At 42.3% G+C, this 285,261-nt stretch overlaps 9 protein-coding genes and 3 long non-coding RNA genes across 22 annotated transcripts in view; 8 read left to right on the top strand and 4 right to left on the bottom strand.

Moving 5' to 3' along the window:
* Positions 1-5,147: 5,147 nt before the first annotated feature.
* Positions 5,148-16,133, top strand: STX16 (syntaxin 16). 3 transcript variants are annotated; one of them, XM_064674122.1, is made up of 8 exons: positions 5,148-5,486; positions 8,951-9,058; positions 10,272-10,412; positions 10,924-11,086; positions 12,035-12,126; positions 13,009-13,152; positions 13,716-13,796; positions 15,736-16,133. In XM_064674122.1, exons 1-8 carry the CDS (start codon positions 5,406-5,408, stop codon positions 15,838-15,840), a joined length of 915 nt encoding a protein of 304 aa, XP_064530192.1. In that variant the 5' UTR covers positions 5,148-5,405; the 3' UTR covers positions 15,841-16,133. The 3 variants fall into 3 exon arrangements, with proteins under 3 accessions (XP_064530192.1, XP_064530191.1, XP_064530193.1); XM_064674121.1 differs by having other exon boundaries at positions 5,293-5,540; XM_064674123.1 differs by lacking the exon at positions 5,148-5,486 and adding an exon at positions 7,856-7,875.
* Positions 16,134-20,181: 4,048 nt separating this feature from the next.
* NPEPL1 (aminopeptidase like 1) lies at positions 20,182-33,472 on the top strand. 2 transcript variants are annotated; one of them, XM_064674120.1, is made up of 12 exons: positions 20,182-20,376; positions 21,229-21,414; positions 22,539-22,709; positions 25,029-25,118; positions 25,783-25,864; positions 26,058-26,200; positions 26,746-26,823; positions 29,328-29,428; positions 30,064-30,187; positions 30,857-31,033; positions 31,683-31,793; positions 32,257-32,538. In XM_064674120.1, the coding sequence occupies exons 1-12, from the start codon at positions 20,227-20,229 to the stop codon at positions 32,350-32,352; spliced, it is 1,509 nt and encodes a 502-aa protein (XP_064530190.1). In that variant the 5' UTR covers positions 20,182-20,226; the 3' UTR covers positions 32,353-32,538. The 2 variants fall into 2 exon arrangements, with proteins under 2 accessions (XP_064530190.1, XP_064530189.1); XM_064674119.1 differs by lacking the exon at positions 32,257-32,538 and adding an exon at positions 32,572-33,472 and having other exon boundaries at positions 20,184-20,376.
* Positions 33,473-54,244: 20,772 nt separating this feature from the next.
* Positions 54,245-58,378, bottom strand: LOC135423848 (uncharacterized). The gene is made up of 2 exons (XR_010434981.1): positions 57,225-58,378; positions 54,245-54,613 (listed from the first exon to the last, which is right to left on the bottom strand). It is a non-coding gene; the product is annotated as an uncharacterized LOC135423848 (long non-coding RNA).
* A 216-nt stretch (positions 58,379-58,594) lies between these two features.
* GNAS (GNAS complex locus) lies at positions 58,595-204,039 on the top strand. Of its 2 annotated transcripts, none has more exons than XM_064674112.1 (12): positions 58,595-58,893; positions 121,223-121,295; positions 155,347-155,401; positions 155,486-155,605; positions 170,040-170,137; positions 198,505-198,559; positions 198,901-198,974; positions 199,442-199,500; positions 201,129-201,249; positions 201,980-202,110; positions 202,606-202,673; positions 203,584-204,039. In XM_064674112.1, exons 1-12 carry the CDS (start codon positions 58,647-58,649, stop codon positions 203,728-203,730), a joined length of 1,248 nt encoding a protein of 415 aa, XP_064530182.1. In that variant the 5' UTR covers positions 58,595-58,646; the 3' UTR covers positions 203,731-204,039. The 2 variants fall into 2 exon arrangements, with proteins under 2 accessions (XP_064530182.1, XP_064530183.1); XM_064674113.1 differs by lacking the exon at positions 58,595-58,893 and adding an exon at positions 117,210-117,589.
* An 11,104-nt stretch (positions 204,040-215,143) lies between these two features.
* LOC135423637 (uncharacterized) lies at positions 215,144-222,137 on the top strand. Its single transcript, XR_010434865.1, has 2 exons — positions 215,144-221,280; positions 221,327-222,137. It is a non-coding gene; the product is annotated as an uncharacterized LOC135423637 (long non-coding RNA).
* Positions 222,138-225,590: 3,453 nt separating this feature from the next.
* On the top strand, positions 225,591-234,567 carry NELFCD (negative elongation factor complex member C/D). Its single transcript, XM_064674104.1, has 15 exons — positions 225,591-225,716; positions 226,338-226,453; positions 226,638-226,747; positions 227,772-227,881; positions 228,159-228,266; positions 228,671-228,823; positions 229,618-229,748; positions 230,191-230,356; positions 230,985-231,119; positions 231,329-231,468; positions 231,817-231,931; positions 232,242-232,337; positions 232,548-232,688; positions 233,053-233,182; positions 233,603-234,567. The coding sequence occupies exons 1-15, from the start codon at positions 225,651-225,653 to the stop codon at positions 233,635-233,637; spliced, it is 1,752 nt and encodes a 583-aa protein (XP_064530174.1). The 5' UTR covers positions 225,591-225,650; the 3' UTR covers positions 233,638-234,567.
* Positions 234,568-234,834: 267 nt separating this feature from the next.
* On the bottom strand, positions 234,835-240,065 carry CTSZ (cathepsin Z). Its single transcript, XM_064674115.1, has 6 exons — positions 239,848-240,065; positions 239,161-239,324; positions 237,293-237,472; positions 236,560-236,710; positions 236,166-236,328; positions 234,835-235,699 (listed from the first exon to the last, which is right to left on the bottom strand). Exons 1-6 carry the CDS (start codon positions 239,988-239,990, stop codon positions 235,586-235,588), a joined length of 915 nt encoding a protein of 304 aa, XP_064530185.1. The 5' UTR covers positions 239,991-240,065; the 3' UTR covers positions 234,835-235,585.
* On the top strand, positions 239,294-248,147 carry TUBB1 (tubulin beta 1 class VI). 3 transcript variants are annotated; one of them, XM_064674110.1, is made up of 4 exons: positions 239,294-239,372; positions 245,612-245,720; positions 245,885-245,995; positions 246,129-248,147. In XM_064674110.1, exons 3-4 carry the CDS (start codon positions 245,935-245,937, stop codon positions 247,199-247,201), a joined length of 1,134 nt encoding a protein of 377 aa, XP_064530180.1. In that variant the 5' UTR covers positions 239,294-239,372; positions 245,612-245,720; positions 245,885-245,934; the 3' UTR covers positions 247,202-248,147. The 3 variants fall into 3 exon arrangements, with proteins under 3 accessions (XP_064530180.1, XP_064530179.1, XP_064530181.1); XM_064674109.1 differs by lacking the exon at positions 239,294-239,372 and adding an exon at positions 240,210-244,079; XM_064674111.1 differs by lacking the exon at positions 239,294-239,372 and adding an exon at positions 240,210-244,079 and having other exon boundaries at positions 245,612-245,724; positions 245,799-245,995.
* Positions 248,148-248,841: 694 nt separating this feature from the next.
* ATP5F1E (ATP synthase F1 subunit epsilon) lies at positions 248,842-250,027 on the bottom strand. Its single transcript, XM_064674117.1, has 3 exons — positions 249,897-250,027; positions 249,604-249,730; positions 248,842-248,981 (listed from the first exon to the last, which is right to left on the bottom strand). The coding sequence occupies exons 1-2, from the start codon at positions 249,926-249,928 to the stop codon at positions 249,607-249,609; spliced, it is 156 nt and encodes a 51-aa protein (XP_064530187.1). The 5' UTR covers positions 249,929-250,027; the 3' UTR covers positions 248,842-248,981; positions 249,604-249,606.
* Positions 250,028-250,070: 43 nt separating this feature from the next.
* On the top strand, positions 250,071-262,449 carry LOC135423648 (uncharacterized). Of its 3 annotated transcripts, none has more exons than XR_010434868.1 (5): positions 250,071-250,238; positions 251,434-251,581; positions 255,068-255,406; positions 256,152-256,328; positions 259,824-260,041. It is a non-coding gene; the product is annotated as an uncharacterized LOC135423648 (long non-coding RNA). The 3 variants fall into 3 exon arrangements; XR_010434867.1 differs by lacking the exon at positions 259,824-260,041 and adding an exon at positions 261,949-262,449 and having other exon boundaries at positions 250,074-250,238; positions 255,228-255,406; XR_010434866.1 differs by having other exon boundaries at positions 250,074-250,238; positions 255,228-255,406.
* PRELID3B (PRELI domain containing 3B) lies at positions 257,414-263,391 on the bottom strand. Its single transcript, XM_064674116.1, has 6 exons — positions 263,233-263,391; positions 261,983-262,151; positions 261,537-261,626; positions 261,059-261,129; positions 260,167-260,269; positions 257,414-259,504 (listed from the first exon to the last, which is right to left on the bottom strand). The coding sequence occupies exons 1-6, from the start codon at positions 263,262-263,264 to the stop codon at positions 259,385-259,387; spliced, it is 585 nt and encodes a 194-aa protein (XP_064530186.1). The 5' UTR covers positions 263,265-263,391; the 3' UTR covers positions 257,414-259,384.
* Positions 263,392-280,602: 17,211 nt separating this feature from the next.
* The window catches only part of ZNF831 (zinc finger protein 831), a 16,913-nt gene continuing 12,254 nt past the window's right edge, over positions 280,603-285,261 (top strand). Inside the window, exons 1-2 of one of the 3 annotated variants that reach the window (XM_064674103.1) lie at positions 280,603-280,882; positions 284,897-285,136. The gene's annotated coding sequence lies outside the window, so the exon portion shown is untranslated. Of the gene's footprint in view, positions 285,137-285,261 lie in introns of all 3 variants that reach the window. The other 2 variants (XM_064674101.1, XM_064674102.1) reach the window with 2 other exon arrangements.

The following is a 285,261-nucleotide window of genomic DNA, read 5'->3' as shown; positions in this document are numbered from 1 at the left end:
AGCCACTGTTGTTCTGTGACTTGATTTTTCCGTCTGTAAAATGGCAGGAATGATGAATTCTGTGTTTTATTGCCAGCTCTTACATTACGTGTTTCTGTGGGGGAACTGCTCATTCAATCTCTTTGTGGCTTGGTTCCTCATCTCTAAAAGAGCAATAGTAGTACTTCCCTTGTCTACTTATTTTGATTACTTTTTTTGATGTTTGGGTGTACTTGAAGTACTGTGGGACTCTGCCACAGTATGCAAACAACATATTTTTCTCCTCTTTTACTCAAGAGATGGTGCTGTTGGACCCTTGAATGTGGGTTTGCAGAGTGGCTTTGCGCTGGTGGTTTGACCTCTCCAAGAAAGCTGCTCTGTTAGTAACTAAACTGATCAACTTGCACTAAAGCACATGAGAAGCACTCACAGAGTGTCCTGTGCTAGATAAATTGCGGGGTAACATCATCACTCTGTCAAAAGCAAACAGCCAGGGGACAGAAACATCTTGAATTCACACTGCTATCTCTGTGAATGAGCACCTAATTACTGCTGCATGTCCAGCCCCACAATTTTTGCTCAGCTAAAACACACATCCATGACAGCTGGGTATCCCATCTGGATCTAAAATCTTTGTATATATGTATATAACTACCTTAGAAGAGACCACTAATAAATTTTTCTATTTGATAGCTCAATTTAAAATCAGAATATCCCCACGTGACTGCTGGAGAGAGAATTAGGATAAGCAGAGATATAAATGTCTACAATGAGCAATCTTTTATCTTTGTTGTAGAGGTGACCTAGAACCATGGTGACACAGAAGATTTAATATAGTGCCCAGCTGAGGAAAGGAATTTTGCACAATATTAGATGACAAAGTTGTTCCATTGTTTAAGTACCACAGGCATTATTAGCCTATCATGAGACTGGGGTACAAGCTCATAGACAGTGACTCTCACATCTGCCTTTGAACAAGGTTGCCTGTCTAATTATGTATGTGAAGTATGTCTGCCTGTGAACACCAAATTCATGCAGCTGAATTTTGATTAAAAAATTCCTCCCAGCCCTCCAAGCAGACACATCAGTCTTCACTGCCTACCCAGCTTGAGGTAAGACTTGATTCCACCTGGATTGATTGCATTTCAGTGCAGGGGAGGAGTACAGACACACTTGCAGGATCCATTATACCATTTTCCAGTGTGCAGAAGAACAGTTGAACTCAAGGCAACATTTGAGCATTGAGCAAAAGAGGACAGAGCCTGCTCAGAGATGTGAATTTCTTTCTCTTTATAATTTAAACATCCATTACTTAGTGTCTCTGCATGACCAAATTAATATTCTTTTTCAGATGCTTTTCTCAAAATCACTAGATTCTACAAGCTGCTGTTAAAATGCTGGTACAGTCAGATCAATATGAAAAGACAGTTTGTTCAACAGCAGTTTGTTCAACAGCAGTTTTCCAGGCAGAGTACAGAATGCCAACTCTTTGAACCCAGAGAAAATAACAGTTCTCCTCTGTTTATATTTCCAAAAGGTGCATTTGGATTATAGCTCATCAAAATAAAGACACTATGGGCAACTATGTCTCATTTTCTTTTAAGGAAGCTGGAATACCAAGATCTGGCTAAGAAACCAAGGGTCTGAATTTTAAAAGGCTGTGCTTGCTCCCATCTCCCTGCCTTGCAGCACCATCTACAGAGAGGTTGTCAGAATCACATCCACTGCAAATCTCGAGAAATTCCAGTTCCCTGGCCAAACAAACCCTGGTTCAGTGATTAACACACTCTTGAAACTGTGAGTTTGACAGCCCTGAAACCTGAAATCCTTCTGCAGCAAGATAAAGGCAAGAACATGGTCTATTTTCCCAAAAGCCCCTCAGTTGCCATGCAAAAAAAGGCAACTCTTGCAATGACAGAGCTCACCCTGCCACTTCGCTGGTTTTTTTTCCTTGGAAACTTTCCTGCGGAAGAACTTTTCTGGCAGCCAAGTGTTCCAGCTGCAAAAGGATGGTGGGATTTTCCAGGGCAAAATGCACTTCATGGTCCATTAATCCTACCTTTGGCTCAAGCTGATTGTTCAAGCTTCAAAAGAGTGCAATATTTCACCTCCTCCGTGTATCTACTCAATTACACAAGATAAAATGTCGTGGGGATTGACCTTCATCTGATCACTGAAGCATAAGGTCTGTTTGCCCTTGACTTGGCCTGGGTACCAGTGGTGATACAGGGACTGGACCACGATGAAGGAGTTTGCAAGCACAGTTTAAAAGCTGGAGTTTGAAATATGGCTCTGATTATCTTGCCATTAAAAAAAAAAAAAAAAAAGCTTATCTATTCACCTCAAAATAGAATGTTCTTCTGAATATGGAGTGTTTTTTTCCACCAGAAGCCTTGATCCAAATGCCACAGTAGTAACTGGAAAGTTCCCACCATTTTGGACCAGGCTCTGCTTGTGGGAGGTGGTGGGTGCTGGAATGTGCCAGTGCAGGCAGCATTGCTGTCTCATTGCTCACCAGGAGCAGTAGAAAAGAACAGACATTTAAAAAGCAGATAACAGGGAAGACACAGGCTCCAAACCTAAGGCAGTGGGGCTTAGGCACCAACATGCAACAGCCCTAAATATTAACAGTATATGCTTAGAAAGATATGTTTAGGGATATGTGCTGTCTTAGGAATGGAAAATATGATCTGGGGTTTTTTATGAACAGATCAAGTGCTGCTTTATAATGTGGTTGCCATGCATGTAGAAAAGACACACCAGGACCTAATTCCTCTGATGGTAACACAAATTCTTCTAATATCCAGCCTACATTTATTCATTACCAGACAGAATAGAACTACTAGCTCTTATGAAAACTAACTATCTTACAAAGTCCTCAGGTTAGTCAAGCACTGCCCACCTTCAGTAAATGCATGTATTGTATGTTAGCCCATTTCTATCTGCCATCATGTCTGCTATCATTCTTTCCTGCTGAACTTATCCAAAAGTCTTGTGTTTTATTTGGATCAGACTTCAATTATTTTTCCTCATTTTAAAAGCTGGAACAATTTTTCCTGCTCTCAACTTGTGTCGCGTTGCTCCTGCAGCGATGCTGTTACACAGCCAGATGCAAAGTCCTGTTAGATGTCTGAGTCAGAAATTAGAATATTTCAGTTGAAAGGGATCTATAACGATCATTTAGCCCAAATTATTGTCGCGTTATGATCTTTATGATTTGTTCCACTTGGATGAGGTCATTTCTGTCTCCATGCATTCATTTCCTCTGTGTACATTTCCACTACATATTATGCATTCATTTGTGTCCTGCCTCTCCCCCTTTCATCACCTCTACCTCTTCTCTCCTTCCTCTCCTGGTATGAATGCCTGAAAAACATTTTGCTATTTGTTTTAATTTCCTTTGCAAGGTCCACCTCGCCTTCACTTCTGGCACATTTCCCTTTATGCCTACATTTCCTAACTTCTAAGACATAGTTTTCTTTGCTTAATCCTTTTTTTCCATTCCTTCTACTCCCTTTGCTTATTTCTAATATCCACTTTGAAGTGGTTTTTCACCGGGTTAGGTCTGGACCCCTTCCTTATGGAGTTTTATCCCTCTGTGTACAAGTCCCAAATCCTTTTTATAGCCCCTGTTTATATTCCAAGCCTGCCCAACATTCAAACCTTTTTAAGCTGTCAAAAATCAGGAAACAAAATGTTAATTGCTAGTGTGTACCAACTTCCAGCACATTAGGCTTCCTGTTGGGTTCTCCATCCCACTGTGTGGGATATTCCAACTGGTTTTCCCTACACATGCACCCAAATCTAAAAGATCACAGGAAGACTGTTGACTGCAGGAGAAATTTCTCTTGACCTACAGCCATGGCAGCAGTGCCAAGAGAAGGCAGGAAGGTCATTAGCTGAAACTGTTCTCATGGTATAAAAAATAGTTACAGTAGATTAAAAATTAGCATGAAGAAATGAAGCCCATACATACATTTTTAAAGCCTTTGTCAGGCAGCCAAAATGAAAACAGATTTCACCAGACCACGAAAAATTAAATGCGTGCGTTAGGCCTTGTATGACTGGAGCTTATTTCCTTGCTAAATTCCAAGTTTCAGGTCTCTCCCGCTGAGGCAGAAGGGCTGCTCGAGAAACCCCCCCAAATATCTTATAATAGCAGAGGAATATTTTTTTTCCTATTTTTCACCATACAAGTTTGCCTGGGCGGTTGGATAAAAAGAGGTAACATTTCCAGCAAATGTGGTTGTGATTACAGTCACTGTTCCTGCCATATGTGTAAATACTAGTTGGTTTGGGGTTTTTTTTGAGGGTTTAATCTCCTGATGACCTGTGGGGAGCAGTTTCCCTGGCCGTGCTGGGCAGTGGCTGCTGGTGTTTCCTTGGGGATTATGCTGGATGTCCCTTGGAGTGCAGGCACCTGGCATAGGATGCACCAGAGGGACCCCAAAACCACCTCGTGTCACATTTGCCCCGCACTGGGAGCAGTCTGTCCGGCCTGACAGAGAGGCAGGGGAAAATCATTTCAGTCGCCTTATTGAAAAGCCTCTTTTGTAAAGTCAAACCCCATACTGTCATTTTAAATAGCTTGTCCATTTTCAGGGAACATGGGCATGGACATCTACCCGGGGATGGAGCCAGGGATGGACACGGGGATGGACACACAGATGGATGAGGTGGCGCTGATGTGGATTTGGATGTGGAAGTGGATATGGGGTTGGATGGACGGATGGATGTGGGGTTGGCAGTTGGGATGGATGTGGGATGGTTGGTTGGGGGCACAGATTGAGGAATGGGTGTGGTGCCGTATGTGGGGCTGCATTTGGGGTGCATGTGGGTCTGGAGGTGGGTCTGGAGGTGGGGCCACTTTTGGGGCGGGCTGTGGACCTGGATGTGTGGAGGGATGTGGGGTGGGCGTGGGGTTGCACGTGGGCACGGACTTTTAGCTGGATGGGGAGCTGCATTTAGGGATGGATGGGGGGGATAGACGTGGGGATGGGCTCGGAGGTGGATGTTGGGACAGATGCGTGGCTGGATTTGGGGCTGGGTGTGGGGATGGACTTAGAGCTGGATTTCGGAACGGATGTGGAGTGTTCGTGCCCCGGACCCATGAGGGCCGGAACGCTGGTGGCGGGGCCGCGGGCGGGGCGGAGCGGCGCGGGGCGCGCGGGCCGGAAGGCGTTGGGCGCTGCACAACGCGGAAGTGTCGGCGCGGGCCGGGGCGATGGCGGCGCCCGGCGGGGGCCGGGACGGGGACAGGGAGAGGGGGGAACCGGGACCCGGCAGGGCCAGGGCCGGCCCGGGCACGGCCCGCTGAGGGCTCCCGCTACCGGCCCTCCTAGGGGTCTCCGCCCCGGCCCTCTGAGGGGCGGCCGCCGCGCGTGCCGGGCTGTGCTCGGGCCGCGGGCCCGGCGGGCAGGGGGGCCATGGCCACCCGGCGTCTCACGGACGCGTTCTTGTTGTTGCGGAACAACGCGGTGCAGAGCCGGCAGCTGCTGGCCGAGCAAGTGAGTAGTTTCGGCTCCTCCAGCCCTCGGGGGTCACGTAGCATGGCTGCTGCGGTGAGTCTCCTCCCTTCATCCTTCTGTACCTCGCCGGGCAGCCGAGCTGTGCCCCGACCCTCTCCCCTCCTCCGAGCCCTCTCCTCAACCCCCACCGCCCTCCCGCCTCCCTCCCTCCCCACCCTGTTGATCCCTTTCCCTGCTCCCTCACGGAAAGCGAATAGAAGAGATCTCTCTGTGTGCTGATCTCTGTTCCCTTCGTGAATAACAAATTATTGTTCTAAGAGTTTCGTGTTAGCGTTGACATGGGGTTTTTGGTCCTCTTTGGTTTTTGATGCCTCTTTACCTTAAAGAAAACCCCAAATCATTTCACAGAGCAGAACTCTTCTATTCACCTCAATGTGGGCACTGTTAAATACACTTGGTATAGTTTATTCCCATTGCTTAAATTTCTCCATAACTTGCTCTGGTGTTCATTGCCCTTTTTATTTTAATTTTCCCTAAATACAAATAGTACTCAGAGACATCTTTGAGAGAGGAAGTCAGTAGATTTCCCTCATAAAAGTTATGCATTCAGAGGCAGTTTCTGCAGCTTTTTCTAAGTTTTGAACCATGATGGGCTACCTGGCAGCTCAGCTCTGCTCAGGTTTTCACACTTTCTGTTTAAGCTTATCATTTATTTGTCATAGGCACCAGTAACTATCTGCTGGCAGTCTCATAATTCTAAATTGCTTTATATTAATGCATTTTTATTAGGAAAAGCAGTGCTTCATGTTGCTGTTTATGGTATTTGTTCCTTGTTAACTTTATTACACCTGTGTCTAACCAGCTGTGTATGAAATTGCTTTTGTAGAACAGGAAATGTCAATGATAATTTGTATTACACGTGTGTAACTTGGCTCTGCATTTAGTCCTTGTTAAGGTTTCCTTGCCAATATCAATATCAGTTCTTTAGATGCTTGGGGGTTTTTAAAATATCACCCAGAAAAGGCAGTGATGGTTTAAACTCACATACAGACAACTGAGCAGTGAAATGCACTTTGCTCAGCAGTGAGTGCAGTATCACTTAAAACATGCATAAAACATTTATTGACGGTGTTTTTCAACATGAATTGAAGGTGTTTGCTGGGCTGCTCATTCACATGGAGATGAACAGTGACTGGAATTTCCCTCTGTGCAGTGGGTGAAGTGAGTCGATGGCTCAATCTGGATCCAGATTGGACATTCAGAGTTCTGTAGTTACCACGAGTGAATTGTTTTAGCAAGAAGTGTAACACTGTTAGTGTGAGTTACTTGTCTGTCAGGTTTTCAGGTGCCTGTCCCTGTCAACTGCAGGTTTTCCCTTGGGTGGTGCCCCCAGAGCAGAGCTGCTGGTGCCAGCAGGGCAGGGCTGCAAGTTCTCTCTCACAGTACTTCAGCTCACCTTAGTTCACTCCCCAGGCTTCTCCTCAAGACATCCTTTGCAATGATAACTCTCTGTCCAAAATCACCTTCTGCCCTGGCAGATGCACCCTTGTGAGGACACTCAGCCACTCCTTAAACTCAGATAATCACAGCAGCATTTTAACAGTACAGTCCTGTTTGAAGAGCTTGGGCTGGGATAAGGACCATCAGTTGATGCTGCTTTGTTAAACCACAAGTGTTTGTCCTCATTTTAGATCTGCTTTGTTCATCTATGAGTGAAATACCCTTTTGCTCACACACACAGTGCAAACACTGATGAACAGAGAAGCTGCAGATTGGTTGCTTTTTATATTTTTTCAGATCCTTGCAGGGTTAATGTTCCCTGAAAGCAGAGCACAACTCCAGTGTGTACAGAAGTGAGCATATGCTGCATTTGCTTTTGCTTTTTGTCTTTTGCTGTCTGTGTTATCCTGTGGTAATTGGGGTGCTTGTTGATAAATATTTTTCAAGAGCTTGTCTGTGCCTCCTCCAGTCATAGTCAAACCCTCCAACTCCCCTGTGGATGCTGAATGCTGCAGTCAGTGGCCTTTGCTGTCCTACTTCAGTGTGTTCTATTGCAGTCTCTACCTGACAGTTTAGTATCTAGATATTGACTGTGCAGTTACTTTGGAAAACAAACCAAGCTCTGGACTTGATCTCTTATGTTCTTGCTGTTTACCAAGGAACTGAAATATTTCTTTGAAAAGTTGGTGCATCAAGCAAAATGCTGACTTAAAATACAGTATCATGATATATTTATTGATTAATCGTGTCTTTAAAGGGCTGTTTGTTTGTTCTTGGTAAACCATCATGCTTTAAACATCAATCAGTATTTTCTCAACTGACCATGCCCTATATCTGTCCTATGTCTCTTTTTTTCCCTTTTATCTTTTGCTGTCTCTAACTGGATGGGGCTGATGGGATCCACAAATCACTTCAGGAGCTGGATGAGGTATTGTTTTTCACATTTTATTCTGCCATGGTGCATCAAGCCTACATCATTGACCTAAAATGTTCCTTTCCTTATTCTGCTGGTTTACTGAATTTTTTTATATAGGATGAAATGTCTCCATGCACAGTAGAAGGACAAGGCTGCATAAAGTCAAGCATTTAGTGATGGAGTATTACACTGTGAATAGATAAATGTATAAACTAGTCTGACTTACTGTACATGTGTGGGATAGAATGACTTTGCACAATGAAGCCAGTAACTATTTTTCATGCTATGCATGAATTATACAAACTTTATTGATCAGGAATAAGGTCATGGATAAAAAACAGCTTTCAAGAAAGCATTACCCAGGAAGGAAGAGGGATGGAGTGGAGAACCATGAAGCTTTACAGGCCTGATAAAGGAAAATTAAAAATTTGAGAGAAACTAGGAAGGGAGGCGTTTGTATTAAATCTTTCCCTGAGAACAAGCAGTGATTAGTTATGTTTTAAGTGGTATCACTGATGATCATCTCTAGAACTGCCTTGGCTATTTGTGTTTAGCACATTTTCATGTCCACTAAACAAGTAATTTAACCATTTTAGCTGCATGTCAGTTTGCAAGAGTGTTTGTCCTTCAGCTGCCTCTTAGCTGAATGTCTGTCTAAATAACATTGAGAAAAAGCATGGGGTACTATTTTATTTCTTGCAGTTACAATAAACATTTTTTCTGAGATTCCCCCAAATGCAGTTTTCAAACGTGCCTGGCCTGATATAAACTGTGCTGGAAAAAGGTACCAACATGAGAGCTACTTGAATTCTCACTGCAATACCATATTTTCTCCTTGAAAATCTCCTAAGAATTTATTTTAAGACTGACTCTCATCTTTCAGATCCTGTGGGAAGGGGGAGGACATAGGTCACTGGCACATAGGGACAAACCAGGAGATGTGGTGTGTGATCGTAGCTGCGTCACGTGTGAACACATCTTCGAGGTTACTTTTCATGAGAAGGCACACACACACTTTTCCTGATGTTCAAGGATTTGGATCTGACTTGAATTAAATTAATTTGCTGTGTTTTTTTCTCCCCTGCAGCTGGCTGATGATCGCATGGCACTGGTGTCGGGAATCAGTTTAGATCCCGAAGCAGCAATTGGGGTCACGAAACGTTTACCTCCCAAATGGGTCGATGGGGCTGATGAGGTAAGTTCTGTGGCAAATCCAACAGTTTGGCTTCTCATGGAGGGATTTATTGGTGTTGTCAGTTACTTTCTCAATGCTGTCAGTTTTATGACAAAACTAGTATTAGAAGAAGGATTAAAATTAGTGTTTTCTAAGTTGACCGCCTTGTTTAGAGGAAAATATGAGGCAAGCTGTGACTTATTATCTTGAAGGGTATATTGCAAGTGAAATAAATGGAGATTATCCAGGGCCAGGAGTTCTGGAAGACTATGTATCATTAATGGGAGCCCAGTATTAAAAGTACACTGGGACTATTAGGGTAAATGTGCTATAGCTGAGCTTTTAGACTTGAGACACGGGAAGGTCCTAAAGCTCTTAGCAAAGCAAAGTTCTTCTCATTTTAAAACTTAGAAGGGAAGGTACCAAAAAATTAGTACTTGCAGTGGAATTTTGGTTTGAACCTATTGAATCCAGTTGAGTAGACCCTGAAATGGTGGAGATGAGCAGGTTTACTGTTTGAAAACAGGAAATGTTAGTGTCTTCTAGCAGGAGAATTTTCCTGCCTGTGCACTATGGATGCCTTGCAAGTTATGGAAATATTTGGACATACGCAAGGGAGTGATTCTGGAGGCATCCAGATAAAAACCTTTCTCTGTATTTGGAATGTGAAGCTATTCTTGACTTTCAGAAAATCTGTTTTTAAGTGTACTCTCAGAACACATGTTGCCTCATCAGTTTGTGTGTACACAACCCGTTTTGCAGAAAGGTGCTCAGTCTCCTTTTTACTACTATAATAATCACTCTTACGTATTTATTTTTAATTACTTGTTTGCAAGCATGTCATTTAACTTCTCCTGTTAAGTTCAGGCTATTCAATGTGTGACAGAGTTGAAGCTGTGGCCTGAATTTTCATTAGTATTTTTGGGAGTTGGCTAAATCTTCTTGCTACGATACTATATAATGATAAAAATATTATTCCACCTTAATGAAGCACATTTGAAAACAGCAGTCTTGCCTAAGATTAACAAGAGTAGGTTTAAAAAGGTACCAAACTCAGAGTCTATAAGAGTATTCAGTTGCTTCTTAGTCAGCTTTTTATCTGGTTTATAATGATCTTTGGTCTGCTTTTGATGTTACAGATTTCTGTCAATGATTTTTGTCTAACATTTGTCAGAACCCTTTCCTCTGAAACACAAGTTACTTCCCTTTGTTCCTGTTGGGCTTTCTGTTTTAGATTCAGTATGATATTGCCAGGGTTAAACAGAAGATGAAAGAATTAGCCAGTCTTCACGATAAACATCTAAACAGACCCACGCTGGATGACAGCAGTGAAGAGGAACGGGCAATAGAAATAACAACCCAGGAGATCACACAGGTACAGGCTCATTTCAGCTCTAACTCTCCAGTTTGACATATCTTTAAGCATTAGGACAGGGGATGGTTTGCTTTGAGGAAAGCATTTCATTTGTAATCAGTGTTAGAGTGAGAAGTCCTGGGCTCTGTGCTCAGAACTGCACTCACCATCTCAGTGAACTTCCCAACGAGTCATTAACCTCCCTGTTCTGTTACTTACTTGTTGGGTTTTCTACTTGGAATAGGATTAATCAGATCAAGTTTACAGATGTCTCAGAGAAATACAGATATCAATTCCAAGGCCAAGCAATTAAAATGAAGCAAATGCCTTTGGTCAGAATTAGTTGTGTTACTCAGCTACCTTGTTAACTTTGTTCTGTTTCTGTATCTTTTTAAATATTGCACAAGGCAATAAAAATTAATTTTAAAAATCTAGAAATCAAAATATTAGTGTTCAGTTTGGCACTTTTGCAATGTGACATTTGAAGTGTGAGCTGCTGTCTGTGTTTTTACTAATGGCCTTGTTTTCTCAGTTATTCCACAGATGTCAGAGAGCAGTCCAGGTCTTGCAGAGCAGGTCCCGTAGTTGTACAGAACAAGAAGCACGTGTTCTCAGGAATGTAGTGTCTTCCTTAGCACAGTCCCTTCAGGACCTGTCCACCAACTTTAGGCATGCACAGTCTGACTATCTCAAACGTAAGCATAAGAGATACAGTAACACAGGGGCACCTCCTGTGGTGGTGCCCATACATCACCACTGATGGAGGTGTGCTTGTTTTCTTGGTTGGGAAAGTTCAAGCATGGAAGGGTTAAATGATGCACACAGGACTAGCTAGAGGGTAGAATTTGAGGGTTTCTGGTTCACCCATGTACAAACTGCTTTATTCTACTTCTCTTTCATGCTGCTGAAGGAGAAATGTCATGGTTAAGCACGTCAACCAAATCAGTGTATTTCACCCATCCATATTTTTAATGCATCTTTGCTTCTCTAATTGTGGTCTGAAAAGCTGCTTCTGTGACACTGGTGAAGCAGCCATTGCTCTTCAGCCATGATGCCTGCAGTGGATGGCAGGCTGTGATAGACAAAACTTCAAGAGGTAGTCTGTGATAAATTAAAATTCTGCATCCATAAACAGATTGGAAGTGGAATAGCTTCTGTTTAAAACTCTAAAACTGTGTGCAGTTCTATTTTTGGCTAAGTAAGATTATTTTAATCTTGGAAGAAACCCACAAAAACTTGATCTTCAAATTTAACATTGATATTTCTTCCTCCTGTGGTATAAATGGCACAGGTGGAACTGAAGGTCACAGTTCAGACAAGGGATGTTCCTAAGAGAATTTGTTATAAAATAGCCTAAAGTGATCACGCTTTAAGGCTCTTAACTTACCTAATTTTTTTAACTACGTAGAACAGAATGACTTCAAAATCACTGATTTAATTAATCTTGCAAGTCTGGTTGAATTTGTTCTGCTTTGTTAAATAGGAAGCCTGTGTGACAATTAAAATTTGCATACTATTATTTATGTCATTTATTAGCCAGATTTTCTTTTTTTGTGCATTTCTGTCTGGTGCTTCAGACTTCACTCTTAGTCTGATCTTAGTGTGCATAAATATTGTGCTCAAACATGGCTTGTCCTTTACAGGCATGAAGAATAGAGAAGAAAGATCCAAACACTTCTTTGACACCTCAGTCCCACTGATGGATGATGGGGAGGATGATACACTTTATGACAGAGTAAGTCCCACAGCACCTGTCTGGCCACATGCAAGAGCAATTGTAGAAAACTGTGATTCTGAGTTTGGATGGAAGGTGGCACTATTTAAAGTGAACTTTAAAGAGTAACTGAAGACTTGGAATATGTCAGATTGCTGAAAAAATGGTGCAGTGATTTGTTTCTGCACAAATAATGTTGTAGAGCTCTATCAGACTTTGTTTGACTTCGTGGAGTTTGGGGATACTGCATTTCTAATCAGGGTGGGAGTTGTTCTGTTGTGTCCTCACTCGTAGTGCCACAGAATATTCTTAACTGTTAACATTCAGTTAACATTTAGCTGAAAACTTACTGAAACAGTCAAGGCACCTTTTCAGCTAATCCTGTGTACAAGAGGTTTTTCACTTATCTCAAGAAGAGTGATGGGGAAAGGACAATGTTCAGTTGTGATTGGCCTTGGAAGACAAAACCAGGAAGGTCTCTATGGTTAATAAAAATAGCAGAATTGCTTCTGTCTTTACACATTGGCATTATGGGAGTTTCTGTCATGCTGATCAGTCAATAGATATTCTGTAACTGCTGAACACTTGCGTGTATTGATTTTCTACAACAACAAAAACATTGGTTTAGGACAGCTCTTATTTTAAAATCAGTTGTTTATGTATTTGGGCAGGATACAAGATATGCATTTTCTCTCCTTCAGCTATAAATAGCTATCCAAGTTATTTTGGAGACCCTGAAAATCTTTTTAAAATGCATTTTTTTCTTAGATTCTTGTCTACTAAGGAAATTCCAAAAGGATTGTTGTGTTATAAGGCCTTGTAATCCATATAATTATTTCTAGTTAATATAATTATTTCATGCTGTTAATGCCAGTTCAGCACCTAAATCTTTTATTTCCCCAGGGTTTTACAGATGACCAGCTGGCGTTGGTGGAGCAGAACACACTAATGGTGGAAGAGCGGGAACGAGAAATCCGTCAGATTGTACAGTCCATCTCTGATCTCAATGAAATATTTAGGGACCTGGGAGCAATGATAGTAGAACAGGTACATGGACATCACAGCCTTAGTAAGAAAGAGGAGATTCCATGTAGTGTTGAGGCTTCCAGACTTTTCCTGTTTTCATGTGCTGCTCACTTTTCCTAATTTACCTCTTATCTGCAGGATAAGATAATCCTTATCTTCAAGATAAGGTTGAAACCTTCCAGAAGTTGAATTAATGGAAATAAATAAATAAGAATTCAAGTGGTTATGTGTGTTAGACTGAAAAGAAAAAAAAAAATAAAAAGGCCATAGAAAGCTGAAGTTCTGATGGTTATTTCTCCCAGAGATTCAGTTCATGTTCAGTGTGTCAGCCAAAAGCACCTGGTCTGGAAGTAAGGTGATAACTAGGGATGTGATGTGAGATGTGGACAGAGCTGCCATTGGGCACTGAGCAAGGAAGTTGTTTAGTGAAGTCCCAAGAAGTTCTTCTGTAAAAGTTCATTGTTTACATAATTCATGAGCTGTTTACTGTGAGTGTTGTTAATTACTCTGCTGTTTATAATAAGAATTGCTTTATGAAGTTCATTTTGCTTCAATTTGCTGCTTGTTTTTTCCTTTTTATTTAGGGAACAGTTCTAGATAGAATTGACTATAATATTGAACAGTCATGTATGAAAACTGAAGAGGGTCTAAAACAACTACATAAGGTAAGCTGATGGAATCATTAAGCTGTTTTGCATATCTAATAATATTTTATAATTTAATAGCTGTTAAGTTATTCAATTTTCAATTGGACATAGTCCCTTTTAGAAATGATTGCTGTACTGTATAAAATGTCCAACTGTACTGCAGTAGGAGCTTTCCATATAACTTCTGTTAATGTCATGCTTGATGCCCAGTGTTAATTTCTTAAATGACTTTCTGGGCATCCAAGCAATGTGCTTTGATATTTAGACTGCTGACCTGCTGGGACCTGTGTGCAATTCCCTCTCTGTTTGGAGAGCCAGGCACTTGGGAAACAGGACTGGTTATTGGGTACCTCACTACAGATTTCAGTTTGAAAATATTGTCTAATCAGCAAGAATAATTATTAATGTTTTCTCTCACCATCTGACACTTTAAACAGTTTTTAGTATGAACACCTGAAAAGTTTTAGTTGGCAGCAGAGCAGAGTTTTGTGGTTATTTTGTTTTGTTGGCTTCTTTGTTCTGTTTTGATTCTATGGTAGGTTCTGACTTGTCAGCTCAGTTCAGTCCTTCCATTGCTGGAAATAAATCCCAAAAGAGATCTATGCAAAAGCCTCTTAAGTAAAACATTCTGTTTTGGAAACCTGGACATCTGATTTCTACACACTCAACTTCCTATGGTGGTAGACTGGTAATATATGGACAGCAAAAAATGTGTGCCATTTGAGGCACAGCAAAATAAATTGGTTATAGGATCATTCTTGTTATACACAAAAGTAAATTGGAGATCACTGAAACAAGGTGTTGACTGTGGATGAGCAAAGCTTAAAGTAATTGGAAGCAATTTGTACAGATTGAACTGGAAATAAATTAATTAGTTGGAATCGATGTTATTTCTGGTCTAGTGGTGGGTAATGAATTCTCAGCAAGCCCCTGGTTGGATTGCTGGCTGGAGTATGGATTTTTGATCCAATATATACCTGCTTTCAATACAGCATAAGAATTTTTTCACCTATCATGGTAGACATACAGACAGGTCTGAGGAGGAATATCAGAGGTACCCTGGTGTTTTCAATACTGGTGGTAGCTTTATTCTGATTTAATATCTATACTGTCAAATTTCTTTTCTGTTTTAATTGGCACAATTATTATAAACTACCAAGACAACAGGAATTGCACTAATTCACTGCAAAAGTCTGGTGATATGAATCACTAATTACCAATTCCTGCTTCACTTGAAAATTGGAATCAGTTACTAATGAAGTCAGTAGTCACAGTGGTTGCATGTTACATAGTTTCAGGTCAAAAATTCCTCTTTAGCAGATCTGGTAATTAATTACTTTCCAGAGACTTTAAAGGAGAAGAATTAATATAGTTTTCCCTTTAAATTTTGAAGGTTTATTAATTAAATACAATTAAATGCAAGCTTTGTTCCATTTAGTTTCTATTAGCAGACTTTCATTTGGCTTTTGGAGAGTTTTCTCCACATTGTGCCCTTTTAATTCCCCTGGGAAAAAGAGGCAAGGGATGAGAAAATATGGTTAGAAGAAAAAAGGAAAGAAGCAGAAAACTGAGAACCAAAACAAAAAGAAAGCTTTCAGTGCTAATTGAAATTAAATGAAAATGCACAGCTGGGTAAGGTCCAACAAAAATGCCTATTAAAAAAAATGAAGTTTTGTTGTGAATTTTAATGACCTTCAAATATAAAACAGGAATCTTATCTCAAAGTGAGTCTGCTCTTTAACACAGGTAAATGTGACTTCAGTGCAGACTTTATTCACTGGAGTCTGTGGTACAGATCAGAGTTATTTTGTGGGAATTGCTTGCAATATACATTTTATGGAATGTCAGGTTACCAAAGAACCATCTGGAACACATGTATTTCACTTATACCAAGTAATAGTCTGTACCTCAGCTCTGCAGAAATCTAAGTATTAACTCCTCCTTTTCTGTTTTACAGGCAGAGCAATATCAAAAGAAGAACCGGAAGATGCTCGTTATTTTAATTTTGTTTGTTATAGTAATTGTCCTCATTGTTGTTCTTATTGGTGTAAAGTCACACTAGGTTTCGCTTCATTTTCTCATTTTTGGAGTTTCTGTGAACTTTTTTCCCAATGTGAATGGATGGACCTGCACTCCAGAAAGCTGCCTTTGAATGTACGAGCCCTTGTGGTGCAACGTCTGTGCAATGTTTCTGTAGAATTCTTCCAAGTTTGGTGATCTGTGAGGTGTTTGTAAGGATTATGTGGAAAAATTCAGGAAATCTGATGCTCCCCCACAAAAAAATTGGCATTCTATGCTGAGGTATTTGGAAAACACAGTATTTAAAAATTATTAAAAATTGACGTTTACCAGTGAGTACAGTAATTAGTGTGTTACTGTGAACAAAAATGTGTTGTCTTCTATATTCTTACGTCATAATTGTGACAGGTTTCAAATTTAAACCATGTTACTGAGTCAATGGGACTAGATATCAAAAATTGATCCAGGTGTAGAATATGTTGAGGCGCAAAATTGTTTGATTTGATCCCCTTTCTTCCACACTCAAAATTCCAAAGAACTGGATAGACAGCTAAACCAGAAAGATTTTTAGCAACCAGAACATAATCCAGCCCCTGTGATCTTAATTTAGATACTGCCCCATTACTAAGAATCAGTGGTACTTGATCTTGTAAATAACAAGATGTAATCACTGGCATAATTTAACATGTTTAGTTAATTAAAAAATTTTCTGAGCTTGAGTAATCATGGGAACGATTTTCCTTACCAGAATGATCATATATCTTTTCATGCATCATTTTTTTTAGTTTAAAGTACAGGCATTACATGAAAGCAGTGGCAAAGTTAAACTGAAAAAAATGGGGTAGAAACCCAAAAAGAGAATCTCTCTGGCCTGCTGTAGTGGGTCTCTGATGTTTCAAACTTTACTTGGTGTATAAGCTCTTTATTTTACAGTGCATTTTGCCCATATGGGTTATGTTTTTTGTGCAGGAAGTGACTTCACTACAGTAGATATTACATCATTTTCCCTGGCAGAAGATTCTCTTTCAAATGTCTGCCTGGAAGAGGACGTGTTTATGGTCTCTAGCTGACCATGGGAGGTGTTGTGCAAGTGACATGTTCCAAGGCCTTCAGTGGAGAATTTGGGGGTTCTTTTCATTATTTTTTTCAGTGGAAAACTTTGCTGCGGGCCATACAACAGGAATTAGGGCAACATGTAAGTAATAGAATACTCCTGATTTAATTCAGGCCTGAAGTGGTGTGCAATTGTAGTGGCCTTGCCTTAATATTTTTAATATGGCTTTTTTATATTTTTTATTTTTTTCCCAAAGGGACTGTAACTTCCTTCATTTTCTGACAGATAAAAGTGCTCCCCGTACAGTTGCAGAGATGCTCTGCTCCAACCCCTGAATGCAGTTTCATAACACTATTGAAGTTGCATGTGTTGCCTGCCTGGAGTTTCTTTACTAAAGGAGGACTTGAGACGTGGCTTTAAACTGACCATTTTCAGGAACGGACCTGAAATCAAAGACTGCAAAGACATGAAAGCCTTGGCTTTTTGTGGGGCTTATGAAAAGCTTTGCACCACTCCTGTTACTGCTAGAGAAAGGGGATGTTGGACTACCAAAACTGCCAGTTCAAACTCTTCATTAAATTCACAAAGTAAATAGGTAAAAGGAGGACTGAGGCTTGTGGTTGGGTGTGCAGCTCCCCTGTTCTGGTGATAGATCTTTTCAATGATCGTGAGTAAAACTACTGTCTCCCTCGTGCTGTCTGCATCAGCTGGTGTGAAGCAGCATCTTGCTATAATTTAATATACTGTATTTGCAACTTTTTCTCTAACATGAGATTGTGTTATTTATTTCTGTCTTGACCGGTGCTTTTGACATTTTATCATGGCAAATGAATCCGAAGGAGTAATAAAACACTTCCAACCCAAGTGGGCAATTATTCATTTTTTTTAAAAAAATATAAACTGAAACATACTTTCATGATGTTAATGCATTTCTGTTCTTCATAATTAAATGAAAGTGGCAGTGACATGAAATATCTAAAAAAAAAAAAAATAACTTTTGTAGCACAATGTAAACTTGCATTGTCAAGAGTTATTTCCCATGTGTTATGGCCATGATATCCTAACTCCACTGAAGTAACTGGCTACCTATTTTCTATTCAAATTCTGTACAAGGAAATGCATTTTTAATATGTATCAAACAAGAGGTTAAACTCAGATGTCAACTGTCCTGTGTAACTTGAGCTGGAATTTATTGAAGCTGATTATATAGAGGAAGAAAACCCACACCAGGCTTCTAAATCATTGCAGGTGTGTAACTTATTCTGAGTCAGTCTCAATAACCATCAGCAGCTAAATCAAACCCTGATGCTGTGCTTTGTGGGACTCTCTCCATGTGGCCTCCTAAAGAAGGGGTGGTGTGTGTGCCTTTGGGCAGTGAGAGCCCAAAAATCCATGGCAGCAACTGCCTGCTCAGGTGTTCCAAGAGCAGGAGCTGCCTGAACTGCGCTTCTGTCCAGCCCTGTGTGTGTCCAGTCCTCTGGACCAGACAAAGCTGGTGCCCTCTCTCCTGCAGGTTGTGGCCTCCTCATAGTTGTTGGATTCTTCTCAGCTTGTATGGAAGCTCTGATTCCTTACAAAGGAACAGAGGAGCAGTGCTGGAGCATCTCCCAAGAATCTGTGGCTCCTCACCTGGAGGGAATGGCCTATAAAGCCATTGGCTTGTACAGAATTTCTCCATTAAAATGCATGTAAGCATGCAAAAAATGAGCTGCTACTTGTTAACAGAAATCAGTTGGAGTCATATGCAGGAAGGACAGCATTAAAAGCACTGTAATAGCAAATTTATTTCTACTGCAGGTTTTCTCTAGAAATTGAAAAGTAAAACAGAAGAATTGGTTTTTTGCTTGGTGATTTTTGGAATGTGCTAAAATTTGAATAACTGTAATTGGTGAGGTGTTTACTGAGATTGCCTGGATTGTATTGATTTAAGGTTTGCTTTTATGAACTACTTAAAAGTCTTAACTCCTTTGCTTAAATCTTTGGAAAGTTTGCTTTTGGTACAGCATTGCAAAATGTAAGTTCATGGATAGGTGGCAGTGAAACCAATTTTGTTGGGAAAAAAATATGTTTACTATAAAATAAACCCCAAACCCAACAGCCTTCTTGAATAAAAGCCATTAAAATAGGGAATTCATTATAATTTTGCATATTAATTATGATGGATTATGTAAGATGATGTTTTAGTGGCTTGATTCCACAAGTACTTGTAGAGGATCAATAATTGGAAGACAGGTCCTGGCTGCAGCTTCTGCCATGGCCCATGCAAATAGAAATGTTTGCAGCTGCTGCTGGTGGGACATTCACAGGGAATTTCTGTAGGTAGGATTGATTTCCTCAGTCTATTCCCTTCATGAGGACACTCCTCTGCTGTCCTTAACTGACAAAAGAAGGATTCTGGGCTAGGTGAGTGTTTCCTACTATTTTGCTTGCCTTTCAGACACTGGATTCGGGGAATGTGCTGTATTTGTACTCTGACAGTAGCAGGGACACTCAATGACTGGGAGTTTACTGCCTGGCAGAATCCTTGGAATGCCTCAATCCTGAATTGCTGTGTGTACTGTCATTCCTATCTCCCACACTGTCCCAATGTATCGGGATAACAGTGACCCCCTGAACAGTGCGTGTTCTGTGGCTCCGTAAAGACTCGTTAAAGTTGGAGCTTGTTTATTGAGTTACCGTCCTGTCTGTGAGGATGCACGACCGACCTCTGCAACAGATGTTCCTACAACTTTTATTCAGAGCAATTTTAAATGCATCAGGCAATAAAGTTTCCATAATGTCACTTCAGATGCCGAGTAAGACCTTGCTGTGTGGAAGTTTTTTTCCTGGAATTCAGCCTAGGTTTTGTTGGGTTTTGTCTTCTGTTTTGTTTGGGTGTTTGTTTTTTTTCCCTCTTTTTAGATGTATTTCTATTACATGCATCAGGTTTCTCTTTTCCTCCCTTTCTGTTACTCGGACCTTCCCGGCTTTCCTGGATGCAGATCAACGAGTATCAGGTTCCCCAGGGAAGTGGCCACGGCACCGAAGTTCAGGGAGCGCTTGGACAACGCTCTCAGGCACAGGGTGGGATTGTTGGGGTGGGATTGTTGGGGTGTCCGTGCAGGGCCAGCAGCTGGACGGGATGAACCCGATGGGTTCCTATGATAATTGCCTACTGACCAAGGAGGCGCTTGGCAAATATAAAAAAAAAAAAAAATAGAATAAAACCTGTATTACGTTTAAACCCAACCATTTCAGCGGACTCCAAGGCACGGTCCGTGCCCGCTGCCGTGCCCGCTGTCCCGGGGCCGTGTCCCGGCGCTCCCGTGACCCGGCGCGTCCCCGCCCCGCGGAGCCGGGCCCGGGCGGGGCGGAGCGGCCGGGCCGGGCAGGAAGATGGCGAACGTGCAGCTGCAGTTCCAGGCCAGCGCGGGCGAGGCGGACCCGCAGAGCCGCCCGCTGCTCGTGCTGGGGCAGCTGCACAACCTGCACCGCCTGCCCTGGGCGCAGCTGCGGGGGAAGCTGCAGCCGCGGGTCACCGAGGAGGTGAGGCCGCGCCGCGGGGGCCGCGTCCCCTCAGAGCCCTCAGAGCCCCGGCACCGCCCGCGGGCCCCGCGCCGCGTGTCCGCCCGGCCCCGGCGGCCGCGTGGGGCGGCGGCGGATCCCGGCCCGCGGCTGCTGCGGTGCCCACATTCCTGGGGACCCGGCCTGGAGCCCCGGGAATCCTCGGCGGGTCCGGCCCGAGCCTGTTGCTGCGCCCGGGGCAGCCGGTCCCGCATCCCCTGTGCCCACCGCGGCGGGGGAAGGCGCGTTGCCCCCTGCGAGGGGACACAGTTGGCGTTAAGAGCCCCCTCCCTCCCCAGCCACTGCGGATCTGTTTGTTGAGGTGGTGGTGATGGCTTGTGGTGAAATGATGAACGTTTGGCATTGCGGCTTTTAGGTCGCTGGGTTTTTTTATTTTGCAGGGCTCTCCCCAGTCTCTTAAGACAATATTTACCTTTATTGGGTTAGTTTGGTTTTAATTAAATTGCTATGTGAAACAGTAGTTCAGGGCTGGTAAATCAGTCCTTCTATTTATCGGTAGGAAAACTGTCTCAACTTGAAGCTCTGAAGCAGCCTTTGCACTAAATAGTGTGGTTTTAAATTGTGGTTCATATGGCTTAGAACAGATGCTTGTAATGGAAAGTACGTTTGTATTTTCTGGTTAATAAACAGGTTTGTCAAATTTCCTGTTTCTTTTCACTTCAGAGGGTTGTTGCACTTAAAAGTGCACGCACAGCTTCTTTGTTTCCAGCACCTGAAATCCTTGCCATTAAAAGAGTGCCTATAGTGGGAACGAGATGGAGAGAAAAGTCTGACACCGTTCCTTGTCTTTAAATTCTTCTTTTCCCCCCCCAGATATGGCAGTCTGCTCTGAGCACCCTGAACCCAAACCCCACGGACAGCTGCCCTCTCTACCTGAACTACGCCACGGTGGCCGCGCTGCCGTCCAGGGTGAGCCGGCACAACAGCCCGTCTGCGGCACAGTTCATCACCCGCCTGGTCAGAAACTGCCTGCCGGGAGGTGTCAACAGATGCATCGTTGTAAGTGGCTGTTAAAATGTCCCTGGTGAAATGTCTGGTTGAGTGTTTTCTCGACTTTCCCTGGATTTCAGCTGTCTCCAAGGAGACGGGAGGTGGACACGTTTTGTAATTACACTGACACAAGTGGTTTTGCACTGACACGTAAGCAAGACCTGACTGCAGTAGCCTGGGCATGCTCAAGCAGTTGGAGGGAATTAAGGTTGGATATGTATGGGACATCTTCAACTAGGAATGCCCATGCAAAGGCATTCCCTTTTTCCAAACTGGAATTTATGATGTTAGCACAATGCTTTGGGAGACTGATGTAGGGTGCATGCAGGATGCAATGGGTGTATCACATAACCGATGAAAGGTGCCTTGTTTGTGTTATTCAGTGAGTTTTAAAAGTCCTGATGCAAACTAATGCTCCAGTGTGAGTCCTTTGCAGGACAGGCTCTTAGACTGCTTTGGTCATCTTCTGTATGAGCCTGATGAATTGATTTGTTTCTATGGCTTCTCCAGATTATATCAGATCTGTAGGTTGTCAGAGGAGACTCAGGCAATCCGTGCCAGTAAAAAAATTTAATTATACTCTTCACTTGAAAAACTTATTTGCAAGAGTAATTACTCTACTTAATTTTTACCCTTGGTGTTAATTTGAAAATGTTTAGCTAAAACTGCTTTCCATTGGTAATTTCTGTAATGAACTTCAGAAAAATATTCTCCCTGTTAAAAAGCTTTCGGGTTAATATTAGCCACATTCTCATAAAATTTGTTTCATTTGTTCTGAGCACATATTGGTGGTTCCCATGCCTTTTTTTTTGTCTTGATCTGTTAGCTAACCTGTGTTAATTGCAGTAGTGTAATTAAAACAGTCCAGCTCCCTTATAAGGATGTACTAATTCCCACACAGTCCAACAGTGTAATTCATTTCCATATGGGAATGAACCAGTTCAGTGTGGGTCTGTTCATCCATGCAAAACATGACGAATGAGCACGTCTTGACTCAGAGATCGGTTATTTCCCACCCACCTCCGTTTTTTCCCTCTTCACCAATAATACCCCAGGTAACAGATCCTTTTAAATGCCATGTCCCCCATCCCCTGGTGTTGTCTGACGTGTTTCCCTGCTGGCTGGTGTTTCAGATGGTCTGTGAGAGGTCTGAAGTCTTCGCTTCTGCCTGTGCCTTGGCCAGGGCTTTCCCGCTGTTCACACACCGCTCCAGCGCGTCCAGACGCACGGAGAAGAAAACTGTCACAGTGGAGTTCTTCCTGGTTGGACAGAACAATGGACCAATAGAAGTGGCCACACTTAAAGTAAGATTTTTGTGGGTTTTTCTGTCATTTTTTCCCATTATTCCCTGAAATGTTTTTTTCCTTCCGTTTGTTGCGTGCACAAATACATCTGCCTCAAGCTACATATGGAACGGGTGTTGTATCTAAAATCATAAATTATCCTAGGTCAAAGTTCCTTGAAATGGATCCATTCACAGCACCTGTGAGGACAAATATTGAACTATTACTTGTAGCAATATTGAAATATTAGTGCAGCAAAGGCTGAAGATATTATTTGGAGTTTAGATTTCAGAGGTGGAAAACACCAAACAAATAGCACAAGGAAGTATGTATATCATAGATGCAAATAGTGTATTTTTAGCCTTTAATATTACATTGCCTTCCATGGCTGGGCTTGTCACTTTTTTTGTTCCTCTTCAAGATCCATAAACTTAAAAGCTATTCCAAGGTTTGCTGTTAAGCTGTTAGGGAGTTCCCTGTTCAGTGCTCCAGGTTCTGTGCTTCAGTACAGATGGATGCTGCCTTAGCTGATCAGTGAGGTTGTACAAATCCCGTAGAAGTTTAGACAGTGGATTTGACAAAGGATATGGTGTTGCTGCATGTGAAATTCACAGAATTGCAGCTTTAGGGTACTTTTTTTTCAGTATCTTTTCCTCTCTACTTGATCCTTACTCTGTGAACTGATTTGGCCCCAGCAAATGGTGCCAGACCATTTTTCAGGAAAGTGGCAGAGACAGGAATGCTATGAGTACAACTGTTGATCACACAATTTTTTCATGCCCCGAATCAGAAAAATCAGTTCACTGGTGTCAAAAATAGTTCCTTCAGATAGGTAGATTCCAAACCACTTGGGTTATTTTTAACTTGAAGCTGCAGTTATTTCTACCTCCCGTTCTTCCCTTGATCTCAATGCCAAAACTACGACTGGCTTCCTCCAAACTGAGTTTGCACCCCCTAAATTCAGCCAGCACCAGGGAGCTAATGTAGAACATGGAAGAGGCATGTAGTAGGATGTTTTTATCTAAACCTCTCCCTTGACACTTGTATTTTACGCCTGTTGCATTGTTCAGGAGATTTTATGGTGAGGACTAGCAGGGATTGTCATAGTTTTACAAGGCACTTATTAAAGGCTGCCATTATCCAGGTTCTCTGGAGTACCCTGGAAACACAAACACAGGCACAGCTCATTTCTGTAAGTCCTGCTGTTCCCCTGGGGCTTGGCCTTTGGGTCAGATCACCTCCATTTACCTGCATGGCCTTAAGGGGGAGTCACTCCAGACTAAGCTTGGCTCCAGAGGAGGTCCTTATCCCTTTAGGGAAAGTGAAGCAATCAAAAGTAATTGTAGGGAATCGGGCACCATTCCAAAGCAAGCCAAGGTTTATGAGTCTGCTGAGATACAAAACGTGTGGAGTCCTTAGGCTGGTCTGGCCAAGCCAAACTTCAAGTACCTCAGCACAAGTGACTGTCCAACACCTCAGATTCCTGTGAAACCCATCTTGACTTGCCCATCTGCTGTGTGTGGTCTTCAGTGTAGTGTGGCTCCTGCAGAGCTTGCACAGAGTTTCCTTCCCCCTAGTCTTACAGCTCCAAGTTGTTGATTCAGGGGGTTAAAAGTTGAAGCTTAGTGTCTTGTGTCCCCATTGTCCTTTTTTGCCAGAAAGAACCTTCTTGAAGGAAACAGCTTTGGCATGCTCACCATTGATCATTTTGATTCTGCCCACTCTTGCCCAGATAAGTTTTTACTCAGTCCAGGTGAAGGTCAGACCATTTTGCCACAGGGATGAGGAAACAGATACAGACATGTTTAACACAAATATAAAATATTCCACATTCCCCATGGGCCTGCCATATAGAATGTGTTGCTTTAGTAATCTCTATTACCCTCAGCCACTCTGCCTGCCATGTACAAACTCTGCAGTTTCCCATGTTGTAGATTACACAATCTCTGCAGGCTTCCAACCTGAGCAGCCCATAAGCTCATTGTGACTTCCTGAATTAGCTTCCTCTCATCTCTCTTTCCTCCACCTCACATTGCCTTCCTGGTATTCCTCTGATAGTGGAGAAGTCTACTAATTTTGCAATATCAGTTCACTGGGGGAAGGAACCCAGTGGCTTAGAAATTAGAGCACATGGAAAAGTTTGACTCATACAAGAAGTAATGGTTAGCTTGGTTAACATTATTTAATACTCTGCAGTGCCTTTGGTGCTTGCAGTTAAGCATTAATGTGCTCCAGAGGAACCACACATCTGGTGTTGGCTGCACAGGGCTAAATGCAAAGCTGTGCCAAAACCCAGCCAAGCCAAGGCCCCTTCTCAGGTGTCCTCCCTTCTTTCTGTAGTGCCTGGCAAGTGCTACAGAGGGAGTCAGGCTGGCTGCTCGGATCGTGGACACCCCGTGCAATGAGATGAACACAGATAACTTCCTGGAGGTGGGTAATGCACCTGATGAGTAAGAGTTACTAATTGTAAGTCTAGACTACAGTAATCTAAACCTACTGTAGCTGTCTCCTAGCAAAACCTGTATGTCAGCAGTGGGAAGCACATCAAACCAGAGATGCTGAGGCTGTTTCTTTGGCCTTTAACATTTTGTAGAACTTTGCAAAGTTGGAAGGAGGCAGAGTGTACAGCTTGGACAGTACACTGGGAGGCAGAAGACAGGAGTTCTTGCTTTGGTTATACACTGGCTTCTTGTCTTAAGCCTGATGGTGATAAGAGTTTCTGAAATTATGGGACAGTTGACATATTTCCAAATGAGCTTTATCATAAGGATCCATAAAGCTGTTGAGAATGAAATTATTCCTGTCCTATTGCATCATGATCCAACAGAGTGAGCAGTTGGCCTTTACCTCTGAAGATTTCTTTTACTGGCAGAGCTTAAAGGTCAAATTTGTATTTCATGCCATAGTAAGGCAAGGATGTCTCAGTGGAATTAGGCCACTGGAAAACCTACACCACTCCCAAAATTGTGAATGTTTGTATGTGTATGCATGCAAAAATCACACAAACCCTTTAATTGGGTACCCATACTTGTGGAAAGGCACAAATGTGTCCTGATGACTGACTGACAATGTCCTTTCTCTTTCAATGATTAAGGAAATCAAAAAAGTTGGCAAGGATCTCGGGATTACTCCTACCATTATCCGAGATGAGGAGCTGAAAGAGAGAGGCTTTGGAGGTATATCTTGTTGAATATTCCACTTTTTTCCTAGCATTTAATTGGAATGTTTTGCCATCTCCATTGTAATATTTTATTTGTGCATTTTTAAACAGTTTTTTTTTTAATATTCCAGGATGTTTTACAGAAAATAGCCACAGGTGCTCCCCACAGTCTTTCTTCCCCACCAATGGTTTAATTCTCTGTTTTCCAGGTATCTATGGAGTTGGCAAGGCAGCTCTGCATCCTCCAGCCCTGGCAGTTCTCAGTCACACTCCCGATGGTGCAACACAGACCATTGCTTGGGTGGGCAAAGGTATTGTGTATGACACTGGAGGACTCAGCATTAAGGGAAAGGTACAGAAACACTTGTTCTGCTGCTGCCTTTACTTTTCTGATGAAAATAATTCAGTTAATGTCTGTAGGAAACCAAAGGACATTTTTTTGAGTAAAGGCTTGATCTACTCTCATGCATATGGACACAAACTATTAGGGGTGAAGACCAAATGGGATTCAAGGAACACTTTACAGAGCAATTAAATAGCAACCTGATATTTTACCCTTTAAATGTTGCCCACTGCTAGGAGAAAGCTAGAAACAAAGATGTTTAATTTCTGATTTCAGAGATTAAACCAAAACCCACTGGAGTTAGCCTCAGTGTGAAACTTGTAAACAACCCTTTTAATTTTACTTTTCTAACAAATTAGCACCAAAGGTTTAGTATTTTTCAGTTCTAAGGCCAGATCCACCAGTAAATAGATGCACATGTTCCTTGTTTCTGCTGCAGCTGAGCACTGTCAAAGCCAGAGTCACAGAAGCATCAGAAACACTAGTTCTAGCAGGCATTACTGTGAAATTCTCTTTTAAAGAGAAAAAAATATTCTATGGTTCTGTTTAAACAGACTACTATGCCTGGAATGAAACGAGACTGTGGTGGAGCAGCTGCTATTTTGGGTGCCTTCAAAGCCACTGTAAAGCAAGTAAGTAAAATGTGTTAATTGATATCATGTATCCCAGCATTGCCAAGGAGCAGTCTGGCTTTTGGATGTATTCCCAGATATGGAGGCCGGTCTAATCCTGAAGGTCTGACCTGACACTGCTGTGAGTGAGCTGGAGCCACCCTGCTCTCTGCTATTTCAGGAGAATATTTCACATCTTTACTGGGATCTTGAGAATTGTGAGAAATTCCTTGAGTGCTGATTTTTTTTTTTTTTCAAAAGTCTCTCTTGAATTTCAGAGTTGGTTCTGTGGACTAAGTGGTTTCTAGTTCCTTGAATCAGATCTTTACTTGAGTTATCCAGTGCTGATTTTGTTTAAGCTGTGGGATTTGGGGCAGCTGTCGTCACCTTAGCAAAGAAGGGGATGAGCAACTCTGGGATATGAAGTCTTTCTATGTTCCAAATCCTGTGCCAGGTCTAATATTAACCTACTGGGGAAATGGCAGCTCTAGTCTCACCAGGAGCTGCTTGTTGGTTTGCTTCTGTGGTCAGAAAGTACTGGGGGAGCTGAGAAGAAGCCAGGTATTGAAATATGAAGAATTTAAAAAATGCATATTGCACTTTAACAGTATGAGCTGGGGAAAAGTGGCTGCTGCCAATAAAACTCTGCCCTCTCCACAAATCCAATGACTGAGTCTTGCTGACAGAGCAGCTCTTGCCTCCAAGGAGTATCCAAAGTTCAAAGAATATTTACTGCTGCAGATTAATGCATAGATCTGATGGAAGCTTCATCCAGGGGCTGATCACTGCCAAATTCCCATTTCCCAATAGTTTAGCTCTGTGCCTTGGCCCTGGCAGCGTGTTTGATATGGAAAGATTGTAAACTTCGCAGTTATCTGCAGAGAATTAAAATTGAAACCAGATGTGTGAGCTGCATCTTAGGCAGAACGACTACCTTGCCATAATTAAGTCCTTCAGAAAGTTAAATTACAGGTTTGCAAGGGACATGAGCTGGAACTTACACAGGGCTTTGGGAGAGTCTGGGAAAGCCATGGATGTTGTTCTTTCAGTGATTCAGTCCTTGTTTCCAGAGCAGTTTTGTGTGTGATTATCTGCACTGAGAGAAGTCCATTCACAATCACAGCAGATGTGAATGCAGGTGATCTGTCATATATACAATTCCTGTAACAGTGAATAAACTGGCACTGATAGGTTTGGGCCAACTGAGCCTGGAGAATCTGTGCCTTTATGTGTAAAAACAAAAGAATGAGCTCAGTGCTTAATTTTACAACCTCATGTAAGAAGACCTGTTAATGTCATCCCTGCAGAAAACATGTTCAGATAGGCAGTGGGAAGAATTTGTTCTTGTTACTGTTTCAAAACTGGTTTTTTTAAATGATTTTAAGGATGAAAGCTGGAAGAGGTTTAAATGAGCTATGCTTTGTCACAGAGACTGAACTGGGAAATGGGTTTTGGATAGAAAGCTCAGTGGGAAGAGGGGCAGAGGTTATTATCTATCCTCAGAAAATACCTGCCTGCATGCTGCTCAGCAGTTTCACAATGTGGTTTTAAAAGGCTTTGGATAGCAAAATTCAGCAAGTGATTTTTTTTTTCCTAGAAACATGCATTTCATCTATTGCGAGCTTTCTAACACAATGGAGAAGAGAAAAACACTCAAATTTTTGAATTCTTTCTTGATCCTGCATGTTAACACAGTGAATGCTGCTTTTGGAGAGCTACAGGCAGAATGAGATTCAGGAAAGGGCAACTGATACTGGAAGCAGATTTTCACGTCTCTCTAGGAGGAGGAAAATTCAGTGCAGTCCAGTGAGATACTGTGAACAGAGTGGGGGGTTGCAGCACAGACCATTTTGGAAGAGCAGAGGGTCATGGATGGAAGGTTGTCTCACCAGCAATGCTGTTTGCCCATTTAACTGGATGAGAAGCTGCAAAGTTACCTTCTGGCTTCCAGATGCTGCCCGTTATTTTGAAAGGCTTTGATTGATGCATTTGCCCTTTAGACTTCAGAACATGAGCTGGTTCAGGAAGCCCAGATTTCTTCAGCCAGGGACTTCTAGCAAGAGATTAACAGTGAAACTGGCCCTGGTTTCCCTCAGGATCTAATGTTATTAGGACTAACTATCCCAGTTGAGGAGGAACTGTGTTTTTGTTTGTTAAAGTCTGCTGTCTCCCTGTCTGTTCCAGGATCCCTCCACACAATACAACTACTGCATAAATAACAAAATCATCATAGATTTTAAAATATCATCCATAATTGATTTTAAACCAAAGCAAACCAGTATGAGATATACCAGAAGGCTGTAGGCTAAGGGGAAAATAAACAGGTTGAAGATGCTGTGTGCCTCCCAGCAGGAATGATACATGAAAAAAACCTGACAAACACCCACTTCACCCTCCAAGAAACACAGATTTCCCATGAAATTAGTGGCATTATTGTCAAGAAGTCATAATCCCTCACTGATTTCAGTCCAAATAAATTAGCTTGATGTGACTCAAAAGCCATTTCTCTCCCGTGGTTTTTACAGGGTTTTAAAGACAATCTTCATGCTGTTTTTTGTCTGGCCGAGAACGCAGTCGGACCACGGGCAACAAGACCTGATGACATTCATGTTCTTTACTCTGGAAAGTAAGATTGTGTTTGTCCTTTTCCCAGAAACTGAGAGCAAACATGATTTTTGGTTCTGTTTACCTGAGAGCCATGTAAATGGTGAACCTGCCCCTAATCAGTTTCCCTAAATATTGATGATAGTGTTTCAGGCAGCCATAGCAGTGAGTTTTAAGTGTGCTTAGAGTTTTCTGTTGAGTGTGTAAATACATAGCAAAGTACATATATATAATATGAGCTGATTCCTTAGGTCACTCAAATTTAGGTGTTTTTTTTTTTTAGTACAGCCAGTGTTCTGTATCCATCTGTAGTCCCTGTTGTCTCAGTCACAGAGGTTACCATTGATCAGAATCTCTTTGAAGCAGGGTATGTGACCTCTGTGGCAGTAATTTGTAGAATCCCAGCTCAACATGCTGAGCATCACACAGGCCCAACAAGTAGACCCTGCCATGAGTACAGTGCTGTCATATCCCTTTTCCATGTGTGCTCTGGATGCTTGGAGCTGGGGAATAAGCAGCTGTACAGACTGTCAGGGTCAAATAAGAAAGCACATTGTGTTTGACTCTGCTCTCCTCCAGTGTTCTAGTCCAGGCAGGTGAGTCTTAACTCCCAGCCTGAAGCACTCTTGTCTTAAATGCCCTCTCTCTTGCTCCTAGAACTGTGGAAATCAATAACACTGATGCAGAAGGCAGACTGATACTGGCTGATGGAGTAGCTTATGCATGCAAAGATCTTGGAGCTGACATCATCCTGGACATGGCCACTCTTACTGGAGCTCAGGTACTGCCCCGGAATGGCTGGTGAGCAGGGAGCAGTTATTCTTGTGGTGTAATTTTCTAGAGAATGAACTGGTGTTCATATCAGGAGGAGAAACGGTGGCAAATTTTAGAAGCAAGAATGTTGCATATAGTGGTGTAAACATCAATCCTTTGAACTGAATCCTTTCCCATCGTTGTCCTACTGGAAAAGTGGTTTGTTGGTGGCTCCTGGGTTTCGTGTGTTTGGAGGGAAGCAACCTTTCCAATGAATCAGGGTGTTACATTCAGGCTGTGATGGACACACATTGCTGGGGTATCCTCTTTGTGTGCATTTTAGATTTTTTATTTATAATTTGTTTCTTATTTAATTCTAAGGATGAATAATTCCAAAGTGATAGAGTTTGCTTACTCAGTAATTACAAATAAATATGGTTTTGGGACAGTGATTTGAATAGGACATACAAATGAAGACTTTCACCACAGAATGGATTCTCAGAAAATTTAAAAGATTCAGCAGGAGCTACAATGTCTTTGTAGCATTAATTTATTGTGGAGTAGTTCTGAGCCATTTTTTCTTGGTAGTTTTGTTAGATGGAAAGCAGTTCTTGATGGTGAGGGAGAATAGTACAGAATTATCCTGCCCAGCACAGTTAAGGTGACTTCCTCCTGATTTTGTCTCTTGTCTCACTAGGGAATTGCTACAGGAAAGTACCATGCTGCTGTCCTTACCAATAATGAAGAGTGGGAAAAGGCTTGTGTTAAAGCTGGCAGGAACTGTGGAGACTTGGTCCATCCTCTGGTGTATTGCCCTGAGCTGCACTTCAGTGAATTTACCTCTGCTGTAGCTGATATGAAGAACTCTGTGGCAGTAAGAATGATTTTTTTTTTCTTTTAAATTTCTTTATTACCTAAAAATGTGTGTTTTCTGGGCAGTGTGCTGGCCTGCTGGTAGCTGGCTGGAAGCTCTTCCTGGGGGTTCTAATCTTTCAGAAGTGGCCGTATTGTTCTGAACTTCAGGGCCTTTTCCCTGGGGCTTTGCAGTTTGTATGTGGCTGCAGTGACATTCAGTGTCAGTTTTAAATGGGGTGGTCAGCTGCAAAGGTGTCTTTGTGCTGCTTGCCTGTTAAACATGGCCCTAAATGAATCCATTCCTGGATGGAGACTGTGTAGGAAGTTAAGACGGGTATTCCTCAGATCATGCATAACCAGCAGAGGCTGTAACTGGAAACTGAGGACAGAGACCTCAGGAATTGCTGCAGCTGCTTTTGCTGCATTTGAGAGTCACAATGTGCAGTTAAGTTCCAGCAACACTACAAGAAGGAGCGTGGGCAGAGCAGGAATTGAGCAGGGACTGCTACCAGGGACAGATTCAAAGGATTTACAGCATAGATGGTTTGGTTTAGGGCCATTGATTAAGCTTTGAACAAGATTTGCATAACTGCCTTTTTTGTAGGCAGAATAAACCATTGCCATTTCCTTTTCTTACAAGACCAACTGTATGTTTACTGTTCCTGCAGGACAGAGACAATACTCCAAGCTCCTGTGCCGGGCTCTTCATTGCTTCCCACATCGGCTTCGACTGGCCTGGGGTCTGGGTCCATATAGACATTGCTGCGCCCGTGCACGCAGTGAGTATGTTCTTGTGGTGGGTAAAGACACCTGCAGGGGCTCTGAGTTGTGTCCATCCAGTTCAGAGGGACAGAAACAGGAGGAGAAGAGTTCTTGGGAAAAGCTGACTCGTCGTCTCTGTTGCGAATTTCTTTGGTTTGGTAGTTTCATGTTTGTATTTTTCATTTCGGTTCTAAAAATATTCTAACAGACACTTTAATCAGCAACATCTTTATCATTGTAGGCTTTGACAACTTGCCTGCTTTCTGTTCATGGCAGTAATCCCAGCCTTCCATTTTCACCCATGTTGTTTTAAGATGATTGACCAGAGTTGATCATCCTGCCTGCTGACCTGCAGCAGAGAAAACATGTTCCCTCTTGGGGGTTTCCCCTCCTCCCTTTGATGGAACTTGTGAATATTATTTTTTTTTTCTAAAAACCAAGCCAATTTACTCCCCCTGCCTCTTTTTTTTTTAAACTCAGTTTATTCAGCTTCAGCTCCAAATCCATGCTCAGGCTGGGTGGAAGATTCCCTGCCCTGAACAATGCTGGTGTAAATCCAGGCTCGAGTCAGTGTGAGCTCTGTTCTCATGTGAATCAGCCGATGTGTTGGGTTAATCCAGCCAGGACAGATTCCAGTAGCAGTGAGGATACAGCAGCACAAGGCCTGCCAGGGACCCTGAGTGTTGGCTGTGGCTCTTCACCATCATTCCTCTGACTGAGTGAGGGGGTAAATTAAAACTAAATTTGGTTCATACAATCCAAGGTGCGAACTGTGTGGTTCTGGTTCTGTTCTAGGGTGAACGAGCTACTGGCTATGGCGTGGCTTTGTTGCTGTCCCTGTTTGGAGGGGCATCTGAAGACCCTTTGCTAAACTTGGTGTCTCCTCTTGGGTGCAATGGAGACTCTCCCACTGAAGACATGGAGAGGGATTCCAAGAGACGGCGCCTGGTTTAACGCGCCCCAGCCCCGAGGGATGGGGGTGTGGGTTACCTCACTTTGCACTGATTCATTCTCAAGCAATGAAAATGTCACACATCAGAAATTGCCATTTTTTTTTTTTTACTATCATGATAAGATTTATTATTTGTTTCTGATAAGAACAGCCTGATGTATTGTTTTTTTTTTTTAAATTATTGGTGCACACAGTTGCTGAACAATATCAGTGGTGCAGAGTCCAGGCTCAACTAACTGTATCAGGAAGAGGGCATGTCCTCCTCTGAGCTCCTCACCAAACCTAACTAAGTGCATTAATGCATGAGAAGCTCTCTCTAGTCTGAAGAAGCAACTGCAGCTATTGCTTACAAAGCCTTCTGAATTACTTATTATATGTGAGGTTTTATCAGACGTCTCTGCAGGCCCCTCTACATCTCAGAACACGGGACAAAGTAAAAAAACTCTGTAGACTTGGCTTATTCAGAGACATTTTAGCTTAGGAAAAGGAGATGTAATGAGAAAAGGCCTATAGTTTTAATAAGGTGCTGTTTCCGCATGTTTAATGTTTTTCTGACCAGTGAAATCAGCAAGAGGGGTTCAGAACATATCTCTGTGTAGTTGTTTCACATACAAATTACAGAATGTATTCACGTTAAATGAGGAAAACAATAGAGGGACTGTGATTGAGTAAAATCGGTTTACAAAGTGGTGGCTTCCTGCCACTTCATAAATTTATTATTATTAAAGAAGCTTACATATCCCATGTGGTGTTTGGTGGTGTTATTTACATTTCTGAGAACACTGAGTGCTCCGAGAGTTCGTGCACTCCGTCATTCCTCCGTCCACATTCCTCTTCCCAGCACTCACATCCCAAACCAGGCCTGAGAGAGGAACAGCTTCCACTGAGCAGCTGGGGGCAGTTCTGGAGAACTCACTGATTCGCTGCATTTGTTGGATTCAGCAGCAGCTGGGGATGCACAGTGTGAGTGTCTGTGCAGGCCAGTCACAGTTGCTCACAGGCACTGGTTTGGCTGGGACACCTCGGGAAGTGACTTGTCCCAGTTTGTGTCACGTCAGCGCTGGGAACGGAGCGACCGAGTCCCTGTCCCGTGGTTCCAGCATCAGCCTTTGGGAACATTCCTTGGCTCCCCACCAGTGTCAATGGGGAAAAATCCCCCCCAGCACACAGTTGGCTGCTTTGCAGGTGAAGTCAAGCTGGGCTGGGCTGGATTGTACCTTTCCTTGTGTCAGAGGGGATCTCTGGAGAACTGGTGTTGGTTTTACTGGAGTTCCTGCAGTGGGATACACATCTGGCTTAGGAATTGGTCTTCCTGATTAAAGACTTCATGGAAAGCTTGATGCAGAAGGGAGAAGAAACAGGTTTCGTTCTATTCTGGCCCTATTTGATTCTTAGACAGAATGTAACTTTAAAAACTAAATGAAACAAATCCATCAGAACTTCATTACTTCCTGTATTTGTTTCTCCCTTGCTGTTCTGGTTCCCTGGTCCACTTGAGCATAGTTTTAAGAGATTTGTATCTAAATGAGTTCTGCCTTTGGTTATTCTGGACACTTGGGATAAAGCATATCCCACCAAAAACTGTGCTCTGAAATCAAGTCTTCAATGCCCGTCCTGTAGGAACACTCTTCAAATAAATCAATTCTAATTTTGAAATGTAGTGTTTTGCTAGATTTTTACATAAAAAGTAACTTTGGCTTTGTGGCACGAGGCTAAATCCTAATGTTATTCATGGAATGATAGCAGAGAAGTTCAATTTAGATGGCTGATAATCATATTCTTCCATTTTACTGTGTCTCAAGGCATATAATTCTACTGGATTTAATTTGGAAGGCACTTAATAGAAGCCATTTTTAAACAGAAATACCTCATAATGAGGAAATCTATTATGAAATACCTGAAAAGCAAATGGGGTAATTTTCTGGGAAATCAAAAACTGAAAACCAGCTTAAGTTTGCTTAAGCAGAGTAAAATAAATAATTCAACACCCAGTAATAGAAAAGTTTGATCCTTTCTCTGTTTCAGAGATACAAAATAAAAGTCAAATATCTTTTTTTTTTTTTCAAATCTATAATAAAATTTCCTGCTGTTCCTGATGTACATTATTATCTCTTTCTGTTTTGATGAAAGGTCTATTCTCTAGAGCACAAGCTTTGGACCTACACAAGACAGTGATTTGTGAGCTGTCTTTACCAATTAAATGATTCTCTCTGTTTTGTGTTTCACAGGGCTTGCACTGGGATCATTCCCATTAAGTTCACAGTGTCTCTTGACCCCTAAAGAGTAGAATTTTAATTCCTTCAAGACCCACTTCCACCACTTGGATTTACTTACCTAGTTCCAGGTGCTGGACAATTTTGCCCTGAAGCATCTTGGTGTGAGACCTGGAAGCAATTTACGAAAAGGGAGATCCCAAAACTGCCTTAGAAGTAGCAAAGATGTAGAAATTCATATGTGGGATAGTTACCAAAATAAGAAATAAGCTCATGTCGAGCAGCAGAGCTGGAATTTGGTCTCTGCAGCTGCCACCCACTGCTAGTCCCTCCGTGGCCAGAGGTGAGCAGGGTGCTGAAGACATCCATGTCTTTACTAGCTGTGTTCCACCAGCACTGACACAAACAGCTCCACAGGCCCTTCCATGTGACAGGGCAGCAGTTATTTACAGGAAACTGTTCCAGACACCAGAGGTTGACCTCTGGATTTAGGTGACTGCACTTGAAGTGTATTCTGGCACCACTTAAGCAACTTAAAATAGAAACACTCCTACTCTGGGCAGGGTGCACCTGCAGATGTTTGTAAACTGGTGAGCCTTGGGTCCTCCACTCTGTGGAGAGCCCTGGACCAACCCTTCCAAAGCAGAACAGGGCTCAGGGAGCTGCCAGAGGTCAACTTGGTGTTGAAATAAAGAACTGAAACTTGGGGACTCCCAAACTCCAGGTTCCCAGATGTCCTCCCACTCCTCAGGTGCCTTCTGAGCAACCACAGGAGGTTCAGCAGGGTCACAGAGCAGCACAAGAGCCAGGGAGTGCCTCTCTAGGTTGTTTTGTAGGTCTTAGAGCTTAAATCACTGCAGCTGTGGGCCCAGCACTTATAAGAGGAGGTTGATGATTAATCACAAGTGGATACACTCCTTCAGGTCTTATTTCCTCCTTGGAGCTGCTGTTACCTGAGGATGATCCTGTGGAAGCTGACAAGGCAGCAGGTGAGTGAGGAAGTGCCTCTGCCACGGCCAGCAAGCTCTGGGGGCTGATGGTTTGGGCAGCAGTTTGTGTGAACTTCGTGGCAGACTTGGGGGGGAGGACAAGGGTGATCTGCTGGTTTGCTTGTTAAAGTGGAGTTGGTGCTCAGTCAGGCAAAAACCTGCCTGTGATGTTTTCTTCACTGCAGGAAAGGCCTTTTCTGCTATTAAGGTTGTGTTAGTCCAGACCCATTTGGGTTCCCTCTGGGTGTGCTGGACTTTACCTGCAGCCTCTGGTTTGAATCTGCAGGGTAGCTGAGCCATGCTGGGTGTGGAGGGATCATAGACACCTCCTGCTGTGTCTGGGAACAGTGTGAGAGCAGGAGGCAGGAAATCCCGTCCTGTTTGTCATGTGGACAATTTGGACAAAGTAGTTCCTTGGAAAATAGTCTTTTGGACATCAAGACAAGCACCTATATTCCAAGACTGTTCTAGGTGAGACAGAGTACCTTTTATCTTCTAACACCTATGCACAAAGCTCCTATTTGTCATGTTTGCTACAGCAGGATTAGGGACCTGCTGGAAAGGCATCCATATAGGAAAAGGGTCCTTTTGTACTTCCACTGCACCGCCCCAGAAGCTGCACAAAGTCACACCAGACAATGAAGTTGATATTTCTCCCTTTGCATGTGTAAGGGATGGAATTAGTACATGTCAGTCCTTAGTTCCCATTGTGGTTTGTGTCTTGGAAATTCTGTTGCCTTGATACGTGATGACTTCTGGGCTCTGGATGGACAAGTAATAGTTTTCCAAAACTGCAGTGCGGGGATTTTTATTTTTCTCTTTCATGTTCTCTCTCAAACACTTCTCTTGCACAAAACCCACAGAGAGAGTTCCAGGCAGTGTCCACCCATATGAAACCAGACATTTTTTCCATAATCTTTTTATAGATTTGATAATATTTAACTCGGCATGTATTAAAAATGTATGGAGTACATAAAATTCATTATAAATGTCACCAAACAGGCCAATGGCTTTTTAATATCGCTGCCACAAGACTGCATTTTAACCTATTTCCTGTCTGGATCCATTCCAGAGGCAATTCCAGGAGGGGAATATAGTTAGTCTATATTTACTTAGTATGTTTAACTTTCAGTTAGTGTCTTTGGCTGATCCCGTGGCCGTGCTATTTTGGGATGATTTATACAATATTTACATTAAATTCTGCTAATATTTCCTTGCCTCTTGAAGTCGGATTACACTATTTACATCTCAAAGGCCCAAGCTGGAGGAATAAGCAGCTGTTCCAGGCACCAGAGAGAATTTAGCGTAGGGGAGGCTGCCAGAAAGGAGACCATGTGTCTGAAATACTCATGGAGGAATTATTTAGAATTGGACCAGTCCTCCATGAAGGAAGGGGGAATCATGGAAGGGTTTGGGTTGGAAGGGACCTTAAAGACCATCTAGTTCCAAACCTCCTGCCATGGGCAGGGACACCTTCCACTATCCCAGGTTACTCCAAGCCCTGTCCAACCTGGACTTGGACACTTCCAGGGATGGGGCAGCCACAGCTTCTCTTGGCAGCCTGTGCCAGGGCCCCATCACCCTCCCAGGGAAGGATTGCTTCCCAATATCTAATCTAAATCTGTCCTTTTTCAACTTAAAGCCATTCCCCCTTGTCCCGTCATTTCAGCCCCTTTTCCAAAGTCCCTCTCCAGCTGTTTTGGAGCCCCTTTAGGCACTGGAAGGGGCTCTAAAATCTCCCTGGATCCTTCTGTTCTCCAGGTGAACACCCCCAGCTCTCTCAGCTTGTCTTCAGAGGAGAGAAGCTCCAGCCCTCTGAGCATCTTTATGGCTTCCTCTGGACTTGCTCCAACTGATCCATGTCTGTAGATCAGAGGCAATTCCCATCTCCAGTGGTAGGGCAGAGCAGTTGGCTAAAGGGAATAAAGTGTCTCCTTTACTCAGGGCCTCTGTGTGGTGTGGCAGGAGAAGCAGGGCAATGGTACTTTGGTGTGTGACTGTGCCTTTTACAAAGCTGAGACACACCTTCAAAACAGAGTTTGGATGCTGAGGTTGTATTTCCCAAAGCAAAAAAGTAAACTTTGGATTTGTAAAAAAAGGTGAGACAAAATACATTCAACATCACTTAATTTAATTGCAAACATGCATCACAATTGTGGGGAAAAAAAATTCCTCTCCACATGAATGGAATTTTACCTTCAGGATTGACCTGTGCAGTAACAAAGCAGCAACTGGATGAGATCAAAGTGCACAGAGCCAGCCACCATCAACCCCAACAGTATCTGGCAGAACAAATGGTTCTTCTGCATTGATGGCACAATGTAATTTAGTGGTCCAGGGAAAAAATCCAAACTGTGATAATACTTGACAGCTACTGTTATCTAGAGGTGTGGGTAAAGAAACCAAATTAGCTGGAATTTTGAGCTATAATTATTCTCAGAGGAATCTGCAGACTTTTTAAGTATAGGGGATGGTTCCAACAGACATTCTTAATGGTTTGAAGCTCTGGAAGCAAATCTTGCTCTGAAAGCCAGTGAAACTTTAGGATGAATAAATATTTTTTCTTTTTACTCAATTTAATTCTCATTTTCAAGTCAATGAATTGTCTACAGTCCATGAACAAAACATTTGAAGTCTCGTGTCCTTGCTAATCCACCCTAACATTGATCCTGAAGGACATTCATTGCACTTTAAAAATGTCTTGTTTGCAAAGTTACTCACTTCAATACTAAGAAAAATTTCACAGTAGTAAGAAAAACATACCTGTGGATAAATAATAGCTGTCATCCAGAAGGATTTTGTTGGCCTTGGAAAAGATAAAATGACACAGGAAAAAAAAAATGAATAATGGGCAGAGCCAAATTGGGAATTGAAGCAGAAATCCTGCGATTCAGAATGATCAGGAAATAGAAAGTCTTTCTGACTTGGACACAACAAAGCAAAGCACAAAGCAGACAGATAAAACCTCTCTGACTCCTGCAGTTCATGGTCATGAAATAGCCTGAACCACAGGGGTGGGAGGAAGAAAAAAAACCAGTTCAAATGAATCATTTCTGTTTTCTAGGAAAAGGGGTGTGAGATTGTTAAACAGCATTTTTAACCCAGAGAAATAAATAAATCAGACCAGGGGGTGGGAGAATGGAACCTTTTAACAACTGCTTGTGAACTGATAGGGAAGGGTCGTGATCTGCCACTAATGAACAATTCTCCAGGTTAGAAAACTGAGCAGGTGAGGGATCCACGTCTGGCATCTCACCTTTGATGCTGTCTTCAGCTCCCATCTTTTCTGCTGCTTCAGCTCCACTTAATTCTTCAGCATTGTGGCCCAAATGTGTTTTGAACAGCCTGAAAATATCAGAAAAAAAAATTAATAGATTATGATAATTTTAGGTAGAGGTAACAGGAGGTTCTTGCCCAGTGGCAAATATCCCACCTGTGCTTTCCTGTGTGCTCTGAGTCCTCCTCCCATTCATGCTCAGCCTGAGAGGTGGTAACCACCAGCTCAAATCACTAAAACAGTCTGAAAATCAGTGGAGTTCAGAGTTTTGTGGGTGATTTAGAAGGACAATCCTCAAAATCCAAAGGAATTGTGCCTGTAAATACTGTGTGTGCTGCTGGACATCTCAGTGCATGTTTAACATTGTAGTGCCAGTTAACCATAGCATAATGGAACACCAGTTAATGTTTTTATTCTCTTTATTAATATCTTAAATGTAGTGTTCATATAGTTTAAGGCAGTTGTTGAAAACAAAATTAAGGCAATAACTTCTCTAAATTAGGTGTGCACTTTTTCTGAATTCAATGTCTTACAAACACTGTCTTTGTGACAACTCAGTGGCATAAATCTGTAACTTCAGTGTTATAGAAATGACCAGAAAATTCAGATTTGATTTAGAAATTACTTAAAAAATGAGAAACATTAAATTCTTTTAGTCTTTTTGTTCAACTAGTCAGATACTTTTATTCTGCTGTATTTTACAACATTTTTTTTTTCCTTTTAAACCAGCCCTAATGAGTAAATCCAGGTTGCAAATCTGGAAGTGTTTTTCCCAAAGAACTAAGGTTAAAGCTAAAGCCAAGGAGACACTGGGTCTAGGCCTGGTGTTTAAAACACCAGCCACTTGTTTGTTATGGGCATCCCCACTCTCACAAGTGACTTTCTTCCCTATCTGGCTGTCACATTCTTTCTCCTAAGACTGGATATCCCACATCCAGTGGTAACACTTCACCACTTTTCCTATCTGTCTAAAATCATGCTCTGATAGCAAAATAACATTCCCAACAGCAGGCAAGCTCACAAACCTAATCCAAAGCCCGTTCTATGAATATAAAAATGGATGAGGATGGTTCTTAAATGCGTATTTTGTTGGATATCACTTTGACATGTAAGATACAAAGGCTGTGAGAGCGACAGAGACTTTCATCTCTTTGGCCAGCAGGAATTTAGCTTATGTCTTTTAAAATTGCCCCCCTCCTAGGAACACATGTAAGCTGGCAAGCCAGGAAATAATAAAGAGACAGTTATTCATCTGAGTATTTATACTTCTTCTGATACTATTGTTTTTATTTTTGTGGAGCGCAGCTTACTTTGGAGCTGGCCAGGATTTGGAAGCTGTCCATCCCCAGATCTAATATCCGAGACAGGAAGTGGATTTGACAGGCACATGCAATACTATAGGCAAACACAAAACAACACCATAAAGGGTTGGCTCTGGCCCAGCTTTGTATGTGATGTTGAAACATTTGCTATTCTGCTCAAGGTTCCTGCGAGGAAACATCTGTGAGATTCTGCCCCAGATAACATGAAGTGTTTGATCAGTCCCTGGTCACTAGAAAGGCACTGGGAAAGCTTCCCTATAGGATCAAAATGTGCCTCGTGTTGGAGTAATGGAACAGTGACGTGAGGCTTGGAGAGCTGTTTGCATCCCCTTGCTGGGGGTCCCCTCACCAGTCAATCCCTGCTCCTGAACGAGCATCCCGAGGGAGCTCAAAGGACAGCCAGGGGCACTGTGGACTGTGATCCCTCATCCTGCTCTTGCTCTACCCTTGCAGAGCTGGAAGGGCAGTACCCCTCCAGTCCTCCTCTGCCACTCTTTGCCCAGTTCCTTCTTGGGTCTTTTCTGCCTTCTCAGTTTTCCAAACCTAAAAGCTGCCCCAAGCAAACCTTTGCAGAGAGCAGGAGAGGGGCCAAGACTCAGCAAATGCTGGAAGGCCATGGCAGTGACCAGCAAACAGCAACACCTCGGCCAGATTTCAGCCACAGCTTTTCTCCAGGTTGCCCAACATCCACGAGCAGCACGTAGGCATCTGCATGGTGTGGGATAACGTGGTGGCAGTAGTGAGGTGCATCTGCAGCGATGCAGTGAGCCAAGGAAACAGGCAGGCTTTGCAGGTTACAGTGTGCTGTCGTTTAGAAAATTACCCTGACTTGGCTTGTGCAACTTGAGAACAGTTTGAACAAACATTTAAGAAAGAAAAAAAGAGACTACTGGAGTAAGAGTGTCTGTGCTCAGAGATTACTTAAATTGCTGTATTAGTGAGATGTTGCTTACAGAAGCCAGGGAGCAGTGTTGTTATTTACAGAGTGGAACATTAAAAGCAATATTATGGTTTGCTGTGCAAGTGGGTGACAGCCCCGAGAGCTGATGAGAACCCCTGATACCACAACCCTCCTCCTGCTGTGTTGTGCAGCCCTGAGTGGCATCAGACACAGCAGGTGCCCCAAGGGAAGAGGTGGCATCTGTATATCCCTGCTGGTATGTGGGCTTATGGCATGAGAGAATTTGGCCTCTGTTTAACTGAGTTTACCATGGGTGTTTTAATACCTTGGCAAACTGATGCCCCCTTCTTTAGGATACTTTTAGTCTCCTTATGTTTCCTCACCTCCAATCCAAATTTGGAAAAACAGTAGGTGAGAAAATATTTGACACAGCTGAGTCAAATCATCCAGTGCTCCTGAGTAATGCTCTCAAATCCAATCCCTTCCTGGGTGGTGGCAGCTGGCTTTGAACCCAGCTGACAAGCTGAATGAGATGCACCATCATCTCCACTGCTATTGCTCAAAAATAACTGTGTAGTGCTTCAAAATCTGTGCAAAATAGTCTTAGGTGTAAAGAAATCCAAAATGTGGTACTAAGTAAGAACTGGGAAAGGTGAATCCACTCGAAAATTGTAGCATTTAAAATGTTCTGTGCCTTTCTCTGCTGGGAAGATAATCTCTGTATACCACTTTCTGGGGCTGTTTTTAGGAGCAGCAGCTCAGTGAGAACTGGATGACCCATAGCCCATTCCCAGCCTGGAACACATGCAATGTCATGATGTGGGAAGATCCTCCTCATGCTTCTGCAGTAACAGGAATAACTAAAGGATTTGGGCCAGCAGCAATTTCAAGGAATAATGTTCCTGGAGTTGTGCAATAAAGATCCTAGTGGGAGAGGGCCTAAAGCAGAGTGAATCAAGAACAATGCACTAAGATAAATGAGAAAATATTATTTGTTTCATAAATCTCCTCTCCATTGGCAGTCACAAGTATCTAAACAGGATTTTTATTTTAAAGAACCTTTTACACCCCGTTTATCCCATGCAGGTAATGGATTATTTACCCTACTGACTGAACCAGTCATTTAAATGATTTCTGGCCAACTGGCAAGTACGTTCCAGCTCTCCTTAAAAGAGAAAGCCAAACAAAATAGAAGGGTGAAAATTAGTGGAACTGTGTTTGGAAAAAAAAAAAAAACAAACCCAACCCAACAAGCAGTCAGTGCAAATCCTGCTCATACTGCCAGGCCCTCCTCCTGGTAAACACCACAGCCTGATATGCAGCAGAGCTTGGGACTGCCTGGCCCTCCTATGACATTGTTCCAGCAACCTTTCAGTTATTAAAATAGGGCTCCCACCTCGAAGCAGGGTCAAAGAGCCATTACTCCCCCAGAGCTCTCAGCACCAGCCTGTGGATGAACAGGAGCACAGCACGGAGCAGGTTTGTGCAGCAGCTCCTTCAGCCTGGCACAGTGGTGTCCATTAAGCTCAGGTTGACAAAACCTTTCTTTATAATTTTCCCCAACAAAATTTTAGAAGTGACAGTTTAATCCCTCTGAAAATCCGTGCTAAAAGGCACTATTAATTTGATTTTCATGCTCACCTGGTACTGGGCCACACAGAACCAGAAGAGCACAGAGTGTTCCATGTGCCACCACGCTGCCATCGAGGCTGAGAATTAAAAACGTGGCAGCACAGAAATAGCTCCAGTGTTTAACTAATGTTCCCTTAAGCAGAAAACCAAGGATTTCCAAAAGAAGATTATGTGGTTTGTCCCCTTCTGTAATGAGAAGAAAACAAATCTGTTGGGCATGATGCTATCACTGCTCTGACTTGACACCTTTTTTATAATTATCCCTGCCTGTGGCTGCAAACGCCTCTATAGCAGGTGACTTATCTTGCCTTAAACATTGTCACTTAGCAACTGAGGTCAAAAATGCAGAGGAGACTGGCAGTCCCAAAGAGTGGTTACTGCTCCTGAATACAGTAACTTGCTGTCTTCTTCCTTACATGGCATCCACTTGTCTTTCCCAAATACACTTACTTGAAACAGCAACAAGTGAGAGCTGAACAACTGGTGGAAACAAAGGTACATTCTTGGCTGCAGAAACTTCTGCTTCAGGAGCCAGGTATGGTCCTTGTGATACTCTTTGTTGCTCCCAGAATGGCTGGAAGATCTCTCCTGTGAGCATGAACACATCTCCCACCCCATGTGCTGTTATGTGATACAAAAAGTCTGTTCTCCAGCACCAAAGCAAAGCACACGTGGAACCTCCCAGACAAGCAGGTACCTGCGTACACAAATCAAGTGCTTGTGTTTGCACAACTGATATTTATTAAAACTGTCCTTAGAATATTTTGGTAACAGGTTCCACCCTTAGTTTAGCAAAACTCAGTGCTTAACTGTATTGCTGAAGAGAAGGTCAGAGAACTGCCCTAGGATGAACTTGTGTTGTTTCTTCACTGTTTCCATATCACTTTTCTGAGAGATGCCTTTTTATCCTTCTTGTGTCTTTCAATCACATGTTGTCTTAGCAACAGCCAGACTGTGAATGCATAGAGGAGCTGCAATTAAACCACATTTGCACCTTACTTTTTCCACAGAATTCGCAGAGATAGACAAGCAAAACTTTTCCTGGTTTGGTAATTGAGAGAGAATTAGAATCTTACAAACTATCTAAACAAGTCAGAAAGGCAACATACCTTGGAGAGGATGTCTGTCCCAGTGGCCGTAGCTTTTATATGTGTAAATTAAGGAGTTCAGGTTGCAAAGGTTTCGGAGGCAGGACTTGCTCTGTGTGAGTGTTGCACAGCACACTGTGAGGTCTGAGCATTATCAGAAATGAGGGCAACATCTAATGCCTGCACTTTTCTTCAATATGAGCAAATGGCTCTTTTCCCCAACAGTTAATTAAGTCAGCATAGGAAGAAGAAGGTTTCACTTGGCTACAGAGCACGATCCCCTCTGAATTCCATGTCCTGTGCTGAAGTGTCTCCGACAAACCAAATGACAAGTGTTCCCAACACCACAGTGTTCTCCCTTGCAGACTCCAGGACTGGCCACTCACCACTCCAGGCTCTCTTACAAAGCCGAATTCTTGGGCTATGATAAACTGGTAGGCCTGGAACAAGCTCCCAAGATTTAATAACGAGTGTTGGACTTTGCATGTGGCCTGCCCTCAGACGCTGAAAATGTACACACCAAGCGGCATGGATTTCATTAATGCCTTTGCCAAGTAATTTTGGTTTGTCCCTCACATCATTCCTAACGTGTTTTGGGTTAAGAGAGAGTACAATACAGCACCAGAATCAAAACACAGTTTTACTTTTCTCTCAGAGGCTGGCTCACCTGACCAGGGAATGAGAAAATGTGGAATTCCTACCTCCCTGCCAAGAAGCAAGCTTGGCAGTCAGTGTGGTTTGAAGCCAAAGCTGATGAGAACTGATTGTGGGCTTGCAGGGAAGAATTCCTTTGGGGAGATACTTAGCCCTGCAAAGAAACTTAGGAGAACCAGGATGTTCCCAAAAGCAGGAAGGAATTGGGAACTACGCAAGGCATAATGCCTCTGGTCACGAGCCATCCCAGTGATGCAGGACCAAAACAGCAGAACAAAAGTGGAGCAGCTGGAATGTGCAATGCTCCGAGGCTGCAAGGCAACAGAAACACTCAGGGGAAGAAATGCTGCCACTTAAATTCCAGTATGCCTCAAAAAATAGATGTATTATTGCATAGATTTTCTATATTATCCCTTTGTATTCCCTTGTGCAAAGCAAAACAAGGATTAATCTGTTCCAGAGTAAAAATGTGTGTCTGCACCAAACAAATGGGCATCCCAAGGTCTGATTTGGTGTGTCTGTAAGGAATGAGGAAGGGAATCAGGGGTCAGTGTTCCTTTGGACATGTTTCTTGGTCCGGTCATGGTCTCTGTCATACTTAGAGTTTGTGTACACAGTCCCTGTGCCTTTCACTTGCCGTTCCAAATGCCATTATTGTCCCATTTCAGCAGGAAGCAGATGTGACACTGAAAGGTACATTAAAATGATGTTCAAATGTTACAAAACTATACTGTTAATGTGTCACAAAGTCAGTTCAGATAGACATAACTGATCAAGTGAGCGTGTATGCTCTTCATCATCATAAAGCTCTTGCAGCCAAATTTTATTTTTGGAGCTCATCTGGCACTGGAATTTCCTCATTCAATCATATAGTGCCTAGCCATGGTAAAAAAGCTAAAGGATGTAGCACCTCCCATCCAAACAGTTCTGTTTCCCTTTCCCTGTGGACCCTCCCCCCAGAAATATCCCAAATGTCAGAGAGAATCTTTTGTGTTTGCTTGTGTTGGTTGTAAGGGAAATGAGTCCCTCCTACAGCAGGTAAGTGTCTGAGCATTGATGGGTAACTGCTCCCCAGGGCTGTGAATTCACAACACAGCCACTTCCTTTTTTAAGACAGGATTAGGTGGCAACTGTGCTTTGGTCTGTGCCAGGCTTGGTCACTTAAGGATCCCTCTTGGTGTCCTGTACCTGATAAAGGAGGGCTGTGGTGGCAGGAGCTGTGCAGGACATGCTGTGCACACACAGTGACAGGGAGAGTCCTGCCAGCCCCCACTTGCAAAACGAGCTCCCTGAAAAATGAAACACAAGGCTGTCGTAGGTGCAGCCTCACCTTCCCACAGATTTTTCTGGTGCACTGTTACAGGATGCTGGAACTGCTCTCTAATGACTCACTGTTCCTGCCTGTTGGCTGGGCTGTCAAGGTGTTGGTTTTGTGAATACTGGATTTGTTTGTTAAGAAATGCAAATGGGTGGAGGGAAAACGCAGGGAAGGAAAAGCAATAGCTCTGGGTCTCTCTGAACACATTTGTGTTGGTCAGAGGTAAAGCCAGTCTTCTTTATTCCCTTCATTCTTGGTCAGCTGTAGCACATTGTCCTGCTCCAGACTTCTGCTCTCAGCTGGGCACATTAGGACTTCTTGCCTGTACTCTTCCATTAAATATCACCCCAGGATATCATTTTCCTGTAGCACAGCTACACACTGTCCACTACCACTGACACCAGCTTGTTACCACAGTTTTACCAACGCCCTTCAATTCTTCTATTAGCAATCCTGTAAAAAGCAGGGGGGAAACATAGTGTGAAGAATAATGGGAAAACCAAGCTATTGCTAAACAAGGCTCAAAACATCTTTGATGCACTTTCTTATCAGGGTGAGTGTGATCCCATCTGGGTGTGGGGGGAAGAAGCTTTGGCTAAACTTTGACTTTTAGATGACAAGAGATGGTTTGGTTTCTTTTTCAAGGTAAAGAGTAGCACCTTTTCCTGAGTTTTCTTCTGCCCCATATGTAAAATATCTTTTATTGAAATCAGAGTGGTTCTTGCCTAACCAATGAAAGTAGAATCCAGCTAATAACCTTTAATGAACAAAACCTGTATTTTAAATTAACCAATAGCACATGGAAAACCCTGAAATACTAATTTTGTTTCTTCAGACACAATACTGACAAAATGCCAGTTTAAAATAAAATAAAAGAAGGACTGTTTTGTAAGTCAACAATATTTTATTGCTAATTTTTCTCTCAAGGTGTGGGTCTGTAAAGAGTTTGGGCTGTTAATGAAATGGAGAAGCACAGATTTCAGCTCCCTCTTCAGTGCAGTGGGTATTGCCAAGGTAATAATGCAGTTACAGGGTGCTGCTTTCAGTGAGGGGTAAGCTGTGCCAAAAAAAGCAACACTCATAAATTAGGTCATATATTCATGTTGTCCAATTGTTTCATGTACAAAGTTTACCAAGTCAGTATTTTCTTTAAGGGTAAAGAATAACCAAGGGTATATTGCACAGACTATTCTTCAAAACAAGTTTCCAAAAATAATAAACACAGGAAAGCAAGTTCATATCAGATAATTAAAAACTCGGCTAATATAATTTAAAGTAAATAAAGTAAATTTTTTATGTAATAGAACAACGGAAAAAGTTATCTTCCTTTTCCAGGAGAGCTTTCCATGCTAAGTTGCACTCAGGTACAAGAACTGTAAGAATGCAAAAGTTTCAGCAGGAAAAATGAAGTTATATATGATAGATTAAAATTTTAACGATGCATATTTTATAAGTAAGGCTATTTTAAGGAGAAATCCTTTATAGAAAAAAAAATGCTGGTGGTGAAGCTGAGGTGCAACTAATGTCCCTGTGCCAACAACAGGACTTTTTTAAAGCAGCTCTTCCTTTTCAAGCATCATTATTCTCTCCCTCTCTCTCTCTCTCTCACTCTTTTTCTCTGACATTATCTATAAGAAAAATCTTCTGGGGAAAAAAAAAGTCTTCCAAGGTTCTGACAAATAAACATGTCAGAGAGCACTGGAGAGCTTCTGAGGCTGCCCCACATAATAAATAAACCCAGAAGCTAAATTATTCTCTGCAATTGTCGTGTTACTTCTGTGGTTGGTGTAGCAAACTGTGAGGCTTCCCCAAATTGTGAGCTGGCAGGAATTGTTCACATTGCTTCGAGAAGGGGGAACAACCTTACAGGGAGCTGTCCCTGTTCCCTTCCCCCTCAGTTCTCTCAAATGGAAAGCACAAACTGTGTCCATCGATTGCTTGCAGGTATATTTACTGTATACATTTCCAATCATCAAACCAAAGGCTGGGATTTGCTTTCTGTCCAATAATCTTCATTTTCTCTGAAATGAGAACTATTGATCTCGTGTTTCACTTTAATCCAGACTCTTTATTGCTGAGCAATTACTCTGAAATGTGGCTGTAGGATCCTTCTTTCTAAATCAGAGTTTCTCTGCTTGATTTCTTACCTGATACAAATAACTAGTCGGAACAGAAGTGTTCTTCAAATTGAAAATAAACCAAAAAATGTCTGGTTTTTCTTTTTTTTTTTTTTTTTTTTTATTAATGCTCAAAAGTCTAATTCTTGAATTTAAGATGAATGCAGACAGTCTGTATGCAATGTATTCTTAAATGCTTAATAGGCCAAGTGGAGAGACTTTAAAGAAAATTCTAAACAGCAATCCTATACCTGTAGTAATAGGCAGGGCAGAATTAACCAGCAAGGCAGAACACAATGAATCTAGTGATACTGGTACTGTTGCCTCACTCAGCAAATCCTCTTTCTGTCATATTAATTATTTACTGAAGCCATTTTCTACTTAAACTGTGAAAGCTGAAATACTTCTGTGAATTTTCCTTTCACTCTGTGGCTAAGGAGTTCATAGTAGATAACCCAACAGGACTGTATGGTGGGTCTGTGACTTCTGTTGCCAAAGTTATCTGTGAATGAACTTTGTAGCTCTGAAAACACAGAGCTCTTTATGACTATTTGCCAAGAAAACAATTACAAGCTGTTTTGAGGCTGGCATTTGTGTGAAGTCTCCTTTTATGTTATTGTGAGTTTTAAAGGAAACTAATCACAGGCTGAAGCAGAGCTCCCATCCAGAGTCCAGTCAGAGTGGTGGAACATGTTTGTACTGGTCAGCACCTGGGTGCAAATGTTTGGTTGAAAGGATGCAGGTACCCTGTGTCCCACCAATTCCCAGGGCTTCCTCCAGCCCTGGGCAGCTGCCTGCTGTTCCCACACTGGAACAGGAACTAGTTCAGGGTCTGTGCCTTAATTACGATCTGTCCAAAGGGAGTTTGTCTCTGTGGAGTGTCAGTCCTGCAGAGAAATGAGTCTTTCTGAAATCCTCAGCGTGAATGAGTCAGTCAAGGAGTGACACTGCAGGCTATACATGCTCACATCTGTTTACCAATTTCACCTCCAAGCTATTCCTACTCTCGGTGGAATTTAATTCAGTCCACGTGAAGGACATTGCATTCTGCACCTAAAATCTTGTTGGAAAGACCACAGACACCTTCTCCTGCCCCGGATGTAGAAAGAAATATTTCATAACGGGAGTGCAAATGTCATCAGCAAAAATTAATAAAGCTCATCAAAACTTCCTGTGCAGTCCAGCAACAAACACCACTTGAGATACGACTGACGTGGAAAAGCACGTTTTTAAATGGAACAGAAACCAAAGTCTTTTGTATCATATAAACAAAGGAATGATTAAGGTGATAAGGTGATGTTATAATCCAGCTGAGCTCTCCCCGTGTAAAGCACAGATTGCTTTGTTTAATTTGTGGAAACAGATTAAAGGTACACAAGTGGTTTAAAGGAAAATGCTGCGGTGATTTACTGATTGATTTTTATGGCCAGAGAGAAATGGGAAATAGGGGATTGTAAGGAAGGCACAAGCCCAGTGATCTTGGAGGTTGCCTGAGTTCTCAACAAGGTATGAACTTGTGCATCCTGGTATGTTCTGGTGTCACTAAGATGTGCCAATAAAATATTGAACAAACCTAAGAAAAACATGAATATCTACTCTGGAAAAACCCTTGAGATTTTTTTTTTTTCTCAGAAAAGGCAACTTTGGAGAAAATGAAATGTTTTAAAAGTCTTGTTTTCATGTTTTCTTACCAGCTGTACACGAGCTGACTGAAATCAAAATGTAGATACAGGTTTAGCAAAAAAATCTCCTTGGTGTAGAATACTAAAAATTCTGGCCTGTGGCTCTGAAAGCAAGAATTCTTTGTCAGTACTTGCTTTCACATCCATAAAATGATAGACTTCTGCCTTTTTCCTCTTGTAGCCTCTGTACCCATTGTTAATACAGCCTTTGGTGTCTTTTTTTGCCATGTTTCTTAACATGAAAAGACCTAATTGCCTTCAGTGTTCCATTCTTTTTTCAGTAGTGATAACAGCAAGGGGAATTGTGAACGCTTTGCATTTCCAGGAGGGCTTTTTTCCTTTGACATCTTTGTTCTCTCTTTCATTTGGGCCTTTCCATTTGGTTCGGTGGAGGCTTCAGGTCTCCAGCTCAGCACAGAAGGACCCTCCTGGGTGAAGGGCAGCTGTCTGTCTGTCCCTGCAAAGGGCAGAGTCCTGTCTACCCTAACAAACACCAGCCTTTTCCTTGGGACCCTCAACCAGATGTGGTTTGGCTCTGTCCAGGCAAAGAGTTAACCAATCCTTACTCTACAGAAGTACTGGGAAGTTGAAAGGTATGACAGTTAGTGAAGGTGAAGTAACAGCGAAGTCCAGCCTGTGAGGAGGATGAGAAGGAACATTGTATTTTCCCCTCAAGGTTTTTTTCCTGGTGTTGCACCAGAAAAGGTAAGTTACTGGGGGTTTTTTTGTGCCTGCACCTGAGCACTGCAGCATTAGCAAGGACAAGAGAACACCTGGATTGATCAGACACCAGATATGAGAAAGCACAGAGTGAAATAACAGCCGAAACGGTGAAAAAGAAATGAAGCGGTTTTGTTCTTTTTTTAACATCTAATGAGGCTGTTGTTAATACACCGGGGCCTCATTAGCAGCTTACAGGCGGCTTTAAAGCTGGCCATCTCAAAGGCAGCAGCTCTGCCTTTGTTCTGGGTGGACACTTTGAGATGTGCTACCGCAGGACCAGGCACCAGCAAGCCCGTGGCACTGGTGACATCTAGAGGACTCCAGCTCTCGGCGTCAGCCACAGCTCCGTGCTGTGGAAGGACGGGCTTCCCAGCCGTGGGCCATCTCCTGCCGCCAGCTGGGCTCATCTCAGGCTGATGGGGCAGAGGAGAACATTAAAAACCAACCCCTGAGCACGTGTAACTGCCCCTGAGGAAACGCTCTGCTTTCCTCCCTCTGCAGCCCTCGCTGTAGCTTCAGCTTTCATTACCTTATGGTGTGAACTGTGCTGCTGGAAGCGAGGAGCAGAGACCAATATCTGCTACTTCACTGCTGTGACTGACTTATCAGGAGCCTGTGACTGGGGAAGCTGACACTGTTCCCAGAGCCAGGGTTGAGTGATGGTGTGTGACACAGAGCAGATGCAGCTGCTGTGCTCTGGGAGCATATCCCCCGTTCCCCTCCCTTCACTGACAGTATTTTGCCCTGGAATAATAATCAGAATTATTACTACAACTGCAGCTATGGTGCATTGATGCCTCTATTTTCTGCAGTCCTAATGAGAGGCAGGAGGCAGGTGTTCAGGCAGCATGAAAAAATATACAGAGAAGGTGTAAGTGGGAGCTCAAACTCCTCTGCAGGGCTGCTGCCTCCCTGCTCTTTGAGGCATGTCACTGCAGTGCCTTCCTGAGAGCTTGGGTTTGCTCAGCCTCCTTGGTCCTGGCAGCTGCAGCTCTCCCTTGGCTCTGGAGTGTGTTGGCACAGTTCAGTGGCAGAGGTGCCAGGCTGCTCCAGGGCTTGCCAGCAGTGGGGATACCAGCCTTCCCCACCTTCCCTGTCCTGCACAGCCAGCAATGCTTTCATGTTCAGTGCTTTTTTACCAGGAAAGTAGATCCCTTGTTTCTCTGACATTTTCTCCTTTAAAGCTGCATGAGAACAGTGAAGTCTAGCAGGCAAAGTCAGCCTGACCCAGTGCTTCAACAGCAAATATTAAACTGCAACGCTCAGAGAAATGATGAAATCTTTACTGGTAGAATTTAACAACCTACTTAACATTGGAGCCAACCAGGAGAGATTTATAAAGCTGTAAAATCAGCTAATTCTGTTTTAGATTATTTCAAAACCTGAACAGCACAAACTGTCTTTAAAATCAAAGGGCAAATGTGACATTTAAAAATGAGGTTATAATTCATATGGCCAAACTTAAACACTCTTGACCCAATCACATAACAAGTATTTTTGAGGAATAGCAGGGAGAAGGATTTCTGGAACTGTTTCCACTCAGACAGGAAATGGATGGTAGTCTCCATCTCTCTCAAGACTGCCCCTCCAGTCTATGCTATTCTAAAACTCCTCTTTCCTATGACTTTCTCCCATGCCCACAACACCTCTGTGCTACTTGTTTGCTCTTTCTCTCACTCACAAAGCGCTGCAGGACCCTCAGAGCCCAAATCAGCCAGGCCCCGTGTTTGCAGAGTGTTTCTCAGAAAACCCTTTTGGGCTGCACAGTCAGGCTTGGGACTCGCCACACTTTGGGCATTAGTCACTTAAAACCAGAGGGCTGTAATTGCTCCCTCACTAAGCCTGACAGAGGAGCGTGTAGCACTGTTACCCACTTCAGTTAAGTCTTGTGTTAATTCCGTGAATAAGAGCACTGACATATGATACAGTATTTGCAGGACAGAGCTTCTAAGCAAAGCAGGATTCTGGCTGAACTCCAGGGCATACAGTTGCTCTTTGCTTCTTGCACCAAACATACAGTTATATCATCCAAATTGTACATCTGAGTAAGAGTTTGCCAGTTCAAGTGAAACGCTTTGCTCAGATCTTACTCGTTTTTTCCAAAAGGTTATGTGATCTTTTCAGACACTGATTCAGAAATGAGTGTTCATGTCCTACTGGTTTAATAAGTCACATGGAGTGAACAACACGCTGGCAGAGGAGCACACAGCTTCTCCAGGCTGGCTTCAGCCTCCTCCTGCAGAAAGGCAACCTGAGCTGTTTCAGGATACCAGGACAGCCACAGGATTGGAAGGATGATGGCTGGGAATTGCATGTTTCATTGGGAATACATCGCGTTGCCAACCGAGCTTTTGAAGTGGCTCGCCGCTGCCTACTGGCCAGGACTGCCCATGAGCCCCTGTCCCCGCCGGTGCCAGCAGTGCCATTGCGGGACCGCTCGCCCCGTCACTCGCCCCGTCCCTCGCCTCTGCCCGCGGGGCTATCTCAGTGCGGGAAACCACACGGGGCTGCTTTTTCCTACCCCGGCTGATAAGAGCCAACAGATGTCAGTGCAGCCTGAGTAACACGGGGCCGTGCTCTGCTCGGGGCTCTGCTCCTGCAGGAACACCCCTGGGTGGGAGTTCCACCATCAGGCGGCCGCGACAGACCCGGGCGAGGGGGAGAGCGGCGCCGGGAACAGTATCGGTGTGTTCGGGGCGGCTGGAGAGGCTCTCACAGCTAAAAATACCCGCCCGAGTATTTTTAAAAACACATTCGAGGGTCCTTATAAACACACAGACTTTTGTTGACAGAACAAGACTGCTCATTTATGCTGTGTATTATCCTTGAAAACCTGCTCTGTTTGTGCAGGGAGTCCCATGACAACCTCGGCTTGCTGAGGGTGCCACAATGATCTCAACAACAAACGTGTCCCTTTATCTGCTGGAGAGGGGCAGAGGGGAAGCAGGAAGTATCTGCAGGCTGTAGGAAAAGCAGTTAAGAAATGGAAATAAGCTGCTTTATCAAAATATTGCTTTGCTGTTTTTGCAAGTGCAATGCCAGCGGTTTTCTAGCCCAGCTCAGGGCACCTCTTCTGTGGCAGGTTAATGCCAGATATGTGTATAAAGCCCAGTAAAATCAGTGGAATTGGGTAGGCCATCTGGTTAAGTGATTGATGTCTGAATGGAAGGAGTTTGACAACGGGATTTTCTTTTCTTTCCACCTGCAGCCATAAATATGTTTTCAGGTGACACCCCAGAGCAGAGAACCTCACCACAGAGAGGTCACACATGGTCTGCAGTGGGAAGTAAAGAAAGAAAAAGGAAAGTATTTTGATATTCCTGAAGGAAAACTGGGGCATGATGCTGCAAACAAAAACAGTCAAGGGAAAACCAACCGTAAAGATAGTCAAGGGGAAAGGTGACAAGTTTTATTGTATTTGAGAGGGGAAAGTTTGTACTTTGGAGCTTGGATGGTGACACTGGCTGGTTCTGTGCCCAGTGCAGCCTCCCTGGCAGGGAGTTGTTACCACCCCTGACCACAGCTATCACTACTACTCAAAGACACCTACATGGGTGCCTTCTCAGGTTTGGCAAGAGGAATGGACCCAGGAGCAAACAGTCACACTTCAATTTTAATTATTTTATTTAATTATTATTTAATTTTAATTATTTTATTATTTAATGCCAGTATCCATAATGATACCCTCAGGTATGGATATCCAAGTCCCACTGCCATCTCTGAACAGCAATACTGTGTTTGTTGACCGTGTCTTCAGAACAGTTTCCCATGACTAGAAGCACCAACACCTTTTGTCACTTTATATCTGAAATACAGTTCAAATGGAGCTAATTCTACTTATCGTGCCTTATCTGTGTATCACGGTGTTTACTTTGCAGATGAACCAGCTTTTAGGTGAGGAGATGTGACGAGGCCACTGATGGTGGCTTTGTGGTTTTACGTATCAGGAACTCTGGGGTTTCAGGCTTTCTGAAAGAAAACAAAAAAATTAACAGTTTAGACTGATACTTAAACAAGGATTTAGGAATCCAAGGTTGAAATTAGTCACTATTTTAAATGTAAACTTCCATGCAGGAAACAGAGGAATGATACAAAAGCAAGTACTGAGTGAAGCAAAGGACCAAAAGCAAAGACCAGATAGAACCTGCTTCAGCTAAAGGAAAATTCTCGTAGTCTGTACAGGGTGTTCAGTCATAGAAACACTGAGCAAGTTCCACAAATGTAGATTCCTCTCCTTCTGCCCTAAAAGCCCTGTTTTCTAACTGGGTGGTACGATTTATTTTCAGGGGTGCTCAGCACCCTGTGTTGCTCCAGCCACACTGTGCACAGCAATCCCAGGGCCTGTTTGAAAACTTCATGCCTTTACTCAGGGTGTCTTTAACACAGTGCCAGGCTACAGCCACCTACACTGGAAAAGTTGAGTGCAAAGCAGTGCCCTGGAGAGGCTGCCTGTGGGAGGGCAGTGCCAGCAGCCGGTCTGACATGTACGCGGTGCTCTGCATCGAGAAATGAAGGTTGCACATACAGATCCCTTACAGTAACAGGGGTGGGAGTTTGAGTTCAATCCATTATTTTCCCTCCCAAGGTACAAATAAATGCAAATTTTACTCATTTACATTTCTCTTGCTGTCATATTTCCTGGTGTTGCTCCAAGTTTTTTCGCTTATGTGTCCATGTCCCTTAACACTGCAGTCTCACAGTTGTTGCCTCTCTTCTTTTCTTCTGTGGTATTTTTTGCATTCACAGATGGCCCACTCTGCTTTTTAACCCCTCCACTTTTTATTTCCCCCCGTAGCAGATGGTAGAAATAACAGAATAAAAATGCAGAGAGATCTTCAGCCTAGTGCTCGGAAGGACAACTCTCTATTCCTACCCTCCCTGCTGGGAGTCAGGAAGAGGCAGAGCTTCAAGGTAATTTCCTCCTCTACCTTTGAAGCTGTGTGTGATTTCAAGAAGCTGTCAGTCTGTGTCAGCACTCTTTACCCAGGTGAAACATGTGACTTTATCCTTGCTGTCACTTCTTGCCACCAACTAAAACTGGTGTAAGTTAGGAAGTGATGAATTGTGCCTCTGACACTGTAAAGAGCTGGAATTCAAGTAACTACATCTAGGGGCAGGGCTATACCAGGATGTGAAATTTCTGGTTTCCTGAAACAAGTAATTGATAAGGTTTTGAGTTTTTATAGGGTTTTAAAATAATAGGACGAGGGAAAGCCTGTCTTCCACTTTGAAATCCTACTTCATTTTCAGATTTCTGCTTCAGAGACACCTGGGAGAGGATGGTCATTGCAGTGAAGGTAGGTTTGGTGTGCTCTGTAGAACTTGTCATCTGCACTGGAAAAGTTTTCAGAGTAACCAAACCAAGACAGACTGACCTTAAACTTCTCTTTGCTGTGAATTGCACAAGCAGGAAAACTCTGCTTGTCTACCCTCAGAGCCAGGAGAACAAATTCATAAGCTGAATGTTACTAACTAATATCCCATTTTAGCTTTTGGGTTGGTTTGGATTTGTTTTCCTCACAGCCCTTGAGAGTTCCCTTCCCTTTTGCAGATCCCCACAACACATAGTGCTTCAAAGATCTGTCCTGTCTATAAGACTCCTCTTGTTTTGGTGTCTCTCTAAAAGCACAGGAAGAAAAAGAAAACTACTATTAATAATATTCTAGGCTGACCTTTACATTTTCTTGTTATATTACATTCTCAGGGGTGTGTTCATCAGAAGAACGAACTCTCGCTCCCAGAGGAAAAGGCATTACAGCAGTGGAGACAGAATGAGTCATATGGGCATTTTGAGCCTGATGTGAGATGGATTAATTCCTGCTACAGGCAGCAACCGCTGCTGAACCTTGGGCTAACAGTGATGTGTAAAGTGAACTTGTCTGCCATGTAATGATCTCATTTGTACACTTACTAATTGCTGTAACAGACAGGCAGAGAGTTATTGATTAGGTGCCTCGAGCAGGACATAGGCAGGAGGAGGGACAGGGAAGGAGGAGTGTTGTCTCCCTTTGCTCAGGTGATGTCTTTCTTCAGGAAGAGACACACTGACTTTCCACAGGATAACTTGCAGGAGAGAAGAGGTACGAAACTGGCCATCAGTTACCAGACCTGACTGAAAGTGAGTCAAATAGAAATAAACTTGTTGAAATGACAAACATCCTTTCTGCGTGGGACACACACAGAGCATCTCCTTACAGAACAGATGCGAGTGTTTCCAGGCATGTCCCCACTGTGAAGCACGTGCTCGTGTCTGCCTGAGCCCAAATTCACAGACCATTCAAACACATTTCCTGAACTTTGTTCTGGCACCCTCTCTTGCTGTCACTGATTGTTCCTGGAATCGCTCTGGGAACAGGACACCAGGGAGCCAGTTTGCAGAGAAGCCTGAACTCCCTCCTGCAGGGCAGGACACAGGGTGAGCCTCACCAAAACCTCACTGCTGCCTGCCAGGACCGTGCTCTCTGCTGGACCCGGGGCACTGCTCCTCCTCTGCTCCAGTGCAATCAAAAGGGTTGATTTAAGGCTGGATCCCAAGACTGGGAGTAACAAAAGGAATACATAAGAGTGCTGGTTAGCTCACCTGGTTAACAGTGACCTCCGTGGGCAGCTCCTACCCTGGCAAAGCTGTTCTGATGCGTCAGCAACAGAAACCCTCAAAGGTGTCATAGAGGATATGACCTGCTCAGCCTTTTGCGTGGTGCTAATAAAGAGGGAAGAGAGGGCTACTGTAGCAGGATCTGTCCTTCTGACATAGACCTGCAGAAGATTTTGAAAGAGAAATTTGTATCAAGAAGACGCCTAACTTGTGAGAAAGCCCCGAGAGGAGAAACAGAGATTTTGGTGAAAACCACATAGGCTATTTGCAGAGGACAGGCTACAGCACAGAGAGCTGGTTGGAAAGCTTCAACTCCAGAGTGCAGGATGTGTGGCCAGGCCCCAGAGAGTATTAGTCATCTCCTAAGTGAATGCTCAGAGCTGGCCGGAGATGAGTACAAAATACAGCATGACAAAGTTGGCAGTGCTGTGCACGGCCCATGCTGCCAGGGAGGGGGGCACAGCACAACCAGCATCATCACCCCAGCCCAGGTACAGTGATAGAACCGAGGAGGTGATTGTGAAGTTTGTTGTTAGAAGGCAGAGGTGGTGCCTCCAGAGCAAGCTCCATCAGTAACTTCTGCACTAGATGATGGCATTGGTAGAAAATAACAAGAAGTCACTGAGAAATACGTGTGTGGCAGGAAATGGATTAAAAATGGGGCATGAAAATGGTGCAGGTCTTGGTGTCACGACCTTCTTTCCAGTGGGATGAGGTGCTGTGCTGGAGGAGCTCTGGTGCAGTGTCCAAACTGGACATTACCTCCCCATGGACCAGGACTGTCTCTGCCGCCGCAGCATCCTCACGACGTGCCAGAGGCCGGGATATCGCCTCATGTCCCGACCTTGACCCGTGGCTGGGGCAAAAGCCTTACCCAGGCGGGGGTGAAACGTCAAATCAGCGCTGGCTCCGTCCGTTTGGGATGTTGGGAATGGGAAGCGCTGACCCCCGGCTCTCCCGGCAGTCGCAGCCCGTGGTGGGCTGCCCGGCACCTCCCGCGGGGCAGGCGCGGGGAGGGCAGTCCCCGGGCACTGCGGGACGCGACCCCCGCACCCCGGAGAGGGCAGAAGTGACACGAAGTGACACGGCGGGGGGGTGGCCGGAGGGACGCGGCGGGGGGGGGGGAGGGCAGAGCGGCGGCCCCCCCACCCCTCACGGGTGCGGCGGGGGCCGCTTTCCAGAGAATACGGTAAAACATGTCCGCATCACGTGCGGCCGCTCCCGCGGGCCCGGCGCGGCACCGGCCGGGGGGCGGGACGGGAGGGACGGGACGGGACCCGCGCCCCGCGCCCGCCGAGCGGGGCCGCTTTAAGAGGCCGCCGGGAGCCGCCGCCTCGCCTCGCCCTGCCCGCCCCGGCCGGCGGAGAGCGATGCCCGCGGCGCCGTAGGGCGGGCGGCTCCGGCACCATGGGGCTGTGCTACAGCCTGCGCTCCCGCCTGGCCGCCGCGCACCCCTCCGCGCCCTACGGCGGCCGCGGCGAGCCGGACACCCCCGGCGCGGCGGCGGAGCACGGGGACCCGCAGGTGCGGCACCGGCTGCGGCAGGACCTGGTGGCCAAGGAGCGGGCGGACAAGAAGCGGAGCAAGAGCATCGACAAGACGCTGAAGGCGGAGAAGCGGGAGTACAAACAGACGCACCGGCTGCTGCTGCTGGGTGAGCGGGGCGGCACAGCCCGGCCCGGCCCGGCAGGTGCGGGGGCCGAGGCCGCCGCCGGTGCCCGCGGGCGGAGGGGCTGCGGGGCGGGGCGGGGCGCGCACGTGGCGGCACCGCCGGGCGGGGGTCCGGGGGATGCTGTGCCCGGGGGTCCGGGGGATGCTGTGCCCGGGGGTCCGGGGGATGCTGTGCCCAGGGGATGCTGTGCCCGGGGGTCCGGGCGATGCCGTGCCCGGGGGTGCCGTCCCCCCGCGGGGGTCGCCGTGCCTGGGGGTGCCGTGCTCGGCCGGGGGGTCGCCGTGCCCGCGGGTGCCGCTGTGGTAGGAGCCAGTGGCCGCACTGAGGAAAGGGGCAGCCTTGCGCACCCCCGTGAAGGTGATGCTCAGTACCGTGTCCGCCTGTCCTCACGCTGTCCCCGCGCCGGGACTGCAGGAGGGGTTATTGAGCTCCTCTGTAAGGAGAAAGCCCGAGTTTTCCTCTGTGCCTTAGTGTTCTGCCTTTGCCCACTTCGCCTCTCGGAGATGCAGCCTCCCAGGCGGTGCCGGTGCCATCCATCTCGGCGCGATGCACCAGCCCCTGCTCCCTGCATGGCCCCTCGCCCCTGCCTCTGGTCTGGGCAGGGCTCCCGGGCAGGGGATGCTCCTGCACGGTGGCAGCACCGGCACTGCCTTCCCGAGGGATGCCCTGTGGAAAGGCACCCTTTTTATCCACTTATGTGAGCTTGTATGGTACATGACCCCAACCAAAACGGTCATAGAAAGTCATGTGTTGGCCTTCAGGTAAGTCAATGAGGGTTGGAGATTTTTCTAGTCTCTCTTCCCCCAGCACAGTGCAGGTGGAATACAGATTATTCTGAACATCTTGGAATAATAGAGAATATTTTCAAATGTCCACAAATAACTTAAGTGCCTCTTGCTCCCAAAGTGTGTGTGGTTCTGTGGGCAATAAACAGCAAGATTTGGCCCCCATCTTTTTGGTGTGTGTTTGTAGCCTGTAATAGAAGAGCTGACCTTTAGGGAGCTTTAGAAAACAATATTTGACCTCGTTTTCTGTGTCTTAGTGGTAAAAGCTTTTATTCCAGAAGTACAGCATCTTTTTGTGTGGTTGCAGCTCTGCTGATGTGAGTCTGTTCATGAAGTTGTACCTCCTTCTGATGAGAAAGGGGTTGAGCAACACTTGTGGAAAGAGTAAAGCTTGTGTGCTCTGGCTGTGTTGGTGAGGAATCACTCCTCTAACCAACCTGGCATTCCCAAGCACAGGCTACTTGTAGGTATGCTATGGTTTGGTGTTTTGTTTTAACATATTTCAAGTTTGTTCTGTAGGGAACAAGTGTGTGAAGAAGGACCCGTGAGAACTGTTTTTTTCTTTGTAGATTAAATAACTAAGGAAAAACTCCCAACAGTGGGGCTAATTTTGATGTTAATCTGCAAGCCTTTAAGTCATAAAGGCTATCTGATAGGCTTCTGTATTCTCAGCAGGCAGTATTTCACTTGTCTGGTTTTTCATATTGCTTCTAACATGTTGTGCCACAGAACTGGTTTTTGCAGCAATGACATTGAACACTGAGTGGGTTAAACAACATATCTTAGTGGTTTAGAGTTGTCTATGGTGAAGCCAACAGAGAGAGCATTCTTTGTCAAAGTACTGATTTATAAATCTGATGGATATGAGTCAGTGTTATGCTGGCAGTCGTTTATTATATTTCAGCCTGGACTTGAATAGCAGGAAGTCACTTTTTGGCCCTCTTGTAAATCTTGGGATGCCTAAGAGACCCATTTCCCTGCTCCTTGCACAGGGACTGTCAGTTTAGCTTCCTTCCCCTGCTGCTTCTCCTCTGCATCCCACTCTCACTGCTGCTTTGTGAATTTTCGGTTTCTAAGCTGGAATATGAAGTTTGGGGCATATGTGGTTATACTTCATGTACATCAGCAGGTATTGCTGCCAGAGCTGAGCGTGACTTTGCCTAGATGCTTAGAGATTGCACACACAAATAGAGCAGGACAGTAATGCTGAGTGAGGGGGGCAGGAGCATCCAGCTGGGATTTAAAGCTATAACTGAGTCTTTTAAGGAATGGACTTGGGGTGGGGGAAAAAAGACTGAAGAAGTGCAGAGCCAGGGATGTCTCCTTGCTTGGGGTGAAGGCTCAATGACAAAAGCTGCAGTAGGTACTCATGGTTTCTTACTTGTGCTCCTAACTTTTTAGGCTGATGAGCTCCTGCAGGAGCATCACTGATGTGGACAGAGGAGGACACCAGGGGTGCCCACTCTTGGAGAGTAACAAAATTTAAATGCAAACTGCACTGATGATTCAGGTCTGGTCTGTCCCCAAGGCTAAATTATTTGTAACATATGGCTGCAGTAGCTCATGTATTTCCAAGGGCTGTGCTGGAAATGTGAAGTGTTTCTTCCTATCGTGTGCTCAGCACAAAGTCCCTGTGCTTGTGTGTGGTTTCATGTTGTAGTGTGTGTGTAACATCCTAGTCTCAAGTTACTCAAGAGTATTACTTGGGTTAGTGCTCTTCAGCACAACTGATACTTATGTTCCCACTTTGTAGTTCCTTTTTTTGGAGGAAGTTCATCATTTTATCGGAGTGCCCAGGGGTGTGCAGTATAGTTACTCAGTGAATAATTTTATGCCCTGTTAAATGATCTTTAGGTCTCTTTAATAATTTTTCAGTCTTTTTTTCATCACTACAGTTGTATAAGGTAAATTCCCAAGTCTTGGAACTTGTTTTAATTTCAGTAAAGCAAAGATTTTACATCTGCTCTATTTTGGAAGCAATAATCTGACTTTGTACTTGCAGCATAGTACCTTTTACTTTTATAGTTTCTGTGAAATGCTCAACCAGGTGTAATCTCAATGGATTTTGTTTAGTGAACTGTGCAAGTCACAACTTCAAGATTACAATCGTTATGTTGGCAGCATAGTGAGTTCAGGGTTACTACTGGGAATTGGAGGGTGATTTTTTCTGTGCATTGGGGTTGTTTTTTGTTTGAGAACAATCCTGGCTCTAAAAGTGAAAGTATGTGCTTACAGGGGAAAGGATTCTAAGCTTTGTCATAAAACAATTCCATTCTTTGTGTGCTTTCTCACTGGTGACAGTAATGTGGGTCTTCCTCTTTTTTTTTTTTTTTTTAAGACTTTAAAGTATAAATCTGGTTTTCTGTAAGAGAGTAAACTTGGGCTGGTCCCTTCTCAGTGCTTTGCCAATCTTTGTGTGCTTATTTCTTTTTCATTCTCTCAGGCTGAACTCTTGCCCCTGTAAAAAGTTCTTGTAGTCTATCCCCATATTGAAAAGGAAATGCTGATATCAATTTACCAATATAGATATATGCACTTGTCATCTTGGGCATATATCTTAAACTACAATATATTAAATAATGGCCATTTTGGATCTTACCTATATCAGTGCTTAAGTAAAAATGTTTTTAACAGAAATATTTACACTGGTACAAATATGAATATAGGGCATGCAAATGTGAAGTTTTTATGGTGGAATATGTTATATAGAAGAAAAACATACTTTAGAAAGCTGGGAAATATCAGTGTGAAGACACAGCCACCCTCTCTGTGTGTGCTGCATGGTAAGCCCCTCCGAACCATATAATTAAAGACTGTCTTGTATGGTTTACATTGTATTTTTTTCCACTGGTACTGGTACTTCATTCAGGGCACAAGATGGATGTTGTGCAGTGAATGAGCAGCTATTCAATATTCTTATCCTCCTCATACAATGTGTCACCCTGTGCCCTATTTACGACACACCATCCGTACCCTGTGCTGAATAAAGAACTGTTGAACTCTTCATGGGCTTTGCTCTAGTGCTGATCACTGCAGGGACTGAATGCTTCATAAATGTCAGTGCATGGCACTGCTGCGAAATGAGGTGGGATCCTTCTTTTGTGGATGCCGGACTGGGAAATGCCACCAAAGACTAAAGCTGAAATTATCCGAAGCCGCCACTGATTTTAAATGCCCAGTCTTTGCCAAAGGCTAATTTTAATCCATAGTACTCAACTTTTTTTTTTTTTTTTTTTTTTTAGTAACACTTCATGTGTTTAGAGCATGGACCTCATTGTTGTGAACACTCAGCATTTTTGCAATGTGAGCTTTAGATGCTCTGAAAGCAACCCAGGAGTGAGAAGCACAGCTGGGCATCCGTGATGGAAGCCGTGTGCTGCTCCTCTGGCTATGGCACCTCTGTGGCAAACTGAAGTTGGTCTGGTTCTCCAGGGCAGCATTTAGTGGCAAATCCCACAAAATATTCCTTCTCTTGTTGTGATTCCCTGTTTTGCTGGCTCTGCTTCTCTCAGGGGTTGGATGGGTGAGGAGGGGGAGACACCCAGTTATAAGGACAGGCGTGTGTTGAAGCACTTGACAAAATTCCATCTTGTTGACAATAGTTTCATTCACTTACAATCAATTTGTTTCTTGTGCCCCATGTATTGTGAGCAGGAAGAGAGGGCGTACACCCTACAAAAAAGCATGTGGTCCTTATCAGAAGATCATGTAAAAGATGTACAGGACAGAATGGACTAAAAATGTAGAGGGAACCTTTATCCTGGCGCTTCCTGATTCTTGAGAACATGATTTTTGATACCGAATGTCTTATACCAAGCTATATTTAATCTCCCCTTTAAGAAAAGCAGGAATAAGACAAAGAAGTCCTGGTTTCAATGCTAGGGGATGCTTGTGGTGTGTGTATCTTGTAACAGGGCTGCTCTGCTGAGCAACCTGCACACTGTGATAGCAGCTTGTGGGGCACAGTGTGCAGTTCTCCAAAGGGACTGTCATTAGTGGTGAAGGAATTACAATATTTTCCAATAGGGTTCCCAGTAATTACCAGATACTACATGAACACTTGGACATGGGAATCTCCGTGGTTTCCATCTGCCCAGTACTTTCCAGTGCAGACATGACAATCCTGCTGTGGACACCAGGGAGGTGGAATGCTAATTATGGGTCTTCCTTTGCAATGAAGAGCCTCTGCAAGAGGAGTCCTCCTTGGTTCCCACTGCTGTATCCAAAATGTTCTGCCTTTCAGTTGGTAAACAGAGATCTTCTGGGTCTGCAACATGTTCACCCCAAACAAAAGTACCTGGAAATCTCAGAACAACCAAGTGTCTGCAGCAGTGGCACCTCTATGCTTTAGATTACTTGGTGGAGTAGTTTCTCTCCTGCTCCTGTTTTAAAATTTCATAGAAAGGAGACAGGCAAGATACTTGTCATTTCCTGCTTCCCTCCCCCTTTTTTTGTTTTGTTTGTTTGTTTGGTCGGTTTTGTTTGATTATTTTTTTCCTCGAGAGCTCCTGAAAGTGACTTTTTCCTTGTACCACTTCCACATAAAGCAAAAGATCATTAGCCCCAGGCAGACACATGGTGTGGAGAGCTTCAGCTGGCATATTTGAAGTTTGGCAAAGTTTGAGCTGCTTCAAAGAGGGTCTGGCAGTGGAAGGTGTCAGAAAACCTACAGTGGCACTGCTGTAAGTGTGTGGTGATGGAGGGCTGCTAATGGGTGGCAATGCTGTGTGATGTGAGCTGGATGTTCTCTGCACAGAGATCTGAAGTGCAAAATAATTGCTTTTGCAGTTACAGCTAATGCTGGAGGGATGCTCTGTGCATGGATTTTTGTGGGAAAGGGGTGAGGAGTCTGGGGGATCTCCTGATCCCCAGGGTCAGCCACACCTGTGCAGTCACACAGCAGCATAAATGTACATAATCTCTCCCCCTCCCCAGCACAGATGCAATCTCTGTGTTAGTGGTAATCTATATTTCCACTCATTAAATGCTTGGTGGGATAAAGATCATCATTACTCACTCTAGAGATGCTGCATTCATGTGTAGCCATGGATCTAATTTCAGAGTTATCAGAGAATTTTTATTTCTAAAACTAAAACTCCACCCTAAAGGCTTTTTCTTTTTGACTTACTGCTTTTTAGCTGTTTGTTCCAGCTCTGTTATTCTGGAGGAAGGTATCAGCTTGACTTTTCCACCTGTAGAACAGATGGCTGTGGCACCTACTGGCATCTCAAGCAGTGAGTGGAACCACTGTGTTTCTTCCCTGAAAGAAGCTAAGGCTTACCTGGCACACAAGGGGGCTGGAGTCAGAAGTTTGTTATCAGGGCAGCTGAGTCCTATGCAGTTTTACTTTGGGAATGGGAAAAGGGTTTTCAGGTGTGAATGGTTGGCCTGACTTTAGAGGGAGATGGAAACTTGTGAAAATCTCTATTTATAGCCTTAATTTTATAGTGACAAAATGTTATCTTCTGGGCATAATATCAAATAAATGGTGGTGCTTAGATCTCACCTGTGCTGTTATATATTTAACTGGTGGCTGGCATGGCGGGTTCAAGCTCCTGCTGGTTTAGGTGCAGCAGGGCTGGCAGGAGCTTTGTCATCCTGTTGCTTGGTCAGCACCATCTGCTTCCAGAGCAGGCAAAATGCCTTGATTGCTTCTGTGCAACTGTTGGCTCCATTCTCCACTGGGACATCTTAAATTGAACTGTCTCCTGGGCAAGGGCTTCCCTAGAGGAAAAGCCTTGAAGAGCACAGTTAATTACATGCAGTTCTTCCCTGGCTCCCTTAAATTTGGGAGTGACCTTATTCACAAATAGGCATGATTTCATCGAATTTCCTTCTAATTGCTCTAATTTTAAAATGTCAAGAAAAAAGCTTGGAAATTCCCTGATGTGAGCACAACTCAGATACTTCTCATGAAAAAGCCCAGTTACCAGGCATGTAAATCCATGATGGTTTAGATTTTCAGACCTGAAAGTGTGTCTTGAGAAGTGGAACTCCATGACTTGTTCTTATTGTTCCCCTGGACAGTGAAGCATTTGAGAACCAAGCCATGTAAGCTTTATAAATAGCTCAGCCAGAGTTTTCTTTACTTCCTCTGATGTGTTCCCTCTTCAAAGAAAACCCATAGCATCTGTGTCTGGGCAGCATTTTGTAAGGTCTGTATGTCACTACAAGGACAAAAAAGTTGATGAATATTCTCTGCATTGAGGAATGAGGGGAGCCAGTAGGTTTTAGACAGATGTCAGAAAGTTGCCATTTATTTTACCAGGTGAAGTCAGGGGATGCTGAGGAGGATGGGTCAGTTCCCAACAAGGAATGAGATGTAGTTTTACAGTCTACAGTCTTGCTCTGTTTAGCCACTTCTCCTGTCTCTGCTGTAGTGTGTTGGAAGAGGGAGGAAGTGCTGAAATTCCTGGGAAACCCAGTTAAATTCTGATTATAAGTTGGAGGAAGAGTTGTGGGGAGTGTACTCCCAGCGAAGGACTATTCTTCCTCCTTTTCCTCATCTTAAGCACAATTAAATGTTCTTGCAAGGGGGGATTTGCATATGGAAATCATAGACAACAGACCAACCAACCAAACCTGGTGCCTCCAACCCCCTGGCACGTGTCCATCCCAGGAGGCTGAGCTTGGTACTGGGCTGTCAGTGCATTCAGCACAATTGTCAGAATCCAAATCCACACGTCCAAGGAAGACATTCTTAGTGTTACTCTGAGCTTCTCATCTTGCCTTGTGCTGTAGGAGAGAGGTTTCAGGCATCAAAGCAATGCTTTAGTCCTTTCTGACTCCTTAATTTTGCTTATGGCAGTTTGAGTGGGACATGAACAACTGTGCAAAGCCATTGCTTACTTTATCAGGGTTCATGAGCTGTGGAGATGACAAACACATCTGAGTCCACGTGGCCACAGCACAGAGAGCCCGTGGTGGAAACCAGCAGCTCGTCAGTCCCCAAGCTGGCACAGGCTGAGGGTGCCTGGAGAGCAGCTCTGCTCCCCGGGGTGCTCAGGGTGTGGGGCTGTGCTTGGTCAGCAGCTCTGACGGGGAGATGCTGCGGAAATGAGAAAAAAAGGCACTTCTCTTTCTCTGTGACACCCTCACCGTGACACTTCACACCACAACCTCTTCCTCTTCCCCACCCCACCCCCTCCCCAACACAGTTTTTACTTTGTGGGCTGTATTTGTTTGGGTTTGCATTTTTCCTGGTTGTTTCTCATGCTGAAATCTCAGGATCACTTGTTAGCCGGGAGGAGCATGGAGGGATTTGTGGGACTGGGACTTAAAAAGGGGAGGGAATGGTAATACTGAGGAGAAGGGCATGGTATTGTGAGCTGAAAATCTGCATTCAGATTTTGTTTTTTGTAAATACCAGTTAAAACTGTCTGCTTGGAAGAAAAACACCGCATGAAACAGTTTCTTGATGATTTCCCTGCCTTACCTCCACACAGGAAATTCACAATTTGATAGAGCTGATTTTTCTCTGCTGATGAAAAACATGGAACAAATTCCTTTTAGACTGTGAAAGATAAAAGGTATTTTCTCCTCTAAGCCTGATTCCTTAGCACTACCTGTGCTCTCATTTCTCTCAGCTTCTGTGAAGTTCAGTCTTGTCTGTAGCATTTTGTGGTTTTAGGTGGCGAGTGATGCAGGGCTTCACTTGCACGTATTTCAGAAGAACGTGTATTTGTTTTTAACAGCACCTCAAATATTCACAAGGAAAACAGTCTTTCTTGTCTGTTTCTCACCAAAGCAAAAATCAGCATAAAATTTGAGTGGATAGTCCTTAAACATATGCATATCCTTGTATCCAAAAGTGCCACGTGCGCTGCTATTGGATGGTGAGAAGGAATTCATAAGTAGATGAAATGGGCGAAATTTCATTCTTGGCCTTTGGATCAAACCAGTTTTGGTCTTGCTGATTCCACAGCAGTCCTGGCAGTTCCAATGGGGATTATTCATGGCAGCAAGAGCAGTGTCCACTGTCCCCTCAGAGCCACTGAGTCCCCTGTGTGCTGCCATCCCACCAGGAAGGGGACAGCACTCCATCCCTTGGGCAAGGCACGAGGACACACCATGAAGTTGTGTGTAACCCACTTCAGTGCAGAACCAGCCAGTGTAGCCTGAGTACCCCTGTCAGGCCCAAACTGGAGTTTTACAGTACAAAGGAGTTTAAGAAAATGTTATTTGAAACTTTGCCATTGAATTATTCTCTATTAGCTTTGAGAATCTGGTGGTTCTAGCAGAGGTCTAAGCAAGAGTCTAAATACTGCAAAGATATTTACCATTCAGGCTTATTTTGGGAGGGGGATGAGGAAAGGCCTGATAAGTTATGTACTTGACCGCATGTAGTTAAAAATATTATTTGGAATATAAACTTCCTTGTCTCAAGACCAGCTTTATGCATGAAGTCAAAAAGCACAAAAAGCGGTTCTCCTCCTGGCCTCCATAAGTATACCTTAATGCTGCTGAATCCTGGAAATTATGCAGGGCATGCTTTTTAAATGTTGATTTTGACTTCTTGCCTGGGACCAAGTGTAAAGTCTTTCCAAGGAAATACTTAGAAGACTTGCAATGAAACCCAAAAGCTGCTGCCAAACCTTAGTTTTTAGAAAGGGAGTAGGGGGCAATCCAGCCTGTTAAAAACTTCCAGTTGTTTGTAATTAAATCCACTTCTTCTGCGCACAATAAACATATACTTAGAAAAAGATCATTTTACATAATACTTATGTGGTTTACTTCTGCTCTTCAGCTGCTAAAAATCAAGCAGTAGGTTTGCTATTTTAGTCTGGGAAGGTTACTGAAAGCTGGGAAGCCAGGACCGATGCAGCTGTGCCACCGCAGTGGCACGTATCCATGTATCCAGTGGTGACATACAAATGGAGCCAGGGAATCCTTTTCTCATCATGAACCATCTTTCCCACTTCTAACTAGTTCAAGTTTGTTTTGGATTGGCAGGGATGGGAATGAAGAGGAGATAAAAATATCCCGTCCGCACGTCCCTCCTCGCCAGCGGCAGCAGCGCTCATGGCTTTGAGGGAAACTATGGGATTGCAGGAACTTCTCATCGCTGCTTTGAGGGCTGGCAGGAGGCAGGACCACCAAATCCTCACCACCCTGAGGTTGGTCTGCTACAGTTCATTCAAGATTGTTTCAAATCCGCTGCCATCGTTCATCTGGAGGATGGGATGGGAAGTGTAGGGTGGAAGCTCTTGCTGACAGCTGCTCTTCTTCCCAGCTGGCATTCAGGAGATGCCCCTGGGAATGAAGCAACTGCTAGGTCTGTCAGGAAGCCCAGCACAGCTAACACCTCACTAGGGAATAAAGCTGGAGTGAGATTTCGTATCCTCCTTTGCAGAGAAGGGATGCCACCAGGTTGGGAAATGGGAGAGATTCATGATGTCTCTGCTGATGTCCTGGAGAAGGGAGGCAGCTCAGGCTCCTGAGCAGCCCATCTCTTATCTTTGTCAGTACTGCAGTCACCTCCAATTCTGTTGTTGTTGTTAGTTGATGTCAAAGATCAAATTCTGTTTATATATATATATATGTTTGTTATGGCCACAAAAGTGCCATCCCAGCTTTCGGTGTAGGCACTTTGAGTTTGCCAAGCAAAGTGCCCAAAATATCTCTGCTGTTCAGTTAACGAAGTTCCTCATAAAGCCAGGTCTTCTCCTTTGTCCTTTATATGCTGTTTGCTGCATGCACAGACATGTCTCTCTAGCCAGGAGGTGGATGAGAGCAGAAGGCTGATCCCACCAAAGATGGACAAAAGCTTTAAGAGCCTTGTCTGGTGTGTGTGTCCTGCCTTAGACCTCTTGCAGGTGGCAGTGATAGCTGGAGAGGGGACAACCCGAGTGTGAGTTTATCCAAGAGGTAAATTTTGAATTTACCCTTGGCAAGGGAGGGAATTTTTTTCTAGGATGGCATGGAGAAATGGTCAGTTTTTACCAAGCAGGTTTCAGGAGCTGCTGGGTGCTGTGAAAGAAAAGACACAAGGAATGGAAAGAGCAGAGAGGAGCAGCTGAGAGGTATAATCTAATAAGTGACATAAGAAAAACCATGAAGCCTTGTAGAGCAGATTTGTTAGGATTTGAGATGAAAATCCCTGTTGCTTGCTGAGATTATCCCCCAGCATATGGCAGGGAATGTAAGAGAGATGTAGAATTAGCTGATAATGATCTGGACACCTCTTGAAAACAGATGTTTGTAGTCCTGTATAACTGTGTTTTATTTAATTCGCCTGAAATCTGGATTACTCAACAACGGGCCTGGCATGGTACTGGAATGCTTACTATCTTGATTTCCCACTAACCTCCCCCAGTACAGACAACATCTTTCTTAGGAATACTGCTGGACTAATTTTATGTGAGGTTGGAATGGAAATTGGGGAAATGGCAATCACTGACATCAGAGACTGTCAGCCAGGGGCCAGAGGGCAGTGGGGGAAGCTGGGGGCACCTCCCTGGGCAACCCATGACATCTCTGCACCATGGCACTGCCCTGCTGCTATTGCCTGAGCATGGGCTGTGTTTGTGGTTTCTTTAGAGGATGAGTTGTTGAGAGATTTCTATGGCTAATGATGCTGCAGTTCAGGAGGAGTTTGCTCAGACTCGATGCTGCTGCACAGGCAGCCCCTAATGCAAACCCCCCTGTTACACGTTTCCCATCAGGTAGTTTTGGTACCCCCTTACTCACCCTGACCTTGAGCTGGTGTCAATAAATACCTGACTCATCCTCTCTGTTGTTTAAGGCACTGAAGTTTCCATCTCAGGGATGTAATTCCCCTGGTTTCTCTTTGGCATCTCTTACTTAAGCCTTACTTAAGCAATCTGCTCTATAATGCTCTTGCAGTGCTTATATTTATTTATGTTCAAAATAATGCTTCCTAAGGTCTCTTAATTTACTTATCTTAATTTGCATTATTGGAAGACATCCTCCTGGAGCTGGAAGCCTTTATTGTTCACAGGGGAAAAAAATTGTTAGCTGTCAGTTCAGTTCATCTATTTTCCACCCCTTCCTTCGTGTTAAACTTCCTCTTGGACTTAATCTTTTACAGTAAAAGCAAGACCTTAACCTCAACTTTTCTTTCTCAGTGAGATTCTTTTGACCTGTCGTCATCTTTGTTACAAGGCTTCACACGCTGCAGTACAATAATATTTTTCTTGTGGTGCAATGAACAGCACTGCAGACACTGTTCCAGATGGGGTCATTTTTTCTCTAAATTAGCAACTGTTTTAATAGATATTTTCTGTGGCTTCCAAACTATGTGTGTTTAAGTTGTGCTGTTTCTAAGTCTTTTAAGACTATGGGATCTGTAATTGCTTTTGAGATGGAGAGTTAGCAGTTCAGACCTATATTCTTTGTGTAGCTCATTGTCCATCCTGGCACATCTGTCCTGAGCCATCAACACACTCAAACATTCCCTCTGCTAGGCAGGATTTTTTTTTTTTTAATGCAAAAACGAGAAGGACCATTCCAGTTTTTCTTTTCCACAATTTTTTTTCCACAATTATTTTTTTTCCACAATTATTTTTTTTCCACAATTATTTTTTTTCCACAATTATTTTTTTTCCACAATTATTTTTTTTCCACAATTATTTTTTTTCCACAATTATTTTTTTTCCACAATTATTTTTTTTCCACAATTATTTTTTTTCCACAATTATTTTTTTTCCACAATTATTTTTTTTCCACAATTATTTTTTTTCCACAATTATTTTTTTTCCACAATTATTTTTTTTCCACAATTATTTTTTTTCCACAATTATTTTTTTTCCACAATTTTTTTTCCACAATTTTTTTTCCACAATTTTTTTTCCACAATTTTTTTTCCACAATTTTTTTCCACAATTTTTTTCCACAATTTTTTTCCACAATTTTTTTCCACAATTTTTTTCCCACAATTTTATTTTCCACAATTTTCCACAATTTTTTTCCCAATTTGTTTTTCCACAATTTGTTTTTCCACAATTTGTTTTTCCACAATTTGTTTTTCCACAATTTGTTTTTCCACAATTTGTTTTTCCACAATTTGTTTTTCCACAATTTGTTTTTCCACAATTTGTTTTTCCACAATTTGTTTTTCCACAATTTGTTTTTCCACAATTTGTTTTTCCACAATTTGTTTTTCCACAATTTGTTTTTCCACAATTTGTTTTTCCACAGTTTGTTTTTCCACAATTTGTTTTTCCACCATTTTTTCCCCACCATTTTTTTCCCCACCATTTTTTTCCCCACCATTTTTTTCCCCACCATTTTTTTCCCCACCATTTTCTTCCACCATTTTCTTCCATCATTTTTTTCCACCATTTTTTCACCAATTTGTTTCCACAATTTTATTTCCACAATTTTTTTTCCACAATTTTTTTTTTCCACAATTGTTTTTTTCCACAATTGTTTTTTTCCACAATTGTTTTTTTCCACAATTGGTTTTTCCACAATTGGTTTTTCCACAATTGGTTTTTCCACAATTGGTTTTTCCCACAATGGTTTTTCCCAAATTTGTTTTTCCCAAATTTGTTTTTCCCAAATTTGTTTTTCCCAAATTTGTTTTTCCCAAATTTGTTTTTCCCAAATTTGTTTTTCCCAAATTTGTTTTTCCCAAATTTGTTTTTCCCAAATTTGTTTTTCCCAAATTTGTTTTCCCCAAATTTGTTTTCCCCAAATTTGTTTTCCCCAAATTTGTTTTCCCCAAATTTGTTTTCCCCAAATTTGTTTTCCCCAAATTTGTTTTCCCCAAATTTGTTTTCCCCAAATTTGTTTTCCCCAAATTTGTTTTCCCCAAATTTTTTTCCCCAAATTTTTTTCCCCAAATTTTTTTCCCCAAATTTTTTTCCCCAAATTTTTTTCCCCAAATTTTTTTCCCCAAATTTTTTTCCCCAAATTTTTTTCCACAAATTTTTTTCCACAAATTTTTTTCCACAAATTTTATTTTCACACATTTTTTTTCCACAACTGTACAAAGTGAAAGGCCCTGAACCACCCCCAAGCCTTCCCCTGGAGCATCCCCCTGTCTGTGCTTTCGAGGAGGGGCAGCGGTCGTGGTTCACACGCTCCATCCCCTGAATAGCCAGTGCAGGGGAACGTGCTGCAGCTCAAGAGTGGGGACAGAAAAAGGCACTGGGCAAGCCCTGATTGTGAGCAAGAACAGCCCTTTGTGTTTGTGCAGTCAGGGTCAGCACGTTTTGTGTTGGAGCACAGAAGTGGCTCATCCTTGCACTGAGATGCCGTTGGAGCTATTGTGTTTGAGGAGAGAAAGTGGGATTTTTGTGTAGCTGAAGAGCTAAAGCTGTGCCTGCGGGGTGGGAGAGATCCCTGCCAGCTTCCCCATGGGAACAGGGCTGGGAGGGCATGAATTTCTTAGTCTGTGGGGAGGGTTTGGTTCAGTGGAGCTCTCCCGGGAAGATGTCACAAGAAGAACGTGTGCCTTGGTCATTAGGAATTTGTCCATGCTGCATTTTTAGAAGAGATTTTTGTTTAATTTTTAGATTTATTCTCCACCTGCATCCTACTGGGCACGGGGAAAATCTTGCTTCTGTCACTTGGGGAGCAGCAGTTTTCCAGCGCTTCCCAAAATTCCCTCCAGGAAGGGATTATGTCACATCTGACCCAGATGCTTTTGGAAAACAAAGTGTCTCGGCACAGCGAGTTCTGGGAGGGACCCTCACACTCCGGAGCTGATCACAGTAGTGAGGGCAGTGTTTGGGGGAAGAGGCCTTTTCCTTGGCTTCACTCAAGGGACAGCCAAACGCTGGTTTTAATTAGTAAGGGAGAGCCGGTGCAGGCTGGCCCTATTTCCAAGCTGGACCTTTATATTTCTCAAGTGGGAGTGGTGTCCTTGGACCTCTAAAACCACCAGTGTATTTTCTCCGCCTGTCCTTTGATTAAGGATTTGTTTGTTGACACTTCAGTGGGTTGTGGCTCTGGTGACAGAAGCACTTGTGTCAACCAAGACAGAGCTGCTCACTGTTGGTAGTTCCTGGCTTTGTCTCTGCTTCCTAGATGTGGTCAGATTGAGGTTCTAATGATCTTCTAAGTTACAAGCAGGAATAATTCTCAGTAGAGAGGTTAATTAAGTGGATTTTTGTATTTCTCCATCCCCCCTGTGTGTATCTTTGGACCAAACAGATGAACAATGGCAAGGCTATACAGATCTCTGTAAGCTAACTTTAATAGCTTGCCTGCAAAAAGCAGATGTGTAGGATGAAACAGAAGGGTCCTACTTGTCCAATAAATATTTAAAAATTTAGTTCTGGACATATTTTCCATTGAAAAGTTATCTTAAAATAACTGACTGAACCTACCCGTGGTAGTGTTTCCAGTGAACTAAATGTGGTGTAAAGTTCAGATTTACGTTTCTTTTTATAGCTCAGAGGGTTTCATCTTAAAGGGGTTTTAATAGATGCCAAATGTTCTCAATATCTGTCAAGGTCAATTATAGATGAGGTTATTTTTTTTCTATTTTTGCATGGAGCAGGAAACACGAAGCATCTTATTGGAATGGTTCCTGGAAGGTTTGAACTTTGCAGATGTATGAGGTTTTCGTACGTCTCGGTAAAACGCTAATGCTGAAGCTCAGCAAATTACTCTGCTGGCTGTTAACAGGAGATTCCAGCTATGCTGGTTCAGTAGGATAAGATAGGAGATGGCAAGATTTCCAGCCCTGCCAAAGGGAGAGCCCTCGGTGGGTAACTGATCCCGGGAGCAGGCTGGCTGTCCGTCTGCTGCCCTCTCAGGTCCTGCTGAGCCATCGCGAGGGCTCCACCGAGCCAGAACTGAAGGGTAAAATGTGCTGCTCTGGTTTCCAGCTATAAACACAAAGATCAATATCATGTCACAGCTAGAAGAGCTATTAAAGTTGGACTGTATGCACTGTTTTTTATTACTTAGTTTTTAAAGCATAATTATCACAGAACGGGAGAGAGGATTCATTCATTTGCAGATAAAGCACTGAGCTACTTTGTGCTCTATTCTTTGTTTTCTTATATTTTCTTTACAAATGTGAATTTTAGGGCATCTTTCTTTGATTGCTTTCCCTTTATTAACTTTGTCCCTGCCTTTTTACACTTGGAGTTGGTTTTTGACATATAAGCAGTACTTCTTACATGAATATATTTTTATAAGACTGATACTGTAGTTTTCCCTTGCCTTTGTCAGAACAGTCCATATACTCTTGGATGTTTTGTCTAGCACACCTGCTTTACCATATTTCTGCTTTCTCAAATTTAAAGTCAGGCTTTTTCTGAAACACTGTCAAGGACATTTTAAAACATTAAACTCTTAAGGACACAGACAACTGTTGAATTAAATGATGGGGAAATACAGTGCTGCAGAAATATTAAAAAATGTGAAAGTTCTTTTCAGCCTTCACTGTTTACCTTTACTCTTTCTCTGTTAAACTGCCAGTATTAATCAAAGTTAAATGTAAAATTCTCAGTTCATCCCCAATTTTTTTTTTGAGAAAACTGTATAACTACTGCAATGAAAAATATTGAGCATACCACTCAAAATTGAGAAAGAACAAAATACAGAAGTCCTATAATAAAAAAAAGGCTGTTATCAAATTCAACGTTGCACAGGCAGAACTTCTGAACAGTTTTCTCAGGCTGACAAGTTGTAATTTCACTTAAAATACCATTTTTCCTCCAGCCTGTTTGACAGTGGAGCAGGAAAAAATTGAGGGGCTAGTTACAAGAGTTCAGAAAAAGCTGAAACATTACCATAACTCACAGAGAACATACTGTCCATGACCACCACTGAAGGTAATGTGTGCTTGGGGTAGAATCTGAAGAAAACAATCACCAACATGGGTGAGTCTTGGACCTGGCACTGAGCATCCCAAGCTGCACATCTGCATCCTGCAGGACCTGGCTCCTGCAAGAAGGAAGGTGGGAAGGATGCAGTGGAGCAGGTGGAATGTGGGCTTATTTGTGAGGGCCCAGAAGCTTTTGCAGGGAGGATGCTATTAAAGACCAGGGTAAACAGTGCAAAACAGCCTCACCAACCTGCCCATAAAGGAGCACAGCAGCCTGTGTATCTCTTCTGAGAGAAATAGGTGCTTACATCTTCATCTCTGATTTACTGGGGTTTTTTTTAATTCCATGAACTTTTCTCACAGTTTTTAATTTTACCTAGAGCAAGGAAATTATACTGAAAAAAAAAAATTAATTCTGGATGAAGCTGTTTTTTTGCTGTCCTTCCACTTTATCACTTTGTGCAAATATTTGAAGAGATAACTAGGTGCTAACCTTGGATGTTTAATGTTAGGACTAACTTCTGCTCTTTGTTTACCAAAACAAGGCCACTATGTAACAGCAATAGTGTAAGTCAGTGTCAACATGGGGCGCTGATATTTTAAGAGAAGACTTGAATTCATAATAAAGCGAAGTAGAGGTTTTTAGGGTGAGTTAAATTTACTGCAGCAGCGCCCTCAAGTGCTGCGACCCTTCACTGGCCCGATGGTGTCCGTCCCACGGGGCACTGGGGTTTGTGTGCTGGGGCTTGATTATTTAGCATGTGTAGCCCAGTAAGAGCATGTAAGTTATTCTGGTGTAATTTTGAGTGCTCACACAAATCTGTGAGACTATTTGAATTAGTACCAGTGTGCGGGGGAAGTGTGCTGGTTTGGGAGTTTCTTTTTTAATTGCTCTGTGGTAAGAAAGGTGTTCTCGGGACCGGTTTGGTTGGAAGTGATGGTAGAAGGAGACCTGAGCAGAGGAGCTTTTTCTTCAGACAGGTCAGCCATGGGCCAGGTCCTGCAGGATGCTGATCTGTACTTTGGGATGCTTGGTGCCAGCAGAGCCCAGTGCCTGGCTTTATAAACTGCTCTGCAGGTCCCACACCCCTTTCTTAGTTTAGGCTGTGGAGATAACGGAGCAGAATCTTCTGTGCTGTGACTCAGTACCTTAACTTAGAATTTGTCTGGATTTAAGCATAGTACCCACTCTCACTTGGTGCTGAGATAGCCGTGTCTGGTGGGCTGTGGACTTTAACCAGCACCCACTATTTGTAGTGGTATAAACTGTATGGACATAACTCTGCTCTGCTAGAGGTGTTACACATCCTAAACACTGGCATTGTTATGGTTGTGCAAGGACCCCATAGCCCCTGGACTCGCTGGACTGTGGTTTTGCCAGCAGAATTCCAGCTCTCCTTGAGGCAGCTGCTGGAGGGAGCCCTGCTTGTGCTCGCTCTTCAACTTCTGAGCAATAAAGCCACAGTGGCTTCCAGAATTGCAGCATCTCTTTTTGCTGTCTGACAGAGCTGTCTGTGTGATTTCCTCCCTTTTCCAGAATTCCCTTATGTTGTGCTCTCCACCTCTTGTCTCCCAGCACGTTATAATCAAAGTAGGTCAAGTCATCTTTGTTCAAAAGCAGAGCTGCCGAGTGATACTGCTGTGTCTGGAGAAGAAAAATTCAGCCCAAGGGAATGATTCCATGAGGTTAATGCAATCATAGCACCTCATAATTACCTGTATCCACAAAATGAACATTTGAGGCATTGCTGAGAGCAGAATGCATCACTTACAACACTCTCTGTGTAAAAATAATGCTCTCTCCTCCTAATTCTTGAGTATTTTTGTAAAGATACTTCAAAGTCTTTATTTAATATTCCTTGCATATGCTATTCAAATGTATGTTCTGTAGTGTCCTTTTGTGTGGGTTTCTCTGGATCCAGGGGGAATAGCAATTGCAATAGTGATAGCAATCTGTGGAATGAGGAATTGCAACATTTGGGCCATACCCACGCTTTATATTTGAGTCTTGAATGAGTATTTCTAGAATAAAACAGGAAGAAAGTAAGAGGTCAGGGGGGAGAGAATTTAGAAATCATTCAATTGTTTGAATTATGAGAAAAATAGAATAGTGACACATCTTTGAAAAACCAAATATAAAGGTCAGCGGCCTTATGGAGATTCAGTAGCCCAGGGCTTTTTTTGGCCACTTATACAAGGAAGTTCTAAAGCCTTTGGCCCAAGTGCTGCTCAAGTGTGCATGTGGAGTTTCACACAACTCCTTCCTTAGGTGACCTCGGGCTGGTTTTGGTGTGCACAAAGGAAAAAGGATTGCTTTTCTTTTGGTGGAAGTTTTACCACTCTGGAGCAGTGCTGTGAAGAGTTGGTTACTGGATTCAATCCCAATTACAGCTGCCTTAGTGCTCCCTGGGACAGGCTGGAGGAAGATGCTCCTAATTACTAAAGCTCTCTCCAGGTGAGATATCAAGAAGGTTCCTTAGGTATTTTGGACCAAAACACAAGGGCAACCTGTGAAATACTGTGTGTTAGATGTCTGTAGGCAGGCACAAAAGAGGGTGAGCTCTTGGGGAAGTTGTTGTCTCTTAATTGTGTTTTTCACCAGGATAATTTATTTTTTCAGTGTAGAGGACTTACCTACATATACAATTTTATTTCTGTTTTATTACATTCTAATACATTTAAGGAGTAAGATGACTCCATTGCAGAAGGAATTATCACAGAATAAATAAGAGCCCATACAAAGCCAGGTTTTTGCTGCTATCACACCCAGTTTGTTCCTGCTTGTCTCTGTACCCTGCACAGCTCTGGGATTGTTCTCCCTGGATGTCCCCCTGCCACTTCAGTTCTGAGATGTATTAAATGCACCACTGTGCTCTTAGTTTCTTATAACTTGAATCCCTTAATCCTGCCATGTAATCCTACATGACCACAGCTAGAGATGCTGGATTTCTAGTCTTTTTCTGAAGGTGAAATGTCCAATCACACATTATCAGGGGATGCTGGAAGGTGACATCTGGAAGCAGAAAGGGGCACTCCTGAGTCAGGAGCTTTTCCAGAAGTGTGGAAATGTTTCAGGGCAGAAATGGTCTCCAAGAACATCTTCCAGGTTGGATGCATGTCACTGGGAACTGGAGTGTGTTTTCACAAGAGACACGTGGCTCAGTTTTCCTCCTTCCTTGGCTTCTGCCAGGCTGGAGCTGGATATCTGCAGAGGACACCAAAAAGACATCACACCCTGTATTACAGTGTTGCAGGGACAACTTGCATTGTCTCTGTGTTCTCTTTATATCTGCTCTACCATCACCCTCCAAAAAGGAGGGGGGAAAAAAACCCTAAAAACAGAATAGGAGGGGGGAAAAAAAGAAAAAAAGAGAAGTGGCATTACCTGGCAAAGCTTCAAGGGGAACATGACCAGGGAGTTTGTTTTTGCTAACAGAAGAGGGGGCCAAAGCTGCAAGGACTGAGGGTGGGTTTCAAGTTAAGAAAGGAAGAAGGTGACAATGGGAAGAAGTCAGGGAAGTGAAGGAACAAAGAACTCTGGGTGCACAGGAGAAGCCTCTCCCAAGCAGGGTGTGACTGGGCAGCCCACCCAGGGGAGCTGGGGCTGTGCCTGCCCAGCTCAGGGTACGGCTCCCACTGTCCTCTGGCTACAGTTTTGACATCTGCAATGGGTTATTGTTTGGGGGAAAAGAAGTTAGTTGAGCTATACTTGCCTTAATGATAATCATAATATATTGACTTATGTAATGTTACTGCACAGGCATTTATTCATAGTTTAGTGAAGTTGTACTTTTTTGTCTCTGTCTCGCAACTGCTTTTGAAACCCAGGGTGTAATGCTTCCATGGCAAATGCAGGTTTTTTGGAGAGATTTCCACTTTCTGCCTGGTTAGAAAGTACCCCCAGCCCTTGGGCTGAACTCTCTCTCTTGGTCAGAAAAATATTTTGCAGAGCAGCTGCAGCAGGACAGGTTTCTTATGGCAGGTTTGTCCAGGGATGCTCACACCTTCCAGTGTCTCTGAATACTTGGCTGTCACCCTGCAGCAACTTGGTGACGGCTGAAAGGGAGGATAATCTGGATTTCTTGCAAACATAGAGGCTGATAGCAATGTGGCAGCAAAGTTTCCATTTCCCTGCTTAAAGCATCTGCTCCCAGAAAGGCATTTGCAGAACCACTGCTGCATTCTCCTATTAATGACTTTAAGGATCATGATTTTTAGTGCTTTTTGCTTCTAGGCTTTTTTTGCTTCTGGAAGCAGCCTGCAAATGGCACTTGATTGCTAATGTCACATCATGGGAGGTGGTTAGTCTGAACCTCTGCCTGTAGCAGGCATCTAAAAGCTAATAGAAATTGGTAGAAATCTGTGGATTATAATGAAAAAATTATAATGCATACAAGGAGCACATCTCCAAGAAGTCTGACCAGCCTGCTGCATGTCTGGTTTGGTGATATGTAAAATTTTGGAAAGGCAACAGTACACATAGACACTTTTTGTTCCTGTATAAACAGAGCAATGTGAGTGCATACGTGGTCGAGCTGTGGAGGGAAAATAGAGCCTGAAAACTCCTGTACAGACAGGACATGAGGTGACGTGACTTCCCACTAATTGGCCAAAAATCAAGAAAAGTATCAGAAAAGCAACTGAAATGGGGCTATTAGGAGGAATAAGTGTAGGTAATGATGTTGCCAACTGTTACAATAATTTTTTTCTCTGGGTCCCACCATGGTTATTGCTTTTCTTCCCTCAGCTACAATCCATGGAGCACTGGCACTGAACTTCTGCTGTCAGTCCAAACAAACCACATTTTCTAGCTCTTAAGAGTTCTGAGAAACGTTTCAAGTGTACCCAAAAGACTCATAACTGGAAGGTGTATTTTCTTTTAAAGTCTCATAACTTTGGGAGGGTTTGACCCCTTATTTTTAAGTGGCTGGGATTTGCACATTTGTGATAAATTGCACTAAAATACTGTTGTGTGGAGGTGTTTGTTGCCATCGCTCAGGGACGTGTGAGTTGTACTCCTCCTTCTGAACTGGGATTCTTTGTTTCGGCAACGAGAGGAAAATGAGGAAACCTGTGATTCCAAGAGCGGAAATTTTAAAACGCACAAGAATGTTGATATGAGATGGGAGGTAGCATTAATGTGGCACCTGGATCTTCTAAGTGGGGAGGAGTGGCTTCCACTGAGCTGGGTGCTGGGCCGTGCCCTTGGGACTCGGTTTAGTCACGCGGCTCCTTCTGCTGCACGTGCAGTTTGTGAGTCCTGCACATGTGCCAGTGCAAGTTTCTGACACCAAATTCAGAAGGTACTAGGAACAGTGAAGGAATAAATCCCACATTGTAACAATCTCCTGGATGGATAGTTGTTGCAGATCACACTGTGTGTTGATGCCTTTGCAAGCTGTGGTGCCACTTCTAGACCAACTTGGAGAGCTGACTCCAGCATTGCCCTCCAGCCCCTCTCCACACCCACCCCAAGAGCCAGAGTTGTCTGGAGTCAATCCAGCATAATTTCTTGAGCCAGCTCTAAAGCCATGTCTAGAGTAATTTCCAATTCTGAGGTAATTTCTAGAGCAACCCTCAGACCTGCCCCTGGGGGTCAGGGTCTGCACTTGCTCCCAGCTCTCCTCTAGTGTGAGTTAATGTGTTGATCCCACATGGAGCCAAGCTGGAGCTGCCCCTGGAGCCCCTGGTGAGGTCCTGCCCTGTGCTGGGGCTGCTGCCAGCCCCGACCACCTCTGCTTTCCCTGCTGCCTGCTCACGGTACATTTGTCAGGAGGGCACGGAGGGCACGGGGCAGCCTGCATGGCTTACTGTGGTTTTTTTCTTTTTCGTGTTTTTTTTTCCCGTCACTCATCCCGCTCTCCCCTGGAAGCAGCAGTCATTTCAATGTGCGCTTTGTGGAAGCAGGGCTGTCTGAGCCCTTTAAGCGGGAGATGAGCTCAGGTAGAAGGAACGCAGAGAGCTCCTTTCATCAGCCAGGGCCCCGCCGGCGGCTGCGGGGCATGTCCGGCCAGTTATAAATGGATCATGTGTTGCTATTTTTAGCCGGGAGAGGATTGTAAATATAAAAGGGTATAAAGTGCAAAACTTAGCAACAGTGGCGTTTGTTTGCTTTTTCTTTTTTCTTTTTTTTTTTCCCTTTTTTTTTTTTTTCCTTCCCCTCCCCGTTGGCAGGAATGTGTTTGGAGAGGAATAAAGTTAGAGCAGGAGCCTTGCTGGGTGATCGCCCGTGGACTTTGCACTGCGTGCAGCTCCTATAGACCGAGATACATAGATCTGTATCTCTGTATGGAGCCGGGGGTAGCCGGTGCTGTTTAGAGAGGTCCAAAAGCGCAGCCTGGAATGCGCTGGGAGCGCCGGAGGGGGAAGCGGCGGGAGCGGGGCCGCGGCGGGGGGAGCCGGGGCGGGCTGGGGGGGGGGAGCGGAGCCCTGCCGGCATCGGGGACAGAGTTCAGCGAATGGAAAACACTGACACGGGTAAAAATAGTAACAGCGGGGTTAAAAATAGCATCTGGTGAAATAAACGTGCAGCAACTCCTGAAAACCCTCCTGGGAACTTCTCCCTCCCCGACCCGCCCGCGCCCCGCTGTGCTCCAGCCAGGAACCCCAAAACAAACCCCCTCCGCAGATTGAAAACATTAAAGCAGACCCTGCACTCCGCAGAGGACGAGCTTTGGGGACTTTTTTTTTGACGTTTTTTATGGAATTTTTGTGTGTGTGTGTTATTTTGTTTGCTGAAACTTTGCGCCAGAGAAAGGGGGGAACAAATTCCTCTTTTGCTGAGTCTCTCGTGTGATCCTGGGACAGACACGTTGGAAGGTCCTTGGGGTTGTTTCTCACTTTTTTTCCGTCCTTTTCACCTTTTTGGCGTGTGGGTGGGTTTTTCCCTTTATTTTCTTTTTGGTTTTTTTTTGGTTGGTTGGTTGATTGGTTTGGTTTGATTTTTTTCTGGTGGTGTTCTTGCTTTGGTTTTTAAGACCCTCTTGTCGCTTCTAGGAGTGCAGCCTTCAGTCTTGTCGCCCTGCCCTGGCAGCAGCAAAGCCCCGGGGCAGGCAGAGGGAGAACCCCCTGCCCGGGCAGAGCCGGTGCCGGGGTGGGGGGATGTCTCAGGGAGCTCCCCACACATCACAAAGTGGTTTGTGGATTTTCTCCAGGGGCCAGCAGGGTGGCAAAGGAAAGGAACAGCAAACGGGCGACAGGAAAGGATGGAGAGACCTTGGGGAGCTTGTTCTGTGGAACAAAAGGTTGGCTGGTCCCTTCTCTGGTGGGGCTGAAGGTGTTGAGGGCTTGAGGATGGGAGGGGGTCAAGGAGGAACAGGGGCTGCCGGGGTGGGCAAGGGAGATGCTCAGGAGGGCTGGTAGAAATCTCCTTAGAGATCTTTTTGCAGCTCTGGCCATAAATGTGGCTGTTTTGGCTGGACCAGGTAACTGAGGCAGAAACAATTGTTGTGACAGACAGGCAGACCCGGTTCCTGAAGCTGCCCCACCACAGGACAGGGACAAACTGGAGGCCCTGCAGTTCAGAAGCAATTATGTTTTTAATCAGGTTTTGTTTTTTTTCTATTCCAACCAAGCAGCTGAAACTCTCCACCTGGCTCTTTATTGCCCAGGCTGAAGGGGCTGGGTGTTCCAGGGGTGCATTTGTTACACCTCTTCTCTAGTAGTAGGATAGAGGAGATGCCCTGGCAGGGCTGCACCAGTACAGCCCCTGTGCACAACAACCTGCCCTGCCCGTGGGACTCTGTGTCTCTGTGCTCCTCAGCTCATAAACAGGGAAACCAGACGTGATAAATGAGATTACACGAGTTTCTGTATCGAGACGTTACTGGTGCATCTGGAAGTCACTGGTTCTCAAAGGCAGGTTGATGTCTCCCCGTTTTTCCAGGTCTGATCCTGACCTCCAAGGTGGTGCCAGCCCTGGAGGTGAAGGGGAGGGCGTTTATCTGGCAAAGTGAGAAAGGAGGAGAATGTCCTTAATTGTATTTAGCAAGCTAAGCCCTGAGCGTTTAATTACTTTTTTTTTTTTTAAGGATTGGACATTCCACAGCTTGTTTCTCGAGATCATTTTAGATTAGTTTTGATGTTTAAATATATTTCCTATGAAGCCTGTCTAAATCCTTTAACCAGTATATTTTTGAAAGCACAACTGTGCTTTCATTTGATAGACTATCTAAAAAAAACCTTTTTGTATTTGAGCAAAGCTGTTTTGGTTTTAAATTAGGTTGTTCAAATCTTTCTAATTTGATCATTTCAAATTTGATTCAGCTCATAAAAATGATGCAGAAATTCCTGTTATGAATCTGAACTGAACATTCATTTTCTTATCAAAATATTATTATCAAAAAATATTACTCATTCTTTTTGGCATAGTAAACAAAGAAACATGTGGATGTGTTAATTTATTCCAGACCCAGCAAGGAGGGATAGTTTATATAAGTAAAATAAATAATTCTCGACTATTTAATAATTGGATCACTTTAACAATAGTTGACTAATAGTCAGATGTCTGAAATACATCTTGCCCATTTCTATTCTTTAGGGAATTTAACACTTAAAGAGTGTTTTTTTCCAGGAATTGTCGTTTTTAAATTCTTACCTTTTTACATACTTAATAATTGCTGTCTTCCATAATTTATGAAGTCAGAACTAGGAGAAAAAGAGCTCAAATGTAGTTGAAATTAATCCCTTGGGAGTCTGCAAAGAAATTAAACTGAGATGGCAAATTTTGTGAAGGAGTTTAAGATGAGTGAACACAAGACAGAGTTATTTTACGAATGGATTGTTTTACTGCTTGCATAGGTAAAAAAAGATTTTGATCATCAGAAAGAGTGATGCACTGATTTGTCATTTATTGGTTTTGATTGTGTCAGTGGATTGTTGAATAATATATGTCTGATTCCAAATTGCAGTGGTGACACAGGAGCAAAAGTAAAACAAGTGAAAAATGTTTCTCACTGCTGTGGTAAAAATGTGCCAACCTGTAGCATGTGAGATTGCTGAAGTTGTACGTGTGGCTCTGCTAACTTGTTAGTTGTTAAATTGTCAGCATTGCCTTTTGAGCTGTTTTGCTCCTGTTTGTCACTGCTTTAACATTTTGTTATGTTTTCCCAGCTTTGACAACACAGCTGACGTGTCTCCTCACGTTGGTAATTGATAACAGTTAGCTGAGATTAACTCCTGGATTATGTTGGTTTAGATAACAGAATTCCACAGTTGTATTTTTTTTCATTTGCCTGAGCTTTAAAGAAATCAATCCTGTGATTGTTATTTGTAACTAATAAAATTTAAACCCCTCTTGCCAATGGTATGATGGTGAGGATATTGTTCATAGAGTGCAAACATACACAATAAGTACTTAAATGCTTATGAGTATTTTTACTACCCTCTAAAATAATAATTTAAAAAAATCAGTATCAGAATGTAGAGTGCATTTATTTGAAAAGGATAACTTAGGTTATTAAAATGTCAGATAAACTGTGTTTTATAGAGAATATATTAGGTTTGAGAACAAGTGAAAAATTAGTAATTTTTTGACAGTGTAAAGAGAATATCTCTGGAAAGTCACAGCTGAGGTCTTGCAGTCTTTGTTTGTTCAGAATGATTTTTACAGAACTAAACTTTTTGGATGCATGGTAGGGAATTCAATACTGTTCTCTAGAACTTAACAGAATAATAACATTTGCTAGGAAAAAAACAAAGACAGGATTTGCAAAGCCAGAAATCTCTAAAAAAGAAGATTTAACTAAGAGGTTACCATTTTTCCTGGTAGATTTTTCCTATTGCATGTTATCACAGTAAGGGTATAAAGGAGGGGAGTTGAATCAACCTTTTTGATACTTGCATTTTTCCCTGGAACCTGCCTCCCCTCCCCTTGTATTGAATGCATTTAGTTTGAGATGGCATAATAAAATCTGTTAATTTAAATTATTGGATAATATGTTTCTTCCTCATTTGTATACAGGTGAATAAAATGGGTAGAGTTAGTGTTTTTGAGAATTTCTATGTAGTTTTTTTAATTGGAGTTGGTCTGATTTTTCATGTAAATAGCATTACATTGTTATCAGGTTAGTATACTAAATTTTATCAGCATTACTGCAGACTCCATGCTAAAATGCATGGAAACACATGAAAGTGCTTTACATGTGTTTGAAGATTATTCTGTACCTTTATACTGTCTCAGTGCTAAGAAGTCAGTTTTGTCCTAAATGTGAACTGTAACCAGAGTGTTAAACATGCAATTGCAATATCTAAATTTAAAGGAAAAGCAGGGAATTTGATGGCAGCAACCATGATTAGAAATTTAGATATCTTAAATGATGGGAAAAAGTAATACCAAATAATTTGTTTTTTAGCTCTGTAAAATTCCTAAATCTGATGAAAATAAATTTTTAGCGTTTTTTTCTAGATACTAACAAATGAACACAAGGAAAACTAATATTCAGAGAAGCTATAGCATAGCATTTCTAAATAAAAGCAGGAATGCAGTTAGTGAGATACTAATTAGGACATTTGTTATTGAGCCTTAGTTGCTTGTTTGTTTTTTTTCCCCAGAGAAAGTTAGTTAATTAAAACGATGAACATGCTGAGGGTTTTTGAGAGAACAGGAACCCACAACTCAAATAGTAAAACCCACCAAACAGTGTCTCAAAGCAGAAGATTCCCAGCTCGAAGGAGCAGCCTCTGCCAGAGCCTGCAGGAGATCTGCTCTTTCCCAGCTCCTGCACTTCTCCTTCCTGTGTCCGACAGCAGGAGCAGACACTTAAATTGCTTCCTATTCCAGGGGAGCACAGGAACATCAGGAGGCCCCTCTGGATGGGGAAGTCTGGGACTAGTTTAGTGATGATTTTGATTATCTATCACTATTTGGCAGTAATGGACCGGCTGAGCTCTAGTCCCTTTTTATTTATTTGAGTGTATTTTTAATCCTGTTTTCTTGAGTGAGAGATGTAGGGAAAAGGAAGCTTGGCAAAAAACCTCAGAGTATTGACTTGCTGTTTGCATATTTGGGAAGGATTCCCTTTGAAATATTTCTAAGGCTTTAGAAAACTGGAAAGGGAAAAAGAAACTTTTTACAGTAAAACCACTGATGTAATTAACATTTCTCAGAGTGATGCAACGCTTTCAGTTACCTAAATAGATGCTTCCATGCTAATAACAAAACCAAGGGAGATGACCAACCTATAATTTTGATTTCTTCTGTTGCACTGTGCTGGTTCTGCTGCTGTACTGAGGCGCTTAGTTTTAATTGCTGAAGTCTTTACTATTGCTTGGCTCTGCAGCTTAACCCCTGCTGGTGGGTCTCCTTCACATGGGTGCCCCTGGGGCAGGTCTGAAACCTGCAGAATATAAAACGTGTGTCAGGAAGCTCAAAAAGTCATGTGTGATTGATTTGCTTGATTTTAACGACCTTGGGAGGGAAAAAATAGTAGTCATGGTTATGTAGTGATTAATAGTGCTTACCCTGGATTTCTTATTTTTTATTTCCCCTCTGCAAATCCCTTGCAGTCAGAAGAGGCAGGTATTCATCACATACTGCTGGTTTCTTAAAAAATCACCTCTCCAAGGTCTCTCCCTTAGGCAGCACAGAGCTGCCAAAGCAGACTCCTGCCGAGTATCAAAGGGCATCCCCTGCAAGGAAACGAGGCTTCTCCCAGCAGTTTTGACAGAGCAGCTGTCTGGCATAACCAGAGCTGCAGCTGGATAGTCCCAGCCCTGCTCATCCTGCTTTTTTTGTGAGGAGTTTATAAATACACACTGCTGCTCGTGCAGTTACCCAGGGTCAGGATTCTGTGAGCAGAGAGGAGGTTTGATGCAGTCCAAAGGACTAAAAGCGACGTGCGTTACCAGACCCGCGGAAGGACCATTCCCAGCTGCTGGTGTGGCCGTGGACGCTCCACCACGGTCACTGGCACTGCCTTCTCTGTGATTTCTGTACGTTCAAAACAATGGAATATTCTTAAAAAAACACTGACAGCTGTCCCCAGCAGTTCAGGACCCCCTGCTCTCCCACAGTCCAAGGGAGACGTCTGCTCATCCTACAAACACTCTCAGGATCTCATGGATCACTCATGAACATTAAAACTTGGCCCAGCAGGGTCCCCCGACCTGATGCAGGGGTTTTGAGCAGAGGTCCTGAACCCGACAGGCTCCAGGGAGCCTCCAAAGGGAATACAGCCCAAACCCAGAGGAGGACACAGATGCTCAGATCTCATTGTCAGCCTTACTTTGGGCACAGAAATGTTGGGTGTACAGACACAGCTTTAGGTGAAAGGATTGGAAAAGCATAGTAGTTTTATTGTAGCAGGTTTGGTCGGGCTGGCAAGTGAGCCCAGCACAGAAGTAATGTGGCTGCAGGGTTCTTGCAGAGCAGCATCACCCCAGACCACTCAGGGAGCACCCGAACTCCGTGCTGAGCCCAGCCCAAGGCAGGGTCTGTACGGCTCCGGCTCTGCTCCTGCTCGTGCCCGGGGAGCTGGTGCAGCAGCAGCAGGTCAGCTTTCCCATATATGGGAAAACTCTGCTCTAATTTTTAAAGCTGTGTGTTGTAGCAGTGCTGAATATGGGAATTTTATAAGCAAAGCTGAATGCTTGTTATGTTCATTTGGATGCCAGCATCTGGCGTGCTGTCGTTGCGGTTGCCATCGTGTGCTCGCAGCCTTTCTGGAGGCAGGTTCCCAGCGTTTTCCTACCTATTTAGGATTTTCTAATAGCAGTGTGAACCAGGGATGCAGCACAGGGCGTGATGCTGAGATGCTCCAGAAAAGCAAATGACCAGAGGGCCTCTTACAGGGATGTTTTGCATGGGTAGTTTGGTGAGATAGCAGGAGAGGATAAGGGTGAGCGTGGCAGCAGTAAATGTGCTGGTTCAGAGGCATTATTTGTTAATACATATTATTTTGGTTTTATTTGGATTTACATTGAGCTCATCCCTTTACTAATCTGAGTGCTTTACTCTTCTCCAAGCTGTTGCTGGCTGCCCATACAGTGAGTAGACAAGCAGCCTGTCATTTCTGTAATTCTCGTAATCTAATTACTGCCTGCCAGAGCAGCGAGGAACTTCTGCTAAAACCCCATGATGTACTTACTGCCTTGATGCAGATGTCTGATCTGGAGTAAGGATCAGCCAAAAAATGCCCTCAGGGCTCCTGGGTGTATCAGGAGGCTGAGGTGCCTCTGGGACTGTGACCAGGGTTGAATTTTTCTCTTGGTTGTAGCTCACCTGTGTTTGTGTGTGTGAGACTCTTAACTGCAACAATTAGAAGACTGAGGAAAATAGGAAGGAAACTTGTCTACCTCTGGGACAAGGTAGCTGCTTTGTGTGTGAGCAAGGCTCCTGCCCTGGCAGCCCAGGATAGGACAGGCAGAGCTTCCCTCCAGGCACTGCTTAGAGTTTTGGGTGCTCTAAATCCACTAATTTGGGTTTTTTTGTTTGTTTGCTTTGAAGGGAAAAATAGAATATTTATTGTTATTTGTAAAGGGTTTGATTCTCACTACCGAACAGCCCAAGTAAAGTTAATTCATACAGTAGTTACTTTGCTTAAAATACAGAGTGAAGTTTGCTGCCATTGCTCTTCTGACCACTATTTCTAAGCCGACAAATGTTCAGAAGTGCCCGGTGGTGCTGTTTGTGGCTCCCCTGGTGCTCATCCATTGATTTGGGGTGGCAGTGAGGACTTTCCTTTGATGCCAGCCTGACTAGTGCAGCACCAAAAGCACCAGCACGAGCAGGATGCAAATCTGGAAACTTTTGTATGAACTTGTTTAAAACCAGCCATTTTGCAGCGGTCCCAGAAACCCGAAACGAACCCACCCTGGCCGCTCTTTGCGTGCTGGTGATTCCCACCACGTGCCCTGGTTTAGGAGCAGGACCTGTGAGAATGTGCCATTTTCTCAGGAGCTGGAGAGGAAAACATTGCAGGTACTCGCTGGCTGGAAGAGAGGGATGCAGCAAGCAGCAGCTAGTTGCAAAATAGCCGCTTTAAAGCAGAAGCTGCCTCGCTCTGCCAAAGCTGAAGGGCCAGCCCCAGAATGGAATGCTTATAAAAATAAGATGGTAACCATGCAGCAGAGAAGGAGAGAGACCAGGAAGTTTCAGTGTTACGTACAACATGATACTCTGCTTGGAAAAATATTGTCACAATTATGGAGATACGGGCACGGATCCATAGTTGAAAGGCATAACCCGGTACCTATCATTAGGGTGATTTCAATCTCTCGTTGCCAATTTTGTCTGTGGAAGAAACTCTTTTTGGCTTGGAAATTCTCATGTGAAGCGTTGAGCCAAGGGAGATGTGTCTAGGGAAAAGTTTGAAGTAATTGGTTGAGGCTGGTTTTGAATTATAGAAGGGGGAAAATTTGTCTTATACCATTTCAAAACATAGCAGTATATAGATTTATTTAAAAATTTGCAGGATGATGGATTTATTTTAGTTTAACCAGGTTGATATTTATGTGATGGTTTGGATTTTCAACAAAGTGAAAGAAAGTGCTTCTTTCATGCAACCTGATGGTGAAATAAAAACAAGACAGCGACCTTTGAAAACATGAATGTTGCAGCTTCTCAGTCATCCTGAATAACAGTGGGATATCTTGATTTTCAGTACTTGGGAAATCTTGCAATCTGTACAAAGAAGGTTCTTCTTTTTTTATTTATATATTTTTTATTTTTTTAACAGTGAAACCTGATTTCTGTCATCTTGTTTTAAAAGACTGGCTATTCCTTGAGCTCTAATTACATCCAGATAGAGAAGTTTCTACTGGGACAGGGGCTGGAGAGATGCAAGAACTAATGTAAACTCTCTGACTTCATCCTCCTTCAGGGATGCTTCCAAGAAGCCAATGAGGGGCACCAGAGAAGGGACAAACCTGGTCAGAGCAGAAGTGCTGGATTTACACTTCTATTTGTGCTGTCAGCTGGGAAGATGGTAAATTCTAGCACTCCTCCAGGTTCAAAAATTATTTAAGAACATGTTAGAGAGGGGGTGTACTACAATTCCTTACAAATTTGGGAAAAAAATGCTAAAGCACTACTTACGTAGTCTGTGTCTTGCACTCTCTTCTTTTCCTCCCCCCCGCCATGGAGCACACAGACACTGAATTTTCATCTTTACCCATTAAAGGCTACTTCAGAAAAAAAAAAATCACTTTCTGGCTTTATAACAAAGATGTCACCGCTGAAAAGTGAGTTGGGTGCTTTCTTTTGAGCTGTCAGTTTACAGACAAGCTGTACCTTCTTGTAGAATCCTGGCAAGAAATTAATAAATTACAGATTATTATTCCAGCCGTTAATTTACTTTCCTCTCTGCTTTGCTCTTATCGCAGTAGGGACAGAGTGGTTCGTCTCTGGGGTGTTTAGTTGCAGGGCAGACAGTTTGTGTGGAGGTGAGGGGGTATTTCCACATGGATTTTCCTGCATTTTATGCCTTGTCTTGAACCTTCAACCTCTGAGCTTTGATGGTGCACGAGCACCCCAAGTGAACTCACCCCATGGGCCGGTGCCCTGGTTATTTGTGTTGTGTCAGGCTCTCTCACTGTTTTTTGAGCTCTGCTGGAGATTCTGCAAATCCTACCAGGGCTGGAAAGCACTGAGAGGAGACCCAGCCCTTGACTGGGTCCAACCCTCCTCATTTGCAGCCCTGGTGTTTGAGATGGATATTGCTTTATACCACCAGACCCTGCTCTGGTTGCAAAAAATTTCCACTCCTGCTCTCCTCTATCTTTAATAGATAATGCTTTGAAAGCATTTTATTTGTTAGAAAGACCTTGGCTGATATGATTAATCTCAGCAAGCAGTGAACATACATACACACACACACATATATATGTCACCTTTACGAGGTCTACCAAGAGTGGGCACTCAAAGGTGGTGTTTCTGTCAGAGATGTTGGTGTTTACAAGCAAGGCAAGATTCTTTAGAACCAGCAGAAACTAGGTCTAACTAAAATAGTTTAAGTAAACAAAGATGTTTCTCTTTTGAGAGGAGGTAGATGTGTCTGTGTAAGGACATGGTCCCTATGGAGTCTGCCCTACCACAGAGTATAAATAAATTAAAAAAGAAAATCCACAGTGGAAAATAAAAAAAAAAAGGAAAATCAAGAGCTTTTTTGCTCTTGCTTTTCCAGTGTTTCATCATCAGGATGCTGTTGGTTGGTGTATCCCAACTGCTGCCTCACAGTGCTTCCCCAAAAGCATTTTCCTTCCTACACGTCTTGAGGGACAAGAGCAGATTCCTCTCCAAATGTGTTGTGGCCAAAGAATTTTAGTTTTCCACCAAAAATTAAGTGGGGCACATATAACTTCAGTAGAGGAGCAGGTTGTGTAGCAGTGTGGTGAGTGTCCCCCTGCCCATCACCCCAGCCCTGGGAAATCTCTGCCTGGACTGAACCCATGGGATATCTCAGCCTGTTTTTATTGATGTAGTTGAAGGCAGGCGACCTTTGTTATTTAGCAGCTTTATTGTCCTCTGCTCCACCTCGGGTTTCACCTGTGTTTCGAGGAAGTAGATGAAAACATTTTGAAGCCTGCAGGATGGAGGTCATCTTTGAGAGACATCCTACAAAGTGTCTTTCCTGGGGAAAGGATTTTGTTTTTTATTGTTAAGAAGCTTGTAACTCTATTTAATTTTTTTTTCTTTGTAGTACATAAAAGCAGGAGGAAGGTGCTGTAGCATAACTGCTTTGTATTGCTTGAGAACAAATTGTTTCCCTTGACCTTGGTGGGAGTTTGGATGAAGTTGCAGCAAAGGAATACAGCTTAAAATACAGGGTAGAGGGTTATGCCTGCACCCTTCTAAATCTGTGATAACCAGTAAGCTGAAGTAACTTCCTAAGGGGTATTTCATAAGGGGTCTGATCAGTGGAGAGGACTGGTATTTTAATTTCAATAGATTATGATCATTTGTCTAGGCAGAAAATTTAATTCATTCTGGCATCAAGCTTTATTTTTGGCTTATAAGACTTAATGCCTTTAAAAAACACCAGTCTCGATTTAAAGTCTTTAAGATGTAATATAAATACTTTGAAATGCAGGCAGCAACGTTATGTTATTTAAGGAAAGTAACAGAAAAATGTAATCTCTGTGATACTATCAGTGAGCCAGATATCATATCACCTGAAACTTCTTGGGAGGTTTTCTTACAGCCCTGTTAGCTCAGATCCTGTGTGGATCAACTTTTGCACATTTTTTCAAGTCAGCAAGACTGCAAACAAGGATTTAGAGACTGCAAAGTAGTAAAATTGCAAAGGAGAGACAGTGGCGTTGGAGAAAAGGGACTCTGATATTTAGTTTCTTTTTCTTGGCATTATTTAGACTCCCAAATGACAACGTTTCTAGTTTTCTAGCACAAAGGAGGCTTCATGCTGTTCAGGATCTGCTGTAAAGTTCTAGTACAGATCATTCTGTATCCCAAACAATTTATCTAGTTCAATGATATTTTTATTTCACAGCTACAGTTTATAGACCTTAGTCTAATAGATGGTATTTTTGGAAACCTCCCGTTTATCTAACAATAAGAGCCAGGATGGAATATCAGTTCCCACTTAGATTTTCCTGAATTCTCTCCCATTAAATCAATAACATTATTTTTTTAAATTAAACTTTCATTTGCTTTTAGGGAGAAAGGCTGAAAAGGAAAAAATTAAAATTCTATTTCAAACAAATACTGAGGCCTAAAAAAAGAAAAATGGCATTAATTTCAGATAAGTTAAATAATCCGGGTGGGTTTTGTTACAACATTTACATCATTATAAAATGTGATTTTAATCGCAGGAATGTAACTGATTTACAGAGTACACTGTGAATGCTGGAAGGAAATGTGAGCAGGCCATTGTAACTTTAGTTTGTGTACATCAGTCTCACGTCTTAAATCCGAGCTGCTGGGAGAGAGGCCGGGACGCCGGAGGGGGAGAATCACATCAAAAAAACTTTTTGACAAACTGACTTCCAGAAAATAACAAAGCGCTGCCTCCTGGTTTTTCACCAGTCCCAACTACCTGAAAAGGAGCTTTATGCACATATATAGTTGTCGCAGTAGCACTTTCATTTCTGTCACTGAGGTCTAAATAAATGAATTGGCCATCTGCAATTAATTCACATTGTACAAATAGTTTGAAGACTGAGTCGTCTGTCTTCCGAACAGAGCGATCTATTTTTAGCTTTTCAAGCAAGCCTGTTTTGTGTTCTTTGTAGAGTCAGCGACATTCTTTCAATTTTTCAGCTTAATTAACACAAAAGAAATTGTAATCTGAGAAGGCAGCAGGAACAAGAACCCCCTGAAAACCATGAATTTGCAAGAAAGCAGGAGACGGGAGCTTTGCAAAAGATAGATGGCAAAAAGAAAGAAAAAAAGTTTAGAGCAGTTTGTGGGATTTGGGCTGGACACTGTATAGGCTAAATTTAGATATAGTTTGTTGTTTAAAGTGAGTGCTCACAGGTTTTGCAATTAATTTTGGATTCTTTATTCTGAAAATTAAGAGGGCTAGGGAAAGAATGTTTTCGTGTGAGGAGATAACTAAAACAGAAGAATAGTTGTGAATAAAGCAGATTTCTGTAGAATTACATGCACATGTCTGGCCTGGGTGTGAATGTTGGTGTGTATTCCCTGGATGGTTGAGGGAACAAATCCCTCTGGATAAACTCTGTGTGCTCACAGTTGTGGGTAAATCATTCTTCCAAGCTTAGATATATTTTTATATATATATATATTATTAGAATCATGTCCTGACAAATGCAGAAATATCCGTACATCACAAGGTTTATTCTGCAGTACTTTAGCTGGAAGATTTGTGGCAACCATTTGAGAGAAGGAAGGCACAGCTTACTGCTCAGAGGGATTTGAGTTAAAATGTTAGTGCTAGGTACAAAAAACTGAATAAACACGAAACACTGACTGCAATCAGTGAATGTGCAGCAGTGCTTAGAAATAACGATGAGGTCTCTGCCTGCTGGCAGGTGCTTTGCTGTTTAGATATAATATACATAAGATAAATATACAGCATTAGCATTTGCTGGGCATTCATATTGTGCATGCACAGCGTGTGAGCTTCCCAATGAAATATCTTCCCAAGTGTCCGTTTGCGGGTGCTTGTCTGAAATGTGCAAACTGAAGGAGGAACAGTCATAAACACTCAGCCTCCCCTCTTTGAATCCAGGCAAAGAGGTGGAATGGCTGAAGTACAACTCCAAAAAGCACCTCTGCAGCTCAGGTGGTGGCCACTGCAGCACAGGGAGCGGGGACACATATCCTGCATCAACTGGGGCACCCGTAGCCTTGTTTTCCTGAGTCGTGTGCGCCGTCTTTTAAAAGTAAAATGTAGATTCTCACTTATTTAGAGGTCTTTAGTTGCCTAAAAATACAGCAAAGTTCCTAATGCGAACCTACAGCTGTAGGTATGGCAAATAGATTCACCTCAGATTCAGCTGGAAGCCCTTTTGGAGATCTACCTGCATCTTTAGATACAAAGTACTTGTGGAAATTCTGGTCTCCAGAAACTATTCCCCAGACATCCTGAGTATCAGCTTTTATCTGGTTCCTTCCCAAAACTGTGTCTGAAGAAGTTGTATCACACATCACAGAAAAAAAAAATTGTGCAGAAAAAGGGTTTGTTTAATAAGCCTCTGAATTTAGTTCCCAGAACGGTGAGTACCTTGGAGTGTATCAAGTTAAAGCAGAAGCCGTGACTGACTTCTGATTAAAACACAATTAATTCTTCAGTTGTTGCAGAATTGGGCTCCTGCAGGATGCCACCGACCTCTCCAGCTCCAACCAGCTTTGCTATACCAGAGCCTCTCCTCCCAGAATAAGTGCTGGGGGAGATTGCTTTCACTGCCGAGGGTTTGTAAGACTGTATCCTTGTTTTTCCTTCGCTGTAGAGACAGGCTCTGTTTCCCAGCTGTAAATGAAAAGTTCTGCTGAGCAGTTCGTGGGGAGGAGGAGGAACATTGATGTTCTTACTGAGTGTCTAAGTCTGAAGAGACTAGACTGTTTGCTAAAGAGGATGAGTTGTGAGGTAGACCAAACTCCTCTCTCTCTGCAATTGTAGTGTCAGATTAAGGGGCTTTACTCGAGGAAAATGTGGAAAAACAGGAGAAATAACAACCCTTTATTAAGAAATATATGAATGTTAGCAAAAAGAAAGAAGAAGAAAGAAAAAAAAAAAGTAACACAAAACAAAACAACACCAGCAACAACAACCACAACAACAAGCCTAAAAGAGTACTCCTCTGTCCTTTAACACGGTCCTAATTGCGGTCTGCAGGGGGCGCTGTTGGGCTGCTGGAGCTGTAGGACCTGCAGTACCTGGTTGTGGTCGGCAGGGGGCGCTGTTGGGCCGCTGGAGCTGTAGGACCTGCAGTACCTGGTTGTGGTCGGCAGGGGGCGCTGTTGGGCCGCTGGAGCTGCAGGGCCTGCAGTACCTGGTTGTGGTCGGCAGGGGGCGCTGTTGGATCGCTGGAAGGTGTAGGACCTGCAGTATCTAGTCGTGGTCGGCAGGGGGCGCTGTTGGGCCGCTGGAGGGTGTAGGACCTGCAGTATCTAGTCGTGGTCGGCAGGGGGCGCTGTTGGGCCGCTGGAGCTGCAGGGCCTGCAGTACCTGGTTGTGGTCGGCAGGGGCGCAGTGGGCTCCAGCAATCACCCGCGGGAAGAGGGGGACCGAGGGGGTGATCCCGGGCCGCGTGGGGAAGCCGAGGAGATGGGGGGTCCTCGTCTCCGTGGGGACAAAAAGGAAAGCAGGCTGCCCACTCCCACGGGAACTCACCGCTGTCTTGAGTGGCAAAGTCTCACTGCAGTCTCAGGCGGTGATGTCTCCAAAACTCTTTCTCCTCTCCCGTGGGCAAGCAAAACTCTCCGATGAAGCACAGCAGCTCCGGCGGGCGGGACAGTCAGGCAGGTCGAAGCCAACAGCACAAAAGGTCGAACTCCCCAGGATTAACAACCAAAAGGCAGCTAGACCTCCAGTCCCCCTCCCAAACCCAACTGCCTGTCCGCACCCCGAGCTAGCCACCCCCCAAACCCCTCCTCTCACCTTCCCGGCCAGGGCTTCCCCCTTTCCTGCCTCCTTGCCCCCTTCTTTTCTTTCTCCAAATGGGCCATCAACTCAGGCTGGCTACATCTTTAGTAATGCTAATAACCTCCCTTCCCCCCGCTCACTCCGTTTCTTTCCCTTGGAGTGGGGCAGGGGGAAGGAAAATTCCCTGATTTCCTAGTCTATAACATTATCCACCCCTAATTTTCCTTCCCCATGCTGCCACACTTTATCAAGTTAAATCTTCGATCCTCATACGTACATGCAATACTCCAACTATATACACATCCACTAATAGGTAGATACACATACAGATACAGGTGCAGGGTTACATACAGATACAAGTATACAGTTACAGCCAGCTCACCCCAGAGTAAGGTTTCCTTGAGGTATGCACCGAGTTTCTCCATCTTCCTGCATCACCCACCAGGTGCAGCCGGGCCCTTGGGCAAAAACAATCCCACGAATGGGTTTGTCTTTGCTCGAGGTAGGGTCAACCCAAACCTTTTTCCCTAACACACCCCTCGCGTGAATCACGGGGACCTTATCTCCATCCACGGTGTGGAGGGACTCTGACTGGGCAGGACCGGCTCGGTTGATGGAACCTCTGGTGTTAACTAGCCATGTAGCCTTTGCTAGATGCTGATCCCAGTTCTTGTCTGTCCCTCCACCCAACGCTTTCAGGGTGGTTTTCAACAGTCCATTATGTCGTTCAACTTTCCCTGCGGCTGCTGCGTGGTATGGGATGTGGTACACCCACTTGATGCCATGTTCCTCTGCCCAGGTGGCAACTAAGCTGTTTTTGAAATGAGTTCCGTTATCTGATTCAATGCGCTCTGGGGTACCATGTCGCCACAGGACTTGTTTTTCAAGGCCCAGGATGGTATTTCGGGCAGTAGCGTGAGGCACCGGGTACGTCTCCAGCCATCCAGTGGTGGCTTCCACCATAGTAAGCACATAGCGCTTACCTTGGCGGGTTCGTGGCAGTGTGATGTAATCGACTTGCCAGGCCTCCCCATACCTGTACTTACTCCAACGTCCACCATACCATAAGGGCTTGAGTCTTTTAGCCTGTTTAATGGCAGCACAGGTCTCACAGTCATGAATAACCTGGGAAATAATGTCCTTGGTTAAGTCCACCCCTCGGTCTCGTGCCCATCTATGGGTGGCATCTCTGCCCTGATGGCCTGAGGCATCATGGGCCCACCGTGCTAGGAACAACTCTCCTTTGTGCTGCCAGTCCAAGTCCACCTGTGACACCTTGACTCGTGCAGCTCGGTCTGCCTGTTCATTGTTGCGATGCTCCTCATTGGCTCGGCCTTTGCGCACATGGGCATCTACGTGGCGGACCCTCACAGTGAGCTTCTCTGTTCGGGTGGCGATGTCTTGCCATGTATCAGCAGCCCAGATGTGTTTTCCCCCGCGTTTCCAATTGGCCTTCTTCCATCTGTCCAACCATCCCCACAGAGCATTGGCTACCATCCACGAGTCAGTGTAGATGTAAAGCTTTGGCCACTTCTCCCGTTCAGCAATGTCCAATGCCAGCTGGACAGCTTTGAGCTCTGCGAATTGGCTCGATTCTCCTTCCCCTTCAGTAGCTTCTGAAACTTGTCGGGCGGGACTCCATACAGCTGCCTTCCATTTGCGCTTCGTTCCTACAAGGCGACAGGAACCGTCAGTGAAGAGGGCGTAGCGTGCTTCTTCTTTCGGTAGTTTATCGAATTCTGGAGCTTCTTCAGCCCGCACTGCCTGCTCTTCTGCTTCCTCATCTGCTAGACCAAAACTCTCGCCTTCCGGCCAATTTGTGATGACTTCTAGGATCCCAGGGCGATTCAGATTTCCAATACGGGCGCGCTGTGTGAGCAGAGCGATCCACTTACTCCATGTAGCATCAGTGGCATGATGTGTGGTGGGTGCTTTTCCCTTAAACATCCAGTTCAGCACTGGTAGTCGAGGTGCCAAGAGCAGCTGTTCTTCTGTGCCAATCACCTCAGAGGCAGCTTGTACTCCTTCATAAGCCGCTAGGATCTCCTTCTCTGTTGGGGTGTAATTGGCTTCAGATCCCCTGTAGCTTCGGCTCCAGAACCCAAGTGGGCGACCTCGAGTCTCACCAGACACTTTTTGCCAGAGGCTCCAGGAGAGACCTCTATTCCCAGCTGCAGAGTAGAGTACATTTTTCACATCTGTCCCCGTCCTGACTGGCCCAAGGGCTACAGCATGTGCAATCTCTCGTTTAATCTGTTCGAATGCCTGTTGCTGTTCAGGGCCCCACTGGAAATCATTCTTTTTTCGGGTAACCAGATAGAGAGGGCTTACGATTTGACTGTATTCCGGGATATGCATCCTCCAGAAACCTATGGCACCCAGAAAAGCTTGCGTTTCCTTCTTGCTGGTTGGTGGGGCCATGGCTGTGATCTTATCGATGACTTCTGTCGGGATCTGACGGCGCCCATCTTGCCATTTCACCCCCAGGAACTGGATCTCTCGGGTAGGTCCCTTAACTTTACTCTTCTTTATGGCGAAACCAGCTCTCAGGAGGATCTGGATGATTCTCTTCCCTTTCTTGGAAACCTCCTCTGCTGTGTCCCCCCATATGATGATGTCATCAATGTATTGCAGGTGTTCTGGAGCTTCACCCTTCTCTAATGTGGCCTGGATCAGTCCATGGCAGATGGTGGGGCTGTGTTTCCACCCCTGGGGCAGTCGGTTCCAAGTGTACTGCACGCCCCTCCAGGTGAAAGCGAACTGCGGCCTACACTCTGCTGCTAAGGGAATGGAGAAGAATGCGTTTGCGATGTCAATAGTGGCATACCACTTCGCTGTCTTGGACTCCAGCTCATACTGGAGTTCCAACATGTCTGGAACAGCAGCGCTCAGCGGTGGGGTGACTTCATTCAGGCCACGGTAGTCCACAGTCAGTCTCCATTCTCCGTTAGACTTACGCACAGGCCAGATGGGACTGTTGAAAGGTGAATGGGTCTTGCTGATCACTCCTTGGCTCTCCAGCTCACGGATCATCTTATGGATGGGGATCACAGAGTCTCGGTTCGTCCGGTACTGCCGGCGATGCACTATTGTAGTGGCGATTGGCACTTGCTGTTCCTCGACTTTCAGCAACCCTACGGCCGAAGGGCTCTCCGAGAGGCCGGGCAGCGAGTTCAACTGTTTAGCCGCCTCGGTCTCCACAGCAGCTATTCCAAAAGCCCATCTATGTCCCTTGGGGTCCTTGAAGTACCCGTTCTTGAGATAGTCAATGCCCAGGATACATGGGGCATCTGGACCAGTCACAATGGGGTGTTTCTGCCAGTCTTTCCCGGTCAAGCTCACTTCAGCTTCCACTATGGTCAACTCTTGAGATCCTCCAGTCACCCCCGAAATGGAAATAGTCTCTGGTCCCACATGTCCCGAGGGCATTAACGTACACTGAGCGCCAGTATCAACCAAAGCCTGATATTTCTGTGGGTCTGACGTGCCAGGCCATCTGATCCACACAGTCCAATAGACACGGTTGTCCCGTGCCTCTACCTGGCTAGAGGCAGGGCCCCTCTAACATTCATCTTCATCCTGCCAGTCATCGTTTTCCTCTTGCGAATGTTGACGGGAGGTGCTCTCTACCGAGTCAGATCCCTGCCCGCAGGATACTGGTACGGCACTCACTTTCGCAGACTTCCCCTTTTCTTTCTCTTTCAGCTCTTGTACTCGGGCTGCTAGTGCCCGGGTAGGTTTCCTGTCCCACCGTCTCATGTCTTCTCCATGGTCACTTAGGAAGTACCACAACTCAGTCCGTGAAGTCTGTCTGCTCTCTCTAGCTGGGGGGCGTCTGGTTCTCACTGGAGCCGTATGGAGATTGTTTCCCTCCCTCCTCTCTTTCAACCCTGCAGTTAATTCCTTGAGCTCATTAACTATTGCCTCTACAGAGGAGATACGGGCCTGTAGCGGTCCTCCGGTCATACTATCGTACAACCGAAGTTTATTTATTACAGACATCACTGGCTCCCGCTTCTCCCCAGCCTCCAATGATGTCAGGTAACCTTTATGTATGGACGGTCCCATACGTATAAAGCTCCACCACATCTGTGGTGTACACTTAACCCTGTCAGGATCGTTGGTAGATTGCCCACCCCCCCCAAACAGTACTTCTAGCAATGCCATTTCTCTCAGCCGTAGGATTCCTTCTTCGATGGTCTTCCAGCTCTTGGTGTAATGATCTGCCTGCAAGGACTCTCTGTAAATGAACCTCTCTCTCACACCATCCACGAGCCGTGTCCAGAGAGATAGGGGCTTCGATTCCCTCACAAACACCTCCTCAATACCCACATCTTGGGCGATAGATCTCAGGAACCTCGCTTCACCGCCATCAAGGTGTATTGCATCACCTGTAGAGTCCCAAACTCGGATCATCCAGACCAGAATGGGCTCACTCGGACGACGAGCAACGTCTGCCCGTAAATTCCGGAGGTTATTATACGATAAAGACTCAGTAATGATTTCTGGCTCCGGAGCAGCCGCTTGTGAGGACCCTGCCTCTCCATCATCATCAACTAGGCGAACTGATTTGGCTTTACATTTCTTCCTGTGGATAGTGGCAACCTCTGTTGGTTTAGTCTGCTCCTTAGTTTTTGCCTTATCCTGAGTCACCTTGGTATTAGGCATCTTGTCCTCATCTTTTCCTTTCCCCGGGGAATGCTGCACCATACCAAGCAACTTCCTGTAGGCAATGGCCAAGGCCCCGCATGCAGCTGCCACCTGCTTCTCCATGGATCCATCACGACCCCTCTCCCTCACAGCTTTCATTATTTTTATAGGGTTCAGGAGTTGTTCAAGGGTAAGTTTCCATGTCATGGGAGCTGAGCAACTTTCTAGGAATTTACCCATGTCCTCCCATAACCCACGCCACTCGAGGTTTTCCACCCCTGGGTCAGGCTCCTGAACGCCTTCTCGGTAATTCTTGGCCTTGGCTTGGTATATCAGGTATGCTATAGTGGCACAATTTAGGATGAAAAGCCCAACAATTGAAATGTCTCGGACATCTAAAAATGATTTAAACTTCCCAGAGGCCATTGTATTGTATCCAAAAGGGAGCTGGAAAAAAGGTTGGGCGTGTGCATTCCCCTGTGTGTCTCCATAAGAATGGGTACTATTATCCTTAAAACCCCAGAGAAAACAGCTTAGGCTAGAGCAGTAGTGCATCCTTGAGGATATGTTCCGGATGAAAACCACAGGAGCTGAGTTTGCCGTGTCATATACCCAATGCGCAATCTCAAAGGTACTTATTGCAATGTAAGTACTAGTATCCGAACTGAAACACGTTGACAGGTGGGACAGGTATCTTGGCATGGTTATATGCCAGAGGAAAGCAACAACCCCTAACATCATGGTGCCTACAAGTTCAAAAACGCGTGTCAATCACACAAGGGGTTCAAAACGCGCGTAACTCACACAAAGGGTAGTTATTCTTTTTCCACTTTTCCTCTTTCGTGCCCCACGTTGGGCGCCAAAAATGTCTAAGTCTGAAGAGACTAGACTGTTTGCTAAAGAGGATGAGTTGTGAGGTAGACCAAACTCCTCTCTCTCTGCAATTGTAGTGTCAGATTAAGGGGCTTTACTCGAGGAAAATGTGGAAAAACAGGAGAAATAACAACCCTTTATTAAGAAATATATGAATGTTAGCAAAAAGAAAGAAGAAGAAAGAAAAAAAAAAAGTAACACAAAACAAAACAACACCAGCAACAACAACCACAACAACAAGCCTAAAAGAGTACTCCTCTGTCCTTTAACACGGTCCTAATTGCGGTCTGCAGGGGGCGCTGTTGGGCTGCTGGAGCTGTAGGACCTGCAGTACCTGGTTGTGGTCGGCAGGGGGCGCTGTTGGGCCGCTGGAGCTGTAGGACCTGCAGTACCTGGTTGTGGTCGGCAGGGGGCGCTGTTGGGCCGCTGGAGCTGCAGGGCCTGCAGTACCTGGTTGTGGTCGGCAGGGGGCGCTGTTGGATCGCTGGAAGGTGTAGGACCTGCAGTATCTAGTCGTGGTCGGCAGGGGGCGCTGTTGGGCCGCTGGAGGGTGTAGGACCTGCAGTATCTAGTCGTGGTCGGCAGGGGGCGCTGTTGGGCCGCTGGAGCTGCAGGGCCTGCAGTACCTGGTTGTGGTCGGCAGGGGCGCAGTGGGCTCCAGCAATCACCCGCGGGAAGAGGGGGACCGAGGGGGTGATCCCGGGCCGCGTGGGGAAGCCGAGGAGATGGGGGGTCCTCGTCTCCGTGGGGACAAAAAGGAAAGCAGGCTGCCCACTCCCACGGGAACTCACCGCTGTCTTGAGTGGCAAAGTCTCACTGCAGTCTCAGGCGGTGATGTCTCCAAAACTCTTTCTCCTCTCCCGTGGGCAAGCAAAACTCTCCGATGAAGCACAGCAGCTCCGGCGGGCGGGACAGTCAGGCAGGTCGAAGCCAACAGCACAAAAGGTCGAACTCCCCAGGATTAACAACCAAAAGGCAGCTAGACCTCCAGTCCCCCTCCCAAACCCAACTGCCTGTCCGCACCCCGAGCTAGCCACCCCCCAAACCCCTCCTCTCACCTTCCCGGCCAGGGCTTCCCCCTTTCCTGCCTCCTTGCCCCCTTCTTTTCTTTCTCCAAATGGGCCATCAACTCAGGCTGGCTACATCTTTAGTAATGCTAATAACCTCCCTTCCCCCCGCTCACTCCGTTTCTTTCCCTTGGAGTGGGGCAGGGGGAAGGAAAATTCCCTGATTTCCTAGTCTATAACACTGAGAAACAGTAAGAAAATTATAGAGCTGTTGCAAAGCCCCTGGGGAGGATCAAGGAGATGTGTAACTGGTGTGTGCAGTCGACCAGCAGTGAGGCTGAAAATAAATGGGAATGGTGAGCAGTGGTGGGACATTGGTTTGCTCACCTGGAAACTCGGGAAATCTTGAGTGTGTCTTGTAAAGGTGTCTCACTCATTGTCACTGCTCTTCCCAGTGCCAGATTTGATACACAGTTCTAACTACAGGTAGTACAAAAGCTGCTGATCAACCCTGAAAGTTGGTGATGAATATTAAAACTGAAAAAAAAAAATAATCAGTTTTCATCCTTTGCATGAATTTGTCCCACACACTGCTAAAGGAGGTAGCAAAAAATGAATGTCACTGTCCTCTTTTTCGGTATCTCTAACAGGCAAAACCAATCAATGATCTGCAGTTTGATTATTGTTTGAGTTTTAGTTGCAGAAGTTTTCCGTTCTGAGCAATATGCAGATGTGACTTTTGTATTTAAGGGCTAAACATGCACATACTAATGTTTAAAAATGTTCACTGCTTTGATTTTTTTTTTCCAAGGATTTGTGGGTATTCATTAAACGATTTCAGTACATTAAAAACAATAAGGTAGATTTCTGTGATCTCTGTACCCTTAAACATTTTTGGATCTTTGTTGAAAGAAAAGTGAAATTTATTTTTTCTAAGCATAGTTAAATACAGTAACGAAACGGGAAGTATGCCCTAAAGTATGTTTGTTTTAAGCGCCTTAAGAAAGTCTATTTAAGGATCCTTCTGTAACGATGTAAATTCTAAAATAACTATTTAGTGTAACAGTTGTAAAATATGTGAGGTAGTCAATCATACCTTTGGCTTTTATACCCAGCTAGGTTGCTTGCCAACATAAACAAAGACTTGAAGGCTTATTTTTCAGATGTTTCAGACAGAATCCAGTGTGAACCTTCCACTTCATCCATAATATCCTAAATATTAATTAAATATTTCTGAGAGGAATCAACACAGATTGTGATTTCTAAAAACAGCACAAAGATATCTTCCACTTCATCCATTTTTTTCTTGTATGATCGTCTCTTCAAATAAATATTTCCTTTTTTTTTTTTTAAAGGCGAGACATAATCTGTTGATAATTTTTTTTAAAGGTCTGCACCCAGTGTATTCTCTGTTGAGTCATAATTATGTCTGTAGACCACTGCATTGTTAAATAACAGTAAATATTCTTTGCTGCTGAATCACCCATGGGAAGGACAGATACAGCACCCGGACTACAGGCACTGAGAGGGACAAAGTACTCCATGTTGTTAAGGATTCAAGAGAATTGTTTAGATAATTGGCTGTCCACAGCCCTTCTCCATACTCTTAGCTCTGAAAATAGCCTCCTCAAAAAAAGTGAAGAAGAGTTTATCCTTAAATGTCTGTGATCAGCTGGAAATTAACCTTGTTTCACAAGGAGTTCAGCAACAGGCTCCTTCCCAGCGACTGCAGCTTCGGTAGCGTGTCAAGGACCGTGTAACAGGCACATTGCAACCAACCTTGAGAAACTGGCTGGCCCACTTTCCATGAGGAATGGCCAGGAATCAAAGCTGGAGAGTGTTGTTCAGCTGCCCCATCCATTTGTGTCCTTTGCTCCCTACTGTTGGTCTTCCCTGCACTCCTGTGGGACTCTGGCAAGAGGCCTTTACCTCCTTGGTCTTTGGCATGCAAGATGTCCATCAGGAACACTGAGGTTGGTGTTTTTGGGTTTCATACATGTGACTTTTCACGTTGTAGTAAGTAATTTCTTCTGCCAAGGAGGACTCCCGGTTTCCTCACCATCTCTTGCCATGTTGCTGCAGAGCCCAGCAGGCAGCAGAGGGAGCACAAGTTAACAGTCCCTTTTGCAGTGCCATGGGAGAGCAGCACTAACTGTGTGTAAAGCAGCAAAGAGCAATGGAAGGAAGAAAGGGAAGGGTGAAAGCTGTCTTGGTTAGTAGTTTACTGGAAGTGGATGAAAGGGCTGGAGGGAACAGGTTAAAATGTCTGAGTATTAGGGAATGAGGAGCTAAATATGGCATCTTAATATGGCACGTGGCAAGAGGCCAGATCTGTTAGTTCGTAGATCTTAACCTGCTTCCAATATCTGGCTCTGAGCAGGATTAAAAACCAGGAGGGGAGTTTTTTTGGGCTCTGGTTTCGACAGTGATGGAATCTCTGAAGAGCAATTTCAGTGCTGTGGCATCCAACCCCAAATTCTCATCTTGTGAGACCTTAGGATCCAAGCCACAACGCTCTACAGAAAAATGTAAGCAGCTACAAAATATATTTAGGTGATCATGGCCCTCTGGAAATCAAATGTCACGCTGCCAACTGATGTTCATATCAAGAAGTGTGAATTTAGCTTCTGCCCCTGGTTTAAAGCCTGTAGCATCTCCAAGGTATAATTTTCTCATGCTCTGCATTAGATGTGTTTATGCAGTACCAGAGCTAGGACAAGTTGCTAAAATATAAGGTTTCTTAGGAATCAGCTGCATTAATGACTTTGTTATAACCGAGGATATAAATGAAAGTGACATTTATATAACAAACTTTCCAGCATAAAAGCCAAAGTCTGCTGGCTATAAACACTCAGAAAGCTTTACCGTGAAAAATTATAACAATCAGGGACTAGTTGTTACATTTAGAGAAAATGTAGGGTGAGATGCGTCAATCTACTGCTTTTTTCATGGCCTTTTTCTAAGTGGAATGACTTGAGCTGAAGTTAACTTTTTGCTACTTAAGAAGCTTAGGTGGTTCATAGAAAAATAATTCAAACTGCTTAGTTTTTAAAGCTTTTTTAATAAGAAAACTTCAAGAAGTTCATTTTAGAGTAGAATTCGAGTAATGCAGGTAAGGTAGTTAAAAATTCCCTCGCTGAAATGTAGTTTGAAAAATAAACTTTCATGGCACCTATACAAGTATTTCTATAGATCCTTATCTGTAAGAACAGCAACATATTTCTTTTTTTAATTAAAGATCATTATAATTGCTAATGTGTGATTGTTTGGGGGCATATGTGAGTCAAACTGTGGTTTTGAGAACACAATTTTTGAGAACACCTTAACCTTCACTGAATCCTTCGCCCTGTGCTGTAACATCTGTGCTAAATTAAAATCCAGGCCCATGTTGGAGATGCCCTATGTCCTTGCCAAGGAGAGGAGCACCTCCAAGAGGACAAATGAGAAAGCTAGGAATCATTCAGAATAACTGAGGAAAAGAATTCCGTAAGACAGTGACCATTTTGCAGAGAAACTGAGTAGCAGTTCTGGAAAGGAACAAAAATAAGAACCTTTGAAGCCAAAGCAAAGGGACAGAAGAGGGGTTCCAATTATTTAGGAAAGAGGCCCTGCCTCACAAGGAAGCAAAACTTTCTAAAGATGGATGAGGTAGACTCATTTCTGCTAGAAAAAGCATAATCAGGCTAAGAGGTGAATTCAATCCTGTTTGGTTTTTTACTTGTATTTTTCCTGGCTTACGTGTTTTTGTTAGCTTTTTTATTGTTGGGGGGTTTTTTTGAGGGGGAGTTGGGGTATTTTTGAAGACGTGGGTCTCTGTGTTTAAGAGGTTCCTTTGCTAAGCCTATACTGCTTTCTGATTAGTCCTGTGAGGATACTGCTGGAAAACCAGAGTTTCTCACAGCCAACCTACCCTACAGAAATGTACCGAAAGAACCGTCTCCAGAAAATTGTTCCCTAAGTGTTGATGTGTCCAGATGGTGGCTTTACACCATGGAGTGCTCTTCAGCTCGGGTCTTCCAAGGTAGTCAGTAGTGATTCATTCATGAAGTGTATCTGTCTAGACTTGAGAACTTGATGCAATAAGTTCTTACTCAGATATTAAGAGAGTATAACAATTATTTGTTATTAGGGCAGGAGGTCTCAAGCCATGTTTGGTTATTACTGTCACGTCTTGTCCCACCTTCTCTGCTTGCAGACTGGTTTGGAGTGTTTGGGTCCAGCCAGTGAATCCATGTCCTTCTGCCACCTCTCACGTGGGTTGTTTTCTCCTGTTTATAGGTTTCACATTGATGCTTCTATAAAGACACCTCCTCGAGGACACTCTTTGGGGCAGTGAGATCCTGCAGTCCATTTTCTTGGTTAGTGTAAGCACTGCTTCAGCATTTCATGTTCTTAATTTCGTAAGATAATCTCAGTTTCAACTCTCTGGTAACAGGAAATCCTTTATTCATCCTTAGGCAAAGAATTTCTTAGCCTTTTTAACTTTACTCTTAGATACTACTAAGCGTATACAGGTCACTGAAAAAGAGCATTCCTTCAAGTTGTTACTGCACAGTTTGATCTCGTAGCTTGTGTGTCTTAGATTTGGTCACTGTCCCTACACCTGTCAGCTCTTCATGCCTTCCCTCTGTGGGCTGATACAGCCCACACTGGGCCATGGAGAATCTGAAGTCCATTCTCTCTACTCCCCTTTCTTCCCTCCAAACCAGCTTTTAGGGTAGAGAAGAATTAATTCTTATTTCTAGGCTGAAAGTGTGGAGATGGTCTGTGCTGGTCGTGGTGGTTCTGTTTCTGCTTTGGGCCATTGTTGTTCAGCTGGGTACAGAGTGTCTCCAACAACAGGAGTGCTTTGATCCACCATGGAGGGTATGATACCAAATAAATATAAACAAACCTTACAGCCAAGACGATGTATGCAAAATAAAACAGGGTTATCATTTCGATGGAGAACTATTTTCGGTGTGTCACAATTGCCTCGGTCCCTTTTGCCTGCCAGATTTGTGAATTTATAAACTCCTTCACTGGTTTCCTCACTCCAGGGAAGGAAAACCAGGAAACTGAAACTCCATTTTTCTTTCAAAAGAATATTAATGGCAAATGTTATGAGGTACTTGCTCAGCTTTGTAATAATATACATGTCCATTCATGAGATGGTCCAGGCAGAACAGAGGATTAGGAATAAAGAATTTAAAACTGAGTTTGAAAAGGCAGCGCAGGAACTTCAGCCCCCAAAATATCCTCTGAAAGTTTGGCTTTATTTCATGCTGTCGGCCAGGATTCTCCTTACAGCACCACGATATTCATAATAAAGAAATAAATTAAATCCACCCCTTCCTGTCTGCCTCACAACACACGGCACTGTGCATGCTCAGCACATGTGTAGTTTTGATAAAGAGACATTATCGAGCCTGAAATCATTTTAAATAAAACAAATAATGTGGCTGCCCAGCACTTCCTCTGGAAGTAGTTCCTTGGATAAATCTTCCTTAACTCTCACATGTATGGAGTTAGTATATATATCCCTCAGTAACAGCGATTCATAGAAGGAATTTTTCAGGCTGACTGTAGGGCTGTGTATTTTATATATAGGGTGTGAAGTGCAGCCACGCAGGAGGGCCCTGCCTTCAGCCCCGGGCTGCCGGGGCCGGGGGATCTGGCATCTTCCAGATACCCCACAGGACAGGCAGGAGGGGACAGGGATCCCTGTGCTGTCCCCCCAGGGCTGTGGCTGAGGTTACCAGTCACTCTTCTTGTTTATGAGGTGGCTGAGGAGCTGCAGAGGCGGTGGCTCAAAGCCATTGAATCCCCTGGCCCCTGCAGCATCCCTGGATTCTTGGATGTTCCGAGGGCTTCGCTGGCAGAGGGGAGGGGGCTCGCCATGGGCTGCGGTACAGTCGTTCACACTGAGATTTTGGGGACTCTAGGGGGACACCCGGGAAGCAGGTCCAGTCTCCAGGGCTGGTTCAGGTCTGGGTGGAGGGCACTCGGAGCAGCAGGGGCTGCGCCGCCCTCGCTCTGTGTTTACACAGCGCGTTTGAAGCTGTAAAAGGCCGATTGCTTCAGGAGCGGACGGGTCAGAGTTAGACAAGGGAGCAGTGGAAAAACAAATTCGTTGTTGTAACACCACAGAGCATAAAGCAAACCGGGAGGTGACCTGCGAAGGAACACGGCACAGGGTTTCTGTCCTGTTGGGTGCTTTGTGGTGGACAAAGAAAGACTGAGAAGTGTGCAGGCATTTTATTTTTTTTTTTCCTATTTCCAAAATAAAAAGTATCTTTGTCTGGTACTTCGAATGTAGCAAGCATGCTGGTTCTAGCTTTCCCTGGTTTTGCTGGAGGGCCTGCGGGAGAAGGACTTGACAGAATACTAGCAGCTTTCTCAGAGTTTTCATTTAAGAAAAACCGGTGTTAAGACTTTGAATAGAGACTAATTTTTTCATCGAATGTTGCTGAAAATGCCTGAGTTAAAGAGGTGTTAAGAAAAGTAAGACAGACTATTAAAAAAAAAAGGCTTCTTCCTTTTTGAATAATTATTTTATGATGATATATGCAGCAGAAGGGCTTAAAGGTCAGCAGTGAGATCAGGGCCCCTTGGTTCTCAGTGCTGTGCAGACATGTCGGAAGCAAATAGCAAACCTGTATGAGAGGCAGATAAAGGATAGTTGGACAAAGAGGCACAGAAAGGGTAAGTGGCTCGTCCAAGGTCACGCACAGATCGGTGGCTGTGCTGGATTGAACCATCTGTGGTAGATCTGGTCTCCTGGATCCTGTTCCCCTGTTTGATCCCCACACTCATCTCGTCTCTGTTGGCAGTTTGTGAGTGTTCAGACAGGGCTGAGCATCCCCCAGCTGGGTCTGCAGGAGGGGATAATCCTTCACCTCTGCCGGTTTTAATGTGGCAGAGGCAAAATCCGGTGCTGGATCACAGGTTCTGACCCAGCCTAGGGCTGGAGCTGGGTCCAGACCCTGACCCCTGCCTGCTTCCCAGAGCCCTGGCCATGGATGTCTTTCCTGGCTTTGTCTGAGATAGAGCAACAAGGGAAACCTTTCATTGTGCACCTAAAGACTTGGAGACAATCAATTGGTTTATATACGTTTCGAAAATCTAAGAGGCATGAAAAAAAAACTCACCAGAAAGACTTATTTCACTGTAAAAGGGTCTAAATTCTGCAACTGCCCTAGGGCGTGTGGGGCACTCTAAATTAGCATCAAGGCACTTATGAAGCAGTGGTGCTGTTAGTTTGCCAGACAGACCGATTCTTCCAGGAAAAACAGGGTAGAAAAGACCCCTATTCTATAACTGTGTCAGCATGTAATCTTAGGATCTAGGCTTAACATTTTTTCACCTAAAGAAAAAGATGGGAGAAAATACCCTTTTTCAAAGTGAACACTTTCAGGCCTTTTGCAGTGCAGAGACAGAGGAGCAAAATCAGAGTCTTGTTTTTCCTTGCAGATCGTGTCTAATAACAGCTCCTGGTATTGAGAGTATTGTGGTTTGCTAGCACTAAAATGTAAAGTTATTTTGAGCATGAAAGCCTGAACGTCATTCTATTTAAAAATATGTAAAAGAAGGATAGGAATGTTTACAGCACATTAAAACCTGTGTGGCAACTTAGCAAGAACTATTTTAACAATCCTCTTATTCCCTTTCCTGTTATGAACCATAAAATGAGAATGCAGTGTCAGTAATAAATAATATTGGCATGGAGGGATGGCTCACCGTGCTCCTGGAGTCAGGCTGGGTCAGGCTGAGCCTAAGCTAGGCTCAGTCCTAGCTCCTACAGTGGGGACTGTGGCTGGTGCTGGGCTGCCCTGTGTGCTGGGGAGGTGAAGCCAGGAGCCTCCTCTCCTCTGCTGACCCCCGAGGCCGGAGAAAGGCTTGGGAGTTTCGTGCTTCTTTGCAGGAACTAACTCTAACCAGTATTTTGAAAACACAGCCTCTGCTACTCCTGCCTCCCTGGGCTTTGTGACCCAGATGGAACAGGGATTAAAGCAGAATAATGCTTTATAAAAAAGTTTGCAGTCGGGGTAGATCGGCAGCGAATGTTGACAAATACGGAAACTAAATCTGAGAAAAGACTTGTTCCAACTTTTTTTTTAGTCGGCATTCCATATGTGTTATGTGGAGAGTTAGGATGTGCTGCTACTTCTGTTACATAAGAGTTTTTTGTTTTGGTTTTTTTTTTATATAAAGTGCAGTGCAGAATGCATGAGGAGTGAGAAGGAATATAAGAAAAAAAACTGCAAGAAAATAAGAAAAGCTACTAGGTGAAAAGCTCCTACTCAGTGTGTTATTTCCATAATTCCATGGGTTCCTTAAAGTCTCTTGTAATGTTTCTGAGGAAAAGCCTCGAAGTGAAAGGAGGGAGGCGAGGTTTTTTTTTTCCTTTGGTTTAAAGGAAAGTCTTGGTTAATTCTATTAGTAGACTTTGGGCTTGTTTTTATTTAAAAACAAAACAAAAATCCCTCTCAAGTTTAGAATTTCTGTACGGAAAAATTCCTCTTCTTTGCCAGAGAGGGAAGTATCTCCTTTTCATTCTGTTTGTTTTGGAGTATCTGTAGTTAAGTGTTTTGTGTTTGTTCTTTATTGAATACATTGGTGGTGCATTGATTCCTCGCTGACAAAGCTCGTTTCATTGCACTCGGATGGGCTCATTCCTTCCCGTATGACAGACAAACTTGTCCTTCCACGTGATGATCCTGCTTTGCCCTCCCAGGGTTTGATTGGTAATGGCTGCATTTCCTACCTTGTTTACCTTTGAATGCTTTTTAAAGTGATTTTTGTTCTGGCCCCCACAAAGGAAACAGATGAAAAAAACCCACAGTGAATTCTTGCTCCAATTCCTATCTGTTTGCTTTGGTTTTCCTTTTTAGATTATTGTTTGGCTTTAATGTGTTTGTTTCTCCTTTAAACGGGTTTGAGATTACTCAAGGGTTCCTTGTTCAGCAGGTCAAAGGGTAATTTGAAGACTTTGAAACCGTCTCCCTTTTTATCACCAAGTTTTGTTCTTCCAAGAGTCCAAAGGATTTTCAGGATGATAGCTCCTGAAGGATGGCTCCATCTAAGGAAAATGTGAGCAGCAGACCTGAGTCACTGCAAGAGGCTTTTTTAGATGAAAAAAACCCCAATGATCTAAGTCTAAATCAGAACCTTAATTAATCCTTATCTATAACTAACTAAAAGACTAAGTTTAGTGGGTATTAAATACACTGAGATTGATGGGATTGATATTCAGCTCCCATACCAGGATGAAAATGCTCAGTTCTGTATTTCTAAAGTTAAAAAAATTTTACTAACTTCAAACCAGAAAGGTATCCGTACACAAAAATATACAGTGTGTGCTATTAAAAATTGCCCTTTAACTGAAAGAGTCAATCTGTTCCGGAGTTAATCCCTGCTTTTAAAAGAGGGAAGTCACTTCCAACTGCTCAGCCATGGCACTGTGAATTTGTAGGACAGCATAATGAAGCATGGGGTAATGTAGGCTCCTTAACAAAAATTCACAGCTACTTCTTATTTCTGTGTAAGATTTTAATCCTCAGAGATGCTATGCACAGGGGGAACTTCTTCTGCACCTTTCTAATATGAATTTATTCACTGTTTATATTTTCCCAGTACTTTAAATCTCTTGAGTAAAGCAGGAAGAAAAGAAAAAGTTCACCCCTAAAATCTTAATTTCTTACTAAGGTTCCTAAATATAATAAATTTCAGTTGAATCACAGAGTGGAGAAGAATGCATACATCTTTATTATTTTTTTAAAAGAAGGCAGGGTGTATATATTCAGCTGTGGGGGAGTTATAGGGTTGCAGCTTCTCAGTGAAAAAAGATTAAACTGTCTTCCCCTTGCAAGTTCACCTTGACACGATGAGCAGCTCTGACCCAAACTCCTGGGAGTAGAACAGTCTCACAGGTGTGAGGACTAGGGAGAGGAGATAACTGAGATGTGTAGCTGCATTTTCAGGTTTGTGGTGAAGTGACCCAGAGTTTATTGTTCACTGATCTGCTCCTTGACAGCTTTAAATCAGAGAGTATTTTTCTGTTGCTTTTCTTTTCACACACGCAAGCCTCCAGCTCTCTTTTGGTTCATCCTGATAATCATAGAGAGGAATGTTACAAAGTTTACAGTCTAGGTTTTCAAGTGGAAAGAGTCTAAAGTAAATCAGAGATAAAGGTGTTGCTGTAAGAACCGTTTGCTTCATGTGTCCTCCAGGTTAATTGAGCTCCGTGTCCTTGCTGAAAACAGGCTATTTCCTACAAACAGGAACAAAGGAAATTGTACAATTAGATCACCGCTGTCGCTTCTAGTTTTTGAGCCGCAGATTTTGTCCCCTCTGCCATGTCTCCTCAGCTGTGGTAGGAGCTGGAATACAGGCTATTCCCGTGGCAAGGAAGTCTGACACCTCCTCGGAAGCTGCAGTGCCATCTCAGTCCAGTTGCTAAGGGATGCTCGAGCGAGATGTCGTCTGAGTCTTCTCCTCCAAGTGAGCACATTGGTTTGGTCACAACTCCACCCCCACAGTCCACAGCCAAAAGTTTACGAGGTCATGCTCACTGTGGACAGCAAGAGCCCATTAGGAGCTGCACAACTGTCCCACTGAAAACTAATTAACCATTTCTTCTTTTCTGGAGGCGTCCAAAGTGCTCAGTGCCTTCAGCTCACTAACAAATGTGTATTGTTTGCAGTAAGGGTGTTTGTCACCTGGAGGGTTTGGAGGAAAGCTGTGGGGGTAAGATGGGCATCTGATCTGTGTATAAAGCAGTGTCCTTCAATACCGTATTTTCAATTCTTAGTTAGACTTTTATCACAGGGGCACTATGCCCATACATATAGTTATTTTATCTTTGAATTATTTGTTCCTAAGACTGTAGGTTCTTCAGAAGTAAGTTTTAATTTTATGGTGAATTAAGGTCAGATTTTTCCTACACTTACCCTTCTGATATAAGGAGACTTGTGAAACTGAAGTTCTTGGAAACTGAAGTTCATTTTTACAAGATGGAAGCTAATGGAACTAGTTTCAATAAGAAACACAATTTACTCTAAAGACACATTAGCAGCATTATGTTATTTAAACAAATAAAAAAGAGTGAGAACAGCTAATGTGTTGGTATGCTCACTCTCCAAACGATGTGCTCCTAATCAGGACAGCACTGAAAAAACTCCTGGCAGTTCAGTGGGTTTGTGAAGTACGGGTGGTGCCTTAAGTCTTTTGTCCTGTCATATTTCAGAAAGACAAAAAAGTCTGTAATTGCTGATAGGTTTCACAATTTGGGAATTCTCTTTTTGTTTTCTGTAGCTTTTGACACTTTCACACTTTAATAACACTTGTAGTACAAGGAGCTAATTCTTAATTCTGTTGTAAGTAACTGGAAGCCTTGTGAATTAGCTGAGCGTGTTTTTCCTTTTCAGCTACCTCATGCTTTGTTCAGCCCAGAGACAGAGGACAGGGTATGTGCAGCAGGAGGGCAGCGATTCCTGTTGGAGTTTAACCTCGCAGAGCCTGCCTGGGTTGTGTTTGGGAAGGGGTGGGTGTGCACTGCTGGACAACAGCATTTACACAGCCATGACTCCCTTGTCCGTGGATGCTTGGGCATATTTACTACTCCCATTTCCCTGCTCTAAAGTCACTAACCCAGATTTTAGCCTTTTGTATATCTCCAGCAATGATTTTTGTCTTGTTTGTGTGTATTCACGTTTGGGCTCCCTTCTCCCCAGCTGGGACCCACCAAAGCCTGGAGGTTGGGGCAGATTTTCCCTGCTGTGTAAGGTGGCAGATACTGGCATTTCTGCATTCTCTTCATACTTGAAACCATAAAAAAAACTATGAGGTTTTATAATTTTCAGTCTGAATTCTGCTTTATTGACTCCTTTTTATGCCTTGTAAACTCCACAGTTAAAATATATTTGATTATTGCATACTACAGGGAAACTATACAAATAAATAAAAGACCTATAAAAGATACAAGGAATTATTATGATCTTTGCTTCAGATGAGTCTGGGCATTGCTGAGCCAAGTCTCTCTATGACTTTCTGAAACTGCCTCAGCCTAAAACAACACCTGGACACATTGGTAAGAGTCTCTGCAGTAACTCCATAACTTTCAAACTCTGTGTATCCCAAAGTTCTGGCATTTAAAAATAGACTGAAAGTGCCAATAACTCCTCAAAGACCACGATGTGGTTGTGATGTTCCTTGTTTCTTCTGAGGTCCACCCCTCTTTCGTCAAGGGCAGCTCCACAGGTGTATTCGATGACATTAACTGTGACCTCCTAGTTGTTTGCTCTATTCACATAATTATTTTACTGTAGATATTTCTAAATATAGTAACTGGGTGATGTAAGAAGGTGTGTTCATGGGAACAGTGTTGTAGATAATTGAATTTTGCAAAAAGGTTAAATAATATTTGTATAGTTAAGGACATTTCACTAATCTCAGAGGGAGGGTTACAGAGAAAAAAATACCTGTGTATTTTAGGGAACTGACTTATAGGAAGAGCAAAGTGCCAACCTTTGTTTTCCAGGTGTAGCTGATAAGTTGTGTAATTTTTGTAACGAGGCTTCCAAAACATATTTTAGAAAAGAAAATAGAGATAGACAGTTGGTAAAACCATACAGAGGAGCAAGTGTGTGCATCCAGTTGTACTCCACCACTGCACACAGCATCCCCTGGTACCATGAGGCCCCTGTCCCAACGGGGATGGACAGAGATGGACAGGGACAGGCAGGGATGGATGGGCAGCGACAGACAGAGATGGATAAGGCTGGGACAGGCAGGAATGGACACGGCTGGGATGGGATGGCATGGGATGGATGGGCTGGGATAGATAGGGCTGGGACAGACAGGGATGGGATGGACTGGGAAGGGATGGACAGGGACAGGCAGGGATGGATAAGCCTGGGACAGGCAGGAATGGATACGGCTGGGCTGGGATGGATGGGCAGGGATGGATAGGGCTGGGACAGACAGGGATGGGATGGACAGGGACAGGCAGGGATGGACAAGACTGGGACGGGTGGGGATGGACGGGGATGCACAGGACAGGCAAGGATGGGCAGCCCCTCACCAGGCTCCGCAGGGACTCCACAAACCCAGCGGATCGCAGGGTGCGAGGGAGCTGCCCCGCGCCCGGGAAGCGCATTTACCCAAAAACCCGCCACAAACCAAACCGTTCAGTCCCACAACTCCTACATTAATTATTTTCAAGTGTACCACACAGCGCCGCGCGGGCACGACTCCCTTAACGCTTTATTCACAACTCTACTAACTCCAAGCCCAACTCCCGGCGTTTTAGGGGCTGTTTCATCCCGAAGTGCGCGCCGGCCGCGGGGGGCGGCGGGTCCCGCCGGGGGTTGCGGGGCAGCGGCGGGGCCGGTTCGAAGAGGGCGCCGGCGGCGGCGCGGGGTGACGCGGGCATCATGTGAGCGGCCCCGCTCGCTCCCGGCGTGCAGTGTGGGCCCGCTCGCCCCACCCCGCGCTCCGCCGCCGCGGAGCCGCTCAATAGGGGAAGGGAAAAAAAAAAAAAAAAAAAAAAAAAAAAAAAGGAGGAAAAAAAAAAAAAAGAAAGAAAGAAATGTGGGAGAGAGCAGGAGAAATAAGACGAGGAAAAATCCGCCCGTAAGGGACAGGTTCTGCTCGGGGCGCACAGACCAAACGGGCTTTTTGCCTTTTTTTTTTTTTTTTGCCTTTTTTTTTTTTTTTTTTTTGTCGCCGAGAGGATTCAGCCGCCTGGAAACCGCATGTGAAAAAGAGCAGCAGCAAGGAAGAGAGGAAAAAAAAAAAAAAGGAGGAAAAAAAAAAAGGGGGGTGGTTTGGATTGGACCCCCCCGCCCCGGTGCGGGAGGAAGGACCCGCGGCCGGAGGGCGAGGAGCTGCGGCGGCCGGCGAGGGAAGGGACCGGGGCTGCGTGACCCCCGCGGCGCGGGGGGAGAGGCGAGGAAGAGACGTTTCCCGATCCTCCCCGCCGAGGATTTGGGGAGGTTTCCGCGCCTGGAGCCCGTGCCTTTGGATCTAAAGAGGATTATTATTTTTTTGGGGGTGGCACTGAAGCTGGATTTGTTCCTGTGCGTGCGGCGCGGGGGGGGGCATTTGTGCTGCCTCTAGAGGAGCCGGCGGCCCGGCCGGGGCGCGGAGATCCCCGCGGATCGCTCCGCACCCCCCGGGAAAGGTGCGCCGAGGGGATCGGCGGGGGGCGGGGGAGGAGAGGCAGCTGCAGCTGCCGGGGAGGAGGCCCGGCGGAGCGGCAGCAAAGTCATCGCTATCGGCCCCCCCTCGGCTGGCTCCGGGCTCGGCGCTCTCCATGTCTCTGGCTCTGGGCAGCGGCCGCCACAGCAGCGAGTAGGGGGGGAGGAGGAGGAGGAGGAGGAGGAAGAAGAAGGGAGCCCGGGAGTGCCTCCCTCCCTCCCTCCCTCCCCCCGGCAGCCCCGGCCGCCTCCCGTCCCCTCGCCCCGCGTCCCTGCCTTCCCCTCCCCAAGATGGGCTGTTTAGGGAACAGCAAGACGGAGGATCAGCGCAACGAGGAGAAGGCGCAGCGGGAGGCCAACAAGAAGATCGAGAAGCAGCTGCAGAAGGACAAGCAGGTCTATAGGGCCACGCACCGGCTCCTCCTGCTGGGTAAGGGGCCGCGGGCAGCGGGGCCGGGGGCCGTGCCCTCCCCGCCGGGGCGCCGGCCCCAGCCCGGGCACGGGGAGGCCGGGGCAGAGGTGGGGCCCACCCGGGGCCGCGGGGATCCGCTACAGCGCCCGGGGCGGCGGGGCCGGGGGCGCCCGGGGAGCGGCGGGGAGGGCTCGGGCACCACCCGGGGCGCCGCGGGAGGGGCCGGGGCAGGTACGGGAGCGGCGGCCCCGGCGGGGCGGGCAGCGGGGCCTCGGGCGGGCGCGGGCAGGGGGCCGGGGATGCCGCGGCGAGGGGCCCGCGGGGAGCCCGGGAGATAAACAGGGCAGGGCAGTGACAGCGGCCGCGGGCGAGCGGAGCGCGGCAGGGCCGGACACCGCTCCCCTTTTCGCCGCGGCTCGGGGTGCCGAGGGACGTGCGGCCAGGCCGGGGAGAGGAGGAGGAAGAGGAAGGGAGGAAGTCGGGGAATCGTTTGGGGGAAACGGAGGGAGGATGTCTGTCCCGGAGGGAAGCGCGGCCGCGCTGGGGCCGGGCAGCGGCGCAGGGCCGGGCGGGCACAGCCCCGGCCCCGCAGGGCTCGTCCCCCCGCGCTGTCGCACCAGGAATTGAGGTACCGCGCTTGGAGCGCCGGCACAGCCCGGCTCCAGGTGCGATTCCAGCCGCTCCTCTGCGTTACCTGCCCGTGGGTTTTTTTTTTCACGGGATATATTTAGAAACGCAGGTTGTGGCTTCCCAAGGAAAGGAAAGATCCAAAAATCGCTATAAGGGGGAGCAAGGAAATGTTTTGTCGGGCTCGTTATTTCAGCGTATTTTGGAGTAGTGTTTTAAGCTCGGATGCAGTTACGAGCCGTGGGTTGTTTTGGTCACGCCGAGGGACCGCCTGTGCACGTTCTGCAGGGCTGTAGCGTGGAGCACAGGGTAGGCCTCGCCGAGCTGACTCAGTTCTGGGGTGAAAAAACCTTCGTTGAAGGGGAAAAAAAAAAGATTTTTTTTTTTTTTTTTAAGGCTGTGAATTTGGAAGTGTACTTTCACCAGTAACATCTTTCAAATAGTCATTTGAAGAAAAAGACTTAACATAAATGGAGAGAGACTGGGGCTACAGCAGCACCTGCAGCACTGAGCCTGCCAGGGCTCCAGCAGAAGTCTTTTAACAGGATAATTTTGACTTCAGCTCTCGGGGAATGTCTTGGACTTCCAGATTTCAGGCTGAACGTTATGTAGATATGTAGAAATCGTTTGTCATCAGATGGGTTGCTTTCCTATAGAGGCAAAATTTCAGCAAACAGAAACATGATGGGCTTGCCTGGATTTTCTTCCTGTTTTTTTTGTTTGTAGGGATTTTTTTGTTTGGATTTTTTTTTATTTATTTATTTTCGGTTTTGGTGGCTGAAAAATGATTTAGATACTTCTAAATAAAAATTTGTGTGTGTTTAGTGATGGCAGTAAGGTCATCTGTGTGTGTATGTTTTAAAGTAGTAGTTCAGCTGTTACAGTTTCTGTCATGAATTGTGGATAGTCTGTAACACAGACTCACTAGTAAAAAAATAAATATAACAGTTCCCGTCCCTATTATTATGTTATGTTTCCTTTATAAGACACATGAAATAGAAAGCCAAGCGCTTTGAAAGTATTCTTAATCTTTTCAAATCATATTCAAGTAGCAACAAAGAAGAGCTGCTGAATATTCTAGCAGGTTTATGCTGCTCCTTGTAGGCCCCGCCGCTGTACACGTGCTTGTCCCGCTGCCACGAGCAGTCTCACTGAAATTAATGGAACTCTCCTTGGTGGTGAAGTTAAATGTGTGTGTAATTGTTGGTAAGAATATGGCCTTAACGAGCAGCCAAATATAGAAATAGACTTATGTAGATGTAATACTTCGTTTTGGTTCCCTGGTGTTGTATCTGATCCAGAGAACCCAGGTGTGTCAATACCAAACCGTATGTGTTTATAGCAAATGCAACAACTATCTAGCCCCGTTCTTGGCCTAAGTGAAGTAAAGATTTTGGCTCCCAGTGCTTATAAATATGTGATTTAGAGTTACAGCTGAAATTTAGTTGTTAATTATTTTTTAAATGGAAATATGACTATAGGAAATACTGCTGTTTCTGGGTAATTCTTAGTTGTGAAGAAGACCCAGTCTCTCTACCTTAACTCGAGATACTAGTTCTTGATCAGTTTTGCCACCTGTGTTTATTGCCTGGTGCGGTCTGTCTGAAGAGACAGAAGGTGTATGTTACAGAATAGTAGTTTAGGGGAGAAGTGGCACTTGCATAAAGAGTTGTAGATAAAAACTCTCTAAATGCTTAGAAAACATCAGTGAGCAAGGAGAGGAAAAAGGAGTAAGGCTCTGGTATTAAAGTGGCAAAACATGCAAGCAGGTTTTATGGAGAGCAGAGCAGGACTGTTGGGAATTCACGGGGGAGAAGGAAAGGGAGGAAGAAAGCAGAGGGGGAAATGTGTTTGTCAGAAAATGAACTTTGAAATATAACTGCTAAAATACAGTTTTGAACATGAGGCTCAAAATGGAGGCTTGTGCTGTCAGTGTGTGCTAGCAGAGGCCTGACATCCTATAAATACAAACTGTACCTCCCTGCCCGTTCTGCCACAGATGTACGGTTCCTGTTGTTGAGACACAGGCTAATGAGAGGAGTAAAGGAGTAGCCAGGAGATGCTAAGGGGAAATCTTTCTAAATTTTGCCAGGTTGTGCTACTACTCTTGCAAAAAATGTGTTTGCTTTATATAGAAAGCTGCCGATCTGGCAGCGTGGAGCAGCTCAATTAAATGCTGCTGTTGGAGTTGTTCAGCGTGCCTGGAAAAACGGGTACTATAGGCAGATGGGCTGCCCTGTGCACTGGCATCCGAGCAGCTCAGCAGAAATAGCATCCATCCACTTGTGGAAACTGGAGTAAAGTGGAGTGGGGGTTTCTGTACTGCAGGTATATGGGGGAAGCAGGGGAGAGCTGCGGGGGGGGGCTCTTTGGAGCAGGCAGCCACAGAAGGTGGTCTTTGCGTCTCGTTGTGCTATAGGGTTGATTTTGGAACATGTAGAGAGGGTGGGAGGTTGCTTACAAGACACAAGTAGGAGAAGGAGGTTTTTGTAGCCTTGTGGGTGGAGGCTTAAAGGGATGCCTTCCTTTTTCAGATGCGAGTATCCACGTATTTTACTTCTTGTGATTTAAGTTACGGTCTTTGACTGGGTGATGATAAACCGCAGCCAAACTTAAAATACTTTAAGGATCTAAGAAAAATGCTTTGGTTTAATAGGGACTTCAGTCAGTCTTTCCCTCTGTCAGATAGTAGTGACAAGGCAACTAGGTTGTGACGTACCCTGTTTTCTTCTCTATAAAATGTTGAAGTTGTCCTTTTTCTTTCCAAATACTGCAGTCTGCTTTTAACGTTGACACTGGAAAAATGGACAGTGAAATGATCCAAGATTCAGATCTGACACATGACTTGAGCTGGGCATTTATTTTTAGCTACAACTGAAGTTTCCAGTGGCAATTATTTCTTTCACTTTTCACTCTTGCACTGAGAAAACCAACTTTCTCGATTTTACCCTGAAGAAAAAAATTTTAGTGTGTCCCTTAATCACTCATGCTTCCTTCTGAAATTGATTTACTTTCATTTTCTAGGTGCTGGTGAATCCGGTAAAAGCACAATAGTCAAACAGATGAGGATCTTGCACGTGAATGGATTTAATGCTGAGTAAGTGCATTTGCTTTTTCACTTCACAACGTACCTTCCGCCTGTGCACTGCCCAGAGTCAGTGCTGCTGCTTTATAGCTTGGTGTGTTTTCTTCTTGCTGCTGTTTCACTGTCTCTAGAATTTGGATGTACATTTTTAAATTAGATTAATAGGCATTCAGTTGAAGAAGTCAAGCACCAATCATTAGTGAGATCCAGCAGTATAAAATTACTTATATCAAAGGCATAGCTTAAGTTTTGTGTGTTTGTTAACTGCAGTTTCTTTCACAACATGGCTGACACTGATTTACCTCAGCTATAGCACATTGATTCATATTGCTGAAAACATGCCTTGTGTCAGTGTACAAAATAAGTGCAATTTACTTTATTTAGAATAAGTAAGGCTTTAGTTTCGGTCTCCTCACGAAATGAAAACCTACTATGAATTTTGGGGATTCTGTTGTGTTTGCTTGTCCAGATGTTTATGTTAAATTATGTTTCTAAAAGCTTTTATTTTTTACACTTCGTATCTGTTCAGTTATTTGATAGTTATGAGGAGAAGAATGGCATTAAGATAGGAAAAATGGATTATCAGTTTTTTTCATCTGAGAAGGATTTGTGTTTGCTAACTTTTTGTCTAACCTTGCTAGACAGTAAGAGATTCTTCTGCATGTTAGTTTATGCCTGCAAGCATCTGTGTGTGTATTCCCAAACCTGCTAAATTAATTCTAATTGAATGAAAGTGTTGAAATTTCAAAGCTTATTCTCTGTGTTTAATTTTAATTTTTTAATTTTTTTTTAATAGATTATATTTCTGGTTTTGTCTTGCTTGTTGTCAAGCATAGCAGTTTTGTATTGTCATCCTCCAGCTTTTAGTGGTATCATCTATTTTGTTAATCCTGCCTTTTTGGGAAGATAAAGCCTTCACTAGTCTTCCAGTAGTTAATTATTGAGTAAGAATGTCTGAGCTAAAAGTTTAGCCGAGGAGCCTGGACAGTACTTCTTCCTAATCACCAAATGCTGATTCAGGATAAGGTACATGGTCTTTTGAATGAAGGTTCAGACTGATTCATAATATATTACATTCTGTGCTACATGTTTTAAGCTCCTCTTTGTAGGGAATATTTTCTTTTTCCCAAATAACTTTTCCATAAGTGCCTAGTCCTGCATCCTGTTACTGCTGAGTTATCTCCATCATTTTGGCTGCTCTTGCAATTAAAGACCTCTTAAAAGACCTGTGTGACTTAAAAGATTTGCATGAGTTGACTTGGATGTAGCATCTCTCAACACTGGGTACTAAGTAAAAAGTAAATGAAAGTGCAAGTGGAGGATCCCTGGTGCATTTAAAAACATCAGTCCCTTTAACCAACACAGTTCTCTAAGCACACGGATGCTCTTAAAGAGATAATGATGCTGGGTAATGAATGGTGTGTTACATGGGTAGATAACCTTCTGAACCCTGCAAGCTGCAAGCCCAAATTTCTGTGAATCTGAGAGCCCAGAGACCCCTCAGACAAAGCCTGCAGAGCCGGAGAGGGGCTGGGACACGCTGGGGTTCGCAGCACCGGTGCGTTCCTCGAGTGTCTCGCCGTGCGTGGTGGGTTTGGGCAGAGCTGAGTGTGCAGCTGGAATCCAGGGCAACATGGCAAATTTGGCCTCAGGAGGCTCTGCTGGCTTCTGCCTTCTCATAGCAAGGGATTTGGATTACGGAGCAGCCCTGTGCCAGCACAGCCCTGCTGCCAATCACAGAGCGGATCCCGGTGCGGGAGCCACGCAGGAATTGCAGGGAAGGTCCCTCCAGCTCAGGAATCATGGATTGTCCACCCACCCAAGGCATTTGGTCTTGCAAAGTGACTCACTCTTGCAAGTGAGTCCTTTGTGCTTGTCCTTCTGTGGGTCCTATGTATTGGAATGCCGAGGTGCATAAAAAATCAAATAAAGAAGTGGTGTATTTAAAATGTACAGGAATTAAGTTATGATACATCATTTTAGGTTTCTATTGCCAAAAGCAATCAGTAGATCATAACATACACTTTACAGGGGGGAAAAGGCTCTTTTCCAGTGTTCTAAGATGTACAAGAAATAAGTTATAATGCATCATTTTAGGTTTCTATTGCCAAAAACAATCAGAAGACCATAACATACACTTTACAGGGGAGAGAAGGCTGTTTTCCAGTCTTTTGAAATTCTTGCAAGTTACACACATGTCCTTAAGTAACTTGTATTTTCTTCCAAGTAACTGACTGCTCCCTATGTTGGCCTGCTTTCCCTGTTACCCGTTTTGCTGGATTCATTCCCTTTTTATCCTGCTTACCTTGTGGAAAAATGATGTGGGATTCAGTTAATGAGAGAGATAGCATGGAGTTTTTTTGGAAGGGTAGGAAAAGTAAAGCATTACTCTCTTGATGTCCTGATCAGTCTTTCTGGAGCATAAATACGTTTGCGTACAACACCGCAGCTGATGCCATGAATAACAGCAGAGTGCTGGTGAAAACTGTGCTGTGCTGGAGATGAGGAGACTTTTTTTTAATGTTGGTGTAATGGAAATAACTGGAGTTTTGAATTATTCCTGTTGGAGAAGCTTATTGGTGTGCTGGGAGAAATCCAGTTTTAAAATCCTGTCTAAAACTTGTTTGCCTTTGGTTTGGTTGTCCCGTGACAATTGTCAGTGGCAGGAAGAGGATACCTGTTGGGAAAAATGTCTAGCGTGCTACTAACAAAGGAATCAGAAGTTTTTTTATTTAGTGCTACTCAAAAGAAGTGTTACTTCTTTCAGGTGACTAGGCAGGATACCCAGTGCTAAAAATGCTGGCCTACTTCAGTGGGTGTGAGGGGATTTTATTTATTTTGGTTTTAGGATTCTGCCCCTAAATAGTTGACGGGACAGTTGTTGTGTGCATTTAGGTGAATTGTAGCTTTAACAAGGTGAAATCTGTGTAGTCTACAAAACTAGAAGAATTTCCTCTGGGACTCCAATCCTCAATCCCTTTAGCTAATTAATTATTTGAGGAACTGTATGGAATCAAGTGTTCCAGGTAATTAATGTGCTGAATAGTTAAAGCTAAATTGAATGTGAAGGTGGTTAAACTTCTAGGCAAGTTAACTACAGCAAAGACTGTTCAATTTTTTTCTGTGTTCCTTTCATGATCTGTAGTTGAGTTAGAGACAGAAATGTATTTCTTTTTTTTTTCTATCCCTGTTGTGAAGGTGGTGTGTGGGAAGCAGAGTAAGAATATTGGAGGGGCAAGGCACGCTCTGCAGCACAGGCTTCTCTGGATGGAGTGTTTTGGAAGGGCTTAGCCCCCTTCCAGCTCCTGCAGAGCTCCTGCAGAGTGGCTTCACACTTCCATAAACAATGGGAGTGTGGCTTCCCCCCTATATTCTTCCAGTGTTCCTCATCTTTAACGTGGAAGAGCTGCCTTTTAAGCATAATGACGACGCCGTATCAACCAAATTTTCTACTCTTTGCACGACAGCCAACAACAGAGGCCCTTCTCATGTAGAAAGGGTTTAAATTTGGCTTTTAATAGCAGGAAGCCTGTGACTTCCCTTCCTTTCCTTTCCTCCCTCCTCTACACTTCAGCTGTCTTTTCATGAGGCTGTTCCAGAGGATTAGGTCTCTGCAATTGCATACAGTGTTTTGTGAGTGTCCACGGATAAAATGGAGCTAAAACCCTCTCTTTTTGGCTGTTCAGATGGCAATCTTTATGAACAGGAAAGGACTGAAAACGGGAAAGGGAGGACAGGAATAGTAAGGAATATAGTTGGAAGAATTAAATGTGTTGCTCAGGCTGAAGAGGAAAAAACACAGAAAAGAGCTGGTATCTCGAGGAAGGGCTTCTCTGCTTCTACGATGGCCTCTCACTTACTTTCAGTTTTTTTAAGTCATCTTTCCCCTCAGTGATTGCTGTGGCTTTGGCTGACAGACTCTAAGAAGAGGGTCATTGTCATGCACGACTTTAGAAAGCGGGAATTGGCACAGCCGAGAGACAATTCTGAAGTGTCATGGGAAAAACTGGGACAAGCACAAGTACTTAAATAGAAATAAATGGTTGAAATGTGACTTACGAAATCCACTACAAAGATTGACAAATACGGGGAATGTGCCTTTGTGATTAGTAAGTTTGGATAATATTTAGGATTCAGGAAGTCTCGAGGTTATAGGGAATTTCAGGTAATGCTTCTCAGCCTCAATTTCCCAAACAAGGTTGTATAATGTTGACACTTTCTTAAACAAGTATGTTGAAATGTTGAACAGGAGTTTGTATATTTATCAAATCTGAAGGCATGATTGATGAAGGCAGAAGCAGAGATGAATAGCTTTATTTTCAGGACTTAGATGATAAGTATATTTGCATTTCTCTTGTGCTTTTAAAAATTACTTTCTCTTGGTGGGGAAGTTATAAAGCCAAGTCAACCCTCTTACAGGCTTCGAACATTTTCTCTTTTCTCACCTAGATTTAGTAGTTTGTGAGAAAGGAAAGGTAGTCATTGATGGTTTCTAATCTTTTCCTCGTACATATTGAACTACCATCATTATTTCACACAAACCAGTAAATGATATTATATGGACACTTGGGCAGTGTTAGTCTCTCTCATGACTGAAAAGACTTCAGGTTTGGTAACTTTTCTGTTGTCTAATACGGATTTTTGTCTCTCTTTGGTCTTTCTATGCATGTGATTTTATGGAAGGGAAGTTAATGTTATGAGTGAGGAAAAAGTATAATATTTATAACTAAGTCTTCTAAAATAATGAATTCCCTCCTAATGGCTCAGATTAGTTCATGTACACAAGCATTATGGCTCCATTTTTACAGTTTCTTTACATTTGTGGACCAATCCCCTATTTCTAGAATGGTCCCATCAGTTCCTTGCCAAGAAACAAACAGACCTTATTGTGTTTTACTTGACTGGCAACAAAAGTAATTTTTTCCTGGTGTTTGACTAACACTGAAAATTGGAGTGGGGGGGAGGTTTGGGGGGTGTGATTTCCCTCCCCACACTTCTTTCTTTCTTTGCATCACAGTGTCTAATAGAGGTTTCTGCACATTTGAGGCAGAGAGCATTTTTTTTTCTCAGCTCCTGTTCCGGGGCACAGATGAGGTGTCACTGTGCTGGAAAATTTGTGTGTACATGTCTGTTCAGGACTATGAAAACTTCCATTCCAGCTGAACAACTGGTTACGGGTTTTGATCAAAATTTGTGCCATAGAGCATAAAGAGAAGGTGTGGGTGAAGAGGGGAGCAGGATTTGTATTTCAGTCATATTTTAGGTCTTGTCCTAAGAACTGACAATTCAATTAGTTGTATAATTGAGTTTTGTCAAAAGACAAAAATATACCAACAGCAAATAAATACTATGAATAAGAACTGACTGCTCCATACAGCTTGTAAAAGTTTATGCAAAATGTTTATGCTTGTTAAATAAAACTTCCATCAGCCTGGAAAAAATGAGAGGTAATATCTGGTGATGTTAAACCACCTAAGCAAGAAAGAAATCCCTTAATTGTTAGGATGTTTAATGTGGTGTTTATGTGCTTGAAATTATCTTTTTTTTGGAAATACTTTTATTTCTACAAAGGGGGAGATTCTGTTCTGTGAAAGAGTAAATCTGAACTCAATGAAGCAGCATTAATGTTTTGTTAATGTTAAAAAAAATAAAGGAAAAAAACTTTCAAGTTTTGGGGTTTTTTTCAAGTTCATTGTGGGGTCTTGCCCTAAGAGATAAGACATTGCCCATTTGGATCATGTGCAAATGGTTTGTATTTAGATCTCCTACTCAGGTGTGATTTTTTTTTTTTTTTTAAATATTTTAAGGTGAGTTTTCAGAAAATTCTGATGTTTATAATGCCTGCACTGGGCCTTATTTGGCAAAGACTGTTAACATACCGTGGTGTTGAATATTCTAATAGTCAATAGAGCAACTCCTTTACCTTGCTCAGAGGCTCTCTGAAGTCAAGGCACTAAAATATTTCCACATGCAAGTGAAGTGAATTTTTTTTCAGGGTGAAAAATGGTGTTATTTAGGTTCCTGAAAGTATTACAGAAAAACAATGTATGAAGGAATCTTAAAGTTTAAAAAGCTGGTTGGTTTTATTTGGTTTTAGATGCTCGTGGTAGGCTCAGACTAACCATCAGTGGAGGGATGACAGCACAGGATTGAAAGAAAGCTTTGACTTCCACTTTTACATTATGCTTTATTTTCAAATGCCTGTTTTGTGTGTTTGCTTTTGCAAGAAGCTGTTACTTAGGTAAAAGAAGGGAAGGGGGAATTGAACATAAAAATTTCTTAATTTTGGTAATTTCATGTTGCTCGTAGCAAAACATGCATTTACTGGTTGGAAAATGTTGAATTCTCCTAGAAAAGCAGTATTTAAACTTCCAGTTTTATGTTGTTACTTGTTGAGAGCTCTCTGTCCTCTGAATTACTGTTCCTGGCCTTGCAACTTGACATTTGTGTTTCAGTTAAATATTTCAGTTTTCTGATTTAGGGGAGAAAAAAAAAAAAACAAACCACCAACAAAAAACCCAGTAGTAAACTCATCCCTTCAGCTAAATTTGCATATGTTGCAGACATGACTTGACATGTAAAGGGACTGGCCAAAAATATGGCAGTAGTTTTATTTGTTTTGAGGTTTAAATTTCACAAAAGCTTTTTAAGTATGCAGCTATCAACCTCGTAGGAAGCTTTATAGTTACAGTTGTAGAGAGCTTGGAGAGCAATAACTATGAATAGCAGAATAAGCATGAGTGATGTAATCTGAGAAGCAAAGGAGAGAGACAGAAGAGAGCTTAAGACTTAACTGTGTGGAAAACATTGTGAATGGGTCTGGGAGGATTTTGACTTTTGATGGTAGATGTGGGATTTTACCCATTAGTTCTAGTAAAATCAAACAAATGAAAATGAATGCCGTTCTCCAAAATTTCCACGTTTCCTTTTACTTTCCCAAACCAGAAAATAAACTGTTCAGTGGGTAGCTGAGCTGATGGAGTCTGGTTTCTGTAACTTGTTCTGTCTCTCAGATCTTTTCTGCAAGTCCCTCCTAGTGCCCTGCAGCATCTGCAGCTCCTCTGTGGGACCTGGAACCTTCCAGGATCTCCTGTTTCCTCCAGTCCTTGTTCTTGGTCTATGGCCCTGATGTTCCCTGCAATACTGACTCCTGAATATTCCTACCTTGTCCTGCCCTTTATCTTCCTTTTTCTGCTTTTCCTGCTACCTGGACAAAGTCAGCTGGTGTAGATCTACGTGAACTCTTCCTGCTTTTCCTCACTGGAGCACTGACTGTGGTCTCTCTTCTACTCAGTCTCTGATTTTCATTTCTGGAAATCAATTTCTGCAACAAAAAAACCCTAACCCTCCTTCAATTTTGGTTGGACAACAGTATCTGAGATAGAGTGAGACACAGAGAAGAGCTAAAAAAAGTCTTGCTCTTCCTCAATTCACTCCTAATATTTTTTAAAATATTTTTTCTCAGCTCCCATTTCTTTCAAGTTGATGGAAGTTATATATAACTTGCATAAACATTTTCCAGAAACTTTTACTCTGCACATTCATGAGTTAAAGTGGAGGTGGTGTGTTTTTCTCTATTTTCTTATCTTGAGCAAACATCTACTAGTATAAGCCAATGTATCATATTCTATTTAACTTATTTAATAAATAACAAAATGTATTAAATACTGCAAAAAAACTTTAGATACTTAAAAATATAGCTCTCTATAGAGAATATTAAATATATATCTATATTCTACACTTCAGTGTCCTTTCTGAAAAAAATACAGTGTGTTTTTTCAGGTTTTCACCAAGTCTTCTCAATAATTAAACGTACAGAGTGGTTACCTTTTCTCTAGCCAGTGTTACAGAATCAGCACTATGTGAAGAATTTTCCTCTGTACTAACTTCCTGTATTTCTTATTTCCCATATATTTTGAAGGGGCAAACAGGGCAGTACTCTGATTTTTCCCAGTTAAAAATGTTTTTACTAATTTATCCAGATGGACTTTTGAATTATTTTATATATGAACAGAATGCTGCTTATCATCTTAAGCTCATGGAAGTTACCTTTTTGGTATTAAAACTATACCTTCACATCATTGCAATTCCTGACAATTCCTCTTACATCATGACATAGCTACATTTTCCCTGGTGCCAGTCATCCCATGTTTTCAATTTCATTTTGTTAAAACCTCGTATTTTTGTAAGATAAAATGGATTATTAATAAATATCTGTGCCTTTCTCTGCTGCTTCGAGGAATCTTGATGCGAGTGTGGTCTCTTGTTCCTGTTTCTTAGCTTGCTGAGCTCCTGTGTTGTTCTCCTGGGCTGGGGGAGCAGGTTTTGGGGTTCTGAGGCGTTTTTTTGGGAGTGAAAACACTGCTCTTGTTCCAGTTTCTGAGCATCCTTAACTGAGCATCTCCTAGATCGAGGCAGGCAGAGCTGATGCTTTGAAGTATAATCCAGCAGGCAAATCTCTCTCTCTTTATTTTTAGATGTATCATGTGTTTGTATATTAGGGTAGCCCAGGTCCCATCTCTGATGAAGGGCTGAGGTGCAGAAATCATTCATCTTGATCCTGGTCATTCAAAGCTCTCGAGTTGAAATGAAGGAAATTCCACTGATGAGGGGTTTTTTTAATATAACTTGAATCCTGATGTCAAAAATAATATGCCCTGCATTTTACTTGGACAGTTGAACCTTGATTTAATAGTAAATGCAAGTGTTTAGGATACAGTGCAAACGAGCTGCATTTTTAATAGTTATTTCTACAACTGTACTCCAATGTAAACATGCAGTTAATTAAAATTACTTGTTTACTGCCGAGCTTGCTTACTCAGAAGCAGCAATACATCAAGGTGTGTTTTTGACAGCTAAGAGGCAAAATTACCCACTTTTTGAGAAATGTAGTGGTGGAATATCTTAATGAGATGTTTTGTTTCAAGGTGTTCGCTGTTACAAGAGTGCAGCAAAGCCTGTGACCTTCTCTCTGAGCTACCTGTTGCCGACTGTATCCTCCCCAGGGCCATTTAATAAGTCATTGTGTTCGCTTCTCTTTTTATTTAAGGCACCAGAAAAATAATTATCCCTCCCAGCTGCACCCTCGTGGCCTCCCAGGAGTGGTGGGTGAGCTAATGGAGCAGGCAGAGGTGTGCAGGATTTCCTTCTGAGGTTTGGTGTAGTCCCAGGAGACCTTACATTTAGCCTTGAACAGCACCTTCCCAGCTGGGGGATTTACCTCTGCCTCCTTAATCACTGATTTCACTACTCTCTTCTTGTCTCTAAGTCTATGTGCATACACAGGTTTTTGTTTCCTTCAAGTTAAGACATTTTTATTCTGTTTTGACAGTACAGTTATCTGTGTAATATAATATTAATGCTCATATTAATTAAAAAGTGTTGCAAGGCAATGAGTGCCTGAAGTAAATTTCTTCCTTAAGTCTGTAATAACAAAGGATGCCTTGCTCGTATCTCGCTTGATTTTTTTTTATTTTTATTTTTTTAAATACAGATAAAAATATGTAGTGGGACACTTAGCACGGTAACTTCAGAAAACTATGTGTAATGCCTGTTTTAACTCAAAATAAATATCTACCTAATTTGGTTTAATGTGGCATTACCGTGGAAAAATTAAAGTAGTTGGTTTCATGAATTTTAATTTAATTGCATAACAGTGATTGGCATAGCTTCACGTATTTTGTGTTGCTGGTTAAGACCATTTGAGAAAAATATGAAAACTTACAGCTGTAATAACTTTTTACAAACCAAAAGATAGTAATCATAAGAACATTTGCTGAAAAGATCTTATTGAATATCGTTAGTTCTTTTGGATTTGTGAAATGAGACTGTAATGACAGCACTGCATTATTCATGAAAAAAACCCTATAAGTACAATGCAAAGCTGAGGAAAATTATTTTTTTCTTTAAATAAGAGAGAAAACTGGAAGGAGAGAGGCTCAGTTAAGTACTCAGGATTGTCAGGAAAGCTGGAAACACTCAGACCTGATCTACTCCACAAGCCCCAAGTCCATGTGCAGCTCAGGCAGAGCTGCTTTGGTTCTCCTGTGCTGCACTTTCTGCACTTTCAGATATTTAACAAAACAGTTGCAGAGCTCAGGGGCAGTAAAAAATTTAAGTTTTCTAGTACTTTGTTTCAGTGTATTTTGCAGCAGGCACGTTACACAACTTTCTGGGAGATTTGCTTTATGGGGTTGTTGAGGGTTTTTAGTTGTTAAATTTCTGTGGTATGGGAAGTTACTGGATTTTCGGTCCTGGGGTTTGAAGCACACTAAAATAGATGCCTGGAAATTTGATGCAAGCTTTTACTTTTGGTATGTCAGAATGATTAAGGTTGTTTCAAAATAGTTACTCCTGAAAACACATTCTGTTTATGCTGAACATTGTGGATAAAAACATGTTCCATAACTTACACATAGAACACCTAAAAATCTGAAATGTAACTATTTTGCCTGTTAGTTTTTTGAGTTGGAACTGTGTCACTGGCTTTAAATTTCCCCAAACTCTTAGGACCTTGGGATGCTCCGTGCTGTCTCTGTGTTTTGCTTTCACTTAATTGGACAGTCTTCACTTTATGTAATTGCATCTTATGCAATCATATGTTTACTTTCCTTATGTTTATCATCGAAGAACTTCATAGCATTGTTACCTCACTATCTTTTTTACACCACTGGAAAATAAGGGACAAGATTTAAGTAAAAAAGACTGAGTTTAGTAAAACATTTCTGCGCATTTTGTGCAATCAGAGAGAGTCAGAAAAAACACTTTGGAGTCATGTAGGCAGCACTGTCTGGCTTTTTTCCTCACAGGTTTATTTGTAATGAGTAGATTTTTAAAATATACTTTTCTCTGGGATTAACTGGAATTAGCCAAGACCTCTGTTTTCTTAACTGAAATTAATAGATTCCATTCTGATAATTTCATGCAATATAAAACCAGTAATTTTTTTCACTTAATTTTTAATAGTATTGTTTGGACATAGATTTTTTTACCAAATGCAAACGGTGAAATTATACATAGTTATGTAGAGAAAGCAGAAACTTTATGTTTTATTCCTTACCAAAGAAAGTATGTTTCTGTCCTGTATAATGCTGCAAAGAGGAAAGGAGGCTTAGTATCTGTTAGAAGGGCAAATATCAGGATCATGGATATTTTCAATAAATAATGGACAAGAATCTCAAAGGATTTTCTGTGAGAAACTATGGAAAACGCCAATGTTAATTTATTTATAATTCTTAGAAAAGGGGGGGAAATTCTATTACTTGAGGTTAGAGATTGCCCAGATGCTTGACATCAAATATGAGCATTTTAACTGATTATTATTCCTTAGTCTGGTTTCTTGCAACAAGGGTCTATAGGAAGAAGATCCTTAAAGTTCAGCTTAGCTTCACATGCAGTGAGATCTCACTGAAGGAACCTGTGCTTTTGGAAATATTAGAGATCTTATTGGTAAAATCAGCTGTTTTGGTATTTGATGTAATATCACAGTATATTTTGATTTTAAATACTGTCTTGTGTGACATAACAGTGCCTGTGTTACAGGAATGTAGAAGGTGCCTTTCTGATAGATCTCTTGGTGCAGGGCTTCACAGAGGCAAGGACTGGGACCCCTCTGGAAAGCCTCCAGGGATCCAGTGGTTACATATACAAAATCATTCCTTGGATTGCTGGCCCAATCCCACCTGAAACCCCTCTCTTCAAACTGGCAGTGTAGTTATTGCTGGGAGGATCAGGTTATTTTTTTGGGGTGATCTGAATAACGTGTTTAAGTTGTACTTCAGAAATTTGTTGTGGTGTGAGGCAGCCCCACAGGAGTCAGAATGTAGATTGTATCTGTAAAATTGGGAAAGGACTTGAAAGCCAATTAGTTAATTACCCTAGTCTGGTTTGGGATTTTTTTGTGGCAAAAAGGCAAATGCAGCCTTGGATGCCTAGAAAAAGGGAAAGTGAAACATAAGTAATAAAGGGGACTTCCAACACTGATAAGAGTGTTATTAAAATAGTATATTCCACGCTGGTGTCTCCACTTCATGAAGGATGTGGAATTACTGGGAAGAATTTAAAAGGAATGTCATGGGAGTTGCCCAAGGTTCAGAAGTGGGGTGCCCAGACGTGATTTCATGGCCATGTAGAGGTAGTGCTGTGCAAGAAAGGTGCCTAAAAATGAGGGCAAGTGTGAGATTGACTTCTTAGCATTAGAGATATTTGAATTGAAATAATTTGTTGGGGATGAGGGAGCCTCATTTAAGCAGTCTGGGGGAGACATGGAGGTTTTTTAAAAATACATTTCAATCCACCTTCTGAAGATTCAGCTTTCCTGATGCTGGGGGTGGCCACCGTGGCCTTGGGAAGCACAAAGCCTGTGCATGTGCTGGAATTACCCACGGCCGGTGCAGCTGTGGGCTTCTGTTCCTGCTTTTAGTGCCCTGAAGAGTATTATGGTCTGTGCAATTCTGTGCTGGTATGTGAAGCCTTGAAACCTTTCAGTCCTGTGTCTGCCTGCAGGCATCACAGAGAGGGGGGAGCATGTGGTATGACTTTCAGTTTTGGCTTTTTCCCTTCAGATAATTCGCTACTTGGGTTTTGTCACTGTTTTCACTTCCTTCTGAAGCATCAAAGGTTGGGCAGGGTCTGAGGTGATATTAGAAGATCCTCTTTTGTGCCAGACTGGTTGATTCTTACTCACATGATATAGATAAAGTTGGTTGAAGAGCTTGAGATAAGAAAGAAACTCTCACTGGGAACTGCTAGGCATGTTTCCATCTTCTGCTGCACAAGACTTTCTTGACATCCAGTTATTAGGACAGACTTCTTGTAAGCAGTTCTCTGCCACTGCAGGAGTCTTGGGTGCTCAATCTCATCTAGTTTCAAATTGTTACCTTCAGGAATAATTGTTTTATTTGACATTTCATCTTGATACTGAAGTATATGGACAAGTGTGGTGGTTTATGGTGCTCTGAAAGGCAGACTGAAGTATTCAGCTATGCTCTCTGGCCTAAGAGTCTTAAAATTATTTACTAAATATTTGTGTTATCTGACTGTTCCTTGCTGTACCAAACTGCTAACCCAGGTGAAAGCTCTGAAGTCTGTTCTGTGGAGGCAGACATGTATGTGCCTGAGGAGGTTCTGGCTGGATTTAGTGCTACTACTCTGTGATTATGGATGTCTGTACTTGGAAAGAAATAGCAAAATTTCACCTTAGTGTGGATAATTCAAATTGGTATAGTTTTGAGTGCATTAGTATCTCTTAATGAAACCAAATATAGTTCTCTTCAATTCCATTCATTCTGGACCTTATCTCTCTTTCCGATATGTCTCACTAGTTGCCAAGCAACCTCAACAGTAGTTCTGCACATCCAGCAGCATTTAAAAAAAAAAAAAAAAAGTGAGTAGTTGTTGCTGAAAATAAGATGCCTTCTGATGACATGAATGAAGAGAGTTACGAGAGAAGGAAATGGGGAGTGGCGAGTTTGGAGCCGATGTTCTGAAAAAGCCAATAATACTCAGCACTTAAGTAGCGCTTTTTATTTTCCAGCACTAATCAAGCAACCGTAAGATTATTAAATAAAGACTATTTTTTTCCTTTCAGTGAGTGAAGCACAATTATGTTTATACTTCAGAGGAGAGGGCAGGATTCAGTCCCAAGAGTGCAGGAGTTAGTTTAGTATATGTATTTCTTTCTGACCTATATTGACTCCCCGTGTTTCTGGTTGAATGGCAGATTAACTGGAGGGTTTTGGAAGGTTTTTCTTTGTGTGTTTGCTGATCCATAGCCAGCACTGTCTATTCATTTCATGCAGATGCACCTGCAGTGTGTTGAGTTTTATTAAAATATTTATCACCTGGAAGGCCTTCCAAATTAGGAGTTTGATAGTTTGTGTGTAGGTCCTTTATTACTTGATAATGCTGTAATGCTTCTAAAGCAATAGATAGAGCTTCTTTTTATATTCTGTCTCCTGTGGGAAATGTGATCTGAGCAGCAAACAAACTACCACAGAAAAGGATATAATGATGCAAATGAAAGCTGAGTTGGGAAAATTATTCTGGTTTTGGATTGTTAAATTTCTGTGATAGCTTCTGTTCAAAAAGAAAATTCTTTATTATGTGTAGGCTGACTAAAGCAACATTATTGTGGACACACTTAAGTTAAAAAGTATGTGAATTAAGATTGCCTTAATTTGAGTTCATTTTAGTCTAGGACACCACTGCTACCAATATAGAAAGGTAGTTTTACAGTTTTATAACTAACTCCTAAAAAACAGTAATTAATTTTGATGAATTTTGTTTTAAAGCAGGTTCTGACACTGTAAACAGTCACTTTCCCTTGGTCACAGCTTGCCTGGAATTACCAAGTTGTGCACCATTAAGAGTTATCAGAGATTTAAGCTATCCCACAAGTTCTGATTTGGAGGACTTTTGGTCCCCATTTAACTTTTCCCTTCACGCTCATTTTTTCCTGAAGGAGGGTGGTTTTAAAACCATGCTTGTTCCACTTCTGGGTGAGAGTAGTAAAAAATGGATGTGCTGCGAATTGTGAGAAATGGAGATATGTCAACTTCTACCCAGAGTAGGATGTGCTCTGAATGACCCCCTCGGTGTCCGTGGACAGCAGACACACGTGTCAGACACGCTCCAGAGCCAGCGAGGCTGTTCCGTGCAGGGCTTTGGGGCTTTGTGCTCAGCCTGTGTGTACACACTGCATGTCCACAGAGGTGCTTTGGGCAAGAGCCTTCTGTTTGGACACAGAACCAGGCAGGATAATATAGGAGGCATTTTCCATGTGATGCAGAGAAAGACAAAAAATGAAGGCTCAGTGTGCAAATTCACAGCTTATCCTTGCAAGGCGACTTCCTGCCCTCCTACTTCCCCAGGAGGGTGAGGTGTTTTAAAGGTAGTGTGATACTTGGAGCTGTTACTCAGAGAACATACACATTTTAAATTACAGTCTATATGTTCATCTGCATCACAGACCCAAAGGAGTGAATGCCTGAGGAGTTGTTTTTTGCTTTGTGTATGAGGAGTGGTGAATTATTCTTCAGTGCAGTGGATTTGAGTCAGCTGGTGGGTAGGTTACTTGTTGCTTTTAATGTGAGGACTAGAAGCAATACCTAGATCGTTCTAGGTTTAAGGATAAATTGAATTAAGGAAGGCAGACAAAAGAACTACACTTGGAAATGGTTAAAACATAATGAAAAAGCATCCCAGTGTTATGTAGTATTTTTACCACGTTCAACTTCTAAGGTTTATTTGTGTTGGGCTAAAATTTCTTTTGACATACTGCAGCTAATAGAGGTAATTTAGAGATAGAAAAATAGTCTCTGTGTGTGTGATGTGTATACAAAAACTGTTTGTAGTGGTGGTATTTTTATCCTCGTCTTCTAAGAGAAAAAGACCAGTCCTACTTCATGCTTTTTTTGTAATGCATAAAATACATGGATTTTGGCAGCTGCCTCTTGCCTCTAGGCTTGTAAGTAGGTTTATCTGTGCAAGGTGTGTGTAATTACTATATATATAAATATATATATATGTATGTATGTATGTATATATATGTGAGGTGTTAGTTGCTGCACCAGTGTTACCATGTAAACTTAGTTGCCCTTTTATATATATATGTATTCTCTGTATACCTAGTTTTAAAAGGGTAAATATTATAAACTGGTTGCTCAAGAGCAGTATGCTATAAAAAAAGTAATAAGCACATCAGTAAAAGTGTTGGAGGTAGTAATAAAACTGCACTATAATCCTTCTACCAATTTATTGAACTCTAACTATAGTTATCTAGACAATTAACGGCTACATATGGTACATTAACCCCTTGTATAGTAGTTGTATATGCAGTGATATTCAGTATGGCTGCAGTGCCTTAAACTTTAGGTTTTCAAGCAACTGCGTCCTCTAATTTGATAGTACTCACTGCTTTTTGCTTTTCTCTTTTTGTCCAGCTTTTGTTTCAACAAAACAGGACACACAGTTACTTTGGGGAGAACATCTTAGTCACAAAATAGATGTCCTTTTTTTTGCAAAGTGAGAGTAAATACATGACTTATTTCAGGGTTTTTTTTCAATGTCTTTAATGATACTCCAGAAGGTGGCAAACATTTAAACATCAGAATCTCTACTTCAGGGATAGCTTTTTTGAGAAGTTTCATTTGAAGGTGTTATAGAGGTGATTGCAGCGGAATTGCATCTGAATGTCACTGAACTCCTGAATTCTCTGGAATCTAATGGATTAAGATTTGGTGAAAGGCACCTTGCAGGACCCTGTGAAGCTGGTTCATGTGAAGGGGCTTGGCAGGAGAGCACCATCAGGGAGAAAGGGTTAAATCCCTCTTTAGAAACTGCCTGTTCCAGGACTCAGCAGCCACTCCTGTGTTGTGGGGTGTGAGTACAGTGGGAGGAGGGGTGCAGGCCCACCTCTGCTCAGGGGGCTGTGTCTGAGCTGCTGCAGGAGCCAGGAGGGGCTGCAGGTACCTGCCAGCAGCCTCTGCTGTCGGACCTCCCTGGGCTCCGTGTGCAGGCGCCTGTTGAGGCAGCTGTCATGGAATTGGAACGTGGGATTCCTCTGACATACTGGGTGTTCAGGGGTGTTTTGGATCCCCAGAGCCATTTGCATGTGTTTAGTGTTCACCAAGAACTGGGTTGTGTAAGCTCAGGAGTGCAGCTGTAAATATTTTGGAAAGTTGTGTAGCAGATGTATGGTACTGTGAGGTGAAATGATAAAGGATTGTTTCTCATTAAGTATAGGGAGACCCTTGTAGTCTAAGGTTTAAATATGCTAAATTCAGTCTTCCAGAAGGTGATTCTTTATATTTAAAATACCCTGATATGTCCTCAAATTGCTGAAGTGTTGGAAGTTGAGGGTACAGCTTTTTTAATTCTGTTGTCTGTTGCCTTGGCACAGAGGTGGAGTTTCTGTATAGGGTTGTAGTGAGCGTCCCTTAATTCCGAGAAGATCTTTAAAATGGCAAGCAATTACGTTTGAAGTTTGGATCTCATGATGTCAATACAGATATGCAGTAAAGTATTCCAGGGTGTGGTGATACTTAATCATTAATGATTGAGACTTGGGGCATTTCCTGAATATTAATGCTGGATATGAATGTTGATTGCCCAAGATGAAATTATTACCCAGATACTACTTCTCTCCCCTCTCTTTTTTTATTGATTGCTAATGCAAAAAGGATGAATACAGAGTTGGGTCAGACAAATATTTGAAATACTCTGAGGCACAGTGCTCAAGACAGAACACTTGCACCACCTTCGTACCTTGTGGATTTCATAATTATGTAGTGTGAAAATTGTTATTTTAATTTTTTCCGTGTAGCGACTTAATATGTAGTTACACAGCTCAGACTGTAAGTTGTCCACTGGATTTTCTTCCCTCAGAATCACTTGGTAGAATTTAGCATTGTCATAAGCTTCTGGTTTCAAATGATGAAGCTGATAGAGAATTTGCTCTAATTGTGTAAGTATAACTGCCACTAAGGGTAAACTGATATGATGCCACACCTTGGATGTACTTTAATACTTAATCTGCCCCTTAGGAAAGGATTGACTAGCTCATGTCAATACAGTGCTTTATAAAAAACCTACTCATAAAAATGTTTATGACTAGGTTTTACATGATTTATGTTTTTAGAGAAATATAGCTTTTTGCTGCCAACACCAACTGCTAATAACCTACTAAAATACGTAACTTAAACATTTCATAATTGTGTTGGGAACACACAGCATGTGCAGTTGGTTATGTTGTGTTCTATAGCTCTAAACTTTTGAAAAGTCTCCCTTAATTCCTGCACAAAAGTAGGTGGGGAGATGCCAGTGAATACCATTATGTTGTAGGTACATTGGTGTTATCTGATTTCCAGGTAGTAGATTGATAGGGCATTTCTGCATATTATTTGCATGTGTTGAAAATACACTCTTGTAGCTGGTGGGAATAAACTTGATTTATCTTGCTGTGAAACTTCTAATGGAGAAAGAGATTTTGTAATTCTGTATGTTAAATGTTTGAAAGGAAAGCCTTGTCTCTCTTGCTGTATGTCAGTGATTGCAGCAGCAGGGTCCATTTCTCCCTTTCTCTTCCCAATAGCTGTGAACTTATCCCAGACAAGCAGAGTCTGCCAGGGCCAGGGGTGCAGCAGGAGCCATAGCACCCATCTGCTGCCTCTGCAGGACCCGTGGCAGGCTGAGCTGCTCTTGTTCATCCAGCCTTCCCTCTGTCCCACAGCTTTCCCAGACCAGCCTGGGCTCTCCTAAGCTGTGTGTCCCTGCTGCACTTCAGCACCTTTCTGAACAGTGTACCTTCCCCAGGGTACCTTACCCACAGTCTGGGTGTTCTTGTAACAGAAACGGGGAGGAACAGAAAAGTTTGAGAACTGCTGTTTCAGAAAGTTGGCAGACAGAGCTGAGAACTGCGACTGCAGGTGACAGTACAAGAGCTGTAGTAGAGAGCTGTGCTGAGTACAAGAGCTGTAGTAGAGAGCTGTACTGGGTACAAGGGCTGTAGTAGAGAGCTGTGCTGAGTACAAGAGCTGTAGTAGAGAGCTGTGCTGGATACAAGGGCTGTAGTAGAGAGCTGTGCTGGATACAAGGGCTGTAGTAGAGAGCTGTGCTGAGTACAAGGGCTGTAGTAGAGAGCTGTGCTGAGTACAAGAGGTGTAGTAGAGAGCTGTGCTGAGTACAAGGGCTGTAGTAGAGAGCTGTGCTGAGTACAAGAGGTGTAGTAGAGAGCTGTGCTGAGTACAAGAGGTGTAGTAGAGAGCTGTGCTGGATACAAGGGCTGTAGTAGAGAGCTGTGCTGAGTACAAGGGCTGTGCACAGCTGTGTTCTAGCAGTACTCATGTCAAGGTTGGCAATGTTCAGTAAATTGCTGTTGGACTGCTCTGAATGGGCAGGTATGCAAAAGCACAAGCCAGAGACAAGTGTTTTGGCTCTTTATTAAGGCAGGTTGCTCTAATTTTTTTAAGAATTATTATTGTTATTATTTTTGAAGGTGGAGGGAGAGAAGACATGCTTTAGTTTGGCATTCTTCTTCTCTCTCTTTCTCTCTTTTTTCACCCCATGGCTGAGAAGCAGCTTCTCTTATTTAAATGAAGAAATGTTTCATGTAGTCTGTTTTATATATCTCATAAATAATATATTTTAGAACTTTGTAGATACTGATGATTTACCAAATTCTTATAATCAAATCTGTGGTACTAGGCACACATTTTCTGTAACGATGGCATCTGGTCTGCTGAAATTTCTAGAAAGAGAATTTCTAAGAATCTGTGCAACACCAGGTTAGACCAGTGGTTTGTGTAGTCCAGTGTTATGTGTCAGAAATGGCACTTGGGGAGGATTAGGGAAAAAGTGTGAGAGAGACTCACAGTGATTCCCCTTCGTGTTCTGCCGCTGGCACTTCAGGAACTCCAGGAAGCGAGATTCGTAACTCGTAAGTTTAGAAGTTCCATCACGTTCAGTATGTTTTTCTTTAAGAAGCCTAACACTTGCGTAATCTAAAAAGTCCTCGTTTGCTTTTGAAGTTTCTAGTTTTCCTTGTTATTCAGACAGAATTCAAATCCAGCAATTCAGTCTGTTTTAATAAACTCTGCACCAGCTGGGGCACCACTGAGAGGTCAGTCAGATTCAGGTAGAGCCAAGGTATCTCCACTTTCTCAAAGCTTTTGCTGTGGTTTTGTTGCAGCCAAAGTAGCAGCTGGTTGGATCAATAATTATGCCCAAGCAATACTGTTTAAGTAATTTGCAGTGTTACAGCAACACACACTCTCTGGAGATTATTTTCTTCAGCTGTGTCTAAGTTTCTCATTCAGACAATATTGTTAATAGTTAAAGGACCATATGTTGTGAAGGTAATTGGATAATTATGACGAGGTCCTGTATATTCTAACTGATGAGTCGAGTATCAGCAAATTATTTTTCACGTAACTTTTGGTCTGATATTCTCATTTATTATATACTGTTGGTATGAACTCTATGTTTTACTTTTCTGTTATCATTTAGAAATGTCAGGTCAGGGCCAGGACATGATAATTGTGCCATTGTCATAGTTTGACTTAAATTACAACAGTATAACTTCCCTTTTATCAGAGGAAATGATAATAAATGTGCTTATTCAGGTATAATTAATTTCCAATTTTGAGCTCAGTAAAAGGTCATTCTTCTTACTGGTTGAGTTCAAATATATAGAGATGTTAAATACAGTAAAGTGAAAGTTTCCTATATTGTGACTTCCAGACTTCTCACGAAGAGCTTTTTTTGAATTTTTCCAGTTAACTTGTGTTGCACTGGGGAAGGTTCTAATTTGGATCCAGAGTGTTTGTCCAAAACATCAATGAACTGTCCTGGTTCTAAATGGTACCTACCTGGTTAAATGAACTCTCCTGGTACTAAAGGTGGGGGTCCCTGGAAGTCCAGGGTCATGGTAGGTTGTGACCTTGGGGTTGTGATTTTGCTTCCAGAAACAGCATTTCCTAAGCAGATTTAAAAACAAACAAGCAATTTTTTGTGTGTTTTACTTGAAATATTTGGGGTTTTAGTACTAATCAAGGGAAAGACTTTCATTTTGGTAGTGTTTGCTTTCGACAATCTGAACAGTTGTTCGAGTCTTTTGTACCTCTTACATTCAGGCTTAGCTTTGCACGAGTGGGAACTGGGCACTGAACTGGGTCATAGATGCTCTGGATCTGCTTATCCTCAGCTTGAATCTAAACTCCACAAGAAGAGAAGACTCAGCCTCTTGGTGTGCTTTGGGAAGTAATTTGCATAAGAGAAAACTCGGGTGGAAAAACTACTCCACCAGCTTCCAAAAAAATTGCTTAGCTAGTCCATTGGTGTAGGATTCAGCTGGCTGGCACAGAGGCAGGTTTTGTGAGGCACATGGGACAAGAAGCTGAGAAGAGGTTTCTGCATCTCCCCATCTGTTCAGGGCTGACTTTGGAGGAATTCAGGAGTCAGTGCTGACTGTATGCCCAAAAACCATAGTTGTGTGCTGTGTTCGCTTAAGCTTTAGTGACTAAAAATAGCTGGTTGAGACACAGTTAAGGAGCAGTAAAATTGAATTGTGAATATATTGTTCACTTACTACACAGGCATAATGGGAAATACAATATCTAGGTGAGGGAAATGTGTATCATGTTTTCAGATTCATTTCTACATCTTCTCTGTATTGAAGGAAGATTTTTTTTTTTTTCTCTGCTTAATCCAGAGCAAAATTATTTCAGAAGTAGCAGTGCAGAAACTTGAGCTTCTTTCAATAAATTGCTCTAACTTTTCTGTAAATAGAGCCCTAGATAGCTAGAAATAAAATAGGTATTTTTGATGTCTTTTAGTGACATCTAAAATCAGGCCAGCAAGAAGATCAGGTAGGTGGAACCTGTTGCCTGAAACAATATTCCCTGACAGTGGTTGAAGAATTTTGCTAATGGGTTTAATGTGATGATGACTGTCTGTGCTTGGAAGGAAGTGAGGGTATTTTTGTTGTTGTTGCCTGGTAATATTTGATGTTTACTTACAAATACTTTTCTTATATCATTTTCACTTCTGCTAGTGCAAAACTTTTAATAACTGGAAAAGAAATTAAAATATCTCGTATCATATTAAATATAATTATAGAAGTCGGTGCTGATACTTTAAAGGCAGCTATTGCTGATACACAGCCACCAGAGGTAACTAGTATGAAAAGATCTGAATTTGGACTTGTTACCAGTGTGGTGTAGCCTTTGAGACCCATTGGTTTTGGTGTCAAGTTGCTTTTGGAGAATTTATTTATGCACAGTGTTTTTTTATTTGCACTTTTGCCTTATGCTTACTCTTTCCAGTGTTGGCTTTGAAATTCAGCATGGTTCATGTCTTTTGCATGGAAAGTTGGTTATAAACAATTTCTGTGTTAGTTCTTGGGCTGTTAGGAGAGTAACTTTGCTTGTATAAGTCTGTCAAGGCATCTGTGTGTAAATACATTGGAACTTTACTGAGCATATGAGGAAAGTATGCTAACAGCTAAATTTTAATTTAGTTTTGATGAGTTTAAAGTTTAATTTGGCTGTACTTGGAGACTGCCTTTCTTAAGATCATAATTTATTTAAGTGATTTTTGACTCCTGTTACTTTGGAGGACTAAAACAGAGAAAATGTTTTCAGAACATGAATCTGGCCAAAACCACTGGCAGTTGCACAAGTAAGGTGAAATGGAAACTCTTCCTCCTGTAATTTTACAGTTTCAAGAGATGTGTTGTTTGTAACAATAGGAGATTGGAAAATATCAGAAATCAGATTTTAAAACCTGCATCCTTTTGTAGCAGGAGAGTCTGTGCTTCCTTGACTTCTTTGTTTAAGACTAATAATCACAGAATTTTCCTGTGAGCTGTGCAGGAGATGTGAATACACGGGTTGTTCCTCCCTTAACAGATATAAACCATACCTTTTTCTTTTATGTTGAGGGCAGCCTTAACTTGATACAAATGACCTTGGCTGTAACTGAGCCAACATTACTGTACCTCGGGGCTTTAGGGCTGGAACATGTTAATCTAGAGGGGAAAGTTTTGTGTTCCCTCAGAGGAGGTTACGGGAGGCGCTGGGGCAGCTTTGGTGCTGCCGTCCCTGTCTGCACGGGGCTTCACCCGGGGAAGGGAGGGGACCTCCTGGAAGAAAAAGCAGATGTTGGTTTAGACCAACAAGCTTTTTAGTGCTGAAACCTTTTTTTAGAACAATGCTGAGACTTGTGCAAGACTTTCCCTGCCGGATTCCCTGTGGTGGGTCTCGTTCAGTGCTCACAGCAGCGTTGCTCTGTGGTGGCTGGTGTGAGCAATTCCCAGCTACCATGGGCAGTGCAGCCCTTGTCTTGTGCAGCCTGGAGATTCGGCACAGTCTTGTCTCAGTAAAAATGGAGTAGTAACACCAGTGACATGCAACATAATTAGCAATGCAGTGAGGTTACTTGAGACTCTGTATGCAGGAGTTTTGATTTTCTGATAAAAATGTTCTTTTAATAGAATTAACTCATATTGAATTTTGCTTCTGTTAATTCTCGCTGTCTCATGTCATGATATAATTGCTTCTTACTGCATAGAAATGAGTAAGAAGTTGTGTGCCTGTGGCATTACCAACACTTATAAAGATGAGGCTGGGTATTGATCTGTGAAGCTTCATGTGAGCTGTAATCAGGGGTGACAGAAGCCGAGGGGTTTATTTGTGGTGGATGTTGGTAGACTTGCTCTGTTGAGGATTACCAGCTCACTGATACTCATGGCAGATGTAAGGGAAGATCATTTAACAGCGATTGGGACTTTGGAAGAGTATTTCAAACCCATCCTGAATAAAGAAGAAACTGCTTTCAATTCCGGTCAATTCCGGTTTGGAACAGAAGCAACTGTGTCTGTGTTTGAATCTGGAATAACAGCCCTGATTAACCAGTACATTGATGGAAGCAGTCAGGACACACTGAAGTTCACAAGATGAAACTCATTCCTTGTTTTAAAGATGGGGCAATGTGGTAAAAGCATTGGACATGTGATATAAAGACAACTTGAGTTGAGAGTTGTGTGTTGTGCTGGGGATTCACTCACTGCCGTGTAGGTTTTTTGGAAGCAGAGTCTGTGGTGGGTTTTCTTTGTTTTGGTTTGTTCCTGCCTGATACGATGCTTTGACCTCCTGAGTGTTTTTTGGAGAAAAGCTTACTTCTCTCACAGTTATTCCAAATGGCCTTTTGGAGACATAGTCCCTTTGCCTCCATTCCCTTATCAACAAGGATAATAAGCTTGTGCTCTCACACAGTTCTGCTGTGATAGATGTGCACAAGTGAAGTACAAGTATTAAAAGTCAAAGATAAACTCATTTGTTATATGAAAATAATTGTAAAATGCTCTATTGAGATAACTTAAAAAGCTTTTCAAGTTAGAAATTGTCAAAATTATTATTAAAACTGTCAACAGCAGTAGCACTACAAAATGTGTTGGTAGACACGCTGTTTTAATAAGCTGAGAATTCTGGTGAAAAGTAGAGACTGCAGTGACATAGTTTCAAAGCATTTTCTTTTTAAATTGTATTTGAGGGAATTTTAAGTTCCCTAGTAGTGTACTTCGTTTTCTATAAATTCCATCTAATAAGTAGTAGTATATAATTCCCTTGGTGAAGATATCTTAGAAAACACAATCCACACCAGAAGCTATTTGTTTTTGTGTTCTCTTTGCTGCGTGTTCACCAACAAGTTAAAAAAAATCAAATTAAAAAGAACAAGAAGAAAGGAAAACAAAATAATGGCAAACCCCAAACGTAAACACACATTTGTTCTCAATCGTAGTTGTTGACAAATCAAGGAGTGAAATAACTATGTTAATGTCAAATTCTGTGGGGAACAGTCAGAGCAAAAGCATACTGTACCAAATTTTGAGTGATAGCAATTAAGTGATAGCATTTTAGTTGAAGGTCTGAGGCAACATTAGAATCAAGACAGGCCTGCAAGTGGTAGCAGACAGACACTGTAACATCACCTTTGATATGGGGGGGTTGGCCCTGGTACAGGGATCATTTAATTGACTTTGATTTCTTCTCCACTGTTAGTTTTAGAGCAGATATTACTTGATAGCATATTAGAAGCTGTTAAAATTCACTGTACATTTGGGACAGTATGGCTAAAATTTTTCTGTGGCTTTTTTCTGACTTATGAGTGCAGGGATAAAACCAGATGATTCTTTGTGTGTTACTGTTTAGTGAGACTCATTTGATCTCCTGACCAACGTCTGTTAAGTATTTTTCAAAGGGTTCAATTCTTTCCTTTCTTAGAAAACCATTTTCTAAAACTTGATAACAATTCTTTGAAGCCATATTCAGATAAAACAAGACCAAGAATGCTCTTGTGAGTGGTTTAGAGATCAAGTTAGTCACCTCTGATTTACAGAGGCTGTCCTGGAGTGGATGTGGTTTGTTTTTTTTTTTCTTTTTCACATCCTCCATATTGACTTATTGAAGTATTGTATAAAATACTTCAAATAAATCATATTTTTACTTAAAAACATATTAATTTAAGAGGCATGTGTAGAGCTTTGAGTCTCCAAAATAACTGATGTTAGAGAGGAGTTACTGCACTGCTAAGCCAGTTACAGTTGAACCTGTATTATACTGGTGTCTGTACAGGCAAGAAAGGCTGTAGTACTCATGTTTTCAAACTGCTTCTAGTAGCATCTTATTTAAGAAGTGTCACTAGTAGCTAAATTCTTGGTCCTTTCTCCGTAAGGCTGCTTAACTGATCCCCCTGTTTTGAAGCAAAGTGTAAAAATTCGTGGACATCTTGCACATTAGAAGCCTCATCGTATTTTATCTTCACAGACTGTGGAATAACTTGCACCTCTGTGTTTACATGAGCAGAGCTGGGTTCAATTTATGGTAAATTTTGCTTTCAGAGCATTTATAACTTAATTGTTCGGTGGGAGAATGCTGTATTTTCTTCATGAAACATAGGCCATGCGGCATTCTTAAAGGTTCTGCACATTCTGGCCCCCATCCATCACAGTACTTAAACCATGAGTAGCCCTATTAAAGTTGATAGAATTACTCATGTGCTTAAAATTAAACATGTGCTTAAGTGCTTTGATGGATTAGAGCCAACGTTGTCAGCACCTTGCTTTGTTGTGTGCTGTGTTACACCTGCCTCCCTGTGCTCCAGCCTGGGTCTCCAAGGGACAGATTTTGCTCAGATTTGCTCATTCCAATATTTAGTTACTCTGTGTTCTAAAAATGCAGTTTACATACACAATCAAAGTAAATTCATATGCGACCTGGAACTATAAATACCCAACAACTCTTGAAATCTAACAATACTTGACAAATTTCACAAGATTTTTTTTCTGGGTATTTCAGGGGGAATTTTTACACCCTGATGAGATGTTCTGTAAGAATTTCTGTGATCAAATTCCACTGAAATTGGAATCCATGAGCACATGCACTTGAATATTGTAATAATTCTCCCAGATTTTACGTTAGCAAACTTAGATTGCACGTAACGTTTTTTGAACAACTAAAGTATATGTCCCCAGTAAGCAAAAAGTAGCTTGTTTTGTAGAATTTACCTTGTTCCTGGTGGGACAGATTTTGTATGAATTTGAACCTTCCCTTTTTTCTGTTTCTGTTGGGCTGGTGTCCTTCTGACATCTGTGTCTTACCGGCCACCATGTAGGGGGTTGGATTAAAAACCTTGGGTTTTGTCGCTGTTAGAGACAGGCACTTTCCAGATCACCTGTCTAAAATATCATATGCCAGAAGTGTTTCAGATGATAATGGAGATCACAATCCCTAAAAAAAATCAAGGTATTTTCAGGACCAGCCATGTTCCACCTGTCTCATCCCTGCTTTCCCTGCCGCGTTGCATCCTGCTTTGGCCGCTCCGTGTTTGTCCTTACTTGGCGTCCAGTGTTCCAGCCATTTTTATTTTAGGGCTTCTTTCCATTTAATATTGGCACTTAGCCAGCTGTGTACTTTTTCAGTTTTAAGTAGCAGTGAGGTCATCAGCCATTATAGGAGCTATTCCTCTCATTCTTGTGCACGAGCCCCTGAAGAGCTCTGGGATGTGATTGCCTTCTTTTCAAAAGCTTCCTACCCAGTCCTGCCTGAAGGAGTTACTGGAATACAGACACTTACAAAACAGTGTTAGAGCAAATGAAACTCATAGGCCACTCATGAAATCAGTGTTTCAAAGGTTAGACAAAAATGCTTTGAAAGTGAAAACCAAGGTAAGAACAAGACTCCCTGTTAGACTGCCTGTATTTTAAAGCAAAGGCTCTGCAGAGCCAAGGATGGAGTGATGAACAGTGCAGCAAATGGCCCAATTTTAACAGGAGGGGCTGTTAATCCACATATACTGCAGTGCCTGGTCAGGGTGTACTCACACAATGGGATATTTTCTGGACATGCAGAGATGGATAGACCCAGTCAGGTAGCTCAGGAGACCCCAGTAGGCTGGATCTGCTGTGAGGGATGGATGTACAGGCAGAACATGAAACACTGGAGGATCCATGCTGAGAGGTGTCGCGTGCTGTATTTCAGTGCTGTTGCACAGCTGGACAGAAGTGTTTCAAAAAGGTGGTGGCCGATGGGCATGTTTCCTTTAGTCTTTGTTAATAATGACTACATTCACAATGCTTAAATAAATAAATAAATGAAAAAGTCTCTGTGCTTCCTGACAACAGTTTGATTATCTCAAAGTAGTGAATTGTACCAAGCAAGATGATTCAGCAATTTGACTGGAATCCTCCTGTTCCTGCTGGTTCTGAGAGGTGTCCTCCCAGCCTAGAAAGGAATCAGATTGTCCTCTGAAGACTCTGTAGCCTTGTTAATTATTATATCAAGTATCTGGAGATAATACTAAACTTCTGAGAACATCTTTTATTGTAATATGCTTAATTACCTGTACTTAAAACAAGAAAATGAGAGCAGTGTGTTCCCCTCTGTGTGCATGTCTGGGGAGCTACAGACCAGGCTTGCAGTGTACAAAGGTGTTTAATTGTACAGTATGAATTAAAGAGCCTTTGTCAGCCTCATACATCACAGAGCTCTTTGTGAACAGTTCTGTTTCCATCCCTTACCTAAACTATTGCTAGTTAATTAGTTGAGGTAAGTGGAGCAGGATAAGCAGAGTTATGCTTCTTAATATTGTGTCTGTGATGGTCTCTTTGTGCCACTAACAGGTATAAAGGGACTGTAAACCAGTTAAACTGGTTTTATGTAGGAATTTGTAAAGCTGAAGGGGAGCCTGAAGGTGGCTTAGAGCCAGAGTAGCATCTCTGTGCCACATCCACCTGGGCAGGTGGAATTAGCAGGGTTCCATGTGCTGCCGGAGCAGCCCCTGGGACAGACTTCAGGTGTGTGTCCAACCACCCTCCTGGCTCCTGGAACTCCATCAGGAGCAAAGCCTGCCCACAACCAGTCTCTGTGTCAGAATGTCTGTAGAGGCTCAATAAAGTTGCCCTTTAACCTTTACAGTTAGCCTATCACAGTGGGCAGAGATAAAATAAAACTAAATATTGAGTTAATTAGATTTATATTCAGGGATGCCTTTTGTAGAGTTTTTGAACAAGTCACCCCTGACCCCTAACACTGCAGTGGAAATAATGATGGAAAATAACAGAATTTCTGCTTTCATAGAGATGTGATGTGTTTTTTAGTTGATGCTTCAATAATTTGTATTTCTTGACTTTTAACTTAGAGAATAGTTCTGTTGTTCCATTAATAGAAGGTATCACTGTGTTCTTGTATTTCTTATCATGTTCATCTGTTTATGGCCACATAGTAAGATGTACATACAACTCATGAAGGTAAAGATGGTAATATATTGAAACAAGAAATGGTAAAGCAATTTAGAGTGCTTTTTCCAATATTTAAAAGGGGACTTGTGGAAGCCCTTTATGTATTGTCTATTCTATATATTGCATCACATATTCTGTGAGAAAGTGATTGTGCTTCAGGGGATAATTGAACTAAGTTCTCCCAAATAATTTAAGTCACAATTAGATCTGTGTAGCATTATGAGTTTTTAACTGTGTGTTTAATTTGAAGTATACCATGACAAAATTACTCAGCCTGTTGGGTTTTTCATTTTCGAAAAGGTGTTATTTATTTAGAGAGAAAGCAAATAGTTTATCCTCATAGCTATTATTCCCTCTCACAGTAAATTATCTTTGGTAGCTGGATGGTACAATCTGGTGATGCCCAGAATCTCAGAGAAATAAACCCAAGAATTTGCAAAGTGATAATGGGAGGGGAAGGGTGGTGTAGGAGAAAGAACACAGGGGTAGGGAGGGGAAACTACGGCTCTGCAGCCAGCAGCAGGAAGGGAACAAAGTATTAATGTGGTTAGAAAATCTCTTCCAGTTCTGCTGCAAGTGAGGACCCAAGTAAATCATATTTCCTGTCGAAAGCTGTACAGAGTTACTGCTGTGGAGCTGCTGCGTGGCAGCACCTGTCCTGTGGTACTGCAAGGGTTTGTCTTTTTGGGTCTGGAACAGGACAAAATAGAAAATCTCTTTGAAGTTGTCAGAATTATTAAGGTATCTCAGTGATGTGATAGAAATGGTGTTCAATTTGCAGAAGATACTCAGTGGGTTTTGCTATTGCATTTTAGCAGTTTTGTCTGTAAAACTGGAACTCTGTCATGGGTCTAACATGAATTATTTCAGCTTCACCCTGAATACTCTTAAGCAACTATTTTTCCCCATTTTCAAGTGCCTCTAACTTGGCCTCTGCCCTGTTTGCCGTTCTAGCTGTTATATTTTGAGGTAATTGCATGTTCTGTTAGAAATAACCCAGGCTGCTAAACCAAATTTATCTCTTTGTTGAATTGTGAAGTACTGCGGGATTTTTGTAATGTGGATTGGTAGCAAAACCTTAATTGAATTTCCTTGCTCGTGGTCTTGTGTCTGAAGATTTTGACTGCACAGCTCTGTTTTTCTGAGGTGGATTGGCAGGTTTGCATTTCTGTTAACTTCCATAAGGTGCAGTAAACAAATTTTAATGCAGGTTTCATGGAATATTTATGAAATCCATCAGATGTTTCACTGCATCAAAGACACCGTATTTAGACGAATAGACACGTTTAAAGCTCACATGCCTGTGAAGTGCATGACTGCCTGTCAAAGAACCAAATTGTGTTTTAAAACAAAATTGATCTGTTAACTTGTCGTTGGCTTCCATGTGTAATTGTGAAGGTGAGCAAAAGGGGACAGCCCGTGGCTACTTCCCTGTGCGTTCCCATTTGTTGGCAATACCTGAAAACAGGGAGATGCACGTGTGTGCTACACGTTTTCTCCTATAAAAAGCCAGAAGCAAATGAATTGTTTTGTAAGATTTTCATTCTGGCTCTGGCACTTGTGAATTGACTCACTGAACTGCAGTGCTTTGCACGGGGAAGGGAAGTTTTGCACTCCCTGGAGTTGTTGTGTCAGCAGGTTTCAGGAGTGAGGGAAGTTTGACAGTGCTTCAGGAATAAAGGTAATTTCTGTGTGATGCTGATCACTGGAGGTGATGGAAGCTGGGCTGTTCACAACCTTGTAAAGAACAGTGTGATTACATTTTAATATCCCTTATTAAAATAGTCTCTATGTACTTTCCAGAGCTACAGAACTTTCCAACAAGGCGTTTGGTTTTTTAACCTGTCAGCAGTGATCAAGAAATTCAAACTTCTTTGCTTTTAGGATAATGGCTTAAAGGGGTTGTGTCCTGTCCATCCTCCTATTTGTCCCCCCCCCAATTCTTTAACATGTTTTGTTTTGGCCATTCATTTCAGCACCTTTTTTAAAAATTATTTTTCTACCTGTGAGATGTAGAAGGATTCAGGGTGAACTGAATCCTCATCCTCTGGAATGTTCTTTTTAAACTTTAAATTTTTTTTTCCAATTAATGGTTATTCATATTATCTGGAAAGTAAACCAAAAATGAACATTAAAATTAAATTAGTTTGCTTTCTGATAATCTGTTTGGTAATGTGTTCTTTACATTGGATTTGATAAAGTCTGAGTAAAAATGTTGCCTTTTTAAAAGTAAAACTCAGCCACAGGTGGAGAAGTTCTTTACTAAATACTGATTAGGTTGGTTTTCAAGGAATATTTGATTTTCCTGACCTTTTATGTCATTCTAATTTAATGTTACTTGAATTAAAATGTCATCTTTTTTTTTTGTAGTACCTAAAATAGACTTTATTAGTTTTCCTGAAAGCTATGTGCAGCTTTGCTTTGGCCCATTTAAATATTGAAAACAGCAGGATTTGAGATTTTTCTTCTAATCCTCAACTAATAGAGTTTAATGCTTTGTTTGGCCTACCCTACACAGCCTAAGCAAAAGTTTTAAACAAGATTAAAAGTATGACCTTATTAACCCATGGCATCTAAAGATACAGAACAGGCCTGCAGAGACATCAGTCTTTAGTTAGCCAGGATAGCACAGTGCCATTCCTGGCCTACTCGGGATCTTCCAGAGGAAAACCTTTTGGGAGCCCAGCTTTTTTCTTTTGTAGTTTTGTGCCAGCACCTGGGAATAAGAAATTTAAAAAGCAAGAATCTGTTCCTAAGTTGAATATTGTGCCTTTTCTGGGGAAAAGAAAGTACTTTTGGAAATTTGAGGTGCAACCTGGCTGGGATTTCTGAAGAAAAAACCCCAATTCTGGGAAGGCAAAGGGTCGTAGCTCTTGGAATGTCACCTTATTTTTATTTTTTCTTAGTGAGAAGTTACAGTTGTATTTAAGCTGCTGTTGGATGGGTGATTGATGAACATGTTGAGTTCCAGAAGAATAAAGTGTCTCATTGTCATGGAAAGTTTATGCCTAGTAAACATTACAAAACACAAAACGCAGTGATACATTCACTGCTGTGTAATAAGAGTCCTTGTTTACTGGGCAGGCTATAGGGCCATGGCAACAACACCAGAAATAGGAACTCTGAGTATCCTTGTTGTAAAGATGATGATGGTTATCGAGCAGTTTGTTAATTGCTGGAGTTTAATGTTTCTCCATATTCATTATCACCTCGCAGTGCTGTTCAGTAGCATGAGGATCAGCCGAGAGGTGTAAATGTGGAAGTTTGACTGAAACCTGTGATAAAAATAATGTGGTTTGTTGTAGAGTCAGGTAAATGTGCACCTCTCTGCTTTGAGACAGTTAATCCCAAGTGTTCCAGGGGAGAGAGAATAACTGCAATTTGCTTTATAACAAAAACAACACAACTGCCTAAACTTCTGTCTTTCTGGTGATGTTCCAAACTGAAGCAAAATGACCGATAATTCTTTAAAAATACTGATATCTTGCTTGGCTTTCAGCGTATCAGTTGCCCTTTTGATCTCAACGGGGCACAGTCCAGATACATGTTCATTAAGTTGAAGATCCAGCTAAAAATCGGAGGCAAAATAAAGCCAGACAAATTGCTTACACTCTCGTTGATAAACATTTCCTGCTTTCATGCCATTATTTACATATTTTTAATTATGAAACATGGTTTTTAAAAACAGAAAGCGGATGATGGGTTTGCAACCGTACACGTACCAACTGAAAAATACAGGATTTCTGCACCTACCCGAGGTCTTGGTTGTGGGATGGAGAGTTTCTTAAGGCCTAGAAAACGTGGAAGATAGGAAAGAAGAGGGTGAAAAGCCCTCAGTTTTTCCTCTCTTTTCTTGTGTTATTTATTTTCCTTAATTTGGCGCTTTTGGCCTTTCTTGGGTCACTGCCTTGTTCTCATCAGTGGTGCCAAATGTGTAGAGCAAAAAACTGGTGGTCTTCAGGAATAAGGTGGTCTGTAGGTAGGTAAAAAAGTCGAAGGAAACCCAAGAATTTTCATCTGACTATTGATAATTTCATTTTCTCGCTGCATCAAGCTCCCCTGACCTTCCTCACCCTGCCCCAAACCGTGGAGGGTCCATGGCCAGCGGTGAGCAGCTGATGTTTGGGGATAATCCCGTTTCTGTTGGTAGAGTTCTGCTGCTGATTCAGACCCGTTCTCTCCACAGCCAAGTCATCCTGAACACGATGATTCGATGCTGCTGTTTGCTTTCCATGTGTAAGAGCAGCACTGGCATTGCAATCATTCTGTCACAACTGGGGAATGTAGAATCAGATCCTCCACGCCTGTGCCTGAAAGGCAGCGGAACGTGCGGCTGCCACGGGGGGTTTCCTCGACCCTGTCTTCTTTTTAAAGAAGTTGCATTAATTTTTCATTTGATAACCAGAATTCCCACCACTCTTGGATGTTTGTGTCTGCCTTGTTATTTAAGCAGTACTTCTTTTTATTTTTTTTCTGCTGTTCTTCTGCATTCCTGGTCGGTGAATGTGCTTTCAGTTTCGTTTTGGTTGTTGGTTGTGAATAATTATAGGAAGGAAAAAGTGACAAAAAGCATTTGCAATGTGTTTGCTGAATTGACTCAGTAAAGTGAGGTGTGAGTTACTGCCTTTAAAAGGGTGAAAAAAGGAAATGTGCTGTTGGTAGTTCAAAGTTTCTGGGATACTGAACTGGAAAATCTTAGTTTTCAAAAGGATAAAAAAAAATTAAAAGTTGGTATAAATATTCAGATAATCAAAGCGTTCTATAAAAACAGTTTAATGAAGATTAAAAGGTCACTGAGACAATTCAGCTGGATTATTTTAGTAATGACATGGCTAACTTTGTATACCTCAAACTAATAATTTTATGCTGTTTACAGCAAGAAATTAATAATGTAGAATTTTTGTTGTAGTGCCTTGCAATTAAGTTACAGTTTACAGACTCAATACTAGTAATGCTTTGAGGGTGCTGACTCCTGGTTATACCAAATGTTGGATCATGCATTTCACTGGACTGCACTGTACAGCATTGAAAGTAACTGTTGTCAGATTTGACACTAAAGCCAATAAAAATGCAGCATAACAATGGTTTGCACTCTTGCTTCAACCTATTAGGCTTGTTAATTTGACTGCAGTGAATCCCAAATGATAGTGCTTGTTCCAAGTGGTGTTCTAGCCTATTCCACTCCTTGTAGTCAAGAGGTAATTGTAGATACTTGGATTAACCTTTTACTATTTATTTTATGTTTAGTATCCAAACTGTTGGTTTCAGTGTCTCTGTCAGGTTGAGCTCTCTGCTCTCTCCTGTTCTGCTGTGGCATCATTTTGTGCTTTAATGCTTTTTGTACTTTGAAGTTCTTTGGTCTCCTTTCATTTGTTTCTAATTTTAATAACTTACCCTTTTCTTTCTTTCCGTTTGTTTCCAGTTTATACATTTCTAAAGAACTTTCATTCCTGTCTAGTGTTTCCATTCAAGTGAATCAAAATCTGTTTGATTTTGCAGAATGTCTTGGTCCCAGTCTAAGGCTGTAATAAATTTTTATTTAAGCATAATTAGATGCTGATTTTTGGATGCAAATAAATGTTACTGTTTAAGTAGAGAAGTTTTGAGATATTTAATCAAGTCTCTATAAAAGTCTTCAGTGACTGAAAGCACTTCAGTCAATAGGGACAATAAAGTTTTGATAAAGTATTTTTCAAGTTCATGTTCGGTTTTAAAAATATATTCTGCTTTTGTGGCTCCTGAATTTAATAATGTATTTTTTTATTACAGGGAGAAGAAAATGAAAATCCAGGATATTAAAAACAATATTAAAGAAGCTATAGAGGTAAGCTTAGGAGCCATTCTTTTTACTTATTCAAAATGGCTGTTGAGACACTCTCTGCAGTATTTTACTTTTTTGTCTTTGCAGACAATAGTGACAGCAATGGGCAATTTGGCCCCTCCAGTGGAACTAGCCAACCCAGAGAACCAGTTTCGAATCGACTACATCTTAAATTTAGCCAACCAGATAGACTTCGATTTCCCACCGGTGAGTAACCCCTGGCTGCAGCCAGGCCTTCCTGCAGAGGATTGGATTTCACTGCATTGGAGTAAATATTTTCCCAAAACAGTGGGCTGCTCTTTGGGAATTACTGAAGTACGTGCCTTTGGTCAGTGCTAATCAAGTAAGTGTCTGACAACACGGCCAGAATGTTCAAGTGATCCTTCAGGAATGCAGAAACCCTTGTCTGCTTTTCTGCTTTTTGTGCTCTGTGAAATTATCAGCTCCAGGTGGACACGGATGGACAGTGCTGTGTGTAGAGTTTGGGTATTGTTGGGAATTGCCCTGCCCAGAAGGAGTGAAGATACACTCAGCACTCTGTTGATGATTAGCTGGTGTTCAGTGATACTGAATCTCTCCCTTTTGGAAGAACAGTGGAGTTTTCTTGCTGATTCAGACTCTGTGTCAGCCAGACTTTCTACAGAGGCTCCACGCACACGTCCTTGCCTCAGCCCTCCCAGTCCTAGTTAATCATTCAAGGTGCCAGCAGACCCAGAGTAAATGCACAAAGGATAATTATTTGGTTGATGATATAACTTTGTGCCCACTCACTGTGATTAATTTCTCCTGTATCTCAAGCAGGCTAAGTAGCAGAAGCCCATGAAAATACAGTTTGCAAACACTGAACTCTTCAACACCGAGAAGATATTTTTATTAATTACATGAAGTACCTTATACTTGCAGCAGTACAGCAGTGTTTCAAAGCTGGTATTTCTCTCTCTGTGCAGTGTTCCAGGGGGCTGAAGGGAGGATTTATGGTGATGTATCAAAATCATGATTCATTTACACCAGAATTTTTTGTCCATATAGGACTGACCAGATGCTTGAAATGAAAGTGCAAGTGCAAATAGCAGTAAGATGTGGGATAGTTTGCACCACAGCAAGGTTTTGTAACTCTTGATTTGTAAACATTATTGAACAAACTACTCTGTCAAACCAGTGACAGTTACTTTTCCACCTGTTGCCGCTTCTAGGGGTTTCTCTGCTTTGGTCAGCCTTTATTAAAAGGAAAAAAACAAACAACCAGAAACATACTTTGTATTCAAGGCAGAAGTCGTGTGGTATTTGCAACTAATTGGAAATACTGTAATCTTCAAATGCAGTCATTTTCAAAGTTCAACAAGTACAGACAGGTTGATGGAGGGAGGGGTGTATAATTCTTCTCTAGCACATAAAATGTAGTAATTGTCATTTTGTCTTAAAGCATCTTAGATAAATTGGATATTTTGAGATTTTTAGTGTGACACCTCTTTAATTTACACATTTGTCAGTGTTATCCATGGGAATACTTGGTCCCTTCATGGATGATTTCCACTACTAGGGGCACCAAAACCCCTCATGCTTTGAATATAGTTTTAGGAGAATACTGGAGAGAGAAGACAGTGATTCCTTACTCCACCCCATGTGCTCCTGAACTGGCTGGGTGCCCACAGCTCTCCTACTGCCATTGTTTGTGATAGTTCAGGTTGTGAGCTGTAACAATGCTGTAACAAGTTCCCGTGACCTACCTCGTACTGAAATACTTGGTTTTCCTTGTCTCTTCTGTCTTGGGGGGGGTTTTTACTTCCATTCAGTTGGAGTGCAGTGGGGTTTTTAAAATTTTTCTTTTCTCCAAAAGCAAGGGATAACTGTGTAGTGGTAAGTGAACAAGCCAAATATATATGTGCTACATTTACTTTTTTTTATATAAAAATTAATGTTCACTATGTATTACATCTGGTAGGATACATGACAGAAAACCCTTGATGTCTAAAGCAATAGAAACATACTTAAAAGGTGCATAAGTAATTTCAAGTTCAATGAAGAGTCTTTGTGTTGAATGACACACAACTTCAGGAATAACAGTGCTCCCATAAAACTAGTTTTTCTTCTCTGAGCAAAGGTATTGTCTTAAATTTTTAAGCCCTGAGTCTACAGAGCTTTAGGCGTGTGCATAACTTTGACTAGTGGCTTCCTTCTTTGGCATGATTAACTATTTCATATGTAAATGTTTGTAGGGTTGAGGTTTTAAACTGGATGTGCATTAGCCACAAATGTTGAAGGACTACTGTTGGCTCTCTCTGCCCTGAGTGATTACATAAGTGAATATGTCTCTGATTTCTGAGCTTGAATGTAGGTTATAGTCCTTTGGTACATGAAAAAACTGAACCTGCATTTTAATTGCATGATTTAAATCAAGTTAAGGTCTGGAGTGTCCCTAGATGCCAGCTCTCAGTGCATAGTGTCAGAAACCACAGTCCTTGGGTACCTCTATAGAAATAATTTTGACTTTGTTTCAGATTAATTAAAAGTATTTTGAAGAAAAATAAGTTTGTGTCAGTGGAAAGAATAGCCTTGTGGGTAGTTATGCTTCATGTCTAAGGAAATGTTGATTATCAACTTCCTCCTCGAGTACAGCAGGAGAAGAATTTCATAAAGTGGCAGATGAACTTTTCCTGTCTAGAGTATGGATGTAGGAGGAGGGAGGGCAATTTTTAGCAATGTTAGTCCTGTGTGATGCTGACTATTTTGAGTTGTAGAACTTGCTTTCTGCCTCCTCCATTTTCTTCATGGGGAATCCTATTTCAGCTGTTTTGAGGACATACTTTCCTCAGTATCGTGTTTGATGCTGCTCCTCTCTGCTGTGGGAAGAACAGGAAGGTAGGGAGAAAGAACATTTATTACCAAGGGGGTATTCTTTGGGGACTGCAAGTACTTAGCACCATACTCTTCTAAATACAAGGCTGCTTTGCTTCCCTTTAAATGCCCTTTTCCTAAACATGGATTTGCCAAGCTCTCCAGAAGGCAGCACACAGATGTACAGGGATCAGCACTAGGATCATGGAGTTTCTTCTCCAGCTACAGGAGATCTTCTTTAGAACATGAGGCCCCCTTCTGTACACGTAGAAGTAGTTTAAATGAAGTTTAGAATACACCCCAGAATCTGTGTTTATAATTCCCTGGTGCACAGGTGGAGGTAGAATTCAAATATCCAATCAAGGGTCGGTGTGGTGTGAAAGGCAGCAGAAAGTAAAGAAAAATGTGAGAGCTTTACAGTGAGATGCCAATACAGGGATCTGCCTCCACGTGTAATCTAGGATTCAAAGAGCAACTTTTGTATTCTGATATTCTAATTCTTTTCTTAGTTTGTGTCTCCATCTGTTTGCTTTTGCAGTTTTTGACTTACAGGAAATGTGTGTCGTTTGTGTAGACCATATTGTTCTGAATGAAAAAAACCCTAAAAAACAACAGCTTGAGTTAAAAATAATGGTACAGTGCAATGCTAGGTTAAACATTCCCTTCAAAGCTGGAAATTGAGTATGTTGGTGGTCTGTTAATTCAGCACACTTGGTATTAAGAAGTTAGATTTCTTGAATACAGGTAGTAGCATATGGGGAAAGGAAAAGGGTAGTACTGACTGAAAAGAATTCTGGCCACATAATCATGCTGGTGTTTTAAAATATTGCAATATTTAGTAGGTAAATGTGTAGTTGAAGCTTCCAAATAGCATTTCCATCCCTACTGTCCTTTGATGAATTTAGCTCTACGCAGTTTTCATGTGCATGTTTTCAGTGTCAAAAATCAACCTCAGAAGTAGTTTCAGTAATTAAGGCTAGCTGTATATCTGTCTCAAATGTCGGGTGATGTTGGGTTAGCTGGGTAATAAAGGTGATATTTTTATTCCTCTTCTGCATACCAGACAGTGGTTAGGATATTTTCTTCATCCCCAGTACCAACTAAAATAGTGGCCTTTTTCTCATCACTTTCTTTTGCTCTCACTTTTAGAAGAGGGAGGGAAATTTCTTTTAGAGGAGCGAGGGAAATGTTATCATTATGTCAACATTTCACACTCTATGATCAACCAAATTGAACCAAGCTACAAAATAAAACCTCTTTATTTTGGGTCATAGTCCCTTTATAATTCTCAGGTTTTAATGAAGTATTAAAAATAGCAGGGCAGGATTTATGACTACCTGTTTTTAATTGGTCTGGACTCAGCCGAGGAAGATGTCTCTTGAAAATACCATTATAAATTCAGCAAGATGGTATTCAAAAAGTAGTAGAATCAGAATATTAGCTATTGAAAGGCAGAATAACAGGGCAATGACTCCAGCCTATATCAAGGCTGTTTAGAAGAGATGTGATCATTTTTAGGGTGTTGATGAAATTGTCTGCAGGTCTCTTGGTCCCCATCTATTTTTTACTACACTGCTCCATTGTAGTTATTTTGAATCTCCCACTACCACTGCTGCTGAATAGTTTTATTCTGGTTTCTGAGTGGTGTCCTTGAGGCCAGGCTTTACCACATGCTGGCTTCAGCCTCAAAGCCCAGCTTAGCATCCCGTGTGCCCACAGCCATCCCTTCCCTCTCCTCCACACCATGATGTGCCACCCGCGCTTGGCCAGAAAAACCTCCGGTGGGTCGCCGGTGTAAATCAGACCATTGAACCAGTGCGGGTTAAAAATAACCCTGGTAACCCTTACTCCTTCACTCTTCTATTTTGGGGAGATTATTTTTAACAGGGATCAGTTTTGAGGGCAGATTTACAACCTGGCCCGTGGGCAGTGTGTGCACGGGGTGTGATGCATGAACGTGCAGTGGGGTCAGAGGGTGGGGTTGGAGCCCATAAAATGATTTTGGCACCAAAATCTTCAAGAAGGTAACAAGATAATACAGTCTCAATAAGAAAAGATGTGAACCTGGATCTCTTTGCTGCCAAAAGTGTTCCTTAATCATGTGGGCAATGGAACAAAATTATCTGTCCCTGCAGATAATCACCCTGATGTGTATAATGATAGATATATTATTATTCCTCTCTAAATACATCATGGAAGAAGAAGAGAGCTGTTCTGGTTTGACAGCTACACTGGCTTTATAATGTAATGACAAACATACTCACTGCAGTGGAGGACATTTCCCATGGGGATATCTCAAATGTCACAGATTTTAGGGTGTGGAAGTAGGCAAAATATTTTCTTCAGTGAATACACTCATGGGAAGCTGGGAAAAGTGAGAGACAGAGCTTGGTTTCTTGGGTGTCTAGATAATATTGTATGCAATTTGGATAGTTACCACAGAGAGAAAACACTGGGGCTCCAGCATTTTCTTGTCCAGATTCTCTTTATGATTTTGAGCAAGGCACCTCAATATCCTTTATTTATTTTTAGTGCCTTCTGTATCTTGTTACCTGTAAAAGAGTGATAAGTATGTATCTTCATGTTGCATCTTGAGGTGCAAAACTGGTAGAAAATACAGATACATAAAGTATTTTTACCTTGAGGATGTTAACAGAAAGGAATGGGAAGTCTTATAGACAGTATCGGTGATGTGGTGATGTGGTGCTACATCCTCTGAAATAATCCTTGCTTACTCTTTTTTAAATCTCTATTATCTTATCTACAGAGCATCTCCTCCTTAATGGGCTTCGAGATAATCCAATTGAGTTTACCTGGTCAGAGTTTAACAGGACTTATGTAAAGCTGGTTCTCCCGTGCTTTAATAGCAGAAATAAATTCTTGAATACAGTTTAATTAAAGAGTTCTTTTGAAGCCCTCTTTTAGTATAGGGTCTGTGAGGCAGCCACTTGGTTTCATTTCTGTTTCTCATAATTAAAACATGTATAACTACTAATGATTTGCAAATGAATCTTCTGAAATCTCTGATTTTTGTCCACATGGATAGATGCCTGATATGACTGTTTTATTCTTGATGTATGATTATCAATATCTAGCAAATTTGCACATTGCTAACCTATTTATTGGCAGTGGGTTTTTTTGGTTTTTTATTATTTCTGCCCTTTGAATTCTGCAGTGCTTCACTGACGTTTTCACATAGTTCTGTTGAAATTCCACAAAGAATTTCCTTAAATTGGAGAATGTGCAGTCCAGGACTTTAGACAATGTGCTTTATCTGCATATCTTTTCTGTAGTGCAGCTGCTATTATAGTACTAAAACCCCACCCTATATTTTGCTTTATTAATAATTTATTTGATTAGCATTTGAAGTAGATGCTAATGCTTTATTCTGAACTTGTACTTTTATCCAGTAAAGTCCCACCATACCATACCATATTTATAGGTTCAGAAGTTCGTGCTTAAAAATTCATTTGAAGAAATTGTGACTTGATTTCTCTTGATGCATCTTCTTTGTTTTCCTCAGAGCAGTCTTAAAGAACAAGAACAGATTAATTCAATTTATGTTGAAATAGAAGAGCTGTCAGCTGAATTAAACAGGAAATAGGCCTAATTTAATATAGAAATTCTTAAGCATTTTCTGGTTTTAATCACAGTAAGAGACTATCACAAAATATTGGTGTATGCATAGATGAAATAAAATTATACCTGTGAGCCTCCCTGGTACTGCAATGGCTTGAGAAGAGTTTCTGTAGGGGCTTTATGAAAACTGAGCAACATGTAAATGTGCTAATTGCCCTGTAAACATGGGTTTGGGGCACACAACAAAAATTGCCCTTGGTCTTTTTGTACAAAGACTTGGAAATGTGATGGTAAACCTGCTTCTAAAAGAGTAATGACTTTGGCTTTTTAATTTAATTTATGTCATGTTAAATGACTAAAGGTTGAACTTGGATGAGCATGGAAGTAGCTAAAAAGAAAAAAGTGAAAATTATCGTGATCTGTTTTACATTTTGATTCTGTGGAGTAGTCTTTGCTCTTTTTACATGTGCTAAATGTAAAGTTGTTTTTCAGTTTTCCAGTACCAAATACAATCTGTTATAGTGTGGCTGTGTTGTGCAAAGTTACCTTTTCCCATGCAGCCATCTGTGACTTCCCAACAGGGAGACTTTTACATGGAACAGTGCAACAGGGAATGTGCCTCCTCCTTAGTTTATGAAGTTATGACAGAATTTAAAGGACATGTCAGGTCCCAAATCCTGAGGGAAATCCACGAGCACAGGCTTTTCCCTTCCAGACTGGGAGAGAAGCTGGTGAGAGCTTGTGTGGGATTGAAGGTGTGTGGATGGGCAGGTCTTTGCTTCTGTATTTGCTGTGTGTGTGACTCCAAGGTCTGATCCTGCCACAGCCCTGCTGGGCCTGTAGCTGACCCTGGTCAGGGTTTTCAGCTTGTCTTTGGAGAGTACATGACATTTCTTCAGCGTTCCAGTAAAATTTAGGCCTTTTTTTTAAGCTCCCAGGAAACTGGGAGGCTGTTTACTCTTTAAAAAAACCCCAACAAATAAACAGAACTTTCAGTTAATCTCTGAAGTATATGTGAGTTTGATTTTTTTTTTTTTGTGTAGACTGTATTATAAGTCTATGAATACTTTTACAAACACAGTCTTCTTCTTCAGAAAGGTTGTAAGATGGTTAGTGAGCTGTCCTTAGGATTTGTCTGAATTGAAAATGAGGAGAAGTATTTTATCTTACACCCTGTTCTGCTGATGGAAGTTTCTGGCAAAACCAGGCTTTTTGTTTCCAACCTGAAAGGAGGCAGCAAAATTGCAGTGTGTGGTCCCAGGTGTTTGTTCTTAGCACCTTGTAAGGTAATCAGGTCATCTGATTTGACTGTTCAAGTTTACTATATATTCATTGAACAAAAAGCAACTAAATGATGTGGTACGAAAGATATTTTCCAAACCCTAATTTAAGGCTTGAAGGAAATTTCTCAGAGTTTTATTAAACTTTCCTTCTTAGCCAGAGGTCTACAAAAATAGCTGGTGGATGAACTGCCTCTGTTACCGCTCTCTGCTGCCCCGGGAGAGTGATGGAATGGGGGAGAAAACTTCTTTGTGAGCCTTTTGTGCTACCAGTAAGTTTGATCCATTAATGAATTGCTGTCTTTCCATATATTCCACTCTGAAGAAGCAGAGGAACACTGACTGTTCAGTTTAAAATTGCAGAGGAATCTTGATGGAACGGGGAGCAGGGAGCACATATCTGCCAACTCCCACCTTGATGCTCTCACCAGAAGTGAGTTCTTCCTCCCTAAATTGCTTGAGGAGCTGTGTGAAGGGATTCCATCCAAGCTGTGTTCTAGTACCAGCAGACTGAGCTTCTGTGCAATGAAAGTAGAAATAAAAGAGAAATAGTGTAATATTATGTTCCCGAGGACTTTCAACCAAAGGCACTTTGTAGATTGTGGGTAAGGATTTGTGTGTTGGCACATTTCTCAAATGCTGTGGTGTTTTGAAACTCTTAACAAAGGGGAATAATGTAAGCTCAAACTTGACAGAAGTTTCTTAAATAAAAATTTGCTTCCCACTGGCCATTCCTTGCAGCAACATCCAGTTTAATTTGTGCTGGTAGAAATGTGAGGTTACTATAAGCAGCAACCCAAAATATTTCAGCATCATTCTTCTTTTCTAAGCGTGAAAAACTGTTGGTAATGAGACTGAATCCTTGCTGAAAATATTTCTGACTCAGTTATGGGAAGTGCTGAGTACTCTGGCCTCTCCCAAAGAGTTTTGTATTCAGCTCTGGACACATGCCAGTAACTGGAGAATATCTTCAACTATTTGTAGGTATGTGTTTCCTTTGTGATATCATCAGCATATTTTCCCTAAAATAGCAAGCAATAATTAACACTTGTTCACACCATTAGGAATGCAGATGTTTCCCTATTCAAGTAAGTGGCTTATTAAACTGTCTGATTTGACAAATTTAACACATTCTGGTATCCCTGCACAAACACAGCGGGAATGAAAAGATGCCATGAGTTTCCTTCTCCCAGTGGCCTTACAGTCAGTAATAGTCTCTTGATTTCAGATATGAGCAGTGAAAAATAAATCAATTTGTTGTCTATTTATCTCTCCTGGAAGGAGAAAATCAGCTTGTGCAGTTTGTCTTGGAATGCAGTGAGCTGCCCTGCCATCCTGTGACCTTGCCCTGTTCCAGTGTGGTCGGTCAGTGGAATGCAGCAGAACTGCCTGGCTGTCAGGAAAGGAAAGTTCCTGTGCCCCCACCTTGCAGAGTAGGTCTGTAAAGGGGTTTGAAACCAGTGGTCAGTGTTATTTTTAAAAGCTGAACACACTGGGAAGCAAATGTCCTCTGAGATACAGTTTTACAGTTAGAAGCTGGCTTGGTTTGACCTTTAATCATTAGGTTTGTAAGTCAGTGACCTATTTAAAACTCTTATTATGAAATGTGTAACTCCATGGGACAGTGAACTTTGCCCAGGAATTGAATCCCAGTTTTAACCACAGCATTGTGTAATGGTTGTACACACCTTTTAGTAGGTAAGGCTTTTTTTCTATGGCATTGACTTTTGCTGGAATTAGTAAATAAACTGTTCTAATGGAGGATCCACCCTATATTATATTCTACAAAGAAAAGGTAATGTTGCATGTCCATGCTAAGTTTCCTGTGACTTTGGTGTCACAGTGGCAAGAACTCTGCCAGTGTTTTTCCCTGCCAACATCCTAATGCCTATAAAACATTGCTTCATAAACATTTTTTTCAAAGTCTCTTGAGTATTTATATATCTGGAGGGAACAAAACCTTGTAGACAGTATGTCCAGTTATTCTTTCATTTTTTGCTAATATTTTATGCTTTTAGAATGCCTCTCCAAAGCAGACCTTGGCTCCTTTATTTTTTCCCAGGCCTGGAGTTTGTCTCTTGAGGATTATTTTTTTTTAATAACCAAAATGCTCAACCTCCAAGTTCTTTAACACTCGCTCTGGTTTGACTTTTATCAGACCCCCTGTTTACCTGCTGCCATTTATTAAACTTGCTGAAATTTTCCAATACAAGTAAGTTTTAAACTTGATTAGGCTCTGCAATGCCCCTTTTCTAATCCAGAATATGCCAGCAAGATCTTTCTGGAACAAAGTACTCTTTTCCAAGCATCCCTTTCACATGATGATTTCCACTGAGGGTTTTTTTTCTCTGGAGGTCTACAGAGATTCCTGTAAGTGAATACAAGTGATTTACAAATGTTGCCTATTGACTCATTGGATTGCGAAGCTTTCAGCAGGTGGAGAAAGCTTCACCTAATAAATAAAACATTAATAATGAGATACATTTCACATAAGTATGACCTTCTAAGTATTGTGATGATATGGTATGATGAGAGATGAGGCTTCCTCATCATCAGCATGGTCCTTGATCCTTCAGTTACCTAAGACCAGAGAAGTTTAACCTGTACAGAGGATTTTCTCAGAGTTTTTTATAGTTTCTGTGGCCTGTTTGTTCGGGATTGTGCCCAGAAATCAAACTATGCCCAGCCCAGCCTGAGCAGATTCGAAGTCAGGCCCTGTTTGTTCTGTTCAGATTTCTGTTACATTGGCATTCTTCTCCCTACTCAAGGATTTCTCCCTCTTTAGGGTTATGTTGGTGCTTCGAAAAGTGTAAAGTCTGTTCTGATGGTGGATAAATGCTCCAATCCTGACACAGTGCTTAGGAAGAACTTGCTTCTCACCTTCCTTGGTGGTGCCATCCTGTCACCACTTCTGTTGACTCTTGTTGCTTTACACAGCTTCAGCTGTAGTTTAAACAGGATCTTGGGTGTGTGTTGTGGAACTGCAGCATTTTTAATTTTTTTTTAATGGAAAATGACATAATTTGAATTTTCTTTTTTTCAATTTTAAGTATGCATAGGGCAAGAATGGATAGTATGAGCGTATACTGCAAATGCTATGGAGCATTTGGAACCTAACATTTAGATCCTGTTTGTTGTGGAATGTCATCTCAAACCAAATTGTTATTTAGTATTATTTGTTTATTTTAGATGTTTTGTGAAGAGTTCCATTTTATAGGGCAAGGAAAACCTGTGTTGATGCTGCTGTAGAGTCTGTTATATTAGAATGTGCCAGCAAATGAATCAGTGTTGTGGAAACAAGAACCAGACATGTAAGGACTAGTTTTCTGGATATTTCTTTTCAGGAAATTTTCCTGCTACTTTTGGTTAATTTGTTTCCTAACGCATTATTTTTAGAGCTCTCATACAAATTAGACCTATTTAACTCAAAACAAACCCTGTTGCTAACTTGATTTTTCTAGTGGCCTCTGAAGCCCCTGTTTTACCTAAATACCTCACAAATCTTGTGGTTTTACTTGCCTTCCCTGTGAGTAGCTCCAGGCTACGTTCCATGATTCAGATGGGATGCTGAGGATTTCTTGTGTTATTCTTTCTCTTAAATATTATTTCAGAATTGTGGTTAGTGTAGGTGTATTGGGGAGGAGGGAGGATTTGTTTTTTTTGCAACCAGTTACTATGTCTTAATTCCAGAATCAGTCACTACTGTAAGGAGGCTCCTAATAAAGCAAGAGGGGAACTCTGCAAACCCGGTTCTGCCTTTGCTTTGGTGAACACCTTCCTAGTTTACAGTTGTGTAACCTGGGTCAGCATTAGCCCCAACATGTGTGAAGATGTATTTGATGTGGCCTAAAGACAAAAAAGTGGTTTGTTAATAAGAGGCCTTCATATTTGATTATTACAAGTCATGTAGTTCAGTTTTTAAAACAAAATTAATACAAACAAATGACAAAAAAGACGAAAAGAAACATCAAAAAGCCACCCCAAAAAAACCCCACTGTGTCCTAGTATGATAATCTATTACTCATTACTTGCTGTAGATCCTGATTTTGAAATGCCAATAAAAAGTTCAAAGAATGTGGACTTAAATTCTTTTTCCATCCCACATGGACAGTTAATAACCATACTGAGGAGATTGCCTAAGCATTGCTGGTTATAGTTCAGATTAGCAGGACAGGCATAAAGGCAGTCTTAAATATTTTATTGCTAATTTGGCCTAACAAGGCACAAACATTGATCTTTATCCCATTCTTGTAACTCACATATTTTCTTAGAAGTTAAAACTGCCTTTAAAACACAGGGAGGACTCTTCTAAACAATATGTAACTGCTCTGGTAAACTAAATCCTGGGCTTTTGATTATCAATGTGTTTATGCTAAGGCCAGGAACTGGGTTTATTTTTCATCTCATTTAAAGAGTCTGGTTGTGGAAACTACTCCAACTGTTTCTCCACAAGGTATGATGGAGTTTGGAAGTTCTTTGAAATAATTGGTTTGTGTCAGCTCACTGCCAGTGTCATAGTTACAGTGAGAAGCAGTAATGAGGAAGGATTTTTGAGGCAGAGTTTTACTATGCTGTGACTTCTTTTATTAAGGCACTGCCTGTTTTTCACTTTATATCTACATTTGATGATGAAGAATGTTTTGCTGTGCTCTCTGTAAACTAACATTTGCCTAGTATTTGTTTACTTACTATAAAGCAGGATGAAGTGAGTATTTGGGGGCATATTTGGATATAATTGGCTTGGCAGATGCTGACCCCAGTTTGAAGCAGATGTCTGTTTTAGAAGTATATTTCTGCCAAATAGTTAATTAACCATCTGAAGTCTGGTGTAAGTTATCTTGATGAGAATTTTAAGTGGTGTCTGTCCATTTGAATCAGCTGCTGTTTCAGCAAAAAAAAAATCTTGTACAATTGCTGATTCAATTTTTCAATTTCCCAGCTTTGTAGTAATAAGTTGAGTGAGTCATATGATGTTCTGTATTGTGCTACTGTTACTTTTGAAAATAAATATAGAAACCTACCCCAAAATGGGCTTGGTACAAATACAGTGAGATTGCAGATAATTCCCCTTCTCCCCTTTCCTTTCTCTTCCCTCTCCTTTTTGCTTTGGAAAGATATTTTCCTCACTGTGCTGTGACAGAGTTGTAGATTGAAGGGAGTTAACAGTCTCCCAGCTGCCAAGAAATTAGAAATCTTCAAAATTAAAGCATCCAACAAACATAATTCCAACAGTGGGAGACAGAAAACTGGACTGGAATTAAGATTTTGATTAATCTCTTATGTCCTTTAATAGCAAAAGCAAATGGTTGTGCAGTCTGCAAATACTAAAAATCAAGTAAAATTTTCTTATCTACTTATGCAACTGGTCATGAACAGTTCCTAAAAGCATGGAACAAAATGAAAAGATGTATCTCATACTGTGTATAAACAAAATCTATATATTAAAAGAAACCAGGACAAAATGTAGAAGTGTATGTTGCATTTACTATGGCTGGTGTGTATGTGCAGCTAGTGAGTATTTAATGGCAATAAAAGCAAGATCAAGTTTACATCTGATAGGCTGTTTCCATCATTGGTATTCACAGTTGTAAGGTCACACAGTCACATATGATCTTATACAAGAAGAGGATGCGTCACTAAATTTCCTTTAAGATGCCATTATGCATCTTTAAGATGCAATTTAAAGGATCTACTGTTCTGTGCAGTTCAGGTGTTAGTTAACATTCTGATAGGAGAGGGAATTTTTTTAAAGATATTTTCAAGTGAAACCTTTTGAAGTCATATTTGGATGTGCCCTTTCTTTCTTTATACTATGCTGATAGTAAAAGAATGTGAGAGACTGATATCCCAAGAGATGGAGGAACCTTGAAGCAGTAAAATGGCTATTCAATACATTCTTTTTCTTTAAAATAATTCTACTGTTAAGAAAAGGCTGGAGGGGGAAAAATAGAATATAGACAGCAACTATTTTAAAGGTCTTATGCTGTTCTGGATTAAAAAAAATTATTTGGAATAAGCTACCTGAGCCACTTAGAATAAAAGTATTTAGTCCAAAACACTTTAAAGCCCTGAGAGAGAGCCAAGAAAAGCCCATGGTCGTTGATAAAAGGAATGCCCACAGTGGTGTGTGTGTGTATTTAAGTCATCAGGCTGCTGCTGTTCTTTCTAAGTATTCAGAGTTCTTAGTGATAGCCAGAAATACAATTACATGTTGCACACGCCTTGTTGGAGCCAAAGTGAATCTTTTATATATATAAAAGAAAGGGCTTCTGGTTGTGTTTTATACTTGTGTTCAAGTTCAGCAAAGCTGAAGCATTGCATTTTTGGCTGTCTGCTTTCGTATCTTGGCTTATAATTTTTAAGGTTGAGACAAAACAAGATCTGGCCTTGTGTGATTGTATTTCTTCCATAGTTCAATGTCTTTTTACACTGTGAAAGAACAAATTTTGCAGATACTCTGACTTAAGTGATACAGACTTAACTAAGGTACAGATGTCTACATAGTCCCTGAAGGTACTCACTAACTTGCAAAGTCATGTAAAACCTAATCATCATTTGCTACCTCTATGTAAGAATTACTGAGAAGTGTTTCACTGAAGAAAAAAAATTGTGTCAGCCACATAAATGTAACATACAGTGGAATTGTGAGTTAGAGAACAAATGTACCAATTACCATTGATAGTTAAAAGCAGAGTTGTCATTAATGAGAAGTTAACCCTTCTTACATTTGGATTCAGTCAGAGTGGTGGAGAAGCAATTCTTTAAGCGTTACAAAACATTAAACTAAGAAAGCCAACTGAACTTGTAGTCAGGTTCTAAACACTGTTTAAAGATTTTTGTTAAATATGCTGCTGTTTCCTGTTCATTGCATCATTTAATGATATGTTACCATTTGCTGATGCTCCTCATCTGTAATCCATTTTGCTAATAGTGTTTTCCTCTTTCAGGAGTTTTATGAACACACAAAAACACTTTGGCAAGACGAAGGTGTGAAAGCCTGTTATGAGAGATCTAACGAATATCAGCTGATTGATTGTGCACAGTAGTAAGTATTGCTTCCAGTGGGCTGGAGATGGTTTTGTTACTGACTGGTAATGACTGTGATTTGCATGTCCTGATGATTATTTTTCCTTACCTTGGAAAAGGAATGTCTGCTACAGAGAGAATTCTTGGTAATCAACTATTCAGAAGGGTGGTTCAGTTAGACAGTGTCTACATTGAGAACCTTGCAGATGCTTTCAGATGGTCTTAATACAGGCTGACCCCTTAATGAGGGGACAGTTATATTGTCTCAAAGGCTAAATTTCCTGCCTCTCCCACCTCAGGTGCTGCGACAGGTTTCAGAAGTTCCAAAGTACGTTGGTATGAAATAAGCCTGTGTTTGTCACTTTAGTTTCTAGTGCAGTTTATTTATCCAAAACCAAAGAGATGGCAGCAGCAATCACGGGAGGCAGCCTGCGATCAGTCACCAAGACTTCTGCTTATGTGCCTTCCTGCACATATCTGAGAGATTCATTCTCTTCTGGTATTTACACCACTGTGATAATTAGTATTGTCTTGAGACACTGCTGCACGTTTGCAGTTACTTATCACATACAGCAACATAACTGTGGCTCAGAATTTGGTGGCAAAGTGCTCATGATAACTGTGACCATTCCTGGTATTTTCGTTGTGTTGTGCTCAAGAATTGCAGGACTTATATTTGGAATATTAATAGTTAAAAATATTATTTCTTAGTTCATACTCTCTACTTCTTTTGGAGAAGCCAAAGTAAGGTTTAATGGTCACAGGCATGCAGGTTTCTCCTCTCACATGATGATGGGCAACTGCAGTTTGTCTCGTACTGCATCTCTGAAAGAGCACTTGATGAAATAAAATCTATATGGTTCTTTTTTTGTTTGCTTGTTTAGGTAGACTGAAAGGTAAATCAACAATTAGCTCTGTTTGAAAAGAGACAAGAGAGATAATTTTACTATGACTTGCACAGCTCTAGGTCTGTAGGAGCCTCTTTGAAGTTTTGCCATTGTTTCCAGTGTGAATTTGTTTGATGTGCAGTGATGTCTTTTGCGTTAGGTGACTTATGTTTGATCATTTGGCACGGAGGTTTTTGCAAGTTCAGTTGCTACAAAATAAAAAATTACTACAGGATTTTCATTTTTCAGTCAACTATCCAGTAAATTTTGTGTTTCTAGTGTGAAGTTGATAGAAATGAGGAAGAGCTGGTTTTGTTTCTGGTAGTGCTTGGTTATCTCTTTCTGGTTAGTGTTTGTAAATAGTCAGCTTCTGTGCTGGGAAGAAGTAAATATTGTTGAGCACTAAGAGGGTTTTGTGTTGCCCTTTCTTGAAAGAGGAACAAATTTTGTTCTGCCCTGAAAACACAGAAGAAAGCTAAAATTCTTATCATCCCTGGACATTGACTTTTTCATGGATCAGCAAGGGAAGTGGCCTTCATGATGGCTTTACCATCCTGCTCCATCTAGTGGAACACTTAATTCTACATCATGGGCTGTTGAGCCAAAAATAAACCTTGAACATTGCTGACAAATTAGATTTTTTTTTTTCTGGGGGAAAAAAAAAAGATATTACAGTCTTGCAGAAGGAGCTTTCTAATTGTTAATTTTGGTAGTTCTTGTCCTTTCTGGCATTTTTGACCATGCAGTGGTATTGTTTTTAATAGCAGAAAATGCATAGTTGGAGACTTTTTAGTGGCAAAATGTTGTCTTGGAGGATAACATCACTTTGAAGTGCTGAACTTGTTCTTATCATATTAAATTAAATTAAAAAAGGGACCTGACAAAAATTATTTCCTATAAAATCTGACTTGATTGATACCTCGAAATAACCCTGGTGAGCACCCACCAACAAAAATGTAGCAAAGGCAAAATATAAAATGTAGCTGAGATTCATCAAGTAAGGACTGTTGTAATTTGAATGTGCAAGCTGCTGTTAGAGCTAATAGAAGTTGAAAAAGAAAGTTGAGCAAACTGTTGGGCTTGTCAGCTTCTTCAGAGAGCAGTTTTGGGTTCTGAACACTATTCCCTTTTGAAGTCCCCATTTAAAAACAAGAAAGGCATATGGGAAATGGGAGATGGAAAAGTGACTTTTCTCTTTCAAGATCAATCCAGTTCCAAAAATCCTTTCTTGCTCTTGAAAGTTGAATAAATTCTTAAATATTAATGGATTCTTTGTTCAGTGAATTGCTTTAAAATTCTAAACGTTTCTTGTTCACAAAAATTACTTCTCAGAGTTGTTTGTAAAAAAATTTAATTTTTTTCAACTGTCATTCTTTGAAGTGTGAATTGCTTAGCGTAAAGTTTGTCTTGGTACGGGCTCATTTAACATTCTGCAATTTTTAAAAATGAACGTTTTTTTCACTGTTGTGACACAGTTATATATAGGAGGCTTTGCAAGGAGATTCTGCCAAGTGTTTAAAAATGAATTTTGCCTGTCTTTTAGCAGGGAACAGCGAGGAGCGTGTATCTTACAGGGCCTTGTTTGTCTTTCAGAAATGTCAGTATCAGAATAAAATTTGTTTCTGTTTCTGCCCCACCTGCATGAAATGTGTGCAGAGCTTGGGGGATCCCGGGGAGCTCAGGGGCTGGTCTGTCCTCAGGGAGGGGGCACATCCCAGGGCTCGTGTGGCAACTGTTCCAGGCAGCCTCCTGCCTGCTGTGCTTTGGGAACTGGCACGAGTCCTTTCCCTCCTATTTCCTTCTTTCTCAGTGGGATGAGGGTGGCACTAAGGTACAGGGAAGGCCATGAGGACTTACCTTGTTCCCCTCTTGTCTGTCACTGCTGCTTTCCCAATTCTGCTTTTCATAGATAGAAGCTCATTCTCCATGGGGACAGTTAAGCTGTAGTCCAAGAGAAGGTCTTTTCAAAGTTCAGGGCTCGATGGCACAGCTGCAGGAGGCTGGAGCATCTGGAAAAGAAAGATGTTCAGGAGATGGCGGCTTAAACGTCTGCAGAGTTTGTGCTGAGGAGAGAAGGGCACTTTCTGGTGGGTCAGGAGCTCTCCTGGATGGACAGAGCACAAGGGCAAAGACACTTTTTGCTGCATGTTCATTCCCAAGAAAGTGGGAACAAATATTCTCAGCCTAATGTGTTGTATCTCCCTAACTTAAACGTAGGTGTTCAGAGTCTGGAAATGGTATTTGTCACCTGTTGCTGAGCAGTAACTTTAAATACTGCAGTGCTTTCTGCTGAATCACTACAACTCTGTGTCTCCCCATAAGAAGTGACCTTTAATACACACTCTTTTCATTGCTCTGCCGAGTTCCTGGTTGTGTTGGCTCAGAAAAGACCAAAAGCCACAGGTACCTTCCCATTTCCCTGCAGTTGGGATCTTTGAAGGTGTGAAGCTGGAAGGCCCGGCCGGTAACCTCATCTGCTGGAGAGCCCTTCTGGTATCCTGCCCTTTATCCTCAAACTCCCTGGCTAAATGAAAATGTCACTTTGGAGTAGCCCTGTTCATTTTGAAAGAGTAGCTGCCTCTGCTCATCATGAGCTTTACTGTACTTCCTGTCGAGGCATATTTGACAGTCTCGAGAGGCAGGGAAAGGAAAGGCAGCTTGTTTCCCTTTTCTAAACTGGACTTACCAAGTAATTAGTTTCATTTCTGCTTTTAGAACAATGTGGTCTGTGAGGTTGTCCACAGTTTGTCTCTGAGAGGAATGTATTCTGTGAGGAGGGAGCATTATCTATGAGGAGGGCAAATTTCACTGCTCTTGCATCTCGCAGGGATTTACACAGAGGAGAAGGAGTGTTCCTGCTGAAGCTGCCATGTGATCCTGCTCTTGGCTAATAATAAACAGAAGAACACAGAAGTGTCTAGAATACAGAAAATCCCAAACGATGTTAAATTATTTACCATCGTTCATATTTCTTCCCTAAAGGCAGAGGATTACATTTTATTTAAAATTATTATTAGTGTCAAAAATATAGGAGCCATTTCCACTGTGACGTGCCAAGACCTGTTTGACAAATCTGTGCCTTCTGTCGAATACGAACAGATGTGATCTCTTTGAAGTGCTGTTGTTGCTGATACTTCTAGCTCAGGTTTCATTTGAGGAGCTCTGGTCTTAAAAGACTCACAAATACACAGCAGAATAGTCAGAGTAAGAAGGATCTTTCCCTCAAACAGGCATGTGCTGTTTGTGGCATGAGGACATGAAGGATTGACACCGTGCTGGAAGGTCTGACCCAAAGTATGAGGATGGCCTGAGGAAACTTGCTTTGATGTCAGTAGCAAATCAAAAGCAAAACCTGGGTACATGAGCCTTCTGCTGCTTTTCCTAGAGTTGCTAATATTAGGCGCTGTGCCCACAGATCCTTAAATTTTTGCTTTAGTAGCCTTGGCTATTAATTTGAATTTGTACTTCATTTTACGCTGTGCTTTCTCTGCGTACGAATCTCCTCGCTGGCGCTTCCTGGTTTTGGCTGGGGTGGAAAAGGAAATAATGTGAGAGACAGTCTTTGCAACCCATTTCACACCCTCTGATATCAGGAAGGGCTGGAAGTAGCATGAGAGAGCCCATTCTCACGCTATTTCCTGCCGCCAGCTCCTCTCCTGCCGCTGCCATTTCGGGAAGGAGAAGGCGCGGGGAGGCGGCTGCTCGAGGTGCGGAGTCGCGGTTCTCCAGCTTCAGCACCAGCAGAGCCTCTCTGGTACCTTGAAACTCTGCCAGGCTGCTCCAGAAGGGTTTTATGAGAAGTATTTTTTAAGATGTTTGTTTTTAAAATACTTATCAAAGAAAGGAGGGGAGTGCAGCTATTAACCGACTGCTGTGCGGGGCTGCTGAAGGATCAGCGCATGTGGACACGCTGGTTTTTTAATTTCTAACGTGTTAGGAGTTGTAAATTCTTTATATTTTTATTAAGATTTATGGTGTGTTTTATTTCTGGATTTGCAGACTTGCAGAGAGCAATTAAGAGCCCTGATTTGAGCACTTAATGATTTTCTTCCATGTTGATTTCACTTCGTGACAAAGTTCCCTTCATGGAACATGCAGTAAAGGGTGTTTGCTCAAAGTCTCACCTTTTTAAATAGTGGCTGATTTATCAGGGGTACTACTGTTAGTCTAGTTTCTTATTCATATTATTTATTACCTTTTTTTCCCTTCACTTTCTTTCCACTGGATATGATTTTGACAGAGTGGTTTCTCTTGTCTCCTGCAGCTCTGCAAGCCATGTCTGCATGCTCACATTCAACAGGACAGGAATTTCCCTGGCCTTTATTCCTGGCATACATGAGCTTCTTACGGACAGTAACAATTATACTGTTAAACATTCCCATGAGGAAGAATAATAGTCATGTCCCCTTTTGCTGATCTAAAGCTGATGAGCTTGTCTACTGCTGTGTGAATTCCTTGGCAAGCCAGGGAGTAGACCCACATCATCTAACTTCTAATTCTTGGTCTCGATTATAAAACCCACCTTACTTTATTCCAGAGTGCTTAGAGAGAACTGAATTAGGGTCTTTTCCCTGCTCATCTTCAGCCTAAGGGAATATTGAAGATCATATTTTAAACAAGGTTAAATTTCAATTAAAAAAAGAAGCATACAGCCCAGGTTATACTTCTTCTGCAATCCAGTGGGGTATTAGGTACAGAAATAGGTTACTGTAGATGATTGGAAGCACAGTAGCTCCTGTCTTTTTGTGACTTCAGTGAAGTTACTACTAACAACATGAGTCCAAATATATAGTAGCTGAATTATAGCCAACTTCTCCATGTGTGTGCCCTTTCTTGCTGACTGTCAATAGCAGGGATGTGCCTGCTGGCAAGTGCTCTGAAAACCAGATTACCTAAATTTAGCCAGTAAATGGATTATGAATCCAACACATGTTCCCACTCTTGTCACAGCTAATCATAAATTCATAATTTCAAACTATGCTCAACCCCAGATAAACTTCTCTGTCTTCAAAGTAAATTACATCCTAGCATGAAGCAAGACAAACCAAAGGTGTCCTGGAACAGGTTGAGTATTACGAATTAGATGCTCCAGTAAGGAGAATACAAAGGTGATTGCCATGATGGCCAGAAGACCTTTGCAAGTCCAAAATGTGAATAACTGAAGTCATACCACAGGTTTTTGGTGATGCCCACTGCATTGCTCTGAGTCACTGTGAAGGGGTTTAGCTGTTTGCTCCGAGAACCCGATTCTGCCTCCACCTTCACTCACTCTGACACTTGTAGCCCCACGGGCCCATTGCCTTCATTCATGTACTGCTTTTATTTCTCCTTTGTTCCACACATCTGTTCATGTGCCAGTTCCTTTCTGGCCTTTGGCTGCAGATGCAACTTCCTTTCCTTGTCTAGTTGTAAATGCTGGAGATTTGCCTTCAGCTCGAGGCTGGGCTGACCTGATTGAGGAGCGTGAAAAAGCTGGGTTGGAACTTCTTCCCCAATTTCCTGACCCAATTCTGCATCCAAACACTCAGACTTTGCCTTTTAGTTTAAAAACATCTCTTGCTAGTGCCTGCAAGAGTTAAGGATAAACCCTGGTGTTCATTTGGTGCCTTATTCAGTGGAAAGGGGTGTTCATTTCTCAGTGTTACATTTGGTTTCATGTGCAAATGGAGCATTTGCTCACACAACAGCTATTTCTTTGTTTCAGTAACATTCATAGGCACAACATTTGCTCAGGTTAGGCATGCACTGGATCAAGAGTATTTTCCAAAGTTTGGCATGAATGGTAACATTTTATTTAAATAAAATTTACCCATAAAATAGTATTTTTTCCTGAGATCATAAGCAGACACCCACATGATTTGGTCAGTAGATTGCTGTGCTCCTCTAACAGAGAAGTTTCATTTTGAATGTCAGAAGAAGATCAGGAGAGTGTCAGGAAGGCAGGGTTTGATAACAGACATATTGACATTTTAGGTAGAGGAAAATACTGTGTGGAGTCTAATGTGTAGTTTGCTCAGGATGTGTCTCCACTGATACTTTCTTTTAGTAGTCTGCTTTGAAACCAAAGTTTACCAAAGAATGTGAATGTATAAGTAACTACTGCTGTCTAAACCTAAGAATGATGCATATTCAGAAGATAATTCTGTACTAAAAGTATTTGGCTACAGTCCAGAATTCTGCAGACAAAGTTCTTCAACCCAATTTCTTGATGGGTGGCCTATACTCATAATGTTAATTAACAGAGTTAAAAATAATTCACTGAAGAGAAGAACAGATTCCTTGTTACTACTGGTAAAAATGGCAACATGTTGTTTGAAAAAGAATATTATACCTGCATCACCAAATGATTTTAAACATACAGATAAAAGGCAAAAATGTGCAGAATCCCTGAGATTTCTATTTCAAAAGAGAAAATAAAATAATCCTGAGCTTTTTTTTTAAAGCAAATATCGGACGCATATTTTTGTAATTGCTTTCAAGTCTGTTTGGTTCAGTGGTGTCTGGATTTCTTAGTCAACATATTTCTGATACCTGTTCAGGCTTCTGCTTTGTTTTTTGTGGCTCTGTTCTCTGCAAACCTAGAAATGCAAATGCAGTGGAATTTTTTTTGTGGGTGAAGGGAAAGAGTTGAAATGTAAGGAGATGGAATATAAGCCAAAACCTTCTGTTAATTAAACTCTTACTAATTTCTGCATTTTAATGGCAACAGGTTCCTCATTCCTTCCCACTGTTTTCTTTTCCCGCCCTCAAAAGTTTTTGTTGTGGCATTAAGTAATAGTGTGAGAGAATATGCAAGAAATGTATGAAAAAACATCTTTTACCCACTGAGGGGTTTGGAGGAGATGCTGTCAATATTATATTGGTCTCTTGCTCTGTTGATAGGTAGGAGTTTGTAATAGAATGGGAATTAGTGAACAACACTGGCTCTGCACATAACTGGGTATTTGTATACAGATTTATGCCTAAAGCTAAACTTACCTGGGGTTTGTGTTGCAAAACAGGTAGAGAGTTGCCACCCTGAAAAGTAGTGTTACCATCTTCTAATCAAGGAGTTGTGTAGGGTTGACTTTTGTTGATTATTTTGCTTGATGATTTGTTAAGTTTTGAAACATCATAAATAATTTTACATCTAATTAAAATGACCAATATTTGTCAAACAACTAATATGTTAGTAAACATGATGTCTTGTGCAGTCACAGCCCTGACTCAGTGTGCAATCCATTTTGAGAAATTCATCACGGTTGTTACAGACTTGACACAAAATAATTTATTCAAGAAATTAGTGTGTTGCATTGCTACATACGAACATTAAATGTAGCTACTACCATAGTATTCCCACACAATTTTATTTTTCTTTCATGATTGTAAAGATTAAAAGAAAATTCAAGAGCCTGGATTCACCCTTACAGGAACTCTCCTCCTGTGAGTTAATTCATTAACAACGAGTTTCACAAGCATCGCTGATTGTGTGGATTCCTTGGGGTTCTGCTGAGCAGCCTTTCATCCTTCCAGTGATGCCTCACATTCCTGGAGTGAGGGGATCTCACATTGTAGTAAACACTGGCTTGGGCTCCTCTTGCAAAGCTGATGGACAGACCATTGGTGCATTCACTGCAGGAAGGCCCAGTGCTGGAGGAGGTTTGACACGTGCAGAAAGTCAAACAAGTGGCAAAGCTTGGGATTGTCAGGTTTGCCTTTGCTGTGTGTGGATCTTGCAATGATATTGCTCTTTTTTTCTAGATTTTTATTTTCTCTAGGCCCAGAATATACCTTTTTAATGGTAGGGAAAATGCAACAAATCCACCCTAAAAAGAACTCTGTTTGCTGCAGGTGAGACTTCTGTAATGGCATTGCTCAAAACACACATTTCAAGAAAATCAGAATGAGTAAAATAGTAGATTTTTGTGTACACAGTAATCCTTCAGTCCTCTGGTTTTTGTGAAGACAGGTAGTGGTCAGTCTGAACTAGGAGTGAATGAATGAATTGGGCCAGAGTGAAGTAGGGTGAGAAGTTAATAAGAGGAGGAATTGTGTCTATGTAAACTCTGTAAGGTTGTTATGCACCCAGGATGTACTAGACAGTTGTATTTATTCAAGTTTTACTCATTAATATAAAAAGTGTGCTCAGTTTTACTATAAAATTCCCTTAAAAAGCAGAGCAAACAACATCTTGAATTGTATCAGCTTTAATGGTGTAAAAGTCTTGGATTTGACTGTAGTGATGAAAAACCATAGCTGTCAAGTGGTGAGAATCAATCGAAGCAACTGTTAAAACTCTTATTGGTTCCTGAGAATTAATTTTCACTCACTCTTCCTTCCCATGCTCATGCAACGTCTCTTTGTTCAGAGAAAGCCCTGAACAAGGGTTGTTTTGAGCTGTGGTTTGAACAAACAATTCAATATGAGACAGAAACAAGCGGAATAAAGGACTTCCACAGAGGCTGGAGCAGCCTTGCCCAGGAATCCCTCCTGCAGGAGGAAGATCTGCAGGCACAAAATACAGAGCAAGCTATAAATAAATGCTTGAGGAAACAAGGAGCAGGGCATTGATTGCATCATTTTTGCATGGCCTGTGTAAGGCCAGAGCAACACTCCTGGGTGGATTTGGTGGTAGGACTGTCGAGATAGCTGATGTGGGATGCAGTGCTGGTGCACGAGGGCATCTTGAGAGGGAAGACCCCTTGAGTCTGTCTGGCTGCTACTGTGGAAGCCACAGAAAATGCTGCTGCAGCAGGAAGGGACTTCTGGAACGATGTGCTTCCCATGTGCTCCCAACGTGGAGCAGGTGTGACTGGTGTTTTTAGGATTTTGCAGTTTACTCACCTTGGTGGGTGTGTAGCTGCTGGAACTTTTTGCCTGACCTTGGGAGCTGCTGGTTCTGGTGTTCACAGAAGGATCAGCAAGCACAACAGCTTTTGTAGCACAGTTGGTTGTTGTTTTTTACGAGAGCTGTTATCACTCAGGCTGTTCTGCTGCAGAAAAGGAACATCTCAGGATTGGAGGGTGACAATTAGGGGAATACTTTTATCAAACTGAGACCTGAAAGGATACTATAAAACCTCATTAAAGACTTGCTTTTAAAAAAGGAATTAAAAACCACAGTATTCCAAAAGAGAGAAGGCAACAGAAAATTCCTGATACAAGGATCAAATGAGGCCAGTACATTTGCTGGTACAGTGTGAAAGCGCCAGGTTCGATTCCCAATTATTCCCTGGGCTGAAACACTGCAGATACATCACTGCCAGTCCCAGGGAGAGGGAGCACTCAGTGCTGACTTGCACGTTCTCTCCCTCATTTTCCTCCTCTGGGAACTCCACTGTTCCATGATCCACCAAAGCCTTTCCTTCACAGGGGACTTCAATTTAAATTTCTTTTGTCTGGTGCTTGCCTGCATTCACAGGTATTGCTGAAGTTACTGGTTTTGAGAGACCCCTGACAAAGATGTCTGCAGTACATTTGGTACAGATTTACCAGCAGGCTCAAAAGTTTATTAAGACCATGTGCTTGCATGCAGAGAACATGGTCATAAAATCCCGACTATAGGAAGAGCAGGCTGAAAATTAAAAAATAGATTAAGCTCATATTAGGTGAAGAAGTTCTCAAACTGATGCTGAGCTTAAGTAATCTTTAAGTACTTTTTATAGTATGTAATTAGTTCTAAATAAACTGGAAGAAATTGCTGGCAAATTTTTACATGTGATTAAGAATAATTTTGTAGCAGGATGTGATTGATAAGTTTTGTGATTTGAAACACCATTTTTAACTGATTACTTTGTGGTATATTATACACTGATTTTGTATCTGAACGTGTTAGAATTATATTTAACTGTGTTAACTGTGTTTGTATTGTAGTACACTGATTAAGTCTCGAGAAGGGTTTGCACCATCAAAGCTGAATTGCAGTGTGTTCATTACACAAGTGAGGGGTTTCAGTGTCTGGGTGATAATTTACGCTTGAAACATGTTGGCTGCCCAGCAAAATTTCCTGTGAAGTGCCTTGGGTACTCCACAAGGTTTCCCTCCCCCCCCAGAGGGTTCATGTAAGCTGCAGCCCAAGGAAAAGCTAGAAGAGGGCTATTTTTAGGAAAGCTGCTGCAGCTGGGGGAGGGAAGGAGCCTTGGGTCCTAGAGGAGGGTCTGGAGGAGTGTGGTGTTGGCAGGACCCACATCCAGTTCAGGTCAGGTGGCCAAGTCCTGCTGTGGGATCTTGACTGAGATTTGTGTTTTTACAAAAAATAAAAAATAAAATCCTTCTGAAGCCTAAGTAATATATATAAATAAACAAAAATAGCAGTGTACATGCAAAATCCCCATGATATGTTAATTTGCCCATTTTGATTGTTCGTTTATTGTTTTGATTGTTCAGTTACTGTTATTAATGTTTGTAATACTTGCTAAGTTGCTCAATACCACGCTGTCCACCACTTCTGTTGCTAAGGCATCTCAGAGGGATTTTAATTATTTATAGTATAAAATATCAGGGACCGTGTGCATCTTGAAGCTTCATATCTGGCAAGGCAATTTCCTTACATAGTTTCATGAAGAGTGTGACTGTTCTCTGGATATTCTTGCATCAAATTGAGTCTCATGAGTGAGCCAATGTTGCTCAAGTCTCCAGGTTGTTGTTTCATTTTGGTCTTTTCATTAGCTCTGCCTATCAGTATGTGTGCCATGAAGAACAGATTTTGCAGTTAAGGTGTGCAGTCTCCTTTCTTTTGCCTCAGAGTGGCTTCTTGTTTCTTCTGGAGGACTCACTGTTCCCCTCTGTTCCACAGAGCTGAACTGCTTTAGGAGACACACATTTTGTTATCAAAGGCCAGACTTGTGTGAAACATAGTTTCCCCATTTGTAAACTGCTGTTTTGATATATTTCTTATTCAAGAAAAATATGAAAGCTCACATCTGCAAAAACCACTGGATGATTTTGGATAGTGTGAGGTTTTAAATGAAATCAGATGAGTGAAGGGTGATCAATCTTTCGTGGTACTAATGCCAAGAAGTATTGCAATGTCATCAAGCATCTTGACATGATGAAGTGGTTTGGTAGAAGGAGTGAGAGGATGGATTTAGAGATCTGGTTTAGCAGCATAGATGATATATTCCCCAAATGGGCATTCCAGACTCTAGGATCTTGGCATGTCACATGAAAATGTAGTTGTTAGTGTGTTTTCAGTGCTAACTAATTCTCTACCCCTGTTGTTCAAAGTTTTTTCAGAAATCCGGTGTGTAGTACATAGGAGTGTGGAATGTGAGGTTACAAGTAAAATGGACTCATTGGTGTCACAGTGTGTTATCAAGGGAACTAGTATTTAAAATGTCTAGTTTTAAAGAGCTATTTGGAGAAGAACATGTCAGATTAAAAGTCACTTTATTGTGATTTATGTAGCTGTTTCACTGAAGTGGCAAATACCAGAACTCCTCTGTGCTCTTTCAGAGCTCTTGGCTAGGTAGGAGCCTTGATGCTTCTCCATTGCCTCTGGAGTGCTTCCCTGTCCACCTCTCTTCCACGACACTGAACTACTCTAGGATCCAAGTAGTGTGTTCTCCTCTATGGTTTTCACCAGCTCTCTTCAGACATTTTGTGCTCCATTTCTATTTTCCTCCACAGTCTCCTCTCTGAGCACGTTGTGGATTGTGCAGCTGCACAGAGACATTCCCAGCGCATGAGGAGGGTGACTGGGGATCAGGCAGGGAAAAACAGGGCAAGGCAGGACTGGACAGGACAGGTCAAAGCAGAACTGCTCTCATTAAACTAAAAAAAACCCCAACCAAACCCCAAGCTTGGCCCTCCACCAATTTTTAGGATCAGAAAGGTGTTGAGCCATTTCCCAGTTTCAATCTGATTGGAGCCGAGCCTCAGCAGACGCTTGGGAAGCTGTAGCTCCACTGCTGCTTAATTGCTTCTTGTTTTGAAGGATAATTAGGAACTTTATTTAAAAATAGTAACTTTAGTGTTCAGTCCATTAAATTTGTCACCAAGATAATTTCATTAGACTCCCAGCTGTTTTCTTATTGGAATTGTGAACTAAAAATAGGTAGGATTTCTGCTGTTGTGTGCAGAGGCTGGTACCTCCATTTCAGCTTTGACTTTCCCTAATGATGTGAAATGTGTTTATTTCCCTCAGAGCTTTCTTCTGGGCTGAATTTAAGAAGGTCCTGCTAATTATGCCAAAATTGTGTACTGCGGTTTTCTGATAAAGTCACGTGGCTGTGAAGAATATGAAACCGATTTCCCTCAAGACAAGTCTTACAAATGAAAGATTGATGCCACACCCAGTACATTTTTCTTTTTCACCAGTCTGTAAGAGATGTTTGTAATAGTTCAACAAATACCTTTTAAAAACAAACAGACACTAATGAACACAGGTTTGTTACTATTATTATGAGGGGTGTGATTTACCCTCTCAGCTCAGTTCTCATGAGCAGTCCCTTTGTTGTGCATAATTGAAATCACAATGTAGATTGTGAGATAATGTGACAATTACCGTGTTTATATTGTATGAAACACGGGTTTTTTTGAAACAAACCTCTGTAATTACCAGAATCTGTACAAGCATATGCTGCTTTTATGCATACGAGGTTTACAGGACGAATCAGGTTGTACTATCCAGATTTAAATAGCGTCTCTTTTAAACTCTGAACTGTTTCACATTTATTTCTGACACCCACACCATGAAGCATTATGGTGGATTAATGCTGGACATGAAGAGAACTGAAACAGATTTTTCTCTGCAGAGTTAGACTGTGTAAATGTATGGTGGTCTCCCTTAGAAATCAGTAGTTACAGGATCACACTGAATGGGTAGGGTTGGATGGGAGCACTGAGGCCATCCAGTCCCACCTCCTTGATCAAGCAGAGTCCCCTCAAGCACCTTACTCAGGTTTGTGTCCAGACAGCTCTTTAAAAAGTTGCATTTTTGGATTGTGATGTTAGTCAAAGCTTTTTTTTTCCCTTGGGATACTTTTTGACTGTAACTCCAGTAAGTATCTGCAGTTCATACTGTGATAAAAATGAATGTAGGCAACAGGAGGAAGTTCTACTGCAGAGCAGTGTGGGGCTTGTGGGGTTTTTTTAAATGCTTGGTGTTCGGAGCCACGATCAAGAAAGTCAGTGACCTTAATATAAGTTATATAGACCTTTAGGGGTTTTTTTTGTTCCCCATTCTATTGTCTTTAGGCAAAGAAACAGAAAATCGTAAGATGTGCTAGTAAAACGTAGATCTCTCCTGTGGAAGTGAGTTCATTCAAAGGAGGGGAATTTTCTCCTTTAATTAAAACGAAAGCTATGCTTATCTGCAGAAGTACTCCAGTGATGTTCCCTTAAAACCTGTGTTTAGCCGCAGTGTGTAATTCTGGCACGGTTTATTAGTGTCTCAGATCTTTTTTAATTTTCTCCTCTGCTTGTTGGCAGTCTGTTCCTTGGACTTCCTGTGCGTGTGCATTTCTACAAAGCAGATAAGTGCAGTTTTACAAGCTGAAGCTGAACGTGGGTGGGATGGTGTGAGGGAAGAGCGCTGTTTTGAAAGCTCTGCACCTGTCACTAGTTTTGAGCATCACAATCCATACAGGGCAGCCAGTGTGTGCAAGATGCTGCAGAAATCTCTTAGGCAGCAAAATGTAGAAGAAAAGCGGGAATGGCTATATTTAGTAGTCGCATATTATTAACTTCTGTGTAATGTATCGGTTGCTGTGCTCAGACACCCTTTTTTGTGGTGAGTCTAATAATTTGCCACTGAGTAGAGGAAGTGGAGTTAAAACACTGTCGTGTGATAAAAGCTGTTTCACATATGGTTATGGTGTTTATAGACTGTGTATGTATAAATAAGCACCTGCTATGGTGTAGGTAATGTAGGAACACACCTCCCTTTCACCAGAATCATTGAGTCTTCTCTCCAGACTCTCTCCCCGTGTGACCCATCTGATCTGAGCCTCTCCCACCTTGCAACCTTTGCTGCTGTTCTAAGTGTAAACCACGGTCCGGAAGCTCTAATTATAGTAATGCAGAACAAGTGGAAATCCTGGAATTGTCCTCAGCACTCTTAAATTGCAGAGTTAACAGTTGCAGGTATCAGAGCCATAGGTGAGCCAGCCCAGGACTGTTCCCCTGGAGCTGCCTCGTGCCTCTGCTTCCGAGCACAGCTTTGAGTTGCACATTTATTTCCAGATCTCTGGGCTGTGAATATCAGATGGCCACAAAGTTTCAGGTACGTATTTGAACCAGGACTGCAACTCTGAAGGGTGCTGCTCATCATTTAGTGCTTCCTTAGAGTCAGGTGTCATAAGAGGGTTGCTGGGTTTATGTCTTTGTGCAGAATAACAGACTTGGATATTGGGCAGCCAAAAACCCCGGCTGGGTTCATAACCCCTGAAGGAGTGTTGATGTGGGAATATGGACAACATTTGGGGAAGGGAAATATCATCTCAGACCCCTTCTTATCTTTCCCAGTGCAGCAATTATACCCATGATTTTTAGTGTCTGTTTTAGTTCAGTTCTTCTCCTGAGACTGTTTAAATGTTTCTTTCATGTAGAAGAGGAAATTTGTAATCTGTTAATGAATAATTCAGGTTTAGGGTTTCAGCCATTTAAGATGCAAACAAGAGACACTGCCCTCTGCAGACAAAGAGATGGGCAAGATGTGCATGTCCTCTACTGGAATCCAATGGCTTTTAATCATCCAATGGAATTTGGAGATTTTTCTGGAATTTCAGTGCACACCTTGGGCTCTTCAGTTTGGCTTTCCCTTCCCTTGGATTCCATGCTGCCCGGTTGAGACTGAGTGTGAGGGGGTGGGGAGTCCACCCACTTGTAGTGAAAAAATGAGCTGTTATTCATAGCTCTGTGATACTTTCTTTTCAAGAACAAAGAAACATAAACCAGTATCCCTGGAGTTTCAGAATTAATGCCCACTGAGATGAAATTCTCTCCCACCTCTCAGTGTTTGTTTCATGGCACCTGCACAGGTAGAACTCACTGCACCATTTTGTATTTCACAGTCATGATGTGTAGAATCTTTATTTGTTCTCTTCCATAAGGAAAGGTGGGACTGGAGTTAAGGTTTCCAGAGAACGTGGCAGTAATTTAAATTTGGTAGTTTTTTACAGCATAGCTCAGCACAGAGGTAGAAGGGTGGTTTGTGGTCAAGGCTCTGGCAGTGCCTGGGAGCAGAAACCTGTGTCAGGAAAGAGGGATGGGGCTGTGCGAGAAGACTTTCCCGGTCCTTGGCCTCTGGAAAGTCTGCCAACAAGGCAGCCAGGGAGGATGCTGAGACTGCATATGTGTCACCTCTAGTACCCCCTGAATCTTAATATTCTTCTAACGTTCCATTTCAAGATAGATCTGTCCCTTCTGCTGCTGAGGGCTTTTAGAGTTGTAATGCTGAAATAATGATGTTCTATGAATAATACATTTAATAATTGTTTAGGTAATTACAACACTTTTATATAGGTAATAAACATAGTCAATAAAGCTAGTTTAAAGGAACTAATTCCACCTGAAGCAGCTGACTTACAACTTCCTCATTTTAACATTAGAATGTTACAATACAAGCTAATTAGAGAATAAGGGATTTTAGAAGTCCTCCCAAAATTTCCCCTCGCCTCCAACTTTTTCTCCCACATGCCCAACCCTCACCCACACACATCAGTCCTGTCTCAGTTCCATGTTTTGCAGCACCTGACTGTTCCTCTGTGAGTCAGAGGCTGCCATGGAAAACCTCCCTGTGCCGAAACCAGCCGGCGTGACTGGGCTGAGGGAGGAAACAGGCAGAGCTTGTGCCTTGTCAGGGATTTTACTTTTCCTGTGCACACTTCATTCTAAATTCTCTGTCACTTTAGTCTTAAAAGCACACAGCTCAGAAAAGCCCGCGTTAGAAAACACATTTTGCAAATGTTAAAATGCGTTTTGTAAATACAAAGTGTATCCTACTGTCTGTTTTACAGACATTTGAATGACTGGAGCTTTTAATACTGTTTTTAAGGGTTTTAATAGCCAGGTGTGTGTTTTGAGAGATGAGATTTAAAGTTCATACTTTTATAAAGATTAGAATTCAGCTTCAGAATGAATTGAGTCGAGTTAGCAGGTCAGTGGGGAAGAGAGGGGGAAGGGCCAAAATATTTTATTTTAAAGATTCTAAAATGGCGTGTCATGTCTCATGTTAATTTGGGGCTGTTTGTGAGCCTTTGTAAAGCCACATTATTCTGTCAGTTGTCTGTTTTAATTGCAGGCTTAAAAGCACTAAATACTCAAATGCAGTTTGGGGAGATATTCCGTAGTCAGGGGCTGTGTATTGGTGTTATCAAAAATACGTGAGTAAGCAGAGGTGGAGGGTCTGTATTAGATTTTCCTTTTAAGAGTAGCAAAACTCTAAGCCAACAGCAAAACCATGAAACTGGATGACTGACAGGTTTTTCATGGAGAATAAAAGAGGGCTGCACTATTCCAGAACTGTGGTCACTCCTGTGAGTGGCTTTCCCACAGAAGTAGTGTGGTCACCTTTATTGTTTGTCTTTGATTTTGGTTTCAAGCTTGATTTCTTGCTCCTTTTATCTGCCTGAATGTAACGTGTACCAGGGAGAGACAAGCACTTCATTTTGACTTCTCTGTTTTGTTGTATGGCAAAAGAACACAGAACCAGATATTTGCAGGCAATGCTTTTTATAGTAGCCAGAGATCAGTGTCACTGCCCTGCTCAAAATTCACAGTATGAAATTGCTATTGCAGCTCTGTATCATTTGCTTGGTTTAAAATGATTTTTTTGAGTATACCTGCTATTAAATTGCGTGATCAAATGCTTGTGAGAAAAAAAAAGAAGAATAACTTTACAACTCACTTCTGAAAGAGAGGTGTGCTCTTTACAGATGCTTTCAGTTGTATGCCAGGTTGTGTGTCTGCTCTACAGAGGCCTGGAGTTGTTTTTGCTGAGTTGAAAGAAGAATGTTTAAAAAAGAAGGAGGGGAGAAAGATGAATTCCTCTGAGAAAAGCAAAAGCTGAAACGTGAGCTGCTGTGAGCTGTTGGAACTGTCAGCCCCGAGCAGGTATTGACAGGTAGCTCTGTGAAGACACCAACTGCAGTTCCAGTCCCGAGTGTCACAGGAAATAAATTAAACATTTGAGCCTCCTGTGAGCAGGATCAGAGTCAAAATTACTGCCTTTTTGCTAAAGAACCTGCCTCCCTAAAACACAAATCTCTGCTGGGATGGTGCCTAAGTAGGTAAAACTCCAGCGCTGGATTTCTGTTCTTGCGCGTTAAATACATGGGAACTGTTTGGCTGGAGATCTTCCTACAAGCGTATTTAAATAGGGCAGTGCAGTCCTCCCTCACCACCCTGCTCAGAACCCTGCAGCAGTTTGTCTTCCCATTGTTTTGGGCTCATCTGGGGCCTGATTCCTTCCCTGAGCTATCACTGCTTCCCTAGTTCCTGCGGAAACTCCGTCTTGGGTTCAAAATTCCTTTCTGTCACGTGGGATCGTGTCAGCTCCGCCTGCCTCTGTCCCTAAAATTTCTGTTACAAACAATGTTGCCCATTTTTCCAAGAGCAGCTGGGGAAGTGCCTGGTTCTGTGTTCTCCGTGTTTAGGTTTAGGTTTACAAGCCACACACAAGCTGAAAAATGTGGGAACTGTCTGAACCCTTATTTTGTCTGGTTTTACAGATTAGTTTGTTCCTTCAAGTTACAGAAACTAGTATGAAGCATTAGTTTATTAATTCTTTTATCATGTGAAGGCCCTTTTATTAGTATTTTAAATGATTAACATAATTTTTTATTATTGTTAATGATGACAATTCTGTGATAATAACACATATGTGATGATCTTTATCAGCTGAAAACAAATCTACTGATTTGATGGCACTGGAGGGAGCTACAGACCATGAGGACAAGGTTCATAAAAATATTTTCTTGAAACACAATGAAAGGATATCCCATTAGGTTCACCTGTTTTAATTGCTCAGAGCAACCTACAGTATACTTATAACATGCATAGGTTGTTTTATATTAAAAATTACATCTGGAATTGAAGGAAGCTTTAATTTCCTGATTTGAAATCAAATATAGGGGGATTTCAAACAACTTTATATTCTGTAGAGGCACTCTTTAATTTCATTAAAAATTACTCATATAGAACTTTGCATAAATGACTTCACTTTAACAGGCTCCTTAGTCTTAGTGACAAATATTCTTAAACCTGTCTGAGAAGATCCCTATTGCATGTACTGGATTTAAATTAGATTAGATTGTGAAAAATTATTAAATTTAAAGTTTCTCTCCAAGTTCAGTCCCCACAGAGCACAGGAGTGATGCAGTTGTGTTGGTTTCTTCGCTGCGTGTAAGGTCTGGGACTTAATTAAAAAAGGCTTAAAACAAAAATCCCTGAGTTTGTTCATAGATACAGACCTTTTCCCACCTTTCAGAAGACAGGCATGACAAAAATTATATTAAAAATATGAGTATTTATGGGGAGCAGTTGGGAGAGAAGTTGAAGTCAGCCACACTGGAGTTGTCACTGGTCCAGCTTGATGGTTTTATAGATAGTAAAGACCGTGGAGACAGTTTATTATTTTCTTACAATTAAGTACTACAGCTTTTAAATCCTTGCATAAAATTAAAAATTGTAGTCTTTAGTGTGCAAAGCTTTTGCTGAAATAACTGGAAAAGATACCAAAGTTGATGGAGTATCTGGAAGTTAAAAGTCTTCGAGAGTCACAGGAGGTTAAAACCATTTCCAGCATCAGGAAGAAGAGAAATAAGGATAGGTAAAAATGAAAGCAGGCAAGCAAAATTCCTTTAAAGTGTAGAAAAGATAAAATACTCCATATCTAAAGCAACTTTGAGAGTGTTTTGCAAGAAACAGGCTCTTCAATTAGATCTTAGTCTGGTGTTTTCAGCCCTCCGAAATTCAGGAAGAAAAGTTGGAGAAGAGGGACAGAAGGCAAAGCGAAGTGGGAAGTTTTTTTGTGCAAACATTTAATTGCTTCACCTTTTCCCATGGTTTTTGTCTTCTTTCACAGCCTTGTTAAAAGAAAAAAAAAGTTAATGGGGATTGCACCATGTTCCTTCCCACTCCCTCACCTCATGTTCCCGCCCCAGGCTTGCCCTGGGATCAGATCCTGGTGTAGTGATCTCATCCATACCGTTACCTTTCATTTCTGTTCCCAGCCTTGGCCTGGGAGCAGCTGAAGTAATGTGGGGTGGGGTGAGGGGCTGCTCCCAGGTTATTTGACATATATGGGCTTGTGTGGCGGGGGAACCTCGGGGCCACGCGGGGGGAGTTGGGTTTAGTCAGTCTGGTTTGGTGGTTGTGAGAGTGTGAAAACACCTTCCTACAGGTTTGCAAAGTAGAAGTGAAGGCAGCTGCAGCAGCCTCGGGTGCTTGGGGTTGTGTATTGGTTCTCAGTGGGGGAAGCTGTGCAGAACAGTTTCATGTGGGAGCTGGGAACGGGGCTTGGGATGTAGAGTTTGGGGTGAGCTGCGGCCTTGGTCAGGGTAAAGGAGCACAGATGATCTCCTTAGGGGGGGACACCCCTCCAAAGCCATCACTGGAGGAGGAGGGATCCATAAGCGGCATCCAGTCAAGGTGAAGAGTCAATGGCAGAGGGGAACTGGTAGGTATCCTGGGGTGCCATGGAGGTCCTTCCAGCAATGCACTGGAATATTGGCTATGTTTGGGTTACCTCATGTAGTGTTTGCTGCTCTACAGCCCTCTCCTTCTCATCTTCCTCCCAGACAAAGTTTGTCCATTATATGAGCCAGAAGGGGCAATCTCATAGTAATGTATGAATTGCTTTCTTAAGGAAGAAAAAAATATATGTAGGTCTTTCTTTACATAATTTAACTCAAAAGTTGCAGTTGAGAATAGGCTCTTAAACTAACTTGGAGTATCTTTATAAAAAACAATAAATCCTGCATTGCATGTTATAAAGAACATTATCCAGAATACTTCTGTGAGAACTGCTGTTTCTGAAGCATTCGTTGTTCCGATGGCAGGGGAGCAAACTGGATGTGGTAAAAGGCAGGGGGAAGAGGAGGGAAGTTTACATACAGCTTTAAGCCTGGGTGGAAGCTACTCTACAATTTTTAGAAATGAAAATATCCATGTAGGGACCTAAAGGAATCCTGTGGGCTGATGGTGCAGTTTGCGTGGAGCGTGTGCACGGTGCCTTTATGGCAGATGGAAGATATTTTACTGGGGCTTAATGCTTATTATAGTTGCAGTTTTTTTGATCACTATCTGTAGTCTGTATTGGTTTTTGATAGAGCAACTAAGATTTTATATTTTGAGAGTGGTGTTCTCTGTGTTGTGTCACACTGACTACTACTTCCAGTGCGTCTGAAATAACAAAGCCTCACGACTTCAGTCTGATTCCTGCACTGCTGCTTTCCTGTGCTGTAGAAAATATTGAATCTCCTGATTATACAAATGTCTTCTGTTGGGTAATATTGACAAATACACTGAATAACATTTTTGACATAACATTCTGTTCCCACACAGATAATTTGGATGTAATTGAATGGGTTGATCAGGAGTCTGTGCTAAAAATACAGCATTTTCTCACCCACTAAGTGGAAGAAAATGCTCGCTCCAGAGGCGGTTTTGTCAAGTGGAGCCATTTGGAAGTGGGATGGGTTGTGCCGTGACTCCAGATCTGCCCCCCAAGTCGGCAGGCTCGGCTCAGGGCTGCCCTGGGCTGCAGACACAGCTGGTTTGTACCCTCGGCACAGCCCACAGAGTCCCTGGTGAGGGTCCAGGGGATGATGCTGAGGCAGAGCAGCCATGGCTCCAGCCTGGTACAGGGTTTGGGAACCACGTCCTGCTCCAGGCTCCTGGAGGCCCCGAGCAGCCCGTGACTGATTTAACCGGAGCAGAGCGCTCCGGCCCGTGCAGGATCCCGGCCAGGATGCCTGTCAGACCCGCAGGAGCACTTTAGTACACTTGAGCCAAAAATGTACAGAAATAGTTGGGGGGGGGGGATTTTGAAGATCTCTTTTCTTTCCTTCTGTTTTCCCTTATTTTAATGGTCTCCTGGGCAAAAGGCCGCATTGTTAGAGTTTCAAAAGCGGGATGGTTGTGCTGCAGAACGGGGGGAGAAAGAAAGAAAAATAGACCTTAGAGAAAGGCTGGCTGTTTAGCATGCAATAAAGTGACTTTTATACCTCTCCCAATCTCCTATCAAATAAATCTCGTGCTAACAAGCAATCAAACCCGTTTCCCTGCCCGCCGCTCCGCACGGCCCCAGCCACATTGTACCTTTCCAGCCTTTGAAACTGCCTGTGCCTATTTTTATTTGTCAGGCCGGGGCTGGGCTGGCCCCATTCCAGATGTGTCTCACAAGATTTGGTGCTGATGAGCTATTTATAGCCCTGTGGTTCCATTGTCATGGCAACCGTGCTAGAGGCCAAGGCGGCTGGGAGCTATTTCTGGACTTGTGCTGTAATGTAAAACTGATTGGGAAAGTTAGTGCATCCTCTAAGCCAGACTAACTTTAGACAGGCAGAGAGGGGGGGTGGGGGGAAAGAGACAACTACAACCTCTTTAAATAGATTTTTCTCCTTCTCCTACCTTTTCCCCATTTCCCTTTTCGATGGCTGGCAGTTTTTGGAGGGCTGCTTTGCCTTCTGCTGGGTTTGTCTCCGATTCATTCATGCCTCCCGGCGGATTACGCTGTTTTAATTAGGCAGTTTGGGAAGCCGGGTGCGTTACCAGCCTCGATTTTAGGGCAAGGTTGGAGCTTCGTGGAGGCACAAAAGTTAAGGGGGCTTTGCTGAGCGAGTCGTGGCTTTTTTTGCGATAGTCACAGTTTTTTATACCCCCCACTTCTAATAATCTATTTTTTGTGTGTGCTTCATGTTCTCCGCGCCATATAAGGAACTGTAACCTTGATTACCACAAGATGATTCCAAATATATGGAGTCATACTTTTCAGCTTTCTCATTATTTGCTTCAAAATTAGACCCATGGTGCCCCTCCGCCTCCAAGTGGCTGGAATGCTCGAGGTTCTTCTGGAATTACAGCTGGGGCCGCTCTCAGAATCACTTTTCTGCGATATGTACGCATTAATACCATCTATAATTAAATTCTGAGCTTTAAACTGTTTCTAAATCTTTTTATGTGACTTGCTGCTTTGATAAAGAAATTGTAATAACCCCTTGACTTGGAGTTGGAAACCAAGAATACATTTGCAGCTTCTTGGGACAGATTTCTGAAGAGTTGTCTTTCAGTTTGCTTCTTTTCACGTCTTGTACTACATTTCGAGGTTCATTTCCAGTATAAATCTGCTTTAGAATGGGATCCTTATGTTTGAGGAATGACGTGCAGAATTTCCTTACAGGAACATCGTATATGAGATGTTTTTAAATGCAATGTAGTTCTCTCCTAATCGTACCAATAATACTCTTACAGTACTGTCCCTATGTGCCTGTCCCTAAAGGTGTTTTTTTTCTTTCCTAATTGTGAAGTAGTTACAGTAGTTGCAAAGGTTTTGATGGCATTTATTTTCTCCATCTAGTTTTGTTTAGAAAAGAATAAAAGAGCTGTGCCTTTCTGAACAATTTTAATTGCCCAGTGATGTGTTTGTGGCACGTCTTCAGTGGCCAAATAACAGAAAATATCAGTATATCTTTAAAAAAGAAACAAACAAAAAACTAATGATGTGCCAGTTTTAATTTTTAACTTAATTTTGAAGAAAAACCTGACAGGTTTGGTTTCACATAGTCCATGTTTGCAGGATACCATAAATACTAACAGCATAGCTGAAGACAGAATTTATCAAATAGTTAACTTCTGAGCTTTTTAAAAACTGTTACTGAATAACATAAAAGATTATGGCAAGGACTAAAAAGGAAGTAAAGAAGAAGTAAAGTGTGATCTGTTCTGAAAAATAAAAAGTACACTCATGTTTATAATGTTCAGTTAAATTTCACCTTAAAACTACTTTAGGGAGAGTTGTGTTAGTTTTGTAGTCCTGATAAGGTATAGATAAATAAATAAAAATCTCTTGGGCATTGGCACAATTTGGTCTTTAGGGAGATCAGTAAACAAATATTAGTTTCTTTCTGGACATAGAAACTTGAATTGAAAAGACTGTTTTTTAGAGGCAATCAGGGTAAATGCAACTATAATTCTTAGTGAAATCTTGATAATTCTTAGTAATATTCTGGTAGTTTCTTAGTAATATCTTGGTAGAAACACATGACTCAGTGGAAATGAAAATTTCCACTGACTCAAGGGGCTCTGGGCAATTAAGTCGCTCCCTGAGTGCCTGCCTTTAAAGCAGGGTTATTGCAAGGTGTGCGTTTGGGGTGCGATGGTGGAGGCAGGAAATGCAGCCTGAATGAAGGCAGGCAGGAGTTGGGAGTGTGATTTACTGTCTGTGAAATACCTGGGGGCTTTCAGAGGCAAGAAACTTCACAAATTCAGAGATCTAGTACTACTGTTGAGGTTTATGAACAAATGCTGTCTTTAGTTGGGGTTGAAATTTTGATTTCTTGATTTGTCTTATTGACACAGAAGATGAGATCTTGGTGTGTCTTTTAACAGAGACATTTTGTATACAAATTCAAGTTATGACTCGACCAGAAAAAAAAACCTGATGGAAATAAAGCTCTTCAAATATAGGTGTGTTGTCAGTTTGAAGAGACCTTTCCAGTGTTGTTCTAGACTGAAAACAAAAGCTCTTCTTCACAAAGCAAAAAAAAAAAAAAAATAATCCTTGTCTGCCAACCGTTTCGTCAGATCACAGGGAGTAAGATTTCAGTTACTGTTTATTGAAAAGGCTGTCAGGAAATGCTCGAGGAAAGGCAGTGTGAGTTCCCCCTCCCGGGCTTCCCCGAACGGTGGAGTTGTGCTGGTTCTGAGGTGGAAGGTTCCGTGTGTTACACACCTTTCCAGGAGGGAAAACAAGCGCAGGCTGCAGCTCTTTGTCTGGCAGCAGCACTGTCCATTCAGGAAATTCCCCCCACACGGGGATAAAGTAACTCTCTCTGTATGAAAAAACTCCAGAATAAATCAGGTACTAGCGTATATCTTGATGTGAAATTGGAACGTGGTTTTGACATAAAAAGCTTTGTAAAAATTTGGAAAGAAATGGGGATACATGTATGACTTAATTATTTTGACCTACAGGAGCCAAGGAAAGCTTCTGTGTATCTGTCTCTATGAATCTGTCTCCTCAGTGCACCCTTGAAATTAAAGACACTTTATTTGTCTCAAAGATCTGTTTAAAAACTTTCAGGTGTGTTTTTCCTTCCCTAAGCTAAAGTAAAGCGACTCAAAGCACGTTTTTTATTTCAGATAGTTTTAATTTTTTATTAATACCTTTCATTTTACTATCTCAGACATACATTTGCTGCTTATCCCAGAGATGCTGCTTCTCAGTGTTGCTGACTACAAATAACTTAAAAGTCTTCTTTTTATTTTTTTTTTTTTTGTTAGCATGTGTCATAGTAGGATTGATGTTTTATAACACAGGCAAAAGTGCCTCATACTACGTGACAGTATTTTGCAGAGCAGTAGCTGATCCTGTTATTTAGTCATGTCCAGAATCTGGCCCTAAGTGAGAATTGGCAGCGATGCTGAATGAATTATTTGCTTTCTGGAAAATAGCTTTTCCATATAATCTCTGGGAAAATTTTACAGAGGCAAAAAACTGACTCTGTAACTCAGTGCAAGAGTTGCTCGCAGTATAAAATTTGGTTTCGTGGTTTGACAGTTTTATTTGAATTATTTCACTAAGGTCACTTCTCTTTCTCCCTGTAAGTTCACTGCTGACACAGTAGATGGTGGGCACTTCTCCAGCAGGCTTAGAACAATCTCTCACAGCAGTGAGTTCTGCACACAAAGTAGTACTCAAGTGGCCTCACTTGTGTTTTGGGTAGAGCATAGCAAGAATTAAAAATAGAAATTAATGATGGTGAATTTGTGTTTATTTTGAATTAGGCTTTGTTCTCATCTGACTGGATTATTAGTTTAATTTACTGGATAAATTGTTTGGTCTTGACTCACATTGACTGAGAAGTCTCTGAACACAGTGTATTGATCTCTTCTGAACTCCCACTGTTGCTCCTTATTTTAGGTGTATCAGACTGGACCAAATTTCTGTTCCTCTTTTCTCCTTATAGATACATTTATTTTTCCACTGACCAGCTGAAAGAATAATCCCCTTTCTTTACATCTGAGCAAAAAATCAAACTGGTTTTTAATGTCTTTAGCCCCTTCTAAAGGACGGACTTTTATGAGCAGGCACACGGAGAGGAGGAAATCTTTATTTAACATATCGCTTTGCTCCATTTTCCCTAAAATGCCACTGGAAGCAGGGTGGGTTTTCTGGTAACTATCACACAGTGAAAGACTTCCTTCTCCAACGAGTATTGTTACGAGTATCAGATGTTACTGAATGTTGGAACTTGTTTTGGGGGGAAGAAGAAATGTTTATTCCATCCGAACTTGTTTTACCTGGCATGAACATTGCTGTTGGAATTCATCTCAAGTACAGTACTGCTGCTCCTATGTGGCTGATGTTTTTCAAGGAAATCATAGGCCTAAAAATAGTCTGCATAAACAACAGTAAGAGGTTTGTACTTTCAGTTCCAGGTTTTAGCAATATCTTGTTGTTATTTTCTAATTTTCAGTTTCCAAAATCCATTAAGCTGATTAGCAGAGTGTTTAAAAATAAAACAAAAAAAAAAAAACCAAACCCAAAACAAACCCAAAAATTCACCTCTTGTAGAACCCAGCAGAAAATGTTATGCTTGGATAAATTCATACAGAAAGGCTGGCTCATTGCAGTAATCACCTTTGTATATCCTGATGAACATGTTCTGTTCAGAACATTTTTCAAGCATCCTCCAACTTGTGAAATTGCCACGTGATTCTGAAACTGTGCTCTTAGGGGAGAGTATGGGGTGGAAACACGTGCTGGTTGGAGCTCATGGTTGTTGTATTTAACATCCTCTGTGTACTGAACAAAGAGTTTTATTTCTTCCCTTTGGATTAAAAAAAAAAAAAAAAAAAGAAAAAATTAAATTACTTAACAGCCTGGAATAGATGAGGAAAAAAATCCCGCTTGCAAATTGCAGAGCACAGTTTGTCATCGTTTTATCCTTGTGTGTCTGTCCCCGTGTCACGGTGCATGATGGAAATGGATCTTTGCACTTTGTCTCGTGGTTTTTGTAGAGTGTTTATTAAGATATGTTTTGATGTGTTTAAAATTCTGTAGTTCAGAGTAAAGAAAAATTACTTTTCATGTGTCTCTGAAACGAGATCATCTAGTTCCTGGTGAAAAGGACATTACACTGAAGCTGTTGTTAAAATATACAATTATTTTCCCCCCTTCCCCTGCTCCTCCTTAGGTGTTTTAGGAAATCAGTTGGGCAGAGGGGGCTGGAACTGGGGGCTGAGACCTGTGCTGGTGTTACTGGGGGTTGGTTTTTTGATTCATGAATCTGGGACGTGGCTCCCTTTTCCCCCTTGGAATTGTTGCCTGTAACTGTAGTTAATGTGCATTGAGAGAAGGGAAAGTTCACGTTTCCTTTGTGATTTCTGCTTCAGAGAGAAAACGATTCCTGCAAAGGAATTTCAGAGGGAACTTGAAGTATATTGGTTTAAAGACTGATTAATCATTAATGTGATGGGTAAAGGCATTGCTGAGGTGGAAGGTGACTGAGCACTTTGTATCCCTGCCCAGTGCCTGGTGTTGGACAGTGGGATTGGGGGGCAAACACCGTAAAATCTGCATCCCAAGCTGCTGCTTTGCCACATATTTGAGTCTTGTAATAACACCACAATAAAACAGAGTTAACAAGTTGCTTCCTTGAGATTTTTGCTCTTTGAGTTGAAGTGAAAGATAATTAGGAGGTTATAGTTAATTGGTAAAAAAATTTAAAAGACTCCAGGGTATCCTCTTCACGTAATACCTAATGAATTTGAATGAAATATCTCTCTGAAGACCCATTTAGCCTACTACTGCTGCTGCTCCAGACAATAAACTGAAACACTGATACAGAATTGACAGAAAAATCAGTATTCCCTCGCTCTTAACTGAACTTGTGCTGAAATTGGTTTCGGGATTTCATTTATTTAAAGAATTATAGTGATGATAAGTTGTTTAAAAATAGTTGTTTTTCTTTCAGGAAAACTACATGTAGGCAATTTACCTGAGTCATTGCCTTACCGTTAGCAGCAGCAGGTTATAGTGTAGGATTTATATGAATAAATGACCTAAATTAAACTCCTGGTATGTTTGTGGCGGAGGGAGCCGGCGGGAGGGGCTGGAGTGAGATTCCCAGATGGATTAATTAAACTGGACTCGGCCCTCTGCTGGCTTGTGCTGGGAAAGCACGGCCAGTGACCCAAATTGAGCAATTTCACTGTATGATTTTTTAGCATTTTGGGAGTCTGAGAGCATTAAAATACACTGAAACTTACCTGACAACTGTCTGTCACTAAAGCATTGGGTAGTTTGTCTAATTTGAGAATGACAATTTCTCCTTTTCTTTCCTCTCCCCAGTTTTCTAGACAAGATTGACATAGTCAAACAGAATGAGTACACCCCATCTGACCAGGTACGTTAAGAAATTACACCATTTATCTGCCCCCCCCGGCTTTGGGGACAACTGTCTCATTTCATAATTTCCATTTGTGGCACTGACACAGGTGTTGCCATGCACTGTGTATACTTAGTGTTCCAGTAAAAATTACTTTGTTGTTTGGATTATGTTTATACGCAGAAATGCCTGTGAAATCTGACTTACAAGACTTACATCACATTCTGTGTCACACTCAAATGCTGTCCCTGCTTTTGCAGTACAGCATCCACTATCAGCATGGAATAACAGGGGTTTATTTCCATTAAAAAATTACAAAGTATCTGTGTTGAATCAGTGACTTTCCCTTTATGCTGTAGGATCTTCTCAGATGCAGAGTTTTGACATCAGGAATTTTTGAAACCAAGTTTCAGGTGGATAAAGTAAATTTTCAGTAAGTATCCTTATTTTTCCTTTCTATTTTTGGGGTTTTTTATTTTGTTAATACAACACAGACAAATACCAGGGTAAATTGGAGGAGAGCCTACAGAGTCATTGAGACTTCTGTGTTTCTGAAGTTGATATTTAGCAGAAAGCAAGTATGTTTTGATTTTTTGATTTAGTAGTCTGGCTTGAAAAGGAAAGGCAAATTGGTGTGCAATTTTCTGCTTTTATTTTAAATTGCAAAGAACAAAAGGGTTTAAATCCACTACCTCTGTGTGCCTACGTTGGTGGACTGTTTACCTGTTCAGGTTCTCATCATCCTTGATTCCTTTTAGCTTCTATGACACAGAAGTCCTAAAATTTCTTATCTTTTCTACTTGAGTTCAGGGAGAGAAAACAAAAATAAAGACACAAACAAACAAACAAAAAATCCCAACACAAAATGTGTCCTGACTGGATTTATGTTTTTTTCCCCAGTATGTTTGATGTTGGAGGGCAACGAGATGAACGCCGGAAATGGATCCAGTGTTTCAATGGTAGGATCAGAATTTCTGTTTGCTTTGTAAAACAGTTCTCTGCAAGGTTGTAATGCCCAAGGCTGCATTTTCTCACTCTGGGAAAGCCACCATCTTTTCAATGTAGCTTGATAAGGAGTTACCTCAACAGTTGTATGGGTTGGAATTTTTTTTGACATGTGCACTTCTGTAACTGCATAGAACATCTTCAGGGAGAGGGAGAGGAGTTAAAGTTTGATAACTTAAGCTTGTCCATTTTTTTTGGCTTCCCTCTCTTCATTTAATTAGGTTTTTTTGGTGGTGGCTTAGTGCATTATTTGCCAGCTATGTGAGTATAAATTCCAACTATATTCTGTCTTCCATATGGAGGTTTACATATGTATGTACCTGTGCAAAATACAGAACTACAGAATTGTTATTATATGCATAAAATCAGAATATCATATTCTGGCATATAATTGCAGCCACATGGCTATGTCATGGTGCTTCTTTCCAAATCAGCACTGACCCAGTAATGCAGAGTGAGACTGTAGGGAGGATCTGTCTGGTTAGACCTGGTGTCACATATGGTGAGATCTGGAGTCTCTCAACACCAGTGTCCCCATCAGTTTAGTTCAGGTGACAGTGTTTTGAACTCCCACACAGTTGAAATTAGGTAGTTTTGTGTCTGGCCTGAAGTGTGACAGGTACCTTCACTGCAGCTGTTTTTTACTCTGTATCTCTGTTTAGATGTGAAACCTTTCTCCACATGTTTCCTGGAAGCTAGAGGTGGTGGATTTTTTTTCTCCTTCGTTGTTTGGACAAAATATTGATGAAATTATCCATCTTTTTGTAGAAAAGTTACATTGAGATCTTACAGAACAAATAAAGTAGAATGCAACTTGGAATTCATGGTATATTGCTGCAGTTACTATCAGAGTATCACCTGAACACTGTGTGTATGTGTGGAACTACTGTGCACTATTTTCTCCTGTGCTATTAATAACAGATTTGTTTGGGTTTTACCTCTGCTCCTTCCTCTTCCTGTTACCTCATGGTCTGACTCATCTCTTCTGCTGCTGATGCCTGAGGTAGATGAGCCTGGAAGTCAGTCACTGTGAAGAGTCTGGAGCAGCACAGCCACACAGAAACACAGAGATGGGATTCTGTGATCCTGGGAATACCTCCCAGGAAAGAGAGGGACCTTCAAGTATAGCACACTACAGGGGACTGGAGCAATTACCCATGAATTCAACTGTCATTATTACTGTTCACACAGATCACCAGTGCTGTTTGTCCTGAGGTCTTCCCCCAAGGGCCTCCCTGTCCTTTCCTGAAAGCTCTGAGTTGTTCCTGATTTTCTTTACGCATTTTAAATCTTCTTGAAATTCTCCTCTTGGATTTCTTCAGTTTGTCTCTCTTGCTTCAGTTCCTTCCTTTTCTACATTTTCTGTCATTCTTTCAGCTTCTCTTCTGGGACCTGCCTTGCCTGCCTTTCATGGTCTCTTCACTTTCTTTTTTGATTTGTGGTACTTAGAAAGCTGCCAGCAGCAGCATCCCAGCCTGTCCTCCACATGGAGCTGGAAGTCTGGCAGCTTCTTATAGAACTTTGGGATTCCTGGATGTTTCTCCTGAAGTTTGGTATTAACCAAGGATATTTCTTGGTTTAGATGTGACTGCTATCATATTTGTGGTGGCGAGCAGTAGCTACAACATGGTTATACGAGAGGACAATCAGACCAATCGGCTCCAAGAAGCACTAAACCTCTTCAAGAGTATCTGGAACAACAGGTCTGTGAATTGAAGTTTTTGTTGCTCATATCACTTAAATTGCTGATCCTGCCCTGCACTACAGTCACAACTTGTGTCTGGGCCTGGCTGGGACAGGGTTCGTTTTCTCCGTAACAGTTCATACGGTGCCGTGGTTTAGATTTTACCCAAACAGTGCTGATAACATACTGATCTTGTAGCTGTTGCTGAGCAGTGTTTGCAGAACATCAAGACTTTCCCTGTTCCTCACTCTGCCCCTGCCGTGAATCCATTGGTGGGGTATGCAGTAGTTTGGGAGGGGACACAAGTGGGCAGACCCAAACTGACTGTAGGGATGATCCATACTATGTTAGTAAGAGGCAAAAGAGGGGATTTGGGGAGGTTAGCCAGCTTGCTGGGATTGGTCTGCCCACAGGAGGAGGGGAGTGATTGCCTTTGCATCACTTGCTTTGTTTTCTCCTCTCTTCCACTTACCTTTCACTTGTTAAACAGTCATTCCTTATGGCTGAAGTAATTAAAGCAGTGACAGAGCAGTGCCCTGAGCAGTGGATGTGCTCCCCTGGGTGATGGGTTTGGATCAGCAGCACAAACCAACCTCAGGGGGTGCACCCCTGGAATTACACCCTCAGGATTCAGGTTTAAAAGTAACCTTTTAAAATTATCTCAGTGTGCTGCATTCTTGTCTCCAGCCCTGGGCTCAGTTTCTGTCTGATCCAGGCTGTGCCTTCTCAAGTGTTCCCATTTTCCACAGGTGGCTACGGACCATTTCAGTAATCCTTTTCCTGAATAAACAAGATTTGCTAGCAGAGAAAGTTTTGGCAGGGAAATCTAAAATTGAAGACTACTTTCCAGAATTTGCTCGCTACACTACACCAGATGATGGTAAGATTTTTAAGTTTTATTTACAATTTATCATTTCTTTGTTAATCACGTTATGTAATGTTTCTGGTAGTTTCAGCTAAGACTTGATGTAAACTTCATTGTCTTTCAGCCAAACTTTAATATTAACTTTTAGGTACTAATAACAAGAGAATCCTGCCTTCTACACATTTAATATATTAATAATTTCATCTTGACAGATGTGACTTTGGTGTTGACCACAGTCTGACATTTTGGCACTGATGTGTCCTTTGGATTCCCCCTAATTCTACCTGTGGTCATTTCTCTTACCTGCCAAATGACAAATATGTAATATTCCTTTGTTCTCCTGAAATCTTGCTGTTTTAAACAATGTTATGGTTTGTCTTATCTCACAGTCAGTTTTGCCAAGTATATTTCTATCAAACATGAGCAGAAAACAGAACAAGTTTAAGATTTTTTGGTGCTATTACCAGAAAACATCTGTTTTAATAAGATACTTATTTTATTGTTAATCAGCAACACCAGAGCCTGGTGAGGATCCCAGAGTTACAAGGGCCAAGTATTTTATTAGAGACGAGTTTCTTGTAAGTATTTCCTTTCTTTTGATATTTCTTACCTGATTCTCCTCAAACCTAAACTCTTGTGCACCTTCTGCTATTGCAAAATGCTGTCACTTCTTGTGTTGTTTATATTTAACATCCACACTGCATAAAACAGTTATGTTGAAGAGCTTTACTGCTGTTTCTCAGCTGCTATTTGGATATTTGCTTGTTGACACAGTACCTAATTAAATAGCAAAAGAATGGGTGAGAATTAAGAAACCTCAAATAGAATCAAGATTGAAATCCTGCTCATTAAAATGGGGCCAGATTTTTCTTCCATGCATTATTTCCAAAGATAGAGACTAATCAAAAGATGCATCATCTGTCAAATATTAATGTTCTTTTCATATTATCTTTCCCTTTACTGGCTAGCTGAAGCTATAATAGACATTATGGGGGTTTTTTTAAATATTGTTACAATCACTTATAATGGTGAGCCTGGCAATCAAATTGTGGACTCATTTTAAAATGGAGCAAAATAAAATATTGAGAGAGGTTTTCTGTAAGTGTAAAGCAGAGATAAAATTACCTTGTATAGGGAGGCAAAATCCTACTTTCCTCATGGCTGAATGGACTAGGAGTTGTGTTGCCAAATTCACCAGAGCTGTGTATAAATAATGGCACTTTTTTGAGCTCTCATTCCACTCTGGAATTCCCCAGTTTGCAGTGACCTTCTCACCGTGTGATTTCACTCATTTTAAATTTCATGGTTTAGGTGAGAGGGTGAAAAGTTGTGGGTGTTTCACCACTTAGTCCCACCCTGTGAAGACACAACTCCCACAGAGGCGTCTTCGCCTCCGCTCGGCCGCGTTTTGAGAACGTGGTGGGGGGAGTTGCCCAGTCAGTTTTATTTTAACCCGTTTATTTGAAATCTCTCTCTTACTTTCCACAGAGAATCAGCACAGCAAGTGGAGATGGAAGGCACTACTGCTACCCTCACTTCACGTGTGCCGTGGACACAGAGAACATCCGGAGGGTTTTCAATGACTGTCGGGACATTATTCAGCGCATGCACCTTCGCCAATACGAGTTGTTGTGATGGAGAGCACTTTTTTCTGTGTTTTGGACTCCTTATTCCTTATTAAAACAAAAAAAAAAAAAGAAAAAAAACACCCTTGCCCACATAGGGTGGAAGAGAACTGTTTGAATCTCCCATTGATTTGCACCCCTCAACTTTTTCTCCTTGCTGGACAATAGCAGCACTTCTAAGCTTGCTTCTGTACCCCTCGGACAGTTTGAGATGGCCCCTAACACTTAAGAAAGGCCATTTCCATGAGGATTCCCTAACACTGTTATTAACAAAAAAAAGAAAAAAAAAAAAAAAGAAATAAAAACTAATTAATTAAAAGCCCTGAATGTGGAGCACCTGAAAGAATTGGGAATGAAAAAAACAAATTAAAAGATAAAACAAAAATTGGGGGAGAGAAAAACCTTAGGTAATTTAGCACTGTTGTGGGCATAATCCTATAACCCGTGATCTCCACTTTGTATCACTCACTGCATCCGAGTAACGAAGGTGCCAAGTCACAGACCAAGTTTGAAGACAGACCCTTGAGTTTGGTTCTCTGACTGTAAATGTGGCTTTGGGCGGAAATACTGACAATTCTCCAACAGACCTAGACAGTGCAAAAACCAACTGCTACCTTTCAGAAGGGTATTTTTAAAACCAGTCTTGGTGGTCTAAAGACAACCATGGACGTTTATGAATCGAACTGCGTTATGGCCTGTGATTGCAGAGAGAGTTTAACCACACACTGTTTTCAGTTTGTCCACTGATGATCCCGTCTGCTCTAAAAATCATTATCTGGACTGTAGTTGATGCCAATTTTATGCCCCAAAACAAGGCGCGGAGAGACTGCTCAGAGACAGAATTTCAGTCTATAAGCAGGAGGTATTTATTTCACGGCCGGGGAGCAGCCAGGTCGCCCTGGACAAACTGCTCCAACTCGAGAAACACACAATCCAACTTTTATACACGTTTTGCCAAGCAATTACATCATATATTATGAATATTCATTACATTGCAACATCTACTTTTAATATTCATAACAGGTGGAGTTGAGGCGGAGTTAGAGGCGTGGTCCTTAATTTGGGGAGAACTTCGGTGGGAGTTCCGGTCTTCCTTCATCATGAACCTCGTGTCCTTTTCATCATCATCCTCCTAAACTTTTGAACCTTCCCTAATTTGGGTAGCTTCCTTATGAATTTGGCAGAGAGTTTCGGTATTTGGCACCAATACCTAATTTCTTGGCATGTCCCTCTCTTTATCTCTTTGGTTTCCTCCCCATATGTCTCTTTTTGTGTGTACTAGCATTTTCTGTTCATGTTTATGTTCTTCTGTGTCAGCGCGACCTGTACCTCAGTGAATTTATTGCCTCCGCTTTCTAAATGCTGAATTCTATGTGCCTTGCTAAAGCTTGCTTTTACATTTTGTGCTTAACTCTTTATATTGCTTAAATTCGCTTTTCAGGTGTTACCTGGCTTCATTTCCCCCCTTTTCTTAGAACTTACGAATTCCTTCGTCAAGTTCTAATCCTAAAGGGCGCTGATATGCTTTTATCATTGCCCAGATCATTTGGGTTCTCTTGACCATGGACCTTAACTTACACCACAGGCATATGTTCATGAGGGTTAACAAGAGCATGCCTATAGCTATAATCAATATGGGGTGTACTAGGTAGTGAAAGACTTGAGTTGCTGTTGGAGAGTACCCTGTGAAAATGTCCCACCAGTGATGTTGACCTACTTGTGCAACTTTCGTCAAAATATTCTTTATACCTTCTGAATTATGCTCTACTTGCCACACCATGCGTTGGGTCGTTTGATTCACCTTTCGAGCTAACTTTCTTACTTCAGGATGCATAAGCATTTCTTTGAGAAGCTTAGTATCCATGCCTATCTGTAGTTTGGGTACTTCATGATACAAAGTGTACTCAGCCTCGATTAACTGCTGTGTGGTTATGGGTGCAGTATAGCTAAAGTCACAACCTACAATTTTGGTGAAGTTACATATACAAAAGTTAGTATCATTAGTCACTTCAAGACAATTATCTATTACTACATCAACACAAGGGGTTCTAATACAAGCGCATCCATTTCCTATATAGAATACTTGTGATCGGGTTCTATTGTGCGGAAGCATTTCAAAAGTGCATATACTGTCTTCAGCATCTAAGCATAAGTCTTCAGCTTCTACTATGGCATTTTCGCAAATATAACCTAATTGTCCTTTAGGAATACATGCTTCTGTGCTAATTGATTGCCACTTATTCTTAGTGTTGTCATAGTTTGCCCAGACATTATGATCTACAGGTCTGACAATGACATCTTGATGTATAGTTCCTAATGTTAGAATGGGGAAGATAGCTCTCTCTTCTGCAGCGCTGATGGTGAGGACATAGGCCTCAACATGTTCTTGTTGTGGATCATAGGTAAAATTAACTAATTGCCACCAAGCCTGGTGGTCTATTTCAAATCGTGTAGTGGAGCTATCTCTTAATATCGTTTCTCTTATTTCTTGAGGTAGTATACCTGACATCCCTTCTCTCAATATTCCTGCCGCTACTGACTGTATCCATTGTTGTGTTTGAACGCACTGGATAGCAAGTGCAACTTCTTTGCTAATATCTCCAGCGTAATCAGCAACCTTGACAAAATCTTCAGCGGTGTGGTCAGCTATTAGAGCCATCAATTTAACTACTAAGGATTGTGTTTCTGCTAAAGTTAGCATAGATGAGCTTAAAGGTACTTTAAGCTTACCTAGATTGGAAGTGACGGTACTCAACTTATTTAGTATTACCTCTTGGTCTATGGTGTTCATTATACCAAACCCTGTGCCAATCCATCCACTTATATCTCTTTGTGTTCGTTTGTGAAGTGACCTAGTCGCTAACCAGGCATTCCAGCCTTTGAGACTTTGCTTTACGAACGGCTGGCAATCTTCTTGTAAGTGTGTAATGTCTGTTTGAATGTTCATCTGTACCTTCTTTAGAGAATATGTAGGATTTAGTAGTAACTTCAACTCGTTTGACTGTCTTATTACTTGAGGTCCTATCAAAGTGAAATTATGTATTCTTCTACATTCTACTTGTGGAGTGATTTCACGAGATGGGTCTTTAGCTAGTGAAATTCTTTTTCTAACGGTGTCAACACCTGGAGGGTTTCCTTCCCTATTACAGGTGAATGTCACTGAATGATTTAACTCGAATAGAATTTCACATTGTGCTCTGCCTCCTTCAAAACTATCCCACTGACATGAGATTGGTCCTGGCCGTTGAATCCAAACAATGGGCTGACCTTTTTTATTTGGCTATAAGTGATTAAATCCTGTTTAGATTCATCTGGCCAGAATTTAATCATCAGTGTTAGTTTATCTGTTTTTCCTATTAGTCCCTCAACTTCTCGACACCCTATTTGAAATTGGTCCCCCTTTTGTGCTATGAGATAACCTGGGTCCGGCGTGTAAGGTTGCTTGTTATGTAAAATATAAATCTCCATTTCTGGGAAATCACCTTCGAAAGGTAATTCTATGTAAGCATTAGACCACGGTCCTTCAGAAGTAGAGTTTTGGGATAAAACTATACTTATCAAAAGTCCAACGGTCCAGGTCGAAGTAATTTGGAAGGACGTCGGCTTCATGACGTGGAGTTTTCTTGCTTATCTTCTGGAGCTTTCTTGACTCGAGAGTAGTAAATCCATGTAGGTCGCTCCTTGATCCTAACCGCGGTGAAGGTGGTCAGCAGCACTTGGAAAGGTCCCTCCCACTTTTCTTGTAGGGGTTTTCCTAAAAGATTCTTAACATACACCCAATCACCGGGGTTAAATGGATGCAATTTACAGTCAGGTTGCTTGGGCTGGTGTTCTACTACTACTGCAGCATTTTTATCAAAATGTTTTCCTACAGCAATTACATAATCATATATATATTGATTGCCTATTTGGTCTACAACATCACTATTTACAACTTGCATAGCATAAGGTCTACCGTACAGAATTTCAAACGGGCTCAACTTTTCTTTTGATCGAGGTTTGACCCTCAATCTAATCAGAGCAATAGGCAGAGCTTGGTACCATTGTAAATTAGTTTCTTGACATATTTTAGCAATTTGTTGTTTGATGAGATGATTCATCTTTTCTACTTGCCCACTAGCTTGTGGCCTGTAGGGCGTATGTAATTGCCATTTAATCTGCAATGCTTTGCTTATTGCTCTCACAACTTTTGCACAGAAATGTGTACCTCTGTCTGAGGATATACTCCTTGGTATTCCAAATCGTGGTATAATTTCGTTTAACAAAACTTTAGTTACCTCCCTCTCCTTGTTTGTTCTGCAGGGAAATGCTTCAGGCCACCCAGAAAATGTATCAGTTAGTACCAATAGGTACCTATACCCCCCCTTTTCTTGGGAGTTCAGAGAAATCAATCTGCCATACTTCACCTGGGAATTTACCTCGATTTATTGCTCCCTGATGTATCTTGGTCCCTGTATTTGGGTTATTCTTCAGGCATCGTTCGCATTGGGTTGTAACTTGTTTTACAGTAGTGAATAATTTTGGCCCTGCTATTCTAGTTTGCAAATACTGGTAAAGCGGGTCTAAACTCCAATGTGTTTTCTCATGTTCTGTTTTCACAAATTGCCACATTAACTTCTCTGGTATTATTAATTGTCCTGTTTCTAATTGACCCCATCCATTATCTAATAATTTGCCCTTGTTCTTTTGAATCCATCTATGATCTGAGTCCTGATAATCTGGTTGGAAGTCGGTATTTAGCTCTTCTGGTATTAGAGCTGTTACAACCACTTCCTTGGTTCTTGCAGCAGCTAATTTAGCTTCTGCATCAGCTTTCCTATTTCCTATCTCTGGAACAGTGTTACCTTTTAGGTGTCCTTTGCAATGCATTATGGCCACTTGTGCTGGGAGTTGGACTGCTTCTAACAATCGTAGAATTTCTTCTGCGTGTTTGACTGTTTTCCCTTGGGCGGTTAGCAGTCCCCTTTCTTTCCAAATTGCTCCATGAGCATGTACGACGGAGAAGGCATACTTAGAGTCTGTCCAAATATTAATTCGTATGCCTTCTGCTAATTCCAGAGCTCGGGTAAGAGCTATTAATTCTGCCTTTTGGGCTGAGGTCCCTGCAGGTAAAGGATTTGATTCGATTACCTCTTCCGTTGTGGTTACTGCATAGCCTGCCATTCTTACTCCTTGCTTCACGAAGCTGCTGCCGTCCGAGAACCAGTTGTCTGCATCTTCAAATGGCTCTTCTTTGAGATCCGGGCGACTGGAGTAGACTGCTTCGATGGTTTCTAGGCAGTCATGCTCTATTGGTTCTGCTGACATTCTTCCTTCTAGAAATGAGGCTGGATTCACAATGTTAGTTACTTGAATGGTTACGTCATCTGATTCAGCTAGGATTGCTTGGTACTTTAGGAATCTGGAAGGTGACAACCAATGGCCACCTTTCTGTTCTAGTACAGCAGACACAGTGTGGGACACTAGCACAATCATTTTCTGGCCCATCGTGAGTTTTCTGGCCTCTTCTATATTTATGATTACTGCGGCCACCGCTTTCAAACAGCTGGGCCATCCTTTGCTTACTTCATCCAGCTGTTTGGAGAAATAGGCCACAGCTCTTTTTGTGTGGTCCCAACTGTTGCGCCAAGACTCCTAAAGCCATCCCTTGCCGTTCATGAGAGAACAGCCAGAATGGTTTTGTTACATCAGGGAGGCCCAAAGCCGGGGCTCTCATGAGTTCTTGTTTCAGTCTCTTAAAAGCTCCCTCTGCTTCGGGAGTCCAAACTAGGATACTCTTAGCTTCCTTTAATAAATCATACAATGGCTTGGCGAGTACCCCATATTGGTAGATCCATAAGCGACACCAACCTGTCATTCCCAGAAAGGCTCGTAGATCTCTCACCGTTTCTGGTCTGGGCATCTGGCAAATGGCTTCTTTCCTCGCTGTTCCTAGGGATCGTTGTCCTCTGGAGATCTCATATCCCAGGTATACTACCTTTTCTTGCACCAGTTGCGCTTTCTGTTGAGAGACTCGATATCCATTTAGTCCCAAGAAATTTAACAAAGAAATAGTCCATTTAACACACTCTTCTTCTGATTCAGTTGCTATCAGCAGATCAGCTACGTATTGCAGAAGAGTACCATCCCCCTGTGGCTTTTCCCATTGTTCCAATTCTCTGGCTAATTGATTCCCAAAGATTGTTGGACTGTTTTTGTAGCCTTGAGGTAACACTGTCCAGGTTAATTGGGTCTTTGTTGAATTTTATTACGGCTTCCAAATTTTCCAATAAATCTCTACCCAGTAGAGGTTTTGGAAAATTTGGTAAGTACAGAAACTGATGGATCCCCATTTGTTTTCCAATTTTGTATTTAATAGGTTTTGGGAAATAAGCTTTTTCTGGTTGGCCTGTTGCTCCCACAACTTGTACAAATTCATCGCTCTCGGGTACCAACTCTTGATTTAAAACCGAAAATGTTGCCCCTGTGTCTATCAGAAAATCCAATTCTTTTTCACCTTCCTCTAGCTCCATTTTAACCAGTGGGTCTGCTAGGGAACGACTCACTGGTCCCCTTCAGTCACTGCTCCGTTGTGCAACAGCAGTGTTTGCAAGCCTTTCTCCGAGCTGGGGGCAGTCTCGTCTCCAATGGCCTAACTGAAAGCAATTGGAACATTGATCCGGTCCTACTCTGATGGGTTGGGGTCTGAATCCTCCCCTCCCTCTCATAGGGTAACCACGACCTCTACCCCTGGCACTTGTGTCTTGGAATTTTGTATTTTGGGCTGCCACTGCTACTGCTACGATCCGAGCAACTCTTTTATCTTCCCTCTTTTTCTCTTCTTTTTCTCTGTTGTTGTATACTTCCCAGGCCTCATTCATCAATGTCTCTAGATCTTTATTTGCTGGATGTTTAAGTTTTTGTAGTTTCTTTCTAATATCTGAAGTGCACTGCCCCATTACTAGCCCTAGCAGTTGTTGTCTCCCTTCTTCCGATGCTGGGTCTAAGGGTGTGTATTGTCTCATGGCAGTCCTAAGTCTATCTAGAAATTCTGAGGGACTTTCATCCTTTCCCTGTCTAACATCATACAAAGCTGCCCAGTTAATGGCTTTAGGTATTGCTTTCCGCAGACCTAATGCTATTAGCTTCCTATATTGCACCAGTTTCCCATAAGAATCGGGGTCGTTTGGATCCCACTCCGGATCCCTACTTGGAAATACAACTTCTAACTCTTCAGGCAATACGGCGGCACTATCTCTTCCTGTTTTCAATACTAGCTCTTTTTCCGTTTCTGTTAATTCTGACAGCATTACTTCTATATCACTCCAGTCGATATCTAGGTTCCTTGCAATCAACTCGAACCTCTTAGCCACCCCTTCTGGATTTTTCCTAAAATTCCGGGCTTCTTCTCTCCAGCTGTTCAAATCACTCGTTGTAAACGGCATCTTTACTTTTACTCGTCCCTGCTCTCCTGCGATAGGCATTATCTGTCGGAGGGGAGCTACTGTATAACTTCTCTCGATTCTTTCTTTTGCTTCCTTTCGAGCTATAGACCTGGTGTAGTGTGGGTGGCTAGTTCCTTCTCCAGGGTCGTCTTCTTCTTGGGTTCTAGTGTCTATTCTATTCTTTCTCTTTTCTTTTCTTTTCCCTCGTCTCGGTTCTTCATCCTCACTTCCTGTTCCTTCCCAGTCATCTTCTCCCAACCTTCTGGCATGGTTCACACAGTCTAGCCGCCTCTCTTTCTGGGTTTGGAGGAGACGCTGTCGACGCTCAGCTTGTCCGGGGCTGCTCTCTCCGTCTTCTTCTGTCCCTCTGGTATCTCTCTTATCATCTATTTGAATCACTATGTTTAACTTTTGGGTGTTGTCTTCCTTTTCCCCTTGAATTATAATGCCACTACATCCTACCTTGGGGGAATCGCCCCTTTTTTCGTTACCTCTTAGCCTTGGTGGGCTACTTTCATTCTCATGACTAGCATCTCTTGGTGTACTACTTTCCACTCTGTAGATACTGTCTTCTTTTCTCGGTGTACTGGTATCCCTATTCCTGCTGTCCTTTGGTTTCGATGCGCCACCCTCTTCTCCATAATCTTCTGGTCTCGTGGGGCTACTCTTCTCTTTATCGCTCTCCTCTCTGTAACTTTCGGATCCCTGTGGACTACTCAGTCCCTGCGAGCTGCTTTCTCCTTGGGGACTCTCCGATTTTGATGGGCTACTTTCTTCCCAGCTGTCTTTTGATTTTTGAGGACTAGATCCGGTCCTAGATCTTCCTAGCTCTAGTGAAATATCCCCTAATAGGCTAGTGTCTCCTTCACCTTCTCTCTGCTTTGGTCGTGGTATCCCGTATCCTGGAGCATATGGTTGGTACTCCCATAAACTTATTCTACTTTCTTCTTCACTGTCCCTTCTTTTTAATTTAAGACACTGTTGTCCGATACTACAAGCATCACAACAACGTCCCTTTGGTTTCAAATTTTTCTTATCCTTTTCCAAAGCTAAAACCAAGGGGTCCTGCGGTGCAACATTTACTCCGCATTCTCTCTGCCACTCAGGCTTATTCCTGAGCGTGAAAAACATGTCGCAATACATCACTTCATCCCACTTGCCCAGTCGACGGAGGAACAACATAAGTTGTAAAATAGTGTTGTAATTTGTTGTCCCTTCAGGTGGCCATTTCTCATCATCATCTAGTTTATACAGAGGCCACCATTGCGTGCAGTACTTTAAGAGTGTTTTCTTGCTTATGTTTCCTCCTGGGGCTCCCCCTAGATCTCTCCAATGCTTTAGGATACACCCCAGGGGGGTTTTCATATTTATGTCCTTACTTTGCTGGCTTCCCATTATTATCGTAGGGCCTGGTGATGTAGTGATGGATAAGGTTTGTGAGGGGTAGGGGCTTACCAGACAAACTTATAGGGTGCTCTTCCAGATTTTTCTACTATCTGTGCGTCAGTAATATACCAGCTAATCTGGGGATCGTGTTCCCAAACGGGTATCCAACCAAGGAACTCTTCCAATACTAGAGGATCGTATCCCAACCTCCCACTCTCCTTTTCTATTTTTCTTATGAATTCCTTTACGTGATATTCTATTATGTCAAGCAATTCTTGTCTCTGAATTCGTGCTTCTATGTCCAATCGGGCTAGGCTTCCACCAATGTGTTCACACTGTGTAGCTTTCGGTATGTCAGTAAATTCTACTTTAAATCGCAATACTTTCCTTATCCTATTCCACCGTCTTAGAGTATTTCTGATTCTGCCCCAATACTTCATGTACGCAATCTCCAATCGCTTCGTCCGTTTCTGGCCTGGCTCCTCGCGGAGAACAGGAACCGCAGAGCGGGACTCCCACTCGCCCCGCAGCAGAGCCGCGTCTCAATCACACTCACATTCACACTTGCACACTTGATATAGGAGAACTTTCCTACCTTCTGGTTTCTATCTGAGCAATCTGCGTTACCGAGCAAGGTCGCGAGATGGCGCCGCAGACCGAGAGATATGGCTTTGCTGTCGGCTGTCCGATTTATGTTACCACAAACTCACAGGATGTTGCTGCAAACTATAAAACACACTTCTTACAGAAAATGCAACCAAGATGTTACAAATACCTGTCTATGAGTGTGGCAACAATAAAATCTCACCCACTTAGTTTCTGCCAAATCTTGATTTGACCAACAGCGTATACAGTAGAAGGTAAGGGTACGATTGAGCGCTATTTCTTGTGTTCCTCTTGGACCCAGAATATATTTACCACAATTGTTACACAAAGCTCTAACATACAGTGAACAATAACAGAAAGGACAGATTTTAATCCTAGGATTTATACGTGCCGGCAAGAGCTTATTCACTTTTATAGAACTGAGATTGCAATCATTTCCCATATAGAGTTAAAAAGACGTCTTAAGAACTATACCATATATGAAAAACACAACATCTAATTTTTTTACAACAGACAAACAAACTGCTGCAAGCAATGAAATCGTAAATGAGACTCTCTCTCAGTATCTAAACAGCTTATTTTAGTTTCGTTTTACTCGTTGACAAAAACCAGAACATTTAGCAAGAGAAACCGCATTCCAAGAATTCTTTGCTAGTACAAGGAGCTTTCTGGGTCCTAAAGCTCCTCGAAACTCTCAAACAGCCTCGGAAGAATTAAAAATGGTTAATTTTCTGAATCGAGCACAGTTTCCAATGCATTACCAGACAATATCTTACACAAAACAAACAAACAAACAAAGAATGATCAGGGTAAATTAGAGCAAGAACATTTGCAAACAAGACACAGAAACATAAAGGGTGAACACAGCATTACAAAGAAAAGACAATTTTACACTGCAGTGCCGGGACTCTAACCCGTTTAGGGACTCTAACCCTTTCTTGGCAGGACTCTAACCTGCTCTCTGTTTACACTGCAGTGCCGGGACTCTAACCCGTTTAGGGACTCTAACCCTTTCTTGGCAGGACTCTAACCTGCAACTTTCAATACCTGGGACTCTAACCCAGCTTTAGGGCTAATGCTGAGGCGTCCCCCAGCTCCCTTTTGGGCGATAGCGTCCTATCCCCACCAACTTAATTACCTTCTTTTATAAACTGCAGTTCAAAACATAAATACCTCTTAATTTGAAGCAGGAGGTTCTTGTCCACCGTTGCGCAGATCCAAGGGGTCTGGGAGACTCTGCCGACAAAAATTCAGTCGGGGGGCCCTGAGAGCGTCCCGGCCCCTTGGGTCCTGGCTCAGGAAGACCCCCGCTCCTGCCTGGCTCGCCAAATTGATGCCAATTTTATGCCCCAAAACAAGGCGCGGAGAGACTGCTCAGAGACAGAATTTCAGTCTATAAGCAGGAGGTATTTATTTCACGGCCGGGGAGCAGCCAGGTCGCCCTGGACAAACTGCTCCAACTCGAGAAACACACAATCCAACTTTTATACACGTTTTGCCAAGCAATTACATCATATATTATGAATATTCATTACATTGCAACATCTACTTTTAATATTCATAACAGGTGGAGTTGAGGCGGAGTTAGAGGCGTGGTCCTTAATTTGGGGAGAACTTCGGTGGGAGTTCCGGTCTTCCTTCATCATGAACCTCGTGTCCTTTTCATCATCATCCTCCTAAACTTTTGAACCTTCCCTAATTTGGGTAGCTTCCTTATGAATTTGGCAGAGAGTTTCGGTATTTGGCACCAATACCTAATTTCTTGGCATGTCCCTCTCTTTATCTCTTTGGTTTCCTCCCCATATGTCTCTTTTTGTGTGTACTAGCATTTTCTGTTCATGTTTATGTTCTTCTGTGTCAGCGCGACCTGTACCTCAGTGAATTTATTGCCTCCGCTTTCTAAATGCTGAATTCTATGTGCCTTGCTAAAGCTTGCTTTTACATTTTGTGCTTAACTCTTTATATTGCTTAAATTCGCTTTTCAGGTGTTACCTGGCTTCATAGTCCTCACAGTCTTTCCCTTCTTTTTCTTCTTCCCTCCCCTCATTTTTTATTTTACTGCTGGATTATTATTCTTGTACAGACTGTAAAATGTATTATTTTGTACAACTTTATTGAAAATAACTTGTAGAAGATCTTTGTGCCTTGATTATGGCTGTACCTGTACAATGAGCTAAGATGTAAGTATGTTTGATTGCGCTGTACAGCTTTGTCAACCCTATCTGCAGCATTAGCTCAAGGTAGGGAAAATTTATCTGTAGTTTAGTTTTTCTGGTTTATAAAAGAAGGAAAAATACTGTTTAGTAAAAAAAAAAAAAAGGAAAAAAAAGAAAAAAAAAAGAAAAAAGTACAAATTGTGCAAACTTAACCACTTTAAAAGTGAGGTCTTCAACAAGTGACCAGATGTTGCAGCATCGTGCTTTTTAATTTTTAGCTTTAATTCATTTAAATCTCTATCCAAATGCAAAACATGGCTTGTTTCTACATAAACCAAATTTTGCTACAAATTATAAATGTTAGTCTTTGGTCATTCATAGTCCTTTTTTTTTTTTTTTTTGGTAAAAGACAAAAACCAGAACAATAACAAGACACGTAGGGCATCGTGTAGGTCTGGTGACCATCTCTAGACTGGGCCAAATACCCACCAACCTCGGCTTGCGCTGCGTGGGCAACGACTCCCAGAATGACAAGGTGTGCACTGCCCTTGGATTTGGCCACTGAATCCCAGTTTCAAACGACATTTTTATTTCTCTTTTAATAAAGAGATACTTTAGAACCTTTTTTTTTTTTTTTTGGTTTTATATTAACTATATAAGTAGCTTAAAGTGAAGATGTGTGGATTTTTTTCTTAAACTTGAATAATTTATGCAAATTATATGCTTAGAACAACATGTGGTACAGTAAAAAAGAAAAAAGAGCAAAAATCACTGTAGCAATAAGAGAGCATGTAATTTTAGTAACTACTACACTGCTTTATATTTTATACCTAGGTGTTTTATGTCTCTGTGAGTGTGTTACTTTTTCATGTGTCTAAACCTACGTGTACAATTTGTACAGAGTCAGAAATTACAGCTGTAATAACACATCTAGAACAGTGTTAGCCTATATTACTCAAACACCCCTCTTCCCTTTTCATTTACACCCCTAAACCGATCTGGATCTTACTGCAGTGACTTTAAAAGGAAAAGAAAAGAAACAAAAAACAAACACCAAAATACTTGCCTCTTTGCCTTTCACACTAGCTTCCCTCCACCCAAGAGACCGTGTTAGCTTTCTTTTTTTGGGAAGAGATCCAGTTTAAATTAAAATGAGGGTGTGGTCAGTGATGTGCAGCTAGATTTGCTTCAGGTATCGGATGCCTTTTCAATACTGAGAACTGCAACCGTTCAGAATTGTGAGTTTTCATTTGCTTTTGTGGCTAAAGTCTTAAATTAAAATTAATCACCTTGTCCATCTTCCTTAGGGAGCAGGGACATGATGGAGTTACTGTCCCATCTCAACTCAAAATTACTTGTGATCTTCCAGAAGACACCGAATTGTCTAAAAATTAGAGCTGCGGTTGTTACTTGCCTTTTCAGAATGATCTTTCCTGTTCACAGGTTTAGACAGTTGCCACCTGAACTTTGTAGAACTGTAGGAGAACATGACTGAAAATAGGCCCTTCCAATTCAGAATGTATCCAGTGCCTGTAGGTTAAGGGCTGGCTTTTCCACTGGGGAAAAATGGGACACATGTAGTGGAAAGGAAACTCGTTGTGAGCCTTAATTTTAGTTACAGGAGCCAAAATCTTTATTTCAGTGCCAACCCTTATGTTTTTAAGCCTAGGAGGAGTTGGTGTGAACACCAAATTCATAAATGGAGAAAACCTGTAGTGGTGTGAGGAATGTAATCTCTTGTCTGAGAGAAACAAAGCACCTCCATTAAAAAAAATAAAATAAGCTTCTTTCTCTGATAATGAGGATACATAATAACAATGAGCTATATATATAAGACAGCAACAGTTTAAGAAACCTAAAGCTTTATATGAACAGAAATGTTTAGGGGATGCTTTTTTTTTTTTCTTAAGTGAGGAAAAAGGCAATTGTTTTGAATATGGTTGAGTTGCACAAGTACAGAGTGTGTGTGTGTCTTAATGTCTCAGTATTGCCTTTGTTAGTCTCTTTATTAGTCCATGCAGTTTGGTGGCCTGGTAAATGCAAGTCTTATTTTTAACAGCTTTCTTTTTCTTTTTTTTCTTTTTTTTTTTTTTTTAAATACAAAACCATAAAGCTTTAATGCTTGCTATTTAATAAGTAACTGTGTTTTCTTCTGTCTTTAATTTAGTGGCCATAATTTGCAGTTAATTGAACCATTCCAACCTAATGCTTACCCATATTTCCTAGTTTTGTTTTATTTATTTATTTGAACTTCTTGTTTTCATGATTGAGGACTGTCACTTCTGTCTCATTCATCTGTTTGGAAACTTCTGACCTTACAGCCAAAACTTAACTCATTCTACTCAGTATTCATCGTGATGCTGAAGTGTAAGATACCTGCAAATGTAAACACTACCACTTTTATTAATAAAAGCAAATACAGTGTTTTTAGGGCACATTTGCATCACTATAGTTGAGGTTGTGTCAGTATTTCCATTGTAAACCTATGGAGGGTCTCTACCTTGGCACTAAATTGCCCTAAGCTGAATCTTTGCCATACAAGGCTTCTGCTCAAGCATGATTTGGTGGGTTGGTTTTTAAACAGTTTCCAACACAAACTCTTGTTTCTGTTTTAAGTTATACAACTGTTTTGTTGGATGGGGGTTGGTTTAAAAAGAAAACAACAAAAAAACCCAACAAGCAAACCTGGTTCAAGATTGTTTTTGGCACTTCTGTAACTCAGAAATGGTTTTGATTTTAAAACAACCTTCGGCAAGCCAGTAACCTACAATATGGTCTGATCACTTTGGGTATTTTGTAAAAATAATAATAAATTGTAGAGATGTTGTGGTTTCAAAATCAGCTACTGTGCATTTGCAGTAACTTATTTCAACCCAAGAACTTTTAGTAATTTTTTCCATCAGAATGTACATTCAGTGTGATGCAGGAGAGTAGTGATAAATCCTGAAGGTTTTTTTCTTTTTTAGTAATGTGGAGAGGCAAAGCCACTACAGACTAAAAAAGGATTCAGCTGCCTCTGAAAGCATCAAAAACTGCTCTCTTAAAGGCTGAAAGTGGAGCTGTGTAAGTTGTTAGGAGCAGACTTTGATGCAAAAGCAGAGGAAGGCATCCTGGATCAGCTGTCAGACAGGAGCCCTGAGGGCTTATCTTCATTTATCTAAAAACTATTTTGAATTGTGGCATTGAGGATAGGATTGAACTGAGGGTATGTCCTTAACTCCAAAGAAAGGGAAGCTATCTGCTTCACTGTGCTGCAAGGAATTGAAATCTGCAGGATGATTTTGTTTTACCAGTAAATCTATGCACAGAAATATTAATGTTCATCACTTCAGAGTCTGAGCACCTTGTCATCCGTCGTGGCACGGTATTCCTGTTGATGGTGTAGGATGTTTTGTATTATTTATCCTATTTTCCAATGTCAAAAATTATGTACCAGTAAAAACAAAAGACAAATACAGGAGATTGACCCCAGGTCTGGAGGCAGAGCCCGTGACTGAGTGCCAGTCCAGTGCCTTAGTGACAATACTGTTGGTTATTGGTGCTATACAAATGTCTAAAAGAGTGATAAAGTTCTTATAAGTTATAAAATTCCATAAATTACTCAGGAAGAGAGTAAGTTCTCTTCTTTCCCCAACTGTATGTAATATGCTGTTTGTGTTCCTAACAATGCTGGCACTCATGAGACCTCTTCCATGGAAGTAGATGATAAAATTCCTACTAACTGTGATATTGGATCAGGGCCATAGATTACCATCAGTGGAAATCTCACAGTAGCAGGTCCTCATCCCTAAAATACATGTTGAGTTTCTGTAACAGGAAAAATATTTACAAGCAAACATCTGTTTGCAGTCCAAACCCAAGAGTGTACCCTTCTTCCTCAGCTTGGTATCTCTGAAAACTCATCCATTGGGAAAAAAATCTTGCTGTTCTCTGACAAACTTCAAAGCTTCTTTGTAAACAAAATAAGCTACAAAGGGGATTTCTGAAGCTCTGCTGATGAAAACCTTACACTGAAATATCTCTCTTCTGACTGACAAGACAAAATTCCAAGAGAGAACCAGTTTTAATCTTGGTCATAACCAGTTGGTTTCAATCCTGGGAGTGGATGGTGTCAGTTGTGGGTAAATTGCTTCAAAGTATTTTGCTGTAGTGCAGAGATTGCTAAAATGTCAGCCACGAGCACTGGCTTTGCAATTAATTGTTTTCAACCCTGTTTCTCGTCTTATTAAAAGTTTAAACTGCTTTTTTTCCTGGCTGCTTTCAGTGTACTGAGCTGAGCAAAATGGGTGCAGTTTAAAGCACAAGTGTTACCTGGGAGGAGGTGGGGAGGCAAACTAATCCCTCACTGCATAAAACAAAAAGATAATAAGGTCTTTTTTTTTTTCTGACTTCTGTATCCTATAACCTTAGCCTGGTTGTGTGGAAAAAATAGGGAGTTCCCTAGGGTAACAATAGCACATGCTCATTGATACCTCTGCAACATGGAGAACTGACCAAATATGTAATATATAATTTTTTAAAAAAAAAACAACAAAACTAGAATTTACAGATTTTCCTGGTTTTTTCACTTAGGAAGTCTGCCTCAAAAATCTTTATTGACAGGACAAAATAAAACCTTTAAATATGGTCCCAAACAGAGAGAATGATAAGGTTTTGAGGGAGAAGATTATGACATTAGGGGATTTTATGTAACAACATGCTTTCTAAGGCTGGGCTACTGGTAGACAAATGTAAGCAAATTCAAAATTAAAATATGAATGTATCTCTTCAATTTACCCAGTTGTTTTATTAAATGAGTTGGCTAATTTATTCTTTTAATATAGTACTGCTCAAGTTTGGAGAAAGACAAGCTTAGGACAGAGTAAATTTGGGAATTCTCTCAATTCTGTTGTTCTGTTATGCAAACTAATGTTTTTTAGGCTGTGAATTTTATGTGAATTATTAATAGTGAAGTGTAGTGTTTCTATCTGTAGTTTCTTGGTATTTGATATGACTTTGGAATTGTATCATTCTTGCAACTAAAATGGCAGAGATCAGGCAGAGGAAGGAGCTGCTGTGTAAGGGGTAGGAATTGCCACATCAGGCTTTGGAGGGGGGCCCATTCCAGTTCTTTTTTGCTACATTGTCAGTTTTCTGTTGGCAGGATCAGAAGAGCTTCCATAAGAAGACAAATTAGGGGTTGGGTGATAGAACCAACATGTCTGTGTGAGACCTCGAAGTATTAATGGAAGGTATTTCAAACTTGCTTTAGGGTAGAGCCCCCGGGGCAGTGTCTGTCCTGAGGGGGGAGTGTGATGGGTGATATGGATGGAGCTCAGGATTTTTAATCTCTGTTCTCTTATGATTTGAAGGCACGACATCCAAAATGAAGTAGCATATTTCATGCCAGTTTTGGTGCTAACCTTGAGTTCTGTTTCTCACAGGGCAAAACTCTGCTGGGCTACAGAGGCTCGTCTGTGTAAGACAGTCTGGAAGCCCAGAGCTGCCACAAGCAACAGCTCTTGGGAACCTGTTTGGGATTTAAAACTGGGGAGTTTACAGCCAGTTGTTCTGTCCTACAGCATGGCCCAAAACCTGCTGCCTTTAAATTCAGCTGCTTTCTCCTGTCCTCACCCCCCTTCCTCTTACAGTGATGTGGTTGAGAAGAGAATAGAGCAGTTATGAAAGAAAGTTCTGAAACAACCTCAGCCAAAGTTTAAAGGAGATGGGGAAGGCTAAACAGTCCTCCTAAATCCATCCCGTTGGACACTGAAAAATAGATTTAAGGGGGAAATCCTTCATTCCCCAGGTGAGTGATCCAGTTTGGGATCCTTACACAAATTTTGCAGGTCAGAGAATGTATCTCTCCGAAAGGCCAGGATATCTCCAATTAAGGAACTGCAAAAAAAGCACTTGGTGCATCCATTGTAGAGCTGGGACAGTTCACTGAAGGGTGAGTTTAATGATCAGTTTTCAAATCAGCTGGAACTTGCTTTGAGGCAAGAAAATGTTTCCGCTATAGGCTCATCTTGGAAAGTACTTGGGGTGTTGTGAGGCTCTGCTTTTAAGCAATTCTCAGTTTATAAATATAATTCCAACTTTTAAGTTGATGTTTGAAGGAGACCAGAATTGACATCAAGTCAGCAACCTCAGACCCACCTTGTTTTGTCTCTCAGTGCTGCTGTTACCTGGTGAAGTGTCACGTGCTCAATGTCTGGAACAACACTGTTCTGTAACTGTGAATCTCCAGGTACAAACAAAAATGCTTCATCTTGAGGTTCTGCTTGAGAAGGAAGAAGTCTTTAGCCAAAACTCATTAGCCTAATGATGCTGCTGTAATTTCCTACCCCATTTGAAAGTTATAACCTCACCTCTAGTTGAATGTATTGGCTGCTTTGTAAAGGGCTAATGATTACAAAATACAAATTTATGCTAAAAGAATTTGTAGAGGGCAGGGAGCAGAGGGAATGACAGAGAATGCCAGGGTGGATATTTAAAAAAAAAAAACATGAATAAAAGGCAAACAGTTTTTGTTGGAAATCGGCTCTTCTGTTTGGGATTTTTCTTTTATTCCAGGAAGGAACCAAATGAAGTTGGATGATCAGCTGTATTACATTCAGCCCTTTAGGTAGCAAATCTTGAGGTATAGTTGTTAAATAATCTGCTCAAAAATCAACAAATTTTGATAGTTGGGTGGAATTGAAACTTGAGCATTTGATACTTGGTTTATTCTTCTGGATTTTGTTAGGGGGTTTTGGGGTGTTTTGTTTGTTTGTTTGGGGAGGTTTTTGTTTTGGGTTGGGTTTTGGTTGGTTAGTTGGTTGGTTTTTTGTGGTTTTTTTTTTTAAAGGTAAAAGAAAAAATAAGGTAGTTTTCCATATTCCTCTAGATCTGGCTCTTCACACACATTCACTTTCCAGAATGCCTTTACTGCTTCCTCAAAACATGCAGAGACACCAAGAGTGCCCTTCATGGGGTATTTTTTGGACTCAAAATTTTATCTCTGTCTCAAAATTTATCTCAAGATTTGCTCTCTGCCTCATCACTGCTTAATGAAAATCTCATTGGATGGGAATTGGGACTCAAGAATATTTTACACACAAAATTTACTCAAATAATGCATTTAGGAGAAAATTTATTCCATTGATTTGCAGAATAATAAAATCTTGCAGGGGCATTCAGGTAAATTTAAGTGCTTTTATTTATGAACATCTCACTGAAACTTTGTAAAACACAAATCCATATGGGAGAACACACTTAAACCCAAGAAGACAACCTTGTTTCCATTCAAAGTTGTAAAAGTTTAGTTTGCAAAATCAACTTCTGGTACATTTAATGTTTCATCACAGTGTAAGTGATACCTTGAAACTGTTGGGTTTGATCTGATTTTACCTCTTGTTTATGGATGTGAAGTGGGGCAAGCTTGGATATTGCAATGCTGCAAAGGGCTATTCAGCAAATGTCTGGCTGTTACAGATCCCTAGTTTTCTCCTCGAGGAAAGTTGAAAGTAAATGCTTTGAGTATTGTTTGTTCTTTATATATCAAAAAAAAAATAATAAATCTTTTTCTGTTACTGCAATCAAAATAAAGAGAGATAAATATATAAAGACAAAAAACTTCCGGTTTTAAGATTCAGGGACTGAAATTACTGGTATCAATAATGTGTAATACCAGTGTGTCTCTTACAGGCAGTTGGTTCCCAACTAAGTGGGAAGTTTTGTAGCATTTTACCATCAAAGTCTTACAAGTCCAATTGTTGTCACTACACAAAAATTTTACCTGCTCTGACAATGCTTTTTCCTGAGGTTCAGATGTACAATTTTAGGCCATGAGCTCTGGGCACAATGAAATTCCTCAGACTGCAGATCCAAATATCCTACCCAGGAGATGCACAGCAAATTCCAGTCATGGGACGGAAGCCTCTCCTACCTGTAGAAAAATATCTGTCATAGAAACTGTATTTAGTTGAGCCTTCTGTAAAGAATTAACATCTCCTCCTAAGCCTCAGGAAGTATCAGCCTTGTGGTATTCCCATCCATTTTCATTGGAATGTTAGTTAAGTTCTAGCCTTGCTTTTTCTCCAGTTTTAAGTTTTTTGAACCTTCTGTTAAGATACTGTAACAATTACCCTGAAATCACCTTCAGAGAACATCCTACACCTAATTACACATTTTATAACATCATTACAAGCTAAAAAAAAAAAAAAAAAAAAAAAGAGCTGATGAAGCCCAGGAGGTATATAGATGTTTCCTATGAGACTCCCAGAAAATAATTTTTCTTTCTTGTTTTAGGATAGATTAAACTGGGATTTTTCTTAGGAGCTCTGACTGGTTAATCACACTGTCTGTTCCGAGTCCACTGTTATTTCCTCATGTCTACGGGATGGAAATTGCCCACTAACCAAATGGAGATGAGCCAACAACTTTTTCTCAAGGATATTTCCATTGGCTTCCAGCCTCAGCCTGTCACCTCACTCCCAGTTTGTTCCTCATAAAAAATGCCCAGTGATTCCACAGGCATTGAAATGTCCCTCACTGTCTCCCTGACTGCAGTGTCTGGCACAGGTAGGGAATGTGTCTGTTGTGCCTCTGCTTCAATCCGTGCTTTTTATTCTGGGAAAGTCTCTTTTCCTTTCTGTCGGCAGAGCAAAAAGAACATTATCCCGGGCTCACACCAGTGTTGAAGCAGTGTTTCAGGAAGGGCTGGTTCACCACTGTAGGGCAGCACACGACAGCACAACTCGCTCTGTGCTGCAGTTCGGATGCTGCTGCGCATTTTCTACACTGAAATCTGAAGGGCAGTAAATCCTTTGATCAGCACAGACACTTGAACAAGGACCATGGCTGGTGAAGATCCTACAACAACTTATTTCTGAGCAAGGTTTTTTTTGGCCTTTCCTACCGAGCAATCTCATGGGCTGCATGGAAGACAATGTAATTCCTTTTTACTAGTTTTCAGTTAGAAACTGAATGAGAATAAAGGACCATTTAAATGATTAATCAGCAATGCTCTTGGCTGCCCTCCAAATCCCAGAACACACCCTCACCCTCCCCTTTCTCCCAGTTAAGCTCTTATACAACTGAAGAACAGGAGTGGATCTGAAGAGAGACAAAGGGACTCTGTTTCTCTCACATGGTCTCAGTAATGCCCATCTCCTGCCTGAGGCCACATTCTGTGATCAGTTTTCATTTTAGACTTAGCCCATCTTCATCTGTCTGTAATTCCTAGTCCTAGTTTATTAACTCTTTTTTTTTTTTTTTTTTTTTTAGATCAAAGGCTTCAGGATTTTGTCTCAGACTGAAAGTAATGCCCAAACACTTCAAATGCAATGAGAAAAGGCAGAAATGTTACTTAATGTTATTCTCTGGCAAGTTTTGGATAATCAGAGCTACACCCATGCTGGGCCTCAAATTTTATCATTAAAACCTGGTCCTAAAGATCTTACCACTTTTATTCCTCAAAGTTATCCTTCCTTTTTTCCCCCCCTTACTTGTCAGTTTTCCAATTCTACCATAAATTGCATTATTTCTATCAACTTGCTGTTGTTCACCATCCTTTTCAAAGTGTGAGGGAGGGAACTGCTGTTACCCAGCTGCAGCCAGGACAGCACATCCCATGGACAACACATCCCATGGAACAGCACATCCCGTGGAGAACACATCCCATGGAGCTGCACATCCCATGGTACTGCACATCCTATGGAGCTGCACATCCCATGGAGCTGCACATCCCATGGTACTGCACATCCTATGGAGCTGCACATCCCACGGACAACACATCCCATGGAACAGCACATCCCATGGAGAACACATCCCATGGAGCTGCACATCCCATGGAGCTGCACATCCCATTTTCCCCTCTTCCCTTGCAATTTCCGTCCGATTGTCGCTGCGCTGGGAGGCTCTGGGAGGTCTGGCAGGGCAGGGCAGGGCAGGGCACGGTTCCTTTCCCCCCCCCGACGTTGCCCCCCCCCGACTGTGCCGTGTCCCGCCCGTCTCCCAGCAGGCCGTGCCCGGGACGAGCCCCTGTCCCGAGGGTGTCCGGGCTCTCCCTCCGCCCATCCCGGGCTCTCCCTCCGCCCATCCCGGGCTCTCCCTCCGCCCATCCCGGGCTCCCCGCACCGCCCATCCCGGGTTCCCTCCGCCCATCCCGGGCTCCCCGCACCGCCCATCCCGGGCTCCCCGCACCGCCCATCCCGGGCTCTCCCTCCGCCCATCCCGGGCTCCCCGCACCGCCCATCCCGGGCTCCCTCCGCCCATCCCGGGCTCCCTCCGCCCATCCCGGGCTCCCTCCGCCCATAGCGGCCGCCCCGTCCCCGCCCCGCCGCCATTCGGCACCGCCCCGCCAGTTCCGGCTGCGGGAGGAGCCGGGAGGAGCCATGGAGGACGCCGATTATTTCGAGGGCAGCGCGGCCGAGTGGGGCAGCGAGGCGGACGGGGGCGCGGTGAGGGCCCGGGGGAGCCCCGGGAGCGGGGCCGAGGGGCGGCCCCGGGCGGGTCCCAGAGCGGCCCCGAGCTGAGGCGAGGAGCGCCCAGTGCCGGTGCGGGCGGTGTGGCCTGGGGCTGGATGGGGGCTACAGGGACGGATCCAGCTGCAAAACCTGAACCTTGGTCACCTTATCCCTCTCTGCGACCACCTGGAAGGAGGCAGTAGCCGGGTGGGGGTCGGGCTCTGCTCCCAGGCAACCAGCGACAGGACGAGAGGACACAGGCTTAAGCTGTGCCAGGGGAGGGTTAGGTTGGACATTAGGAAGAATTTCTTCGCGGAAGGGGTGATTAGACGTTGGAGTGGGATGCCCAGGGAGGTTTGGAGTCTCCATCCCCGCAGGTGTCCAAGGAACAACTGGACGTGGCACTCAGTGCTCAGGGCTGGGTGACAAAGTGGGCATCGGGCACAGGGTGGTCTCAGAGGTCTTCTCCAACCTCAGTGATTCTGTGATTCTCCATTAAGAAGCTCTATTCGTGCGGGGAGCAGGTGGATGTGTTTCTGTGGGGAAAAGTGGCCTAAATAGTATGGGGGGAGACAGGACAGGAGAGGGGTGTGACTCGACTGTGCTTGTGAACAGCAAGATGATGAGGATGGGGAGGGAGAAGATGATGCTGAAGTCCAGCAAGAGTGCCTGAAGAAATTTTCAACCCCTGACTATATAATGGAGCCGTCTATCTTTAACACGTTGAAAAGGTGAGTGTGACATGAAGTGTGTTATGGAGCACATTATGTGTGTTAGAGGTGTGATGATGTCACTTTGTATGGAAGTGCGTGTGAAAATGTACAAATGGTGCTATTGTTTTCCCTTTATTTAGAGTTCAGTTGGTTTTTACTTTTCGATTTGACTCAAATAGTTCTTTTGTAATCCTTTCATCAGATATTTCCAGGCAGGAGGTTCTCCAGAGAATGTAATCCAGCTCCTCTCTGAAAACTACACTGCAGTGGCACAGACTGTAAATTTGCTGGCAGAGTGGCTCATTCAAACAGGTACAATAAGTGATACGGTATAGTTTGGGTCTATAGTCTTTCTTTTGTCAGAAATATCTGAATCAATAGCAAATTTGATCATATATAGGAAATGGATTGTTATAAAGTTGTCATCTACTATGTGGCTAAACCCTTTATAATAATATGTTTATTCTGCTCAGAGAATAATGAAGTAAACTGTTGACAAACAGTTTGAAATGCTAACAGACTGTGTTATAAAGGGGTTTTGTAGTTGAAACAACTGCATAAGATAGTTTCTTTTTGTTTTCACCCAAAGGGCAAGGGGGCTATTACACAGATAGTGTTAGAAATATTTGATGTTTTGTAATAGAATTAAATAATTTAAATTTAAAAAGCAATTACCTTGTTGCTAGTTACTATTCCTTCTCAGTGCATCAATGGTTACACTAAGGGTTCTCATATAGAGAAGCTGTATTCTCTGAGACAAGAATTACATATTAAGCCTCTTGCAAGACATATTCAGCATTATCTTGTGGTATCTCTGTCCCATAGCTAGTGTAAACTTTTGTTTACAAATTACCAGAATTACTATTCTCTGAGTTCAGAAACATAGAACTACTTGCTACTATTTGTATATTGTTTTATAGAAGACTATCAAAGCTACTGATGGTCAGTATATTAAAAGGATGAACTTTAGTCTGTAGTGGGGTGGGTTTGTTCCCCAGCCCTGCTGATCCCTTTTGTGGTTAAGGTACACTTGCATTTTGGTATCATGCCCAGTACTTTGGGATGGCTGACATTGCTGTTTGTGTGTCTGATGAGGAGGGTGAGAGAAAGGGACTAGTGTGACCTGCCTATCATCCTAAACATTTAGGAAAAAAGGTGGAGAATCTGTAAATCTGTCTGTATCAGTGTGGCTCAACAGTAGAACTGATGTCTCTCCTCTGATCCTCTCTGTGTTGGTAAATTTGGGAGTAGTTTCTGTTCTCACTGGAAAATGTAAGGTGTTGCTGCCATGTTTGATTGGATTGCATCTGCCAAGTTTTCTATTCCTTCTCTACAGGTGTTGAGCCAATGCAAGTTCAGGAGACTGTAGAGAACCATTTAAAGAGCTTACTTATCAAGCATTTTGACCCTCGGAAAGCAGATTCCATCTTTACAGAGGAAGGAGAGGTGTGCATGGAATCCATGTTGCTGTCTCTGCTCGAGTGGGTCCTCCCTAAATGCCTTCATCTGATGGAGTAGCACATGGTGGGGGAAGGGAAATGGTATCTTCAAAACTCTTTGGTAGTCCTCAGGTGTTTAGAGAACTTGGAAACTTGATGTGCATCCTTTGTAATAAATTTTTGTAGAACAACTCACAGGACTCCTGAGAGATGAAAGCCTTACTTTTAATGATCTTGAGAACTATATATTGTTAAGTTTCTCTCTGTTGCTCTAATCTTTTCAGACTCCAGCCTGGCTTGAGCAAATGATAGCACATACAACGTGGAGAGATCTCTTTTACAAATTGGCTGAAGCCCATCCTGACTGTTTAATGCTTAATTTTACTGTGAAGGTACTACACTCAAGTGTAATAAATAAGAATATTCATAAAGGGCTAGTTGTTTTGGCTTCAAATATTAGCTGTGGAATTTTGGAATTTTTTTGTTGGTTTGTTTGTTTTTTTCCCTTTGATCTGTATTTGAAAATCCTGGGTTTCTGGTGCAGTGGACCATTTCAATCACTTTTATATGTTTCTGGGACAAAAAGTGTTGTATCTTGCTGTGCTCTGAAATAGTTTATATTATTATGGTTTGCTTTATTTTTGCTACATCTTTATTGGTTTCCTTTTCTGTAAACTACGATATGAACGTAATTCCAATAAGTGTATGCAAGGTGAATCTTGCATTTTGTATATTCTTCTAGACTTGTTAGGATATCTGAAATATAAATAACAAGTTTTTTATGATGTTTTTGTAGCTTATATCTGATGCTGGATATCAAGGGGAAATAACCAGTGTTTCAACAGCATGTCAGCAACTGGAAGTATTTTCCAGAGTCCTGCGTACATCTCTGGCAACAATTTTGGATGGAGGAGAAGAAAACCTTGAAAAAAACCTCCCTGAGTTTGCTGTAAGTTGTTTTTTTGGGTTTTGTTTGTTTGTTTGTTTTTGTTGGGGTTTTTTTTTTGAGGTTTTGGGTTTTTTCCTTTTTACGTGGAAAAAGAAGTGTTTTCCTTTCTGGTTAGGAGATACAGATCAGTGTGAGATCGTAGACAATCTTGATTTCCTACAAAATCTTGAGAAGGTGTATCTGAGTTAAAACCCAGAAATCTATGCTTTTTGGTTGTTCTGTGACCAGGAATTCCTTGGGTTGACTATGATGCTTCTTATATTTATTAAATGGATTGTACAAAGGTGAAGGTAGAAATGTCATCTTTCACATTTAATGTGAAATGCTAAGATCAGTCTTGTCAGACCCTTGGCAAATTACAATAATTATTTTATCATCCACATCAATGTGAAAGCTGCCACCTGAATCAACCCAGCATATGTTCATATGTTGTGAAATAACCTGATGATTTTTGAGTGACTTTGTACTTCTCATACTGTTTAAATACTGCAGAGAAAGTACCGAGTGTAAGTAACAGAGATTTCCCTCTCAATTTTGGCATTTAAGAAATGAAGTTCTCAATTTAGCCATTTCTTCATGCTTGGTATCAATGCTTTATTCTATCAGTACCTTCTTCTTGGCTGTTGGGTTTTTGGTTTTGTTGCTTAGTTTTTTGTGTGTTGTTTTGTTGGGTTTTTTTTCCTCTGCAATTTTGCCGTTTGTTTTTGCCCTTCGCTCTCACGACAATGTAACCACAGCAGCACACTGGGAAGTCCCTTGCTGACTGGTAAGCTTTGTGCTGTGTGCTTTCACAGAAGATGGTGTGCCATGGGGAACACACTTACCTTTTTGCCCAGTCCATGATGTCCATCCTGGCTCAGGAGGAGCAGGGAGGGTCGGCTGTCAGGAGGATCGCTCAGGAGGTGCAGCGATACGCCCATGAGAAGTAAGTGGGAAGTACACTATTAGTTAAAATATAAGTCAACAGAATCTGCAAACTGCTGTCTTTTGCTCATCTTAGTTACCTTTTACTGGCAAAAGGAGAATCCTTAGCTGCAACACAGCAGCTCTTGTAGCAGGCTTTCGTCTGTAGAACAGCAGAAAAGTTCAGTGCCCTGTACCCAGGCGACCTGAAATTGGAAAAGCGAAGAAGTGAAGTTTCTGTCTACTAACAAATATGTATTTTTACTATTCTATGAACATCTTAAAAACAAACATACAGGCCTATTTCTGTACTTGCCCAGAACAAGGGGTTCAGCCCTAAGGCATTGCATTCCAAAGGATGTGGCCTGTTGGCACAGTGAGGCTTAAACTAAAATGTCTGAATTAAGAGAATAAGTCACTGAATTAAGAAAATAAGTCACTGTGTGTGTCTGCTCTTCATGCAGAGGCCACGATGCCAGTCAGATCACTCTAGCACTGGGTACTGCAGCCTCCTATCCCCGAGCATGTCAGGCTCTTGGTGCAATGCTGTCCAAAGGAGCTCTGAATCCAGCAGATATCACTGTCCTGTTCAAAATGTTTACAAGCATGGACCCACCTCCAGTAGAACTGGTTAGTAGTTACCTGTTTATAACCTCTGATACTTACTTCTTGCAGTAGCACTCAGAAACGTGATGTCTTGTTGTGCTAAGTGTTGTATGGACACAAAAATTACATTAGCACTCGTCCTAATTACATAATTGTAAGTAATGTCTGAATATGAAACTGCTACTTGTATTCTGTTTTGCATTACCTTCTTGGTATTTTTTGTTGGTTTTTTTAATTATTCCAAGCTGTCCTTTTACATATAGTTAAATTAAAGAAATTTGCAAGAGGAGATAAAGATGGCAAAGAATTAAATCTTTTGATCAAAAACCTGCCCACTTCTGCAGTTTCTTATAAGCAGACATAAATGACACATTTTATATTTCTCACTGCCTCATTCTAACATGAATTCTGGTAACAAATATGATGGCATTTAGATACTTTAGCAAAATAGTCTGTAATTCTGTTTTCCTTTTTTTTAACTTTTATTTTTTTTCTGTAAAACTTTGGGTCTCTTCAGAAAACTGTCTAACCTACTCTCAAGGGGAAGTGTGTGTTACCTCTTTCTATGTTAGATATATCAGATGCAAAAACTGTATTTTTAATCACCTGTCCTAATTCTCAGGCTCTGACAGACAATTCATTTTCTTCACAGATTCGAGTACCTGCCTTTCTGGACCTCTTCATGCAGTCCTTGTTTAAGCCAGGTGCTAAGATCAACCAGGACCACAAACATAAATATATTCACATACTGGCTTATGCAGCCAGTGTGGTAGAGATGTGGAAAAAGGTAATGCTCAGCTCTGTGAATAACATTATGTTTACCTACAGCAGCCTGACTGTGCTGCAGGAAACGTGTGGTCATGAAGTTACTTATTTGAATATAAACTGTTTCTGGCTTCAACTGCCATGACTAAAGAATGTAGAACCTGATGATCAAATACTACCATAAAAGTACATTCACAACTCTTGCATTCAAACTTTGCAATAATTTTTCAGAACAAGAGAGTCAGCATAAACAAGGACGAACTCAAGTCAACTTCAAAAGCCATCGAAACTGTTCACAATCTGTGTTGCAATGAGAACAAAGGAGCATCAGAGTTGGTTGCAGAGCTGAGCACCCTCTATCAGTGCATCAGGTGAGCAGAGAGGCTGGTCCCAAGCTTCAGTTGTTGGAAGAAAAATATTATTTAGGAGAGGCAGTGCTGCTAAAGGGAGATGTCTTTATGGGCTACTCTGTGAGGGCATCCTCGCTGTAGAATATGTGAAGATGTGGTCTGAAAGCAGCTTTCAGAATTGTCCATCTGACTCTTTGGAATCTCTGATGAAGACATAAATCCTGCCTTTCACACACAGCTTGTCATCTTTGGGTCGCAGAACATGCTTTTCTGTGCCACTGGGAAAAGGTGACAGATTACTTTGTCTTCCTAGTAAAGCTTTCATTTATTTTTCATGCTCCTGTGCTGAAGTGATCTCTCTTTCTGTAGGTTCCCAGTGGTGGCTATGGGTGTGCTGAAGTGGGTGGATTGGACAGTGTCAGAACCACGATACTTCCAGCTGCAGACTGATCACACTCCAGTTCACCTGGCACTATTAGATGAGGTAAGAGTGTATCTAAAGCTTTGCAAGAACAATTTTGATGCTTGTAACAACCAGTCCATTGAATGCCTGTTGTTTGCAGTAAGTCACTAGATACAGAGATGAATCTATTCAGAGTTAATTATTTGGTTTTTTCAGCCCAGCATTATTTACACTAGGAAAACTTGGGCATCAAAGAAAGAAATGGTAGAATAGTTCTCTAAATGAATTTCCATTTGGCACTGAACATCAATGTAAACTTGTCTAATAAAGACTGCTGCATTGGTTTTTAAATTGCAGTTCTGAGCATCTGACTTTGCTGCCTTGTTTGCAGATCAGTACATGCCATCAGCTGCTTCATCCCCAAGTCCTACAACTTCTTGTCAAGCTCTTTGAAACAGAACATTCCCAGCTGGATGTGATGGAGCAGGTGACTCTCAAAAGATGCAGTATTTGTGTTCCTTCGTATTAGTTACACTTATTGAAGTTAATGGCTTTTGCTGTCAGAGCAGTTTGGAGAGCTTAGTTTAGGACTGTGGTCATGGTTAAAATGTAACATATCAGATATTGAAGCAATAAAAATCGAAAGCTTCTGAGAGGAAGTTCTGATCTGATGGTTCTTCCCTCCCTGCACCACCAGCTGGAGTTGAAGAAGACTCTCTTGGACAGGATGGTGCACTTGCTCAGCCGAGGGTACGTCCTGCCTGTTGTCAGCTACATCCGCAAATGCCTGGAGAAGCTGGACACGGATATCTCGCTCATCAGATACTTTGTGACAGAGGTCAGCAGCCAAAACTGCATTTACTGACATCTAGAGAGAAAGTTTAATATTGGTTGTATGTGTTTGGATATTAAATCAGCTTGCCTTGCATTCAGAAATGTTTCAAGTTCTGAGATCAAATTCTGAGCAATGTATGTGTATCAGTATTCACAAGGATGTGATATAGTCCTACTAATTCCTGACTTCTGGAATTAATAAGGTACTGGACAGAGTACTTCAAGAATACATAGCTAATTATTTGTATGGAGAACAAGAGGTCCTAAGTACAACTACTTGTATGCTTTCAAGACTAGTATGTGAATTAAATATTGTCCCTACTACCCCTGTAAGTGGAAGAGTAATCTGGTTTTGTCTGCTGTTTCAGGTGCTTGATGTGATTGCTCCTCCATATACCTCAGACTTTGTACAGCTTTTTCTTCCAATCTTGGAGAACGAAAGTATTGCAGGTACTATAAAAACAGAAGGTGAACATGATCCTGTCACTGAGTTCATAGGTAAGTCCATTTATTCCTTGCACACCTGCTTCCATTTGTGTATGTTACAACTGCAAATAATGTTTAGGAGGAGGATTGCTTAAAATTACTGCCAGATATTTTTGACAGACAACTTCCCTTTTAGGGGCCTATGTTTAGCAATTTTCCTGAAATCAAGAATCTGGGGGTAGTAGTGAGGAACTGGAGATAAATACTGGTTTTTGAGAACTAGCATTGCAGTAAGGAAAGGAGAGGAAGGGAAGTAGTCTGTCATAATACACTGTATTCTGTCATAATACTCTCCTATCCTAAAACAAAAACATTTTCCAGACCCTAAAATCCTAATTATTTACATAATGCAGAAATCTACATGCAAGCAGATAAATTACTGACTCAGAGTAATGTACTGAACACTGTCTTCTTTTTTTTTTTCTTTTTAAGCTCATTGCAAATCTAACTTTATAATGATGAACTAAGCAGTGGAAAGTATCAAGACTGCAGAGCACATGATCACTACTTTGCCATGCTCTCCACCAGTAGGGTTCTATAACTGGACAATGCAGCAGCAGAAAGAAAACAACAACAAAGCCAACAAAACTAACAAACATAAAACAAGGAGGAAAGGGCTGAAGGGCATTTGATTGACTTGTGTGGTGACCTTGAAGTTCCTGTCAGAGGACTGTTTGTATTTCCTATCAGAGAACTGTTAATGTAATTTAGCAAATGGAGTAATACTGAAGGATTTTCTTTTGTTCCACAAATCAGTATAAATCTGAATGTTCTGAAGGGGAGAGCAAGAGAGAAACAGATTTGTTTAAAAGAACGTTATTTTTGTTACTTAGTGAATTTGGCACTCATTCTTTGTGTAATGCCCAGAACCTGAACAGTGGGGAAGGTAGTTCCTACTAAAAACACTTTGCAGATAATTCTCTGAATACATCTTGAATACTTTAGGCTTTGATATTGCAAGTTGAAAAAAAAGGGATTTGTGTGATTAGCTCTGTGCAGCAGAGAAGCCCCAATGCCTCTTTCTCCCCTTTGCATTCTATTAGAATTCTAAATATCCTACATATTTACTGCTATGAAAAAACCCATTTTGTGCAACACAAGTGGAGTTGTAACAATCAAGGATAGTTTTCTAGTGGGATATGAACTCTATGTGTGTGTTACCTTTCAGAATCTATTTTTTGGTAAATAGATGCATCAGATGTTACTGGTAAGTTTAATTACCATGTCAGAATTCCACTGCTGTCCAAGAAGATGAATGTGTGCAGAAGTTTCATTACTGCTTCTTGTGGCTTTGTTTTTATAATTATCTCTGCTCTGTCCTGGTTGATGCCAAACAGTGAGGGATACACCCGAGAATATGAATTACCTTTAAATAAAGGTGTTTTTTCTTTTCCAGAGATATCTTTCAAAGTTTCGTTATTCATTTATGGAATTCTGAGCTACCCTGGTAATTCTTGAGACAGCAGCCAGTGGTTTAATTTCTGAACTCTGCTGCTGTACAGACTGTTGTCAATCAGGCCTTTCACAAGTAAAAATCCAGTAAAAGCAGCACCATCCTGGATTAGCTTTGGGCAGCTGGTCTAGACCTAAGACAGCTTAAGCAGAACAGGGGGAGACAACCAAGCACAGGAATTAATAAGCTCTTATAATAAATATCCAGTCAGTTATGAGAAAAAGTGTTTATTAAATGCAATTAACAATGCCAGTTAGTAACATTTGATATGGCACTGATTTGTCACTTAAAAGACTAAGGAAGGGAATTTGCCTCATTTCTTCAAATTAGTGAGGAGTTCTGAGTTATGGCAATTTATCCTTTGCCTCTAGGAGAAAAATGGCACAGTCAATCACAGATTAAAGCAAGGAATTTGAGCAAAGACTAATTAAGAAACGTTTAGACCATCTTTTGATCAAATTAATTCCCATTATATCATTTTGATGGATAAAAGCAACTACATGCATTTCCACCACCTCGTTTCACCAGGAGGCCAAGGAAAAAGGGGATTTAGTTTTTTAATTTATCATGTCCAGAATTAGTTTTGTTTTTTGCATCATCTCAGTACTGTCAGAGAATTTAAAATAAGCTCTAGACCCAAATATTGAGTATACTTTTTCCTTTCCAGTATGCCTACATAATTTGTATTTAAAAAAAATAGATATTTACACATACAGGTTCTATGATTAAGTCAGTATGATTTCAATACTGTGCATCAAGACAGACAACTCTTTCATGGGCAAATTAATTGTAAATAACTGTCTCAAGGCAGCTCTGTATTTTTTGAAGCACTTGTGTGGTGCTATCTGGGCTAATTTTGCAGAACTGCCTGATGGTGTGGAACTGTGAGAGAGTCTTAGACAAAAAAAGGCTGTGCGGGGAAGCTTCCAAACAAAGTAATTCCTACAATGTACAACGTAGAATCAAGGAAGTATAGGATCTCCATATGTACAGTCCTCTTCAATAGCAAGATTGTAGTCTGCTCCTCTCCCACCCTTGTAGGCACTTGTCACAATTCTCAGCCACCCTCTTTCGCCCTGTAAAGGATTGAATTTGCATTGTAAATTAGAAAACATAACTACAGAAAATGTAGATTGTTGAGTCTGTTCTGTCTTCCAAATATGAATTATTTATAAGTGAATGTAGGCATTCACTTCAAGAGGAAGTGTAACACCGCATTCATGGGGCAGCCTGCTTTGGTGGATTTATATCCCACTCATCCATTCCAGGTGTGTGACTTGATTCTTGCCTACAACTAAAGTAATTTTACATTTGCCCACAACAGGAGCTGCACAGAAGGGCAGAATTTGGGACTGAGTTGACATCAAGTAGCTTTGGATGAATATCCTTGTCTCCAGTTTAGTTAAGTTTCATTTTTAAACTGTTAGTCTAGTTCAGTTTTGTATCCACAGGCCAGCTCTGCAGCTTCTACTCCGGAAGTGAAGCGCCCCACCTTCCCTGCAGAGTGATCCTGCAGATGTGTTTGTTCCCCTGCTTCCTTACCCAGGGTTCACCCCACGAGTTCCGGACAATCCAATACTCTGTCCCATTTTCCACGCCCCAGCCGGCCACGGACACGATGTGATTCACTGTGGGAGAGGGGTTGTACTCTGTGTAGAGGCCTCCTGTGTAGGCATCCAGCTTCTCAGTAGCCATGATACCACAGCTGTAAGAAAGCAGAGAAAGGAGTTTTTATACCAGGGGATCAGGGCAGGGGCCTGGCTACAAAACAGTTTTGAATTCTGAGCTCAGCTGATGTACAAACAAGCTGAAGTCTGCAAAGCAGTGCAGAGCTGCTCACATATGCTAGAGTGGAAAACTACACTGCAGTCACTAGACTGAGCTTCAGGTATTTTTACCCCAATATTACTTGTAGATAAACATTTTTCTTTTTTACCTAATTGGCCCATTAGTGTAGATTTCTGCCATCATTTTTTCTCGTCCACTGACAGACCCATAGTCAGCAACTTTCCAGAGAGTGTAGTTCTTGATCACGTGACATTCTCCAAAAGTGACACAAGTCCCACACTGGTTGAACTTCTTACACTCTGTAAAACAGAATTGAGATTATCACTGCAGGAGGGTGCTTTCCTTCAAGTGAATTAATGATAGGACGGTAAGTTTTTTTTTAACTTATGTGAGGAAAATATTAATAATATGTCTTCTCTCTGGTGAACTAAATACCTTTCTGAAAACCACAATTTAAGTCCCTACTATCTCTAGTTACTATTTTTCAGTCCATACACACAAATGCTTTGATGAGGACATGCCTCTCCATAGATAGAGAAATCATTCCAGTCATACATGACCAGACAAAGGTTAAATTTCTCCTTTGTTTAGCTTAAGGTGACACTTGTAAATATTTCAGTACATTAGATATTGTGTGTCACAGATTTAAGAGATTAAATTAAAACAATTTAGCTGTCCAAACTTGCCTGGGCATGTTTTAGTGCTACACTGTCTGTCTGGAGTAAGGAGAGACACACACAGGCCTGTAAAGAAAACCTGTTCTGTCAGTCAAACAGCAGCAACCAGTATTCTGAAAACCCAATAAACTCTTTTTTTTTTTTAATATACTAAGATCTGTTAAACCTGGAGAGGTGTCCTACAGCAAAGCAAAGGCACCATACTTTGGTCCTTGGCTTGGTAGTTGTTGCAGGTCTCGTCGGGAATGCCGTGGTCGTGGGCGTACACCCAGACCCCGGAGTGGTCTCCCCCTTCGCAGGACCCGGCGTCAGCACAGTCGATGACGTTCTGAACAGAGAGGTAGGCAGAGGGCCATGCTCCTTTCCTCTTTATGTTGATTCTGTCTGTAAAGAGAAGAAATTGGGGTTTGTGAGTGGAATATGTGGGTGGCTACACTTCGCAAGTAGTGTTCAAACTGTCTCCTTTTCTTTGAACCTGTAGCTGTTGGCAGACAATAGTGCTTGTGGTTGCAGAACCGTCCACTATCAGCACTGAGGCACAGCATGACCTAATTCAAACCAGAGGCTGAGTTATAAGTGGGGGTTTCCATTAGAAGGGGGGTTTTTTCCGCTAAAAACTCAGCAAAAATATGCAGATGAGTAAGATCTGTCTAAAGCCTTGAAGAGCCCTAGACCTCTTTTACTTCAAGCTTCTGAAAACTTCAGATCTGTTTCGTGGCTTTGACAGCAAAGACTTTTCAAATACACATCATAAAACCAGCTCTCACCAGCATCTCTCACAGAGTAGAGATTTATGCCTAAGCCCATGCCAGCCATAAGCCCACACAAGTCACTGGCTCTGAGACAGTCTAAAAGCAATGAAAAGCTTTCAGAATTAACTCCTTGCTGTTACACCAACATCTCACTGTCATCCTGCCATCTCAGACAGGCATTGCCACCCTGCTGCCTTATTTTGTCAGAAATCAGCTTACTTGGCAGAAAAGCTTCCTGATGGGTATTTATAAACTGCTTCTCACCCTGCATTAACAGTCTTAACTGTGCCACCCTGGTACTTGTAATCCTATTAGTACTAACAACATTCAAATATACTTGACAGAACTGGGAACTATTATGCCAGACTAGTCTTAATGAAGAAAAAAAAAAAAGGAATGAATGCTTTAAACTACTCACAACAATTAAGAAAAAAATACCCTGATTTTTAAAACTACACGTTGGCATACCTACATATTAAGTTTTAACCAAAGTTATATAATTAACAAGTTGCTGTATTTTACCTATCCTAATACTTCACTACATTCTGACAGGTATCACATAAGTGAATTCTTGTACCTCTTAGGAATGTATCCCTCATGATTCCTGCTGTCTGCTCACACTTGCATTGTCTTCCCCTTTCTGCACAGTTTCCTCTATCTGTCCTTCACAGTCCATCTTCTTACAGCCTCCCTATGCAAACAGGATTTCTGCAGCATGTAAATCACATGTTCTCTCTAGAGAATTTACTTCATCTGTAGCAAACCACTACTTCCCTTTTCCTAAGAAGTTTGATACGAAGATTGCTGCTGAAACCAGATTGTCTGTGTGCTGTGATAGTTTGTTTGAATAATCGGTCTCCTGAAGCAAACACCCCTCGGGCCCTCCCCACAAGAGGCAACTTCTTTCGTTTCCTCATTCCCAGGCACGGCTGGAGCACTTCTTGTTCTGCAGCTGCAGCACAGGCTGAGGTACCACAAAAGGGGGGGAGACACAAGAACTGCTTGTGCATCTGCTGCTGCCACGGAGGAGAGGGCAGAACCCCCAGTTCTTACCCGCAGGAGCTGTGAACACATTCCTTCTGCAAACAGGTTTCTAACCATGCCAGTGCTCCCCCTCGCACCTCCTTGCCTTCAGCCTAGGCATTCCTACTGTTCCCGGTGTATTCACAGACATCTCGGCCCCGTTTTTGCTGCAGTGACTTGGCACCTCGTCCTTACACCAGCTGCCAGTAAGGTGAAGATAAGCTGCCCTGGCCTCCGAAAACCGCGGATTCCGGGGCGCGGGCAGCCCGGCGGGTGGGCAGGGGGTGCAGGGCGTACCTGCCAGGGCGCTGGTGCTGCCGTGGGCCCAGCAGGACCCGCAGTACTGCGGGATGTGCTGGTTCCGAGTGGTGCTCGCGTAGTTCACTCCATCCACGTTCCTCCAGTCCCAGCTCCGCGGCAGCGCCGACACCTCCAGGTACTCGTGCGGGCGGGGGTACGTCCTGCGGCGGGGAGGGAAGAGGAACTACAGCGCCGGCATCCCCGGCCAGGTGAGGGGGTTGGGTTTCTTTTAAAAATCGCGGATTCCGCGGGGTTTCGTAACGAGTGCCCGGCGGGAGCGCGTGACCGGGCCCTGCCCGCGGTCTCGTGACCGGCACTGTCCCCGTGTGTCCCCCCCGGCCAACCCCGGGGGGACAGAGCGGCCCCGGGACCCCCCGCACCGCCGGGGACCCCCCGATCCGGGCGGTGCGGGGGCTCCGTGAGCTGCGGCTGCGCCCGGCCAGCCCTTCCCCCGGCTGCTCCCCGAGGAGAGGCTGGATGGGGGCGGCTCCAGAGGGGACGGGGGACAGCCCCAGCTCCAGAGGGGACGGGGGACAGCCCCAGCTCCAGGGGGTGGCCGGGGGGCAGCCCCAGCTCCAGGGGGTGGCCGGGGGGCAGCCCCAGCTCCAGGGGGTGGCCGGGGGGCAGCTCCAGCGGGGGAGGGGGCTGCCCCAGCCCTGGGGGGAACGGGGGAACGAAGCTCACCTGAGCCCGGGAGCCTTGCGCGGGGCTGGTTTGTAGCAGTGCTGCCCCTCCCTGAAGTAGAGCCCGGCGCGGGCGGGCGGGCACAGGCAGCCCCCCCAGAGCAGCAGCAGGACGGGCAGGAGCGGCTGGACCCGCGTGGCCATGCTGGGTCAGCGGCAGCTTCCTGGGACGCGCTGGCACCGGGATTCAGGGGAGGGGCCGGAGGACAGGGCGGGGCTGGGGCGGGGCCGGGCGCGCTCACCTGCGGGGGGCGAGGGCCCTGGACCCTCCCTCGGGGTCCTCGGTCCGCGGGTATCGCCCCCTCCAAGGGAGAAGGTGCGCTCCAGGATGCCCAGGGCACCCTCCCTGAGCCCTTCCCAAGGGCGGCTGATTGATCTGTCGGGATGAGGAACAAACCCGAGACCCCGCGTTCCCAGCCCCCCCAGCTCACGCGCTCAAAAGTGAAGCAATTTGGTCACAGGGGTTGTGACAAGAGGACTCGTATCTGGACAGGCTTATAGGTTCCTTTACCTTTGGCCTAACACCTCAGCATTGTGCCAGACTGTGACCAGCAACTGTGACACTGCAGAGAGCAGGCTTGGGCTTTTGTTTAGTTGTGGTTTTTTTCTTAGTCATGAGTTCTGAATTCTTCAAGCCCTTTAATGCTACAGTTTACTAAGGCTGCAATTTTTAGGCTGTTCTTTAGGGCTCAGGACACCTGAAGATTCTTTGTTATCTGTTACAAGATTTAGTCAACAGTAAAAGCAGTTTTCTGATTTTCCTGCAAAAGGTTCCAATGTCTGTGTGAGTGGGCTGCCAGTCTCTTTTCCATACATTAGCTGGAGCTTTCATGTTTGGTGAACAGGTTTAGTAAACCACAGACAGTTCTCCCCTCGTAGCTTTTCTTCCATAGTTCTCAGCACTTTTTGTAAAAGGCCTGGAGCAGAGCAGGAATGGAGCCTGACTGCTGGGCAGTTAATTTATTTGGCAACTCACCAAGTGCTCCAAACTCAACAGTGACAGTGGTTGTGGCAGTAGTGCCCAGATAAGGGCACTGTGCAGCAGGTGAATTCACACACTGAAGCCCCACGTTTTTGCCAGGTCATAGATCTGCAGTGTGAAGAAGGTAATGAACTGCTCAGTCTTCCACTGTGGTTGTACCAAAAGCTATTTGTTTAATCACATGGGCTCGTTACACTGATGATGATTTACAGTGGGCAGTCCTGCCTTTTTTCCTTGGACCACCTGCCAGAGCAAGGCAGGTTAAATAGTTTTACTCACTAACTGAAATGCAAATGTGAAGTGCTTTTTATTCCTGAATGCCATGTTTTTTTGGTATCATTCCTAAGGTTGATGCAGCCAGCCCAGGTTAGTTGAGACTTGCATCAGCTCATCTGCTAGCCAGTCACAGATCTCTTTAAAATTATCTGGTGTCCTGTAGCCAGGCCTATCTCAAATTGAATAGGCTTTCTTCTCAACAATCTTCTTGGTTACTCTGAAAAGCCAGTCCCTCCCAAGCAAACCATATTTAAAACACAAAAGGTATTCCAGAATGCCTCCCTGCACAGGCATATTTGTTGCTAGTGGGCAGCCTTAAAAAAAAAAAAAGAAACAACAAAACAATCAAAAAATCAGAAACAACAACAAAAAAGCCCAGCAACCACAAAAACCTGGCTTGTTTGTGGTCTCAGCTTAAGGCCACGGCCAGGGCTGTGGTATCTGGGGCCTGCTCTGAAGGCAATGGAAGCAGTTGGCAGCCTGATAATAGACACTGTGGGCCAGGCTGTGCCCAGTGCCAGGCTGCTCCTAATCTCCACAGTGCCAAAAGTCCCTGGAGCCAGCCCATCCACGTTCCCTCCGGCCCTGCGGACGCTCCCCCGCTAATCTGCAGCAGCACATGTGTGGTGGCTGGGCCTGGGAAGTGCATTGGGTGTTAACAGGCTTGGGATTACCCAGGGCTGAGGAATGACAGGCCTGCAACAAGATCTACAGAGAAACAGGCTCCTCACAGACCACAGCTGGGTAAAGCCAGGCTTGGAGGTTCACAGAAAAGCAGTTGGGGAGAAGGGGCAAAAGAGCCCCAAACCCACATCCACTTCACAAACCATCCCAGGTACTTGGTGTTGTGTGCCATAATTTTTTAGACTCTATATGGAAGTGCTTCAGAGGAGGCACATGATTTCAGGGAGCTATTTCTAGCAAGAGAAAAACCCATATCAAGTGATTGCAAATTTCTTCCACTTCCCTTTTTTCCCTTTCCTTGTAGATGTGCTCAGCCAGTGTATTTATTGCAGAAATTATTTTGCCAAACTTTTTGGACAGTGAATTAGCATCTTCAGCCTCTCTGTAAGCTGTGTCTATTGTAGATGAATACATTGCATATTTTGAGTAGTATTTATTTAGTGTGAGCAGGTCTCTGATGCGTGGTGTCGATGCAGCTCCCATCCAGAGTGCAGCAATTGAATACACAGCTCAGAGTTGCACAACTACTTTTAGCTAAAGATCATTGGAGAAAACAAATATGTGCATGAATAAAATGAGATTTGCTTTCAAAGTAAATGTCCAAATAACCTTTCGAGAATTTTCTTAGGAAATTTTAGAAGATACCCACTGCCATTGTGGGATATATTGACAATGTGGAGATAGAACAGAATGGTTTGGTTATCTTGCTCAGTAAACTAAATGGCTTAGAGAATATTTATCTTCTGGAATATGATAAAATAATTGTGTTCTAAGGAAACAAAACTAATCTACTTGAACTGAGTCCTGCTTTTGTTGCTTCCTACTGTGGATACTCATAGCTTGGCAGAGGATGACAAATGTTTGCTCGCTACTCTTTTGCAATGCACTTTAGGTGCTAAACTCTGTCTTAGGAGCCCTTGTCTGTTCCTTCATTGGCTGGCGGGAGAAGTGGAAGTCATATAGGGTGGGGGGGAAGTCTGGAACAAGCTGATTTTTCTTTTGAAACATATGGAAGCGCAGAGGTTCCTTATCTCTAGCAACCCACAGCACTCTGTAAAGTAGTAACTTTCAGTGACTCAAGTCCTTCCACTGTCACCATTTTATATAAAATAATTTGAGGTGCTTTCCTAATTATAGTTCCTTTTGCCATCCTTAAAAGGAACATTTGCAAAGCAGTGACAGTCATTTGACATGTAATGAAACTGCTCCAAGTTCCAGCAGACAGTCCATTCTGGGGTTTCTGCTGCTCAGTGATACTGGTCCTGGTTATCAGCAGGCAACATGACTGGGTCATGTTCTGCTCCCCCTCGCATTGTTTCCTTTTGAACATTATAGTTCACTTCAGTGAACTTCAGTGGAACTGGGGGTTCACCTCTAGCATTTTCCTGGCAAGTTCTGAAGCACATCTCAGACATAAGAAAATAAGAAATATTAGAAATGCTTAATGACAGAAAATTAAGAGAGAGAGCACCTATGCAAGTTAGTCACAAGTTAATTCAGATTTTGGCTGAAATTGGGGGATACTCATAATTGTTTAAGGAACAGGCATCACTGAGAGTGCAGTCTTACATTTATGTGTTACAAAGTATTTTTTGGTCCTGATCCTGTCCCCTTCCTTCATGCAGTCAGACACTGGGAATGACGACTATTAGTGAACTCAATTTTGCCTGGAAATGTGCTGAATGTTGTAGTTATAGGAAGCTACTGCTCACACTGGTTTAAATATGGGTGGTGTCCTATATGACTCATATGATGCTAAAATTTAAATTATGTGGCAGAAGCGCATGTGCTTAATAAATGAAGATCACTCATTTTTGGCTGTAATCTCTATATATGCACATATATTTGTATATATATTGTGTGTAACATCAAATAATGAAACACAAATAGAATGTGCACATAATTGCATGCATCACACTGCTGCAGAGATCTGGAATTAATTGTGAGGGGGTGCATATGACAATATTCCTTTCCAAGGCACTCCGAAAAGCACCTGTGCTTTTTGTCCCCAGGCAGTAAACAGGCATTTTGCCTCCTTGTGGAATGCTGAGCAGCCTGAGGAGTTGGCTACTCCCCTTCTGGCTGAGTGACAGTCCCTCTGATATAAAAAGGCCCCTTGGGATGGGCTGTGCTGGGTGTAGCTGATAGTGCAGCAGAAAGAGGGCTTGTTCTGGGGACTGCAACTGGAGAACCCGTGAGAGGTTGTGGCCACCAGCAGGTCCGAGCTCCACAAAATGCGTGAAATTGTGCATCTTCAGATTGGGCAATGCGGGAACCAAATTGGAGCCAAGGTAAGGTCTCCTTTCAACATTGCTCCTCAGTCAGTGGTAATGGGTCAAATATCATCAAACATCATCCCCGACCATGGGGACTTTTGGGAATTTAATGGCATGCTAGCAGGGAAGATGAGTATTTGGTGTGAAAGGCAAAAGATGGGCTTGCTCCTCATGCAAAGCTTAATGTTCATCTGCAATAACCATGGCACAGTGATTACAGGTGCTCCAGAGCATTCCTTCTGGGACTTATATTCCCAAGGGAACTAATCTAGTCTGCAAAATACTGAGACAAGTGGTGGAGCCAGTAATTCAAGGGCTGCAAAGTTGTGATTCCAGTACTTTAGCTCAGCCATGCAGCAGTAACTGCCACATTATATTTATAGAATTATTCATAGAATGCTTTGGGTTGGAAGGGTCCTTACGGATCATATGGGATCTTATTAATCAACAGGATGACCAGTTAGTTTTTTCTGAGAGTGACACAAAGTGGCCTCCTGTGACAGGCAGAAGTAATTTGGAGCATTTTTGTGTAGTTCAAACACTCCAATGCTGTCACTTAGAGAGAAGTCACTATTGCTGACTTTCTATGCTAGGAGAAAAAAAAAAAAAATCACCATTCCTTCTGCTCTGTGATGTTCATCTTTTTATTTATTTATGAGTAGGAAGTAGTAAAAAAAATTATCAGGGATTGCTCTGTTGTGTTCTTCCTCCATTTCTTGCTCCCACAAATCTCACCTTGATTTCTTTTAATGGAACATGAAGCTGTGGATGGCCAGGGAATGTCATGTTAGACCCAGCTAGTTTGAATGCAGCCAGTGTGAGAGGTGAAAGGTGGTTTTTTTGTTGGCTTTGACCTGCAAACTGCTTAGGTCTATTAAGACCTGTAGAAAAGAACACACCCCCCCTGCACATGTTGGAAATGATGTATCTGGACACTCAAAACGAGACTGGATGCTGACCCAGCAGACCTTTAATATTAAAGTAGCCTGGTCATTACAGTGGGTGGGTGTGTCTACATGAACACTGCTGGGGCTGCTCTCCAGATAAGAGCCCCAGCACAAGACATATGAGCGTCAAGATAGGACATTTAGGACCAGCAGCTGTTTGTGGAAAGCCTTGCTCATGTACAAGTTTGCCTGTGCAGCTTTGCCATGCTGCAGTCACACTTGTGCATGACAGGACTCAAAACAACCCTCCACAATCCACCTCCATGACTCTTTATTAAGCTCATACCAACTACTGCCTGTGTTATTTACACTATTTTATGGTGGTTTTTTTTACTATAAAGGGAACAAATTGAGGGCCTCCACCTATTAGTGCATGGGTGATAGCTAAGCAGTATAAATAGCCTACTAAACTTTTCTCTTGAACTTATCTGGGGAGGAGGAGAGGAGGATCCCTGCTCTGATCTAATAAATAAATGGCAAAACATCCCCTGCTTCAGGCACAGTTCCCATCGGGGATGAGAGCAGCACGAGAGCAGCAGGAGAGTGTGCTGAAAATAAAGCAATCTTTGTTAAGTGTGTTGTACATCATTCCTTTTCCAGTTCTGGGAGGTGCTTGGTGATGAACATGGGATTGACATCACTGGAAACTACCGTGGGGATTCACCCCTGCAGCTGGAGCGGATTAACGTGTACTTCAATGAGGCTTTCTGTGAGTGCTCAGCACTGTCAGGTGTTGGCAGAGCAATTTTTAATTAAAAACCCCTCAAAAAAACCTAAACCACTATAGGTGGATTGGACTTTTCAGAGCAGATCATAAGGCTGTCTCTTTGACCTCTAACAGCAATCATTTGCATTCACTTTGTTTTGTTCCAGCCCATAAATTCGTGCCCCGTTCCATCCTGGTGGACCTGGAGCCTGGTACGATGGACAGTGTACGGTCCAGCAAAATAGGCCCCCTCTTCCGACCGGACAACTTTATTCATGGTATGTACATCATGCTGCCAGCAAACTAACTGGAGTCAACTGGCCCAAAATGGGCTTTGATCTACTTTTGTTGTAGCCTTTAAAAAGTCTCTTGTTAACTTTGTGGCTGTTCTTTCTGTAATTTTGTTTACAGGTAATTCAGGTGCTGGAAACAACTGGGCCAAAGGCCATTACACAGAAGGAGCTGAACTGATTGAGAACGTCATGGATGTGGTCAGGAACGAGTGTGAGAGCTGTGACTGCCTTCAGGGGTTCCAGCTGATCCATTCTCTTGGTGGTGGTACAGGCTCAGGTATGGGCACGCTTCTCATCAACAAAATCAGGGAGGAATACCCCGACAGGATTATGAACACCTTCAGTGTTGTGCCTTCACCCAAAGTATCCGACACGGTCGTGGAGCCATACAACGCCATCCTCTCCATCCACCAGCTCATAGAGAACACAGATGAAACCTTTTGCATTGATAATGAAGCTCTATATGACATATGCTTCAGAACTTTAAAGCTCACCAATCCCACCTACGGTGACCTCAACCACTTGGTGTCCCTGACGATGAGCGGCGTCACCACCTCGCTCCGCTTCCCCGGCCAGCTGAACGCGGACCTGCGGAAGCTGGCTGTTAACATGGTGCCTTTCCCTCGCCTGCACTTCTTCATGCCAGGCTTTGCCCCACTGACAGCTCGGGGGAGCCAGATGTACAGAGCCCTCACCGTGCCAGAGCTCACGCAGCAGATGTTCGACGCACGCAACATGATGGCAGCGTGTGACCCTCGCCGCGGGCGCTACCTGACCGTGGCCTGCATCTTCAGGGGCAGGATGTCCACTAGGGAGGTGGATGAGCAGTTGCTGTCTGTGCAGACCAAGAACAGCTCCTACTTCGTGGAGTGGATCCCCAATAATGTCAAGGTGGCCGTGTGTGACATCCCCCCGCGAGGCCTGAAGATGGCAGCGACCTTCATCGGCAACAACACGGCCATCCAGGAGCTCTTCATCCGCGTCTCCGAACAGTTCTCAGCCATGTTCAGAAGGAAAGCTTTTCTCCATTGGTACACTGGGGAAGGTATGGATGAAATGGAGTTTTCTGAAGCAGAAGGCAACACCAATGACCTCGTGTCCGAGTACCAGCAGTACCAGGATGCCACTGCAGATGTGGAGGAATTCGAAGAGGTGGAAGTGGAAGCGAGCCCAGAAAAGGAAGCAGCGTAAAAACAATATCAAAACACTCTGAATAAGCCTGTTGACATTCACTAAAGACAAAGCAGTAGCCAAAAATTAGACATTTCTTCAGAACTTTTCTCTGCATCTGCCAAATAGCTCCAATTTTACAACACAGTGCTTTTGAAATTAATGGCAGCTCTGCTTTACTCTCCTAAACAACTGTTGACACTGAATTGCTCCCAAAAAGGAGACAGGTTGTCTCATAACAGCCTGTCTTGTAAATGTATTCACTTTTAGTATATAATCACCAGATACTGAATGTACTATACAGCCACTGTGCCTGTGTACATATATATCAGGATTATAAGCAACAGCAAAATACGCTGTCAACTCATCACATTTATTTATTCTCAGGTAAACACAGTGCCTGTTTTGATTGTGAACTTGTAACTGTTTTAGGAACACATGCGTATCTCTAAGGTCTGGAAAGGCAGTGTCTGTTTTATTATCACTCCACAGACTGATGCAGACCTGCAGACAAGTTCAGCAACTTGAGTTGCAGGGGGAGGGCAGAAGAAACAAGATGGGGCAAAAGACTGAATATGTACATTCTTTTTTTTTTTTAAGTACTTTTAATAGTTCTTTCACATTGCTGGCTTATATTATTGCAGAGCTTGTATTCATTATCATGGTGTGGTTTATTTGTTTTAAACTATAGGCTGAGTTACATTAGCACACAAAGTGGTGACACTGTGTAAAAGTTTTGGTGTGGTATTTTTTTTAATCCTGTGTACTAACTACTGTAAATTTTTCCCTAACATTCAGAACAACAAAAAGGATAGAATGGTTTGTAGCTTGTTAGATGTAAGTTCCAGGGCAATCACTAAATCAAAACTATATTTTGCCTTCAGGAAAAAAAGTTTATTGCCACAGCCTTCTACTTAACATTGTATTTATAATATTCTCTTAATAAAAAATATATACCATTCTGTAAGATACTTTTTATACTTGAAACATGTGACAGAAAAAAAAAATTATTCTTGCAAGGACTAACTTTGAATTACAGGAAAAAATGGGAGCTTGTTTTATTACACTCTTGGAAGTGAAAGTTTATTGTACTCTGAAGAGTAATGCTTCATGTTTGAGCTCAGTGTAAGGGAATGACCCTGAATCCCATTCTAAGCTGCAGTTCCTCCTCTGCAGTGGGACAATGTGAAGACACACAGCAGGAACATGCCAACACTTCCCCCAAACCACATGAAAGGATAACTTTGCCCCATAGCCAAGAGCCAGTGGAGTGTCACCCTCCATCCCTAATGGGACTGGGATGTCCCTCCCTTAAAGCCAACAGTGTGCCTCTTCCATCACATACAGCCATCAGAGGTCCTTTTAATCACTGAAATTATATCCCTATATTCTCTGTTGACAGAGATTTTAGGGAAGAAAACTTTTTTCCAAACCAATAATTAAAATGTAGCAGGCAGAAAAGTTTTAAGCAATTAAATCTCTCAGTCATTTACGTACCTGAAATATCGGCATGAAACCCAACAAGAGATGTGCCTTAAGAATAAACAGCTGTTGCTACTGAATGTTAGACTGTGATAAAAAGTCTTTTATTTTAACATAAGTGAAAAATAAATATCTATGCAAAATGGAGAACTTTGTTTCAAGAGGAATGACACATTGCACACATTCAGCCATTACATTTATTAGCATACTGATTTACATACAGAGGCAAGTTTTACAGTTGATGTGATGACATCAGGCTGCAGAGTCTTGAGCTTTCCTACAGCTCTGCAGTTTGCTGTTATTCACCGCAGGTCAGTTCCTACGAGAGTATATATAAAGTCATTCAAGTTATTTGAATCAAGAATATGTATAAGGTACACTAGAAACAAAAGATAATAATATTTAATTTCAGATCAGGAACAGAAGCTGTTCTATTCAGAACAGAAGACACTTCAGCTGCTTGTGATTTATGCAATGCCATGAATAAAGGTACAAGTACCATCTGTCTTTCACCAACAACAGACAACTTAAAAGCCAGCTCATCAGGGGAAGGGGAAACAGCAGTTCAGAGAGGTTGTCTGCTGGCTTAGGAAATATGAAAGTTGAACATCACTACAGACCAGTGCACATCACTATGGAAACCTGCGGGTATCACTACAGAGCCCCAGCTGTTCTGTGTGAGCCCATAAAAAGCCTGACCAAACCCCCAAAAGCAGGGCTTGCTGGACAGAACACCTCACTCCACTGCACTAATGCGATTAAGCCGTTTCTCACCCCACAGGTAATCAGGACACTGACAGTCCCAACCCCCTCAGTTCCGTGCCTGAAGGTCGGAGCTGATTCTCCCCAACAGCGGGGACTAATGTACTCAGCAGTACAGACCATCACTCTCCCGCACGACAAAGCTCCAACCACGCACCCGGCCCGCCTCACCCACTCACATTTCACTCCTTTTTGGGCTTCACCGTTTTCACCGTGGCCACCGCCGCCCTCTCCGCCTCCGCTTTGTACTGCGGCTTCATGGCGGCCCGCACGGCCTGGGCGCAGATCTGCGAGTACCGGATGTAACTGGGGATGAGGGGACAGAGCGGGGTCAGACCCGAGCCCTCCTTTTCCCCGGCCCCAAACCCGCTTTTCCCCGCGCAGCGGCACCGCTGTGACCGCGCCAGCCCTCCCTGCCCGGCGCTGACAGCTCTCCCCGGCAGCCCCTCGCCCCCACACCCCTCAGCGGTACCTGAGCCCGGCCTGTCGCCAATACGCCACCATGGCTGCGGCTCCTCTGGGCAAGGTCAGCGCGCGCCGCCGGGACGGGCTCGCCGGCCAATCAGCGCGAGGGGACCGCCCCCGCGCCCTCAATTGGCCAATCAGAGGGCCCGTCCGCGGCGATCGACTCCCGCCCTTTCCGCCCGGGGCGCCCCGCCCCTTCTCCTCGGGCCCGGCGGACCCGCGGCCCTGAGGGGGAGGTGGGTGGGGCCATGGCGGTGTTGCCCTCGAGTCTTACAGCTCAGCCTGGTAAAGCTGCCTGGGAAAGGCGTGTGGGCATCCCGGTTTGGGAAGGTCCCGGCTTCGCCTCCAGGTGTGGCCTCGCTGTCCAGAATCACGGGAGTGAATATGTGGGGTTCCGTGGTTCAGGGACGGTGATTCGCTAGAAACACAGCACACGTCAGTTAACTAAAGGACAGAAATTAAAGCACAAGTCTTCTGTGAGGCAAATGGCTAGTTATCCAGCGCTTATGTTAGTTACACATTAACTCGTTCCGCAGCAGTCCCGTTGAAATCTAAGAATCCGAGCAAGTGGTTAAAGGGATGTTTTGTGCAGCTTAAATCAGTTGTCATTACTTACCCCTCTGTGCCATGTCTAGATGAAACGCTAAAAGAAAAGGATTTACAGGCATCTGGAGCCAATGTTGATTTTTTTTTTTTTTTTTTTTAAGCAGACTAGCTTCAATTTGGAGGTTTTTTTTACCCCTTTGGACATGGTGCCTTGCCGTGGGGTTCCTCTGGATGTGAGACTCTGCAAACAGCTGAAATTGTATCCGGTCATTTGCTCTAAACAAATCCATAAAAGATGACATAGCAAACTAGAAGCTATTGTCAGCTGTTGACACAATGGAAAAATTTTCCATATATGATAAGCAAAAAGTTATTACAAGACTCTAATGATGTTTGATAAGGATCAATTTGGTCCTAACCTAATGTTCATTTAAATAATTAAGGACTTAAGGACTTGGGTTTTTAATAAATCCTTGCACTTTTGCATACCTCTTCTCTTGCTTCCTTCGGTCCAGAGACAAACCATTTTTAAAGCACAGGGTAACTTTCAACTTTATTAAGAGATCTCATTTAGTCCAGAACCATTGCAATAAACAAACCACACATGGTCAGGACAGAGTTACCAGAACAAAAAGAACAACTCTTCACCAAATATCTTCCAGTCTTTCTGCAGGACAGCATATGACAGTAAGATCTGGACCTGTGATTTTTGTTTTTTTTTAAACTGCTAAACATATCTGCTCCTACTGAATTTGGGGTTAATTTCTTAAATTCATGTCTTGCAAGTGTTCATACTTAATTTTAAAAAAACAACTAGTGTAAAGGAGGCAGAAAATAATTTTTATTTCATGCAATTATTTCCTTATTTATTTTTGTATGAGTCATAATTATCCTAATTTTGAGATAGACATGGCATATTGGAACAAAGTTTTCCAACTTGCAAAAATTAAATCAATGAAAAAATACTTGCTATGACAAATATGTTTCTGCCTTTTTAGCCCAGAAAGGTGCCAGTGTTATGATATTGAAAGGGAACATATTTTGGTTTCCAAACCCCAACTACAGCAGTGACAACAAAAAGATACAAGACAGCACCAAAGGGAAGCCGCTCTCTGCTACCTAAGCAGCACACTGGATGCAAGACAGGTAACTGCAGTACTTACATATGTTGATAAAGGGGATGTTACATATAAATGCTGCTTTAATGGCAACATCTGATGATTTGATAGGTAAAATAATTAGCAGTAAGATTATTTTAAGCCTCATGGGCACCCCGGGTCAAAATAGCAGTGTTGGACATTTTTCTTCCAGCTCTGTGTCCCTCTGTTCCTGCCCCACACCTTCTCTGAGTCCTCTCCCTACCTCCTGTCTCTCACCTGCTTTTTTCTCCACAATTATCTTCTCTCTCTGTACCTCTCTGTGAAATGCCTCTACCTGCAATTCTGTGAAATTAAGTCAGATTTAAATCCATAATGGAGATATATGACTAATCCATAATGGAGATATGCAATTATTTGCACATTCAGCTCTATTTGCTGTTTGTTGGTCCTGACAGATAAAAATTCGGCATGAATTGAAAAAGTTTAACCTTTGGGAGTGGTACAGAAACTGTGCTCTACAAAAAATCCAGAATGTATATTGGTGTTTATGCAGCTGTTACAAGGCACCAGGATAGATCTGTACGACCTGTTTCCATGCCCAGTTCTGTTCAGATGCCAGGAGATGTTTGGAAAGCCCTAAAATTTCCTCAGGTAGGAATTTTCAGAGAGAGAACTTAGGAGAGAGCACATAAAGGAGGAGAGTTCAGAAAGACAGAGGGAGGTTGCAGGGAGAGGGGATGTGTTAGGGGGGTTAGATGCAGAGATCAAGGGAAGCTGAAGCGTTGCGATTAGCAACATCCAGGAATGTGAGCGTGGATAGGTCTGGGGGAACTAAGGGTGTGAGATTAGACATGTCCATAGAAACTGGGGAAGTGAGGGAAGAAGCATCCTGAAAGGTGAGATTGGAGACATCCAGAAAGGGTGTAGAGATGAGATTGGAAACATCCTGAGAGGTCGATGAGGACAATTCAGAGGAGCGCTGAAACAGGAAATAGTTAAAATCAGTGAGGTCTAGTGACTCTGAAGAGGTCGAGGAGCTGTTCTCTGAGATGCCTGGTGAGGATGGAGGGATTGTACAGGAAAAGTTCAAGGAAGCTGAGGAGGTGTGACTGGAAACATCCGTGGAGGACGAAGACGTATGAGTGGAGAGGTCTAGAGAGAGTGAAGTAGTAGGACTGGAGAAATCTGTGGAGGATATAGAGGTGACACTTGAGAGATCTAAGGAGATGGAAGAACTGTCACCAGATTGATCCAGAGAGCCTGATGAAGTGAGACTTGATAGGTCCAGTGAAATGGAAGAGGAGAAACTGGAGCGCTCCCAGGAATCTGAAGAGGTGAGACTGGAAAGCTCTAATGAGATTGAAGAGGAGATACTGGAGAAATCTGAGGAGGCTGAAGATGGGAGACTTGAAAGGTCCAGAGACGATGAAGTGAGACTGGAGAACTCAACAGAGGATGAAGAGCTCAGACTGGATAAATCCAAAGAATCTGAAAAGGGGATTTTAAAGAGTTCCCAGGAGGCTGAAGTCTTGACACTGAAGGGGTCCAGGGAGGCCAAAAAAGTGAGACCAAGTAGGTCCAGGTATGTTGAAGAGATGATACTGAAAAGCCAAGGAACATGACTGCTGTTAAATCAGGAGTATTTTAAACTAAAGGTCTCTCTTAACACACCAAAACAAAACAAAGAGACAGCATGACCCCAAATGATTTTATTTTAAAAATAAAGATTTAAACTGTTTGCTTAGTTAGGTCTCTTAGTGGTTTCTCTTTTGGTGCAGAAAAGCTCCAGTAATAAGAGCTCAGAGACTTACTGAGAGCATTGCTCCTTCCCAGGGAACCAGGGCAGGAGCAAATGTTCTTCTTCAACCAGATTTTAGCATCTTTGACAGCCTGACAAAGAATACCCTCCTGTCAAATGCCATCTCCCTGTCCTGAAGGTCTGGAATAAAATAATAGTTATGTAATAGAATGGAAATTAAAACACTTTAGCTTTTCTTTTCCAAATACCATAATAATGGATGGATAATCAGATCTGAGGCTGCTTACTGGCTGTGGAGAGGGATTTTAAACAAATACACAGTTATAAAGGGCAGCAAGTCAAACTGGGCCTCTGACTATAAAGATATGAGGGATTATTTCCTTTTGATTCATAACATCAACTAAAAAAATGATGATTGTAACGAAACTGGCAAAGAAAACAGTATTTTTCTGCACAGCATGTGCAGGATTGTTTTTGGAAGCCAGCAGTATGCTAAACTGATTCTGTGTCCAAGAGACACACATTTCTAGGTCTACTTATTTTTCAGATAAAAAGAGGTCTTATTTTGTTACTTTGATTTTATGAAAATAAATCTGGACATAAAACCGGTGCAATAACAGTAATTTTTGATTTGTTTAATAAAAATATCCTAAAGAGAAACTGTGATGGAAGACAGACATACGATTAAAAAGGGAACAGCTTATATTTCAGTTCATAAAGGTGCATCTAATTATAGTATGAGGAGGTCAAGAGGCTGATCCACAGCTGCTTTCTCTCATCTCCAGACTGTGCTGCAAAGCGGAGCTGAAACCCGCTGGTGTCTCTGTCTCTGTGGGCACAGGAGAGCACAGGAAGTTTCTCAGTCATCACAGCCATATTTTATGGCCCAACAAAGTGCTCCCTCAGAAAGCTGCAGCTTCTCAGGTGAACACAGCCCAGCTCTGCCCCTGTTATTACACAAGCAGTGTCCAGATGCGTGGGTAATGGATTTAACATAATCACCACGGCTGCACTCCCACCGAGGTCACCTCTTAACTGGAGCAGGTGTCTGCTGAACAGGGGCTGAAGTTGAACCCTGTCTTACTATGCAAACATTAAAATTACCAAACTTAAAAAAAAAAAAAAAATGCAGCTTAGGTACCAAAGATAAGACTCCAAAAAGTTCTTGAGTACATTTAATATTTATTGATAATGCTTCTGTAATTTTACAGCTCCTGCAAAAACGTTGCAGTTCTTTCAAGAGTACGATGTTTATAGATCAACAGGCAAACCAAATGAATTTTTCTAAACATGCATAGTTTATGATGAAATTACAAGTTTGCTTGCTGCCCTGTATTCTCAATAAAACATAAAAATAATTAAGCCCTTAAAAATCCCTTGCTATCTAAAACCACTATAATTTTGTGACTATCTTTAATCTCAGAAGTTTCTCAAGTGCATTTTATAGGGGAGAACAAATATTTAAACAAAAGGCAAATTACAATACAGCAAAAAGCCGGTGTCCAACAGACTATAAATTCCATAATCTCTTCACTGTGTTCCCTCTGTCTTTATTGAAAAAGACACAGCTATTGCACTTTTTCCTATGAAACAACACTGTGAAGAAACATGGAATTATGGTCACCATTGTATAAAATGTACAGGTCAGTAATAACGTTTCCTACCTTGGGTAGCTGTGGGTTTATCTTCTTTCTCTGCCTGGGTAAGCCATACTGGGCTGTGCTGGTAAAGCTCTGCTGTTCTCTCTGCTGATGACCCTAATCTGTTCCACAGCCACTGGAATTCATGCCATGCTGATGACAATGCGGGTCATCTCCTGGTAAATCTCCTGGCCAAGCACAGCACTCTGCACAGAGCAGCAGCAGAAAACACACCCTAAAATCAGCTCTAATCTTAAGGTAGAGTTGCAGTTCTGTGGTGTTTCCTACAACAGGACAATATTTTGGAGGTTAGTTGATGAAGCAGATGAAGATATTATTTTTTAACTTTTGGACACCTGGATTCAAAGCAAAAGTAATTTTGCAGTGTCATCCAAGTTCTCAGCTGTCCATTCTACAAAATCTGGCATAAATAGCCTGTGGAGGGACCCAGGATCTGCAGAGCAGAATTCAGGTACACTCAAGTTTTAAGAATCTTGTCCATTACTTCCTCTTTTAATGTGTTTATTGACTTGTGTTGGCTATGCTACTTTTTAAATGTGGTTATGACAGAATAGCATGATAACGTAAGACATTTTGTCCACAGTTGATACTACCATTGAAAAAAGTTTAAAACCTACCCAGGTGACATTAATAGTCCCCCAAAAAACTGTTGACAAGAACTCACTCAAATGTTGCTACTTGCCCTATTAGAAAACAAATATGGCAAGTAGCCAAAACAAAACAAAGCAAGGTGTCTACAAGTTGAACAGGCTCTAGGCACATCAAAGTTCACAGCAAGGGCAATTGTTTCATTTAATTTGGTGTTAAAAGGATGGAGTATATGATTAGGAAAATACCACATATGTTGGTCATTACATTCTATTCTAGCTGATATATTCAGCTGGACTATATGTATATTATCTAGCTGATACTATTTTTTTCGTTCATTGTTTTTAAACTTTTTGATTAAAGGACTGTCAGACTGTTCTGGAGAAAAGGCATAAAAGCCATTGTGTGCTGAACTTTTTGTAATATACATGTCTGAGAAGGAAGACTTTAACTTAACAATGGTACTGTTACAGAGCTATAATTTTTACTGTTAAAATAACATCAAATACTCTCTCTAGTAGATGCAATATGAAATAATTGTAATACACATTGCAGAGGCAATATAATTTCAGCCCACCCAATAGCTTCCTACATTTCTCCTCTTTCAGCACCTCACCGTGCTTGCTGGTGGCTGCACAAAGACTGTAGCACTTCTCATGGTCACGTTTTTTTTGGCTCAACAAGCTGACTTGGGTCAACAAAGGCTGTGAAGACCAAGGGAAGAAGTAGGACAGCACAGCCAGGCAAGAGGGATGGCAAACACAGCATTGTCTCCTTTTATGAAGGTAAGCAATTAGCTCAGCTCAGTTGTAACACATAAACTTACCTTTAGAATAATTTAGTTCTAGAGCAACAAATAAAGCAAAGCTGTCCAATTATTGAAGAAAGAAAATAACAGGTCCTGTGCAAGTGAAAGAAAAACCTTCACATTCAGAAAGGGAAGGATTCTGAAGTGACTCAGTGCTTCCACACAAGAGCTCTTTATCTGCACTCTTCAATTCTTCCATAAACGTGAACCTGCAGACTGCTGACCTTCCCTTTGAACCATCTGTCAGGGTCAGTGGCTTGAAAAGGTTGCAGTTACTAGAAAATGGGTGCTTAGGTTTACTTAGCAGTTATAGACATTTATTGGAAATGTGCTAGACTGCACAGTTTAACTTGCAGTTTAACTGCAAGTAGAGACCACAACAGACACATCAGCAACGTTGTAGGAAATGGTGGTTCACGTTTTTTCTGCTTTTTTCCAAAGCAAACAACTTTACACTTACAGTTAACTGCTGTGTGACTGAACAGGTGCTGACACCCATTGGATGGGAGGGATGGATCAGAGACCACACCACTGATTTATTCACCCCACATTCTTCCACCTCTGCCCTTTCTGTTCCTCGTGTTCCCCTTCCCCTCCACCGAGTTCTTTCCTCCTGATCCTTCACTTCAGTTTTGTCCCTCCAGCTGTAGATCCTTTCTTACCCACCACCTCCTCCATTCCTTCCAACCCCAGAACCCACAGGTTCTCTGCACTGCCTTAGGTCACTCCCACTGGTGCACTCATCCATAGCATCCCCCATTCCTCACAGGGAATTTGAACACAGATCTCAGTCCAAGTAGACTGAAAATCTTTCCACAGGATGGAAAGATTTTCCACAGCAAACTGTGAAATGTGGTCACCAGTTAATGTGTCAGATTTGCAGAAAAGCAGAGTTATTAAGAAGTAAAAAATGTGCAGCTGTGAATGTCCAATATCAGGATATGCATTTCAATAAAAGAAGCCACTCACTCCAGAGTATTTCTTCACCTTCATCTCACTTATTTCAGCTTACTCACCTCGTAATTATAAAACCCAAATAGACCAGAAAGTTTCAGGAACTAGTCACAATTCAAATAAAATTTTATTTAAAAAGCGCCACATACAGAAAGCCATACTCTGACAGAATGAGAATGCAGGCACATAAATAAAATAGAAGAAAGAAAATTATTATCTTTCAAGAAGTTGTTGAATGCCTGCAAAAAATTAAACATTCAGTGCAGGGCCAAACTGAGTTCATACTATGCAGCCCTTAGTGCAGAAAAATCTGGAAAAGAAAAAATTTTTAAAAAATCAGCTGATGGTAATGGCTAACCAAACATGTAAAATGAGTTTCAAGCAAAGCATTTTTATCAGAAATGATGGTACAGTTTTGCAGAAGTTTCACATATACTTTAAAAATTGAAATGCTATTTCACTTGTAATAATCTGTAAAAGCATGGCAAACCTCAATGACTTTAATTTAGTAAGGTAGTCTCAAATAATTTCATTTTAGAAAAATATTTAGAATAGTTAAATTTTTAAAAGTTATTTATCTATATACCTGTTTTCTTCCCCCAACACAAACCTTACAGAAGAATGTGTTCTTGTGTGATTACCACTGAAAATAACCTCTGGTTCTCTACACAGCAGACACTACTCAATAGGCAATCTGATATAACAGAAATGGCATGCAAAATAAAATATGCTGGGACAGGTGACATTACACTTCTTAAAGGCTAAGAGGGAGTCTTGAAATCACTTGTAAGATTAGAATCAAATTTCCAGGAAAAGCCTCTGGCACCAAAATACCACCATCAGCTAATTCAGGGCTGTGCCTCTGCATTTTTCTGTCCCACTGAAGGAGCCTCACGGGACAGAGTCCCTGCTGAGGTCACCAGCACTGCCAGCACACTGGCACACGATGTAAGGAAGGATGGCAAGGTCTGACCTTTAAGTTCCTGCAGCAAATGACTGGTGACAGTACCAAGAACATACAACGAGTACCAAGAACTGCAGAAGATTAAATGAAACCCTTGAGAACACAAAGAGCCTTGTGCTGTGAGGAAATTAATCTGGAACTCAGAACACTGTTTAAATTAAAGGACAACACAATATTCAGTTGATGTAGCACGTTATCTTTGGAGTGTGATCAGATTAATATGTATATTGTTAAATATTACTTCCTTTTATGTTTAGGTACTCTTTAGCTAAATTCACAAGGGGTTTTTTGTCCTTAATTGGTTCTTTGAAGTGAACACCTACTATTGTAGCAGCTTGCAAGATTTTAAGGCTCTATGCTTATTGTACCCCTTTATTTAATAAGCTTTTAGAAATGGAGATACTTATAGAAGTTAAAGGTAAAATTTTATTTTAAGGTACTGCATGCCCAGCTCGTTAATGTTGCATTTAGGAACAGAAGGTAGGTCTTGGTAGGTAAGAGACAATTTGATGTTTTACCTACACTGACTGAAAAATAATTTGAGTACCATATTAGTTCACCCCATTAAACAAGTTAAAAAGCTTATCAAAAATATTTTGTACATTCTTTTGTATTTCAAGCATCAAGTAATAAGCTTTCTGTTAAACCGAGTTGTGTCACACAACTGTCAAAAATCAACAAACAGAACAATGCTGGAACAACCATTCTGCTTAATTTTGGGCTTGGTCCCAAAAGAGGTAGTCCAGGAGTCACATACAAAATAAAAGTTCCACAGAAATCAGCCTAACATGCCAGTGTCCTCCACCATGTGCAGCCTCATCACTAAGCGAGGCTATTTCATATCTGCAAACATTCTAAGTTAGTGTTCATGTAAATACAGGAACTAAACTTGAAAATTATTTCTTCATCTGTAACCGAAATTCGGTCCAGCTGACCCAATATATTAAATAGCCTTTGAACCTCAGCCTTAGTAAGAATTCAGCTTTTCTCCAAATTAAATTTGTATTGTGCCTAATACACAGGTATGCCTTTAAATAACAAAGGATACATGTATTTAGGCTTGGAGAGAAGCTGCAGATCGTTAAGCCTCGTTAGTGATGCAGGTATAAGTACTATCATTTCTCTACAAACGCTGCTGCTGCCATCGAGTTCCTCATGGTTCCTCTTGCTGAAGCTGCAAACTCTTCAATTTCAGCATTCAGTCTTTTAATTACCCATTCCAATGCTTCCCGGCCCTGCAGTTAAAGAAAAGTTTAGCATAAATCTTAGTAAAGAAGTAAATTGGTTAGGTCCTGTCTTACTGGAAATGACAAAAGAAAAGGTACAGAAATACATGCCTCTGGTATTTTTTATTTCAATAACTGGAGTACTGCAGGAACATGTTCTGCCTTACATTTCATGAAAACAATCCATTAGGTCAGCAGTGCTCACATTATGATCCACAAAAGCCCTTTTATCCAGGTTGTTTTATTGTTCTTGAGGCTGAACTCAAGACACCTTTGGATTCCTAGAGGACAGACTCTCAATTAAAACAACATGTCATTACTCCCACAGAACTACTTCAGATCTGCCTGGATGTACATCCTTTTTCAACAGCAAAAACTAACAGATGGCATCAAGAGGGCAGCATAAGAATGACAGTGCCAGACTGTCAAGTGAGTGCAGATGTTTTCTCTGGTGAAGATTCAGAGACCTTTGACAAAAATAATTTCTTATCTTCATTCACAAGAGGAAAAAGAGGAAGAAGTTCACCACACTGAGCATTCAGTCAGCATTTATTATGCAGTATGTGGCCCTTTCCTAAGACTGCTGACAAAGCCAAGAAGTAAAACAGAGGCTTTTATTCCCTTTGACATTCAGCCAGTGTTAACACATTTTACACAAAAATCATACTTACTTTTTTAGCATTAGAAGAAATTGTGTTTGCCATTAGCCCTTCTAGGTAACTGCTGAGACTGACACCTTTGACAGATATTATTGCTTCTTGTGTCAGAATGGTTCTGAAACAGAGAGCAGGAAACTGAATTATTCCGAGTAGTTTAAAAAAGAATGCACTGCTGAAAGCAATTCACTCCTCTCCAAAAAATGCATTTCCTCACCAGCCTGGTTGTGTAACACAGAACTGGTTTATGCTTCTACTCATAAAATAAAAGCCAAGAGTGCCCACCAAGTCCAAGTGGCACTCAGCCATTTCCATCTTTAGCAGCAGGACATTAAGAGTGGAAACACAAGATCTGGAATACTAGGAAAACAGTATTAAAAAACATTCCCTTCAACAACAGGGATTTAACATTTCTGACAGTCATGAGAGGAAAAAACTCCTATGTCAGAATCCCCAGAATGATCCTTCAGAGTTATCACTGCTTCCAGCAGTACAGACTCAGTAAGCTCTAAATTTGCCTTAAAAAAACCCACCCAACCACCAAAACACAAACCTCCAAAATTAATGACTAAAGGCAGATAAATGTGCATTCTAGTGCAGAAGCTCTGCTCAGGCTGATGGAGAGATCAGAAAAAGGGGCTGGAAAGTGCAGATGTACAAACTCAGTTACAGACAGGACCCCCCATAACAGCTGAACTGGGCTCCTTTACAGCATGACCCGAAGTGTCCCAGTGGTGCTCTGCAGAAGCAGTGTCACTGGAGGAAATGACAGTCCATTTAATCCTTTTTTAAAGTTACCATAACAGAGGCCATGTAAACCTCATCTTCTGTTCAAGGGAAACCATGGAAATTTTCAAAGCAAAGTCTGTACTACTTCAGAGCAATCTTAGAGCAGAGAGGTACTTACTTGTGTGGCTCATGAGGGTGTGGTTGGTAAACAAGCCTCTCATCTACTGACACGAGGTTTGTAAATGAAATCTGTAGAGCAATAGACAGGATCACCCCTTGATACAAATATTAAAGGGATTAAGCAAATAAAACTGCAGTTTCAAAACTAATGCTTATATTGCATTTAAACATTACACTTTTCCTCCAAGTATAGGGTTGTAGAACAAGACAGAGAAATCTTCAAGTTCAGCATTTGCTGATCTATTTCTCTTAATTTTTTTGCATCATTTACTAGCTACCACATTTATAAGAACATTTCCACAGTGGGATCAGACAGATGGAAAAGTAAAGAGGGCAAAGTGTTACACGATTATTGTAACACTTGTATTGTTCTAATGCAATTTTCAAGTTATTTTTAAGATGACTTTCCTTTTCAAATGCACAAGGTGCTGTTATACCCTGTAATCCACTGCAGTTGCACAAACACAGCTACTTACGTTACAGGATTTAAGCTCCATTGTTTTTTTCACAGGGTCAACAACTGAGTGCTCCTGAACATATGTCCTTGTTCTGCAGGTGCCAATGAGCTGGAGGACAGGCAAACATAGATGGGATTAATTATGCAATTTTTCCTGCCTTTAAATGTGTAAGTAGTGATAATTGCATTGAACAGACACCAAGACAACAGAATTAGGGTTTAACTTAAAAGAAAACTCTTGAGTTGAGGTAGATTAATCCTCCCAGTGGAAGCAATCTTAGATCCAGGCAATCTCTGGCTATTGGAAGTCACTATGTGTACTGCTCTTGAGCCTTCCTGATACATTAATGCTTGTATTTTTAAACCATTAAAGTTATGAAACGATACACGTCTATTACAACACCTGGCTCACGAGCTTCCCTTCCCTGCAGGGATCCCTTTCTGGCTCTGTGAGGAAATACTCACCGATTTCACAATGGAGGGAATTCCCCACTCTGTGCTCAGGAGCCTGTGGCTGTGCAGCTTCCCACTGGGATCCACGTGTCTGTCCAGGACATCGACTCCAACCACGCTGGGGTTCATGGGATTTGGATATTTCCTCATGGCAGCTGTGGTCACAGTTTCCCAGGGGTGGCTGACGAAACAGAGGCAGGACACAAAGTTGTACACCTTCGGTTTTAACAGGGTTTCTATTAAAACTGAATGACACATATCACTTGATTTATGTCTTTAAAGCAGTTCCATTTCCGCTTCTCAACCCTACACATATCCTTCCTAGAGAAACACCTCTATTTCATGGACTGGACAGTGCCACATGCAAGTCAAACATACAACACACCTCATTAATCTGGTGTCATATTATATTATAACTTGATAAGAACGTTTCCTTGTGACATAATGTTAAACACTGTGCTTCATCCAGATTTCAGTAATACTGGATTGATTTATTAAGTTGTTACTCTCCTCTAACGAGTATTTCCCTCGGATTATTTTTAACACAGGTCCTTTGGAGCACTTGAGCCCCAACACCATGAAGGGCCTCAGTGTGCTTCGCTCAGCGCTGCCCCTTGAAGGCGAGGGCAGCACTACAGCCCTGAGCAGCGCCGACACAGCGGGTGGGTCCGTGCACACGTCCACAGCACATAGGTACAGCCCCGCACAGGCACAGCCCCGCACAGGCATAGCCCCCCACAGGCACAGCCCCGCACAGGTACAGCCCCGCACAGGCACAGCCCCGCACAGGCACAGCCCCGCACAGGTACAGCCCCGCACAGGCACAGCCCCGCACAGGCACAGCCCCGCACAGGTACAGCCCCGCACAGGCACAGTCCCGCACAGGTACAGCCCCGCACAGGCACAGCCCCGCACAGGTACAGCCCCGCACAGGCACAGCCCCGCACAGGTACAGCCCCGCACAGGCACAGCCCCTGCCGAGGTCCCCGAGCCTTCCCCGCGGGCCGTGACCCCGGGCCCGCAAGGACGCGCAAGGAAGGTCACGGGAGGCCGCGGCCGCGGAGCGGGGCAGGGCGGGGGCGCGGAGCACCCTCGGGGCGGGCGGGCGGCCCCGGGGAGGCGCAGCCACCGCAGCCCCCGGCCCGGAGGAGCCCCGCCGTGCCCGGGTCCGGCCCCGCCGCCCCCCCCCCCGCCCGGCCCTGCCCTGCCCTGCCCTGCCCGGCCCTGCCCAGCCCGGCCCGGCCCGGCCCGGCCCCGCTCACTCGAACACGTGCTCCGAGGTCCAGATCTTCATGTCGGCGGCGGGGCCGGGCCGCGGCCGCTCCCCCGCAGCCGCCGCTGGCACCGCGGGCCGGCACTGCCGGCACTGCCGCCCCGGGTCTGCCGCCGCCACCGCGCGCCTGCGCGGGGCACGCCGGCCGCGCCCGCCAATCGCCGCGCCGCGCCGCCGTGACGTCACGGGGCCGGCCCGGCGCGGTCCGGGCGAGGCGGGACGGGAAGGGACCGGCATTGTGTCGGAAACGCGAGTGTCCGTGTGAGTGTCTGTGGGCCCGGCTCGGTTCGGGCCGGCGCTCACACGCGGCTCACACGGCCCAGCCCGCCCGGGCCGTCCTGCTGGGTGGGGCGGGGCCTCAGCTGACCGATGACGTCAGCGCAGCCGCAGGTGACAGATGACGTCACGCCGCAGTTCCCGCGGCCGGCCAGCAGGGGGCGCAGGGAGCCCGGTGACGTAACCGGCGGCGGTGTGACATCACCGCGGGCGGCGTGAGGGTGACACCGCCCGGGCGGGCCCGCGGGGCTTGCGAGTGGTTTTATAAGTGCTTTTGTAACGGGTTTTGTAAGGCCTTTCATAACCGGCGGCCGCGCTGTCCCAGCGTGGAAGGGTTTCCACGAACTGTCCCGGACCGTTTCAAACCCGAGTGATTTACGATGTTGGTAACGCTCCGTCAGCTGCAGCAGCAAACAAACCCACATGTGCGCTGGCGCGGCATCACGCGTCTTCTTCTAAAATTCTCGGCCCTATTGAACGTCCCGTGAGTTTTGTGGAATTTTTGCTTCTCTTCAAGCTGCCGGAGATCATTTCACGGACGCAGCACAGGGGGAGCGACCGCTGTGCGCTCATGAGTGCACAGAAATTGCCTCGCTGGAAAAGGGGGAGAGGGAAACTTCCCAGAGACCAGTTACTGCACCCAGTGCCAGAAATCCCGGCCTCACATTCAGGGACTGTCCCCTGTGCATCTTGTTCACACTGAACATCAAATCCATCGGCTTTGTTACAGACAAACTACTATTTAATGATACAATACCAGATTCAGTCAGTAGCAAATGGTTAAATGAGAGCTGCTAAGAGAATAAATTATTGTCGGAGATACCAACTGATGTCACTTTTCCCAACTCTCTCACCTCACAGGAACCATCCTAAACATTAACATGCTGGTGATCTACCATAATGTACAGAGTTATTTCTGGAAGATCAGTTCTAAATACATTGTAGTTTTAATAGCCACCCAGCTGTTTTTGCAACTGGAGAATTTTCCAAAGGATGTTAAAAATGCAAAGCCTTTTGAGAAGTCTCAGTGTGACAAGCAGTTTGGGAAGATGGTGACCCTTAAATAGACCCATCCCTGATCCATCAGTCTGCCTCTAGCCTCTCATCAGGGTATTTTTCTGTAAAAGAAATGTTATCTACTGGAAGCAAAGCAAAATGTCATCTCCAAGAAAGAAGCATGCCAACATATGGTGCAGATTAGGAGCTAGATTTCAGCAGTTCTTGCTCACAGAAACTTCAGGTTATTTAAACAGGAGTTTTGTTAAGGTTCTGTATTTGAGTGATATCAAGGGCAGAATGACTTATAAACCTGACTTGTAAGAGGAATAACAAAGTCATAAATAATAAAGCCAGATTTTAGGAAAATTTGTAACTGCAGAGGAAAAAGTGGCACATCCTAAACATTACAATTCTTTACATTGGTGATGTTGCATCTTGAGAATATTTTGTACATCTTTATGACCAAGAATTTAATACTGTGACATTCAATATCTTTCCCCCTATATGTTGACATTATATGTCTAATAATTGAAATCAAAGAAAATATTCTTTCAATTAATTCTGTCCAGTCCCAGGCACTACCAAGATGAACACTGAGGACCATGAAGGACATCTACAAAAGAATATAAAACCCTCTGGAAACCCAGGGTGAGATTCCTTAGTCCATATATGGCTTTCAGGAGCTGTTTACTTACAACTTCTGAAGGCAACTAATGCACAAAGTGGGCCTTGTGATCAGATGTTTCATATGGATTTTGGCAGAGCAATCTCCTTGGCATGACTAAGAAATACTTGAAATGGCTCTAGGAATTGTGTCTGAATGTGCTCTGAGGTCCCAAAGAATTTATTTGCAGAACAAGGGCTTATGTTTTTATGTTTCTTCCAGACCTGTGTTTGCCAGCAGAGAGACATGACTTGTCCTCCTGAAGCAGCCTCATAAAATAGCCATAATTTTGACTGAAAAGCACAAATAACTCACAGCCCAAAAGTTGCTTTATCTCCAGCATTAGGTCCAGATCATTCCTGCAGTCCATAAGAGGTACCAAAAGTCCAGACTGTCAAACCCAATCAGGTCCTCACGACTGTGGGTTTGGCTTTCTGTAAGAAAAATACAGATACTGTGTCTCAGGAGAGCAAACATCCCCCTGGTTCAAAGCCCTGTTCCAGAGATCAACTAGAGCACTCTGCAGTACAAAAGGTCACTAAATTCTAGCCTGAAAAGGGTTTGGTGACAATGGCAGTGATTCAAGCTGCACTTCTCAGTGAAATGAGTGCAAGTCAGAAGTGCCATTCACAATGGATCACCAGAACCAAATTGTGCAGAGGTGACTGAGACACAGAAGAGTAAGTGGGGAAAGTTCTGTACCTCCCTGCTGCACTCCCTTGCCATAGGCAGCATATGGGCTCTGGTTGCTTCCCCTGCTTCAGGTATCACAGCACTTCACATCACAGCTGAGGTCTCCACTGTTTCTTACACTTAACAAAATTGTATTTTGTCGTATATTTTTCCCCTCTCATATTCTGACATACAGCCACACTGCAGCAACACTGCACCAGTTCTTTGGTCTGAAATCCAAGTTTCATCTGTTGGAAATATTGGTATTCACAGGCAGTATTAATGAAAACCATTCAAAGCTCTTTTCTTGAGCTGGAAAAACAAGTTCCCACTCCCTTTGTCAGTCTGGCGGTGGAACTGGCAGAGAATTGACATTGTCAATGTTTTCTTTTCCAGACAAACCTATTCAATGACTTCCATTATACAACTCTTACAGACCCCATCTATAAACACTCTTTCATTAACTGTAAATTCAGTATCTGAGGCTGTTCGTGCTTGGCTTTATGTTCCTTAATGTACTTCTTACAAGAACTTTGTTGGATAGCAAAGCTCCTTTTCTCTGCTTCCAGAATCAGCTCTTTAATGCCTTGCAAGTTAAAGTACATCTCATGAAAAGGTCACACCAAATGGTACTTTTAATAAGCAAACACTCTTCAGAAAGAAAGCACAGCAATACTCCAGTGTAGGATGGTACCAACTTCTCTAGCTTTGCTCATACTTTAATAGGAGTGTTGAAGTAATTTTAATCCTTCCAGAACTCTGATTAGGATCCAAAGGAGACACCAGTGAGGAAATGCCACCATTACACAACATATAACATTCTGGAAAAATGGTGTTAGGTGCAAATGAGTTTACATGAGGATACATTTACTGTGTCAGAACAGAGTACCATCAGAACACTGTACCATGGATTAGCATTCATATGCTTTGGTGCATCCCTTTGAGTCTTCAAAGAAATGTAAGTGGGAGAAAAAGATTTCCTCTTCAATATTGAAAATGTGTTTTTATCAAAATAAACAGATTCTTTACCAGTTTTATGTCGTCTGTGTGGTATTAACAGTTCCACTGCTGATGTTGGGTCCTACCAGCTGCTTCCCACTGCTCCAGCAAGCTGGCCTCCCACTCCAGAGCCTTTCATCTCCCTTCTTCATAACTGATGTCATCCCAAATTCCTTGTCCCTCAGGCCTGTACTCATCATTTGACCCCAGGCAGAGGGGAAGGATGGGAATGCAGCAAACAGCATTTAAGACCCCTGAGCTCTACAGCATCTCACAGCCCCAGTGAAGGGAGTTGCGCTGCCAACCCACAGCTATGCAGCACATCCTCAGCTCTGCCCACGCTGTGTGAGCTGGTTGGAAGAGGTGCCACCTGAGGGCAGTTACTCCTGATCTCCAGCTGCTCCTCCTGTTGCTCTGGGACAGCTCTTCCTATGGCCAGGATGAGCACTGTGAGGGAACAGGGCAGCTGAATTCCTGTTTTCTGCACAGTGAACCATAAATGAAATGAAATGGAAAAATCACAGAAAGGCCCTGCTAGTGCTGCAGAGCCAGAACAAGTGGTCAGGGCTGATTTAGCCAATGCTCTGCACGCCCCAGAACAACCACTGGAGCCAGCTTGGCTTTAGCAAGACATTTAACACTTCTCTAAGTTCAGTGCATTCATCCACTTCATCCACTAACAAACACTGACTTGCTATTTGTTAGTATCATGCAATTTGGTTCAACCCAAAAACCCTCAAAGATCAGTGTAAGACAACCAAATGCCTGTATTTGTTTCTGTACTTTATCAGTCTACCAGGGGAGTTTTCTATCCTTTAGTATTTAGTGCTCTTCCTCCCTCAATTTGAAGAAAAATCAGATTATAGAAATGGCCAACAAATCCCTTTCCCCAACCCCCCGTGTTCTGGTGAAAATGGCTGTCAAGTTGCATATGAAATGCAAATAAACATTTTTACAGATTATCATCTTCTATCCTGAGACTAATGCCTACCATCCCCAAAGAAGAGATGAAATAGCAGTAACATATCAGCTTTCAGGAAAAAGATGCAGGTGTTTATATTTTTATTAAGAAATAAGGCTGGATCGATTCCTGCCTTCTGTGTGGAAAAAACCACGAGAGGGGGCTGGATCACATGTGTTATCTGTGTATTCCACTCCCCGTCCATGGGGCTTCACATGCTCAAGAACAGTCTTTTAGACTTCAATTTCCACAAGTCCTCATCTGTGATGAAGTAGCTTTTTCTTCCTTTGCAGATACTTGTCACCACAGGCACAATTACACCACATAACTCTCAGGGATGTGACTTAAATAAAGCAGATCCAATGTCTCAGGTAATGGCAAACTGAGATTTCCAGACAGAAAAACCTGAGAACAATTCAGAGTGCAAGTGTCCTGTTGTAAACCTGTGCACTCAATATGAGGGAGGAGTGTTTGGTGCTTTAATTATGGAAGCAGTGAGGAAAGCCTAGGGTAGCATTCACAGAATGTAATTAGGAAGCTCTTAACAGGAGCTAATGCATATTCCAAAAGGATTTAAAGTAGTCTTTGCTGAAGAGAGAATGGCCTCTTCATCTTGACCATGGAATTGCTTTTTCTTGGAGAAGCTCTGAAAGGCAGAGTTGCAGTCAGAAACTAGATATGAAAGAGGTGTATAGAAGATGGTAAATCTTCTATCAGATTCTACCCTGGATCTCTCATAATACCCACAGAGGGAATGACACACCCCAACAAACCCTCTGTAAACTTACAGGATATTCTGACCAAATGGCACAGGATCTATAAGCAAATGAATTTACTATCCCACTCACACTTGAAGTCATTCTTAACAAGTAAAAAATTAAAAACTTGGGATAAGATCTTCAGAAACCTGTGGCCACCTGATGTGAAAAGATAGCATGGGACATGAACTGCTAATTTGCCACACTGCTACAGCTCAGTTGGTTTTAGCTAATTAGAGCTAAGAACATCAAGGGGAGACTGAGATTTTGTTACCTAGAATTTAATATCTCTCCCTTCCCCGAATAACACCCTCCACCTTGAAAAAACCCCCAAATCCCATCAATATCCTGCCCCACCCAATAAATTCAAACCCAGACATTATCTTTGCTTCAGAACATAGAGTTTAAGTTAGGGCATATTAAAAATGTGCATTTTTAATAGAATGATCTGGCACTAGCCCTGGGACAAACATTTGGTTGTCAGATGCCTTTTATTTTATTCATCTGCCATAAATGTGCTAAGAGTCTTAGAGCTGCACACCTTCAGAGGGCTGTTGCCTCATATACCTCCCTTATGGAGCATGTGATAGGAGTACTGCAGTTGGGAACCACACTGTCTAACACTGCCTACACTAACCAGGCTCTGGTGCTGTTTATATAATTTGAATGCAAATAATTATTTTTCTTATCAGCTTTCCCTCCCACCTGACAGCACACAAAATGCAAACCCAGTGCACACAGGATCCCACCCAGCTGCCCAACTCACCTCCTCGCCTTGAGCGCTCCAGCTGCTTCCAGTGTTGGCCCTTCCACCTGCTCCCTGGGCTGTTTTAAGGTGCTCAGATTGCCACAGAGAAATGATTTACCACATTATACAGCTGCCCTTGGATTAATGCCTGGCAGCAGAGGTCTTAAACATGGCCCTTAAATGCCTTTTGGCTAGTGAATGATCTGGTTTCAATTTAAAAACTGACTCAGGATTTGTGCTGTTTGACTTGTTAGACATAACATTTTTGACTTTTTTTTTTATTGTTTAGATTGTGCAGTTTCCTTGACTTCCATAGTGCAGGCAGGTTGATTTTGGTTGTACAAACAGTTCCATCTCGTCTGTGTCATTAGTGGGAGCAGCAGCTGCCACCAGGTGTTTGACTGGAGTGCAGGTACCCGGCGGTGCACAGCTCACGGATGCAATCTGACTATTCTGTTGTCTGGGAAACAGTCTCTTAAACTCTGCAGAATATGACAGTTACCAGCCAGATAATGTTTTCTCTTGCAAGCATCACAAATGTGCATGTGATCAAGTAGGCAGATGATAATCACATGTTATCACCCACAACTCATGAGCAAGCACAGTAACAGCACAATTAAAGACAAAACCACAAATTTTAAAGTACTTTGAAAATGCTGATGATTTTACGTTGTTTGGAAATAATCATGTTTCTCCCCTTATCTGATCCTTGTGTAATTCTAAAGACAACAGTTCTTATAAAAACACACTGTGCTCTCAAACATTTGTTGAATGCAACTTTCAGTGCTACGTCTTGAAGAACCAGCGACGACAGGTCGTGGTCAGAATTCCGTGTTAAATCACAAACACAACTCATGGTCTTCGAACTTTGCTGCTGTGTCCAAAATTTGTATCAAGCTCTTTGTTTCAGAAATCTTTGGACATGGTTTAAAGAAACCACAACGTGGGAATAAAAGTTGAGAATTCCTCACACGCAAACTACTGCATGGAAGTGGCCACTTAGTCACCAGTGCTGACTTACCCAGACAACTGTCACCAAGACAATTCTCAGATCAATTATAAACCAAACAGTCTTGACAGACTTACATCTGTCAGTGGCTGACCACAGAGCTATGGTGAAAGCAAGCCATTAAATCATCTCTGCTCCAAGTTTTGGGGGCTGCAGAACAGGTAGGTCCTGGATTTAAGACTCTTTCTGCTGTCCTTAGTGCTGGGGTTGTATTTGCCACCTCTTTGGGAGGGGGAGGATCCAGTCTCAGCAACTGAGAGCACAAGGCCTTGTCTCTGGGACCACAGTTCAGATCTTTAATAGTAACAGTAACTTAAGGCTCAGTCCCAACCTCCTCAGAGGGAATTCCCAACTCCCAGCTGAGAAGAAATGCTGGTGTTTGGACAGGACTGACAATCCACAGCAAAACAGCGAGACTGAGAGTCAAAAACTGCACCTGAAAGTGATCCTTTTCCTTCTGGGGATGAGGCACTCCAAGAGTTTAATAGTTTTGATATTTATCTGGCCAGTGATAGTTTCCTGTTCTGAAAATACATCTATTTTCCAAGTAGCTCCTAGGGGTTTTTCATGAGTTTATTTCATCCCACCTAAGGAATAAACTATAAAAGAAAAACAAATAAAAATATTAATCAAAGAGGAGAGTTTAAGATAGAAACAGAATGCAAGAATCTTCTATGCAAATGACGTAACAGAATACTCTTCATGTACAGTTGGAACAAAAATACTTTCTTTCATGGTGTTCTCTAATAAACATTTAAAACTAACAAACAGACTCCATAAAAATCTTCATTAATTTAAAATAATAGATTTCCATTTAAGAAAAGTCAAAATTAAAGGCAATGAGGTGGTGTGATCAAATCTGTCAGAGTCCAGCTTGATAACTGCCTGAGTCTGCACTGTCCTGTAACCACTGTCTGACACTCACTGCAGGTGTATTTTTATAAACTTAATGGTGAAATCTCATAGCACTTAAAGAGAGAAGAATATGTGGGAATACTTATAATCTTGGAAGTCCTGCAAAAGAACTCCACTACATTCTCTAGAACTGTCCTGATCCGAAGCCAAACACATTTATCAGGCCTGTACACAAACAGAAAGAAAATTGGAGTGAAATTAATGCAACAACTTAAAGAGGTTCTAAGAACTTGGTAAATATTACAAGAACATATGAGCTGTAAAAATCCATTTATGGAACTTGTGGAAAACACCAAGTTAACATCATCACAACCTTAAATCCTGCTGTGGAGGTTGGGCACTTGCAGACTCAGACACTTGTCTTTCTCCACACTCTCACATCTCACTCTGTACCAGGGATGGAGAGTGTTCAGTGCACACAACAGTTCTTAGATATGGAATTCAGACTCTTCTAGGCCTTCACCCACCCCATTATTGTTAATTAGTGCAGCTTCATTAGTGATGATTAATTAGAGAGCCCTTTGAGAGAAAAAAAGCTTTGCCATCATCATACTGCCTATACTTATGTGATGCTGAAACAAAGCTGTATGCATCTTAGTGTTTCGGCAATAATTAAAGGAATAAACAACATGTATAAATGAAAAAAAAATTAAATTCCAAGCACTGAGAAAGCCTCACACCCATCACAGTATGATTAAGCCAACTTGGATTAATGCCATCCATCTCCTGAGGACGTACATATGCTTGTAGAGTCCAAAATGTTAACAGCCACAAACTTAAATTAAAAATATTTCATAAAGGAATAAATATTTGTAAATGTAGTTTTAACAATGAGTAGTCTTCTCACAAAGCAACCATTTAAAATGTAATTTGCCATACCTAGGTCTTGCACATTGTACATTAAAGCACTTTCTTACCAGATGCCTCAATTTATTTTTTCTCTAAATTGAGTCATTTAAGAACCACTTCCAAGTTTCTGCACTAGCAAGTAATATTTGTATCAGTTCCACCACACTGAATCAATAGGATATCCATCAGGTTCATGATTATTAAGATGGTAAAATTGGAGTTTGAGCTTCTCAGTGTCAATGTATGGTTTCCCTGCTCAGAAATGAGGAGGTTTTATACACACTTTCTACCGGTGACAAATTCTGAGCATTCAGAAACTCTCTGCAATACATAAAATACTGTAAAGCAGTAATTATTAAACCCCAAGGTCTATAAAAAGGTAAGATGAAGAGCACAGAACCTACAGCAGCTCTTCTTTTTAATCAAGACACGCATTCTAAGTCCGGGGCTCCCAAATGTCCAGTGGTATGAGTAGCATAGGAACAGAACAAACAAATAGTGTGTGACCAGCTGAGCACTCCCTGAGCAGATGGACTCACACAGCCACTGCTCTGCCAGAGCATGAGCAAGGAGAGCTCTAAGTGAAACTCTGATATTAATAAAAAGCCTCCACAAAGCTTCACCAAACACAGAGCTTGGAGACAGCCCAGTATCAGAAGCAACTAAAACTTATTTAATTCGGTTACCCCACAATTAATGTTTGTTCCTTTTATAAATGTGTGTTTCAGAGTGTCATATATATATATATGTATATGTATATCTATCTATCTATCTATATATATCTTAATCCCTGCTGATAAAATTAGGAATACTTTCAAAACCATCTGAACACTCCTACAAGGAATCTACACAGATTTAAACAAAAGTTAACTACAACTACCTGTAAGAAAGACCCTTATTTAGAAAAGTGATGGTGAATATTCTTTTTGGTTCAATAATCCATCTGATAGTGAGGATCAAAACCATGACAAAAAGTCTGCAGAATTAGGGTTTAGGCCAACCTCAGGTGTTGAATCTCTTCTGTGCTAACTTAGAAAAGATTCTCTTCCAAAAAGTAATTCCTACCTCATCTGCTTGTAGGCTTTTTTTAAATGCCTATATTAAGAGTATGGTTTGTCATCTGTTTTTTAATTAGTGTATTTTTTTGTTACCTCTTAGAGAATCTATTCAGCACAGGCATGCATTCCAAGAACTGAAATACTAAACCAAAAGAAAAAAAAAAGAGATTCTGTTTTCTGAAAATCATGGCTATAAATGAAGAGAAGGAGAACAACTGCTAACCTTGCTAAAACACTTGGAATTTCTGGAAGATGAACAAAATGGGATTATACCTGTCAGCTTTGTTAGTTAAAATGAGCACTTCAATTTAATCTGTCTTTTCAGAAATAATATGAGAAAGCACTGAAAGTTGTGATAGTTCACAGAGACTTAAGGGAATACCAGCCCTGGGAAGATGGAATCTTTACATGTAACAATCTGGAGAACAAACTCCTTGGCAATCATGACACATGTCTCAAACAACAAAGCTTATAGACTCTAAACTATTAAAGGAAACGTTAAAAAAATGTTATCTCTAGTCAGAGATATTCAGATATTCACTGCTAGGAAATGTTTCCTTCACAAGCCACAATAACTAGTATTTTGTGTAGGAATAAAGAATAGGATATAACCTTCTTAGAATGGTTTGGGTTGGAAAAGATCTTCTTGGTCTGGATGAATTTGATTTTAAAAAAGCCAAGATAAAGATAAAAAATGTGAATTTACAGTCTAAAGGTGCAGTAACTAAATAGCAGAATCTATATAATTAGGCAGGAAGCTATTTACATCTGACACATTAAGTGATGCATGACCACTAACTCAAATAACACCTTATAATTGTGTCTCAGATTCTTTGATGGCTTTATTCAAGGAAATAAAAATTCCTCATGCCCACAGTAGTCTAGTGAAATAAGGAAGTATGAAATACGTAAGTAGTAGTGTCTCAGACGTTACAAACATGAAAATGTTGAGGAGATTTTCTCAAAGCTCTAGGATCAGCTAAGGACTCAATTCCCAGGAAAAAAATAGTGGGAGTTCAGCTTCCAACTCACATGTTATCTTTTCCAAAATCTGACTTAGATGGCTTTTCTGAGGCAAGGGAATGGTTCACCTTGATTTAAGAATTCACAGTTCCCAGTTCAGTCAACTGAGCCACATTTTCTCATTGCACTTTCTTATATTTTGAATTTCATTCCCATGCAAGCACATAAGGATGGGTGTGTGAAGGGATCCTTGCACAGAACACAACTTGAAAATTTGCTTTCCTGAAGTAGTTTTACTAAAGACTGTTGGGGAGGACAGACCATCTTGTCCCTCAAATCTTTGCTAATAACAGAGATTTGGAAAGGTTGGTAATTATTGAAAGGGCCCTGTAATTTTATTATACATTTTGTTCCATTGCTGTATTTTTAATTTGGAGCAGCCTTGAGGAGTTTATTAAATTGCTCAATACTTCAGAGACCTAGTTTTTATTAAAATGAACCCTGAAAAGATAGTTTAGCAATGGATCTTTACAAACACAATCACTGAAATCTATACTATGAGGAGAGCTGTTGAGATGACTGTTTCCATAACAGCATCTACAGGATGGTCCTCAGAGACACAGGATACTGTTTCTATGGCAATGGAATGTCTGAGCCTCAAGGATGCACAGAAATCCAGTATGAAAAATAGGAACTAATATTTTAGATTTAAGAGGCTTCCTTTTCACACTTATCTGTGTTTAGCCACTTGTCACCCTTTTCTTATACCTACATTGTAAACATTTTGGGTTGGTGACTCTCTTTAGCTTTTTTTTTCCTAAAAAAAAAATAGGTGGTATCCAGTCATTCTCTCTGTGCTCCTCTTACAACTTCTTAAACTGTTGGTTAATTTTAATCAAGGTACACTGTGGGACTGGTGTGTCTCCTGGCTGGGGCTCAGAGTGGTGGCACTGGTGGGATGTTCATACAGTGAGTTCAGTTCTGTCCTCTGCTGAGGCTGAGGGCAGGAGGGACTGGAGATGATGGAAAGAAAGGGTGAGGGTATAGAACATGCACTTATGGTGCTTTGTAAGCACTTCAAACAGGCAAGTAAATGGTAACAAGTAAATCAGGAGTGTTAGAAGATGGCATAGGAACAATTTCAGTGTGGTAGGAGTGTCCACACAGCCACAGACAGACATGCAGATCAGTCACTTTTTGTCTTAAGAAAACATGAATTATGTCCCTGTTAAGTAATACCAGTTTTAACAACACTGGTGCTCTCAATTCTTTGTGCTTTTCCATATTCCTGTATCCTGACTTGGCCAGATATTTGGCTGTAAAAATTCTCCCAGATTATCCTACTGGGGTCAAATTTACAAAGGATCTGTAATGTTAGATATTGGGCTTGACACTGAGCAGATTCACAACAGAACTTGTGCACTTCTTTGCAGGGGACCATCAGAAATTAAACCCAATACAACTAAAAAGCAGAGTATTTTCAGTAATTTCAGAACACCACGTCTGGAGCCTGAGTCTGGGTGCAGTGAGTGTCTGGATGCTGGAGACTTTTCTTAGCATGTACCCAGAATTTCAGGACAAGGAGATAACACATGTTAATAGCTGAAAAACTGCTGATATAATTTCGGTGTCTGCTTTTGAAAATCAGAGCCATTAATGGTGTCAATAAATTACAAAAACTCATGGTAATCCAATTACTGCTATTTTAAAACACTAAGGTTCCTTTGTAGCTATGGAAACAAAAATGCAGACATTAATGAGCAAGGGGGAAAAAACCCTGGTGTTTCCTTGACGACAGATAAAAGCAAAGCTCCATGAAACCCGAAGGGGAGAGGGACAGAAATACCTCTTACCATGACACACACAACTGAAATACAAGTCCAGTGCAATGACAGCCTTCACTCTGCCAGGAAGCTACAAGTGCTCCTTCCCATTTCCCACCTTTATCCATGCACGAGGCATTCTGTGTGTCCCACTGATCGTCTCTGGGAGGGTAACAATTGAAATGGCATTTTAAAGCCTGTGATAAGAAGCAGAACCCTTCTGGGCCGTGCCTGGAGCAGGTGAGTGTTGTACAGAACACACTGAAAATGCTTCTCAGACATCAGGCAAGAGGTAAATGATTGGTCCCAAATCTGAGACTGGCCCGGTGCTTTGCAGTGGGAGTTTGACTCATGTGCTGCACAGGAAGCTCAGCATGGGCAGGGCAGACACCACCACTGCACACCCAGAGGTTGAAGGGCAGCATCATAAATTCTGGAGTGCATCATAAATTCTGTGTACATGTATAGATTTATACATAGTACCCCTTCTCCCAGTGAAAACCTGCCTAAATGTCAGGTAAAATTATGACACAGATACAAGGAGTGTGCAACTGCAACTTAATTAGTAGTACCTGAAATTTAGCTGGCAGCTCTCACAAAATCCCAAAATATGGTTTGTCAGAGGAACTCAACACTGTTCAAAGATAATAAAACAAGAGAGGAATTGTAGGTAAACGAGAAGACACCAGTCAGATTACAGGGTTGCTTTCCAGTGGATAGCATATAGCCTAACAGAATATTGACATGTAAAATCATTAATAAAATTAATAAATAGAAGAATTAATTGGCAAATTTCCCATAGGCATTTTGGAAGAACTGAACTTTAAAAAAAGGTCTCCCTTTAACTCTGTCCAGCTTATGGTACAAGTGAAGATCCCTTCATAGTGGGAAGGCAAGTGCATCAATTGGTCCAAAACCCTAAATTATTTTGTGTCTACAGCAATAAAGAGCTGGATACTAAGCTACAGGAATGTAGGGTTTCCTTGACAACATGTTGAGAAAAGACACAACTACATAAAAACTTACAGGGAAAATTAAAAATCAAAATAGCTGAGTTGGCTGAATGGTACGGACTGTGGACTGGGACAGTCTACCTGTGACTCTGTTGGTCTGGGTCACGGTGAGGGGAATGCTCTGTTTCTATATTTATAGTTACTGATGCTTCCTTTTAGTGGTTTTGACACTGATCTGAAAGTTGGTTCAAATGATCAATGACTGTCAAATTCTATTCTCTTTTCTGTAAAACACATTTAAGCTGGTGTAGTTGGGGGTTTTCAGAACATTTCTGACTACTGTCAGTAGTTCTGGTTGTGTGTTTTTCTATGACAAGTCAGAAACAGATGGAAAAATTAATATGTCTATAGTTTGTGCACATACAAACCAGCAAACCTTCCTGCCTTTTTGAGTTGAAGCAACTGTTTCTCTGACAGCTACATTGCTTCTAAGTGTGTCATAATTGTAATTGCTCATATTTATGATGTGATATGCCTGAAAATTAATCATTAATCCAAGAGAAATTACCACTCATTAATCCAGCAATCTCTAAGACCTGGAAAGACCCTTCGTATTTCTCCTGCAAAACATCTGTTTTGTAGAAGAGGCACCATAACATCCTCCACTTTTTAACCTTTCAACTGTCAGGAAAAGGATGATTTGAGCAAGGAGGAGTAATTGGAGATCTTCATTCCCACCCAATCATCTGATGCTTTAGAAACAAAGCTGGACTCACACATCTGCCTTTTCTCTCTGATGTCCAAGTTTTTTCTTGGATTGTAGACTGTCCTCATAAATTAATTAATGAAACAGTCCTTCACTATACCTTTTTATGGTGAATTAATACTAAAAATCTAAACCAAATAACCCCCAACTCAAACTGTATGAGGATTCAGCATTTAGAGCCTCACCTAAAACACATTAAATCTAAACCTGGAAAAAAAGATCTGTGGGTTTTTAATGGAAGGTGGTTTGAGGCTGGATTTTTTGTTTTCTTTTTTTCTTTTCTCCTCTGGGTGTGTGTCCAGCTCTGCTGCTGGACTGTGAAAGGAACCCAAGCACTTTAAAGGAGACATTTCATTCTCAGTGAAACACTGAGTTGTGTGTGCACCCAGCTGAACCTTTTCAGTGCTGTGGCTGCCTTTGCATTTTCTCAGCAGCCCTTGGGTCTTTTCCCTCTGGGATCCATTACTTTGTCTTCTGTTTCAGTTTTCCTTGAACTGGCTTTTCTTTGGCAAGTAGACTCGTGTTTGCTTCTAATGAAGCCACATCTCTCCCTTTTGCTGTTCGAGCACATTTTTGTCTTTAAGTTTTTTTCTCTTGGACTTCTTTTTCCTGTATGGCCTGACCAGTTTGTGAGGGTTACTGTCCTCTTTGGGTGGTGGTTTTTGCTGGCTCAACAAGACAGAAGTGCCAGATGAATCCTACTAGGTGTTCTGCATTATTGATATGAGAGTAGTAGTTGGCTGTCCTGTTTACTGGAATGCTTTGAATTTTTTTATACTTACTTTTTTCCCCAGACTTTTAATAGTTGCTTTAAGAGATTCTGTGAATTTGCAAAGCTGTGATCTTTGTGAAAAAAGAGTCATGTTAATGGTGGAAATGTGCCTTTGGTCAAGTGAAAGTTGTGAAGGCAACCATGATTTCTCTACATTCAGAGTTCATGTCTATAAGGGAAATATTGCCATTTATGATAACCAATAGCAATATTTCATAATGGTTCTTCATGGAGAGCAGTCCTCAGTGGAGGATTAGGTGCATTTAGACATTCTAGGTGTTCACCTGCAGCAGAATGGCCAAAACCAAGGCAGAAATGGTGACTTGCAAAGACAACATCTACAGGGTCAGGATACATAGTTGTTCATGTCACATAAACCTTTCAGAGTTACTGCTTCAGGGTGTGTATTTTGTTACTACACTTCACTGAATTGATTTAAGCAATTCCAGTTTGCAATCCTCATCAGGCTGCACAATGGCACTCGGTCTCCATGAATGGAGCCCTGCTGGGAGCCAGATTTCTTGTCTCTCCAAACATTCACTTTTCTGTATCAGCTGAGGCCACAGACATTTCTCCAGTAAAATATTCCTGGAGCTGACCCCAGCTGTTAGTGTGTACATGAAAGAAGAATTCAGGCTTCTACTGTGGCCAGTAGCCAGACCCCCTTGGTACCAAGGCTTAGTGCTGTGTGTTAGTGGCAATATCTCTGAGAGTTTTAGCAGGTACAGAACTGAAGGTTATTTTTCATTCACTGTTGGGTGATTCACTGCTCAAGTCCCTTTATCAGAGTCTTAGTTAAAGTTCAGGATTAGTAGTCTGAAGTCCTCAAGTCCAGAGGACTTGCTGAAAACTTGCTGTTTTCACTCACACACTAAATTGTGCTGGTTTGGCAAGCACTTTTGGGTCCTCAGCCCTGGGAACCCTCCCTGCTTCACCCTGTGGGCAGGAGATGAGCTGAGAACTGCCAGGGATACCCTGCACTAAACAGCAATGTGGGCATCACAAAGTGTCTCCTCTTTCCCACCCTCTTTGCCTGCGTTTCCCTGCTTTTGATTGTCAGCACAACGTCAAAGGCAATAGAAATCCTGAGTGATTTGGGGATCGTTTGAATATTTGAAAAAATAGACAGCCAAACCTTTCCACTCCAGGATGCACAAGCCTTCTGTCCAAGCACATGATTTTCAAGCTGGCTGTCTCCTCTCAAGGTACATGAAGATATATATTTAACAAGTGTTAGTCCCTGACTATCATGGAGCAGCCAAGGCATAAAGGCTCCTTGGAGTTTTCAAGCTCCTTTCTAAAACTGTTTTTTTCTCTCTTTCACTCTTTGTGGTAAAAAAATCTGCTTGAGAAGTGTTCTTGTTTGTCTGACAAAAACCTTCCACCTGTCCCTCCCAACAACAGTGTGCCTGTAACTGTTTATATTCAGTCTCTTGTGTCAGCAATTTCGTATCAGCTTAAACAGCACTTTCCTCTCCTTCCCCTCGATGTTACAGAGAACATCCCCTTTGTCTCACTCCTGTTGGTCTCCAGTACTTACAACAAACATTCAAGTCTGTTTTCTGCCCAGTTTGGGTGAATAAACCTGAGGCATTGCTGGACTACTGAACAAAAGTGGGTGCCAGCATGTTTTCTTTTCTGTGTTTTGTGGAATATTCAAGGAAATAGTCCTGGCCTCATTTTTCCTACCTGGCCAGTTGTGGAGTGGCTGCTCTGTCTATCCTATAGTGCTACTTGGTGCTCCCAAGATCTGGGTACCTATTTAACACATCCAAAGGCAGAAATACAGGTGTGCTCTGAAGACTTTTACCATGGAAATCTGGACAGCCTTCTGGAATAGAAGGTCTTGTAGGTTAATTAAAAAACAGCAGCAAAACCCATAACAAAATGTTCACACTATGTAAAATCTAAAAACCTTCCTAAATACTTAATTTACCTATTATTTTTTTTTTTAATTTAGAGGATGAAGAAGAAACTTGCCTGTCTAAGTCAAAAAAAAAAAAAAAAAGCAACAAACAAACCTTGGGAAAAAAATAAAAGGCAAAAAGTGATAATTTTTCATTTGTGCCTGATGGGGTTGTGTGTGTGTGTGTTTTTTTTTTTTTTTAACTGTTTGCAAATCTTCAGTGTAATGGTTTGAAACCCAGTCGTGTCATTTCTTTACGCCCACACACAGAGCTGCAGTAGTGCAGACACTGTAGCAGGCAAACCATATTACCAGCATCGGCCATTAAAACTCTTCCTACACCAGCGTGGGCTGACTTCACCCCCTCCTCTCTTTGCACACACCCCACCACCCACCTTTCAGTTTTCAAACGCTCCAAAAAAAAAAAAAAAAAAAAAAAAAAGAGAAGAGAGAGACACTGAAAAAAGAAAAACAGGATGCTTCTTTTGTTTCAACGCTATTCCAGGGACCTGAACCTCTCCACCTGCCTGTGAATTGGCCACCTAAAGGTTAGCAAGTGTTTCGTTCTCGTTTTATGTGGGCAGATAATTAAATTCGAGATGGTAAGGCAGAAATTTTAAAGTTCTAATTTTTTTAATGTGATGGTTCTTTCACTTAGCAACGAGAAAGATTTTTTCCTAAAACACAAAGCATTTCAGTTCTGGCCCCACTTCAGCTTTTAAGAGGGCTTTAATTGGTATTTTTTCATCATTTAGTCCAACCTCCTAAACTTTAAAAGATGTATTAGGGTTATTATTTTTCTGTTAGAACAACCTGTTGATTGCAGTCTGCTGGCTGGAGGTTGTTAACTCTTTCCTAATGTGGGAAATGCACAGGAGCAAATTTGATGAAAGGATGAAACAATCAAAATCCTTGGAGGTTTTTAAACACTAAAAATCTTACTTTTTTCCTCATTGTGAAGCCACTGACAGTGTTACAAAACCAACAGATGTTTTAGATATGTGTCTTTTTAGAAAGAAGTGGTGTAAATGTAAAATAAAGACATATAATAAACTAGAAAGCTTTTCTTATGACTAGAACTGAGAAAAGTAGTTGGATAAGAAGTAGAATAGGAAATATTCTCTGATATAAATTGCATGAAGAGATCAAAAAAGCTAATGCAATGTTTACTTCCACACTAAAATATATTTTAGGTTACAATGTTCTTACTGATTTAAGCCTTTTGAATGTTTTCATTTATGGACATTCAAGAAAAGGAGAATAAAAAAGTATAGAAAACTGCATAATAATGTTCAAACCAGTTGTTATTTTAGGATGAAGAGAAGTTATTACAGATCCTATTCTTCTTAAAAGGTTTTAATATTGTATTCTGGTACAGTGTTTACAAAAATAATAGTTAAAAAAACCCTGCCAGTTTTGCTGATATTAAACAACTGTGGAAGTTTGGTGTCAAAAATATTTGTCCTCAGGTTATGGTACAAGAATTTCAAAGTTCAGGCGGCAGGTTTTAGAGTTGCTTTATACTTTTATAACACACGAGGCAAAACTTCAGAACAATGAACTTCTTACTAACCAGTAAGATTTCCCAAAGTCAGAATTTGAAATGTGACCACTGAAAGACTATAAAGGTTTGAGAAGATGAGGGAATTACACATTTCCAGCCCAATTCTGCAGGGAACTGAGGCTCCCAACTTTGTTCAAAGGTCCCAGCAGGCTGCAGGTGGAACTGGCAGTGCTGTGAGATCAGACACATCCCATAAGAACAAGTGAAAAGGTGAAGTCAGTACTTCTGTTATGAGACATTTCAAGATATGAAGTCAAACTGAGAAAAGAGCAAGGGCAGAAACAGGTTTTAAATAAAGCAAGATGAACGGTGATTTCTGGGCTAATCAGGAAAGGTATCAGTTCCATTTGGCTTGTTTGAACCGAGAACTAGAAAGTGCCAGAATTGGGATACACTCACAAACACTCTGTTTCCATCGGAGAAGGGGTGCTTCAAGTACCTGCACAACATTTATTTCAGACCCTGTGGTTCACTATTACGTTATGATACTAATATTTAAGTAGAAGTTTTGTCTAGTCAGTCAAGGGAGTTCACAAACACTGTCACGTTGTGCCAGCCGGCAGTGGGGGGAATGCAAATCCCAGTGTCTGTGTCTTCTGCTGACAGAAAGATACTGTGTGCTGGTCTCAGCATCACTGTCCTCAGAAGAAAAATGAGCAATTAACAATCCTAAAAGATGCTTCAGTTTCAGTTTGAAAAGTTCTTTAAAACACGTAGGATCTTCAAAATCTTACTCTCTCATTAGCCCGGGAAGCTGCTTATTGCTACTTTCACTTGATCACCCCTCTGACAGAACTCTGTACCTTTGCAGGGATTGGAACACCTGGGACAGTGCCTTTTCCACAGATACCTGGGACCCAGAAATGCATAACAATGGGATGTGGGTTTATCTCCCCAAGTCCTGCTTAGGACATGAAATGAGAGCAAAGTGTAGCCCCACACACTCCCTCCTGGGCAGTACTTGGCCATGGCTGATCTTTATACACAGTCAAAATAGATGTTTTGCTGTACACTGAGACAACTGAGAAGTTTCTCTGAGCAGGACAGTGTTTTGAACTTAAATGAGTATAAGTAATCTTGCACAGAGATTCCATCTTAGGAAGTGACACACAAAAATAGATCGATTAAGAATTTAACTTCATTCCAAACATAGTTAATGCAGTGTAATACTGGTCCTCTGTATTATGTGCACAGGTCAAATTCCTTCTAGCCATTAGAGCAACCTGTTCATCCATATAAATGGGAAGAATCACAGGATGCTGTGGAGCCAGCCTGATTCCAGAGTCACTTATTCAAGATTTAGAGATTTTAGATCAAGCTTCAAAAGGTTCCGCTAAGCCCTGAAACCTGTGTGATAGTGGCAAATATCCACACAGGCACTTGCTTCAGTTGTAACTTGCTTTAATTGATTATTGCCTCTTCAAGTATCTCAGGATAAGAAGTTTGCAGCTTTAGCATGCAGAATGTTACTGAGTGGCCTAAATAATGAATTTTGAAAGCTTACACATGTTTTCAATTTGTTCCTAGTTCCAGCATACTTCTGGAATAATTAGTACTGTTTAAAACAAGTCTCCCTTTTGAGTAAATTCATCTTAACTTAATAATAGTCAGTCTCAAAGTGGATTAAAATATAATGGGCTGCAGATATGTGATCGAACTGAAGAGAAACTAATTTTGACTGGTTATGTAAAATGCCCAGAATCATCTGTTTGTCTGATTTGATTCATGCCAGTGTTCTATTATAAGATGTGCATCTTTTTCCCCGTTGGTTTGTTGACTGTAGCATGCAGTAATCCTCCAGAAGATCTCACTCAGAGGTGAGAACACATTCCTTTAGGAAAGTATCTCCCAGCAGAGCTGAAACTAGTTGCTGCATGTAGTTCTCTCCATCTGGACAGACAGTCTGTAGAGCAGAAGCATGAGTCATTGTAAAACAGTTCAGAATGTCAAGTATTTTCTAGATTCACTGATTTTAAGCATTTGCAGTGGCATTACCAATTACTGGGAGCATTTCAGGCTATGGTAGAAACAAGAAGGATTTTGAGCAACAATACCAGGCCTTGTTAAGAGCTTTTCTGGCCCCTGAATAACTAGATGATAGGCAAGAAAGATAGGAAGAACAAGACAGAAATATTTCTCCACCTCCAAAACTAGAGGCCTACTAAATCAGGGCTCCAGAAACAAATGGAAAGCAATCCAAACAACAGGAAAAACTCTCCAGGATCAATAAAGCTGAGTGGAATGAAAATCCACTGGGGCCTCCAGCATTAGTCTCTCACCAGAATTAATAAAAGAAAGAGCTTGCACTGAAGTGGATATTGGACAATCAGAACTTTACAGTTTCATCACTATCCAGTTTACAAGGGACAGGCTGCAGTGTCTGAACTGGGCAGATGCTCATTGCAGGAAGATTAAAAGCTACGTCTTCCAAAATATGATGTTCTTAAGGAAATTTTACAGGCTGGATATACCAATTTGGTAACATTATTGAGAATTTATATTCCACTTTGGGATTCACTCAGTCTCACAGCAGTGGAGGGCGTAGCCATCCCAGTCCATAATTTAAACGAGTGTTTGGATGAAGAAGAGCTGCCCCTTCCCAGGACCCCTCAGTGCTGCTGAACTGTGTTACCTGAGGACTCTTCTTGAACTCAACCCACACACAGAATCTAATCTTTTAAAATGATCTTTTCACTGCTGTTGACTGTCCCCTATCCTGTTTTCCCTGCAGTTTCCACAAATTTAGGGAGGTTTGTTGAGCATGACCTAAACACTTCTAACATTCCTGAGGCACTTTCCCACCTCGTTACAAGCAAATTACCTTTAGGGGTATAAAGAAAAAAGCCTACCATTGTGTCAGGGTATTTCATGGAATGGTACAACTGAATGCAGTGCACAGAATCCCCATTTTGTGAAGATTCTGTGTAGAGGTTCCTACATAGAGAGTGATAAAGGATATGGAGAGATTGAAATGTCACTTCATTTTCTCCTGTTTCAGCTCTTCCTGTTTTCTGAAGGTTGTCACTGTGACACCAATGTAGAAAAAAAAAAAAGAAAACCACCCAACTTCCTACTTCTAATCTGTTGCAAGCCTTTGTCCTCGTTTCTCTCTGCTTGCATCAATGACAGAAATGAGGCTTTTTTGCTGACATGCCTGGCTCAGTCAAAGGTACGTGAGCTAAAATGATTTCCAGACTAAAGAGGATTCCACTTCTGTTTGCTCTCTGGTTTATTTAAGGTAAGGATCACCTAAAGCTTTTTAGAAAGGCAAAGACTTGTAGTATAACTGAGTATTTTGTGTATGTTCAGAATGTTGAAAACCTGCTTCTGTGGGGTTACAAAAATAACCTCTGTCATGTCTCC

This window comes from Pseudopipra pipra, chromosome 17 (assembly GCF_036250125.1).
Source record: "Pseudopipra pipra isolate bDixPip1 chromosome 17, bDixPip1.hap1, whole genome shotgun sequence".
Taxonomy (NCBI): Eukaryota; Metazoa; Chordata; class Aves; order Passeriformes; family Pipridae; genus Pseudopipra; species Pseudopipra pipra.
This window is presented reverse-complemented; position numbering and strand designations above follow the sequence as displayed.

Excerpts from the sequence above, each read along its gene's own strand:
- STX16 (XM_064674121.1), top strand. The coding sequence starts at position 5,406 with ATGGCCACCCGGCGTCTCACGGACGCGTTCTTGTTGTTGCGGAACAAC. Across the intron at positions 9,059-10,271 it reads GGGTCGATGGGGCTGATGAG|ATTCAGTATGATATTGCCAG; the intron begins GTAAGTTCTGTG and ends TTTCTGTTTTAG. Across the intron at positions 11,087-12,034 it reads ACAGTCTGACTATCTCAAAC|GCATGAAGAATAGAGAAGAA; the intron begins GTAAGCATAAGA and ends TGTCCTTTACAG.
- NPEPL1 (XM_064674119.1), top strand. The coding sequence starts at position 20,227 with ATGGCGAACGTGCAGCTGCAGTTCCAGGCCAGCGCGGGCGAGGCGGAC. Across the intron at positions 21,415-22,538 it reads GTGTCAACAGATGCATCGTT|ATGGTCTGTGAGAGGTCTGA; the intron begins GTAAGTGGCTGT and ends CTGGTGTTTCAG. Across the intron at positions 26,824-29,327 it reads TCAAAGCCACTGTAAAGCAA|GGTTTTAAAGACAATCTTCA; the intron begins GTAAGTAAAATG and ends TGGTTTTTACAG.
- GNAS (XM_064674112.1), top strand. The coding sequence starts at position 58,647 with ATGGGGCTGTGCTACAGCCTGCGCTCCCGCCTGGCCGCCGCGCACCCC. Across the intron at positions 58,894-121,222 it reads GCACCGGCTGCTGCTGCTGG|GTGCTGGTGAATCCGGTAAA; the intron begins GTGAGCGGGGCG and ends TTCATTTTCTAG. Across the intron at positions 155,606-170,039 it reads TAGACTTCGATTTCCCACCG|GAGTTTTATGAACACACAAA; the intron begins GTGAGTAACCCC and ends TTCCTCTTTCAG.
- NELFCD (XM_064674104.1), top strand. The coding sequence starts at position 225,651 with ATGGAGGACGCCGATTATTTCGAGGGCAGCGCGGCCGAGTGGGGCAGC. Across the intron at positions 228,267-228,670 it reads TGCTTAATTTTACTGTGAAG|CTTATATCTGATGCTGGATA; the intron begins GTACTACACTCA and ends ATGTTTTTGTAG. Across the intron at positions 228,824-229,617 it reads AAAACCTCCCTGAGTTTGCT|AAGATGGTGTGCCATGGGGA; the intron begins GTAAGTTGTTTT and ends GTGCTTTCACAG.
- CTSZ (XM_064674115.1), bottom strand. The coding sequence starts at position 239,990 with ATGGCCACGCGGGTCCAGCCGCTCCTGCCCGTCCTGCTGCTGCTCTGG. Across the intron at positions 237,473-239,160 it reads CAGCACCAGCGCCCTGGCAG|ACAGAATCAACATAAAGAGG; the intron begins GTACGCCCTGCA and ends TTCTCTTTACAG. Across the intron at positions 236,329-236,559 it reads TACACTAATGGGCCAATTAG|CTGTGGTATCATGGCTACTG; the intron begins GTAAAAAAGAAA and ends GCTTTCTTACAG.
- TUBB1 (XM_064674111.1), top strand. The coding sequence starts at position 244,023 with ATGCGTGAAATTGTGCATCTTCAGATTGGGCAATGCGGGAACCAAATT. Across the intron at positions 244,080-245,611 it reads GGAACCAAATTGGAGCCAAG|TTCTGGGAGGTGCTTGGTGA; the intron begins GTAAGGTCTCCT and ends TTCCTTTTCCAG. Across the intron at positions 245,725-245,798 it reads TTCAATGAGGCTTTCTGTGA|GTGGATTGGACTTTTCAGAG; the intron begins GTGCTCAGCACT and ends AAACCACTATAG.
- ATP5F1E (XM_064674117.1), bottom strand. The coding sequence starts at position 249,928 with ATGGTGGCGTATTGGCGACAGGCCGGGCTCAG. Across the intron at positions 249,731-249,896 it reads TGGCGACAGGCCGGGCTCAG|TTACATCCGGTACTCGCAGA; the intron begins GTACCGCTGAGG and ends CCTCATCCCCAG.
- PRELID3B (XM_064674116.1), bottom strand. The coding sequence starts at position 263,264 with ATGAAGATCTGGACCTCGGAGCACGTGTTCGA. Across the intron at positions 261,627-261,982 it reads TTCCCTCCATTGTGAAATCG|CTCATTGGCACCTGCAGAAC; the intron begins GTGAGTATTTCC and ends CCTGTCCTCCAG. Across the intron at positions 259,505-260,166 it reads TTTCTTCTAATGCTAAAAAA|GGCCGGGAAGCATTGGAATG; the intron begins GTAAGTATGATT and ends CTTTAACTGCAG.